This window comes from Salvelinus sp. IW2-2015, linkage group LG14 (genome assembly GCF_002910315.2).
Source record: "Salvelinus sp. IW2-2015 linkage group LG14, ASM291031v2, whole genome shotgun sequence".
NCBI lineage: Eukaryota > Metazoa > Chordata > Actinopteri > Salmoniformes > Salmonidae > Salvelinus > Salvelinus sp. IW2-2015.
Genome location: NC_036854.1, coordinates 11,164,563 through 11,390,201, shown reverse-complemented (window position 1 = coordinate 11,390,201; position 225,639 = coordinate 11,164,563). Strand labels below are relative to the sequence as shown.

The window sequence follows — 225,639 nt, the reverse complement described above, 5'->3', positions numbered from 1 at the left end:
CTCTCTCTCTCTCTCTCTCTCTCTCTCTCTTCTCTCTCTTCTCTCTCTCTCCTCTCTCTCTCTCTCTCTCTCTCTCTCTCTCTCTCTCTCTCTCTCTCCTCTCTCTCTCTCTCTCTCTCTCTCTCCTCTCTCTCTCTCTCTCCTCTCTCTTCTCTCTCTCTCTCTCTCTCTCTCTGCTCTCTCTCTCTCTCTCTCTCTCTCTCAGATTATTTGTTGCGATTGCAAACGTAATAAGATGGTGGTCCGATAGTCCAGGATTATGAAGAAAAACATTAAGATACACAATATTTATTCCACGGGACAAAACTAGGTCCAGGGTATGACTGTGGCAGTGAGTAGGTACGGAGACATGTTGGACAAAACCCACTGAGTCGATGATGGCTCTGAAAGCCTTTTGGAGTGGGTCTGTGGACTTGTGAATATTAAAGTCACCAAAAATTTGAATATTATCTGCCATGACTCCAAGGCCTGATAGGAACTCAGTGAGGAATGCTGTATACGGCCCAGGAGGCCTGTAAACAGTGGATATAAAAAGTGATTGAGTAGGCTGCATAGATCATGACTAGAAGATCAAAAGACGAAACGCAGTCATTACATTTTTTTATTTATTTGCTATCGGAAATGTTAGRAAAACCTCTGCATTTGCGGGATGCGCGAGAGATATGATCACTAGTGTAACCAGGAGGAGAGGCCTCATTTAACACAGTAAATTCATCAGGCTTAAGCCATGTTTCAGTCAGGCCAATCACATCAAGATTATGATCAGTGGTTAGTTCATTGACTAGAACTGCCTTGGAAGTGAGGGATTTAACATTAAGTAGCCCTATTTTGAGATGTGAGATACCACAATCTCTTTCAATAATGACAGGAATGGAAGAGGTTTTTATTCCAGTGAGATTGCTAAAGTGTACACCGCCATGTTTAGTTTTGCCCAACCTAGATCAAAGCACAGACACGGTCTCAATGAGGATAGCTAAGCTGACTACACTGACCGTGCTAGTGGCAGACTCCACTAAGCTGGCAGGCTGGCTAACAGCCTGCTGCCTGGCCTGCACCCTATCTCATTGTGCAGCTAGAGGAGTTAGAGCCCTGTTTATGTTGATAGATAAAGGGTAGAGCTGCCGCGTTCAAGGAGCGGGACTCTAATCCGGAAGCTTATAAGAAATCCCGCTAAGCCCTCTGACGAACKATCAAACACGCAAAGCGTCAATACAGGACTAAGATCGAATCGTACTACACCGGCATCCGACGCTCGTCAAAGGGAAGCACAGCCGAGAGCTGCCCAGTGACACYAGCCTATCAGCCTAGCTAAATAACTTCTGTGTTCYCTTTGAGGCAAGTAACACTAAAATATGCATGAGAGCATCAGCTTTTCCGGACGACTGTGTGATCACGCTCTCCGCAGCTGATGTAAGTAAGACCTTTAAACAGGTCAACATTCACAAGGCCGCAGGGCCAGACGGATTACCAGGACGTGTACTCAGAGCATGCACTGACCAACTGGCAACCTCTCTCTGTCTGAGTCTGTAATACCAACATGTTTCAAGCAGAACACCATAGTCCCTGTGCCCAAGAACACTAAGGTAACCTGCCTAAATGACTACAGACCCATAGCACTCATGTCTGTAGCCATGAAATGCTTTGAAAGGCTGGCATGGTTCACATCAACACCATTATCCCAGAAACCCTAGACCCACTCCAATTCGCATACCGCACGAGTAGTTCCACAGATGATGTAATCTCTATTGCACTGCACACTGCCCTTTCACACCTGGACAAAAGGAACACCTATGTGAGAATGCTATTCATTGACTACAGCTCAGTGTTCAACACCATACTGCCCTAAAAGCTCATCAATAAGCTAAGGACCCTGTGACTAAACACCTCCCTCTGCAACTGGATCCTGGACTTCCTGATGGGCCGCCCCAGGTGGTAAGGGTAGCTAACAACACATCCGCAACGCTGATCCTCAACACGGGGCCCCCTCAGGGGTGCGTGCTCAGTCCCCTCCTGCACTCCCTGTTCACTCATGACTGCACGGCCAAGCAACACCATCATTAAGTTTACTGATGACACAGCAGTGGTAGGCCTGATTAACAACAATGATGAGACAGCCTATAGAGAGGTCAGGGACCTGACTGTGTGGTGCAAGGACAACACCTCTCCCTCAACGTGATCAAGACAAAGGAGATGATTGTGGACTACAGGCAAAGGAGGACCGAGCACGCCCCCATTCTCGACAAAGCTGCAGTGGAGCAGGTTGAGAGCATCAAGTTCCTTGGCGTCCACATCACCAACAAACTACCATGGTCCAAGCCCACCAAGACAGTCATAAAGAGGGCACGACAAAACCTATTCCCCCTCAGGAGACTGAAAAGATTTGGCATGGGTCCTCAGATCCTCAAAAGGTTTTACAGTGCACCATTGAGAGCATCCTGACGGGTTGCATCACTGCCTGGTATGGCAACTGCTCGGCCTCCGACTGCAAGGCACTACAGAGGGTAGTGCTGACGGCCCAGTACATCACCGGGGCCAAGCTTCCTGTCATCCAGGACCTCTATACCAGCGGTGTCAGAGGAAGACCCTAAAACTTGTCAAAGACTCCAGCCACCCTAGTTATAGACTGTTCTCTCTGCTACCGCACGGCAAGCGGGACCCGGAGCATCAAGTCTAGGCCCAAGAGGCTTCTAAACAGCTTTTACCCCCAAGCCATAAGACTCCTGAACAGCTAATCAATTGGCTATCCCCCTCTACGCTGCTGCTACTCTCTGTTATTATCTATGCATAGTCACTTTAATAACTCTACCTAAACTCAGCAAAAAAAGAAACGTCCTCTCACTGTCAACTGCCTTTATTTTCAGCAAACTTAACATGTGTAAATATTTGTATGAACATAACAAGATTCAACAACTGAGACATAAACTGGTGAGGACCTGCCCTACAACAGGCCTACAAGCCTACAAGTCCAGCCTCTCTCAGCCTATTGCGGACAGTCTGAGCACTGATGGAGGGATTGTGCGTTCCTGATATAACTCGGGCAGTTGTTGTTGCCATCCTGTACCTGTCCCACAGGTGTGATGTTTGGATGTACCGACCCTGTGCAGGTGTTGTTACACATGGTCTGCCACTGCGAGGACGATCACCTGTCCGTCCTGTCTCCCTGTAGCGCTGTCTTAGGTGTGTCACAGTACGNTCCAGCCTCTCTCAGCCTATTGCGGACAGTCTGAGCACTGATGGAGGGATTGTGCGTTCCTGATATAACTCGGGCAGTTGTTGTTGCCATCCTGTACCTGTCCCACAGGTGTGATGTTTGGATGTACCGACCCTGTGCAGGTGTTGTTACACATGGTCTGCCACTGCGAGGACGATCACCTGTCCGTCCTGTCTCCCTGTAGCGCTGTCTTAGGTGTGTCACAGTACGAACATTGCATTTTATTGCACTGGCCACATCTGCAGTCCTCATGCCTCCTTGCAGCATGCCTAAGGCACGTTCATGCAGATGAGCAGGGACCCTGGGCATCTTTCTTTTGGTGTTTTTCAGAGCAAGTAGAAAGGTCTCTTTAGTGTCCTAAGTTTTCATAACTTAATTTCCTACCGTCTGTAAGCTGTTTGTGTCTAAACAACCGTTCCACAGGTGCATGTTCATTAATTGTTTATGGTTCATTGAACAAGCATGGGAAACAGTGTTTAAACCCTTTACAATGAAGATCTGTGAAGTCATTTGYATTTTTACGAATTATCTTGGAAAGACAGGGTCCTGAAAATTGGATGTTTCTTTTTTTGTACATATTACCTCAATTACCTCGAAACCGGGGCCCCCGCACACTGACTCTGTACCGGTACCCCCTGTACAGTATATAGCCCCACTATTGTTATTTACTGCTGCTCTTTAATTATTTGTTATTCTTATCTCTTACATTTTTTTTCAACTGCGCTGTTGGTTAAGGGCTTGTACGTAAGCATTTCACTGTAAGGCCTACACCTGTTGTATTCGGCGCATGTGACAAATAAAATTGTATTTTATTTGATACGATGAGTCCGTCACTCCTCAGAAGGCCATGCTTGGTCTAATTTGTGTATGAGTCCCAGAAAGAGGGCCAATTATCTATAAATTATATATTTTGGGAGGGGCAGAAAACTGTTTTCAACAAGCGATTGAGTTGTGAGACTGCTGTCAAGCTCATCACTCCCCTTAACAGAGACAATTAGCTGTTGAAGAAGCTGTTGAAGACGCAGCAGCTATTCTTCCTGGGATCCACACAAAACATAGAACATGACAAAATACAGAACACTAGTGGACAAGAACCGCAACACAAATTCAAATTAAGAACACCACGACCAAAAACAACAGGACTACTTAAAAAAATAACCACAAGAAAGAGAAAACAAAGAAAAATTAAGAACACTATTCTCAAAGATTAAAGTGCTTTGATATGTTGACACTTTAGGCTGTTGCAGTGTGTGTGTGTGTGTGTGTGTGTGTGTGTGTGTGTGTGTGTGTGTGTGTGTGTGTGTGTGTGTGTGTGTGTGTGTGTGTGTGTGTGTGTGTGTGTGTGTGTGTGTGTGTGTGTGTGTGTGTGTGTGTGTGTGTGTGTGTGTGTGTGTGTGTGTGTGTGTGTGTGTGTGTGTGTGTGTGTGTGTGTGTGTGTGTGTGTGTGTGTGTGTGTGTGTGTGTGTGTCTCTTCACAGTCAGCGTTGTTCCTTGATGTGTTGTTTCATCCGGGTTTTTAAAAATATTAATTTGTAGACTCAGCAGATCTTTTGCATTGTTCAGTAGTTGCTGTGGGAGGGCCAGAGTCTGTAGGGTGGAGGAGACGACTGATGGTGGAAAACAAGGGGCTGAGATTTCCTCGGGCGTTGTCTGTAATGGCAGATTAGAAGGTGGAGCGGGCTGCTTTTAATGCTTTGCTTTTAAAGCCTGGTGGTCTTTATACGCCTGCAGGTGGACAGTTAGGCCAGTACTTCTCCACAGATYCTCTAGCGTGCGATCATGTGTCTTCATGCTGCGCAGCTTCTTTGTGAACCATGGGGAGGACCATTGGAAGGATACTTTGCTTGTTTTTTTCAGGGTCAAGGCTGTTTAAGGTGTTCCTTAGAGCGCTTTTATACAGGTCAACCACCTCATCAGGGGTGGACTCGTGACAGTCAGCTTGTAGGGCAAACAGACTCCTTTGAGACGGTTGTGTCAAGGGACTTGATGTTTCTGAATTGAATTGCGCGCTTGGAGCGGGGCTGAAGTGCAGGCGTACTCACAGACATTGTTACGGCCCTATGGTCAGATACACCTATCTCATGTACATACAGGTCAGAGGCAGCAACTTCTCCAGTGATGATGAGGTCTAGTGTATGTCCACGATTGTGTGTGGGGACGTTGACTTGCTGTACCAGGTTGAGACAGTCAAGCAGATTCAGGAAGTCAGTGGCAGAAGAACATTTTGTTGAATCAATGTGAATGTTGAAATCACCTAGGATAACAACATTGGAGAGGGTAGGACACAGAGAGGTGATCAGCTTAGAAAACTCTGTAGTAAAAGAGACTGTGTTTGTTGTAGATAAGTATCACAGTGAGGGGACTGGGAGACTTCATTTTAAAAGCCATGCACTCAAATGATAAGCCAGCATGGACAAGCAACATTTTCAGTTCAAAACAGTCTTTGTGGAAAACAGAAAGACCGCCACCCTTGCCATTTTCCAGATATTTATAACCAGGTGGAGCTGTTTCATTGAGTAGATAGAAATCACAATTTCTGGCAATTGTTACTGATTAACTCTTGTAATAGTAGTCTTGTGTTAGAGACTGTGCATTAAACAGTCTTAAAGGGCCCTCTTCACGACTGTCTTGGTGTGCTTGGACCATGTTAGTTTGTTGGTGGTGTGGACACCAAGGAACTTGAAACTCTCAACCTGCTCCACTGCGGCCTCGTCGATGAGAATGGGGGCGTGCTCGGTCCTCTTTTTCGTGTAGTCCACAATCATCTCCTTTGTCTAGATCACGTTGAGGGAGAGGTTGTTGTCCTGGCATTCATTTGTAGACAAACTGGAATTAAAGACAAACACAATTCAATATCACTAAATATACTTACATTTTAAATCAACCAGAGCTTGAAACCCTATTCTTACTGTATTGTCTATTTTTTTTCTGGGTTGAATTGAAACAATAGCTGTTGATGACTTTGCAAATGCTATATAGGCCTAAATAGCATCATTGATGTTACTGTATATGAGTGGTCACTTTTCATTTTCTCTGTTAAACCTACCCTTTGGAATGACTCCGATAGCAAGTAAATAGATTTATTTTGTTTTTAGGTGGAGATTTGTCAACAATCATTCTCATGATAGCTATTTTCTGATAGTGTATATACTGTAATGTTGAAGATCTGACGTTGTTTTAAAGGTACAAATTCAACATATTTTATACAAGGTTTTTCTATGTTGAAATTAGGTTACCATGATGACATAATCCTGTGGTTGAAATTTCACCCTTAAAACAACAGTTTACGTCGATTACTTTTTTCAATTCCAATATATTTTCTACATAGATTCCATGTCGCAATACGTTGACAAATTACGCTGAAACAACATTGATTCAACCAGTTTGTGCTCAGTGCGGCAGTTTAATTCAATTCAATAGATCTTTATTGTTCCCGAAAGACAATTCTTGATATTTCTTCCCATTGTAAATAAAGGTTAAATAAAATAAAAAAAGCTGGCAGGTGCAGTTATATCAGGCAGGCACACTGTAGTATTATGAGGTCTGTAGGCTGAATAACATTATGATTATGACATGGCGGATCTGTTGAAGAAATACTCCTCCAACTCATACACAGTGTGGCATCCATCATTGCTACCGGGACCACAGTAATTGTTGATGTAATCTAGGCTTAATTTTTTCACAATTGAATAGACATCAGGTAATTAGGCGGGCCAGCCACTCGGGCAGGTCTGGAGGGTTTGTAAGGGAATTAAATTGAGGTTGAGAGGAGTTTTGGGGGAGCGTTCGAGATGACAAATCCTCATTTCGGTCATCACACTTGATGAATAGAGCCCAGTCTACCCACACACATCTAATCAAGACAGAGAGGCAGCGAAGGCAAGGCTGTTGGAAAGGCACTTGCACCTCTCATGGACAAAACAGAACAGTCCTGGGCAAATAGGTGGATCCGGGATCCGTGTGCTTGATTCCAACTACAACTGTAGGTTGCTTTTTTTTACATTGAAAGTGATGCTTTTCCAGATGAATATAAATCCGTGCAACAGTATATGGCTCTAAGCTTTCTGTTCATTGCAATCCCTCAGATTGGGTTTGGCATTGCCTAGGGGGGAAGCTGAAAACGTGGCCCTGTCTCCCACAGTAACCAAGTCAAGACATTCTCTGCAGATGAAGACATTTTGTTCTGCCATCCTGGTTGTTGGGGAGAAAGTAAACTCTGCTACTTGGAGGCCAGAGCAAATCGAGATCAAGTCAAGACCGAGACTGCGAGGGGGGCGTGGGGTCTAAGACCGAGACCAGAAAAATGTGAGTCCACTTCAAGACCATGATTGTAATTGTGTCAAATCGCCACCATAATGAGAGTTCAAAATGTTGTGTATTTCTGTGTTCATATTTCAGAAGAATATATGGATTGTTTAGATCAGAGATGGGCAACATTGATGGGGGCTGCACAAAACATCTGAACTCATCATGGGGGGCCACAGTGGCTCGCGGGTCTGCTTACCCACATCCTTAACAGAGCCAACCCTAGCCTGTTGGCGGCCATAAGCTCAATTTTGTTGATGTTACGATTAAAGTAGGAAGCCCAAGTAAAATATWAATTTMTATTTATTTATTTAACCTTTATTTAACTAGACAAGTCAGTTAAGAACAAATTCTTATGTACAATGATGGCCTACCCCGGCCAAACCCTAACCAGGACGACGCTGGCCAATTGTGCGCTGCCCTATGGGACTACCAATCACGGCCGGTTGTGATACAGCCTGGAATCGAACCAGGGTATGTAGTGAGGCCTCTAGAACTGAGATGCAGTGCCTTAGACTGCTGCACCACTCTCAATAGGCAATACATATTTATGTGTCATGAAAGGAGTGTAGATATTTGGCCTGGCGAAGCGTTTCTATACGCTGACTGAATAGAAGCTGACAATGAGTTGTTTTACTCTGCTGGTCTTGGGAAGAAATTATGAGTCCTCACTGTCCGAGACCGAGTCAAGACCGAGTACAAATGTATCCGACACAGAGAGAAGTCCAAGACAATATGTGGTCGAGACCGGACTCGAGTACTACAACAATGCTTTATGTAATTATTTATTAGACAAGTAACCCCATCTTTATATCAATAAAGTCTAATGATAAATTATATTTTCATGAGTTTGATTAATCATGAACAAAAAGTTATATTTTTTTGTAAACCTACAGTGTCTTGCGAAAGTATTCACCCCCCTTGGCATTTTTCCTATTTTGTTGCCTTACAACCTGGAATTAAAATAGATTTTTGGGGGGTTTGTATCATTTGATTTACACAACATGCCTACCACTTTGAAAATGCAAAATATTTTTTATTGTGAAACAAACAACAAATAAGACAAAAAAAATGAAAACTTGAGTGTGCATAACTATTCACTCTCCCCAAAGTCAATACTTTGTAGAGTATGCTTAGGGTCATTGTCCTGCTGGAAGGTGGACCGCCGTCCCAGTCTCAAATATCTTGAAGACTGAAACAGGTTTCCCTCAAGAATTTCCCTGTATTTAGCGCCATCCATCATTCCTTCAATTCTGACCAGTTTCCCAGTTCCTGCCGATGAAAAACATACCCACAGCGTGATGCTGCCACCACCATGCTTCACTGTGGGGATGGTATTCTCGGGGTGATGCGAGGTGTTGGGTTTGCACCAGACATAGTGCTTTCCTTGATGGCCCCAATTTTAGTCTCATCTAACCAGAGTACCTTCTTCCATATCTTTGGGGAGTCTCTCACATACCTTTTGGCAAACACCAAACGTGTTTGCTTATTTGTTTCTTTAAGCAATGGCTTTTTTCTGGCCACTCTTTCGTAAAGCCCAGCTCTGTGGAGTGTACGGCTTAAAGTGGTCCTATGGACAGATACTCTAATCTCCGCTGTGGAGCTTTGCAGCTCCTTCAGGGTTATCTTTGGTCTCTTTGTTGCCTTTCTGATTAATGCCCTCCTTGCCTGGGACGTGAGTTTTGGTGGGCGGCCTTCTCTTGGCAGGTTTGTTGTGGTGCCATATTCTTTCAATTTTTTAAATAATGGATTTAATGGTGCTCTGTGGGATGTTCAAAGTTTCAGATATCTTTTTATAACCCAACCCTGATCTGTACTTCTCCACAACTTTGTCTCTGACCTGTTTGGAGAGCTCCATGGTCTTCATATTGCCGCTTGCTTGGTGGTGCCCATTGCTTAGTGGTGTTGCAGACGCTGAGGCCTTTCAGAACAGGTGTATATATACTGAGATCATGTGACAGATCATGTGACACTTAGATTGCACACAGGTGTACTTCATTTAACTAATTATCTAACTTCTGAAGGTAATTGGTTGCACCAGATCTTATTTAGGGGCTTCATAGCAAAGGGGGTGAATACATATGCACGCACCACTTTTCCGTTTATTTATTTATTTTCTAAAGAAGTAATTTCTTTTGCGTTTCACTTCACCAATTTGGACTATTTTGTGTAGGTCCATTACATGAAATCCAATAAAAATCTATTTAAATTACAGGTTGTAATGCAACAAAATAGGAAAAATGCCAAGGGGGTGAATACTTTTGCAAGGCACTGTATGTGTCATCATGATGGTTTTGTGTCTCCTCACAGCTTTAAGGATAAGTGTCTGAACTGTAATTTGTGAGTCACGTGGATATCACAGCTCCTGCAGGAGTAGCACAATCCCACAGGAACAGCACTGACTCAAATTATAATGGCGGAGGTTATAGGTTGCACTGAGCTACTGAATAGATACCGCTCCCACCTTCACACCTACACACACAGTGAAACACCACACTACGCTCATCTGCAGCACACCATGCCTGGGTGATATCTGGCTGCCTGTGTTGTGTCACCCTGTTGGAGCGATGCTATGCTGTGGATTAGTTATGCTGTAGGATGATAAGAGACACATCTCTAGGCGGTTTGACAAGGCATATGAGACTAGTGTATTACTTGAGCCTGCGGTGTGTCAGAGCAACACAGTGGAGGGAGGCAKGCTTGCTAGTCGTGTGGGCCTCGAATGCTCTCCTCAACATCATTATTCGAATGAGAAATAGAACAGTCTCCCTCCTCCCTCTCTCACAACATCCCTCCTTTCATTATAATGTGGACGGCTGGACTCCCAGCTAACAATTCTAGGGAGAGAGAAAGTTTTTGTAATGTTATCCGTAATGTTCCCCAGATGTTTGAGTGTTCAGTTTTCCGTTAGTTTGGGGAACTTTCTATGTATGTTAGCAAAAACCTCCTGAGAACCTATTAAGCATGTTTTGTCATTAGAGTTAGGGGAACATTCCCTAAATGTCAAACAGAACTTACCCAGAACATGGTTGCCATGTTCTCATAATATCTAACATTAATGTTTGAGACACGCTTCATGGGAATGTTGCAAGAACATTCCTGTGCCCAGTTTTCTGAAGGTTAGGAGAATATTCCATCAATGTCCCACCAAACACACACAGAACATGGTTAACATGTTCTCAGAATATAAGATATTAATGTTCTAGACACTTTTCATGGGAACGTTGCAGGAACATTTCTGTATATCAGTTGTCAGGACGTCACCTGATGGTCCCAAAGAAACATTCCCCCCTCCCCCATAAATATTTCCCCTTACACATCACACCTTATTACTGAGCCCATCAAGGCCCTGATTGGTGAACCACTAATCCATTCACAACTCTTTGTCTTTTGGCAAGGTTAGGGACACACACACAGTACATTTAACATAGTGTTTTCAATTTACATATTTGACACACTTTGACATGATTATGTTGTGCATGTTCAATTATACAGTAATTATTTTTCATCATGTCCTCACCTGGAATTTGAACTCACAACCTCTTGGTTCATGGCATTCCGATCTTACTGCTACGCCACCATGTCTGTGTCAGTCATCAATTAATCTGACTTTTCTCTCATCATTGATTTGATTTACTGATTTCAGCAATTTTAGGGCTTTCTGTATAGTGATCTAATGTTGGTGGGGCATTTTACCCTGTTTTAATATTACTCCTGAATCACGATATAAAATAGTTTTTCTTGATTGTACTTTTAACAGAGCTGAGATTTACTTRGAAGTGCATTCACCCTATTGCTTACACCTATACAGTTGGTTCAGTTTTACACAAGTGCATAGGGGGAAGAGGTTAGGGTTTGCTTCTGGACAGGGCCTAACTATACTGGCCCTGCCCTGTGGTGGATGAGTGACTCAGGCATCCACCGTCAGAAAGAGCAGGCGGATCACCACCGCAGTGAGGCTCCCATGTTCTATACTGGTGATTGCATCTAGCTCTCCACCAGGAACCTCTGCTCCGCCTGCCCTGTAAGAAGAGTCCCCGGTTTGTGGGGCCGTTCAAGGTCCTCCGGAGGGTCAACGACAATTCCCCACTAACTACCGGATCTCACCATCCTTCATGTTTCCCTCCTCAGGCCGGTGGTTCCTGGTCCCCTGGCTGATGCAGTCCCACACGACACCCCTCCGCCTCCCTTGGGCATTGAGGGGAGCCTCGCCTATGCCGTTAGATCTCTCCTGGACTCCCGACGTTGTGGGGGTCAACTCCAGTACCTGGTGGACTGGGAGGGGTACGGTCCAGAGGAGCGGTGCTGGGTTCCGTTGGACGACACTCTAGATCCCAACATCATCCAAGAATTCCCATTTGCCGTCCGGACCGACCCGCTCCTCACCCTCGGGGCCGTCCTCCTGACATGTTTCTACGACCATTACAGATACTTTTTGGAATTTTCGTCGAACGGAACGAGGCTTTGGTTTTCTGAACATAACGTGCAACCCAAATGGCGTTTTTTGTTATAAAAGTAATATTTATCGAACAAAAATAACATTTGTTGTGTAACTGGGAGTCTCTTGAGTGCAAACATCCGAAGATTATCAAAGGTAAGCGATTAATTTTATTGCTTTTCTGACTTTCATGACCAAGCTAACCAAGCTAATATAAGGCTAACTGTTCTAGCATTGATTGATACACTCACAAAAGCTTGGATTTCTTTCGCTGTAAAGCATATTTTCAAAATCTGACATGATAGGTGGATTAACAACAAGCTAAGCTGTGTTTTGGTATATTTCACTTGTGATAGCAGGATTATAAATATTTTTAGTAATATTTGGCGCCCTGCAATTCAYCGGTTGTTTAGGAAAATGATCCCYTAAAAGGGATCCGTAGCGCAGAGAAGTTAAACTCACTAACTGCACCTGCTTCCTGACTCCCGGCGTCGACGTTACAGACGTTGATGGAATATTCTCCTAACCCTCAGAAAACTGGGCACATCAATGTTCTTGCAACGTTCCCATGAAACTTGTCTAGAACATTAATATCATATTCTGAGAACATGGCAACTATGTTCTGTATTTGTTTGGTGTGACCTGGATGGAATATTGCCCTAACCCTTAGAAAACTGGACACGGGAATGTTCTTGCAATGTTCCCATGAAACGTGTCTAGAACAGTAATATTCAATATTCTGAGAACATAGTAACCATGTTCTGGGTAAGTTCTGACATTAAGGGAATGGTCTCTAGGAAACAGTCATTGAACGTCACTGGGGCATTCCTATGAAAACTTTAGGTAAGGACCTAATAAGACTCTTCAGGAAACGTTCCCTAAAGTTGTGGGAACGTTTGTTGTTAATGGGAGACAAAGGGCTGTGAGACATGGGTTTGACTCTGGACACATGAAAGGTGGGATGTATACGAAGGGTACGGGACAACAGAAGATGAAGAGCAGAGGGGTTAATGAACTTGGAGATGYGGAACGGGACGATAAACCAGGGGGAGAGTTTGCGGAGGGGCAGACCCGGATGGGCAGATCCTGGGTGGATAACCATACCTTCTGCCCAAGACGATACCAGGGAGCTGGGGCCCGATGGCGATCCGCTTGTCGTCGATACCTGGAGATGGTCTTGAGGAGGGCCGACTGGGCTCGAGGTCCTGGTTGGCTCGCTCCGACTGGCCGTTAGACTGGGGGTGGAAACCGGAGGACAGGCTGGCCGACGACCCAATGAGGGTGAAGAATCCCTTCCAGAACCGGAACGAGAACTGAGGGTCGCGGTCGGAGACCATGTCCACGGGCAGTCCATGGATCCGGAAGACATGCTGCACCATGAGCTGGGCCGTCTCCTTGGCAGAGGGTAACTTGGGGAGAAGAATGAGGTGGGCGGCCTTGGAAAAGCGATCCACCATGGTCAGGATGGTGGTGTTGCCATCAGACGAGGGGAGGCCCGTGACAAAGTCCAGGGAGATGTGAGACCAGGGGCGATGAGGGACGGGCAGAGGTTGGAGGAGACCAAAGGGCATGACCAGATATTCGTAGTGGCCGCTGGCCGTGTTGAAGGCGGTCTTCCACTCGTCCCCCTCTCGTATCCGCACCAGGTGGTAGGCGTTACATAGATCCAGCTTGGAGAACACAGTGACCCCCTGGAGCGGCTCGAAGGCTGAGGAAATGAGTGGTAGCGGATAACGTCTCTTTACAGTGATGTCATTGAGTCCCCGGTAGTCAATGCACGGGCCAGGGGAGACGAAGAGGGACGGATAAATTCAGTAGCTAGGGAGTCCCCAATGTAGTCCTCCATAGCCTTGGTTTCAGGTCCCAACAGCGAGTACAAACGCACCCGGGGCGGCGTTGTACTTGGGAGAAGGTCATAGGGGCAGTGAGGCAGAAGGGAAGTGGCCCGGGACTTGCTGAACACCTCCTGAAGATCCTGGTACTCCACGGGAATGGCGGAGAGATCCGGAACAACCTCAGAGTACCCAGGAAGACGTCCCAGGGCAGATTGCGCCGACTTCAGACAATGGACGTGGCAGAATGGACTCCAGCCCATGGTGGCACCCGTACCAGTTGATGAGTGGGTTGTGTCGCTGGAGCCAGGGGAATCCCAAAACCACGGGGATCTGGGGGGACTTGATGAGCAAGAACTGAATGTTCTCGCTGTGATTCCCTGACACACGTAGGTTGATTGGAGGGGTGTAATGGGTGACCCGACCTATAGAGCTCCCGTCCAACGCTCTAACATCCACGGGAATGGAGAGGGGCTGAGTGGGGATGTTCAGCTCGGAAGCCAGTGTGGCGTCCAAAAAGCTCTCATCAGCCCCAGAGTCAATGAGGACCCGGAGAGATTTGGACTGGTTTCCCCACAGCAGAATGACATGAAAAGGGGTGCGAGTAAGGGAAGCAGAAAAGCAGTACTTGCTCCTACCGGTAAGCCTGGTCTTTTACTGGGCATGAGGACACAAAATGACCAAAAGACCCGCAATACAGACAGCTCCTTGTGCTGATCCGGTATTGCCGGCCCACTGGCGACAGCCCAGCCCTGCCTAGTTGCATGGGCTCGGGAAACAGTGCCTCGGCCCTCATCGGTGACTCTCGAGGAAGGTCGGGAAATCTCGGGTGCTCTTGGCCACGGGACTGTCGGYGACTTCCGGGATGACTCGGAAGCGATATGGAATCCCTGGACGTGCGAGTGAAATTGAATTTCCTCTCCATCCATCATTCCCGCAATCGCCCATCGATGCGGATGGCCAAAGCGATGAGGGAGTCAACATCTGTGGGTAATTCCCGAGCCGAAAGCTCGTCCTTAACCTCCTCCGAGATGGCGTACAGGAACATGTCGAACAGTGCTTCAGGTTTCCAAGCACTCTCCGCTGCCAACGTARGGAAATCCACTGCATAGTCGGCCACAGTGCGGGCATAGATTAGCTTCCGGGCAGCTTCTCTCCCGGAGAACGGGGTATCAAAGACCTTCCTCACCTCTCCCACGAACCCCTCCAGGCTCGCGCATATGGCCGGCTGCTGTTCCCATACGGCGTTAGCCCAGGTGAGAGCCCTTCCAGACATCAGCTGATGAGGTAGGCTATTTTGGAGTAATCCGAGGGGAAGGAGGAGGGCTGAAGSTCGAAAATGAGGGCACACTGAGCTGGATACACTTGATAGGTGTCACACCCTGACTATAGAGAGCCCTTGGTTCTCTATGGTGTTGAGGTCAGAGCGTGACTAGGGGGGTGTTCTAGTCATTATATTTCTATGTTGGTGAGTTGTATGGTTCCCAATTAGAGGCAGCTGGTAATTGTTGCCTTTAATTGGGGATTATATTTAGGAAGCACTTTCTCCCCCCTGCTTTGTGGGATATTGTTTTGTTGAGTGCTGATGTGCGCTCTGTTTGTTCACGGTCGGTGTTTGTTTATTGTTTGTTGTAGTTTCACTTTGGATTAAAAATATGTGGAACTCAAATCACGCTGCGCCTTGGTCCGCTCTGTACGACGATCGTGACAATAGGTGCTCGGCTCTCCATTAAAGCGTTCCGGAGGAGGTAACTGGGGCTCCGGGAAGGTGGAGTGGCAGGTGAGCGACGCTGCTAACCGCCAAGTTGCTGAGGAGCGGTGGGGTTACCACCATGGCAGGCTGCCCCTCAGACAACCTGCGGAATTGCTCCAGCAGCATGACCAACGCCCGGTCATGGTGCTCAGCCAATGTTTGGACCCCCTCCATCAACCCACGAAGCAATTCCTCGTGCCTACCAATGGAGGCTCCTTGGGAGGAGTTGGCGTTGCGCAGCTGGTCCGGGTCTGCTGGGTCATTCATGGCCAGTTCGTACTATCAGGTATGAAGGTAAGACCCAGATGCAGACCATGTCAAATTAACAATAGTTTAATATTCCAACAAAGACAGGCAATAGACAGGTCAAAGCAGGCAGGGGTCAGTAAACCAGAGGTGGGGCAAAGGTGCAGGTAGGCAGGCAGGCTCAGGATCAGGGACAGGCAGAGTGGTCAGGCAGGCGGGCTCGGAGTCAGGACAGGCAAAGGTCAAAACCAGGAGGGAGAGAAAAGACAGACTGGAAAAAGCAGGAGCTGAGACACAAAACGCTGGTTAACTTGAACAAACAAGACAAACTGTCAACAGACAAACAGAGAACACAGGTATAAATACACAGGGGATGATGGGGAAGATGGGCAACACCTGGAGGGGGGTGGAGAAAATCACAAAGACAGGTGAAACAGATCAGGGTGTGACACTATCATAACTCTGACACTCTGACTAGGGGTCAATGTTCCCTCAAATTTTTCACGCTGAGCAAATTTTAGGTCCACTAAGTGCAAACTTGAACATTGTGAAAATTCTGTGCAACTTCCAGCGCTCATTTACTGTGAACACTGAGGCTGTACCCGCTTTAAGTTATTTTTTTATTTTTTTTATTTAACCTTTATATAACTAGGCAAGTCAGTTAAGAACAAATTCTTATTTACAATGACGGCCTATCCCAGCCAAACCCTAACCCGGACGATGCTGGGCCAATTGTGCGCCTGTCACACCCTGATCTGTTTCACCTGTCCTTGTTATTGTCTCCAKCCCCTCCAGGTGTCGATTGTTTTCCCCAGTGTATTTATCCCTGTGTTTCCTGTCTCTCTGTGCCAGTTTGTCTTGTATGTCCAAGTCAACCAGCGTTTTTTCCCGTTCTTCTGCTTTGCTATTTCTCCTTTTTCTAGTCCTCCCAGTTTTTACACTTGCCTGTTTCTCGACTCTGTACCCGCCTGCCTGACCATTCTGCCTGCCTTGACCTCGAGCCTGCATGCCACTCTGCACCCTGATCTGGTTTTGACCTTTTGCCTGTCCACGACCATTCTCTTGCTTACTTCTTTTTGGATTATTAAACATTTAAGACTCCAACCTTGCTTCCTGTGTCTACATCTAGGTCTCGCCTTGAGTTATGATAGCACCGCTCTATGGGACTCCCAATCACTGCCGGTTGTGATACAGCCTGGAATCAAACCAGGGTCTGTAGTGACGCCTCTAGCACTGAGATGAGGTGCCTTGGACCGCTTTGCCACTCGGGAGCCCACCGACAGTGGCCATGTAGGCTACTATGGATATTTGATCATAATTTAAGCCTACCAATGGAGAAAATGCATCCCATAATATTTTAACATGGAAATAGCTGTTCTATCATTCAGACTACAGTAGCAGCCAATGTGTGGTGTTCAATGTAGGCCTACATTTCATGAGACTTTTGAAAAAAACATGCAGGGCTTGACATTAACCTGTTTATGCACTTGTCCTTCAGACAAGGAAGTGACGGAAAATGTTGTTGTGGTGTTTGATGCAAGAAACCACTTTATAAAATAAAATGCATTATTATTCCCATACCATTATTACAGAGAATCAGACAAATTATGCTATCTTCTGCATATTGGCTACTTAGCTTATTCAAGCATGTCAAAAATACAACACTGCCCATTTAAGACAAAAAAATGCTTTTTACCTGACACACTTTTCAAAGATCCCTAGAAATGTACACGTTTTGAGCTCTTGTTGGAAGCAATCACTCCCCTATTGCTAACTACAAATTATTTATAACTGGGATAATTACTCACTAACTAGCAAAGGATATGAACAAAATGTGCACATGTGGCTACATGCATCTCTAGCTTTAATCTCAAAACAAGAGAATCTACTCATGACCGCTCATGTTGTAAACACAGTCCAGTTCAAAGTAAATGGCACAGATCCATATATGGCAATTGTCTATTTGCATATAGGCCTACTGCAGCACTGATTGGTTATGACGCACTGGTCTGTGTAGAGAACGGGCTGAGTAGTGTGTGTGTCAATATAATAGAATCCTATTCTGATGCATTCTGCCTACAACAAAATCTCTTGCATAGTTTTTTTGTTTCGGTATGTTGCATTGAAAGTGGCTAATATTGCATTGATTCGATCAAAATTGCCACAGTAAACGGAAACGTTGATAGTGTTAACAGTGAAAACTCTAGAACAGTGGTCACCAACCTTTTCTGAGTCAAGATCACTTTCTGAGTCAAAATGCACGCCGCTCAGTTTTTTTTAAACATGACTTAAAAAACGTAAGCTTATGCAACATTAACCAATTAAAAACAGTACTGTAGCAATGAGATTTGTGCAGTAAGCTACAGGCCAAATAAATTATCACAGCATATTGGCTTTGCTTGAATTCCCCTGCCAATGCATTGTTGTTCGGGCCATTTTTTTGCAATTATATAAAACAATTTGAGGTAGGCTACATGATCACACTGGTAATAGATTCATTGTATTACTTGTGAGGCACAGCTGAGTGAGTATACATTTAAATAATTTGCTTTTTATTTTACTGGGCTGATGGTGCCTGCATCTGATGTCTGTCTTAGCGGAGGGAGAGAGAAGCAGTGTGAGGGTCCGCCTATCAACATCCCTCCGCTCTCCCTTTCCTCCGCTGACACTGACCAAAAAGGGACACGGTCTTCCAGCTGATGGGGAAACTTGAGTCACAATGCATTATTTTTGCCTCATGCACAAATTCATATTGTTACTCCTATGAACAGAGAAAGTGAAATATTTCTCAATATAAAAAAAATACCCAAGCCGCTAATACAGGCACGGCGCTACACTGGGGTGGGGGGGTGACCTCGTGTCCCAGAGCAAGGCTGAAGGCCTGGGCATTCAATTGCGACTGACTAGGTATCCCCTTTCCCTATCTCCTGTGTGTCTCCATCATGTCTGTTCAGACCTCTCAGTGGGAATGGGCACATGTCCTGTCCCCGCCGGAGGTAAACAGATGCATAAGGTGATGTTTGAATAAATTAATTCAGATGAGGCACTCTCTTAATCATGTTATCGGGTTGCCYTGGAAACAGGAGCCATACCAACTGCTAGCTTAGATCACAGGGATATGTCAGTCTGCTGTGGCATGGCTGCTGCCTCTATCCCTCCTCATTACTGGACTGGGTAGAGATAAGAGGGAGCGGGAGGGTTCAGTGTTGCTCTATCTTCTCAGGGTCGTCAGGCTGTGGAGGCAGTGGCTGGTGACACAAGGCTAATGGCCATGTTGGAGCAGTGGTAACATGGGAAAACAGTGGCTTTTCTTTTCTTCTCATCCACCACTATAGTCCAAGGACATACGCCACAGGTCAGAATGTATGGGTGGAGCACTGAAGTGTTCCCAGAGATGTGAGAGGTCAGGATCAAACAGGGGGTGCATATATTTCTCCTGTTTCACACTATACGTGTGTGGTGTGAAATGGAAATGGGTATTTTGCATATCTCACTCCCCCTGAGACACACTCAGAGTGGAGTCACAGCCAGGGATCAGCCATTATTGGTGGCAACCCTGGAGTAATTTGGTGCCTTGCTTAAGGGTAGATCAACAGATTTTTCACCTAGTCGGTTATTGGCCCAACACTTTCATCGCTTGGCTACTTGCCGGGGGCTTTCATTGTGTATTAGCCTAATTTTGGGGTTCCCATGATCTAGAGAGCTTTGTGAGAGAGAGGGAGAGGGTGTACTACAATGCCTGCAAGAGTAATGTAGCATATATCAGACCTCTTCAACTGTTGAAGGGGAAGAATTCGCACATACATGAAAGTAAACATAATTTTGAATAATTTCGCTACCATCAGGCATGGTATTTCAAGGCCATCATACAGAACGCTATTTCATGGATCTAGGCACTTCAACACAACATTGTTTGAGCCATTATTCAGCCTGATGTGTGCAAGCTGCAACTAACTGACAATAATCCTTCTCTCTGTGGTCAGAAAGCATCAACAAAAGGACGGACAAAAATGTGAGGAATGTGGGGAATAAAAAGAAAGGCAGAAAACTTGCTGTTCATGATTTATTTCTGAGGATTGGGTGGTGTGTGTGTGTGTGGTGTGCAGTGCATGGTGTGCTGTGTGTGTGTTTCTCGAGTCCTGAGGTTGACATGGCATTATGAGGCAGATGTATGCACAGCCTGGCGGGGATATGACTGGAACAGGGAAAAATAAACAAACACAATGCTAACAAAAGACCACAAGCTTTTATCTTTCTAATGAAAGAGAGGAAAAAGTCGAAAACATATTGATAGAAAATGTGATAATTGTACTTCATGTATTGGCAAAATCATTAGTAGCAATAGGAAATTGATGGAGGTAGAAAAATAACAGCTCTGCCCTCATTTAATACAATTCAAACAGCCTCATGCAGGGTTATTATTCAATGTCAATATTTATGTTCTGTTTTCTTGAGAGAAAATGAACTCCGCACAATCAATTTATAGATCTTTGTTGTGAAAACAGCCGTATTAAAAAAAWTTACAGCTGGGAAGTGGAAATGCCTTCATTATCTATGGGAGGATTTCCCAGTGCCACTATGGCTGCCTTATCCATGCCATGGAAAGACAAATGCTACATTACTTTATGCACACCTAATGAGGCATGATGATTCTGGGGCTATCGGTTGACCATCACAGAAAAACCAAAAGCTCTAACAACTCTAATCTCTTCCTTCATTTAGGTCCATTAGTCCAGAATAGATTTGACGTCATTCCTTGGTTTAATAATTAACAGTTTATGAATATGTTATGAATGGAATACAGACATTGGTGATCTATGAGCCAAAGTTCAATAATGCTCCAAATAGCAGAACATATTCACATTGCACTACCTCACCAACCTCCCAGTGAAAACAATAGTAAAATATCAAAGCTGCTTTCTGCTAGGAGAGTGAACCTGCATGCTGTGATTGTCTATGAATACTTGTCAGGATTTGTCATGAACAATTAAAATCATTCAAGGGATTTGTGGTGACATGGTCATGGAAACACAAGTAAATATGGGATACAAAGTACCATATATTGAAAACAGGTGATTCCAAACAGGTGTGGATCCAGAGTTAATTAAGCAATTAACATCCCATCATGCTTAGGGTCATGTATAAAAATGCCCAGTTGCACATTATTTTGGCTACCATGGCTAGAAGAAGAGATCTCAGTGACTTTGAAAGAGGGGTCTCAAAGGAGCATAGGGGGTTTAAAGGGTGAGTGTGTGTGTCTCAGTCACCAGATCTCAACCCAATTGAACACTTATGGGAGATTCTAGAGCAACGCAGCGTTTTACACCACCATCAACAAAACACCAAACGATGGAACTTCTCGTAGAAGAATCGTGTTGCATCCCTCCAATAGAGTTCCAGACACTTGTAGAATCTATGCCAAGGCGCATTGAAGCTGTTCTGGTGGTTCGTGGTGGCCTAATGCTCTATTAAGACACTTTACACTGGTGTTTCCTTTATTAGGACAGTTACCTATATATCGTTTAATTATGTTGTCACTCACATCTGCATTTGACATTACACATTAATTTCCTGCAAACCACATTGACTTTCATCAGTAGTTTCAGAGTCTGATAACTATAGAGATATGATAGAGGTGATTTTCCAAGCATGGAAATTCGTTTTTGGACACATGATTGACAGTTTACATGGCGCACAGGTGTAGCTGCACATGGTCTCTTCCACACAGGGCTAGAAAGAAGCCAGCTAGTGCATCATACAACAATCATGGAGAAGAGAGGTTGAGAGAAAAGAGCAAAGGTCTGCTATATAATTTATATGACCCCAGTATCGACTTCTCCCAGCAGACAGTGGAATTTAGTCACCAGATGATGTACGATGAAATACTCAACTCTGACATCAGTCAAACATGGATTACAAATATACTGAAAGAGATTGCTCTGGGACTGATATGACATTTAACCTTTGTGTGACTGTTATGCCTTCACTATGACAGATGGTGGCTTCAATGCAGTGGTCATATACTGAGAGCTATTGAGTAGATGGGAGTTATTATTCTGTCTATACTATAGCAGATTATGTTACAGACTGGTGTGAAGAGAAGATTAGTGGCTCTGGTAGGGAGCGTGTATCGATCGGAGCAGGCAGCTCCGTGATAAGTATAGTTTCAGCCCACGACCTCCAATCCTGCTTCGATCTCTGGGCAGCATCCACTCCCCCTTTCTCTTTGTTTTCCCCCCCTCTGCTTGGGCAGATGGTGCCAGGGCTCAGGCGAATGGGAGCTTTGAGGGCCAAGATCCAAAAATAGAAGAGAAAACATGTAAAAGTACATGAGTAAAACAACTGCTTGAGGCAGATGCTTTTAAAATACAGGAACTACCCACTGACCCATCTGTTGTGAGGAAATTCCAATGAGGGTGCATCACAAAAGGCTCTAGATATTTGCCTTGAACCATCCCCCAAGATAGACACCATAGATCATCCAAAACACCCTCAAGGCATCAGTCAACCTGACAGGAAACAGTCTGTTCGATCGATTTTCATATCTTGATTTCTTAAAATTTTATTGTTCATTGTGGCTAGACATGACACACAAAACTGTCGTTGACATCTAGCAGACCTGGTACATAGAACAACCTTTAGACTGTGGAGACCATAAGCAAGGCAGCAGACAATGCTGTAGCATCCCATGACACATCTGTGACACAAAGCATATGTTAAGGTTCTGGTGAATTTATGCAAAAGCTGAACATAGACATAAACAAAACACAAGCCTCCAAGAGCAAGGTAATAATAAATCAAGGTCTACTTCAATTCAGTCATTATTAAGGCCAGTTCGGATGTGGTAATTTAAGCATCTCCTTCACTAACCGCATGTAAAATAAAAACTGAAATTCATCAGTTGTCCTTTTTTCAGCCAACTATTTTTTTTCTACTCATTTCAAAATTACATACATCTTAAAAAGAAAAAATGTAAATAATATTATCATACAGAAAACCTTCCACTATGACAACTGAATGTACTTTCTGTTGTGTTTGTACTGTGGTGTCTCTCTCCTGTGTAGTACAGTAACCTACTCTTACAGTATGTGAAGTTCCTTGGTGCTGTCTCCGTCCTGGAGGCGGGCACTGGGAGTGTTCAGTCAGTCAGATGCAGATGGACTCTGTCCTCCAGATATCTTCCGGCGGATGCTAGCCTGGACAGCTGGCTGGGATAAAAGCTCCTTTATGTCCTGTAGTTTCTGAGACGGACACTGGTTCTGAGTGTGAAGGGGCTTCCCAACCAGGCCTGCTGCATCAACCAGCCTCTTCTACAGGGGACAAACAAAACACACACACAAACAAACTCACAGACACCCAATGTGATCCTCATCGCCGGTAGGTCAACCTTTTTGGCTGTGTATATTCATTAGATTTTAAAAAGCAGATTTTTACCACAGGTAGGACATGGGACCCACTCTTAATTTACCCTTCACGTCTTAACCACATACAGCACAGATGAGACAGGATCACGTAAACATAGTTCACAGCATATTTTCTAACTGCATAGTCCAGCTCAATTCCCTTGGTCTCAAGTTTTTGAGTTGCAGTTCATTTTGTAGTGATGTTTTGTTTTAGCTTTAGTAGAAAGACAGTGATTGTCTTTGCAGTGACCGCACCTTGTGGAGGTCCGAGGTTTAGCCCAACCTAACCTCAGGTCCCAGATCAGTCTGTAGTGTGTGTCGTGACACGTCAGTTCCACTCTGAATGTTGGGGCGACCTTTGGCAGCCAATAAATCAGAACAGCAATTTCCTTCAAAAGGGAAATTCTTTATAGGAGGAAAGAATGAAGGTCCAAACTAGTCAGACAGTTAGACAGACAGACACGACAGAGGCTTGTGTGGAGGGAGACTGCTGAGAGTAGTGGGTGACAGAGTTAAAGATACACAAAAAGCTGCATAGGGATTCCACAATCAATTCAGTGTCCTGCCCCCAAAAACCCTCCTTCCTTGTCTAGTAAAACCCCTCAACTGCCCATTGGCTCCTGGGCTGGCTGACTGCCTGAGTTCCTGCCTGGGCTGGTTAGTGTCCAGTGCTGCCTGGGGGAATTGTCTGTGGTCATTTGCTGCTGGCGCTGGTGTCGGTGGTGGTAGTGTTGACAGTGTTACTGTTGAGGTTGTCTGAGGGCCGCGCCAGGTCAGATGACGCGGCCCCGTTGTGCTGAGTCTCATCCATGTACTGCTGCACGGCCCGCAGCACGGCGTCCTCCACCAGCCTCTTACTCAGGCTCACCAGCTCCTCATCGTCAGGCTCCGGACCCCTCTTCACACCTACACAACCAACGACACCACAACAACTAGCGTCACTACTACACCCGGTCACTACTCACACCATGCAGCCTGAGCTACATGACCTTTACCCTATTCCAGCTCAGTGTCAAGTTCTGTCAACACAACAAGAGCCCCTTGGTTAAAGGCTCTTCAAGGGTCAAAGTTCAGTGATGGTAAGCTCATACAGTGTCAATTAAGCACATTCCCAGAGGAGTACAATTAAGTGATTAAGGTAAGCTATGAATTTACCGTGGCTATAGTTTTAGGAGAAATATCTTGTGCCTGCAGTACAGTTCTCTTGTTAGCTACTGTATAAGTGACAGTCTGCCAGTATTAAAGTATGCTCGAGTTGGAGGGTGCATTAGAGTGACAGGGGATTTGGCATTGACAGTGAGAACACTGAGAAGCGGAGGCTAAATACAGGACAAACATTGGTGTCATCCTTTCACGCTCTCGCTCCAGTATGGTTTAGAGTCGAACAGTCTGCTAGTTACACAAGAACATGTCAAAAGGAGGAAGTCCGGGAGAGTACAGTGCTTTAAATGAAATGGTGCTTTGGGACTCAGAGAGCCCACTGAGTGACAGAGACCCACGTACTTGTCCGAGCAGCCCGAGGCCCACTCTGAAAAAGATCTGCAAGACAAACAATAGCCGTTTAACAACAGAACAGTACTTCAACACAAATCAGACTCCATTTCCCACAATCAGGGGAGGTTGTGTGGCGATTAGCCTATTCTTTATTTTGATTGGCCATACACATTTTGATTGACTGAGAGCATATCTTGATTGCAGTACTGAATGATAGGTTTGGTGAATTTCAACACTCAGTGATTTAGGAATCTCACACATTTGATTTCTGTGGTGTTTTATGGTCTCGTACTCAGAGGACCACCGTGTTACAGAATCAAGTYATCTGATTAAGAAAGGTTCATAAGTGTTAAGTGTATTTCTCTCAGGGATGAGTCTCTCTCCAAAGACATTTAATGAATACTTACAGCAAAGGGGGAGAAATAAATAGCTTTCTTCACACGGCAAAGTAATGACCTTTATTCTACCTTACAGTATGCAGATTAGAATAAAGCGCGTGCTGCTATACGAGTGACACATGGAGAAGTTGGTTATCAAAAGTGTGACGAAAAACATATCAACTCAATCAAGGCAGGAGTGCACTTTGTACCGTGGAAGTCCACAGAACACAATGTGAGAGAGTGTGCAGTACATAGAAGGGCGTGCATACATCCACGGAACTAGATACTAGCAATTCTATTTCTATGTCTGCATTTGCCACGTGAAGAGGGGGGAAACCCTTATGGGTTGACAGACGCCAAACCTGAACATCGTAGACTAGAGAGACTCTCTCTCTCCCACTCTAACGAGAACAGTGAGCAGCGTGAAGGTAAACTCTATTCCATTAGTTAGTGCTGTGGCTCAGAGAGAACTTTATGAGAGCACTAAGCGCTACATCCACACCGATAATAATGCAGGAGAGATCAGGCTGACAGATAAAGAGCTGGCCAGCAGGGTGCACCTGAGAGACCAGGCGAAGTGGTTCACCTTTTGTATTGGACTGAGAAAAGGGAAGCCAAAACCCAGACTAGCATGGGTAGTAGTCATGGCGATGGCATTAGAATGATTTTGAGAGTATTAAACTATGCAAGTATCGAACAGCAGTCTCTCTCTCCGTGTCTACTCCACTCTTGTGGCCAGACATTTCATCAGACGTGTTATCAAACGGGGTGGCAGGTAGCTGGTTCTAATCCCCGAGGCGACTAGGGGTAAAAAAAATCTGTCGATGTGCCCTTGAGCAAGGCACTTAACCGTAATTGCTCCTGTAAGTCGCTCTGGATAAGAGTGTCTGCTAAGTGACTAAAATGTAAATGTGTGTGGTTGTCTTCCATCCCTGGAAGGGGGAGTGGTGCGGTGGAGTCTGCTTGGAGGTATTTCCTGAGGAAACGGCAGCTCCATTAGGGAGATCCTGAGAGAGCTCCTCCTAAACCACCAGGTCATCTGAGGGAAATGAGGCGAGGAAGGATCTTTTTAGTGCTGCTCGCTCTCTGCTGTACACACACACGCACACTGGGACTCAACCGCTGCACTGCACCTCATCAACCAGCACACTAGATTGAATCTCTCATGGATAAGCCACATTCCAAAATAAAAATGAGTATTCACAACACAGCAACTAGGATATCCTCCAACAAAATAAAGTGATGCATCAAATGAGCCCATACAGTGTGTGTGTGTGTGTGAAAGTCCTTGCATGCTGAGCCTAGCGCTTCTGGACCTTCTGCAGTCAGTCATACATCACAGGGCGCGTGTCTCTCCGTCACCAGAGGGACCTAGTGCTGGTGGCCTGACAAGGTTGCCATTGGGTCCCAGCTCCAATCTGTCCTTGGACGGGGTTAGAATAGGCCGTGTGTATGTGTTTTTCCATGACTGTGCACTTCGTGTGTGTGTGTGTCTGTGTGCATGCACATGTGGCTGCATAAAAGCAGACCGACAGGAGTGCAGACAGGCAGCAACAACACAGCACGCTCTGCCAGTCATGTATCTTACTCATCAGACACACAAGCAGGAATGTGCTACACACCTCAGGCTGACATGATGCCATAGCAAGAGAACAATCAAGTGTTCTCTTCCAATGTGGATACAGATCACAATGAAGCCTCTGCTTGAGTCACTAAAACTAACTAGCACTGTATGTGTCTGAGTGTGTTCTGAGGCCCTCTCCTGTCTTTTCTAACTACACTGGGAATACCAGGCAGACAGATCAGCTTTAGCTGGTTACAACTACCCGCCCTCCCCTCCCCTCCCCCCTACACTCTACCATGCTGCCTTTTAAAATTCCAAAGCTATTATTTAGCGCTGTTGGGGTTGTCAGATGCTCAGGGCTCACAGTTTGTGCCCGTGGAAGAACAGACTGTCTCCCTTTTCCGTGGAAAACACAGACACCCTTTCACAGTATTCACACAGCCAGCCAGCGGCCAAACAAGGTCACGCTCCTCGCACCCAGCTGTGCTCACGAGGCGTGGTGACAACACAATCACATCACCCAACGAGCATCTGACCTCTCATGACAAACCTCTTCACCCTTCTCTCTTTCTTCCCCTCCCTCCCTCCTCCCCATCCCTCTAGTTTCCCTTTTACTCCTACTCTCTCTCTCTCTCTCTCTCTCTCTCGGTCCCTCCACCTAGCTAGAATTAAAAGTAGGGCAAACATGCTCTCAGAAAAAGGCAGCGCTCTGATTGCAGTGTTTCAACAGAGAAAGGCCCCCATCGAGTTGGAGACAGAGAAACAATGCAGAGAGAAAATCCTGCCAAATTAAAAAAGACTAGCTTTGCCAGACTGGCAAGAGCTTTGGAGGGATTTATAATAGAGAAATGAAAAATAAATTGTTTGGCAGCATGGGAGCTTCCTGTGCTGAGTGTGCTGCATTGCCAATTGTTGGAGAGGCTGTTGGCACATAGCAGCTCCAGAAAAAGACACGGGCACTTTGACAGACAGCCCCAAGTTCAGATATCAGTACACTGGTGACAGAGACAGGAGCACGCACGTTTATGGCATGTGCATGTCGTTTATAGTGGACTATAAACTCTTCCGCAATGCCAAGATAAGACCTAAGGTGCAAATACAAGTACACACACAAAAGCACATACTTACCCACACACGATACAAACACAATAATGGACACTCGGATACAAACACACATTCTCACAGAGACATACAGTAAAATGATGAGCCCCTTTCTTTCTCCCATAGATCTGAGTCCCAGCCACAAGAAAAGCAGAATACAGAAAGACCACCCACACCCAAGGACTTACGGATCTTCTCCTCTGCTCGGGAGAAGGGAAAGCAACACAACTGCCCCATAGCCGCACCGCTCCTCTGCCCCCTGTCTCTCTCTGTCTTTATCCTCTCTCTATCACTCTCTGCTCTACCCCGCTACAAACAGATGAGTAGTAAAATCCAGCACGGCTTCCACACTGCCTGAGATGGAGTGAGTGAATGAGGGAGTCAACTGAGAGGCTGAAGGCTGCGTTCACTCGGTGACAAAGAGGGGAGGGGTGTGTGAGTGTGTGGAAAGGGAGGGGGTTACTCAAGCTCCACCCTTTCGCTGCCTTGGATAACTGCTTTGGAATGGCCGGCAGCTGACTGCCACAATTGTGTGCTCTGCTGTGTGTGTGTTTATGCGTGTGTGTGTGTGTGTGTGTATGTATATGTGCGTGGTCTCCGAAAGAGGTGCCAGTTTTGATTATAGGTACAACTGTCCCAGCTCCCCGGTTAGACAACGTAGGATGACCAGTGGGAGACAGAGATTTTCATTTTAGTACCACGCTCAAGACAGACGGCATTGAAACAGGAAGTAATGGTGGAAGTGGTTGTATCGTCAGCGATGCGCTATCACACAGTTGGGAAGTCCAGGTTGGAGGATTGTCCTTGTAGGAAGGCTCCAGTGGTGAGTTGTGTTGAAGTGTTCTTCTGACCGGTTGTCTCTCTGCATCTCCTTGTTCAACTAAAGCACCGATTGTGTTGGGGGTTTGAGATCCTCACCAAGTACAGCCTGTGATTGGGATGACCAGGTCACATGACTCTAGCCAGGGAAGAGTGTTCTGGAAGGACCCATGGCAATCCGTAGCCAGGACCAGAGGTGTCCGAAAGTTTGTGTCTAACTCCCAGGACCAGAGAGAGGGTTTTCTACAAGACCATGGTTATTCACCTTGCCAGCTACTCGACATTCCACACAAAGACGAGCAACCATTAGGAACTAAATGAGAGGCTAATAATACAAAGCTGTGCAAGCACTATGACTTTCACTCACAGCTGGCAACTTCTGTTTCCATTTAATGAGTTAACCTACAGGTCAAAAAGATACAATAAAAATCTATCAGATCTGAGATCAAAATGTCAACGTGCAACAGAATGCAGTAAGTGAAAATCCAATCATCCTTTTTTACAATTCAATATTTGAACAATGGTAATTGCTTTTAGAGAGTAGCTTTCTACTAAGAATAGAAAAATGACGCCAGGCCACGAGCCAGGGCATACAGGGCCTATAGAAAGTCTACACCCCCCTTGGATTTCTTCACATTTTATTGTATTACAAAGTGACATTAAAAAGGATTTGTCATTTTTTGTCAACGAACCACACAAAATACTATGTCATGTCAAAGTGGAAGAAAAGTTATATATTTTTTAAAAGATAAATTAAAAATAAAACACTTTAGATAAGTATTCACCTCCCTGAGTTATTATATGTTAGAAACATCTTTGGCAGCGATTACAATTATGAGTCTTTTTGGGTAAGTCTCATAAGAGCGTTGCACACCTGTATTGGGCAATATTTTGCCATTATTCTTTTCAAAATTCTCCAAGCTCTGTAAAGGTGTGGGGATCATAGCTAGACAGCAATTTTCAAGTCTTGCCATAGATTTTCAAGCAGATTTCAGTCACAACTGTAACTCGGCCACTCAGGAACATTCACTGTCTTCTTGCTAAGAAACTCCAGTGTAGATTTGGCTTCGTGTTTTAGGTTATTGTCCTGCTGAAAACGTGAATTCCTCTTCCAGAGTCCGGTGTAAAGCAGACTGAAGCAGGTTTTCCTCTAGGATTTTGCCTGTGCTTAGCTCCATCCCCTTTCTTCTCATCCTGAACAACTCCCCAGTCTTTGCCAATGTCAAGCATACCCATACCATGATGCAGCCACCACCATGCCTGAAAATAAGGAGGCAGTTATTTATTTCAGTGATGTGTTGTGTTTGGATTTGTACCAAACATAAGGCTTTGCATTTAGGCCAAAAAGTGTCTTCCTTTGCCATGTTTGTTTTCTTCAGTATTACTTTAGTGCCTTGTGGCATACATATGCATGTTATGTAATATTCTGTATATTTGTATTCTTCTTCTCACAATTTGGTCATTATTGTAGAGTCACTACAATGTTGATCCATCCTCAGTTTTCTCCAATCACAGCCATTGAACTCTGTAGCTGTTTTAAAATCACCAATGGCCTCATGGTAACATCCTTAAAACTTCTTGTCAATATGGGGGCGCTGTTTTCACACTTTGTAAAAATTCGTTCCCAAATTAAACTGCCTCGTACTCAATTCTTGCTCGTACAATATGCATATTATTATTACTATTGGATAGAAAACACTCTCTAGTTTCTAAAACCGTTTGAATTATATCTGTGAGTAAAACAGAACTCAAGTTGCAGCTAACTTCCTGTCAGGAAGTGAGAAATCTGAAATCGGGCACTCTGTTCCAGGGTCAGTTTATTAATTTGCATGTAATCTATGAGTCGACATGCACTGCATACGATTTCCTAGATGTTAAGCAGTGAGAATTGGAATGGTGTTGCTAGGTAGATCTGAGGCCGTATAAAGGCTCTGGACGTGGGGTGCACTCTTTTCAACGTTCGTCATGGCGCAAGACAGACGTCAGGATGGCCTTCTTGAAAAGCTCTCGTTATAGGCCCTTAGATATATCCGGCTCTGATTTTATTCGATATAGGTGTTAAAAACATCAATATGTAGTTATTTTAAACGAGTTATATCAGTTTATATCAGTATATTGCGATTTCGGAATTTTCTTTGTGCTGCGTTATGAAGAGTTGACACGTCTGGCACATAGCTAATGTTTGCTGCTAATTCCTAAGTTGAAGACGACAATCTACAACCGAACAACGATGATTCTGGACAAAGGACAACTTGCACAAATTCTGATGGAAGCTCATCAAAAGAGTAAAACTATTTATGATGTTAATTCGTTGTTTCGTTGAAAAATGTAAAACTACTACTCGCCATTAATTTCGGTGCGGTCTCGCTTTGCACAGCGGTTGCACGCTGTATGTCGTAGTAACGTTAATTTAAAAAATCTAACACAGCGGTTGCATTAAGAACTAATGTATCTTTCATTTGCTGTCCAACCTGTATTTTTTAGTCAAGTTTATGATGAGTTATTGATTGATTAGGTGCCTCTCCCAAGATTTCTCCCGACATTTTGTTGGCGCTTGGCTTACTATTCTCATTGTATAACCACGATTTGTGCCGCTAAATATGCCACATTTTCGAACAAACATATATGTATTGGTGTTATGATGTTATAGGACTGTCATCTGATGAAGTTTTGAGAAGGTTAGTGAAAAATTTATATCTTTTGCTGTTTTATTCGCTATCGCTAACGGCATGAAGTCAATGCTGCTGTGTGGTTGGCTATTTTAGTAAGCTAATATAATGCGTAAATTGTTGTTTTCGCTGTATAAACATTAAAGAATCTGATATTGGCTGGATTCACAAGATCTTTGTCTTTCATTGCTGTACGCTGTGTATTTTTCATAAATGTTTTATGATGAGTATTTAGGTATTCACGTTGCTCTCTGTAGTTTATTTAGTTGTTTGGTGAGAGTTGTGATGTGGCTGGCAAATGTAAAAACTATGATTTATACCTGAAATATGCACATTTTTCGAACAAAACATAATGCTATACAATAAATATGTTATCAGACTGTCATCTGATGAAGTTGTTTTCTGGTTAGTGACTATTTATAAATCTTTATTTGGTCGAATTTGTGATAGCCTACCTATGCAGGAACAAAAATGGTTTGGAAAAAAAAAGTTGTTCTTTTGCTATGGTGGTTAGTAATAGAAATACAGTAGTTGTTGGTCTTCCCTGTAAAAATTTTAAAAATGAGAAATGATGGCTGGATTCACAAAGGATGTGTATCTTTCATTTTGGTGTCCTTGGACTTGTGATTTCATGAACATTTTTATTATATGAATCCCTGTGGCTTTAGCTAGGCTATGCTAGTCAGTTTTTTTGATGGGGGACCCGGATCCGGGTTTGTGACTCGTTTAGAGGTCAGTTTCCTTCTTGTACTGGCAGCTCATGTTCAGAAGGACGACTGGCATCTGTTGATGTGTTGGGTCGGTTTATAACATCATCCACTAGCATAATATTAAACTTGACCATGCTTGAAGATAGTCAATGTCTGATTTGTTAACTGTTACCCATCGTACCAAACACATCTTTTTTACGAGGCTTTAAAAAAACACCCTGGTTTTTGTAGTTTTAATCTATTTCTTGAAAATGATCACTTGACTGAGGGACCTTACAGATGTTGTATGTATGGGGGACAGAGGAAGGGGTAGTCATTCAAAAGTATTGTCAACACCTATTATTTCACACAGAGTGAGTCAATAAAACTTGTGATTAGTTAAACCAAGTTTTACTTCTGAACTAATTTAGGCTTGCCTAAACAAATGGGGTGAATACTTACTATATTTTAGATATTAAATGTTTATTAATTTGTAAAATTTTCTTTTCACATTCTGGAATATTTTGTGTAGATCAAAAAATGTAATACATTAAATCGATTTCAATCCCATTTTGTAACGCAACAAAATGTGAAAACAGTTCAAGGGGGTGTAGACTTGCTACAGCARTGTATAGGCCTAGCTAGAGTTAATGATATGAATAAACACCATCTCATCTCCGATGACCACTTCACTATTAGGTAGTGGAAAAATGTGTAGAGTGAGTCAACGCAGTCTAAAAGTCGAACTGACAGAGAAACTCTGACTACTAGCGATGCGCGGGTTGACTTATAACCCACAGCCCCCACGGTTATATCTGCGGGGCGGGCGGGTTTAGGGCCATGAAACATTGTGTGGATGAAGGGTGGGTTGAATAAAGAGAGAACAATACCTTAAAAAAATCCATAAATGTATCATTCTTGTGCAATTTATATCTATAGGCAACATTGAGATTTTTCTTTCATTATTTTAGGCTATCTGCCAATGAGTGCGTAAAAGCCTAAGCTTTAGGGCCTAACTGTACGTGCGCCAAATAGCCGACATACCAATCGCCAAATGCTTTTGTGGACAACGTCGGAGTTTAATTCAATAAGAGAAAAGCTGCAAAAAGGAGAGTTGAAAATAAAGGGAAGCTCCAGAAAAGCCATGTTTGGGAAAGATTTGGTGAAGTGGTAGAAGAGTATGATAGCAGTGCCGGCGTAGTTATCTGCGATGATTGTGAGGCATTAGAGAAATTCAACAGTCACAAGACGGGGAGGGGACGTCAAATAGGCTGTAGCCTACTGTTCAGATGGGTTAAATGGAAACTCTGGACACTGACTGTAGGTCTATAACCTCTCAAGTAGCCTTAATATTAACTCCTGCAGAATGAATCATTTCTTGCAGTAAAATGATACACCAAATTAACATTTTGACCAGGGAACAGGGGTGGAGAAATATGATTTTAAATAAAATAATATGTTATTGGTCACATGCGCCGAATACAACTGTTGTAGACTTCACCGTGAAATGCTTACTTACGAGCCCATTCCCAACAATGCAGAGTTAAAAAGTAAGAACAATATTTGCTAAATAAAAAAGGAAATAGTAACACAATAAAATAACAATAATGAGGCTATATACAAAGGAGAACCAGTAACGAGTCAATGTGCAGGGGTACGAGGTGAGGTAATGCAGTATGTACATGTAGGTCGGGTTAGAAGTGACTAGGCAATCAGGATATACTGTATACTAAACAGTGTGAAAGAGTGTCTGTGTGGCATCAATATGCATGTGTGTGAGCGTGTATGTAGGAGTGTGTGTGTGGGAGTGCCAGTGTAGTATGTGTGAGTTTGCATAGAGTTTTTCTTTCTTTCTTTGTGAGGATCTTGAGAGAATGAGAATGTGCAATTAGGGACCGTCTGTAAAGGCGCTATGTTTATCAGCATCATAAAAGCTGATTTTATTTCAAGCACATAAAATATGCATTCAAGCCAAACTGAAATCTTAACACTTTGGGTCGTTTTTACAGCTTTCTATTTTCTTACAACTGGTCAAACTGATGTCATTTAAAACATTTTTACAGAAAATATTTCCTGTTTTTTTATTACATTTTCTTAATGGTACCTAAATGTCTTTGCGCCGCGAAAGAAACACGACAGAGAAAAATGTACCGACAGTAGATTGAAGCATTCATTCTATCGATTTATGACATTCTAGTGAGAAAGGGTTTTATTTAGTCTTCTAATGACAAAAGAGAAGCTGAATGTATCTAATTATAGACAAGTTGACTAACAAATAGCTGACCAAAATGTTGGATATTCTAGGCAGAAACCTATCTAAATTAGGGCCCTTGTAGCAGTCCACTCGTAAGGACAAAGATTCAGCAGGAGGCAGGCAGGTCGAGCTGTAAATGGTGGTTAAATTTAACTACACAGTGATGAATTTACAAATACAATATTCACATCCCTATTAACATTTAGTCAACAAGTATTCATGGATTCATTCTGTGTTCAATAGTGGTTAAAAAAWTTTTTATGATCACCCCATCTCTGTACCCCACACAGTATGTAAGGTCCCTCAATCGAGTAGTGAATATCAAGCACAGATTCAACCACAAAGACCAGGGAGGTTTTTCAATGCCTCACAAATGTTTTTAAATGATACATTTGACTAGGCAAGTCAGTTAAGAACAAATTCTTATTTACAATGATGGCCTACACCGGCCAAACCCGAACGACGCTAGGGGTAATTGTACGCCGCCCTATGGGACTCCCAATCACGGCTGGTTGTGATACAGCCTGGACTCAAACCAGGGTGTCTGTAGTGATGCCTCTAGCACTGAGATGCAGTGCCTTAGACCACTGCGCCACTCGGGAGCCCCAAAGGGCACTGATTGGTATTTAAAAAGCATACGCTGAATATCCCTTTGAGCATGGTGAAGTTATTAATTAGGCTTTGGATGGTGCCAGTCACTAAAGAGCTATTGACGTCCTTCCTAACGCAGTTGCCAGAGAGGAAGGAAACTGCTCAGGGATTTCATCATGAGGCCAAGACAGTTACAGAGTTTAACGGTTGTAACTATTGTACAATCCAGGTGTGCAAAGCTATATAATCAAGATACACAGAGTGTACCAAACATTAAGAACTCCTCTTTCCATGACATAGACAGATTAATTCAGGTGAAAGCTATGATCCCTTATTAATGTAATTTGTTAAATCCACTTCAATCAGTGTAGATGAAGGGGAGGAAACAGGTTAAAGAAGGATTTTTACCTTGAGACATGGATTGTGTGTGTGCCATTCAGAGGGGGAATGGGCAAGACAAAAAGTTTAAGTGCCTTTGAATGAAGTATGGTAGTAGGTTCCGGCGCACCGGTTTGTCAAGAACTGCAACGCCGCTGGGTTTTTCCCTCAATAGTTTCCCGTGTGCATCAAGAATGGTCCACCACCTAAAGAACATCCAGTCAACTTCACACAACTGTGGGAAGCATTGACGTCAATGTGGGCTAGCATCCCTGTGGAACGCTTTCGACACCTTGTAGAGTCATACCCCAAAGAATTGAGACTGTTCTGAGGTGCAACTCAATATTAGGAAGGTGTTCTTAATGCTTTGTACACTCTGTGTATATTTAACGGGGAATTGATCAAGATTGACAAACAAAGAGCATACAATTGACACAATTAATAGCCTGTGCAAAGAGTGTTCCGTTACAGCCATATTCTAAAATGTATTAAATAGTTTCCCCCCCTGATAATCTACACACAATACCCCATAATTCCAAAGCGAAAATAGGTTCTAAAATATTTTTGTAAATGAATATCCTGTTTCAACTGATCATCCTTGAGATGTTTCCACAACTTGATTGGAGTCCACCTGAGGTAAATTCAATTGATTGGACATGATTAGGAAAGGCACACACCTGTCTATATAAGGTCCCACAGTTGACAGTGCATGTCAGAGCAAAAACCAAGCCATGAGGTCGAAGGAATTGTCCGTAGAGCTCTGAAACAGGATTGTGTCTAGGCACAGATCTGGGGAAGGGTACCAAAAAATGTCTGCAGCATTGAAGTTCCCCAAGACACAGTGGCCTCCATCATTCTTAAATGTAAGATGTTTGGAACCACCAAGACTCTTGGTCAGGGAGGTAACCAAGAATCCAATGGTCACTCTGACAGAGCTCCTCTGTGGAGATGGGAGAACCTTCCAGAAGGCCAACCATCTCTTCAGCACTCCACCAATCAGCCCTTTATGGTAGAGTGGCCAGACGGAAGCAACTCCTCAGTAAAAGGCACATGACAGCCCTCTTGAAGTTTGCCAAAAGGCACTTAAAGGACTCTCAGACCATGAGAAACAAGATAGTATGGTCTGATGAAACAATGATTGAACTCTTTGGCCTGAATGCCAAGCGTCACGTCTGGAGGAAACATGGCACCATCCCTACGGTGAAGCATGGTGGTGGCAACATCATGCTGTGGGGATGTTTTTCAGCGACAGGGACTGGGAGACTAGTCAGGATCGAGGGAAAGATGAACGCAGCAAAGTACAGAGAGATCCTTGAGGAACACCTGCTCCAGAGCGCTCAGGACCGCAGACTAGGGCGAAGGTTCACCATCCAACAGGACAACGACCCAATGCACACAGCCAAGAAAACGCAGGAGTGGCTTTCTGGACAAGTCTCTGAATGTTCTTGAGTGGCCCAGCCAGAGCCCGGACTTGAATCTGATCAAACATCTCTGGAAGGACCTGAAAATAGCTGTGAAGCTACACTCCCCATCCAACCTGACAGAGCTTGAGAGGATCTGCAGAGAAGAATGGGAGAAACTCACCCAAATACAGGTGTGCCAAGCTTGTAACGTCATACCCACGTAGACTCGAGGCTGTAATCGCTGCCAAAGGTGCTTCCACAAAGTATTGACTAAAGGGTCTGAAGACTTATGTAAATGTGATCAGTTTATTTATTTATTTTTACTGTTTATGCTTTGTCATGAGGTGGTCTGTAGATCGATGAGGAAAAAAAAAGATTAATATATCGCTGTAACGTAAAAATGTGGAAAAAGTCAAGGGGACTTAATACTTTCCGAATGCACTGTATATATACATATTTTCACAGACCCCTGCAGTACCTCCGTGGACCACTGGTTGAAATCCCCTGGGTTAGCTACAGTAGAAGTAATAGCATGACTACATTTTGTAAACAATCTCGTCAATGATGACCACTTCATTATTAGTTTGGCTGCTACGCAAAAAATGTGACGACAACATTAAATGGTCAATAAAGAAGTGAAATATGGAGCCAAACTGCCAGAGAACTGACTACGTCTCCATGTTAAAGCAGTAGAGTGGAAAGACAGCCAGGAGCATTCAGATGATGAAGTGAGGCTAGACAGAGCATGTTTATGTTATGACCCAGTTGGCACACACTGCTCTGCTCTGACCCCACTGGCCCATCACCACCTCTCACCCACCATCCAAGGCACACCAGAGTTTGTGAAATACTATGCCAGGGTGACTACTGTCCTCTCCTCTACTTAACCCTCGAAATACGAGATTCAATTAGCAGCTAACTCTGGGCTGTTGGTATTCAAAGCTGCTGTGGCAGACTTTGGCCAGACTGGATGAATTGGTAGAGCATGAACGTACGCATGCACACATCTCGGTGTGCAGAAAGACTATGAACTAGAGGTACCAGGCAACATTCCTGTTGCTCTCCCAGCCTTGGCCGTGACAGCGTGACGCCTGCTTAGAGCTCACTGACATAAAACTGCTCTCTGGACGTCAGCACTGTTAGATGTCAGAAAGACAGACCGACATAATGTTGTCTGTCTGTCTGTCTATGGACCTTGTCTAGATGACTGTGCTGATATCAGACGCAGCTCTGTTATTGTTTTCAGGGAATAAACACTGATAGCATCAGAGCTATTTTAGAGCCCTGTCAGCGTGACCATCGGGTTCTTGGTCACCTCCCTGACCAAGGCCCATCTCCCCCGACTGCTCAGTTTGGCTGGGCGGTCAGCTCTAGGAAGAGCCTTGGTGATTCCACAAATCTTCCATTTAAGAATGATGGAGGCCACTGTGTTCTTGGGACCTTCAATGCTGTAGACATTTTTTGGTACCCTTCCCCAGATCTCTGCCTAAACACAATCCTGTCTCGAAGCTCTACAGACAATTCCTTTAACCTCATAGTTTTTGCTCTGACATGCACTGTCAACTGTGGGACCTTATATAGACAGGTGTGTGCCTTTCTGAATCATGTCCAATCAATTGCATTTACCACAGGTGGACTCCAATCAAGTTGTAMAAACATCAAGGATGATCATTGGAAACAGGATGCATCCAAGTCTCAATTCCAGGTCTCACAGCAAAGGGTCTGAATACTTAAGTGTTTTTTTATTTTTAATAAATATGATACAATTTCGAAAAACCTGTTTTCACTTTGTCATTATGGGGTATTGTGTGTTTTTTTATTTAACACATTTTAAAATAAGGCTGTAATGTAACAAAATGTGGAAAAAAGGAAGGGGTCTGTATACTTTCCGAATGCACTGTATGTATATACAGTTGAAGTCGGAAGTTTACATACACTTAGGTTGGAGTCATTAAACTCGTTTTTTCAATGACTCCACAAATTTCTTGTTAACAAACTATAGTTTTGGCAAGTCGGTTAGGACATCTACTTTGTGCATGACAAGTAATTTTTCCAACAATTGTTTACCGACAGATTATTTCACTGTATCACAATTCCAGTGGGTAAGGAAGTTTACATACACTAAGTTGACTGTGCCATTAAACAGCTTGAAAATTCCAGAAAATGATGCGTCTGATAGGCTAACTGACATCATTTGAGTCAATAGGAGGTGTACCTYTGGATGTATCTCAAGGTCTACCTTCAAACTCAGTGCCTCTGCTTGACATCATGGGAAAATCTAAAGAAATTAGCTAAGACCTCAGATTTTTTTTTTTGTAGACCTCCACAAGTCTGGTTCATCCTTGGGGGCAATTTCCAAACGCCTGAAGGTACCACGTTCATCTGTACAAACAATAGTACGCAACACCATGGGACCACACAGCCGTCATTCCGCTCAGGAAGGAGACGCGTTCTGTCTACTAGAGATGAACGTACTTTGGAGCGAAAAGCGCAAATCAATCCCAGAACAACAGCAAATCAATCCCAGAACAACAGCAAAGGACCTTGTGYAGATGCTGAAGGAAACAGGTACAAAAGTATCAATATCCACAGTAAAACGAGTCCTATGTCAACATAACCTGAAAAGCCGCTCAGCAAGGAAGAAGCCACTGCTCCAAAACCGCCATAAAAAAGCCAGACTACGGTTTGCAATTGCACATGGGGACAAAGATTGTACTTTTTGGAGAAATGTCCTCTGGTCTGATGAAACAAAAATAGAACCGTTTGGCCATAATGACCATCGTTATATTTGGAGGAAAAAGGGGGAGGCTTTCAAGCCAAAGAACACCATCCTAACCGTGAAGCACGGGGGTGGCAGCATCATGTTGTGGGGTTGCTTTGCTGCAGGAGGGACTGGCGCACTTCACAAAATAGATGGCTTCATGAGAAAGGAAAATTAGGTGGATATATTGAAGCAACATCTCAAGACATCAGTCAGGAAGTTAAAGCTTGGTCACAAATGGGTCTTCCAAATGGACAATGACCCCAAGCATACTTCCAAAGTTGTGAGAAAATGGCTTAAGGACAACAAAGTCAAGGTATTGTAGTGGCCATCACAAAACCCTGACCTCAATCCTATTTGTGGGCAGAACTGAAAAAGCGTGTGCGAGCAAGGAGGCCTACAAACCTGACTCAGTTACACCATCTCTGTCAGGAAGAATGGGCCAAAATTCACCCAATTTATCGTGGGAAGCTTGTGGAAGGCTACCCGAAACGTTTGACTAAAGTTAAACAATTTAAAAGGCAATGCTACCAAATACTAATTGAGTGTATGTGATGAAAGAAATAAAAGCTGAAATAAATCATTCTCTCTACTATTATTCTGACATTTCACATTCTTAAAATAAAGTGGTGATCCTAACTGACCTAAGACAGGGAATTCTTATTAGGATTAAATGTCAGGAATGGTGAAAAACTGAGTTTAAATTTATTTGGCTAAGGTGTATGTAAACTTCCGACTTCAACTGTATCTCTCTCTCTCTATACAGTATATTATATCTATCTATATTCCCACTACCGGTGAAAAGTTTTAAACCCTTCAATGAGTAGGTGTTCTTTCTTTATTTTTACTATTTTATAAGTATGAAACTATGAAATAACACATATGGAATTGTGTAGTTTTTTATTTGTAATAAATGTGAAAAAAAAAWAAAAKTGTTTTGCTTTGTCATTAAGTGGTATTGTGTGTAGATTGCTGAATAAGGCTGTAACGTAACAAAATGTGGAAAAAGTCAAGGGGTCTGAATACTTTCCGAAGGCACTGTATACAAAAGTATGTGGACACCCCTTCACATCCGTTGCTGACAGGTGTATGAAATCGAGCACCACCATGCAATCTCCATAGACAAACATTAACAGTAGAATACCCTTACTGGAGGGCTCAGTGACTTTCAACGTGGCACCGTCATAGGATGCCACCTTTCCAACAAGTCAGTTTGTCAAATTTCTGTCCTGCTAGAGCTGCTGTTTCCATGGCCGAGCAGCCACACACAAGCCTAAGATCACCATGCGCAATGCCAAGTGCCGGTGAAGTGGTGTAAAACTTGCTGCCATTGGACTTTGGAGCATTGGAAATGCATTCTCTGAAGTGATGAATCACGCTACCATCTGGTAGTTCGACACTCAAATCTGGGTTTGGCAAGTGCCAGGAGAACCCTAACTGCCCCAATTCATAGTGCCAACTGTAAAGTTTGGTGGATGAGTAATAATGGTCTGGGGCTGTTTTTCATGGTTCGAGCTAGGCCTCAGTTCCAGTGAAGGGAAATCTTAACGTTACAGCATACAATGACATTCTAGATGATTCTCTGCTTCCAACTTTGTGGCAACAGTTTGGGGAAGGCCCTTTCCTGTTTTAGCATGACAATGCCCCTGTGCACAAAGTGATGTGCATACAGAAATGTTTTGTCGAGATTGGTGTGGAAGAACTTGACTGGCCTGCACAGAGTCCTGACCTCAACCCCATTGAAAACCTTGGGATGATTTGGAACGCAGACTGCGAGCCAGGCCTAATTGGCCAACATCAGTGCTCGACCTCACTATTGCTCGTGGCTGAATGGAAGCAAGGCCCCGCAGCAATGTTCCAACATCTAAAGCCTTCCCAGAAGAGTAGATTATGTTTTACCAGCAAAGAGGGGACCAACTCCATATTAATGCTTATGATTTTGGAATGAGATGTTCGATGAGCAGGTGTCCACATACTTTTGGTCATGTAGCGTATCTATTGGCGTGTCTTGAAATCCAAACGCACCTGGGCGGGCATTACTTTTGATTTTAGACAGTTTGAATATGACAGATACTAAATTCATGAAGAGAGACTTGTTGTTGCGCAAGAAACAAATAAATGTATTAATTCCAACTGTGCAGACTACTGAGACTTAGATCAGAAATGTGTCTTCCTGCATTAAATAACGATGAATTATATTACATTAGCTACATATTTCATATCGATTTCGCCTAAAACAGAATGAATCCCATTACCATTAAACCCTCTCGAACCCTTCAGCCTCAATGAAGCCTTAGCCACTGAGGGGCACTCTATTGGATCGTTATCTAAACACTAACTGTGTGTTATATCCAAGACGATAGCCCATCACCATCAGATTAAAAAGCAAGAGCAAATGACTACAGCCTGGTTTACTACAGATTCCCTCCTTGTGTGTGAGAAGAGCATCAAGGCCATTAAATGTGTCTGAACAGCGGCTGGCGACATCCACAGAATTAATAATCCAACAACAAACAGCATCAAATCAATAGAACAGCATGTTTCTTATCTACAGTCTCAGAGAGCAGGCAGGGCTATTGAGTGACACTCCGTAGCAGGGGGAAGTTATGGTGACCATCGTGGATCCGACTCGCCTGCAATCCCATCTTTCATCCACTACTTACTAGGCATGCACGATATTTCGGTAAGTATATCGGAGTCGGACAATATTAGCTAAAAAGCCCAACATCGGTATCGGCCCGATATCTAGTTTAACGCCGATGTGCAAAAGCCATGTCAAAGCTGACGTGCATACCTATATAAACGTAGGTAGATGTTTAAAGACGTCACAAAAAATATATACTGCTAAACGTGCAACACAGCATTCCTAACCTAGCCCACAATGTCTGCTGTGTGGATCAAACAGTCAACAAGTCGAGCAGTCATTTGAAAGAGTAATACAATTTCAGTGAGACAACACAAAGACCAAATCCATTAACGCCAAGATAATGGGATTCATTGCCCTTGACAATCAACCGTTCTCTGTCGTGGATGATGTTGGCTTTCGCCGACTGGTCGAGCACCAGTACACACTACCAAGTAGGCGCTATTTTTCAGATGTTGCCATTAGCTTCAAGACTGACATTTGGACCAGCGATGAAAGCCCCATGAGCATTATGAGTCTGACAGCACAGTGGGTCGACGAGGATTTCCTACTGAGGGAAGCCGAATTGCATGCTCAAGAATATGCTGGTTCTCATACCGCTACTGCTATTTCAATGGCATTTGAGAAAATGTTTGAAACTTAGAACAATGAACACTCCTCGCTCAATTCAAACAACTGACTCGAGAAATAAGCTCAACTCTGCCTGCAGCAGACGTGATACCCTGTCAAGGCATTGAAATGCCTGCTCAACAAAAATGCCAACACAGACCGTCAGGTTAACTTGGAAAAGTACTCTACTACAGGCTGTAAACAAGCGATTCTCTGAGCCTCTACTGTGTCGCCACCATGCTCGATGCTAGGTACAAGGACTGCTACTTCGACGCAGACAAGAAACAGGGTAGGGTTTACGTGAAACGTTAGACACAGCTGGAAACGGACACAGTGACAGTGCACACCGAGGAAGAGAGGCCACGGACAGACAGAGCTGAAACTTCCCTGCTTGACATGTATGATGAAATCCTGGTTGAGACTGAACAAACAAACAACAAAACAGCAAGTCAGTGAAAAAGGTTTTGATTATGTTTTACTGGTAATGGGGACATAAGTAAATGCCAACAAAATAACTTTTTGGTCAGTGTGTGTGTGTGTACGCGTTTCAACTAAACTCAGCAAAAAAAGAAACGTCCTCTAACTGCCTTTATTTTCAGCAAACTTAACATGTGTAAATATTTGTATGAACATAACAAGATTCAACAACTGAGACAAACTGAACAAGTTATGCGGACATGTGACTAACAGAAATGGAATAATGTGTCCTTGAACAAGGGGGGGGGGGGGGTTCAAAATCAAAAGTAACAGTCAGTATCTGGTGTGGCCACCAGCTGCATTAAGTACTGCAGTGAATCTCCTCCTCATGGACTGCACCAGATTTGCCAGTTCTCTTCCACCAAGGCACCTGCAAGTTCCCGGACATTTCTGGGGGGGAATGGCCCTAGCTCTCACCCTCCGATTCAACAGGTCGCAGATGTTCTCAATGGGATTGAGATCCGGGCTTCTCGCTGGCCATGGCAGAACACTGACATTCCTTTCTTGCAGGAAATCACACACAGAACGAGCAGTATGGCTGGTGGCATTGTCATGCTGGAGGGTTATGTCAGGATGAGCCTGCAGGAAGGGTACTACATGAGGGAGGATGTCTTCCTTGTAACGCACAGCATTGAGATTGCCTGCAATGACAACAAGCTCAATCCGATGATGCTGTGGCACACTGCCCCAGACCATGACGGACCCTCCACCTCCAAATCGATCCCGCTCCAGAGTACAGGCCTTAGTGTAACGCTCATTTCTTCGACGATAAACGCGAGTCCGACCATCACCCCTGGTGAGACAAAACCGCGACTCGTCAGTGAATAGCACTTTTTGCCAGTCCTGTCTGGTCCAGCGACGTTTGTGCCCATAGGCGACGTTGTTGCCGGTGATGTCTGGTGAGGACCTGCCTTACAACAGGCCTACAAGCCCTCAGTCCAGCCTCTCTCAGCCTATTGCGGACAGTCTGAGCACTAATGGAGGGATTGTGCATTCCTGGTATAACTCGGGCAGTTGTTGTTGCCATTCTGTACCTGTCCCGCCGGTGTGATGTTCGGATGTACCAATCCTGTGCAGGTGTTGTTACACGTGGTCTGCCACTGCGAGGACAATCAGCTGTCCGTCCTGTCTCCCTGTAGCGCAGTCTTAGGCGTCTCATAGTACGGACATTGCAATTTATTGCCCTAGCCACATCTGCAGTCCTCATGCCTCCTTGCAGCATGCCTAAGGCAAGTTCACGCAGATGAGCAGGGACCCTGGGCATCTTTCTTTTGGTGTTCTTCAGAGTCCGTAGAAAGGCCTCTTTAGTGTCCTAAGTTTTCATAACTGTGACCTTAGTGTCTTAACGACCGTTCCACAGGTGCATGTTCATTAATTGTTTATGGTTCATTGAACAAGCATGGGGAAAAAGTGTTTAAACCCTTTACAATGAAGATCTGTGAAGTTATTTGGATTTTTACGACTTATTCTTGAAAGACAGGGTCCTGAAAAAGGACGTTTCTTTTTTTGCTGAGTTTATTTAACTGTACTAGAATGCTTAAAAAGGCAGCAAGATTTTTAAATATCGGTTATCGGTCAATTTTTTTTTATATCGGTGCATCCCTACTGCTTACCAATACGGGCCCCTACTACTACAACATCACAGCATTACTATTGACTGTCCTGCCACGTCCAGACCAGTGGTGGAAAAAGTACCCAATTGTCATACTTGAGTAAAAGTAAAGATACCTTAATAGAAATTGACTCAAGTAAAAAAGTAACCTAGTAAAATCCTACTTCAGTAAAAGTCTAAAAGTATCTGGTTTTAAATATACTTAAGTATCAAAAGTAAATTAAATTGCTAAAATATAATTGAGTATCAAAAATAAAAGTATACAGTACCAGTCAAAAGTTAACACACCTACTCATTCCAGGTTTTTCTTTATTTTTACTATTTTCTTTTGTAGAATAATAGCGAAGACATCAAAACTATGAAAAAACACATTTGGAATCATGTAACCAAAAAAGTCTTAAACAAATCAAAAGATTCTTCAAAGTAGCCACCCTTTGCCTTGATGACAGCTTTGCACACTCTTGGCATTCTCTCAACCAGCTTCATGAGGTAGTCACCTGGAATGCATTTCAATTAACAGGTGTGCCTTGTTTGAAAGAAATTCCCAAAATTTACTTTTTTCTTAATGCGTTTTAGGGATTCAGTTGTGTTGTAACAAGGTAAGGTTGGTATACAGAAGATAATCCTATTTAGTAAAAGACCAAGTCGCTATTATGGCAAGAACAGCTCAAATAAGCAAAGAGAAGCAACAGTCCATCATTACTTTAAGACATGAAGGTCAGTCAATCCGTAAATGTCCCAAAAACAATCAAGCGCTATGATGAAACCGGCTCTCATGAGGACCGCCACAAGAAAGGAAGACCCAGAGTTACCTCTGCTGCAGAGGATAAGTTCATTAGAGTTAAGAAGAAGAGACTTGCTTAGGCCAAGAAACATGAGCAATGGACATTAGACCGGTGGAAATCTGTCCTTTGGTCTGGTGAGTCCAAATTTGAGATTTTTGMCTCCAACCGCCTTGTCTTTGTGAGACGCAGAGTAGGTGAACGAATGATCTCTGCATGTGTGGTTCCCACCGTGAAGCATGGAGGAGGAAGTGTGATGGTGCTTTGCTGGTGACATTGTCTGTGATTTATTTAGAATTCAAGGCACACTTAACCAGCATGGCTATCACAGCATTCTGCAGCGATACGCCATCCCATCTGGTTTGCGCTTAGTGGGACTATAATTTGTTCTTCAACAGGACAATGACCCAACACACCTCCAGGCTGTGTAAGGGCTATTTGACCAAGGAGAGTGATGTAGTGCTGCATCAGATTACCTGGCCTCCACAATCACCCGACCTCAACCCAATTGATATGGTTGGGGATGAGTTGGACCGCAGAGTGAAGGAAAAGCAGCCAACAAGTGTGGGAACTCATTCAAGACTGTTGGAAAAGCATTCCATAATTCTACAACTTGATTGGTCCACATGTGGTAAATTCAATTGATTGGACATGATTTGGAAAGGCATACACCTGTCTATATAAGGTCCCACAGTTGACAGTGCATGTCAGAGAAAAAACCAAGCCATGTGGTTGAAGGAATTGTCCGTAGAGCTCTGAAACAGGATTGTGTCAAGGAACAGATTTGGGGAAGGGTACCAAAACATTTCTGCAGCATTGAAGGTCCCCAAGAACACAGTAGCCTCCATCATTCTTAAATGGAAGAAGTTTAGAACCACCAAGACTGTTCCTAGAGCTGACCGCCAGGCCAAACTGAGCAATTGTTGCTCTCGAGTGAAGCAGTGTTCTAAGACACTGCATCTCAGTGCAAGAGGCGTCACTGCAGTACCTGTTTCGAATCCAGGCTGCATCACATCCGGTCGTGAATGGGAGTCCCACAGGGCGGCGCACAATTGGCCCAGCGTCGTCCAGGTTTGGCCGTGGTAGGCCGTCATTGTAAATAAGAATTTGTTCTTAACTGACTAGCCTAGTTAAATAAAATAAAAAAGATATACAATCTGGGGAGAAGTGCCTTGGACAGGGAAGTGACCAAGAACCCAATGGTCACTCTGACAGAACTCCAGAATTCCTCTGTGGAGATGGGAGAACCTTCCAGAAGGACAACCATCTCTTCAGCACTCCACCAATCAGGCCTTTATGGTTGAGTGGCCAGACGGAAGCCACTCTTCAGTAAAAGGCAGATGACTGCCCGCTTGGAGTTTGCCAAATGGCACCTAAAGACTCTCAGACCATGAGAAACAAGATTCTCTGGTCTGATGAAACAAAGATTGAACTCTTTGGCCTGAATGTCAAGCGTCACATCTGGAGGAAACCTGGCACCATCCCTACGGTGAAGCATGGTGATGGCAGCATCATGCTGTGGGGATGTTTTTCAGCGGCAGGGACTGGGAGACTAGTCAATTATAGAGGGAAAGATTAACGGAGCAAAGCACAGAAAGATCCTTGATGAAAACCTGCTCCAGAGAGCTCAGGACCTCAGACTGGGGCAAAGGTTCACCTTCCAACAGGACAATGACCCTTTAGCACACAGGCAAGACAAAGCAGGAGTGGCTTCGAGACAAGTCTCTGGATGTCCTTCAGTGGCCCAGCCAGAGCCCGGACTTGAACCCGATCGAACATCTCTGGAGAGACCTAAAAAAAGCTGTTCAGCGACACTCCCCATCCAACCTGACATAACTTGAGAGGATCTGCAGAGAAGAATGGGAGAAACTCCCCAAATACAGGTGTGCCAAGCTTGTAGCGTCATACCCAAGAAGACTCGAGGCTGTAATCACTGCCAAAGGTGCTTCAACAAAAGTACTGAGTAAAGGGTCTGAATACTTATGTAAATGTGATTTCAGTATTTTTTATTTTTTTTTATACATTTTCCAAAATGTCSAAAAACCTGTTTATGCTTTGTCATTATGGGGTATTGTGTGTAGATTGATGAGGAAGAAAAACAATTTCATCCATTTTAGAATAAGGCTGTAACGTAACAAAATGTGGAAAAAGAAAGTGAATACTTTCAGAATGCAAGCATTCGCGCGCATAGATAGATTACTTGTTAGATATTACTGCATGGTCGGAACTAGAAGCACAAGCATTTCGCTACACTCACATTAACATCTGCTAACCATGTGTATGTGACAAATAAAATTTGATCGATAGATCTCGTGAATCGCCCATAAGTTAGGAAAAATAGAGATATGACTTTTAGGCCATATCGCCCAGCCCTAGTTTGAAAGGAACTTTTTCTGGAAGCTGTGCTGCGCCATTTCCCCCCCCCCACATCGCTAGCACCCTAGCAATTCACGTTGTAGACAATGAGCTTCAGCCCCTCGCCATTTGATTGACAGCTAGCAAGATTCACACACAGCAGTGTGATAGAGAGAGCAATGACGTGGTGCACATATCTGCGACGTAGTACACAATTTTTAGGGAACACTTTTGGCTCGTGAGCGCTAATTATATAACTACTGGCTAAAAACGATACAAAAGTACTGGAAAATAAAAACTTTATAAAATCATACTTGGCGTCACAGTATCGATATAAAAATAGGAAAAAATTATATTGCAATACACTACTGTATGATTTTTGCCCCATCCATATTTCTTTCTGGTTTTGAAGATGAAAGTACCAATACTATCCCTCCCCTAGCTCATTGTGAACATCCAGTCATGTGTTTTTGTACCCTGTAATTTTTGTCAATTTCCATTGATGCACAGCAATTGGCATGTTCTAGCACCACAAATTGGGATTGGGAGGATTATAGCAGCAGTCAGTTTAACAGTGTGTACATTGGGGTCTGTGTCCACAAGTGTGTGTGCCTATCTGTGCCTGCACGTGTGTGTTTTTTAGAGTAGCAGCTGTGTGAGTACCACTGCTAATGGGGGCTGGAGACTGTTGGCCCGCTTACACAGCTTAGGACAAATGTTGCTGTGTGTGGTCTTTCAATGGCTTGTTACAATGCCATCACACATCCCTAACGGCCTGACTGGGGTTTCATACAGCCTTAGAAGGATTGGCCACAACTCATCACAATTTTGAGCCAATCAGTTGTGTTGTGACAAGATAGTGGGGGTATACAGAAGATAGCCCTATTTGGTAAAAGACCAAGTCCATATTATGGCAATGAAGGTCAGTCAATATGTAAAATTTCAAGAACTCTGAATGTTTCTTCAAGTGCAGTCGCAAAAACCATCAAGCGCTATGATGAAACTGGCTCTCATGAGGACCGCCACAAGAAAGGAAGACCCAGAGTTACCTCTGCTGCAGAGGATAAGTTCATTAGAGTTACCAGCCTCAGAAATGTCAGCCCAAAATAAATGCTTCATAGAGTTCAAGTAACAGACACATCTCAACATCAACTGTTCAGAGGAGACTCTGTGAATCAGGCCTTCATGGTCAAATTGCTGCAAACAAACACTACTCAAGGACACCAATAAGATAAAGAGACTTGCTTGGGCCAAGAAACACGAGCAATGGACATTAGACCGGTGGAAATCTATCCTTTGGTCTGATGAGTCCAAATTTGAGATTTTTGGTTCCAACCGCCTTGTCTTTCTGAGACGCGGTATGGGTGAACGGATGATCTCCGTATTTGTATTTCCCACTGTAAAGAGGTGTTATGGTGTGGGGGTGCTTTGCTGGTGACACTGTTTAGAATTAAAGGCACACTTAACCAGCATGGCTACCACAGCATTCTGCAGCGATACACCATCCCATCTGGTTTGCGCTTAGTGGGACTATCATTTGTTTTTCCAACAGGACAATGACCCAACACACCTTCAGGCTGTGTAAGGGCTATTTGACCAAGAAGGAGAGTGATGGAGTGCTGCATCAGATTACCTGGCCTCCACAATCACCCGACCTCAACCCAATTGAGATGGTTTTGGATGAGTCAGACCACAGAGTGAAGGAAAAGCAGCCAACAAGTGCTCAGCATATGTGGGAACTCCTTCAAGACTGTTGGAAAAGCATTCCAGGTGAAGCTGGTTGAGAGAATGCCAAGAGTGTGCACATTTTGTTTTGCCAGAACCATGCACATCCACTAATAACGAAACAAACTTCTGGCATTATAGAAACATTAACACAGGTCTTATAAACAATCTTTCAAGCACAAGCCCACGTGTCAGTGAGTAGCTAGGTAACCTTTATATTTAAAGTCTAGCCAACTTGGATCTATTTGCTTGCTTGCTAACAAGGTAGAAAGAACCGTTGAACTGTTATGAAACATCCGTCTCCAACTGTTTGAACAACATAGCCTATTCACTTTGTTTAGATGTTGAAACCAAGTGGCCTACCTGGATAAGATGATGCTTATTTCTCAGAATGAGAACAGGTTGCCAATTCGTAACATAAATGCGTATTTTTATGCTCATTGCACATTTATAAAACACAGACTAGACAGCTAGCACATGGCGGTCTGTGGCTAAAATGCTGCTAGCGGTACGGCAATGCTGCATGCGACAAACTGATCATTATTTTTCAACAATCATGTTCATTGATACTCTCGTTTTAGTAGGGTCTGCTCTGTTCAAATTTTTGGGAGTTGAGACATAAAAATACTTATCATTAGAAAGGCTAAGTTCTAGTCTATTACAGTAAAATTATGTCTCTATGCGTTTGTGTCCATATTACAGATTATGTTGGACCAAACCTCAAATGCAAATAGCGAGTTTAAACTGCTCGTTGTCAGAGAGGAGTAAATTATCTTTCGTCCTTGTTGTTGTGAGTGGCAGGGGAGGGGCTTGGTGTCTGTGTGTGAGTGGGAAGGTGCACAGTACAGAAGGAGCAAAGGAGATGAGACCAAAAAGACATAGAATTCTCATAAGACACAAAAAAAATAAACCTCAAATCTTTTTTATTTTAACCCCCTTTTTCTCCCCAATTTCGTGGTATCCAATTGTTAGTAGTTACTATCTTGTCTCATCGCTACAAATCCCGTACGGGCTCGGGAGAGACGAAGGTCGAAAGCCATGCGTCCTCCGAAACACAACCCAACCTAGCCGCACTGCTTCTTTACACAGCGCGCATCCAACCCGGAAGCTGGCCGCACCAATGTGTCGGAGGAAACACTGTGCACCTGGCGACCTTGGTTAGCGCGCACTGCGCCCGGCCCGCCACAGGAGTCGCTGGTGCGCGATGAGACAAGGATATCCCTACCGGCCAAACCGGTAGGGACGACGCTAGGCCAATTGTGCGTCGCCCCACGGACCTCCTGGTCACGGCCGGCTACGACAGAGCCTGGGCGCGAACCCAGAGTCTCTGGCGGCACAGCTAGCGCTGCGATGCAGTGCCCTAGACCACTGCGCCACCCGGGAGGCAAACCTCAACTCTTGAGATACAATTCTTGGAACATCAAATTAGTTCGATATATTGCCCAGCACCATTTCAAACTTGGGATTTCGTGGATAATTGAGGTAAGACAGTAATTCTGCTCATAGACTATGGATGTACGAACTACACATTGACACGTCTAGCCCCATGCGGGAGGTTTAAAAAAAATACATAGTAATCGCCAAAGTTCCGGAACATGTCTTTAAGAGTGAGGCAGCTGCAAGACATGAACAGTGGCATCGCTCAAAAATAAGATAACTCTCAACATGGCTGAGCGGTCTTAAATAGGGTTTGCAAAATTCCAGGATTGGAGGATTCCAGATATCCTGCTTATTCCCGCCTGATTCCGTGAATCTTCCAACCGGGATTTCGGGAAATTGAAAGTTCAAGAAATTTTGCGACCATATTTTTTTAAATATCGGATTGCCTCCGATCGATACCGCTGCCTCCACGGTCCACACCGGCAACACACAATCTGAGTAAACTTAAAAAAGGAACAAAAAGGTCAATATTGGTTTTCAGACTCTTGATGAACACACAGACTGAGCTGAGCCTCTAGTGACTCAGACAGCGGGCCCTACCCAGTACCTTGGACTTGGGGATGACTTTATATTTGTATGAAGGTCAGCTTTGCTCACCGTGAAGCAGTAAAAGTGGTCACGAGGCAGGTCAGCACACAGATAAGCAGCTGCACACTAAAGATAACAAGGCCTTTCCCATCACCCTTCTGGATATGACTGGTGTTAATAATCGCTGCCATCACTCACTACACTAGATGTATGTTTCCAGTTGCTACCCAAGACGTAATCATCCAAAGGTAAAATATCAGCAGGCCAAGCCTAGCAGATATATCACACAAACTGTTGTTACACCCACTCAAAGTCAAGGCCATTATCATTTCAACACACTTTGGAATATATAAACCTCAATTTACAGTGTATAAAGAAATCTGTTTGAAATGCCAGGCATAGGATTTAGGTAGAACAATTCATATTACGACAATATATTTGTACAAATACAATGTAATGATGCCTCCAACTTCATGAGTAAGAGGACTGTCCAATAGGCCTAAGGTAAGTGGTGAAATCATTCTGTATCTCCTAGACATAGTTCAGCAGGACAGCTCAAATGCTTTCCCCTCTCGTTTGAGGCCTGAAGGAATTGAGCATGTGCAAACCCAACTGTTGATCCTCTTACATACTACACAAAAAAACAACACTGGGTTTCTCTACAGCACCAATGTGCTACAGAAATGTCCAGCTCACACGTTCCTTGTAAATGTGTTCTGCAGCTGCAGGCAGAGGAGACAGAACATCTTTAGAACCCACCAGTAGAACGCTCCTATCTCCGCGCTCAACCACACTTACCTACCTCCCTCCCGCCGCTGACAGAACAGAGAAGTAGGCTAGTTTACCACATGTCCATTTTCCATTAGCTCAACCCAACATGGCATGCTGAGATGAAATCTAAAGAAAAAAAACACACACTGCTGCACATTCTTATGGCAAAGGCCATCTATAATATGACCCATAGAGGAAAACAAAAAAACATTTGAGGATTATCCCAAATTCCCAACTCTTATATTTGAACAGTGATGTCAGCCAGGATAATGTGAAACAGTCTCCTCCAGGATTAAATGTCTACTTTTTTTATCCAGTCGGGGAAGCAAAATAGGTCCAGAAATAGGTGCCTTCTGAGTCTGACTGTGACCTAGTTTTAACGGTGATGTGGCGAGTTACAGGGACACTAGTCTGTCTGAGAGCATTGTCACCATTTTAAAGACGCCAAAGCTCGATTAAAAAAAAAGGACACGCAAGATTATTATTAATCTACTGCTATACTGGTGAACAAATAAAATAATCAAACATTTTTCAGAGTGACCTTTGGCTGAGGGTAGCATTGAGAAAGGGAAAATCCAGTGAGGATTACATGACGTTACTTGCTTATCCTGCTCTTCCCAGCTGCCACAGAGGAGTTGGTGAATTATGATCAGCACCACGGTGGATTACTAAACAATTCACAGATTCTACATTCCTATATGGAATGCAGAAGAATAGGAGGATTATGTAAATATATTTATTTAAAAACAATCTGATATGGAACACAGAGGAATAGGAGGCGGAATCTGTAAATATCAGTTTTTTTATATTTTTTTATAAAAAAGCAATACCGGGATGCATCATTCCAAAGCAGAAACACTGAAAATAATGTAGGCCTAGCTAGCCTATATCTAAAGGCAAATGCATTACTAATAGTGTCATGGCTGAAAATGACATTTTTCTTCTTAATCTGGCAGTGAACTCCCCTGGAGCAGCCTCTCATTCCATAGATACAACAGTAATGAAATCAGTGCATGACATCTCAGCCCCCCAGCCATCACAGACCGATGAGCAACACAGATGACATGGAACACATGGTGGCACCGCCATCTCAGGCTGGGAAAGTTCCATAATAGTGCTGAAGAGGATTTACAAACGTCATATTTCTGAACTGACATTTTGCTCAGCATAAATTTACAACGGCATTAGTCAAACATGACTCTCTACACTTCTCAGAGACTCTAGAGAGGCATAATTCCCATGGGAATTTACAAGTGCAGTACATTTCATAACTGTAAAGGAAGAATTTACCCTAGTTCTTTCCCCTCTTTATAACTACAGTCAGGTAAGCGTCCCTATTAAGTCTACGTACCCATTAAGCCCACTTCCATCTTTGGAATCAAAGTAAAAAAATTATAATAAGTAAACATTTCTGCTGTTTAATGTTTCAACCAATCCAGAACAGTTTTTATTCTAAGCCAATCAGATGTTTTATTATTATTGACAGTTGTTTAAGTTCCCACTTGTGGCCAATTTCAAAGCTGCAAACTTTTTGGGGTGTTGAGGCAACCCAGATACACATTTTTCAGATATTTTTAGTACTTTCCCAGATAAAAGATCATACTTCATTTTTCATAAAGATATTAATGCACATGACAGCATATTTCATGGCCATTCATTTATATTTCTTGCCAATTGAAAATATGAGTTTTTCATGTTAGCAGTTGTTCCTGCATGTCACAGTCACACAGCAGCAACATAACTTGGTGAACTACAACAAGATAGATGTCATTGTTATACATAAATGTCAAATTAACAATAATGTAATCTKTCTCATGTTAAAGGGTACAGTAGCATAAAAAAGAACTACCTCTATAAATAATGTATATTACAATAAAGAAATATTGTTCAATATGATCAATACTAACATTCCATAAATGTAGTCTATAGTGTATATTTATACCCCAAACCATTGGTTTCCAAATATTTTACGAGTAGACTGCTATTCTGTCTTTTTCACCATAAATCACTGTTGTTCCTATTAAGCCCATTATGCTCCTATTTAGCCCAGTATGCTCCTATTCTCCTATTGAGCCCAGTATGCTCCTTTTGAGCCCAGTATGCTCCTATTGAGCCCAGTATGCTCCTATTGAGCCCAGTATGCTCCTATTGAGCCCAGTATGCTCCTATTAAGCCCAGTATGCTCCTATTGAGCCCAGTATGCTCCTATTAAGCCCAGTATGCTCCTATTAAGCCCAGTATGCTCTATTAAGCCCAGTTGGCTCCTTATTTAAGCCCAGTAGCGTCCTAGTAAGCCATTTGCATTGAAACATATGGGGATGTGTTGATATCACTAATATTCAGTGAACATGAGCATAAATGTTATTTTGTTCAGATTTAAGTTGATTAAAAACACACAAACTACATTTATGTATATTCTGCATCTAGCCATGGTGCCTTTACGCAGATTAGAAACCATTTGGAACAATTAGAAACCTCTGTAGTCTCTCCAAGATGTTTGGAGTGYACAMGTAGTAGTCGATGCAGAGCGAAAAGAAGAAAACCAGGGTTGAGGGATATCGGAGATAGAAGACCAACAAGTGGTTGATTAAAATGCAAACAAATGAGGGACAAGAAGACGACTAATGGGCGACTGACTACTCATGAACTTTTYGGTGGGGGCATTGTCATATTGTTGTCTTTCATTCATAGGCGATTCAGGTTTTTGTTCCACCACCTGTACCTTTATAATTCAGAGTAGAGAGGGAGATTTGAAACTGTCTTCAGACAGGCTTTAGGAAGACAAGTGGAACTAATTAACAACAATAGCAGTACAGCAAATGTGATAATTCATTGAAAGTTGTGTGTTATGGTCTTTGTTTCATGGCTTCTTATCCACAGAGGGCCAGTGTGGGTGCAGGGTTGTGTTCTAACCAAGCAGTAACACACCTGATTCAACTAATCATGTCTTGATTGAAGTCTATGATTAGTTGAATCAAGTGTGTACTGGTTGACAAGAACAAATGCCTAAGTCCACATTGATCTCTGTGGATACGATTGGACAGCCCCCTGTTATGAGTGCTACTTTCATGATAAATAGCAATGATCAGTTTATTTTAATAACTTTAGGGGAGATTTATATCAGCTAATTTTACATAACAAATGTCAGTTTGTAAGTTTTGCACATTTGGAAAATAATTAAAATTGATAATTTAAGATGTGGGCTTATTTAGAGCACATTCTGTACCCATTAAGCCCAGTGTGGATTTCACATTGTTTATTCAAATATTTTTGTCTTATTAAATGTCTTTGTAATAAAAGGCATACCACTTCACATAAGAGAGTCATCTTTCATTTTATCTCTACTTTTCTTACAGAAATTAGGGCAGTACATGTTAGAAATGGCTAAACTTAGATTTGGGTGGACTTAACAGGTAAACTTAACCAATTCATAAAAGATTCAGCGACTGGTTGGTCGGACAGCTCTGACAGTCAAGCATAAAAATGCAATATATTCAACCCAGGACTCCCACTGTTAGAGGACCTCCGATAGAAACACATGCAGTAGACCTAAAGTAATGTACTGCTGGGCTAGATCAAACTTGCATGGAAAAGGAGCAGACATTACAGAAGCAACACCAGGCAGGACAAGAGGCCCCCTGAGATGATTCTGCATTGGCGATGAGGGTGACAACATGACAAGGTCACAAACACTGAGCCCAGCATAAGACAGACAGAGGCAGGGGGAAAGAGAGCAAAAGAGAGAGAGAGAAAGAGCGATAGAGGAAGGGAGGGAGACGGTAAAGGAGGAGAAAGAGAGCAAGTGAGAAATCCATACTCATCATTCATGCATTCAACTTTATTTTCTGTAAAAACATCATGACATTTAGATATCCTAAAATCTATTTCCTAATGAATACAGAACATTCTCCCCCAGACAGAAATAACTCAATTATTAAAAAGCAGAGTGATTCTATCATCTATAATATGAAAGGAACCAGCCTAAAGCATCCTTGGCAGTTGGCACAAAACAGATTCACAACCCAGTCACACTATCAAATCTAAGTCACACACACACCAGCTTTCCCAGAGTTGCCACATGGGTTAACCTCTTGCCCAACCTTAGAGGGTATGGCAACAGTGTTTTTGATATCGAGCGGTGGTGTCAGCTCCTTGTCATGGGCTTCACAGCTGGCTGCTTGTGTGAGGTGAGAGGGACCCCTCAGTGTGCTGTGTCCCGTCTGTGACACCACAGTGTGACTCAGTCAGGGGAGGAGAGCCAGTCAGGAGCCATCCCATCACAGGGCCAGCTCAGTAGCTCATGGTCCCCACAGGACAGGGCCTGACACACTCTTCCTCCTGTCCCCCTCCTACCTCATCCTCCCCTCCCCCTTCTGCTTTCCCCATCCTGCTCCTCCTCCCTCTTTATCCCCCTCCTCCTCCTCCGTTACACCTTCCTCATGGAAGACTGCTTWATTTTATCAATAAGTGTCACATTGCATGCATAAGTGTCAGACAGTGGTATGCAAGTGCTTTGAAATGTGTATGTCCCACGTACGTGAGACCTTAGAAGGCTTAGCTTACATGTCTATCATGTGTTCGTTTTTTAAAATTCATGCAACATTTGTTATGTCTAAATGTCAGACATGACAGGAATCTTCAATGAATCTTCAGTGTATATCCTGCCATATGTATTACTTACAAGTACCAGGTAGAGCAGAAGCATCTTGTTAAACTAAATTACATATGGGAGCAGAGATCAGAGGGCTGGGGAGAGACCCCCGGCCTGCCTGCTCCCAATGCCTACTACGCACATCTAGTGGATGCTCCCAATGCCAACTACGCACATCTAGTGGATGCTCCCAATGCCAACTACGCACATCTAGTGGATGCTCCCAATGCCAACTACGCACATCTAGTGGATGCTCCCAATGCCAACTACGCACATCTAGTGGATGAGTCCAGGTGAGCTTGCCCAGCTCGCCTGGCACTGCTGCCCAGCCATAGCTTCATCATGAGCCCAGTGGCAGCTGACAGAGAAGAATATAGATGGACTAGTGAACTCACACCAGTGTTTATGTGCACTACAACCCAAATTCTATCTTTATCATAATATCACTGAGAGGCACTATCATTTTCATTGTGTGTGTGTGTGTGTGTGTGTGTGTGTGTGTGTGTGTGTGTGTTTATGGATTGTTTTAAAAAGAGAAATTGGCCATGGAGCCAAGTATTGGGTGGGATCTATTTCTGTCATGTATAACCAACACATACTCCTTTCACATCCTCCTGAATCAACACCCTTCTTCCACTCTGTCGCCTGCTTGCTGACAGTTTCCTGATCCAGTTGGAGTCCTTCCAGACCAACCCTGAGCGCCTGGCTAATTAACATCACATTTCTATTGGAACCATGTTGCCCTCAACCTGATGCCTTAGACCTGTACCAAAAGCTCTGTGGACCAACTCATTTAAGAGGATGAAAAAGATCTTGGCTAAAGCCCTACCACTTTCTTCTCATGTTTCGTGGTCAACCATATATACAGTGGGGTTGGGAATTATTGGATCCCTTGATAAAGATCAGCAAAAAATACTTTCTAAAATAAGGAAGCAAAACAGCCCCATAATATCAATGATCCACCACCACCAAGTCCATTCCCAGTACCACCAATTTCACAGGCTGTTTGACAGTAATCTGAAGCAAGATGTCCGTTTGTTCAGTATGCGAGGGAAGCTTTCAGACAGACAAACACCACACACGTCGTCACGACAAACCAAGCCAGAGGAGAGCACTGTGGAGACGGTCAGTGCACATGAATTAGGCTGCCCCGTTCCCTGTTCCCACAACTCTTTATCCCCCTCTTCTCACCACTTCAGCTCTCAGTGTGTGGGCTAATCATTTCCCAGCATACGGATGAGCTCACGCGGACAACCCATCTCCCTCACTGTGGGTGCATTAGACTTTTGCCAAGCTTGTRTGTCAGACCTTCATCACTAAGCTACAGCAGACAGAGCTATCTCCGCTCTCCCAATGATTCATACAATTAAATTAGCAGACCTGCTTGCATGGAATGAGCCTTTTATGTTATGGCTGCAGTGTTCATCACGACCACAAGGTGTCTACTGGGCAGCACAGAACCAGATAATACAGGCACATGCTGGTTACAGTGCATTTTGTAAATCTATTCTGGATTACTGGCTTTAGTAGAAACATAATCAAAAATTCCAGAAATTGATGGAGGCCAAAAGTAAACATATTCATGGACTTTCAAACAATTAGGCTAATTAGAAAAAGGTCTGTTCTGCTGTTTACTCAGTTAAGAGGCTGTGAGAATAGAACAACATGAAAGTGAACGGTTGCCAAGGACACATCCTGAAGTGATTTATTCATCCAGAAAATAAAACAAGCTGGGAATCAGAACAAACAAAACAGGCACTAAAAGCCATTCAGAGAGGAAGAAAGAGATGACAGCAATTAGGAGCGTCTATTGATGGTCAGAACAAACCTCTGGGGAATATCAAGGCACATCTGAACAACAAGAATCTTAAACCTCCTAGTGTTAGTCCCTGGGTAAAGAGTGGACCAGATAACTTGGAGGAAATGCATTGCCTTCACCGACAATTACCTTATAAATAAGATTTAACTCCCTCTGCTGGTAAAATATGAACACAGCAATGCACTAATTCCATTCAGTAATATCCAAGGCGTTTGCAAATAAAATCTAAGCTAATAAACAATTATATCCCTTGCTACATTACATTAACTGGTTATGGGAGTTTGAGAGAATTAGGTTAATTAATCGCAGTAAGAAAACTCCCACTTTACAATAACTATTATATTATCTTGTTAACAGCGGTGTAAAGTACTTCAGTAAAAATACTTTAAAGTACTATTTAAGTAGTATCTGTACTTTACTATTTATATTTTTGCCAACTTTTACTTCACTACATTCCTAAATAAAACCATGTACTATTTACACCATACATTATCACTGACGCCCAAAAGTACTCGTTACATTTTGACAGGAAAATGGTCCAATTCACACACACCAAGAGAACATCCCTGGTCATCCCTACTGCCTCTGATCTGGCAGGCTCATTAAACACAAATGCTTTGTTTGTAAATTAGACACCCAAGCCAAGTGTTTTATTGTCAACCTAGCCCCAGTGAGTCCAGAACAGCAGAGAGAGAAACAGCAACAAAGTGGAAAGCAACAGACCAAATTGGAACCCTCCAGTCAATGTGGACCATCTGACAGAGGAAGAGCGAGAGAGATGTTGTATAAAGCCTTAGCATATGATGTTGACATCAGTTGTATCCCATCTCTGGACATGCACATCACCCTGAAAGACCCTACAAGCTGAGGTAAAATAGTATCTCCAGGACCTGCTAAACAAAGGTTAGGTAACCCAGTCAAGSTTACCATACTCCTCCCCAGTGGTGTGTGTGAGGAAGAAGGATGGAAGCCTGAGGTTCTGCTATGACTACAGGGAGCTCAACAACAAATCTGTTCCTGATCAACACCCAATCACCAGAATCCAAGACATGCTCYACTCACTGAGTGGCAGCTCATGGTTCTCCGTCCTCGACCAGGGAAAGGCCTACCATCAAGGGTTCCTAGATCCTGAAAGCCATCCACTGACAGTTTTCATCACCCCTTGGGGTCTTCTTCAGTGGGTCAGGATACCTTTTGKCCTCAGCTCAGCTCCTGCAGAGTTACAGAGAAGCATGGAAGAATGTCTATCCGGCCTCAGACACACCATCTGCCAGCCCTACTTGGATGACAACCTGGTCCACCTGTTAAGTTCTCCACGGAAGAGTAAAATCTTCAGGAATAACGTCAGGTTCTTGGGGAAGATGGTGAGTGGAGATGGATACACTATGGACCCCAAAGACAACTCCCCAGTAAAACACTACAAGAGAGGAAATCAGACAGTGGGASAATTGAGAAAAATACTGGACTTCCTCTGCTACTACAGGCCATACATCCCAGACTTCTCCAAAGTAGCCAAGCCACTGTATGCCCTACTAGCCACCCCAGACACTCCACAGAAACCCATTCTAGCCTCAGGAAAAGGAGAAAGAGCACAAAGAACAACATCCAAAAGCCTTCACATACTCCCATCAACTGGAACTCTGACCATCAGGAAATCCTAAACAAGCTGATAGGTGGTGCGGAGGGGCAATCTATCCTAGGTTATCCAGACATGACACAACCCTTCATACAGCTGCTTCACAAGATGGACTGGGAGCTGTCCTCTATCAGCGACAAGGGGAAAGGATGMATGTCGTACGGCTCACGGACATTGACACCACCAGATAAGTTCTTAGCTCTTTCAGGGACTACTTCTACCATGCCCCTTCCTTCGTAGTCTACACAGACAACAACCCACTTATGTTCTCACCACAGCCAAGCTGAACGCAGCTGGGTTGCAGAAAATAATTTGAGAACCAGCTGCTCACAAGGTTAAATGAACTGAGTGGAGTACGTGGATCCCACACCACCCCGTATCACCCTGAAGGGAACGGTCAGGTCGAGAGGTTCAACAAGACGCTGCTCAGAATGTTGAGAACCCTGACTGAAAAGACAAATACGGACTGGAAAACCTCACTTCACAAGGTAGTGCATGTCTACAATTGCACATGCTCAGASGTTCTATCTTCTGTTTGGAAGGTCCCCAAGGCTCTGCATCGACCTGCGATTCGACCTCGAAGTCAATGGCGGAAAAGGAGTCTACCAGGACTACATCACAAACTAGCAGGAGAGAATGAAAGAGGCATACAACATCGCTGAAAAAGAAGCCACGAAAGGGTCTGAGAAAAAAGTTATTACGACAGGAAGGTCCATGGCCTGTGACCGCCTTCCTTTGGAGAAAACCGAGGAGACCACATGCCCAGGTACAAACACATCAAAGACAAGACCCAAAACCCCCTCCCATAGACCCAAACAAACAGGCAAAGCAGAACTCTGACAGTGACTCCGATGACTATGAACTGAGATATGCCCTGCCCAGTCGCCACAGATCCAACTCTGGAGTGGAGAACACCGCTATGGATCCAGAAGCTGAAAGTCGCTGGTTCCCCTGCCCACTTGCCCCCTACACACCAAATGTCCCCTTGCACAACACATTCCCCCTACAATGCACCACATTCTCCCCGACACATGGAGAGGTCTGTGTGAAGGAATCTGGTGAGGAGTGTGGGGCCAGAGGGTAAGGACACAGTGGGTGAGCAGGTGCCGAGTCTTAGTAGCCCTGAAGACTTACCATCTTCATCCCACGAAGAGACTGACATCAGCCTAGAATACTGACATACGGTGCTTTAGGTGAACCGTCAGTGATTGACAGAGACATTAATATGGTGGACGTTCAGATTATGCCCCAGCGTTCATTCTCTAAAGCACTCCCAACACTCTGGAGACCCTGGTAATATGGTTATTGTATGTGTTTGATATGAACTTTGAACTCTGACAAGAACTGCCAGTATACTCTTAAGCTTCACTGAAGAGGAACATGAGAGTCTGACGTGTGTAGCCTATGTAAACAGAATGTGATTTTGTTGGCCGAAAATATATCGGTTTAGTAAGGGAGATGAGGTATGGTTACCTTAAACTTCTAAATTTGTATTTATTATGGATCCCCATGAGCTCTTCCTGGGGTCCAGCAAAATTAAGGCAGTATATATATATATATATATATATTTTTTTTTAAACATCACATTCACAAATCTCACAACACACGGTGTGCCCTCAGGCCCCTACTCCACCACTACAGTACAAAATCCATGTTATCGTGTGTGTGTGTCTGTATGCATATGTTAAAAAAAATCTAATTTTACTGCTTGCATCAGTTACTTGATGTGGAATAGAGTTCCATGTAGTCATGGCTCTATGTAGTACTGTGCACCTCCCATAGTCTGTTCTGGACTTGAGGAATGTGAAGAGACCTCGTGGCATGTTTTGTGGGGTATGCATGGTTGTCCGAGCTATGCGCCAGTAGTTCAAACAGACAGCTCGGTGCATTCCACATGTCAATACCTCTCATAAATACAAGTAGTGATGAAGTCAATCTCTTCTACACTTTGAGCCAGGAGAGATTGGCATTCATATTATTAATATTAGCTATCTGTGTACATCCAAGGGCCAGCCGTGCTGCCCTGTTCTGAGCCAATTGCAATTTTCCGAAGTCCCTTTTTCTGGCACCTGACCACACAACTGAATAGTAGTCCAGGTACGACAAAACTAGGGCCCGTAGAACCTGCCTTGTTAATAGTGCTGTTAAGAAGGTAGAGCAGTGCTTTATTATAGACAGACTTCTCCCAATCTTAGCTACTGTTGTATCAATATGTTTTGACCATGACAGTTTACAATCCAGGGTCACTCCAAGCAGTTTAGTCACCTCAACTTGCTCAATTTCCACATTATTTATTGCAAGATTTAGTTGAGGTTTAGGGTTTAGTGAATGATTTGAACCAAATACAATGCTTTTAGTTTTAGAAAGATTTAGAACTAACTTATTCCTTGCAACCCACTCTGAAACTAACTGCAGCTCTTTGTTAGGTGTTTCAGTAATTTCAMTAGCTGACATGTATAGTGTTGAGTCATCCACATACATAGCCACACTGGCTTTACTTAAAGTGGCATGGCATGTCATCAGTAAATACTTTTTTTTAAGTAAGGGGCATAGACAGCTGCCCTGGGGAATTCTTGATTCTCCCTGGCTTTTGTTGTTTTTCCAGCAGCAGACTATGATCAAAAGCCYCACTGAAGTCTAACAAAACATTTCTCACAAACTTGAAAAAAAGTGCTGTGCTTGTTAAATGTCCTTCRCTATAAGCATGCTGAAAAGTTTGTTGTCAATTTGTTTACTGTAAAATAGCATTGTATCTGGTCAAACACCATTTTTTCCACAAGGTTACTAAGGTTGGCTTACAGGCTGATTGGTAGGCTAATTTGAGCCAGTAAAAGGAGATTTACTATTCTTAGGTAGAGGAATTACTTTTGCTTCCTTTCAAGAGCTTGGGGCTACACACTTTCTAGTAGGCTTAATTTGAAAATATGTCAAATAGGAGTGGCAATATCATCCGCTATTATCCTCAGTAATTTTCCATCCAAGTTGTCAGACCCCGYTGGCTTGTCATTGTTGATAGACAACAATCATTTTTTCACCTCTTCCCTACTCACTTTACGAAATTCAAAATGACAATGCTTGTCTTTTATAATTTGGTTAGATATACTGGGATGTGTAATGTCAGCATTTTGTTGCTGGCATGTCATGCCTAAGTTTGCCACTGAAAAAATCCAAGTAGTTGGCAATATCAGTTGGTTTTGTGATGAATGACCCATCTGACTCAATGAATGACGGAGCCGAGTTTGCATTTTCCCCCAAAATATCATTGAAGCTTTTTACTATCATTCTTTATGTCATTTAACTTTGTTTCATAGTGTAGTTTCTTCTTTTTATTCAGTTTAGTCACATGATTTCTCAATTTGTAATACATTTTTCAATCGGTTGTGCAGCTGGACTTATTTGCCATTCATTTGACCTCATCCCTCTCAACCATACAATTGTTAAATTCCTCATCAATCCAAGGGGATTTAACCATTTTGAAGTCATTTTCTTAATGGGTGCATGCTTATTAGTAACTGGAATAAGTAATTTCATAAATTAGTCAAGTGCAGCGTCTGTTTGCTCCTCATTACACACCACAGAGCAACATATATTCTTTACATCAACAGCATAGTATGACCTCTTATACACTATATTAGTCCAAGCCTTTGGAACTTTGGTTTTCCTAGATATGGCTACTATATTGTGATCACTACATCCGATGGATCTGGATACTYCTCTCAAACACATTTTGAAAAGCAGTATCAGAATTAMTAAAGATGTGATCAATACATGTTGATGATTTCATTCCTGTGCTGTTTGTAACTACCCTGGTAGGTTGACTGATAACCTGAACCAGGTTGCAGGCACTGGTTACAATTTGAAGCTTTTTCTTGAATGGGCAGCTAAATGGAAATATGCATTAAGTCTTTTGGATAATGTGCCAAATATGTGGGTCCATTCCCTTTCAAGTGTTTAATGATATTCCAGGAGATACAGACTTACGTTTTAGTGTTGAACATCTGGAGACATTTTACATTTTTAAGTAGGGGAGGGTGAAATATGACTATTTATCCATTTTGGCATGTATTGAGCAATTATTGTGCAGTACCAGTATGGCCACTCTTGTTTTAATGTTGTGGTTGCTTCTTCTATGGTGGGCTCGCGCTGTGGCAGTTGAGWGTAGTTTGCCAAGTGAGTCAATAGCAAGACAGAGGCACCAACATAAAATACATACATTTCCTTTATTTTGAAGGTAAGCGAGTGGCAAAGCCACTATTTAAAAGAGTAATGTTTCCATAGTATGTTTGTTATATTGTTATGGAGCATTTATGTTTTAATGAACTTGTGAAAGTCTGCTAGATAATTTAGCCGTAGCAACACTAGCTTACCTAGCCAGCTAGCAATCTAGCAAAACAAATGTAACTAGAGAATGCATTTGATTTATTATATTGTCATGTTGATGACTGTATAATTATATATACTGAACAAAATTATAAACACAACGTGTAAAGTYTTGGTCCCATGTTTTATGAGCTGAAATAAATGATCCCAGAAATGTTACATATACACAAAAAGCTTTTCTCTCAAATGTTTTGCACAAATGTGTTTACCCAGTAATTGATGCATTTTTCCTTTGCCAAGATAATCCATCCATCTGACAGGAGTGGCATAACAAGAAGCTGATTAAACAGCATTATCATTACACAGGTGCACTTTGTGCTGGGGACAATATAAGGCTACTCTAAAATGTGTAGTTTTGTCACACAACAGAATGCCACAGATGTCACAAGTTGAGGGAGCGTGCAATTGGCATGCTGACTGCAGGAATATGCACGGCCCCATGTCACAAGGATCTGTACACAATTCCTGGAAGCTGAAAATGTCCCAGTTCTTCCATGGCCTGCATACTCTCTAGACATGTCACCCATTAAGCATGTTTGGGATGCTGTTGACTGACGTGTATGACAGCGTGTTCCAGTTCCCGCCAATATCCAGCGACTTCGCACAGCCATTGAAGAGGAGTGGGACAACTTTCCACAGGCCACAATCAACAGCCTGATCAACTCTATGTGAAGGAGATGTGTTGCGCTGCATGAGGCAAATGGTGTTCACACCAGATACTGACAGGTMTTTTTGATCCACGCCCCTACTTTTTTTTTTAAAGGTATCTGTGACCAACAGATGCATATCTGTATTTCCAGTCATGTGAAATACATAGATAAGGGCCTATTGAATTTATTTAAATTGTTGGATTTCCTTATATGAACTGTAACTCTGTAAAATCTTTGAAATTGTTGTATGTGGGGTTTGTATTTTTGTTCAGTGTATATTCTGAATTGATATTTGTATTGTTAATACTTCTAACTATGAAATCGCAGTTGAGAGACYTTTGCCAAGTGAGTCAACAACAAGATGGAGGAACCGACATAAATATATTTCTTATCTTTATTTTGAAGGTCTTGGCTCCCTTTCTTCAACTCCACCACACTATATGTGTAACAATGTCAATAATGCTGAGAGCAGACGAGAATTTCAGTCATAAGATTTTTTTTTAAGCCTCACGGTGTCTACTCACCGAATGTAACGGAGGCCTCTTGGTGGTAGTATCCATCTGGGGTCTTTTTCTTCAACATTGAGCAGAGGTCCAGCCTGATCACTCTCTCGTCTCCAAAATTATGCTGAGCGTAGTCAGAGTACAGCTCAGGGTCCAGCTTCTTCACACCCTGGGAGACAACACAGACATACACACAGAGACATGGGGATGTGCTCGCTGTCATGTCTGACCAGATATGGATGTTCTTGAACACACCCATCCACCCTGACCCCACKCAGGAACACACGCACAGGAGGAACACGCAGGAAATGTGTCATCCCCCACCAACAAACAGATTAAGCCGGCAGCTCCCATTTTCCCCTCCAACTCACAGGTCAAATCCTCCTCCCTCCTGCCAGACCAGACCATCTACTAATATCCATCTACTGCCATAACCATCAGTCACTTGGCCACAATGGCAACCATAACCCTCTGTCACTACTTGGCCACGATGGTAACCATCGGTCACTTACTTGGCCACGATGGTAAGCATAACCATCGGTCACTTACTTGGCCACGATGGTAAGCATAACCATCGGTCACTTACTTGGCCACGATGGTAAGCATAACCACATCGGTCACTTACTTGGCCACGATGTAAGCATAACCATCGGTCACTTACTTGGCCACGATGGTAAGCATAACCATCGGTCACTTACTTGGCCACGATGGTAAGCATAACCATCGTCACTTGGCCACGATGGTAAGCATAACCATCGGTCACTTACTTGGCCACGATGGTAAGCATAACCATCGGTCACTTCCTTGGCCACGATGGTAAGCATAACCATCGGTCACTTACTTGGCCACGATGGTAAGCATAACCATCGGTCACTTACTTGGCCACGATGGTAAGCATAACCATCGGTCACTTACTTGGCCACGATGGTAAGCATCAACATCGGTCACTTACTTGGCCACGATGGTAAGCATAACCTCGGTCACTTGGCCACGATGGTACGCTAACCATGCGTCACTTGGCCGCACGATGGTAAGCATACCATCGGTCACTTGGCCACGATGGTAAGCATAACCATCGGTCACTTTCGTTGGCCACGATGGTAAGCATAACATCGGTCACGTTACTTGGCCACGGATGGTAAGCATAACCATCGGTCACGTTACTTGGCTCACGCGATGGTAAGCATAACCATCAGTCACTTGGCCACGATGGTAAGCATAACCATCAGTCACTTGGCCACGATGGTAAGCATAACCATCAGTCACTTGGCCACGATGGTAACATGTCAAAGGTTTACATATGAATCTTAATGTTAATATATTATAACAAATGAAAATGACATATATATGGATGTTGCCCAAAAAATWATTGGTAAATGTTGAATAAATATGGAAATGACTAAAAGTAACTCCACTACATGTAACTGTTATTCGCTGTTACAAATATACATCCTCTCAAAATGAACATCATTGCTGACAATTTTTTAACGGGCCTGCTTCCTTCCACGTGACAGTGACGTAGACTAAAGATATTGTACGCCATTTATAAYCTCAACAGTATCACAGGAATAACTTTTCCTCATTTTGTATCACTGTATTATAATAGGGTATGATAATTCATACGCTCCGCAACTACTGATTTTCATTCCCAAGTCTAGAATGATCATGCAGAGACTCATTTCATGATAATACACATTATTATAATCAATGACATTAAGACTCCAGACAGCCAGATTTAAGTCAATCAAGATTATACGAGCCAGAATACAAATGTACACCCCGCTGTGAATGACTCAGCGTTACTACCCTCCACACATTTCATAGTCTTACCTACGCACCCACATAACGTATCCCTCAAAGGTAGAAAGGAGAGTGAAGCTGCCCTAGACCTCCACACAGCAGTGTTGTTTGTCTGTCTGAGTCGGTGTTATTCTCAATGCATGCCATTCCAGCCAGAGTGATGAGGAGTGATGAGGCTCACCTGACTGCGTAGCTTAGGAGCTTTGGACAGTTTCATGAAGGTAAGGTGGGGCTTGAACGCTTTGCCGTCGCCGGACGAGAGGCCTTTCTCCTCAAATGTTTTCCTCACAATCCCTGGAGCGAATGACCACAGAGACAGAGAGAGAGGTTGACGGGAAAAACAACAGCAGATCCATTTGCAATGCAGGACAGCGAGGGAGAGAGCAACTTTAGCCCAGGATGGTGTAAGATAAAGAGATAATCAATAGGAGGAGAGAAGAGGAGAGGGCGGGTGTATAGTGGTTAGTGGAAGTACAGGAATGGGCAGGACAGCTGCTGATAACATAATCCGCTAGTGTCTGTATTTAGGAAAGCTTGCTCCATCTAAAAAAAAAACACAGTTTCATTGGAAACAGTAAGTAATATCTAAAAAGAAAAAAATAATACCAATATATCCGATTTTGCTAAAGAGAGAGAAAAAGCTAAACATTAAATATTATTTTATTAAAAATGGGTAAACAAAACTGTGCTGAGGGCTGACCCTTGGAAATCCTCATACATAACAGATTTATCCTGAATTGGCATCCCAGCTCACATCTATATACGACTAACATATAGCTAGCAAGGCATGGTGAATGACGTCAAAGAATACGCACACGGGAGAGAAGCAGTGGGAGGAGGAGGATGGGGAAAAAAGGCAGAGTGGGTGGGGCAGCAGTAGTCGACTAGTAGTAGCACCCACCTGTGATCTGGGCCAGTGTGTCGAGGTGTTCTCCCTGAGCCAGCTCTACGAACGCCACCTCATTCCTGAAGTGTCCGATGCCGTGAAAGGGCAGGATGAGCTCCCGCCCCCGCAGCAGGTCCCGCAGCGCTGCCTTCATTTGGGCCACTGCACACGCCGCCCTGTAGTCAGCACAGCACAACAGCCAGATCAATCCCATGGCATTAATCCCCTCTACATCCTCTCTCCATCCTCTTGCTCTTCCCACCACACCATGCTCACACACTAGCCATTCAGGCTAATACATCATTCATCCCTGCAGTTTTTAGTGATGCAAAGATAAATTGCCTGGGATGTGTACACAGTCAGATCTATAGCCATTTGTTTATCAGAGGGAGATACTAGGCCTATATATATATTCAGTGGTTATAGAGGTTAAAAAAGAGGACATTGTTAACTGCATTGTGTTTTACTGTATGTTTTCAGATTTGTATTATTATTTTAACCTATTGACAAATTATAGATTAATCAATATTGTCGCTACAACATTTTTATTTATTACGGATCTCCATTAGCTCTTCCTGCGGTCAAAACAAATGAAGGCAAAATGGTGAAACACATTACACCACTACATATCTACAATACAACATGTATAATACCACCATACATACGTGTGTGTAGAGTGTGTGTGTGTCTCCTCACAGTTCGCATTGTTCCAAAAGGTGTCGTTTTATCAGTTTTGTTAATAAAATGCGTAGGACATAGAAAGACAGAGTTATTCTACTACAATCCCGATCAAACACGGTGGCTATCTGGTTGAAATAGTTGAGATCAGCTGCAGACACTCACAAGTTTACTTCCTCTTGACTGGCCAAGTGGGTCACCAGCAGCGTGATGTGAAGACTGCCCACAGGCACCAGAGCCCGTGTGAGTCTGGAGTCTCTCTGCATCACCAGGGCTTGCACCACCCCCACACCTTCACTGATCTGCACAAGTAGAACATGCCATTCACCCTCCTGCCATCCAGCATTTATATATAATAACCAGAGACCCCCCCCCCCCCACATACCAATCAAATGTATTTATAAGCCATTCTTACATCAGCTGATGTCACAAAGTGGCTGTACAAAAACGCCAGCCTAAAACCCCAAACAGCAAGCAATGCAGGTGTAGAAGGACAGTGGCTAGGTAAAACTCCCTAGAAAGGCCAGAACCTAGGAAGACACTAGAGAGGAACAGGCTATGAGGGGTGTTTAGTCCTCTTCTGGCTGTACCACCCTTCCCCGTGGGCTTGAAAGCAAAGAAGTACCAAAAGTCTTAATAAAATATATATAATTGGTTTGTATGTGTGGGGCTTTAGCTGAGATTGTTCTTTACTTCCAGGGCTCAATTGTTCCTTGCCTAGCACCATTCATCTCACTGTCGATAATTCTAATGTTTATAACTTCTAAATGGTTAAAAAGTGGGGTGGTTGCCATCTTAGAGGCAACATTTGTCTGCGCAGCAGTACTGTCTGCCAGCAGTAATCTTGTCTGATTGATGGAGAGATTCAAGGGCTATCATCGTTAAGTAACATAATAGATCAAAGCATTGAATATTTAAATTCATGCTCTTCGAAATGATTTTAGTTGAGGTCTGAGCACTCTGGAGCAGGTTTTCATAAGGATTCTGGTTTCTGCTCCGTTCATCTTTTCCTCGATCCTGACTAGTCTCCCAGGTCCCTACCGCTGAAAAAACATCCCACAGCATGATGCTCCCACCACCATGCTTCACTGTAGGGATGGTGCCAGGTTTCCTCCAACATGAATGCTTGGCATTCAGGCCAAAGTGTTTCAATCTTGGTTTCATCAGACCAGAGAATCTTGTTCTCCCATGGTCTGGAGATCTTTAGGCCCTTTTGTGCAAACTCAAGCGGTCAAACTCATCTGCCACTCTACCATAAAGGCCTGATTGGTGGAGTGCTGCAGAGATGGTTGTCATTCTGGAAGGTTCTCCCATCTCCACAGAGGAACTCTTGAGCTCTGTCAGAGTGACCATCGGGTTCTTGGTCACCTCCCTGACCAAGGCCCTTCTCCCCCGATTGCGCAGTTTGGCCGGGCGGCCAGCTCCAGGAAGAGTCTTGGTGGTTTCAAACTTCTACCTTTTAAGAATGATGGAGGCCACTGTGTTCTTGGGGACCTTCAATGCTGCAGACATTTTTGGTACCCGTCCCCCAGATCTGTGCCTCAAGAAAATCCTGTCTCGGAGCTCTACGGACAATTCCTTCAACCTCAGGGCTTGGTTTTTGCTCTGACATGCACTGTCAACTGTGGGACCTTATATAGACAGGTGTGTGCCTTTCCAAATCATGTCCAATCAATTGAATTTACCAATCAAGTTGTATAAAATATTTCTAAGATGATCAGTGGAAACAGGATGCACCCGAGCTCAATTTCGAGTCTCATAGCAAAGGTTCTGAATACTTATGTAAATAAGGTATTTCTGTTTTTTTATTTGTAATAAATTTGCAAACATTTCTTTGTCATTATGCTTTGTCATTATGCGATATGGTGTGTAGATTGATGAGGGGAAAAAATGATTTAGTCCAATTTAGAATAAGGCTGTAACGTAACAGAATTTGGAAAAAGTCAAAGGGTCTGAATACTCCGAATGCACCGTAAACTTTTGAAACTGCACTATGAATTTAAATCCAATAGCTAAAGCAGGAGCCATGGGACACATTGAACTAGAGAAATTCAGCCGTGGCAATATATTTATTTTGACAGAGATATTCTGCCGGTTAAAGTAACTGGGATATCATTCCATATACTGAGGTCGGAGTAAATTGATTTGAGCATTCTGTTAAAGTTTCTGGCAATGGTATTATCCAAGGAAGGAAATATATCTACTCTCAAATATTTAAAATGGGAAACAATTAGGATTCCATAAGTAGAGATAAAGTACTCCATCGGGGGCTTGAGAGGCAATAGAGCTGATTCGGTTAGATTAATTTTATAGCTTGAGATGAAGCTGAATGTATCTATGATCTTCAATGTATTTTGGAGCGACTGAGAAACAACGTCTAGATACAGTAAAATATTGTCAGCATATAACAAGATCTGTAGATTTTTAGGGAAATTGGTGTTATTTCCTTCGATTGATGAATTACTTGGCCAGAAGTTCCATGGATATAAGAATAGCAAAGGCGAAATTGGATCACCTTGTCTGCTGCTTCGAGTGATTCTGAATGGAGCAGAGCAGATATTGCCTGTTATAACTATGGCTGGGGGATTGGCATATAGTATTTCAAACATATTAATGAAATTGGAGCCAAATCCCATATGTTCCAAGACAGACCAGAGATATGACCATACTAGAGTATTAAAACTTTTTCTGCATCGAGAGATAATACAGCCCAAGGAGCTGTTGTTTCTGATGAAGCATCTAAGATATGTAATAGTCAACAGAGGTTATACGAGGATAAACGCTTTTTAACAAACGCACCAAGATGCGTAAGTCTCGAGACGGGACGACAACATTTTCAAAAACAATATAACATTATGTTTATCAAAGATAAGGCAATAGTATTATTATTTAACTAGGCAAGTCAGTTAAGAACAAATTCTTATTTACAATGACGACCTACCTCAGCCAAACCCTATTGCCTTTGATCAACACAGATGTTAAACTGTTTTCTATGTAGCAGTTGTTTTGTGATCACATGCAGTATGTATTCTAAATATAGTGAGTTTATATGGACACACTATATAGAGAAATACCCCAAAATAAAATAAAAATGCATTTTTCAACAAAAATATATCACTAAATTGTACCTTGGGATTTGTGATGGGTATTGAAACAAAGTAGTTTGGGCGTTGTGTTTCCTTCTTCTTTTTCTTTGTATCTGCATCCTCTTCACTTTCTACCCGACCACTTGCACCTCTCTTTCGTTTATTTTTCAATTTGGCCTCTGGCTTGGTAACTGGGGGAAATGTAACACAATGATATTAGTGTTGTACAAGAGACAAATGTGTGATTCCGTTATTCTGTAGTTAGATTTGACTGCCCTCCTGTAAAACCAACTGCCAGTCAAGTCAACAATGCATTATTCATCGCCAGTAGGCAGCTGGAGAAAATTTGAATGCAAGGGCAGCTGCGGTACAAGGAAGATCCTTGCATCAATTGGCAACTACAAATAACCAGTCATTATAGACTTACAGAGTCAGTGCCGCTAGTCAAATTTCTGCTCTCCTACTCGCCCAGCCAGTTAAAATGGAAAGAAACCATCAACTGGTCACACTATGGGAACTACTGAGCACATCCTCTCAATGAAGGTATGTTACAACTAACTGTGTTATTTTAGTCTGGATATGTTGATTTGAGTTAGCCTGGATTCAACTGCAAAACAAATAATATGGCATAAACGGTTTACTTACAGCCGAGGTCCTTCCATATTGCTGTACTTGCAAATGGAAGTTCGGACATAAGATTGTCAGAACATTCAGATGACTTAGACTTCTGTTTCCTTCCACGTGGCTTTTTGGGTCTCTTCTTGATCCTCTTCACTATTTCATGTTCTGAAGAACAAGGGGGAGATGATGACAGCATGTGGAAGGCTAAGATGGATCCTTCAAATACCTCAGACATACTTTTCAAGAACAAGGCTCTCCAAGTATCTGGATGAATGTAATTAATGTTTGTAGCTAGTGAATATAAACTATTCCTTGGAAGTAGTTGAGCGACTGCAAAAACTGATCGTTGTACAATTTATGGTCCGACTAGACAGATTGTGTGTGTGTGTGTGACTCCACCCCATCCACTGTTCTGCGTCGGGGCAATTCCACGGAAACAGAATTACACTGAGACACAGACCTTTCACTTAAAAAATGTAAACCAAACAAAAACTATTGATTTCAAAGTGATAAAATATATAACTTTATGCACAAGGACAATGTTTAACAAGTTCCACAGAACATTTTATAAAAACACATTTACAGGAATAACACTGCAGATACAAAGTTCTGGTTCCAGAATAAAACTGAGGGAGATTTTACCAGAATTCTGTTACCAAAAAGTTCAGTAAAACATGTTTAATTTACTGTGTAATGGTGATTGTGCATAGAGTTCTGTGGTCATTGTGCATAGAGTTCAATGGTTTGTTAAACTTCAAAATCAATGGTTTTTGTTTGGAGTCTCTGTAATTTTGTTACCATGGAATTGCCTTTTGACAACAACAAACATGTAAACAGTATGCTAGAAGGTCAGACATCTTGTGATGCACTGTGAGAGTGACGATACTATAATTCTGATATTAGGCCATGACACTGGCCACCACTAAGACAGTACATAATAACAACAACATACTGTACTTGGATGAAAACAAAGGGGGTTCTATCTGTTTGCGCAACATGTCATCCAATAAGTTACTGTGAGATGCACTGTCAAGAAGAGTACTTTCTTACAATTCTCTAATCATCATTTGTGAGTTTTCGATTTCAGTCATGATACATGTAATGAAAACAAGCACCACAGAGGGTAGGCTGAATATTTCTCACCAGGGGCAATGAGCTCCTTCACATTGCAATGCAAGTGACTCTCCTCAGCAGCAACTGGATCGGTTGATGCATCATGTGCAGGTGACAGCAGGTGGTCGTTGCCATGTTCAATGCTGTTTGTCTCAAGCTCGACAGCATAATCAGTCAAAGTGACCGGCTGCATTTCAATTAAGTTTACCTGACCTTGAGGTAACACAGAAACGTAGCAACTGTTTTGACGAGCTTTGATRAAATTCAGCGAGGCACCTTGTGCAGTTCGCACATTGATGTTTTTAGCTACAAGCACTCTTTGAAGCAGACAAATCCCTCTAAATGATTTAAATAACTGAAGTCCTAGCATGAAAATCTAAACGAGATTCACCAGTTAGCTAGCTACATATTTATAGCATTTGTGCGCAAGACAGCTTACTCACATGTGATCAGGCCATGGGATTCAGTCTTACGTGCTAGCTATCTTTAGCTAGCGCCTGCCACCTGTTGAAATAAGTCAAATTCAAGTTAGCTCGCTAACTAGCTATAACATCGATAGTATGGCTAAGACAGCAGGCAAGCTGACTTAAAGGAGCATGTGCCTGGACACACGTGTCACTCACTCATTCGAAACGAGTAATGTGTTGCTTACGGCTATCGTAGCTAGCTAACATGGTTCGCTACACATGTAAACACAGGACTACGGATACTCAAAAGGATCAAATTACATACGCTAATGACAAAAACTAAAGTTACCGTTGTCATATGACATTCTCGTGCTCAACGCTACAGTTTTGGAACATCATGGTAATGTTACCTTTTGTGTTTGTTTGTAAACGACTATTAAATCAGCTGTTTACTCTTCAGAATATAAAAAATATCATAATACAGATGTAGTGATGTTGATTAGTAACACACTTTGTATTTGACACTGTTACTGAAACAATGTTTCACTTTCTGCTAACTGATACAGTAACGTTAGCTAGTGATAATAGGGTGAGGTCATATTACAATATTGTACAGGTAACGTATTTACGAAATAATACATTTCTTTCAACAGCTAAATTCAGAGCAGTCATTTCTCTCACTAAATGCTGAGAGTTGTCCGTCACTTGTCTGTGCCTGAGAACTGCTACTTTCTAAAACCAAATAGCCAGCAACAGGTGGTGATATGATATCAGTTAATGCGCTATTGCCTCAGTTAGACTAGGCCACAGAGGACCCCAGGACATGGTTTGTAACGCACACATGCTGTGTAGGTGGCGTGGTGAACAACATACAAAATAGATCAGAGCTTTTTTAACTATCTGAGTACTGTTTATCTCGTCTCTTCATGTATATAATAACTGAGGGGAAAAGACTGATCAAATCAATACACACCTTCTTGTATTTGTGGTTGTGACAGTTATCAGCTTTGTAATTTCAGCCATGTATTGCCTCTTGTAAAATGACACAGAAGTCACATACATTGAGGTGATCCTGAAGGACATATCTCTCAACAAGCTAGTAGTTTGTCATCATATAACATTGAGTCCAATTCACCTGCTGAAGCTTATGCAGTATTGAAATGACATTAAAAACATTAATTTCTGTTAAATCTCCATACAATCCATGAGAAGAAGTACACCACACTCCTTCCTTGTTCACCATCCTCTCCTCAGGTCACACCTGTATTGTTTGCAGAACAAACAGTGCCTTGAAAGGAAAAGGTTCACATTTGTGTTTCTGTCTGCCTGTCACGCCTTTGTTTGTGTTGTAACTGTAAACCACTGGATTTGGTTTCAGGTTGTGGGGGAGATATCTGCCATCACAGAAAGGGAACAGGTGTAATAGCAGGACCTGTTTGGCGACTTGTTCTTGAACTAAACAGAAGCAGACAGGTGAACGCATGGAATGTCTCTCCCCATCTTACCCCTTGTGCCCATGTCACTTGTAGTACAGTCTCTGAGGTGAGTAAGAATCTGAAATGCCTATATTTGCTTAAAGTTCCTTCCTCCAGGATATGTGACATGAGGTGCAGTGTTACACAACAGCAACCATTCATAGAACCACAATTAAGATGTTTAACATGTAAATTGTAGCCATGTATGTGTTTTATAAAAATCAAGACGTATTTTTACACTGAAGTATACTTGAAATGTACAATTTAATCTCAAAGATGTGTAATTGATTGCGGTATGTACTGAATGTCAGTCATTAAAGGCATATGCATGCCGTCATGAAACAGATTATAATGTGGAGGATTAAAATTCATGAATTTTTTGTCATTCCATCAGCTCCACTGTCATGCACCTGTACATGGCAGTCATCCTGCATCATAGAGGGTATTACATGAAAAGGTTATGAAGAGAGCAGTTGCTGTTGTCTCAATAATCAGTCAAACAATGACAGTGGAGCTGCTGCTTTAAAAAAGTAGAGGATTTTGAACCAGGCTGCCTGTGTTCAAGGCTCAGCCCCAAGGTAGCATCAAGAGGATTTACTTGCACACAGTGTGACAGTCACTGCTCCAAGTACTTCTTCTTTCTCCTTCTTAATCCACTGTTGACTTTAACACTAGCCATCCTCATTGGTCAGRAGTAAGGAGAACTAGCGGATACTCTATTTTCATCCCATTGGAATTTGCTTCATTGAAGGCAAACCTGGACCTAGCTCTTCTACCACAGGTGATGTTAACCTAGAGCAACCTCTTTGCCAACAACAAGTGAGCAGCCAGGATATCTTTTAATGCAGTTGTTTTTTAATGCATTTAATATCTACAGTACGGGCCAGATGGTGAATTGTGAATTCTTTTAACTAATCCCTTTGGGTAAATCTGCATAGCCACCATGTTCCGGGATTTGACAAGAAACAACAACCCTGGGTGGTTAAGAGAGGGCAGTTTGATTCCCTGGTAGTATCACTGCACATATGCTAATCAACTGGAACTAGGATTTATGTCGGTAATCTGTACTTGATCATCGGTGGTTTAAACAGGAACAACACTATTGAGGTACATGATTTCTCTTTTACTTCTGGTTTTACATTCTACATGGGTGTGGTCTTACGTTTCATACCTCTGACAGCATGTACAACTATTAAATTAATACAAGATGGGCATAATTCTCCCCCTTGTCTTTGTTTTGCACCCGTATTTCTTGGGATGTATCGGTGGACCTGGCTGTCATCTGGGATCATGTTCATCTTCTGCTGGTGAGTTGGATGTTACTTTTACTTTGATGTGTGAAGAAAGACGGAATATGGATAGTTCAATCAATTCAAACTTTATTTGCCACATGCGCCAAATACAACAAGTGTAGACTTTACTGTGAAATGCTTACTTACAAGCCCTTAACCAACAGTGCACCTCAAGAAGAAAATATTTACCAAGTAGGCTAAAATAAAAAGTAATACACTGACTCGATACCGGGCACCGTTACCGAGTCAGTATGCAGGGGTACAGGCTAGTTGAGGTAATCTGTACATGTAGGTGGGGGCGAAGTGACTATGCATAGGTAACAAACAAACAGCTAGTAGCAGCAGTGTAGAAGGGGGGGGGGGTCAATGTAAATTGTGCGGTGGTGATTTTTTTGAAATGTTCAGCAGTCTAATGGCTTGGGGTTAGAAGCTGTTGAGGAGCCTGTTGGTCCTAGACTTGGTGCTCCGGTACCACTTGCCATGCGGTAGCAGAGAAAACAGTCACTGGAGTCTCTAACAATTTAGCAGTTGCCATACCAGGCGGTGATGCAACCGGTCAGGATGCTCTTGATGGTGCAGCTGTAGAACCTTTTGAAGATCTGGGGGCCCATGCCAAATCTTTTCAGTCTCCAGAGGGGGAAAAGGTTTTGTCGTGCCCTCTTCACGACTGTCATGGTATGTTTGGACCATGATAGTTTGTTGGTGATGTGGACACCAAGGAAATTGAAACTCTCGACCCGCTCCACTACAGCCCCGTCGATGTTAATGGGGGCCTGTTTGGCCCGCCTTTTCCTTTAGTCCACGATCAGCTCCTTTGTCTTGCTCACATTGAGGGAGAGGTTGTTGTCCTGGCACCACACTGCCAGTTCTCTGACCTCCTCCCATAGGCCGTCTCATCGTTGTCGGTGATCAGGCCTACCACTGTTGTGTCGTCAGCAAACTTAATTATGGTGTTGGAGTCGTGTTTGGCCACGTAGTCGTGGGTGAACAGGCAATGTATCAAGAACTGCATATTTGGCTATTTTTCTTTGCATTTGTGCTTTAATCCTATTTGAAATTGACCTTTCAAAACCTTTTGACCAAAATAATTTGCTCTTTAAAATGTGATTCTTCAGTCTATTTTATGTGTTATTTGGTTGGCTGAAAATAAGATGTTGGTTTCATCATGGTTTGATGTTTCAGATGTTGGCTTTTTGACATGACCCTATCACAGGAGTGTTGTGAGTGACCCTTTAGACCTCTGTAACACAGTCCTATTATGAGTTACAACTAGAGGTCGACCGGCATGGCCGATTTAATTAGGGATGATTTTCAAGTTCATAACAAATCGGTAAATCGGCCTTTTTGGATGCCGATTACATTGAAATCCACGAGGAGACTGCGTGGCAGGCTGACCACCTGTTACGTGAGTGCAGCATCAAAAGGACCTTGTGGATGCAAGGAGCCAAGGTAAGTTGCTAGCTAGCATTAAACTTATCTTATAAAAAACAATCAATCTTCACAATCACTAGTTAACTACACATGGTTGATGATATTACTAGGTTAACTATCTTGTTCTGCATTGCATATAATCATTGCGGTGCCTGTTAATTTATCATCGAATCACAGCCTACTTCAACTTCGCCAAGCGGGTGATTTAACAAAAGCGCAATTCGCAAAAAAAGCACAATCGTTGCACAAGTGTACCTAACCATAAACATCAATGCCTTTCTTAAAATCAATACACAAGTATATATTTTTTGAACCTGCATATGTAGTTAAAAGAAATTCATGTTAGAAGGCAATATTAACTAGGGAAATTGTCACTTCTCTTGCGTTCAGTGCAAGCAGAGTCAGGGTATATGCAGCAGTTTGGGCCGCCTGGCTCGTTCCGAACTGTGTGAAGACCATTTCTTCCTAACAAAGACCGTAATTAATTTGCAAGAATTTTACATAATTATGACAACATTGAAGGTTGTGCAATGCAACGGCAATATTTAGACTTAGGGTTGCCACCTGTTCGATAAAATACTGAACGGTTCTGTATTTCACTGAAAGAATAAACGTTTTGTTTTCGAAATGATAGTTTCCGGATTTGACCATATTAATGACCTAAGGCTTGTTTTATTATATTATAAATTAAGTATATGATTTGATATTTGATAGAGCAGTCTGACTGAGCGGTGGTAGGCAGCAGCAGGCTCGTAAGCATGCATTCAAACAGCACTTTACTGCGTTTGCCAGCAGCTCTTAGCAATGCTTGAAGCACAGCGCTGTTTATGACTTCAAGCCTATCAACTCCCGAGATTAGGCTGGCAATACTAAAGTGTCTATAAGAACATCCAATAGTCAAAGGTATATGAAATACAAATGGTATAGAGAGAAATAGTCCTATAATAACTACAACCTAAAACTTCTTCACTGGGAATATTGAAGACTCATGTTAAAAGGAATCACCAGCTTTTATATGTTCTCATGTTCTGAGCAAAGAACTTAAACGTTTAGCTTTTTTACATGGCACATTGATTGCACTTTTACTTTCTTCTCCAACACTGTTTTTGCATTATTTAAACCAAATTGAACATGTTTCATTATTTATTTGAGACTAAATTGATTTTGTATTATATTAAATAAAAATAAGTTCATTGTTCATTCAGTATTGTTGTAATTGTCATTAATACAAATATATTAAATAAAATAAAAAAATAAAAAATCGGCATCAGCATTTTTTGGTCCGCCAATAATCGGTATCGGTGTTAAAATCATAATCGGTCGACCTCATGTTACAACACAGTGGCATTCTTAACTCAATGTACCAGTAAGTTAGAGGAAAAATCCACTCAACTATCTTTTGGTATTTTTTTTCATTATGCATCATCATCATCATCATGATGTGGCCGGTGACACTGCTTCTTCGAAAGTACAATATCTTGAAAACTTGACTGCTGACATGCAAAACCTTTTGGGACTGTATCAACCGTGGGCTAATGCATTTGGCGGAGTGGTTTTCCTTTTAATGTTCCCTGTGCAGTAAATATAAGTAGTCTAGTATAATCACTAGACTATATATATATARACACACACCACATACACTCCCACACACACATTCACATACTGACACACACACACTTTCTCTCATATACTGCTGCTACTCTGTTCTTTATTTTACTCTTATTATCTATCCTGATGCCTTGTCTCTTTACCCTGCCTTCATGTAGATACTGTACAGTATCTACCTCATACCTCTCTCTGCACATTCATCTGGGACTGGTACTCCCTGTATATAGCTCCATTCTTGTGTATTTTATTTTATTCCTTGTGCTACCATTTTCCTTTTCTGCTCTGGGTCGTTGGGAAAGGCTCAAACAAGCATTTCACTGTAAAGTCTACACCGGTTGTATTCCGCGCATGTGACCAATACAATTTGATTTGCTCACGTCTACATCAAGGTTAGAAACAAAGACAAGGCCATCGGCCCATTGATTCAATACGCTACAAACATTTAAAAGGCAATCAATGCATTAATAAAGCACACTCAACCTCCTAAACATAAAATMGTATATTGATCCCCAGTGCCCACAACAGAATATCTGCTATGTAATGGATATTTGATGGCAAGTGAAATTGCTAATGGTTGTGCGTGCTGCTGCACTACCCTGCAGCAAGGTGGTTCAGTCTTTTGTTTTGCCAAGTAAAGCTGTTGATATGCCATCTGATGCTGCTGTTGTTGAACACATGACACTGTTCTTTGATACAAATTCAGTCCATAAAAAAAAAAAAAAAGTTTAGTCTGTTCAGGTCAAAATGATACYGTGGTGTCTCTGTTTCACATTAATTCCTAAAAGGAATTGAAAGGCAACATGTCAACCAAATATCATGGGATCATTACAATATTACACTGAAAGTACCAAACATTAGGAACACCGTATTGAGTTGCACTGCATTTTGCCCTCAGAACAGCCTCAATTTGTCAGGGCATGGACTCTACAAGGTGTCAAGCGTTCCACAGGGATGGCGGTCGATGTTGACTCCAATGCTTCCTGTAGTTGTCAAGTTGGCTGGATGTTCTTTGGGTGGCGGACCCTTCTTTATACACACAGGAAACTGTTGAGTGCGAAAAACACAGCAGCGTTGCAATTCTTGACACACTCATACTGGTGCGCCTGGCACTTATTACCATACCCCGTTCAAATGGACAATCTTTTGTTTTGCCCATTCACCTTCTGAATGGCACACATACACAAACCATGTCTCAAGGCTTAAAAATCCTTCTTTAACCCGTCCCCCCCTTCCATCTACACTGATTGAAGTGGATTTAACAGGTGACATCAATAAGGGATCATAGCTTTTACCTGGATTCACATGGTCAGTCTATGACTATGTAATGGAAAGAGCAGGTGTTTATAATGTTTCTTACAATCAGTAAATGTAAAAACATTGCAATTACAATACATTTTCAGTAGTGGGAGCCACTTCCACGCCAAACTCTTAATACACGTACAAATTGTAGGCCGCCAATAGAAAAACGACTACATTTACAGACTGGTAGAGGAACCAATCYCAATGCATTCTAGGATACCCTTTTTACGGGGCGGAGCTAGTGTGATCGACTGAGTTGCCTTTTCTCCCAGACAGATTTCTATTTTTGGTCTGGGAATTTCAATTTTAGGAGGTTGACCAGAGCATATTTTTATGAGGCCACGTTCTGAAAGTTTTTCTTATCTCATCTGAACTGCACCAGGTAAGTTGATTAGCCATGGTGCAACCTAATTGGTAGTCAGTGGTAAAAGTGAGGTAAACATAAGTACTTGTAAAACGTTAACATCTGTAAAAAAAGAAGAAAAAAAAGAAAAACGTTTTTCACTTAGTAGGCTAGCAAGCCAGGCAGCTAAATTCAATTTCCGTGGTCAGTATCGGAGCATCTCCATCTGTTCCTTGCCCACGTTGTTTAAGAGGTACTGGGAATGGCATGTTTGTGTTCAACACTTACCGTTACCTATGACTGGTTCTCAAGTGGGACCCAACCTTTTACTACATGACAGCTGGCTTGCCCGAAAAATCTGACTCTTTGTGAAACATGCATGCCTTATATAAGCAAGTGGTAGCTAGTTAATCCTCAATCATTTTATATAACCATGGTCTACATGGTTACCTTCTGTTGGAACCTCTTCTTATACCTCAGAGGTTGGAACTGGAAGTTCCTTTGAGTTTAGGTACTTGGCTAGAAGCTCCTGCAAGTTTGTCTCGCTAACGATTGTTTGAGTTCATTATGCATTTCAGGATGTGCCCAGCTACTSTTTACTTGTTTGCTTGGGTAAATAATACTACAGCTCGCAGACAACACTCACCATAGATACTGCACTGGTTACGTCTAGGATTTGAGATATCTAGCTACGCAATTGAMAATTGTTGCTAGTAACGTTACCTGCAATCGTAAAAAGTTTACATTGACATAGGCTTACCTTAATGAATAAACACGGTATCTATGTATCCGTTGGCTTTCTTTACTGTAACTCAAATCCTTTGATAATGCTTTCAAAAGGAATCATGCTTGCAGACATGGCACGTGCAGTTACCGCCAGTGTATGTTTTGATTTCACGCAAAAAGCTAGCTAGCTGATACATGTTAACGTTAGCTAGCGACACGTTGCTTTTAAATAATGGACTATCTGGCACAATCTTGTTAAAGTTGTGAGTGTAGGATGGATGGCCACTTAAATCAAGCACGTCATTACAATGAATGAATGAATGAATGTGATGGTTTTGTAACGTAAGATCATAAATCTGGAACATGGTCTGAGCATTTCGTATTCTTTACGTAAATCCGAGACACTCCATTTAGTAAGAATACGTATGTTACGTTTCACATGGTATGTATTCATTTGTGGATGTCCGTCATACATTTTGCATGATATATTACGAATTTGCTAAGCGTATAAGGTTATATTACGAATTACAATTTGTTGTGGCTAACGTTAGCTTGTTCCAGGACAGCGTTCCCCAAACACGGTCAGCTTTTTTTTTTTTTGTTGCCATAACACTACACATCTGATTCAAATTATCAAAGGTTGATGATTATTTGAATCAGCTGTGTAGTGCTAGGGCAAAAACCAAAACATGCACCCATTGGGGTGCCGAGGACAGAGTTTMGGAAACTATGGTTAAAGTTTTGATTTATGTTAGGGCAGGGGTGGCAAACTCATTTCCATGGAGGGCTTAGTGTCTGCTTGTTTTTCATTTCAATTAAGATCTAGACAACCAGGTGAGGGGAGTTCCTTAGTAATCAGGTACCTTAATTCATCAATCAAGTACATCAACCCCGACCAACCACCCCCCTATTTGCCTTAAGTAACCTTTCTTGTGTAACCATACCAAATGTAAGATATCATACTAATTTGAGTGTCCTCGATTTACATTTCCTATATTACATCTAGTCTGAGACCAGTCTGTAAAGCTCAGTATTTCTCTCTCTGTGTAGCATCTGTGTGACACTTCCAACCAAATCCATGTAGACTAATGACAGATGGCTTGCCTTGAGCTCAAGGACACGCCCCACTTGTAGACACCCAAATGGCAGGACAAGCTGCATTGGAAGAAAGCCAAGTGTAATTAAAACCTCACCCAAAACGTAACTACAGACCTTTTTTAACAGATTTTTAAGTAGGGGCGGAAGTGAACCCTGGAACCCCAAATAACTTCTGGTGCATTTGTAAACAACAGCTGTTCTGTCGCGGCTGTAAACCACTAGCTAACTTAGTCTAGCTAATGTGAAGTTGGCTAGCTGGTGATATTTAATTCACTGGCTATACAGTATGTTAAGTTAGCTAGCTACCTAACATTTTTACATTTACATTTTAGTCATTTTAGCAGACGCTCTTATCCAGAGCGACTAACATTACGTTAGCAGCTCATTTGAGCAGCTAAAACTTACTGTAGCACGCTACCTAGCTAATAATACTTTTTTTTTTATCTTAAAAAATATATATATTTACTGACTTGAATAGGTTCTCCCCCTGTCTCAATTTTCTGGGTCCTTAGAAAAACGAAATAATTAGCTATCTTTCTGATGGGTCCTGAGTGGTGCAGCAGTCTAAAGCACTGCATCTCAGTGCAAGAGGTGTCACTGCAGTCCCAGGTTCGAATCCAGGCTGATTGGGAGTCCCATAGAGCGGCGCACAATTGGCCCAGCATCGTAATAATATACAGTACTAGTCAAAAGTTTGGACACACGTACTCATTCCATGGTTTTTCTTTATTTTTGCTATTTTCTACATTAGAGGATAGTAATGGAGACATCAATACTATGAAATAACACATGGAATCATGTAGTAACCAAAAAAGTGTTAAACAAATCCAAATATATTCTCTCAACCAACTTCATGAGGTAGTCACCTAGAATGCATTTCAATTAACAGGTGTGCCTTGTTAAAAGTTAATTTGTGGAATTTCTTTGCTTTATGCATTTGAGCCAATCAGTTGTGTTGTGACAAGGTAGGGGTGGTATACAGAAGATAGATAGATAGATAGATTTGGTAAACGACCAAGTCCATATAATGGCAAGAACAGCTCAAATAAGCAAAGAGAAACGACAGTCCATTACTTTAAGACGTGAAGGTCAGTCCTTCCGGAACATTTCAAGAACTTTGAAAGTTTCTTCAAGTGCAGTCGCAAAATCCATCAAGCGCTATGATGAAAGGAAGGACCGCCACAGGAAAGGAAGACCCAGAGTTACCTCTGCTGCAGAGGATAAATTCATGAGAATAACTGCACATCAGATTACAGACTAAATAAATGCTTCACAGAGTTCAAGTAACAGACACATCTCAACGTAAACTGTTCAGAGGTGACCATGTGAATCAGGCCTTAAAACCTGTTACGGCTAGGCGTGCCGCTAGCGACACCTCGACAACATCCGGTGAAATTGCAGAGTGCGAAATTCTAACTACAGTATTACAAATATTTAACTTAAATGAAAATATATGTGTAATACATCAAAATAAAGCTTAATTTCTTGTTAATCCAGCCGCTGTGTCAAATTTCAAAAAGGCTTTACGGCGAAAGCTCACCATGCGATTAGGACAGCGCCCCGCATACAAATGCATGACAAACATTTTTCAACCAGGAAGTTGTGACACGAAAGTCAGAAATAGCGATATAATATATGCCTTACCTTTAACTTCTTGACGCTACGGATCCCGTTACCGGGATCATTTATCAACAACAACCGCTAAACTGCAGAGCGCCKAAWAWTTTTTTTTTTTAAAGACAAAAAATATTTATAATCATGAAATCACAAGTGAAATATACCAAAACACAGCTTAGCTTGTTGTTAATCCACCTATCGTGTCAGATTTTGAAAATATGCTTTACAGCGAAAGCAATCCAAGCTTTTGAGTTTATCAATCACTAGACAAAACACTAAGAACAGCTAGCCTTAAATTAGCTTGGTCACGAAAGTCAGAAAAGCAATAAAATGAATCGCTTACCCTTGATAATCTTCGGATGTTTGTACTCACGAGACTCCCAGTTACACAATAAATGTTATTTTTGTTCGATAAAGATTAGTTTTATAACCAAAAACCGCCATTTGGTTTGCGCGTTATGTTCAGAAAACCACAGGGTCGTTCCGGTCCTGAAGGGCAGACAGAAATTCCAAAAAGTATCTGTAATGTTCGTAGAAACATGTCAAAGGTTTTTTTATAATCAATCCTCAGGTTGTTTTTAACATACATAATTGATAATATTTCAACCGGACGGTAACCTATTCAATACTGCAGAGAAAGAAAATGTCGAGCTACATCTGTCGCGTGCAGGAACTAATCAAAGGACACCTGACGCGTTTTGAAAAATCTCGCTAATTTTTCAAAATAAAAGCTTGAAACTATGTCTAAAGCCTGGTCACAGCCTGAGGAAGCCATTGGGAAATGAATCTGGTTGATACCCCTTTAAATGGAGGAGGGGTAGGCAATGGAACAGCGATTTTATTTCCAAATAATAGGCACTTCCGGGTTGGATTTCCTCAGGTTTTCGCCTGCAAAATCAGTTATGTTATACTCACAGACAATATTTTGACAGTTTTGGAAACTTTAGAGTGTCTTCTATCCTAATCTGTCAATTATATGCATCTGGGCCTGAGTAACGGGTAGTTTACTTTGGGCACGCTTTTCATCTGGACGTGAAAATACTGGCCCATAGCCCAAAGAGGTTTTAATGGTCAAATTGCTGCAAAGAAACCACTACTAAAGGACACCAATAAGAAGAGACTTGCTTGGGCCAAGAAACACGAGCAATGGACATTAGACCGGTGGAAATCTGTCCTTTGGTCTGATGAGTACAAATTGTAGATTTTTGGTTCCAACCGCTGTGTCTTTGTGAGACGCAGAGTGGGTGAACGGATGATCTCTGCATGTGTGMTTCCCACTGTGAAGCATGGAGGTGTAATGATGTGGGGGTGCTTTGCTGGTGACACTGTCTGGGATTTATTTAGAATTCAAGGCACACTTAACCAGCATGGCTACCACAGCATTCCCATCTGGTTTGCGCTTAGTGGGACTATCATTTGTTTTTCAACAGGGCCATGACCCAACACACCTCCAGGCTGTGTAAGGGCTATTTGACCAAGAAGGAGAGTGATGGAGTGTTGCATCAGATGACCTGGCCTCCACAATCACCCGACCTCAACCCAATTGAGATGGTTTGGGATGAGTTGGACCGCAGAGTGAAGGAAAAGCAGCCAACAAGTGCTCAGCATATGTGGGAACTCCTTCAAGACTGTTGGAAAAGCATTCCTCATGAAGCTGGTTGGGAGAATGCCAAGAGTGTACAACACTGTCATCAGGCAAAGGGTTGCTACTTTGAAGAATGTCAAATATAACATATGTTGACTTGTTTAAAAAATGTTGGGATACTACTAGAGGTCGACCGATTAGTCGGAATGGCAGATTAATTAGGGCCCATTTCAAGTTTTCATAACAATCGTAAATCGGTATTTTTGGACACCGATTTGGCCGATTTTTAATTTAATTTTTATTATTATTTCTTTTTTACACCTTTATTTAATCTTTATTTAACTAGGCAAGTCAGTTAAGAACACATTCTTATTTTCAATGACGGCCTAGGAACGGTGGGTTTTTACCTTACAGTTAACTAGTCCAACGCTCTAACCACCTGATTACATTGCACTCCACGAGGAGACTGCCTGTTACGCGAATGCAGTAAGCCAAGGTAAGTTGCTASCTAGCATTAAACGTATCTTATTAAAAACAATCAATCAATCATAATCACTAGTTAACTACACATTGTTGATGATATTACTAATTTATCTAGCGTGTCCTGCGTTGCATATAATCGATGCGGTGAGTATTGTTGCTCCAATGTGTACCTAACCATAAACATCAATGCCTTTCTTAAAATCAATACACAGAAGTATATATTTTTAAACCTGCATATTTAGCTAAAATAGGTTAGCAGGCAATATTAACCAGGTGAAATTGTGTCACTTCTCTTGCGTTCATTGCACGCAGAGTCAGTGTATATGCAACAGTTTGGGCCGCCTAATTTGCCAGAACTTTACGTAATTATGACATAACATTGAAAGTTGTGCAATGTAACAGGAATATTTAGACTTATGGATGCCACCCATTAGATAATATACGGAACGGTTCCGTTTTTCACTGAAAGAATTAAACGTCTTGTTTTCGAGATGATAGTTTCCGGATTCGGCCATATTAATGACCTAAGGCTCGTATTTCTGTGTGTTATCATGTTATAACTAAGTCTATGATTTGATAGAGCAGTCTGACTGAGCGATGGTAGGCACCAGCAGGCTCGTAAGCATTCATTCAAACAGCACTTTCGTGCGTTTGCCAGCAGCTGTTTATGACTTCAAGCCTATTAACTCCCGAGATTAGGCTGGTGTAACCGATGTGAAATYGCTAGCTAGTTAGCGGGGTGCGCGCTAATAGCGTTTCAAACGTCACTCGCTCTGAGACTTGGAGTGGTTGTTCCCCTTGCTCTGCATGTGTAACGCTGCTTCGAGGGTGGCTGTTGTCGTTGTGTTCCTGGTTCGAGCCCAGGTAGGAGCGAGGAGAGGGACGGAAGCTATACTGTTACACTGGCAATACTAAAGTGCCTATAAGAACATCCAATAGTCAAAGGTATATGAAATTCAGATGGTATAGAGAGAAATAGTCCTATAATTCCTATAATGACTACAACCTAAAACTTCTTACCTGGGAATATTGAAGACTCATGTTAAAAGGAACCACCAGCTTTCATATGTTCTCATGTTCTGAGCAAGGAACTTAAACGTTAGCTTTCTTACATGGCACATATTGCACTTTTACTTTCTTCTCCAACACTTTGTTTTTGCATTATTTAAACCAAATTGAACATGTTTCATTATTTATTTGAGGCTAAATTGATTTTATTGATGTATTATATTAAGTTAAAATATGTGTTCATTCAGTATTGTTGTAATTGTCATTATTACAAATAAAGAATAAAAAAATCGGCCTATTAATCGGTATCGGCTTTTTTGGTCCTCCAATAATCGGTATCGGCGTTGAAAAATCATAATCGGTCGTCCTCTAGTTACTACATGATTCCATATGTTATTTCATAGTTTTGATGTCTTCAGTATTATTGTACATTATAGAAACTAGTAAAAATTAAGAACCATTGAATGAGTAGGTGTCCAAACTTTTGACTAATACWGTACATCTGAGGTATTTATCATCAACCATTCGTTACGAAGTCATGCTTCATTACTCATCAATAGTTCTGCCTGCAAATCACTTGCAAGTTCACTTGTTGAGAGGATGAAAGTGAATACAGTGCCTCATTTATGGCTTGTCAGATGTCCTAATGAGACATTTGGGGGGTTGATTATCTCCTAATTAGACAGTGGCTAGCATGACAGTACATGGAACAGTGAGTTATTGTGTGAAGCTGCTTGATGGTGCCCTGTCACAGAGTTAAGTAGATTTGCTCATTACTTGAGTTTTTGCAGCATGGTAAACGACTGTCCAAAATGTTTTGCATTAGCCTTTTGGTAGAAGGATAATACATTTTACTAGAAGTTCAAGAGCTATGGTACTCTTATTGATGTTAAACCTTTCGATGGGAAATTACAGTGCAACCTATCCTGGGGTTTGTTTCTGATACTTTTGTGCCATGCCTGATATAATGTAGGGGTAGGACTTCTCAAGCAGGCTATCTGGTGCTGTGCTTGTTGAGCACTGCAGTGCTATTATATACCCCCTGGTCTATTCTTATGCAGCCTTGAGATTCCTTTCTTGAACACGTCTCTGAGCACATGCAGTACTACGTTTGTGGTTCATGGAAAGTTGAACTGGAACCACGCTGTAAGGGATTTTGCCTAGACTTTGGTTTAGGGTTAATCCATGGTTCATGTTCCATTAGCTTTAGGGGTTGAGGAGACTGAAGGCGAAAGATATGGTTGAGAAACATCTCTGGTGTATGGGAGGGTGAGTGGGCAAGCTGCAGCATAGGGTACTCATTAGCCTACTTCAGGCAACAGCTCATGTTATCTCTTTAGAGTAACAATAAGATAGTATGAGGTCAGGTGACACGTTTCCCTTTTCCTTGATTCAGTACCTAAGGATGCCTAGACACTTGTTTCCTCTTGTCTTGTTTCCATGGTGGTTGGACTCAATCTAAGCTAAATGTAGCATTCAGCTTGGCCCTGTGTGCTCAAAGAACCCTGTTGAAAAGGTTTCAACTTGACTTTCTCAATATATAAAAAAAAAAAAAAAAAAGTATATATAAACTGCTGTAAATTGGCACCACTGACAGCTGTTAGAACAACTGATATGCCAATTCTTAATTGTTGCAAAAGAGGAAGAAATGCCAGAGCTCTGAAATGTCAACCTTGTTCTGTCGCTACAGGTAAGTACCTCAGATTGTGATTGGACAAAGGTGAGGTGGGGATTTATTCCTGTTTGAACATTTTTGGAACAGACCACTCTCCATGACGCTCAGTCTCCAAATTCTGGGTGTGCACTGTGAGAGTGATTGCTTAACCATTCGGAAGGGTTATGGGAACATCCCGCTTTTAGAGTCCTGTGTTCCTGACATCCTGCCATAGCCACTGTTTTTCCACAGGGATTGTCACAATGGTTTAGGCTCCTATGGAATGGCTCAACAAATAAAAGTTACAAGCCTCTGGAACAATAACTCTGTTGCTTCTCAGACAGTTTCATATCAAGCATTTTTCAAAGATGACCTTTACAATCCAACACAAGGCTTTTGATTCAGTTGACTTCAAAGCTCTACACAATTCTCCSAACCAAAATTGTTCGCAACAAGCTTCATTCATTGGTAGAGCTAAACAAAAGTCAACCGTGATCAGAAATGACTTGCTAAAGTAGTAAGCCACCATGTCTCTATATACAGTGCATTTGGAAAGTATTCAGACCCCTTTACTTTTCCCACATTTTATTAATTTAGTCTTAAAATTAATTAAATACCTTTTTCCGCTCATTAATCTACACACAATACCCCATAATAACAAAGCAAAAACAGGTTTTTAAATGTTTTGATCAAAAAAATATAATGAAATACCTTATTTACATAAGTATTCAGACCCTTTGCTATGAGACTCAAAATTGAGCTTAGGTGATTCCTGTTTCCATTGATCATCCTTGAGATGTTTCTACAACTTGATTGGAGTCCACCTGTGGTAAATTCAATTGATTTGACATGATTTGGAAACGCACATACCTGTCTATGTAAGGTCCCACAGAGCAAAAACCAAGCCATGAGGTCGAAGGAATTGTCCGTAGTGCTCCGAGACAGGATTGTGTCGAGGCACAGATCAGGGGATAGGTACTCAAGAAATGTCTTCAGCATTGAAGGCCTCCATCATTCTTATATGGAAGAAGTTTGGAACCACCAAGACACTTCCTACAGCTGGCCGCCCTGCCAAACTGGGCAGTCGGTGGAGAAGGTCCCTGGTCAGAGAGGTGACCAAGAACTTGTTGGTCACACTGACAGAGKTCCAGAGTTCCTCTGTGGAGATGGGAGAATCTTCCAGAAGGACAACCGTCTCTGCAGCACTCCACAAATCAGGCCTTTATGGTAGAATGGACAGACGGAAGCCACTCCTCAGTTAAAGGTACATGACAGCCCACGTGGAGTTTGCCAACAGGCCCCTAAAGACTCTGACCATAAGAAACACGTTTCTCTGGTCTGATGAAACCAAGATTGAACTCTTTGGCCTGAATGCCAAGCGTCACGTCTGGAGGAAACCTGGCACCATCCCTATGGTGAAGCGTGGTGGCAGCAGCATGCTGTGGGATGTTTTCAGCGGCAGGTTATCGAAGACTAGTTAGGATCGAGGGAAAGCTGATGGAGCAAAGTACAGAAAGACCCTTGATGAAAACGTGCTCCAGAGCGATCAGGACCTCAGACTGGGGCGACGGTTCCCCTTCCAAATAGGACAACGACCCTAAGTATACAGCTAAGACAACACAGGAGTGGCTTCGGGACATGTGTCTGACTGAGCGGCCTAGACTTGAACCCGATCGAACATCTCTGGAGAGACCTGAAAATAGCTGTGCAGGGACGCTCCRCATCCAACCTGACAGAGCTTGAGAGGATCTGCAGAGAAGAATGGGAGTACGAAGATGCAGCTTTTGATTGCCTACAGATTCTTGCTCAGTTTYCCTGGTGGCCGACCTGCCTAAACTGTGCCCCTCCCCCCTCTCTCTGTCCTTCGGTAGCTAGCTATGAAAGAGAGTTTGTGTTCTCGGAATTATGGCAACTAATCAGTCTCCATTACAAAAATACTGAATCTTAGGAGTCGAATCCTGGCGGAATCAAATCTTGACACTCAGAAATGGGAGTTGACACCAGGAGTAAATTATTTGAGTTGATTCTCCACCACTACATCACCGTTGTTAACACCTGGGAAAATTACAGAGAAAGGCAAGTGACCGCAGTATGGGAGTACTTTGAGAAGTTACACTGTACAAAAATATATAAATCCAACATGCAACAATTTCCAAAACTTTACTGCGTTAGTTTATATAAGGAAATCAGTCAGTTGAAATATTAATCTGGCCCTATTCTATGGATTTCACATGACTGGGAATACAGATATGCATCTGTTGGTCACAGATACCATAAAAATAAAAAAAAACGGGCATGGATCAGAAAACCGTCAGTATCTGGTGTGACCACCATTTGGCCTTATGCAGTGCGACGCATCTCCTTCACATAGAGTTGATCAGGCTGTTGATTTTGGCCTGCGGAATGTTGTCCCACTCCTCCTCGATGGCTGTGCCAAGTTGCTGGATATTGGCGGGAACTGGAACATGCTGTCTTGTACGGTGATCAAGATCATAATGTTTAATCAGATTCTTGATATGCCACACATTTCAGGTGGGTGGATTATCTTGGCAAAGGACATGCTCAGTAACAGGGATGTAAACACATTTGTTTAAAAAAATGAGCGATAAGCTTTTTGTGCGCATGGAACATTTCTGGGATCTTTTATTTAAGCTCATGAAACATGGTATCACCACTAAATGTACCGTTTAAAAAAAAAAATGTGGATGTCATTTTCATGGACAGAAACTACTCAACGTTTTCCCAAACTATACCACCCTGCCTCCACAGCAACGATCTGAACCTGAATGATGCCTGGGCAGTGGTCACAGATAATGCATCCTACTGCCTGAAGGCATATACGGTGGTTCTGAAAGGAGTGATGCCCTATGAAATTCCGTCTGTTTTCCCATTCAAATGTTTATGAATTTAGCGGAGGTAGCGGTCCTGCTGCTGGGTTGTTGCCCTCCTACGGCCTCCTCCACGTCTCCTGATGTACTGGCCTGTCTCCTGGTAGCGCCTCCATGCTCTGGACACTACGCTGACAGACACAGCAAACCTTTTTGCCACAGCTCGCATTGATGTGCCATCCTGGATGAGCTGCACTACCTGAGCCACTTGTGTGGGTTGTAGACTCCGTCTCATGCTACCACTAAAAGTGAAAGCACCGCCAGCATTCAAAAGTGACCAAAACATCAGCCAGGAAGCAATAGGAACTGAGAAGTGGTCTGTGGCCACCACCTGCAGAACCACTCCTTTATTGGGGGTGTCTTGCTCTTGCCTATAATTTCCACCTTTTGTCTATTCCATTTGCACAACAGCATGTGAAATTTATTGTCAATCAGTGTTGCTTCCTAAGTGGACAGTTTGATTTCACAGAAGTGTGATTGACTTGAGGTTACATTGTGTTGTTTAAGTGTTCCCTTTATTTTTTGAGCAGTGTATATAACGGTACATTTGTAATGATGCAACACAACATTGCACAATTTGTTTATCAAGTAAGTGCTTCAATACTGAGTTCTACTAAGTGTTAAATTAAAGTCATGCAAGAATCTAGGCAACAATGCAGCAACCTTCTCCTCTGTTTCCAGTTGGCTGAGATGTTTGTGACTGCCTGGGATGGTGACTTTCTGCCAACAAAAACTCTGTACAGATGAACATGCTCTGCATGGTACTTCACTGCCTCAAACCAGCTACTCCATCTGGAGCTCACTGCTTCAGGAGGAGCCTTGGCCTGCACAAACTCCTTCATAATGAGGAAGCTCACCCATCTCTCTTTCTAGCAGGCTTCTTGAAGAAGACAGATCTCATCCATGTCAAAAGTGATGAAACTTTAGAGAAGTCAACTCAGCAAAAAAAGAAACATCTCACTGTCAACTGCGTTTATTTTTAGCAAACTTTATATGTGTAAATATTTGAATGAGCATAACAAGATTAAACAACTGAGACATACACTGAACAAGTTCCACAGATATGTGACTAACAGAAATGGAATAATGTGTCCCTGAACAAAGAGGGGGTCAAATTTCAAGTAACAGTCTGTATCTGGTGTGGCCACCAGCTGCGTTTAGTTACTGCAGTGCATCTCCTCCTCATGCACTGCACCAGATTTGCCAGTTCTTGCTGTGAGATGTTACCCCACTCTACCACCAAGGCACCTGCAGTACCCGGACATTTCTGAGGGGAATGGCCTTAGCCCTCACCCTCCGATCCAACAGGTCCCAGACGTGCTCAATGGGATTGAGATCCGGGCTCTTCGCTGGCCATGGCAGAACACTGACATTCCTGTCTTGCAGGAAATCATGCACAGAACGAGCAGTATGGCTGGTGGCATTGTCATGCTGGAGGGTCATGTCAGGATGGCCTGCAGGAAGGGTACCACATGAGGGAGGAGGATGTCTTCCCTGTAACGCATAGCGTTACTCATTCCTTTGACGATAAACACGAATCCGACCATCACCCCTAGTGAGACACAACCGCATCAGAGAAGAGCACTTTTTTTGCCAGTCCTGTCTGGTCCAGCGACGGTGGGTTTGTGCCCATAGGCGGCGTTGTTGCCGGTGATGTCTGGTGAGGACCTGCCTTACAACAGGCCTACAAGCCCTCAGTCCAGCCTCTCTCAGCCTATTGCGGACAGTCTGAACACTGATGGAGGGATTGTGGGTTCCTGGTGTAACTCGGGCAGTTGTTGTTGCCATCCTGTACCTGTCCTGCCGGTGTGATGTTCGGATGTACCGATCCTGTGCAGGTGTTGTTACACGTGGTCTGCCACTGCAAGGACAATCAGCTGTCCGTCCTGTCTCCCTGTAGCGCTGTCTTAGGCGTCTCATTGTACTTAATTGCCTACCGTCTGTAAGCCGTTTGTCTTAACGACCGTTCCACAGGTGCATGTTCATTKATTGTTTATCGTTCATTGAACAAGCATGGGAAACAGTGTTTAAACCCTTTACAATGAAGATCTGTGAAGGTATTTGGATTTTGTCACGAACCGGCTCGAAGTTCGTAACAAAAAGCGAGACGATGTGGAGGTAATGAATAACAAAATATATTTATTAACTGAAGTAAACTAAATACAATTAACAATTGTGTGTGTAGTCAGTAATCAGTAGTGTAAGTGAGTGGTTGCGTGCATAAATGTGATAATGAAGGGTGTTGAAAGGTGCCAAAGCAAACAAATAAAACGTCCACAAAAATGTCAGTGTATCAGTGTGTCTGCATGGAGAGAGTCTCCTCAATGAATCGGGAAGAGATGTATTTATCCCGGGACACACCCGGGCCCAGGTGTGTCCCATGTCGCTGATGACCCTCCCAGCTCCGCCTACCAACATCCTATTAAGGAAAACAAGAGCAAAGTTAAAGAATACGGCAGACAGAGTGGGAGGGTCGTCACAATTTTTACAAATGATCTTTGATAGACAGGGTCCTGAAAAAGGGGCGTTTTTTTTGTTGTTGCTGAGTTTATTTGTAGTGCTGCCAGGTCTCACCCACCAGATTGATGACATTGCAGAGACGGGTTACATGGACACTGTTGGGCACTCCTTTCAGAACCTCCTTGTATGTCTTCAGGCAGTAGGATGCATTATCTGTGACCACTGCCCAGGCATCATTCAGGTTCAGATGGTTGCTGTGGAGGCAGGCTAGTATAGTTTGGGAAAATGTTGAGAAGTTGCATCTGTCCATGAAAATGACATCCACCAGAAAGTACTGGTTTTCAACACCTGCAATGAAAGATGAGGGGAAAACTTTGTTTTAACCTAAATTAATATTGTGACAAAAAGTGTTATTTAAATTTCAAGTGTAAACAAAATATAGAAACAGCGATAGTTGGCTAGATGGAGAGGCAGACAGCTGCTGACATTATGCATCACTATATTTCACCACGATAGCTCATCTTTTGGAATATCACAATTCACGTTTCAGAATGTAAATGTAGGCTATTGCAAAGGTATATTAATAGGCTGTTAACTCACCAATGACGACGTTTAGAATGCTGCAATCCTTTGCATCTGTCTCGCCAACAACCACTGGAAACTTCCTCCCACGGATCTTCTGTAGAATGACAGTCATATGTTGGTCGAACACACGGGGCAGGTGAGTTTGACGGTTGTCAGACTCGGCGCGCACACAGCCACTAAATCCTGAATACATTTTTGTCTTGAATCTTCTGATGCGCTTGCACTAGTAGTGGTTGTTTGAAGAGGCGTGCGTGCTCTGGCTAACACTGCTTTTCCGTGTTCCCCCTCTCAAAACACCCCAATCGAAAATTGAATTATTTCTCTAGGCCTACCCGACTGTAATTTTACAATTCTGAAATAATTTTGGTTATTACAATAATTAGGCCTACTTTTGTTAAATAAAAAAAAATCAATTTCAGCCAAATTATGGAAAATTCTTGCTTATTCCACGCTTTACAGTTGATTCCATTTTTATTACCAAATTCCGCTATTCCGTCCGCGTTTCCCGCATCGCGGAAATCATAGGGCCACAGGGGATCTTTCCATGTTCTGTCTAGAAGCACAAGGAGCTGTTTGATGTACTCCATAGAATGGTAAACTGGGTAAACATATTKGTTTAGTGAAATGCAGCTTAATTACACAACTAGTGAAGTCAGAGGCACGGGTGTCCTTCACCCCCTGTACTCTTTTGAAGCCCCCCTCTGTACATACGCAACAGGCAGTGTTCCCTCCATTTTTTTCGCCACTGAGCAAATTTCAGGTCTGCTGAACGCAAACTTGAACTTTGAAAATTCTGTGCAACTTCCCGCGCTCGTTTACTGTGAACATGGATGCTGTACATGTTTTTAGTTCATTTTAAGTGGTCAAGTAGGCTACTGTGGCTATTTTTGTTTATCATAATGTACCAAATAAAATGCATCATTGTTCCCATACCATTTATTACAGAGAATTAGACCAATTATGCTACCCTCTGCCTATTGGCTACTTAGCTTATTCAAGCCCGTCTCAAAATACAACACTGCCTCTAAGACAACAAAAAAATCTCTTTACCTGACTCTTTTCAAAGATGTGCACACATTTTGTGCTCTTGTAGGAAGCAGTCACACCCCCATTGCTGACTACAAATTATCTATAACTGGGTTAATAACTCACTAACTAGCAAAGGATATGAACAAATGTGCACATGTTGCTACATGTAGCTCTCGCTTTGATCTCAAAACAAATGTGTCTAATCACAACCGGTCATGCTGTAAAACAGTCCAGTTCAAAGTGAATGGCACAAATCCATATATGGCAATGGTCTATTTGCATATAGGCCTACTGCAGGCTGAGTCATGCCTGTCAATTCAATAGAATCCTACTCCGATACGTTSTGCCTACAACAAAATCTCTTGCATAGTTTATTTTGTATACAAAGTCTTGCATAGTACGTTTTTTGTTTCGGTACGTTGCATTGAAAATGGCTAATATTATATATATATATATGGCTAATATTATATATATATATTTTTTTTTAAATCCCCCCCCATTATTTTACCAGGTAAGTTGACTGATAGTGCTAACTAATGGGGAAAACGCTAGAAAGTTGAGTGAAGTCCAATCTCGTGCTTCTCTGTGCGGAAGTTCCAAGGAGCTGCATGCCCGCGTGCTACTAAGAGGGAACATTGGCTACAGGTATCTCTAGCGTTGCTTGCTTCTCTGCTGTTCTAGCCTAAATATCTGTGTCTCTTGCAGGATGGTGGAGCAGTGATAAAACCCCAAGCTGTATAAACAAGATGTTTAGGCAGTGCAGCCCCTCATTTCTGGTTACTGGGGCAGCAGGACTGGAAAATCAAGAATGTCCTGTGTCGCTTCCCACTTTTCCATCAGGAAAATGTTTGCACCACTGATTTCCGCCTCTTTAGGGTGATGCCAGTGATAACCTCAAACCCTTGGTCCTTCCAAGGGTCCTCTCTGGTTGCCTGAAAAGTGCCTGACCCCACCGTACTAATTGGAGTCGTGTTCACAGCCCCTTGTTGTTTCCTCTAACACTACAAACTGAGGGATCCTCAAGTTCTTTAATCTACTATTAGGAGATTGCTTTCGTAAACCGAGGAGGCTATACCCCCTAATCATCTCTTTTGGACAGCTCTCGTTCTCAGTCGCAGCTAAAGAGAAATAGAAGGAAGTGCTTGACTGCTCTCATTGCCCAAGGGATTGAGCTGAATAGATTTTTCTAAGGAGCTTGATTAAGCTGCTGAAGGATTTTTGTTTGTGTAGTTTGGAGATGTGAGCTTGCATATCAAAAGATAAAGCTTAGATTTTTCTTCAAGGTAAACACAGCTTTGACTTCCCTTAAATTAAGCCATTGTTAGCGCTGTTTTGAGCTGATCAAATAATCAACGTAAATCACACAGTAATGGAGGAGGTTCTTTGTCAAATTCATAGTTCTTATTTCCATACCCTTTAGTGAGACAAAAAGGCCCTTGTTCATGCTGGAGAGGGTGAGATAAAGGGATGGGATTAGCAGAGGAGACAGAGGAAATGGCCTGAATGGGAAGGATGGAGTGTGTCACCACGTCAGACTTCCTGTTACCCTGCTCTGCGGGTGCAAAGGTCACAGGGCTGTTTGTGGCCGCTTGCAGGAGGTGCAGATGGCTCCTTCTCTGGAAAATAAACATGGCCCCTAACTTTCACCATGTCAGAGCTGGCCTGACAGAACAGGCTGCTGCTGCGCTTCTGCTGTCCTCTCCGCTTACATGCAGTCACACACTTTATCTAACGAGTCTTACACGTGATTTTTTTTATTTTTACTACGCTATATTCAAAAGCTGGCTAGGCTGGTTCTGGACCTGGGTTTGTCATAAGCATAATTGCCTTGTTAAATGTATAAAATACAAATTTACAAAAATACAAATACAAACTTTGCCACAGATGGAAACCAGTATATTTGACCTCACCATCTATTGTTATTAGGGATGCACCGAGATGACATTTTTGGCCGATACTGATGTCTGATATTTTCCTTGCCAAAAAAKCCCTGATACTGATAACCGATATTTTACATTTTTGCGGTCTTTTAAGCATTCTAGTACAGTTAAATAGTGTAACACACACACACACGGATGCAGCGGTCTAAGGCACTGCATCTCAGTGCAAGAGGCGTCACTACAGTCCCTGGTTTGAATCCAGGCTGTATCACATCCGGCCGCGATTGGGAGTCCCATATGGCGGGGCACAATTGGCCCAGCGTCGTCRGGGTTTGGACAGGGTAGGCCGTCATTGTAAATAAGAATTTGTTCTTAACTGGCTTGCTTGGTTAAATAAAGGTGACACACAATCCACACCACACTGACCAAAAAGTTATTGCTGTGCTGTTTCGTTGTTCAGTCTCAACCAGGATTTCATCATACATGTCAAGTAGTGAAGTTTCATCTCTCTGTCCGTGGCCGCTCTTCCTCGGTGCATACTGTCACTGTTCGTTTCCATCTTGTCCAGCTGTGTCTAACATTTTCACGTAAACCCTGTTTCTTGTCTGTGTCGAATTAACGGTCCTTGTACCTAGCATCGAGCATGGTGGCGACACAGTAGATGCTCAGAGAGAATGCCACCGACACGCTTGTTCACAGCCTCTAGTAGAGTACTTTTCCAAGTTGACCAGACGGACCTTGACAGGATATCACGTCTGCTGTAGACGGAGTTGAGCTTATTTCTCGAGTCAGTTGTTGGAATGGAGCTAGGAGTGTTCATGGTTCAAACATTTTCTCAAATGCCATTGAAATGGCAGTAGCGGTATGAGAACCAGCACATTCTCGAGCATGCAATACGGCTTTCCTCAGTAGGAAATCCTCGTCGACCCACTGTGCTGTCAGACTCATAATGCTCATGAGGCTGACATCGCTGGTCCAAATGTCAGTTGTGAAGCTAATATCAGTGACGCCCATAGCAAGTAGCTCATGGATGTGAGTTTCAACAATACCGTGTAACTCCGGTAGGGCAACCTATGAAAAATAGCGCCTACTTGGTAGTGTGTACCGGTCCTCGACCAGTCGGCGAAAGCCAACATCATCCACGACATAGAACGGTTGATTGTCAAGGGCAATGAATCCCATTATCTTAGCGTTTTAATGGATTTTGCCTTGGAGTTGTCTTGCTGAAATGTTCTTACTCTTTCAAATGACAGCTCGACTTGAACTTGTTTAGTTGTTGGATGTGTGCGCTTAGTGTTTTTCTGCTTTTGTTCTGTGTATTTAATTAAATTTTTTCAGTACAGCCTCAATTTGTCGGGGTGTGGACTCTACAAGATTTCGTAAGCGTCCCCCAGGGATACTGGCCCATGTTGACTCCAATGCTTCCCACAGTTGTGTCAAGTTTGCTGGATGCCCTTGGGTGGTGGACCATTCTCATGCTCTCACTCTCACTACATTATGGTTTAATTTTTTTTTAAGTGGAGGTGCACCCTCTATTTTAATTTTCTCCATGGCTCAGGTGGCCAAGTATAGACGTTGTTGCCGGTGATGTCTGGTGAGGACCTGCCTTACAACAGGCCTACGAGCCCTCAGCCCCTCTCAGCCTATTGCGGACAGTCTGAGCACTGACGGAGGGATTATGCGTTCCTGGTGAAACTCGAGCAGTTGTTACCATCCTGTACCGGTCCCGCAGGTGTGACGTTCGGATGTACCGATCCTGTGCAGGTGTTACACGTGGTCTGCCACTGCGAGGACGATCAGTTGTCCGTCCTGTCTCCCTGTAGCGCTGTTTTAGGCGTCTCACAGTACAGACATTGCAATTTATTTCTCTGGCCACATCTGCAGTCCTCATTCCTCTTTGCAGCATGCCTAAGGCATGTTCATGCAGATGAGCAGGGACCCTGGGCATCTTTCTTTTSGTGTTTTTCAGAGTTATTAGAAAGGCCTCTTTAGTGACCTAAGTTTTCATAACTGTGACCATAATTCCTTACCTTCTGTAAGCTGTTAGTGTCTTAATGACCGTTCCATGGGTGCATGTTCATTAATTGTTTATGGGAATGTATGGGAAACAGTGTTTAAACCCTTTATAATGAAGATCTGTGAAGTTACTTGGATTTTTACAAATTATCTTTGAAAGACAGGGTCCTGAAAAGGGACATTTATTTTTTTGCTGAGTTTAGAAGCAATGTCATGCTGGTGTGTGGTAACATCAAGTAAATCCCAGTCCTGAAATTAACAGACAAAGTATTGGCATGTCCGATCATCGGGGAGACACAGCATTGCCACAGAAAAAATCCCCACTTTGGATTTCCCACTTCAAGCCCAAATATATTATACTTTGACTAAAACAAAACCTTAATGACTTGTGTAAAGTCATCATTAAGTTGTGGGCATTGTCTTTCAGTTGAAAAAAAGTGCATATCCACTCTTGTGGACCTGTAATATTGTCACAAAGAATGTGCCAATGAATAAACACTTCAGATACCATTCAAAATTGATGCAAGAAATATCCTTTGTTTTTAAACTAAACTTGATCCCAGATATTGTTTGTTTTTCACAGAAGTGCTCAAAATAGCAAAGTTGTGGTGTAACTCCTACAATTAGGGCTCATCTCAATCTTTTTCATACTTATGGGCGATAAACTATATATATATAATTATTGATTTATTTTTTCTCTCAAGCTTTGTTGTACAATTTTTAAAGATGAATTACTCTGRTTWWWWAAYCAGTCTGCAATAATCTAATGAATTCAGAGCTTTTGAAATTATACCAAGGCAGAATATATGCTTTCCACAACCACAAGACCTGATAATTGTATCAAAAATAGTTGTACCTGCTTTTTTTTGCAATTGTCACTGATCTGGGTTTTTTTTTGTTACAAATTTAACCAGAACCATGCATATAATGTATATTCACTAATAATGTAGCAGGCATAACAAATGAACACCAATCTCTCAAGCACAAGCCTACATGCTAGTGAGTAGCCACCTAATATTTCTATTAAGTTTAGCCAACTTTGATCTAGGTATAATTTCACAATCTCTGATTTCAGCTAACAAGGCGAAACAGTTGAATTGTGATGAACACACCCCTGTCCACTTTGTTCAGATGTTGAAATCAAGTGGCCTACCTTATTTCTCAGAATGAGAACAAGTTGCCAATTCCTTATATAATTGTTTTATGCTTATTGCACATTTATTTAAACACAGACTGAAACAGCTAGTACATAACAATCTTTATTTGACTAWAATGCTGCACGCGATACGTGGTACCGTAATGCGCATGCGACAAGCTGAGAATTTATTTTCTGGAATGAATGTTCATTGATACATCTGTTTTAGTAGTGTCTGCTCTGCTAGAAATTTGAGGAGTTGAAACACAACCTTTCGAAACATACCCTGTTTAACTTCTCCTCCTATGACAGTAAAATAATTGTCTCCATGTGTTTCTCAAATGCAAATAGAGAATTGAAACTGTTTGTCAGAGAGGAAGAAGTGATCTCTCATCTTTGTTGTTGTGGAGGGTCTTAGGAGAAAGAGGTGAAGCGAGAGGTTTCACTCTCGCCAAAATCTGTCCAATGCGTTTCTATGCACTTATTTATTTTGAACCTAAGCTTGTCGCCTACCTTCCCGTCTTTGGGACAACGACTCCCATTGTTAGGGCGAAGACTTGAGCATCTCAACATTGCATACAGGTCTCTGGTGTAAATGGGTAGGTGCGCAGAAGGAGCGAACGAGACGAGACCAAAAAGACAACATGAGAACAAGCAGATTCTGCGATACCGGCATTTGAAAAACATACATTCGAATTAATTCGACATATCGCCCAGCCCTACCTGCAATATATTTCCATGGGAACCCCCGTGCACCTGTGCTGAGATGGACCCCACATATGGAACCAAGTGACCCTTTCAGAGCACCCGTCTCCGCGCCTCACTGCACTAATGGAAGCTGAATAAGGGAATTTAGAGCGGGACAATGGGCAGTTATGACTGATTGTTGTATCAGATTTGGAACACTCAGCCATTCACAGAGAATAAAGGGGTAAGGGGCGGTCTTCTAGGGAGCAGTCCGGCTCTATTACTGTTTAAACACAGCACACTGGAGCTCTCTCCACATGAATGTCCCTCCATTATGACACCATTTTGCCCTGTCAGTGGCAGGGAAGGGATATAGACTACATCTTTGGTTCCCCCTCAGCCTTAAATGCATAGATATGGGACATGAACATGGACGCTTGTCCTATCGGCCAAATTATACAATAGGGATGTGTTTTTGTATGTTCATTTGTTTAGTAAAACCTGTATCCTACTTCAGTTATTCACTGTGCAGATCATTGCTCATACTCTGGTGGATGAGAACTACCGTCTCATCCAGGTTTTTGTTTGGCTGTCTACGACACCAACCTAGTTATAAACAATCAAGTCATCACACGGCTGGCTTGCAGTGTAACACAAATCAGGGTATAAATACTGTGTTTGTGTAATCCTGTCATCCTCGCTTTTAATGTGAAAGGGGTGAATTTGAATGTTGAGAATATTTTTTAGGGGTGTCAATACTGTCTCGCTGAGTGAGACAGATGGATGGCACTGTGGACACAAGGATTAGGCCATGATTTGTTTTTCTTAGGTGATCGTTAATACATGTTTTTACTCAAAAGATGACCCCTTGAGTACTGTGCACCAGCCAATTGTTGGGAAAATAGCCTCAGCACACAAGGTAAATGCTGTCCCCCGGGGCTATGTTCTAATGTATAGAAAAACAAAGACATTTTGTTACAACATGAGTCTGTTCTCCCTTGAGGCTGTAAGTAAGGGCTTCTCTATTAGGGTTGGGTCCGCATTCATTAGATTAGAGATTAGATCCACCCTAGTTTAGCCCGGCTACATCATCATGCTGCTCTGTCTTTGCTTCGGAGAGCTGACATTTTAGGGGTCCAGCCCAGATTTGGCTCATAACCTCGCTCCTCTAGTCCGTTGTTGGTGGGTGGGAGTTCTGGGAGGAACGCGGTCAGTGCTCTAGAACCCAGATGTGTTCCCTCAGGAGGTCCACTCCAGGGCTGGCCCCATGCCCTTTAGTGAATATCAGCTATGACATCACCAGTCCTTCAATCAGACCCCAGACTGTAATCCACAATAACATCTCCCCCAGACTCAACAGCTGTCTGGATTAAACGGGTGTTTATTTGGGGTTTGATTCATCTGTATGATAATGCCCCTATAATGTACTTCATGTAGGCTACCTCGCCCCTTACAGCCAGCTATGTTGATGTTTTTGTGTCAACTATACCAGAGGAATGTACCAAAGGAAAGCTGTTATCTCTGGAATGCTAAATCTTTTGGGTGCAAGGGTTTACAAAATGTTTGGAATTTTGACATGCTCATTATAGTTAATAAAACCATATTAAATGAAAGTTTTCGTGCAATAACTGCATATCTTCTCAGTTTCTTCATTGCATGTGCCTTCATATGACAGCAAAGTTGTGACAGTGTTCCCTTTCTTTTTAGATGAGATCCCACAAAAAAAGTAATCATTCAAGCTAAGCACATCATGAAGGGCTTAATATCCTCTATTTTGCAATCAATCTGGAACACGTGGTGTTGGGTGTGGGCTCCCAACGTGCTGAACAAATGCATCCCTTGGCTGAAGCTAAGGTTGGGGTTGAGGCTCATTTGGACTGGGGCTAAAGCTGGGGCCAATATGTACTTGGGCTGTAGCTCTGGACTGGGGATCGAGTTCTGTGGCAGATGTTCTGGTCTATGGCTGGAGTTCTGTGGCAGATGTTCTGGTCTAGGGCTGAAGTTCAGGGCTTGAGCTCTGGAATTGGGTTGGAGCTCTGGACTGGGAATGGAGTTCTGGATGGGTTGTACTTCTGGACTAGTGCCAGAGCTCTATACTGGGGCTGGAGTTCTGGGGCCTCATAACTGTTGTGCCATTTCTGAAAAGACAATGTTATGTACAAAAAAATGTAGATGGAGAAACTTGGCGCACGCATGTTTCCCGTTTTATAAATCAGACCTGTCCTGAACCTGTTTGTGTATGAAAGAGCATTAAAACTCTGCCTGAAAAATGCCCTCCATTCACCTTTTATGATGAAAAGAAAGACCTTTTTATTTTCTGAATACTTTGGAACTATTGGAATTAGGCCAAGACCGTGTTTTAAAGGAAATGGCAATTGGGAACTTMATCAAATGTCTTTAGAGGTGTTGACAGAATGTTTTCTTTTGCAATGACATTTACTGTATCTGACTGTTAAAGACAAAAACAATTGCAAATTGCTGTGGCCCTGTAAACAGATAATTTGAATTCAATAATGTTTTGCATTTACTTTTTCCCAAACCTATATGCTGCACTGCCCTCTGAATTCTGGAACATTGTCTACTCTGGGGAAAATATATATATATATATTAAAAAAAATATATATATATATACATACGCACACACACACATTAGGCCTACTTAGTGATGGCCTACGTACATCCATGCAAATTAAACTGTCTGATCACCTGGTAAATTCTACTGTATGTTATAAGCCACGCACCCTTTCAGCTGCATAGCCTAGACCAAAAACTTTAAATGGCTTATCTATTTACTACTGTAAAGTGTGTCCAATTAAATGAGAGATGGGATGAATGGTAGCCTATCCTAACTTGTTGTAGGCCTATAGGCTATCTCGCGAGTATGAAACCATACTCTACCGGTCTATGTATATTCGTTAACAACAGCTGGTGCATCGAAATCTAAGGAAGTCTTGAGGCTTTGCTCACCCGAGGTAGAGTATCTCATCATAAACTGTAGACCACACTATTTACCAAGAGTTTTCATCTATATTCTTCGGAGCTGTCTATTTACCACCACAAACCAATGCTGGCACTAAGACCGCACTCCAATCAGCTGTATACGGCCATAAGCAAACAGGAAAACGCTCAACAAGAGGTTGGCGCTCCTAGTGGCCAGGGACTTTAATGTAGGAAAACTTACTTCGAGGCACACTGAAACATGCATGAGAGCATCAGCTGTTCCTGATGACTCTGTGATCACGCTCTCCGAAGGGTCGATGTGAGTAAGACCTCTAAACAGGTCAACCTTCACAGGCCAGACGGATAACCAGGACGTGTACTCCGAGCATGCGCTGACCAACTGGCAAGTGTCTTCACTGACATATTCAAGCTCTCCCTGAGTCTGTAATACCAACGTGTTTCAAGCAGACCACCATAGTCCCTGTGCCCAAGAACACTAAGGTAACCTGCCTAAATGACTACCGACCCGTAGCACTCACATCTGTAGCCATGAAGTGTTTTGAAAGGCTTGTCATGGCTCATATCAACACCATTATCCCAGAAACCCTAGACCTACTCCAATTTGCAAACCGCCCAACAGATCCACCGATGAGAGGATCCACTAACTAGTGCCCTCAAAGCTCATCACTAAGCTAAGGACCCTGTGACTAAACACCTCCCTCTGCAACTGTATCCTGGACTTCCTGACGGGCCGCCCCCCAGGTGGAAAGGGTAGTTAACAACACATCCGCCATGCTGATCCTCAACACGGGAGCCCCTCGGGTTGAGTGCTCAGTCCCCTCCTCTACTCCCTGTTCACTCATGACTGCATGGCCAGGCACGACTCCAACACCATCAAGTTTGCTGATGACACAACAGTGGTAGTACCGATCACCAACAACGATGAGACAGCCTATAGGAAGGAGGTCAGAGACCTGGCCYTGTGATGCCAACAACAAAAGATCACATCTCCCTCAACGTGATCAAGACAGAGGYGATGATTGTGGACTACTGGAAAAGGAGGACCGAGCACGCCCCCATTCTCATCGATAGGGCTGTAATGGAGCAGCTTCAAGTTCCTTGGTGTCCACATCACCAACAAACTATCATGGTCCAAACATACCAAGAAGGTCCTGAAGAGGGCATGACATAACCTATTCCCCCTCAGGAGACTGAAAAGATTTGGCATGGGTCCTCAAAAGGTTCTACAGCTGCACCATTGAAAGCATCCTGACCTGTTGCATCGCTGCCTGGTACAGCAACTGCTCGGCCTTGAGGGGGGTAGTGCGTATGGCCCAGTACATTACTGGGGCCAAGCTTTCTGCCATGCAGGACCTTTATACCAGGCCCTAAAAATGGCCAAAGACTCCAGCCACCTTAGTCATAGACTGTTCTCTCTGGTACCGGAGCGTCAAGTCTAGGCCCAAGAGGATTCTAAACAGCTTTAACCCCCAAGCCATAAGACTCCTGAACAGCTAATCAAAGGGCTACCCAGACCCCTCTATTACGCTGCTGCCAATCTCTGTTTATTATCTATACATGGTCACTTTAACTGAACTTACATGTACATATTACCTCYACCAACCAGTGCCCCTGCACATTGACTCTGTACCGGTACCCCCTGTATATAGCCTCGCTATTGTTAAATTGTTTTATTTTAAATTTTTTACTTATTTTTCTTAACTATTTAAAAACCCTTACAGTGAAATGCTTACTTAAAGCATTTTTGGTTAAGGTCACCTGTTTTATTCGCCGCATGTGACATAACATTTGATTTGATTTGATCACCGTCAGATAAGGTGAGGAATTTATTCTGAAATTATCATGGAAATGAAATAAACAATAGAAAATGGATGCCTTTTGAATTATTTTAGAATGGAAAGATCAAGTGCATCTATTTTTGCTCTTCTCACTAACGGCAAATGATTGCATCTTGTGTCACGAACCGGCTCGAAGTCCGTAACAAAAAGGGAGACAACGTGGAGATAAGGAATAACAAAAATAMATTTATTAACTGAAGTAAACTAAATACAATTAACAATGGTGTGTGTAGTCAGTAATCAGTAGTGTAAGTGAGTGGTTAAGTGCATAAATGTGATAATGAGGGGTGTTGAAAGGTGCTAAAGCAAACAAACAAAACGGCCACAAAAAATCCCACAACCAAAGTCTGAATGGGGAAGTGGTGTATTTATCCCGGGACACACCCGGGTCCAGGTGTGTCCCATGTCGCTGACGACCCTCCCAGCTCCGCCCCCGACATCCTAATAAGGAAAACAAGAGCAAAGAGAAAGAATACGGCAGACCGAGTGGGAGCTTCGTCACACTTGTTATTACTGTATATTTAGCTGCCTGTTTTTTGTTGTTATGAATAAGGGTGTCATATATTCCCCATTTTCACTAGGCTACTTTTAGAGGTGAAAGAAACGTACACCTATTTAGGTGAGGTGCTGGCTAGCGGAGTGGATCACTTTTAAAAAATCAAGGAGAGCCACACACTCTAGGACCTGAGACGCAAAAATATTTATGTCCAACGTTTCGCCAGACAAGCTGTCATCATCAGGGTATAATGACAAACACTGCGGGATGACTCATTTATATAGTTTCAAAAGACACACAGGTGTCTGTAATCATGGCCGGGTGTGGCCTGATATCATTGGTTAATTCTCATATATTAAAATAGCATACAAAAAACAATTGGATAGCATATGATCATAGATACAATTTGGCTACATAAGCCTACAAACATTTACAATAGCAAAATCACAAGAATGGCTTCAGATCAAAGTCTACGTTGAGACCGATGGGAGCAAGGGTCTTTAAATTAATGATCCAGGCAGCCTCTCATTTTAACAATAAATTGTCGAGGTCACCCCCTCCTAGGGAGGGTGACATGTTCGATGCCAATATAACGTAGAGATGAAATCGAGTGGTTTTCTTCCAAAAAGTGGGCCCCATTTTCACTAGGCTACTTTTGCCTTGCAATGCAATAGTTCAACCAATAGAAACTGCATACGCATTGTCTAAAGTTTGCGGGAGGATATGTACTTAATCTCATCAAGTTTTKTAAATGACAACTTTTGCTTGAACTGGCACATGCATATTTTGGGAGTAGCAACATTTTATAAATGAGGCCCTTTGACTGAAGTTGGGTCTTGAGCTCTGGACTCGAGCTGGGCCTGGGCCTGGGCCTGGATTTCTGGACTTGGGTTGGAGCTCTGGGATGGAGTTCTGGACTAGGGTTGGTGCTCTGGCATGCTGAAGTCCCTGCAGTGGGAGTATCTATGTCTGAGTTTAGTCAGATACTGAGCCACAGGGACACATGCTCCACGGGGTGTAGGGGAAAACCGGAGGACAGGAAGTGTGCTAATATCAACCTGCTATCACTGTGGGGCTGCGTCTTCTACATTGTGATGTTGGGATTTAGAGTCCGTCCTTTCCTGTATCAGATGCAGCTGCAATAAGGCACCACTGGGGGTTTGTGGTATATGGCCAATATACCACGGCTAGCGGCTGTATCCAGGCACTCTGCTTTGCGTCGTGCTAAGAACAGCTCTTAGCTGTGGTATATTGGCCATATACCACACCTCCTTGGGCCTTATTGCTTAATTGTGTTAGTGGTATGTACAGGATACACGTGGTATACTGTACACGGTCCAACGAAGTGCTTACTTGCAGGTTCATTTTCGACAATGCAACAACAATAAGAAATAATTAAAGAGAAGAATACAAACATCGTAAATGGCTCCAGTAGAATATAAATAATGTTTTAGCATAAGTATAGTACAGAAAGGCACCATTTTTATAGTCCAATATTTACACATGTATCAGAGAAAGGGGGGGATTAAATTGTGCAGTATTAGCAATAAGACTCTGGTAGCAGAAATTGTGGTGTGTGTGTGTGCATGAATGAGTACAATTTTATTTAGCAGGTGTCTAAGTCTGTCTTGATCAGCCTTATCAAGTCTGAAATGTGAGTTTCTGTGCTTTACCTCCTTGGCTCGTTGTGTGATCATGTCATGGGATAAGCTCTATCCCATGTGTACTTACTACTGTCTATTTGACCTTTTCTCTCTGATGGAATGTGTAGATTGGACTAACATTAGCCTAAACCATCAGGCTGGGGGTAGACAGATTATCCCACCCTCAATAGAACTGCTTTCCCTTGCAAATCATAGAAAAACATTGCGGACACGAGACGCCACATTTGATGCACATCATTATTGCAGTTAACTGCCTCATTCTCCGGTGTCCAAAGTTAGTAAAGAAGCATGGTTGGCTGCCACTGTGTGTGGCTGGAGATGAACTGAATGCAGTTTAGATCATGCGGCTGATGGGAATGCGAGGAGTTAGTCCTATGGCCTACATCTCCCATTTAAAGACACTGGCCCTGTCTGAATACCTATACTTGCGTCCTTAACAGTAGGCAGTTTGAGTATGCAAAAAAAATAATAGTATGTGACATTTCCAAAATCAAGTATGGTTTAAATGCCAGGATGTTATACTAATTTTGGCTCTTCATCTAGTAGAATTCGATGCACTGTTTTTCACACCTCCATTGGTAGAGGTGGGCTGCAAGTGATAGGCCCTGGTTCTTTTCAAGTAGCCAAGGCTACTTACATGGGAAGATGCCCAAAGCTCCTGCAGTGGTGTTCAAATGAAGGTTAAGTAGTTTTTGTTCTCCTTAAAAAGTTCACGAGCATAGGGCAACATTTTTACCCAAAGTGGATTTTTGTTTTCTCGCTGAAGTGTTTTTTGTTCTCTTGGCCTTTTTGTCAGAGCTTTTAAACTAAATACTTAACCAAATTCTGAATGCGTCAGCCACGGGGACTCTGGATGTGGCTGCGTTATTAATGTCATGCTAATTGGGCCTTTTGATTTTGAAATTATTAAATGTGTGGATCAAGCCTTAGCAGTCATTCTGATCTCGTTCCCAATGATCAGAGCTTTACTTAATTATGTTGCAGTTCTGAATTTGCTATCCACCCGACTGTCCACTTTTTTTTCTTCTTTTTTTTGACTATTGTAGAATAATAGTGAAGACAAACTATAAAATAACACATGGAATCATGTAGTAACCAAAAAAGTGTTAAACAAATCAAAATATTTGAGATTCTTCAAAGTAGCCACCCTTGATGACAGCTTTACACACTCTTGGCATTCTCTCAACCAGCTTCACCTGGAATATTTTTCCAACAGTCTTGAAGGAGTTCCCACGTATGCTGAGCACTTGTCGGCTGCTTTTCATTCACTCTGCATTCCAATTAATCCCAAACCATCTCAATTGGGTTGAGGTTGGGTGATTGTGGAGGCCAGGTCATATGATGCAGCACTCCATCACTCTCCTTTTTGGTCAAATAGCCCTTACACGGCCTGGAGGTGTGTTTTGGGTCTTTGTCCTGTTGAAAAACAAATGATAGTCCCACTAAGCGCAAACCAGATGGGATGGCGTATCGCTGCAGAATTCTGTGGTAGCCATGCTGGTTAAGTGTGCCTTGAATTCTAAATAAATCACCATCACACCGCCTCCTCCATGCATCACGGTGGGAACCACACATGCAGAGATCATACGTTCAGCTACTCTGCGTCTCACAAAGGCACGGCGGTTGGAACAAAAAATCTACAATTTGGACTCATCAGACCAAAGGACAGATTTCCACCGGTCTAATGTACTTTGCTCATGTTTCTTGGCCCAAGCAAGTCTCTTCTTCTTATTGGTGTCCTTTAGTAGTGGTTTCTTTGCAGCAATTCAACCATGAAGGCGTGATTCTCACCGTCTCCTCTGAACAGTTGATGTTGAGATGTCTGTTACTTGAACTCTGTGACGCATTTATTTTGGGCTGCAATCTGAAGTGCAGTTATTCTAATGAACTTATCCTCTGCAGCTGAGGTAAATCTGAGTCTTCCTTTCCTGTGGCGGTCCTCATGAGAGCCAGTTTCATCATAGAGCTTGATGGTTTTTGCGACTGCACTTGAAACTTTCAAAGTTATTGAAATGTTCCATATTGGCTGACCTTCATGTCTTAAAGTAATGATGGACTTTCGTTTCTCTTTGCTTATTTGAGCTTTTCTTGCCATAATATGGACTTGGTCTTTTACCAAATAGGGCTATATTCTGTATACCTACCATGTCACAACACAACTGATTGGCTCAAAGGCATTAAGAAGGAAAGAAATTCCACAAATTAACTTTTAACAATGCACACCTGTTAATTGAAATGCATTCCAGGTGACTACCTCATGAAGCTGGTTGAGAAAATGCCAAGAGTGTGCAAAGCTGTCGTCAAGGAAAGGGTGGCTACTTTGAAGAATCTCAAATATAAAATATGTTTTGTTTAACACTTTGTTTTTGGTTACTACATAATTCCATATGTGTAATTTCATAGTATTCTACAGTGTATAAAATAGTACAAATCAAGAAAAACCCTTGAATGAGTAGGTGTGTTCAAACTTTTGACCCGTACTGTATGTTACAGCACTTTGTTTTCACAAATACATATGAAATGGAACCAAATATCTGTTTGTCTTCAGGCCCTTTTTAAATAGGAGAGATGGGCTATATGGTCTAAGGCATAGGTCAAACGTGATAGTATACCTATAACCAGCTTGAATAGGCCCATAACGCCGCCATTGTTCTTTTCAGTTTAGAGAAATGTATCTAATTGGAAATGAGCTTTTATCAGGCGGGTTAATGCGATGCATGTCTGTTGAAATAATGCAATGCATATATGTTGAATTGTACTCAGCCAATCATGAGCCAGTACTGCGTTGCGACCGTGGGATACTGCATCCTTTTTACTAAACAGTACATGCTAAATAGTATGCCGTTTAGGTATGTGGCATGCTAGTATGGTTATTCGATCACAGCTACTATCTAAACCAGTGAGTGTCATTGATTCTCAGGAGTCCTAGAATTAGCTTTTTACCATCTTTCCCTTCAAGCCACCACACATACCTTACTGCGAAGTCCTTCAGAGGTCAACTGGGCCCTGTAAATGAGAGCCACCCAGAAGGGCTGTTGTAGGGTGACAGGTAGCCTAGAGGTTAAGTGCGATGGGCCAGTAACTGAAAGGTCGCTGGTTCGAATCACTGTCTGCGCCCTTGAGCAAGGCACTTAACCCAATATGCTCCTGTAGGTCGCTCTGGATAAGAGTGTCTGCTAAATGACACAAATAAAAATGTGTGATGTGAGGGAGACCATTATGGCTGGGCTGTTGGACACAGTAGCCCAGCAGCTGACAGTGATTGATCCCTGTATTGTTGTGCTCACACCGGCTGCAGGTCATTGTAGAGGAGACAACGTTGGTCGCACAGTTGCTGCCGCAGGGATGGATGGCGACTATGGGAGGAATTCATAGACCACAAAGGAGTTTACTATGCAAACAAGGGGAATTGAGGTTGCGTTAGGGCTAGGTGGCTCAGTACCCAAATACAAGTGGGTTTTATGACATGGGGTAAAGCTACAAGGTCTTGATAAACTAAATTGATGATTCTGAGTTTTACTGGCATTGACCAACTAATTAGATCTGCCTAAATGTCCAAGTAAAATCTGTTCCCGCATCTCATAACATGATTCTCATTTAATTTCAAAAACACTTTAATTAAAGCAATTTGTTCCACACCACTGAGTCTGAGGTACTGCACACTTAACGTCTCCCCATACTGTGGAGTTTGTCTGAACTCTAGAGGAAACCGATTCAAACAGMTTTTTTTCTTGCCATTGAGACCATTACTGCTTGTGACCCCTCTTTGTTGCTGCCAAGGTAACAGTGTGAGCTGCATGCACAACTGGGAACTTCCTGTTGCTATAGCAACTCGGCTAAATCCCAGATGGGGCACAAAGTTTGGTTTAGACGTGTTCCTCAGGAAAACCAATTTAGCCCACTTGAGTGGCGCCTATAGCTCCCACACTCTTACTTAAGTAAGGCATCCCAACATTGGGACTGTGCTTTGTGTGTGTTTGTMTAAGTCAGTGCCATGTGTGCGAGACACAGACTGAAAGTCATACATTGGTCTGTTGTCTCTGGCAGGTTTGCTTTATTCAAATTTAAGTTATTGAATCACACTGCAAGGGTCTGTTTTGTTATCCTACCTGACGGTGCTAGGCCTAGGAGTTTTCAAAGAGCAGGAATATCCTGTCTCAAATGTAATCACATCCTACATCACTGACAAGCCACGGTTATTTTGACTCGTGGAGTGAATGATAATATACACAGAACAAAATATAGATGCAACATGAAACAGGGGCCCAACTCTTTACATGAGCTGAAATAAAAGATTGCAGAAGTGTTCCAGACGTACAAAAAGCGTATTTCTCTTAAATGTGCACAAATTTGTTTACATCCTAGTTAGTGAGCATTTCTCCTTTGCGGAGATAATCTATCCACCTGACAGGTGTGGCATATCAAGAAGCTGATTAAACAGCATGATCATTACACAGGTGCACTTTTTGTCATACAACACAATGCCACAGTCTTACGTTTTGAGGGAGCGTGCAATTGGCATGCAGACTGCAGGAATGTAATGTTGATGTTCATTTCTCTACCATAAGCCGCCTCCAACGTTGTTTTAGGAAATACAGGGCAAATGGCAGACAGTGTATGGCGGTTTGCTGATGTCAACGTTGGGAACAGTGCCCCATAGTGTTGGTGGGGTTATGGTATGGGCAAGCATAAGCTATGGACAACGAACACAATTGCATTTTATCAATGGCAATTTCAATGCACAGAGATACTGGGATGAGATCCTGAGGACCATTTGCCGTGCCATTCATCCGCCGACATTACCTTATGATAATGCATGGCCCAATGTCGCAYGGTCTTTTCATCCTTTGGGGCATCTGGACATTCCTCTTAGTTTAATTCCTGGAAGCTGAAAATGCCCCAGTTCTTCCATGGCCTGCACACTCACCAGACGTCACCAGTTGAGCATGTTTGGGATGCTCTGGACGTGTACAACAGCGTTCCAGTTCCCGCCAATATCCAGCAACTTCYTAAAGCCATTGAAGAGGAATGCGACAACTCTATGCGACGGAGATGTGTCTCGATGCGTGAGGCAAATGATTGTCACACCAGATACTGACTGGTTTTCTGATCCGCGCCCCTACAATCTGTGACCGACAGATGTCTGTATTCCCAGTCATGTGAAATCCATAGATTAGAATTGCTTTCAATTGACAGATTTTCTGTAACTCAGTAGTAGAATCTTTGAAATGTTGCGTTTTATATTTTTGTTCAGTATAAAAGCATGTGTGTTATGCCTTGTGGCTGTTTGATGGAAATACGACAGGCTTGGGCCCTGGGCACTGCTGTACAGAGTGGTAAAAAATGTAAGCTTCATTCCAACACTTGTGGCTTTTCGCTATCCCACGTATCCATCTAACAGCAGAACTCATTGTCATTTGACCTCAATAAAGGGCTTTAGAGGAAAGAGAAAATTGACATTTTGTGCCATGAGACCCGGGCAATTAGCTCCTTTTGTCTGTGGTCTTTTCATCCTTTGGGGCGTCTGGACATTCCTCTTAGTTTAATCCTGCTGTGACCCTCCCACTGATGAGTCTGTGCCAGCTCAACATAGACCCTGTTATCCATCCTGCCTCCTCCCCCTTAAGGACGACAAGCAGTTTTGATCTCTCTCTTGGGGCACACATCCCTTCATAGTGCACACTTTGGGGATACCAACTCTACTTCAGAGTGCGCCTCCCTAAAAATGCCCCTGCATCATTTGGGGGATGAGCATGAGTAATCGAGTACTTGAACGGCCGTCCCAAAAATATTTGACCAGAGAGCGAAATTTTGTCTTGGAAGACCACGTTAATTTGCTTTCACTCTAGTATTCCATATCTACGTGTGCATTTGCGGGGCACAACAATAAAGAAACCAAGCATCACGCTTCTCCCTAAATTCCCTTTTCCCTCCGTCTCACTCAGTCAATTGCGTCCCGACCACTAGCTCTACACACGTGCCGAGTACGCTGACAAGCTCCCGTTAGGTCTACAAAAATAAACGCCTATTAAAAACGGATCTAACTGATGGGATACACAAGCTACATTCCTTGCCAAATGACGACAGTTTTTTTATCACAAATTCTAAATTGACTGGTTGACTGAAGTAGGGACATGTGTTCCAACAACGAGCGCTGCAGTTTTGGAATAATTGTGTCCCGTCTATTTAACAATGGGGTTCAATATGTATTAACTCAAGACATTTCAGCTTTTCATTTTTAAATAATTTGTATAAGTGTCTAAAAACATAATTCCACTTTGACATTATGGGGTATTGTGTGTAGGCCAGTGACACATTTTAATTCATTTAAAATTCATGCTGTAGCACAACAAAATGTGGGAAAAGTCAAGGGGTGTGAATACTCTCTGAAGCCACTGTATATATGGTGCAATTAGGATTTGTTATCTGTAATGGTTATGATAAATTAGGCATTGTCGCACACTGTTGGCATATAGATAAATGTGCAGGCCTTGTGTTCTAAAAATTGTTTCTCAAATGCCCATCCCTAGCATCATTTTCTGCTGTATCCTACTACGGTGCACTACTGTTCGAAACATGGCTGCTAAGACCCTCTATCGTGTGTACTGTAGACCCGTCTGTTTCACTGTACATTGACATGACTTGAGCCCTCCCATCTGTCACCCAATGTGTGAAATTAGCACTAATACTGGGATAAAGATTTGGCCAAAATGTAATTTAGGTGCTCGCCTGCTAACACCATTAGAATAACTGAGTTATAACACCATGTTGATGCTTGTGAGTCACTGTAGGTGTTGAGAATAGTACGTCTTGTCTACACTCTGGAATGGTGTGTAAAACTTTCCTTTGTGGACAGGCTCCTCGGAGCTCTTTAAACTCCTGTCATTTAGGTTAGATGGGAGCCAACCCGCAATGGGTCTGCGTGTGAATGCTTGTGTGTGTGTGTGGTTAGCTAGCTGCTGCAGCACAAAGCTGGTGTCCCCCAAGGAGAGAGGAGAGGACTGGCATGCCTGTGCCAGTGAAAGGCGGCAGGGCTAGGGAAAAGGAAAAGGATGGAGTGAGCGAAGGAGTTGTTAGCCTTGGTCCCTGAACACAAGTGTCCATTAACAATCCATCTCTTGGCACATACACAGCCGGGGTGGGGTCTGCCTCCTTCGCTCACCCTCTCCCTCCTCCCTCCCCCATTCTCTCTCAGCAGAGTTTGGCTTCCTCTCTCGCCCTCATTCTTCTCTCGGTCTATGCCTGTCCCCCTGAGTTTGGTGCGGTAATGACAGCAGTGTATAGAGCAGGAGGAGGTTGATCAGCTGGAATACAGCACAGGACGGTGAAAGGAAAGGACCGAGTCTCGAGTCGGCCGTCAGCGGGGGAGAGATCACGGTAAGGTGCTGCTCAGTACTCACACCCAGCGCCACGCCACAGCGGTGCACTGGGTTACTGTACCGAGGCTACTTCTCTGAGGCTGACACGGCTGGCTAATAGTCAATGCAGTTCATCTGCCGTTCACTTTGATAGAATGTGAGGTCAGCTGTTTTGAGTTTAGCTGGACGCAAAGAGTGTTCAGAGTTCAGCCGTTCCTGGAACTCATGGGTCATACGATTGAGTAGATATGGTAATGAACAAGCATTTCGCTACACCCGCAATAACATCTGCTAAACATGTGTATGTGACCAATAAATGTGATAATATTTTAAAATACTGGCAAATTGACTTTGCCTAGTCATTGTCCAGCTGTCATTGAATTAACCAGTGATTTGATTGGAATAATCAGTGAGGGGCGTTGTCCTGGTTGTTGTTGCAGTGACATCCTTGTTTTGCCAAGCACATTGTCTGACCCGGTGTGTTATGAGACGTGACTTCATAATGCATGTGTGCGCAGCTGGTGACCGTGTGTAATGTCACAAAGCCAGAAGATACAAGGGCTTGATAAAGAGTTGCAACACTGTACTACAACAAAACAGCTAACCTGTGTCTAAAGATGAAACGGAACGGCAGCTCCGCTCTAATGTATTCTCCTGCCACTGTCTGGGGATGTTTTTATTGGAGGATGGGGGGGTTTAATGGGTGGGGTGGATTGGGGGATAGAGTCCTGGGATAAGTGGGAAATGAAAGCCTGCCTGTCGCATATCCTTTTGAAGCTGCAGCATTCCCGGTATGGTATGCCTCGGTGGGGAGCAGAACCTAAGCAAAACAATCCCCAGACCAGCGCCACAGTACAGGAGCGCTCTTAGCGACATGCTTTTTTCTCTCTGTCTCTCTGGCTTCCCATTTAAGAAGAGACGCTATCGGTACAATTACTACTCTAAAGCTCTGTTGCACCAAAAACCTGTTTTAAAGAGGTTGATCGAGAAATAAGCTGATAACTAGGCTAACAATTTTCCTCACGTATGGAGTTTCAATGGGTTTAGACTTGGTGTTTGCTACGAGGAGACTCTTCTGCATGCAGGAGGAAACCAGTTTGAGAGGTACCAGATGGTTTAGCCAAGTTACATAAGGCATGCCATAAACATTTAATTTATATAGAAAGGACATATGGGGGGAAGCGCTTACGGCAAGCTAGATGGGGGGGGGGCACATTTTCGGTCCACGCATGATCTGCATTTCCATTTTGAGTACAAGGCTAGATGGAGATTTCCCAGACCTGAGTGGGTATGTGAGAGCATGCAAGTCCTATTGTTGTTTAGCAGTGTGGGAATGAGAGCGAGGGGAGAGAGAGGGGGGGGAAAGAGGCCTTGAATCTCCTGTCTGGGGAGTTGTTGCCCTGGGCGAGATGGAAGGAGAGGCTGAAACATAACTAGAGACCTGCTTGCTGCAGGAGTAAAAAGCTAACACTGCAGCCAGTTGGGAATGAGCAGAGAAATGGTCTTTATCACAGACTGCCAGTGTTGCTTCATGTCAGTTCTTGGGACTACCTGAGAACATTGAAAAAATAGGATCATTTGCATATTGTGTGTCTCTTAGAAATGTCGTAATGGTTTTGATTCCAGACTTTGTCACTGCAGTCAGTGTACTTTAATTGTCCAAACGTGTCTAATTAGTGTAATGAAACAATAGGCGGTGTAGGGAGGTGAAGTGTTTGATCCGACTGGGGATAAGCTAAATCCCTTATCACTCAACACGCTCCACATAGCCTACACTTGGGCTGGAGGTGTACAGCAAACAAAACACACACACTTAAAATACCCCAGACTGTCACACCCACAGTTCTCCTAGCGTAACTGATTATTATATAGCCGTAGATCGAGACGCGTGTTTTTACGAGCATAAACACTTAGGCTAACCACCTAACCCACCTCCAGAACCAGTGTGTGTGTTGAGGCTGTGACTTCCAGTCTGTTCTGTCTGCTGGATTATGTATGTGACATTAGCCTCTTAAAAAAAATACCATCTGATGGCATGAGATGACGAGAGAACACGTCAGTCATATGTCTCTATGGAGAGGCCATTTTGTTTTTTGCTGACAAGGACCCGGATTGGTTTTGACAGGCTGTGTTGTTTCACTTACTCCCATGATGTGCAAGCTTTGCAGATTTGGGATTTAGCCTGCAGTCTGCTGGGGTGGCCAGATCCTGGTTTCCCCTGAATGGCTGAGCAAGTCACTCCCCTGTGGCAAATTGGTAGAAATATGCTCTGAGTTTTGAACCTGTAGGCTGTAGTATTCAACATGGTATTCTATTTCAGGTAATCTCTGTTGTGATTTCATTTACTAGCCTGACCCTGCACTACATTCAGGTTAGGATTATCAGGGAATTGATGTTATGTTAAAAATACTATTTTCTTTTGATTAGATTAGGCCTAGATGTAGACGATTTCTTTGCAATGGATTGTGTGATTTGTAGGCCTAATTTGAACCATTTGATGTGTAGCTTAGACCTACACATCTTGTCTTTTATTTGTGTTTTTGTGTGTCCTGAATGTAGCCCGCACATCAGTGAGGAAGTGGTGTCTGTTACAATGCCATTCGTGGAGTTGGGTTGATTATTTTCTTAAATTGAATAAAGTTTGACGGTAAACCATCTGTTCCTTGTTATCAGGGTCTGAATGCTCACTGTTGTCGATGCGTGTCAGCGGCACAGTTTTCTTATCGGCCTCAATGTAATTGTATTCGTTGCAATTGTATTCGTTGCAGAGGTCTTCTTGGCCTTAACCTGATTAAGCCTAATCTGAATTGAAGAAGCCCAAAATGTGTTCTCCTAGCGCGTTCATTCTGTTACATTTTGCTACTAGTGTCGCTCATCCCTGTTAGTTCTGGATAGAATCATCCTTTTCTTGGTTACATTTTCAACTCTTCCCTGAGTCTTCTCAGCTGCTGCCTCCCTTAATTCCCCTATCAACTTGTCACATGACCCCTTGTAAAATGTGTGGGACCAAAAAAAGATCATAAAATGGCTCCTCTCCTTCGTAACTCAGTGGCTAGTCATGCGTGAGGGACCATTTTTCTATTTATAAATCGCCCCTGCATGTAACCCAGAATATTGTTCCATGAATGTGTGTGTGTGTGTGTGCTCCTCTCATAGTGATTGCTACAAGAATAGTTTAACTGAAGTGAACCATGGAATGCCAGGTACATTATCAATTCTGACTTTATTCTACAGAGGTTTACAATGCAATCACATTTGTTATCAGGAGAAAGGAAATAAACCGATTTAGMCAGGGTAGATCATTTGATTTAAGTGAATTAGTCTCTACAGAGAGTCATTGCTCCACCCTGCAGCGCCTTGTCCATTTCATTTCAGAGGCTATGTCCTCCTCTCTGGAACATGACGTTTCCAACCCAATTAATGTCAAAACGCCATTACCCAGAGACTCAGGCAGCTGTAAAATCATTGTGTTATTTTATTTTGAGCCGTGCCATTTTCTGTGATACTGAGAGAGGCGTGGCGAACCTTAACCTCTTGCCCTTGAGTCCTGTTGTCATGGTGAATGAATAATTGCGTTGTGCAGAGCTGTTCCCTTGTCACTGATATTTGGGTTGAAGCCCTGCCTGGGGCCACTGCTCTTCTCTGATGGGGGATGCAGTTAGCCCCTTAGCAGCCAGCCATTGATGGCCACTGCCCTTTTGTACCATCACCCCACATGACATTTTAGTTAGCTCCAATTACATAATGTCAAAGAAATCTGTCATAATGAAACACGGCTGACAAAAATGCTGCTGATATTATGGCGTCCTCATCGTCTTTCGAATTGCAGTGTTGTGTTACACGAGAAGAAGAAAAAGAACACAACGTAGACAATGAATTTATTTACAATTTCACCAACCTAAAACAAGTAACATGACAACGCACAGGCATAAAATGTGGCTTAATTTACTTGAAACTAAAGTTCACTGAAGTGAGACTTTGTCGTTTCTTGGCTATTTACATAGTTTTGTTCACAAACTAGGTTGTTTCTCAATGTTACATTTTGTCTATTAGGGAAGACAATCCGGCTACTACTCAGACTCTCAATCTCACAGGAATAAACTTGATTTAAGTTGTGTTACACCGCTAACTTCCCTCCCTTAAAGGGGCAGGTGAAAATTTGTCTCATCTGTGATATTTTGGTTAGTGGACCAAAAGGTTCATTTTAGGCCCTGGKTCATTTATTATTAGCTAGTGATTTGGGAATACATATGATACGATGTTATCTTTTCCTGGTTTAACTCTATCCCTCTTTCTCTCTGTGTGCAGTGTGACTGGGGACCATGACGACAGAGGTGGGATCTGAGACGGAGGTGAGGAAAGAGCCGGAGAAGGCAGAGGAGCAGCCTGCAGCACCTGAATCAGAACCAGCAGCCACCAACCAGACAGACGAGGCCAAGGCCGCAGAGCAGTCCGCCAACGACCACCCCGCTCCGGCCACCGACTCAGCCGAGGCCCCCGCAGAGGCCAAGGAGAAGCAGGAGGAGGCCCAGCCCGCCGACAACGCCACACCACAGGAGGGCGAGGACACCCCAGCCTCACCACCAGCCTCAGAGAAGAAAGGCATCTCCAGGTTCCTCCCTCCATGGCTTAAGAAGCAGAAGTCTCAGAGCCAGGTGGGACCCAAAGAGAGCCAGGCTGCACCCGAGGAGGCAGGCGTTGCCTCCGTGAAGGAGGAGGACGGTGAGAAGGGGGAGCAGGCCGAGGCAGAGCAGACGTCATCGCCCACAGCAGACCAACCACAGGTGGAAGAAGAGAAAATAAACGGAGAGCCGAAACCAGAACAGATTGAGGAAGTGAAATCGGAGGAAAAAGAGGAGGAGAATCATTCCACTGGCAGTGCAGACACTCAGGTATGCTAGCCTATATTGGCCGTCTTAACACTACACACCTCTTACTGTCTCTCCATTATCTTTGCTTGTGTTTTTCAATTCAACGATTCTCAGATTTAGATTGATTTCCTCTCTGGCAGATGAGAACCCAGATTACTCTATTTACTATAGCTCTGCTTATCAAGATGGTCTTCTCTGCTGGCTGTCTGACAGTAGCGTGTCATCGTTGACCTTGCAGTCACACGACCTGATTCAACCACAGCAAGCCAAGCAGGGGCCCTGAGGAATTGGTGCCACTCAGCTCACTTCACTAGATCTCTCTGTCAAGGTTCCTCCTTCAACCCTGTTAGGAGTTATGAATTAGAAACGAGCTCTGTTGATACAGTATTAGTCAGTCAGTCACAAATAAGGTACATATCTCTTAGTATAGAGATGTTGAATGTTCTCCTCATTTGTCCTTTATGATTTTATTACGTTGGAATCGCTGTAAGCTATTATGCTGCAGAAGAAACATCTCCTCGTTGTGCTTGTATTCCAGCCAAACCCCAGCCCTTTTTCATGTTTTAAGACTTTGATCTGCCTAATGACATCATCTACAGTGATCAAGCCAATGGAAAACATAATGAGTGCTGGTTAAAAGCTGTGTGTACTGCGATAGAAGTTACACTATGGTTCTCGGTACAGATCTGTGCTGACTGAATTGATGGCACTAAGCAGGACTAGGCTACTCTTTGACGAACCACTGTTGACAAAATGGCCTTTGTGGATGTGAAGTGTTTTTCTTGTTCGCTCTGTGAATCTCCTCTTGGTGATTTGTGTCTAGCCTGCTAAGGAGGAGAAAGCAGCAGAGGAATCTCAGGAGAAGAGCGCAGCAGAAGAGGAGAACAAGGAGGCAGAGGAAGGAGGAGAGGAGAAGAAAGACGAGGAAGAGAGCCCGAAGCCTGAGGGTGGACATTCTTTTATCAAGTCACCGCTGAAACTGACCAAGAAGGTGAAGATGGTGATGTGTCACGTGACCATGCTTGATGGAAGCCAGTTCCCCTGTGAGGTGGAGGTGAGTCTCTTCAATATTTATTGTTGTTCTAAGCAAAGTAACACACACGATCAAAGTCCAGATCCCGGACAAACCCCAAGATAGAATTGTTTCTGGACACTTCAGATCATATGGTTTAATATTGGTGATAGAAGTCAGACCAGATGTTAAGCTAGTGTTTAACCCGTTGACACGTACGAACACAGGGGTGTGATCATTCTACAGTGGCCCCTGCAGCGTACTCGCAAACCGGTGTGATTAGAACACTTCATTAAACGTCAAGTTACGATTGACGCAACGGTCAGCGTTTGAGCTGGCCACACTTGTTTTTATTTTTTTTCACAAAACATTTTGCACAAACGTTATGTCCTCGACGTGTGCAGTTTATTTATGGATGCAATTTTCAGACATTCACAGAAGTAGCAACAGCGTAACACAATTCTCATCAAAATCAGAAAATGTAGGCTACATCGGTCCTAGCGCTAACTCTGTAAATAGTGAACTAACAAGCTCACTCTCAGCTGACAGAAACCATAATACGTATTAACTGAAAGCATTTACTATTTACAATTAATCACATCACGGCTGAGCTTACCAATCATCGAAATAATTTAGTAAAACACTTTCTAAAAGTCGAAAGTAATCCGACGGTGGGTAGTTTGTGTGCACCGCCATGTTTGTTTTTTCTGCGTCAACCAAAGATAAGAAGAGGTGGTGACAAGATGAGTTGGATCTGTTTTCAGTATGCATGTTGAAGGCAAAGGGTGTGTGTGTCGTCTACTGTAATTCACTTCCCATCATTGACTTCCGGAAGTTTACTCGAAAGACGAGTGAACCGTCCCTTCACCTTGTTACAACATCTTCACCTTGTTATAACATCTTGCTAAAACATCTTTGGTCTGACAGGCGTTTGCGTGACACCCAGAATGCATTGAATGATGTCAACAAACATGGCTCCACACATAATGGGTTAATATGGCTTAGCATTAGCTCATAATCAGTAAAACCTTCAAAAAAGCATTTTACACACGTGCCCATTACAATCTATGCAAGAATAAGAATACATTATTTGTTGTAAGTACTTGAAAAATTTGAATAAAACAGTAAATACATGAGTACCACACAAACCATTATGCGCCATACATACATATGGTGTACTACAGTACAAACGACATAACACGATATACAGAAACTATTAATAAGGCGCTTACTTTGATAGGAACGCACACATGTCCAAAGTTATTATTAGTAAGGAAAACGATAATGAAAGCAATGGGGCGCCAGCCAGAAAGTGCCAGTGGGAAAAACTTTTTGCAGGTTCTGTTCTGACTGGAGATGCACAAATGTCTGCATACTTGACCCGAGGAAACACTGGAGAAGTGTTTGGGCTCGCATCAAAGAGCAAGGTTTGTCCGTCTCATTGTAATGCCTCAAACTTCAATTGTCCACCACAATGAAATGGTCTACTTCTATGTGAATTATTGAGGAGGCGGAACACACTTCAATTCAAACTGTCAAATAAAACTTGTTTGAAAATAATTTGAAATTGACAAGTTGAAACACAGTATATAGATAATTAGCAGGCAGCATGCCTTGGTTTGAGGGTAGTGCGGGTTAACTGTCCTGTTGCGTAACAATCACATTTTGTGCAATCTCATATCACATTAAAAAAAACTTACACTGGGGAGAGTTGGAGATGTAAGGTTAAAGGTGATGGATAATATTTGAGTGGACAAAACATTAAGAACACCTTCCTAATATTGAGTTGCATCCCCCCCTTTTGCCCTCAACAGCCCTCAATTTTCAATTCGTCAGGAAACTGTTGAGCTTGAAAAACCGGTGCGTCTGGCACCTACTATCCTACCCCTTTCAAAGGAACTTAAATCTTTTGTCTTCTCTTAATTGTCTCAAGTCTTAAAAATGTTTTTTTAAGTGACATCAATAAGGGATCATAGCTTTCACCTATTTTTACCTGGTCAGTCTGTCATGGAAAGAGCAGGTGTTCTTAATGTTTTGTACACTCAGTGTATGTATTGTGAATAGAGCTGGCACAATTTCATTGTAAAAGATGCAACTTCGTCGTAGATTTTTTGTTATACAGAACTAACAAAACATGCCGAAAAGCTGCTATGRTGTTCAATGTAGCCAAGTCAAAAATCCCAACCTACGGTTCACAAATGCCCCCACGTAGGGAAATGGAGCCTGCAAGAAGAGCCTTGTGGCTGCAGGCTATTCGGTGTGGGAAATGTGGGGACGCGGTGTCCAAGTAGGCTGCATGTAGCTGTGTGTGTGGAAAACATTTCAGCACAGGTAAGACATTTGACTTGTTTAGTACAGTCTGTTTGTAACTCCACTCACTACTTGTAGCTGTATAGTCCTTTTGTTTGTGTTAGTCTTAGCTAGCTTAATTTAGGGCTAGCGGGACACCTGTCGACAACTTCTGGTGAAATTGGAGGGCGCGCAATTCAAATAAATAATCATAAAAATCATGGATATTAAACAGTTAGGTACATACAAGTGTTATATCGGTTAAAAGCTTAAATTATTGTTAATCTAACTGCACTGTCCAATTTACAATAGGCTTTACAGCGAAAGCATGCCATGCGTTTGTTTGCGGACGGRGCCCCACAAATTTTTCCACCAGCACAGGCTTCATAAAATCACAAATAGCGATGAAATATTGACTTACTTTTTGAAAATCTTCCTCTGATTTGCAATCCAAAGGGTCCCAGCTACAACATGTAGTTTTGTTAGATAAAATCCTTCTTTATATCCCAAAAAGTCAGTTTAGTTGACGCCATCGATTTGAGTAATCCACTCTTTCAACATGCAGAGAAAGGAATCCAAAAAGCTACCGCTAAACTTTGTTAAAACAAGTCAAAATACGTTTCTATTTAATCGTCAGGTACCCTATAATGTAATTAAACTATAATAGTTCATACGGAAAGAAGTATGTTCAATAGGAAAACGATATTAAAACCTTGAACAAAGACTGTTGACATCTAGTGGAAGCCATAGGAATTGCAATCTGGGAGCTGGATTTGGATATGCCCCTATACTTTTTCCTTTGTAAGAGCATGGGCACTCAAKAAAATTAATAATAATTCTGGTTGGTTTTTCTTTTGGATTTTCTTTTATCATATCTATTGTGTTATAGTCTCATACATTATTTTTACATTTCTACAAACTTCAAAGTGTTTTCTATCCAATGGTACCAATTATATGCACACCCTGGCTTCTGGGCCTGAGTAAAACGCAGTTTACTTTGGGCACGTGAGTCAGGTGGAAATTCTGAAAAAAGGACCTTAGCCCTAACAAGTTTTAATGTTCTGGTCTGTAGCTAGCTAGCACTCACTCAAGTGGCTGCTAACATCGCCATGAAAAGGGGCACGAGGGAAGCCCTACAATATTATGTTTTTCTAAATAGTGAGAACGATAGGGAGCAGGTAATGTTGAAAAGTCATCTTTAGACATGTTGTACTTTTCTTAAATGTACTTTTGTAATTGACTAAAACAAGCAGACGACAAGAAAATTGCGTTTGAAAGAGGTAAGGTTTTTGCTGTGAGCCAAAGGGGTAACCACAGGTTGTTTTCTTTAGGTAATTGTCTTTTTATCTTTTTCACAGGGAAAAAATTGCKTGCCTTTAACACCGTGTTTTGACAGATGCATTTTTTTCGTTGTATTGAAGATTCAGTGCAAGGATTATTGTTGTTGCAGATAAGCATTCAGAACCATTGTCATGTAGTTTAGCGTTGTCCCAGAGGAAAACAGCAGTGCAGTGTACTGGAGCTGTACACAGCACAGCAGCCTCTCCTTATTCGATGAACCTCATCACAATAATTTAGTTTTGCGCAGGAAGAGGATAGCATTACGTGTAATCCTGTTGAATAGATTGAGGTTTTCGCATCAGACATTTCATTGTTATTTCCTCCCTTGCTACCGGTGGAGTCTGAGGCTATTTATAGTAGTGCTGAGATTTGCCAGGGACCTCACTATACGATATCACAATACTTAGGTGCTGATACGACTGGCCTGGTTAAATAAAAACAATTATTGCGTTTCGATACTGTAATTTTTATTGCGATTCGATGTTCCAAACGTATTGCTCACGTATAGCTTCTGTGCTGCTGCTGCTGATGATCTCAGCAGGACATCAACCTATAAACACAAGTGGAGTAGAGGTGACTAACTAGGACACACAGCAGGGAGAGGACTGGAGAGGACCGAGAGGAGAGGTAGGGCACCTAAAGAAGGGAACATCAGGGAGACAAAATTAACCATTTAGCTGACTGCTGCTCTCAGGGGCCATGACAACACAAGTGAAGTTGATAATACTGTGTTTGGTAGGACCTACTTCTCAGCTGGAGTAAAGGATTTATTGTGGATTTTGGCCTATCTGTAGGTGCAATAAATAATTATTATTTGATTGTTGGTTTTGAGTCAGGTAATCATAGCATAGTTGCTTAGTAGATTCTGCTGTGCCCTTTTTATAGTGGGATAGAGAGACAAATGGCTCTCCCCATTACTGCATGGTTTAGCGTAGCTGTTACTTTTGGACAGATTTTTGGCCAAGGTCCACTGTAAACCCCATACCACTGCAGCCTGCATCTCAAATCAGTCAGTCGTTTTCTTCTGTTTGATGATACATTTGGTGATGAAGTGTATGTGGACACCTCTTCAAATTAGTGGATTTGGCTATTGCTGATAGGTGTATAAAATTGAGCACGTCTAGGAGCAACAACGACTCAGCCGCGAAGTGGTAGGCCACACAAGCTCACAGGATGGGACCGCCAAGTGCTGTAGCGCGTAAAAATTGTCTGTCGGTTGCAACATTCACTACCAAGTTCCAAACTTCCTCCGGAAGAAATGTCAGCACAAGAACGGTTCGTCGGGAGATTAATGAAATGGGTTTCCATGCCGCACACAAGCCTCTTAATCACAATGCGCAATGCCAAGCGTCGGCTGGAGTGGTGTAAAGCTCGCCGCCATTGGACTCTGGAGCAGTGGAAACTAGAGGTCGACCGATTATGATTTTTCAATACCGATACCGATTATTGGAGGACAAAAAAAGCTGATACCGATTGATCGGCCGATTTCTTTTTATTTATTTTTATTATTATTATTTTTATTTTTATTTTTTATATAGATATATATATCATACACACACACACACATTTTTGTAATAATGACAATTGCAACAATACTGAATGAACAATGAACACTTTTATTTTAACTTAATATAATACATAAATACACACACGCACACAGCTCTGAAGTGACAATGATACTGAAGAGTCTGCTTAGGAGACAAATACTCTCAACTGTTTGAATAAAAATAGAGTTTAAGTTACCTGTGATGAATGTTGAAAACAAACTTTAATTTCTATATGCAGGAAATCCTATTATAATAATGGGCATGCTAAGAATTGACAACCAAAGTGCTAGTCATAATTCCCATGACACCTAGCAAAATCTGAAAAGCGGTTCCTTCATTTATTCCATAGGATATTTTTAGATTCATTAAAAATAAGGTCTGTGTTTCGTGTAGGCTTACATCACCGTGCCAATTTTATAACTGTGTAGATATCCATAGGACAAGGTAACTCTGATCAATATTGGCTAAATATAAGCGAAGATTAAAAAAAATTGTAGAGTGGATTTATGAAAATATGTTGACAAACGTTACCTTATCCTAGTGAGATTTACACGGGTATCAAAACGTCGAGGCGGTTTAAGCCTGCACGAAACACAGACCTTATTTGAAGTAGATCAAGACATTCTCTATGGAAGACATGAACGGTAAAATAACGAAGGAACCCCTTTCAAATTCAGCCGCAAGTTATTACAGGAATTATAACGCGTCGACTATTTCTCTCTAAACCATATACCTTTGACTAATCTGGAAACTATCACCTCGAAAACAAAACGTTTATTCCGTTCCGTATTTTATCTAACGGGTGGCATCCATGAGTCTAAATATTCCTGTTACATTGCACAACCTTCAATGTTGTCATAATTACGTAAAGTTCTGGCAAATTAGTTCGCAAAGAGCCCAAACTGTTGCATATACCCTGACTCTGCGTGCAATGAACGCAAGAGAAATGACACAATTTCACCTGGTTAATATTGCCTGCTAACCTGGATTTCTTTTAGCTAAATATGCAGGTTTAAAAATATATACTTGTGTATTGATTTTAAGAAAGGCATTGATGTTTATGGTTAAGTACACATTGGAGCAATGACAGTCATTGATTGATTSTTTTTTATAAGATAAGTTTAATGCTAGCTAGCAACTTACCTTAGCTTACTGCATTCGCTAACAGGCAGGCTCCTCATGGAGTGCAATGTAATCAATGCAAGATTGGATCCCCCGAGCTGACAAGGTTAAAAATCTGTCGTTCTGCCTCGTTTCCTAGGCCAACATTGAAAATAAGAATGTGTTCTTAACTGACTTGCCTAGTTAAATAAAGATTAAATAAAGGTGGGGGGGGGGGCAAAACGGCAAATCGGCGCCCAAAAATACCGATTTCCGATTGTTATGAAAACTTGAAATCGGCCCCGATTAATCGGTCGACCTCTAGTGGAAACGCTTTCTCAAGTGTGAATCATGCTTCCCCATCTGGAAGTCCGACAGACGAATCTGGGTTTGGCGGATGCCGGGGGAACGCTACATGCCCAATGCGTAGTGCTAATTGTAAAGTTTGGTGGAGGAGGATTAATAGTCTGGGGTTGTTTTTCATGGTTCGGGCTAGACCCCTTGGTTCCAGTGCAGGGAAATCTTAACGCTACTGCATGCAATGACATTCTAGATGATTTTGTGCTTCCAACTTTGTGGCAACAGTTTGAGGAAGGCCCTTTCCTGTTTCAACATGACAATGCCGCCGTGCACAAAGCGAGGTCCATACAGAAATGGTTTGTCGAGATCGGTTTGGAAGAACTTGACTGGCCTGCACAGCCCTGACCTCAACCCCGTCGAACACCTTTGGGATGAATTGGAACGCAGACTGCGAGCCAGACCTAATCGCCCAACCTCAGTAATGCTCTTGTGGCTGAATGGAAGCAAGTCCCCTCAGCAATGTTCTACCATCTAGTGGAAAGCCTTCCCAGAAGAGTGGAGGCTGTTATAGCAGCAAAGAGGGGACCAACTCCATATTAACGGCCATGATTTTGGAATGCGATGTTCGACAAGCAGGTGTCCACATACTTTTGGTTATTTAGTGTAATGTATTATTGTTTCTCCAGCATAGCAGGTGAATTAGTGTTTCACTACATTGGACCATAGATCAAGTTCCCTAGTGTGTCATTTCCACGTTGTTACTCCCCCTCATTTCCTTTTGCCCTCAAGTTTATTCTAATTTGCCTACTAATGAGCCGTGGGATGATGAGAAATCGATAGCCTACATCCATATGTTTTTGAAGGCACCATTCCCTGCAGTGAATTCACACTAAATGGCCAATCTAAGAMAATTGCTGCTGGTGTCTTTTTTTCAAAGTCTGTTTGGTTTCTCACATGGGTTTGAATGATGTGGGCTATCTTCTGGTTTGGCTGTGGGTGGAATTGACTGTGTTGTCTGGAGCTGGGAGGTCATGGGACTGAACTTGGACCTGTGTTTGGTGGAAGGCTGGAGGCCCTCTCTCTCTGGCCCACAGGTGTTGGGTGGAGGGCTGCCCTCTCTCTCTCTCTCTGGCCCTCAGGTGCACGTAAAGCCCCTTTTTATATTTGGGAGTTTTGTGGTTTATACACTAAAGGGATAAGCGCTGGTGTTGAGGGGACCTTAACCGCTGACCTGGAAGTGATGGGTGGATGACCCCTGCCCAAGCCCCAGTCCCTCCCAACTTCTACCCCACCTGGCCGGGCTGGGGTAAAAGCAGGCTGCACGGCGGGTGCTCGTCTGGTGTTCTCGTCTAGTTCTCTGGAGCCCACCACGTCCACAAGCATGGCAGATTAGAGGGGGGTCCTGAGCCCCTCACAGATTAAACCTGTAGCATCTGCTGTCCCCCACAGACACGTGGCAAACCAATCCTGCCTGCAAACTCATAACCTAGTCATCATATCTTCCAGTTAGTCAGTCAGCGATCTCCAATAAGATCCACTCAGTATGATAGAGGGACCTTCTCTATTCATAATTACAAGTCAAGTGTTAAAGCTAGTTGGTCGCATTTGCTTAAGTCTATCTATTATGTTATTGATTCTGTCTCATTGGTTATTCATGTGTAGGCTAGTCATTTTCCCATCCTGGAGGCTAAGGGGTTTCACTGTGTGTGATTGAGAGTGTTTGTGGATCCCAGTGCAGCTGAACATGCGTTTTGAGATGGCTTGTGAATGGGTCCCAACACTAATTGCTGTTTGAACAGGGCCAGCTTTGTTCACAGTTTCAGAATAGCTGAGGCATCAGTAAATGCCATTGTTGGGGAGTATTCAGCCAGAAGACAGTGGCATATTTATAACGAGGTGCAATGCCTACAGTATCTGGGAGCGTTTGGAAAATGGAGAACAACAAAGTGTTCCAGAGATTAACCTAAATTTTTGGGGGAGAAGCAAAGCAAGCGCCCACACTAACCCTCAGTGGAAAACAATGACATGTTTCATGGAAGCACACTAGGGCCACTTCAGACATTCTCAACTGTCTCCCTTTGAAAGTGATTTATATTCTTCTCTCAAACATGTTGTTTAGGTCCTTATTTTATGCGACTTGAATTGAGAGCTAATGGAAATGCCAAATAGGGTAACTCTGAAAAATCTGACTGCACGACCGTAGTTCTCTCTCGATGTACTCCAAGGTGTTCTCTGAGACAGAGTGAATGGTGCTGGAGCTCTGTATCCCCTCTGTCACTCTCTCTGGGGCCGTGTAGCAGCTGTTGGGCTAGGTTCCTTGTTCCTTGTCAACCATTTGCTTATTAGTGAAATCAGCAATCGGACAATATCTTTAAGTAAATMTTTCATTAATTAATTAATGCAATTGCAGACAGAAGTTGACAACGGGAACATAGCGCGCATGTTTCCGAGTAAGTTCTGCAAAATAGGAAAGGGTCCAAGTTGCTTTAATATGCTTGCAGTCAACCCCTAGTGATGTTGCCTACGTCAACACCTTCTACTCATCAGACCAAGCCTATGCATATCCAGTTATACAAACTTGCAGGAGAGACAATAGTTCCAGTGTTTTCTAAGGGCTCAGCAGTAATTTTCCACTCCCCAAGTTGCTTTATAGTGGTATGTCTGACTWGTKTCTTATCTCTTTCACTCCCCTGCAGGGTTCTGTGTCTACGAATCTCTTTTAGCCTTGAGGTGCTTTCTCACAGACACCCTGTTTTGACTGCAATAACTCACACATCTCTCAGACCGTTTCTTATAAGAGGCAGAGACTAGAAAAGAACTGTGGAACAATATTAAACTTTATAATGCATATATATATTGCTAATCGGTAGCCCAGGACCCTATAGATGTATGAGGGAGGGGTCTTACAGCCCTCTCCTCTTCTATTAATACAACATAAGCATAATAAATTATTATAATACATAAATAGTTTGGTGCAGCCCTTATCATGACCCCAAAGTGACCCCCCCCCCCCCCCCCCCACAGCCAGGCTAGACCAGACCAGGCCCCAGCCCATTATGACCATTAGTGGGCCGTGGAGGTGTCTCTGGGAGACTGCAGCCTGTGCGGCGCGCCTCCCCCTTCTCTCACTGCCCCTTCTCCTCCTGGGGTCTGGGCTGCTGCCTGCAGGGTGAATTTACTGGTGGACTGGGCTGCTGCCTGCAGAGTGAATCCACTGGTGGACTGGGCTGCTGGTGGATCTGTCTGTGATCCAGAGTGGGATTGTCATGTGTGTTTTCAAGGCAGGGGATTTGGGCCAATGGGGGGGTTTTGTCAAAGTGCATTGGGGCACAAGTTGATAGTGTTTAGACTGTAGATATAGTTTCTGATGTAGCTAATCAATCAAACTCCTGACTCTGCCTGTATTGATCCTTTCTCTAGAATGCACCACTTTTGAGATGGATGGATCAGTGTACCGGAAAATAATATTGATACATATCTAAAGAAATCTATATCTCATTCTCTACTCAGAAGTACCAGTCGGAGAAGTAGAGTCCGAGAAACACAGTGCTCTCGTACTACCAAGCTACATAAAGCATGATTCTCATGCACTCTGACAAGGCCTTGCAGGTCCAGATATACTCTCTTCCTCAAACATTTTCCCTTGCTTTGTGAGTGCCTTGCAATAATGAGAGCGACGAAACCATAACAGTGGTGTGTGTGAACAAACAGTAATGGCGTCTGGGGCTCTGCAGCAACGTAGTCCTCTCTTCAGCCAGTGGTGTGGCTCTGTGCAGTACAAGGCTGCTTCCGCTGTGTTCTGCTTGACTACAGAGTCCTGCTGCATTTGTTCACCATCGGCTCAGCGCGGACGGACACGTATGAGTCTAATCTGCTAGAACAGCAAGGAGCTTTGGGGCTCCGGAAAGACCAGTCTCGCCATCACACGCGCTCGCGCACACACACACACAGCAGGTAGCCTAGCAGTTAGCTCGTTGAGACAGTAACCAAAAGGTCGCTAGTTTGAATCCCCGAGCCGACAAGGTGAAAATTGCTCCAGGGTTGCCATCTATAATGGCAGACCCTGGCCGTGACCCCACTCTGAGGGTGTCTCAGGGGGGAGTTGGGTTATGCTATAAAAAAAAAAATCTAATTCACGTGTATGCATATAATACACATTGTAAATGTGTGAAATGGGACAAATATTAGCACCCACCAAATTACTGTTATAAACACCAACGTCCCTGTTATACAAAGGGTGTATGTGTTGTCTACCGTCCTTTCCCCTTGCTTCTCTCTATAGATTGTCTGCATGTGAATTTGATTCTTGCTGTTTTGTAGAGGTGGAGTGTTTCAGACAGATTTCTCTATAAGCCTATGGGAGATGATAAAACTGCGTCTGGATGTCCGGATTCTTGACTTCCAGCCATGGACAGACTGAGTCGAACACTCCCTTCTGTCTCTTTCTCCCAGCCTGTCCTCTCTCTCTCTCTCCCACCCTGTCTCTAATGTCCCAGTGATGGACCCCTCCCTCCTGATGGCAAAACAATGTTCAGACATCAGGAATGCTCCCATAAAGCCAAATGAGTAGAAACTGTTAGTGTTTTCTTGTAGATTCCCAGTGTTTGGCCAAATCCGTCATTTGTTTGGTAGTAAGACGATGTGTTCAGTGGGTACCATTGTTGACTGAGATTGACATTTGCTACCAGCACCAGACCAGTTTGTTGTCTATGGTGCATGGGGGATCTGAATAGGCTTTCTTTTGAGGTGTACCCCTCTAAGTGTCCTTATAGGAATCATGCTATAGAGATTCACTCATTAGCAGACAGCCCTGGCCTTTTGATTATTCCAACCTGCCTATTTCAATTAGGCTGCTGCCCAGCTCCCTGCTCCCGCACAGCTCCCCGCTCCTGCCGAGCTCCCTGCTCCCAGCTCCACTTGGCCTGCTAATTAGTCCTCAATGGGTGGATTGTTGGTGGTGCCACCATGTTCCTCTCTGGGCTGGTTCACCTTGGTTCAGTAAGATGATTGAACATGGCACTGTATGCATCAACGGCTGCACTGCTGCATTATTCAACACACTTTCAGTGTGTTTTCAGGGCAACTCGCTAGCATTCATTTCAACTTGTTAAATATACCAAAGCATTACTTTTTCACATTCAGACCCTCACATACATATAATACCAAAAAATGTTCCCCCGCAAGAAGATTTCTGCTACTGTACTCTATGCCCCAAAGATCCAAATACCGGTTGATCAGTCCTGTCAAAGCTTGGCATGCATAAGCAGATGTGTAGAGTATGTGTACACAAACACTGTCATAAAACGTAAGTGAACTCACTTGACCTGCTTGGCGTGTGACTGCAAATGAGGCAATGCTATTGCCGTGGCCTCCGCTCTGCATTGCTGAGGCAAAAGCTGACAGGGCAAAGCCCTTGTTCCTGAAGTGCCCTCTGTTAGCATGCTAATGACTGATCTAATTGACCTGCACTGTAGAGCGGGGCCAATGGAAGAATCCTAATGAGGCTAGCTAGTAGCTCGCTAGCGTTGTAGAAGTCTAGCTCTACCTCTATGACGACTGCCCCACCCTGCACTCCTCACCCAGGTAACCACAAGTTCATTTTCATGGAGCATCAGCCCTCTGGAGGGAGCATCTCTCTCAACAGCACCGTTGGGCTTTGGGTGGTGTTTACCTTACCTCTAGTTGAGCCTAGCGTAATTAGCTGTGACTTTGAAGAGGCTGTCAGAGACCGTGTAAGCTTATATGGATGGACTGTATAAGACCTGGAAGTTTTTATGGTGCCTTTTGTCTGCGACTGCTTTTACAGCCGTCAATGAGATTACTTTGCTGTTCTCGTTCCATTGAGATGTAGCTGTCAAACATTTTTACTAGGAAGTATGTGACTTGCAGCAGGAGGCAGTAATTCCGATTTAGGACTTGTCTGCTTGTACTGCGGTCTCTCTCTGTCAGACACTGCTCAGGCTAGGGCACAGACAGTTTCATTGCATTTGCACTGAAATCCGAGCTTCAATTCGAAATGTCTGAAATCTCCCGCCTAATGGTCAAACGTATTATTTTTTTTGCAGTGCTACCTGTTTGCTACTTAATGCACTCCAAAGCAATGGCTTCCGCATGATCAACAGTAAGCATGGGGGAAATCCATTTTGCTGTTTGCCTACAATCCTTAGTGACTTGACCAGCCAGTACTGAAGTGCTTTAGTAGAAGAAAGAGATGTCCCTGAACTGAATGTTGATCCTCCCCATCGGGCCTCTGTTTTCTAAACTGAGTTCCTGTCCTGATTGGTTAATATGTAGTGCAGAAGGGCGTGCCACGGGAGGAAAACGCAAGGTCATGTGTAAAGTGATTAATTTAAAGCCAAACAAAGGCAGCACCTTGGACACACATCTCAGAATCCACCTGGTGCCAAATCATGTGTCTCAGGGCCACACCCCTCTGGCTACTAGGATGTTGCAGCCTCCAAGCTGATAGACTGTTAGCAAAATACTTTCTTCTCTCTCACTCTACAGACGATCTAATGTAACAGTGTCTATTGTCGGGGAGCAGGGAGGGGGGGGCATTCAAAAAGATTCACCAGTGTCCTTGGGAGTGACTGATAATACTAGCATACCTTAAATATCTCCGCTGTCCCAAGGAGGCGAAAATGCAGAGCTTTTTTTCTTTCCCTCTTCATCCCCCTCTGTCTAGAATGCAGTGTCGTTATCCTTTGTGGACTTTTTCTGGTTATTGTCCCTCAGACCAAGGCAATGTGTTGCCCCGAGGAGGTAGTGTGGTAGTTCGCCCCCTTTGTCCACACTGCAATTCATCCCAAATAGCTCCCTCATTCCAGCAATGTCAAAGGACCAATAATGCTCACGCAATCCGTGGGGATTTTCCTGTAATGCCTATACTGTCTGGTTCTGCTGTGCAGGCGAATACAGGGCCAGTTGGAGAGCGCTGCCAAGCTGTCCCAAACGGCTGCATATCTGTCTGCAGGGCAAATGTCAGCTCACACCCAAGAGATGCCCTGGAGGAGTGCATTCTCTAGAGTTTTCTGACACTTTCCACACACAGCCATACAATTGTGGCATTCATGAGCCAGATAAATGAACCTCCACGTGAATTGACCCTGTCATAACGAACTGTGAAAGATGGAATATTGTTCACTAAATGAAATGCGTTGGGGAATGATGACAAATATATGGTAGATATATTTTTCTCCTTGTCCCATTATCTAAATAATCTGTCTCGCTGCTATTGTAGGTCGTGATTTTTTTTTTTTTTATGTCCACTGTTCTTTATAATTGATGATTAGTGACATGGTTTTCATGCTCTTCTCTTTGTTCTTCCCTCTCTGCAGAAACGGGCGAAAGGCCAGTACCTGTTCTTTAAAGTGTATGAAGTCCTGAACCTACTGGAGAAGGACTACTTTGGGTTGAGTTACAAAGACAACTCTGACCAGACGGTAAAGTCATTGTGTTTTTAACCACATTCTTCTACAGTGAGATCTGAAGCCCTGCTTTAAAAGAAGAGACTGGCTTTTTCAGAACAGGAAAGAAATTAGAAATGCAAACCTATCTTCTACTCAGATCCACTTTTGAGGGAATGTTTTGTTTCTAAAGTAGCAGTACTTCTAGGCCTAACTACACTGAACAAAAATATAAACGCAACATGCAACAATTTCAATAAGGAAATCAGTCAATTTAAATAAATTCATTGGGCCCTAATCTATGGATTTCACATGACTGGGAATACAGATATGAATCTGTTGATTCCAGATACCTTAAAAAAAGGTAGGGGTGTGGATCAGAAAACCAGTCAGTATCTGGTATGATCACCATTTGCCTCATGCAGCACGACACATGTGCTTCGCGTGGAGTTGATTGTGGCCTGTGGAAAGTTGTCCCACTCCTCTTCAATGGCTGTGCCAAGTTGCTGGATATTGGCAGGAACTGGAACACGCTGTCGTACACGTCGATCCAGAGCATCTCAAACATGCTCAATGGGTGACATGTCTGGTGAGTATGCAGGCCATGGAAGAACTGGGACATTTTCAGCTTCCAGGAATTGTGTACAGATCCTTGCAACATGGGGCCGTGCATTATCATGCTGAAACATGAGGTGATGGCTCCGGATGAATGGCACGTCAATGGGCCTCAGGATCTCGTCACGGTATCTCTGTGCATTCAAATTGCCATCGGTAAAATACAATTGTGTTCGCTGTCCTTATCTTATGCCTGCCCATACCATAACCCCACCGCCACCATGGGGCACTCTGTGCACAACGTTGACGTCAGCAAACCACTTTCCCACACGACGCCATTAGTTGAAACTGGGGTTCATCCGTGAAGAGCGTAGTTCTCCAGTTTGCCAGTGTCCATTGAAGGTGAGCATTTGCCCACTGAAGTCGATTACGACACCATACTGCATGCAGTCAGGTCAAGAACCTGGTGAGGATGACAAGCACGCAGATGAGCTTCCCTGAGATGGTTTCTGACAGTTTGTGCAGAAATTCTTTGGTTTTGCAAACCCACAGTTTCATCAGCTGTCCGAGTGGCTGGTCTCAGACGATCCCACAGGTGAAGAATCCGGTTGTGGAGGTCCTGGGCTGGCGTGGTTACACGTAGTCTGCGGTTGTAAGGCCGGTTGGACATACTGCCAAATTCTCTAAAACAATGTTGGAGATGGCTTATGGTATAGGAATTAACATAAAATTCTCTGGCACAGCTTTGGTGGACATTCCTGCAGTCAACATGCCAATTGCACGCTCCCTCAACTTCTGTGGCATTGTGTTGTGTGACAACATTTTAGTGGCCTTTTATTGTACCCAGCACAAGGTGCACCTGTGTAATGATCATGCTGTTTAATCAGCTTCTTGATATGCCACAACTGTCAGGTGGCTAGATTATTTTAGAGAAATGCTCACGAACAGGGATGTAAACYAATTTGTGTATAGGATTTGAGAGAAATAAGCTTTTTGTGTGTGGGAAATTTCTGTGATAATTTATTTCAGCTCATGAAACATGGGACCAACACTTTACACGTTGCGTTTATATTTTTGTTCAGTGTAGTTTCTTCCTAAAATGTATCATATAATAGACCTCTCTCCCAATAGCACAGATGTTTTTGCGTTTATGTCCTCAAACTTTTTTATATCGTTCCTCAATTGTATAATTAGCTACACTTTTATTCTGCTACAAAAGTTACAATGACTAACGGTTTGACCGCATAATATCCCTCTCGTGATCAATATGAGCCGTTTAGACATTCGAAACGGTTTAGCGGGCCTGATGGACCATATAATTGATCGTTTAAAAGGACGTTTTAACAAAGGCCTGAATGAACCAACAGTGATTCATAAAAGTCAGATGGATGATAAAGTACTTCCCTGTGTGCTAAGGCCAGCCCATCCTCACAGGAATGTCTGAAGTGTGCAGTTAACCTCCAGAGAACCCAGATATGCTTCCAGGGAATAACATCAGTTATTTCCCAGATCTGTGTCAACACAGTTTATTGGGATGCGCTCTAAGACCAACGAGGTTCCGCTCACAAACTTCAGTCCAGAATGACTCTGCCTTGCTCTGTTCTCGCCCCCTGCCAACCAAGCAGGCCTGCTTCACAGACCCATATCCTTCTCTCACATTGCCTGCCTGTATTCTTATGGCTTTGGTCCCGTACTTTAAAGTCTCCCCTGCACACTCTAACTGGAGCTTAATGACACAGAGTCAACACACTCCACAGTCTGTCTGCAGGCTCAACATCAGTCATTGAGGGTGACTGTTTGGAGAGAGATCAGCATATTTGCGGTGGGGCTGCATGCAGTTTTGTTCCACGTTGACACTGGAAACTGCAGGCTAGCCAGGGGGGTGGCGGGAAGAGGCTGTATAATATAGGCTAGTGTAGTGGAATGGGTTTTCATCGTGTGTGTGTTTTTATATGGAAGTGGCACACAGAAGTTGAGGGATCAGACCAGTAACGACAACCATGGATAGTTTTGTTGTCTGGATTGGCGCTAAATGTACAGTTATTATTTTTTTGTGCTTTTTACAGCAGCTAATGCCTAATGCGTCCTTCTGTCTTGTTTTTGATGACGCTCGTCTTGACATACCTGATCTCCTACAGTACTTACATGAGAAATGGCACAGTGTTCTATGTTTTAGATGCCTAGTAGTTATTTGCAATATGGACGCTTTCACAATCAAAATCCCACCTGCATTTGTCTAACATGAGTTACCAATCACCATGGTTACTCAACAGGGAAACTATGAAGTCTGTTGTTAGTTAACTGCTAGAAGTCTGATACTGTGTGGTTTGAAGTGCTGCATGCTTGTTGAAACCAAAACGAGTAGCTCCTTTGTTTCTCTTTTATAGTGCTGGCTGGACCCTACAAAGGAGATCAAACGTCAGATCCGCAGTAAGTTGTGTTTTTTAACCTCTTGAAACCCATTTCTGTATGAGGTTTCTCATTAAATAACAGGGCCACCACGGTACTCCCTAATTGGCTTTACTGTACATACCAACCTAATGAAAGGCTTCCACACTATACCCTGTTATTTCACCCACCATTCTCTCCCCTTTCACTGTACGCTCTATTCCGATAGCCCTAATAGCTAATGTAACTGTTGATATTTACTAGATCTTTTGCAGAGACACATATATATATTTTTTCTGGAGTGAGATGCTCTTTTCGCATCTGGACATTGGATTGCAGTAGTTCTGGATGGGGCTGGGGGGAATGTGTTGGGGATTATGTGTGTTGGGTGGAGGGAGGCTGCGCTCTGCTGAACCTCTGGGCAGAGAGAAGGGAAGGGGGACGCTCGCCACCCCACCCCCAGTCTGATACTCCCAGAGCACTTAGCTTCCAGTAACACCGGCCAGACGTTTGCACATAGTTACACCCCCGAGGGAATTCAATATGTAGCGATGGGAACAGCGGCTCCGAGCGGAGGTACTTTCTGTCCAGGGATGCGTTAAATGTGTAACACGCCGTGCAGTACAGCCCCAGTGGCCTGCAACAGGCCTCTTCTGTTCCACCGACTCTTACAGTGGTCATTCTACCTGGCTGTCCAAGAGCCAAACCTATACCAATTTTCTAGCCTTATCGCTCAGTCTTGTTTGGACTGGTTCAACACCTTGTGTCATTGAGTGAGAAACAGACATATGCACTGTCTGTTAGCCACAGTTTGCTCCCTTCGAGATAAATTCAAAATATCTGGAGCGCTGGCTGATAAGGGAGGCCACCGTTAGACTGACTTGACTGATTCAGATCAGTAGGCAGGCGGAGTTCACAGTCAGGCCTGCAACTGAAATCACTAGTGGTTTATGTTACTAACTCACATGTCACTGACAGTGGGATCCAGTGAAATCATAGATATGGGCGCACTCCATTTTCTTTAGCATATGAAATGAATCGCGCTTCATTAAGATAATGGCCTGTGCTGTGCTCTCGCTGGTTGGGGTTTGAGCGCTCTCTCCGCAGAGAGATGGAATGACTTGGAGCGCAGCAGTGCAGAGGAAATTGCCCTGACATGAAGTCATCTTCTCTGGGATCGAATTTTGTGCAGCTTGACTATGGACATGATGTCACCAATGTGTGCGTGGGCGGAGGTAACGTGCGAGAGAGACAGGACGATGGAGAAGCTTTGTATTTGTTTCACTTATTGAACCTATTGTGTAGGATTTCAGACCAGAGGTGTATGGCTGGTGGATATCATTCTATGATATGATACTCCCATTTCATTTAAGGTGCCTGTTTACCCTGTAATAGTGTTCAATGGTGTGTGCAGCCTGTGACTCTGACTGGAACGTTTCAAGGATAATTGAAAAACGAGGCAGAGAGGAGGGGGAGACTGAAATCCACTGTGTCTCTGTCACACCACCACGGTTGACTTTTTGGATGGTCATCTTTGGAAAAACAGTTACTTTCTATGAGTCTGCCTATGAATGCTCACTGGGGAAATTACCCTGATTTCCAAAGCTGCTTCTGTGTGCTAGATAACACCAGCTTTTTTTTCTTTTCTCGATATTCGTCCTCTTTCACACCTGGAATACTACACTTAATGGGATCATTGAAGCTACTGTTCTGCAAAGTTTTCCTGCCCCACAGACCCACCAGAAAAACACAATGTTCCTGGACAGATCAAGTGGTATTAGGCCCTCGGATTGAGACAGTCATGTGATTAGAGCTTCCCCCTCCCAGTAGCACCAGTGAATGAACCCTCCCCTCATTGATTGTGAAGGGTGATCGTCCAGACATGTGACTTGTTCTGAGCCAGCTGCCTCGCATTCCAGTGTATCAGTCTTTAATTTGCCCCCGAGCTTCCTCAAATGGTCACTGACCTCCTCCGCTCAGTCCGGCTGAAGGACAACGGCCACAATATGACTACTGTTGGAACAGTGCCGCTGGGGTTAGAGGAATTTTTGGAATTCCTCTAACATATTTGACATATCCTGTATCCCATGGCCAGGCTAAGCATGGGTGAATTCGGCATGGTTTTCCTTCGCATGTCTTGTGGGAAAATAAAGTAAGCATTTTTTTTTTGTATGATTTTCTTTGACTTCTCAGTTATTCAGACTTTCTGAATTCCTTCCCATTTTCACCACACAGTCAATGGAATTGTTTGCTTGCCTGGCTTTTCGTCCCAACGTTCACTCTCACATGGCCTTGGGATTCTGGGAAGGATGAAAAGCAGAGCCCTTCGTTGCTGCAGTAAATGAAAAGGTCCCCCTGGGATCACTTCATAATTACTCTGTTCCAGCATACTGTCCAGGCGAGACCAGGGACACTCACTCGCCTGCATCTAAACAGAAAGGACATTACTATCTCTCTCCACTGATGAGCAGCACCTCCGCTGGGAGGTTTTCATTATTTCATTATCCCTTTTCTGCATAGAAATCCATAATTCCTAATATGTTTCAGACCGTACATTTCAGGGAAAGACCATTAAGTCTGTTATGTCAGGACACGGTTGACATTTGTTTTCAATTAAGCCGTTGTGTAACGTCCCTCGCCCAGATGAAAGAGGGAGAGAGACTGTCGTCATCATCATCCATCTCTTCTCTCCCCGGGTGTAATCAGGCTAGCGCTAGCCCATACCTCTCTCGCTCTCCGCTAGCGGTTGCTAGGTGACAGCCAGCCCTAGCCTAATGCTGACGAAGCTTTAGGCATCGCCACATCAAGCCAGTGGTCTATGACTGGACACGCGCGCACACAGAAATGAGGCGATAGTGTGTATTAGCACTGCTCATCCTGTCTCATCTCACATGGCGCTCTCGAATCGCTGATAACAGGAAGTGGTAGGTAAACATGGAGCCTTGCAAAGGGCTCTTAAGCCCATCTGACCCCAACACAAGTAGTCTCTCTAAAACGTAGGCTACTACTAGAAAGTGCGTTGCTTACGTAAAAGTTACTCTGTGTCATGATTAAGTGTCAAGGATTTGAGTTTTAATTGTTTTATTAACCCATCCACCACCCCCCTTCTTTGGAGCACACATATTTTTTTGTATAGACTTTTCTTTAATACATGTATATACATATCACACTTTACATATACATTTTCCATACATGGTACTTTTATATACAGCAGTCACAACAATAATTCATTACCGAACATGAGCTCTTTAATCCCACCTCACAGCCACTCTCAGCCCATCACAACTATCACCGTAGACCACCCTGTTTGGTATGTGCCATATGTTTTCCAATTGTGAAGTTGATTGAAACCGTTTGTGAGAGTTGTTGAACGTGTTTTTCTGAAATGTACTGTTTTCTCCGCTAGCTGGTTGAACCTAAATCTACTGATTTTTAAATCCCCTCAGTGTGTCCAATGATGAATACCCAAAACAGAGTGTGAGCGGTATGTTGAAAGGCCCTGTTTCTGTTCTGCTATTTTGGATGAGTCTCTTTGCACCACGGTACAGGACCAAATCAAAATTCCTCTCACCAGGTCTTTCCAGGCTTGACAAAACTCCACTTCAAAGAGAAGATTGTATACTCCTCGCGGCGTCTCTCCTTTTCAAAACCCATTGGAGGAGAAGACCGAGGTCCCGCCCCTCTGACCTTCTCCTCCAATGGGTTTTGAAAAGGAGACGAGGAGAGAGGAATGCCAGGAGTATGCAATTCAGATCTTCCCAAAGCCTCTCCTCACGGGTCTTAGCTGTTGTGTAATTGCTTGCAGCTGCTACATCCTTCCCAATGTGTCATCTTGTTCTCTTTCTATCTCTCTGCCCGTCTCTTTTTCCTCTCCTTCTTTCCCCCCGTTCTCTGATTCCCTCTTCTCCACCACTATATATATATATATATATATATATATATATATATATATATATATATATATATATATATATATATATATATATATATATATATATACACACACCTACCTTACGGACAGTCGATGAGCACAGCTGTTGGGGCTGTGCCACTTCTTTTAGCAGAGTGTGTGTTCTTAGCACATCTGGTTCTTAGCACATCTGGCCTGGCATGCCGCCATCGCTTGTTTTTTCCGTGTTGGTTATTTTACACTAAATGCATAATTTCCTTCCTCTACATACAAACGCTCACCCAAACGAATTAGCTGAAGTCGGTTCGTCTTTGTTTGAACACACGCGGCCTGGCCTTATGGCTTAGAAATAATGATCATGTGTTATGACGATATAGATCAAGTATTTCCTTTCACTCTTTTGATCAGATCATCCCCTGTTCTTTCTGTTCCGTTTCCACAGATGCCACCTGGCAGTTTGTGTTCAATGTCAAGTTCTACCCTCCGGATCCATCCCAGCTGACCGAGGATATTACCAGGTATTGTACTGTCCCTTTCATCAGGAAACAAAGAGGTCAACGACACACACCACATCTGTTCGTCCCCACTCCTTCAATTGTACATTTTGAATGTTTGGCTTTATTGTGTTAGTCATAAAGCAAAAAATTATCTGCCCAGTCGCGCAAACAAATCATGTTTTTATACCACACAGGTGGACCGGAGCAGTCTCAAACCTACAGTCTGTTAATACTTTGCGTTCACACTATTTGGACATCTTTCCAGACTATTTTGTACACAGGCTTTATGGGGGAAATGTAAATACATGTATTGTTATGGTATGTACAGTACATGCTATTGATTTTCAGACAGCATGCACATACAGAATGTACATGCAGAATGTAGCTAAACACACACACACACACACACACACACACACACACACACACACACACACACACACACACACACACACACACACACACACACACACACACACACACACACACACACACAAGCAAGCACTGTTATTCAATGTACAACTGGTCTATATAACCTAGTCCAGATACAGTAAAGGCAAGTCCATTGCTGTACAGTAGTTGTACACTGCAGCAGCAACTGGTTGATGAGGTCAGAAGAGCAAAACACTGAGGGGAGGGGGCGGTGGGCATCCACTGAGTGTTCAATGTCCATGTATTCCCCCCTAGCTTCCCAGTGTCTAATCATTCCCTGATCCGAGCCCTCAGCCGGTGCACTCCCATCACTGAGCCGCTGCCTAAACTAGCGTAGAAATGTCCTCTTTGATCGGCGCTTGTCAAAAGGTTGCAGTAATATCCAGTGCAGTGGAGCGGTCTTCAGCCTCAAGAGTTTCAGCCCAGGGCCAAGGTCACAGGCAGTATGCTATTTCTGCTTCTCTGAGTCTGCAGGCTGCACACCGTGAGAGGGGGGAAAAAAGGTTGGCGTGCGTGGAGATGGTTACCTGTGACGTTGGCCATGGGGCTGTTCTGACACTAAACTCTTGAGGCTGAAGATCACTGCACTGGATATTGCTGCAACCTTTTGCTATTTCTGTATGTTATTTCTGCTTCTCTGAGTCTGCAGGCTGCTGCACTACTGTGACGTACAGGAAAACACCCTCCCCCACCTAACCCACAGTTTTTACATGAGTGTTGTGTCAGAACTGAAGTAGTGGGCTAGTGTCAGGAGAAATGTACAGACCAGAATTACAACCTGTGTTTCATGCCTCAATGTGGTTATGGACTGTGACTCTCTCCCTCCACCTTTCCTCATCATCCCATCTCTCTCTTCTCTCCGTCTCCCTGTAGATATCTCCTGTGCCTTCAGCTCCGGCAGGACATAGTGTCGGGGCGTCTGCCCTGCTCCTTCGTCACCCACTCCCTGCTGGGTTCCTACGCCCTGCAGGCCGAGCTGGGAGATCATGACTCCGGCGAGCACCGCCTCGACTACATCAGCGACTTCCAGTTCGCCCCCTCACAGACCAAGGAGATGGAGGAGAAGGTGGTGGAGCTCCACAAAACTCACAGGTCAGGGCCGTGTGGGGTTAAAGGGTATAGTTCAGCGATCACATCCCTTTTAAATTAGCAAACGAGCACGTGACAATGACACTGAGTCATAGTTTTAGGGGAGATTAAATATTATAGCTAAAGGGGCCTCTTTAAAACCTAGGACTGGGGAGAGACACCTGTGTAGAAATTAGTTGGAAATGACCCGTGGACTTTACAGGTACTGTGATCATTATCATACTTTGAGTTCCCCGTTTTCAGGACCTGCCACTTCAGATCATTCACTTGAACTCTTCACCTCTGTGTTTGTTTACAATAGATTGTTTGTTTTGTCTACTTTTCTAGGGGGATGACTCCTGCTCAAGCAGATGCCCAGTTCTTAGAAAACGCTAAGAAGTTGTCGATGTACGGTGTGGATCTCCACCACGCCAAGGTGCCTAGCTGCCACACGAAGTGGTTTTGAAATGTCCAATTCAACCAGAAATGATGTTTAAGAAATAATTCCTGTATTTATTTTAGGGGAAATGTGAGGAAAAACATTTTGACGTTTATAAAATGCCCTGCGATGAGAAAATGTGAAGCTGATAACGGTAAGAAAGGTGAATGAACTGTAAGCTGTAGTGTGGCATAGCCTGCTGGTCAGTATCCAAACTTAGTCATTAGTCCCAGGAACTGTTCTACTATGCTTCATTCGTTGTGTATGGAGGTCTGGAAGAAACGCCTGTGAGAGCACACATGACTCAGGGAGGCTCCTTTGATGTGGTGTGCAGTGAGGGGAAGAGAGGGCGCCGGAAAACACAAAGCCAAAAAGAGAGCCGGCCCTACCACCGCATCAGCTGTACAAACACATGTGGTTGATTGGAGCCGGAGCTCTTTTCACTGGGCCGTCGACATGGGGACAGCCCCGTGGAATGAGCCCTTTTCTCTCCACGTGGACTCGACATGGGTTGAAAATACTCTGAGAAATATTGGGTCCAGAGAGGGAGAGTGATAGGGGGGGAGAGAGGGATCAGTGACCTCTTAGTGCATATTCCCAACAGTCAGTGAGAAAAGTACATGTCAGGCCCACATGTCCTCTCACTCACTCATGCTATCTCTTTCTCTCTCTGTCAGCAGGGAATGCAGGTCATGTGGAAAAGCATGCCAAGGCCATGCTGAGTGAGAGAGTTTGGTTAAAAGCCATGCATTGGCATCTAATAGTTGCCATGCCCATCGGCGGGGATGGATTTTCCTCATTTTACCGTTGAATACACAAATCAATAGTCACTCTGTATCTATCCATACAGACGGACTTAAAAGGCCCTTTATGGCGTCGTGCAAGCTTGATAACAACGTTACCATTGAGTTGTGATGGGATGATTGAATATCCGGCCTTATTTAGTTGTATGTTATAGCAAATAATTCCATTGTGCACCTTGGCGATATTCTAAATCTTCTGGGACGAAATCTGAGAACCTTGTCTGTTCTCTCCTTGTTGTCTGTACTGCATACTTGACTGTGTTTTCTCTTCATTGTACTTTGCTGAACGGTTGCTTTGCCTGGTGTCTGTGTCTGTAGGACTCTGAGGGAGTGGACATCATGTTGGGAGTGTGTGCCAACGGCCTGCTGATCTACAAAGACCGACTCCGGATAAACCGCTTTGCCTGGCCCAAAATCCTCAAGATTTCCTACAAACGCAGCAACTTCTATATCAAAATCAGGCCGGGAGAGGTACGGAACAGCACCGCCCTCAGAGGAAAACACTAGACATTTCCACATTTTGGAGTTGTCCTTTCGAAAGCCCACTCGAGAGAGCAGCCGTAGGAAGCAGACTCCTTCATTGAGCCAAATACTGACAGTGTTAGCAGATGGTTTGATTGTACAGAGGGAAATACTGACATTTAGATATTTCTTTCTTAACGCCCATTCAAACTAGTGTCTTGGAGGGAGGGGTGGAGGTGGGGGGGTTGGGTCCATATCTCTGTCTTTTGTAGAGCGTATGTTTTCTAACTAAGCTAGTCTCCAGTACCCAGGGGAACTCACGTCTATACTCTGCTTTCCAGACAGAGCAGTTTGAGAGCTCTGTGGGCTTCAAGCTGCCCAACCACCGCGCTGCCAAGAGGGTCTGGAAGGTCTGCGTGGAGAATCACACCTTCTTCAGGTAACAATCACACTGTCAGCATCCACGTCAACGACCCCTACATTTCTGTTGAACTTAATCCTGTTCACCTCTAACTCACTGCATCAGACTTGAAAAGATGTCTGAACTAGGAAGAGCTAGTGTGTTAGGTCCTTTGAAGTCTGTTGTTTTTGAATGATTGCACCATTCGTTAAAATGTTCTGTTCCACCTTTTTAAGTCCATCTACAGGCCCTTTCTAACCTGTTGACTCTGTGAAATGCGTGTCTAAGCTAACACAGACAGTCGGAGCCCATGTCAAACCACAGTGGAGCATGTTAAATTGCATTTCCCCCCACAGTCTGAAGTGTGTACCAACTGGAGTGTGTAATTGGCCAGTCTCTAGGGAGCACTAAGTTCCTCCCGAGTCTTCCTGTCCAGTGAAAAGACTGAAGAGATGGAGCACAGTGGAGTGGAGCAAGGCCATTGTGCACTTATTTGTTTAAGCAGCTTCTCCGCCCGAGGCGTAAAGCCATGGCCATTATCATGCGCTTAAACTGTCTTCTTAGCGTCCGCTCTGCAGGGATGTATCATTAAGGAAGGAACTGTCCCCCACTGGGGATTAAGAATGAGCAAACATGTAATATCCTTTAGGAAAGCAGAGTCCCTCAGAGCCACTGATAGAGATGTGTCTTTCAACCGTGAAACCCCAACTTCTCCCTCCCAGATCAGCCCGTCCCTTGGGGGTTCATCTGTCTTGACGTCATTTGAAACGCAACGCCCTATGGTTGGAATCACCCCAGCAACACATCACGTTAAATAAATCCCACCTGCTGTGCTTCGCAATGTTTGACAGTTTGTAAGAGGAGTGTCGGCCCATGACAAATTGGAAGCAGATTCGCCATGGAGATCCTCGGCTGTTTAATCGTGCTATGTTGTTCTTGGCACAGATGACAAGGAGGGGAGCCACAGCCTCAACAAATGCAAAGCAAAAAAAATCACTCGCTGCCTTCAACTCAACCACTAATAGCCAAAAGCCCAATAGCACCTCTCTCCTCTGTTATTCAGATTCTCTGTGTGCTAAATCAACTCCTAATAATGACTCTCCTTAAACTGCCATCTGCTTAATGGTCTTGTACACTGATATCAATACCAATGAGGGCTTTAATCGGCCCGGTCATTATCGGGTTTGGGCCAAAGAGCTTGACCGAAGAGCTTGATCAAATAGCGGCTTCTTTTGGACTGTGGCGTGAAGGCATGATGTCATGTTAGACCCAGGCCCTGGCTGTGCTGGGATGGAGAAGTCGTGCCGGGGCTGCTGAGATCATGATGGAATCCACAGAGACCCTTACACACCAGCAGCACGCCCAGGGCCAGCGTGTTTGAATGGGGTTGAAATCAGCACTGGCCTGCACGCCCCTGTGTTTAAACAACAGACCCCCGCCCCAATGTGCCTGTATAAGAGCAGAGAGCAATAGCCTCACTTTATGGACGCCACTGTGGCTAAACCTGACACCACTAGGACGACGCCAGAGACATCTGGACTGAGTGCCGGCACAGGCCTGTTTGAAGGAACTTCTGCTCTGTAGGTGTGTGTGTGAGAGAGAGAGAGAGAAATGTCTGATTTAAGGGGCTCTGCGAAGTGAATGGGGAGAGCTGGACGGGCAGGAAAGCCCTGTCGCCATAGGAGATTAAGGATAGGGGCAGGGAGGTTTGCGACCAGCCCTCCCCCACTCCCACCTCTGTCTCCCGATAATATTTAGTCCCAAACACAGCTGTGACTCAGAGCAGAGCCAGCTAAGGGGAATAAGAGACGGCTAAATGTTCGGCGCCCTTTACAGCTATGTTTACTTACGGTCACTGACCAACAATGAGACTGTTGAATGGATCCCTTATACCTGCGTCTTCATGACTCATCCTTAGCCATCTCTGTGTGTAAATACAGCGGTTATGTTTATCACTTTGGCTTCAGCGGTTGGCCCAGTTTACTGGCATGAAATTTGATTTTTCATTTGGAAGAAAATCTAGTACTCTATCTACTCTCACGGTCTTCCAGTAAACTGAAACAAGTTTTGCATACTGCCACTAAACTGGATATGAAAAAGTTTGTTTTCAGAATAGTATTGATCTTATTCTGGTCCTATTCTCGCTCTAGGTTGATGACTCCAGAAGCGCCCACTAAAGCCAAGTTTCTCACGCTGGGCTCCAAGTTCCGATACAGTGGGCGGACCCAGGCCCAGACACGACAGGCCAGCACCCTCATCGACAGGCCGGCACCCTACTTCGAGCGCACCTCCAGCAAGCGTATCTCACGAAGCCTGGATGGAGGTAGGCCGTGGCACTAGACAAACACACACACATTTGGGATGCCGTATTACTATGCCCACTACCTTAAACTATGGGCTCCGCTGAGTCAGTCCATAGCTATCTCTGCAGGAGGAGTGGAGAGTGCTACTCAGTGGAATATGGCCTCTACACCCAGCTTTCACAAGCAGTAAGTCTCTTTGTGACCATCAGGGAGCTCTCATTCAGTCCGCTCAAGGCAAACGCCGTAGGTGGCCGTCACAGAACCACCTCCTACCTCCGGCCTCGCCACCAAAGAGATATTTAGAGAAACTGCTTGGGAAACACTCCAAACCAGAGAGGGAGCGAGGAGGGAGCGTAACAAAGGACCCGCAAGATCAGAGGAAAACCATTACAGTGAGACGTACAAAAAGAAACACAACCCTGTTCAGATGTCTCTGTATGACCGCAATCCTCAACATGCCTCAGCATGCGCTCTGTTTCGTCCCGATCAACCGTTAACGTTTAGCGCACACTACACCATCCTCCTAGTTTGTTCCAACGGTCACGTCTAAAGTGTTTAGAGCGGAGCCAGCGTCCTGTACGGTGTCAGCCAGTGAGTGTGTGTAGCTAGCTGTATGCATTACTTCCTCCCCATCATGGGCATTTGGTTAGATATGGGAAATGGCTCCAACATCTGTTTCCCTTTGTTGGGAATGACTGTGGATGAATCCGGACTCATTCTTCTTGACCAGGGGATTTCAAAAGTGTTTCTATGGCTGGACCCGGGCTGTATACGTGACATTGTACATTTACCATGGGAAAGAAACTGTGCCACTAAAACAATTGCACGTATGAAGGATGTTGTCAGTCCAAGGCCCACGTGAACTATTAGGCCTTTTTTCAACCATGAAAGTATTCTAGAACTTGCTCTGAGCAAAACTTAGTGTCTAGTTGATTTGGGGAATTAGACTGAAATGCAGTAGTACTGGACTGTAGCCTGCAAGCAGGCTGCCGTGAAGATTAAATGCAGGTGATGCTGTAGCTGAAAGCGTTGTAGTAATTAAACCCGGGAATCTAAGCTTGAACATGTACGGTGGTTTCCTGTGACCGAAAGATTAGTGTGTAATATTGACCATTCGGCATTTTGCTTCCCACTACATCAGCACAAATCTAAGAGGAGAGTACTAGCTCGACAAACATGAATCGCCAAATGAATGTTGGTTATTCAATACTCTACGTTGCCGTGAGTAGCCTACAACGATTGGATGAGACGAGGGCTTTTGCCCTTCTTTCTCCCTCTGTCTAGCTTGTAGATCTGAAGGTACTAGGATAACTAAATCAAATATCCCAAATACCCTGAGTGCACCAGGGCCATTCATTACTCTACTCTACTCAGTCCAGCCGTGGGCTAACCTGGCCTGCTCTGGAATCTCCTTTCTTTGCTTCCTTCCCTCCTTTCCACTCCTGTATGTAGGTCCTCTCTGAGGAGCCTCTTGGTCGTTCATCGTCAATGCTCTATACTATTAATTCCCTCTAGCCCCTCCGTAGTGGAGGCTATCAAGAGAAGAGACGGCGGGAACCATTTGTTCTCCGTCTGGCCAGCTGTGGAGTCTTCTCTGTGCTCTGAATGAGACAAAGATCTGGCCCCTGATTAGGGCCCCCAGACCCAGTAAGCCCCCAGAGCTTTAGAGAGAGTCACAGCTGGTATGGGACCGGGACTGGGATTCTGAACGAGACGACGCTAGCTGAGGAGAATTTGGTTCTGGTTTCTGGATCAATTATTCTCTCTTCCCCCAACATATGGCACAACAATACAGGGAGTGGCGGCTGTGCTGTGGGTGGGTGGCACGTCGGTTACAGATGATAACAGGTTCCATATCACACCGCCTCCATATCAAACCCTCACAACTAAACCTCAAGAATCCATGAACGGACCACTCGGTCTGGTCTGTGTCTATGTCTGTGTCTGTGTGTGTGTCTGTGTGTCTGTGTGTGTGTGTGTGTGTGTGTGTGTGTGTGTGTGTGTGTGTGTGTGTGTGTTGGCACTGCTAAATCCACTACTGTACACTACTGCTATTCATGACATGTCAATTACTGTAGTTTCACATAGATCTAGCATTTAACCAAAGAACTGATGCTGTGTCATTTTTCTCTGAGCTCTTTTCATCTGAATAGCTATTGGAAGTAGGCCTATACTATACCAAAACAAATAGCCATGTCTAGTATGTACTATGAATCTGTGCAATCATGGTCTTCTCTCCTCCACAAAAGGCAGGGTAAAATAATCTTTCATATGAACCAGATTAAACTGTGCTCTGTGGTTAGAGTGCCCTCTGCTGGCCAGGCGTTGACTTTAGGACTGGGAATTGCCAGGGACCTCATGATATGTATTGTGATTCTCACGATTCTATATGTATTGCGATTTGATATTGTGATTTTATTGCAATTCGATGTTCCAAACATATTGCTCAGCGTATGTCGGCTGCAGAGAGGCGAGAGAGCATGAGAAAATTAGTTTTCATTAGTCTTGGATAAAAAAGGGCTGAAAACATGTTGGGTCTTTATTTTTTAATAATTTTTTTATAGATAGCTATAGGATGAAAAATACCAGAGTTTGAGCAGGTTTAGCCAACTAGTGCTAGCTAACGCTACCTAACAAAAAATTATAATGATATTGTGATATGTGACTGTCGATTTTATTTTTAGCACAAGTTGACATTAGAATTGATGTGCTGAACTGAATATCATTCGGAAGTATGCGTAAATGAATGGAGAATATAATTGTTATATAAAGCTGTGTGTGTTGTATCCTCTGTGCCCCTCTAGCTCCAGTGATTAACGTGACTGAGGCCCACGAGTCAGCCCCCACCTCTGGGGAGAACGGCAGGGAGCCTGGCCTGGAACTCTCCTCTGATTCCAAGGTGAGAGAGGAGGCAGGGCGATGTTCTCACTCAGTCTCTTCTCTTTCTAGGTAGAATGAGACATCCTGTTGTTGGCTCGGGAATGAATTGTCTGTCTGTTCCTAATCTCATTTGTCTCAAACAAATGCCCCCAAGGTTTCACTACAGGGGAACTCAATTCATTGTATGTCTACTGTCTAGCTTAGAATAACTAGCCTATTGTTCTGTTCGTTAGATTGTATGTAAACCAACCAGTATAGTGACTTAATCTTTGTATATTTGGTTTTGTCACGTTCCCCGCCTCTCCTCAAAAGATCTACTGTGTAATGTGTTTCTTTGCGTTTTGACTCATCTACTGAACAAACCCCCTCATTCAGCCTAGTAGTCATACAACAGCCGCTGTAGCAGTGTATAGTTTAATTGAATTAGCTGGAGCTATAGGATGCCATTCTGAACTGTCTGCTCCGTGCCCCTGCTAGTTCCTATTCGATGAGTTTAAGACTGGCTTGACATTTGGTAGCTGTATAAAGGATCTTATTCAGTCTTACAGTGAGTTGGCCATGAAAGCCATGTATTCAGTTCGTTATGTAACCTGTGGTACTGAGCGCAAAGAATTCAGAGGCTCATCTCTTCTGCGATAAAGCCCAGTTCATTGAGCACACTGTCTTAGTTGTACTAGGGGTAATGTATCCCGATAGGACCATGGGACCCCCCCCTCCCCCTTTGCCATTGTGATTATTAATCGAGACTCCACTAACTGGATTTTTGTCCGGCAGATGTTGTCCTGCCATGGAAGGGTAGATGTATGGTTCTCAGGGATTTATCTGGAAGTGAACATGTTGTTAAGAGGACAGAGCTCAAAAGTAATTGAGTTTTGAATTTGTTTTTCGAATGAGAACAACCAGAGTACGACGGTGCTCTAACTCGATCTCAAACACCTTCTTGTTTTTGAGTTTCTTCCCCCCCCGTTATCTCTTCTGACTTCAGTCTGCGTCTCTGTCCACTAATGATGCCAGCTCTAATCCTGTTGTACAGTTGTAGAATGTGACTGACCTCCCTCACACCCCACCCCCAGCACCCCCTGACCTTTGACCCCTGACCTTTTCCCACTGCCCCCTCTCTGTGACCTCTCGTCTGCACCCGTGTCACTCTGCTGCACCCCTGACTTGACATGTCTCACTGACTAATAGTGTGTTTCTCTCTCTCCCCCTCCTCTCTTTTCCTGTGCACTCTATCCTGTTACTGTTTTATAATTTCTCACACACATTTATTTTATTTTATGGGTTGTGATTTTGCTTGCGTTTCCCCTACTCGCCCCTCCCTGCATGGTGTCTACATGTGGACTGCTCTCTTTCTCTCTCTGCGGCGGGGAAACGATGGTCCCTCACTGTGCAGTCTATCTTCATGTTCCCCCTGTCCTTCTCCTCCTCCTCCTCAATCTCATCCCTCCCTCCCATCCTGGACACCATCTCTGAGCTGGACGTTCTGTCCGACATCTCGGAGGACGGGGACAGGGACTACCCGGGTATCTGGGACCCTGATTGTACCCAGCAGCAGCATGCAGACAGCTTGGCTGCAGCAGAGCAGTACCATCACCAGCCTCTAGAGGCCTCTCCTCCCCCCTCCCCCCTGGCATGTAGCTCAGAGCCCCAGGAAGGGTCACCTGCCCAGGCCAAGGCTGCCGCTCAATCCAGGCTGGGCTTCTCCCTGCTGGGCATGTTGACGGGCCTGCGCCTGGGCTTCCTTCCCTTCTCTCTGCTGGATGAGGATGGCTACCTCTGCTTTCCCAGTCTGCCCCAGGACTGTGCTGCCTGCTTGGTCCCCGTGGGGTTGCAGAGCTTCCTGCCCCTCTCCTCCACCTCCCTGGTGCCCTCCTTCATGTTCATCTTGGCTGTGCTGCTGTCTGCCTCCCAGTCCCTGGCTCTGGCCTTGCTCCTGGCCCTGCCCCTGGCCTTGTCGCTGTGCTATCTGGAGCCCAAGGAGCCCGCCCCCGTGGCCAGGCTCTGCTCAGACAAAAACACTGACACACACACTTCCCTGCTGCAGGAAGAGCTGTGTGACCCTGCTGCCTAAAGACCGCTACGACACTTTACGCCAACGCAGCGACGGCGCGTCGTTCTCTACGTACTTCTACACACTATTTTGTGCGTGTCAAATTTTGGAACGAATCGTATACGACGCTCTGTCACTTTGTTTGCGTAGGGTGTGTAGGGGCCTTAAGTGGGTGGCACCATGTCACTACCTCACCTCCGTGTTCTGCACTCCCTCCCTGTTATGTTTCTCTCTCCGTTTTCCTTCTCCAAACCCTTTGATTTTCTGTGTAAAATGACCAAATTGAATTGTAATCTTTCGCCAATCTCCAGAGATCTTAAATTAGAAATCATATTGTACTGGTATTGGCTGCTCTGTCATGAATCCTTTTCGTTAAATGAATAAGAGGAAAAGGATACCGTGTACAACTTTTTAGTGTTGTAAAACGATAAATTCCTGTCATCATACGTTTGGCTGGAAATGTTGATAAACCGCTAGATGTGTGAATATGTTCAGTATATGTCTGTTATCAAGCTACTTTTGGCCTATAAGGACGTTATTGCAGTGTTTCACTCCCTGCCTCTGTCCTGATCAGTGTTATTAGTCGCCATTTAATATGCCAGAGTTTCTCACAATTTTTTGAAAACAGTAAAAAATACAAGGTAGAAAATACACAAAGGTAACATCAGCTCTACACAGAAACGAGACCAGACCGCCGCCCAGTATCCCGGCCAAGGCCAGCATGTGCATCCCCCCCCCCCCCCCGTCTCATTCATGCCTTACTCTCATGTGGGCGGAGCCTGGCTGCTCCTCCCTCAGTCACATGACATCGCGCCGTTATGTGGTGCTGCTGGGAATCAGCCTTTCCCATCAGCCATTTCACCTTATCTTTCTCCCAACAAAAACCATTCCCACTACATGCAGGTAGAGGAGGAGCCTAGCGAAGGGGCGGTGGCCACACCTACTGAGGGCACTGAGGTCTGTGAGGGCGGCGGCCATCTTTGCCGTCGTACTGCACCTTTTAAGATGATCTATAATACCATTTATACAGAGAGATATGGGCAGTGCAGGTGTCAAACTAACATGTCCTTTTCTCCTTGGCACTCCTAGATGAAAGTAGATGAGCCAGACTCCTCCCAACAGGTTGATTTGATTGGTTGTTTGATGGTGTATTTGTCTGTAAATCAGCTGGGGTTTTCCACATCCTCTCTGCCTCATTTTGTAGCCTGGGTTTGACTTTTGCTGCAGGAATGTATGCTTTGTTGTGCTGGTGCCACTGATCTGGGATGTATTTGGTGTGTTTTATTTCCAGGGGGAAAAGGAGTACAACACACTGCTGTCCAACCACGCGCCACCAAAGCTGCACATAATATGGTTTAGGACATTGTTCAGGATAGGCTTGCCTTAGCTGCAGCATTCTAAGGGTTAACACCCAAATGAGCTCCACATTGCGAGGACTAAGTGTTCTCTATGTCCACGTTTTAGTATTAGAGTTGATCACTACACAGCTAAGGTGAAGTGTGGTTTGGAGAGGGTCCGTTCTGGTCTGCCCTGACCACTACTGGACGTCCAGTGTGCTTGTGGCCCTGTCCCCACAGCCTCTGTACTGGAGCTGTCCTGACTGCACAGGTTCTCACCTCTGGCTGCATTTTATTTCCTCATTTAAATTTTTTGCACAAATGCCTCATGTCTTCATTTTTTGATTCCACAGAGCGGAAAGTTGAGAGTGCAGGGGGAAAATATATATGTCAGACATAGCAATTTAATGTTGGAGGTTGGTATGACTATGATGACTATTGGCGCCTAACTAAAGGGAATCAAAGCCCAAGCCTGTGTCCTCTTGGCTCCTGTCCCAGGCTGACTACTCCAGTCTACCTCTCACTCTCAGGCTCTGTGTGTGTGATTGTGTGTGTTTGAACACCAATGCATGATTTTGCATGAGGGATGGGGATCGGGTGCATGTCTGACCCAACAGGGTTTGGTGTTTAGTGGGGTGAGGGTGGCCGCTGATTACCGGCCTATTATTATTATTTTTGAACATATTATTTAGTATTTTCCGGTGATATCCGACTAATATTGTTTCCCTAACCCATTTAGGGATTTTCCTGCTTTGGTTGGCTTGATTTGAGTTTTGAATTTGTAATGGTACAATAACAAACTAAACCTGCCCCCAAAACGTGGAACTGCCATGATGCCTTATGCCATGTAAATACTAGAATGTCTTTTTACGCTATTAAACGTAAATAAACTACACTTTTATTATGACCTTCCCTTACCGAGGTCACGATAGGAGAAATTACCTGGAATAGACTCATGAGGTGTAGATAATGAGAACAGTGTTTCAAACCTTCTGGAGTATGTTGAATGGAAATTAAAAAGAATATGTAAATGTATTTAAAGTGAAGCCACACTGTCACTTATCACCATGGCAACAGCATGTGCCTTATGCCATGTATAATTTCACACCTGTCGAAATGTGACTACGAGAGCATTTAAAGCTAAATGGTCAAAATTGGTCCCTCTGATTGGGTTCCATTGGCAGTTCCATGTTTGTGTCTTTCACGTTGTAGGCTACTACTGAACTAAAGGGTTAAACTCTTGACAAAGCCTCACCTCACTGATGCCTCTCTCTCATCACAACCTTTGATCAGTGTGGATGTTTTCTACATCGTCCAATTCTCTAAAAGGGCTCACAACGAGTTGAAATCGGACTGCTTTTAATTGGATATCGTTATCCGTTAGAGTGAGGTCACGATTGGGACGATGTATGGCSATTATTTCTTAGTCTCACTAAATACAGTGAAGAAACGGTGCGACTACCAGCCTGTACATTCTGTGGAGTGATAGCGCCTCCTGGTGGCTCATAAGGAAATGCCCTCATTACTTGGAGCTAGGTCTCCTTGGCCAAACTAGGCTCATAATTGTAATATTTGTATTCATATTTACGGATCCCATACAAGTTTGTAATTAAGCCATATGATAGTTCACATGTTCAAAAATGATGTATTTTATTTATTTATTTGAGCCGACTGTGAGGTAGGAAACAGCGACAAACGCCTATAATTCTGAATGCGGTCACAAATAGTACACCCATACACACACTAAAACTAGCCATACACGGGCAGTCAGTGAGGCTTGGCGTCCATCCTGTTACTGTCATGATTTCCAGACTAATGTAGCTGTTGTCCATTGTTGTTGTCCCCTCTCCTCACCCCCCACCATGGCTATGTGTGGCGTCCTCCTGGCACCACTAGGACCTGGATAAGACTCAGGAGGATGTTTTGAAACATCAGGCTAGCATTAGCGAGTTAAAGCGCAGTTTTATGGAGGCCACCCCTGAGCCGCGTCCCAGTCAGTGGGAAAAGCGCCTCACAGCCAGCCCGGCTACCAGCCTGCGTCTGCAGGCCCAAGGGGTACGTGTCCAGCCGTGTCCTACCGTCAGTCCTCCTGTTCCGCCAGCCTGCCTGCATCTCCTCTACTCTCCTCCCTGTCTCCACCTCTCTCTGATCTGTCTCTAGCCTGCCGGGAGGCCCTGACTCCACCCTCCTTCCCCTGGTTCTGCCTCTCTTGATGTTGTATTATGATGTGACAGTTGGGACGTAGAAGCAACACCATTCCTCCTCCCTCTCTCTCTGTGGTCCTAATTCCACTAACTCAGCAATCCCCCCCCCCCCCCCCCCCCCCACACTGCTATCCCGAACAAGATGGGTAGACCACTCTCTAAGAATAACACCTGTCAGTCCTCTACACGTCACTAGAGTACACTGCTCTCTCTCTCCCTCACCTCCCTCTGACTGTTAATGTGATTTAATGATATTACCCATAATCCCAACTGTCACACGGGGTCCTCTGTGGGCTCCTCTATCTGCCTGTAAATGCCATTCTTCTTTTGCCAGCCAATGGCTGAGCCAGCTCCTCTTCCCCTCAGCCAATGGCGGCTGAGTTTATCTCGTTACTGTTGCTGTTATGAACGGTCAGCTTCCGATCGGATTAGTTCTCTGGCTGACTGTCCACATCTTAAGCACTCTGATCTCTTGTGTTTCTGTCCTGAGCCGTAGATGCATGTTATGTCAGACTGCACCACCCAATGTTCTTCCGCTCTTTTGTTTTCTGCGCTCCTCAAGTTTTGCCCTGCCTATTATGTTTGATGGTGCACAGAGTAAGCGGTTTTATTTGACCACTGTTATTGTGACTTTCCCAGAGCTGTCCAAAGTGTGCTTTTCTTTCTTTGAGCTGCAACTTTCACTGCTGAATTTCACAACTCTGTGCGTACTGTCTTTCACGTACACTTGTGTGTCGGTGTAACCGCTCCTCCTCCTTTCAGCTGGACAAGCCTGACTTTTGAGTTCCTACTTCAAGTGGCTCCTCTTGTGATTTTCCCACCCTGTGTTTCAGACCTGTATTTGGCTGTGTTGAGTGGTGTACTGCATGCCTGCCTCTCACTCATCACTCTTGTCACTCTCTACTGCTGACAAGCAGGTGATAGTGTTCACACACAGGCCTTGGGTCTGGTCCTGGACCTGTGTGATAAACCGTGTGTGTGTGTGTGTGTGTGTGTGTGTGTGTGTGTGTGTGTGTGTGTGTGTGTGTGTGTGTGTGTGTGTGGTGGTGTGTGTTGTCCTTTGTTAACCGACGTGTGCTGCCTCATTCCTAGAACGCACACCTCCACCACCCCCGTCTCAAAACTGCACTCAATCACTCTGCTCGATCACTCAGCCACTGTATAGTTTTAAGGTCACTTCTATATCTTCTGTTTTGTTGCACTGTGTGTGTAGACTAGCTTGTGAATGTGACGACTCTTCTTCTCTTCTCTCCAGTAATGTCTGTCCTTCCTCTAACTCTTGCATCTTTGCTTTGTCATTCTCTAACCTGTGTAGAGCTTGGAAGAGGAAATGACCTCCATTTTATTCAGTAAATTTGCCTGCGAGTCTGGTCTGGTTGATCCCGGCTGCACTACCACTAGGCGAGCAGCAGAGGGCGCTGTAGTCTCTGCGTCTGGCCCTCTGGTCTCAGCTCTACTCACTACCGAGGTGCTCCTCAGTACAGATGAATCAAAAACAACAAAACATCAGGTCGCTATCCATGCGACAACTAATGTATTGTCCCATGGTGCATCTCTAACTCTGCCACACCAAGTTCATGACCAGTCCAGACTACCACACACAATCAAAGTAGTATCACCTATTATGGTGACTAGTTGTGTTGGCTTGGCAGTGCACAATATAATGCAAATAGAGTATATGCAGATGACTTACTCATTTTYCACACACGCTGTAAGAAATTATAGAGCAAACAAGGCTGGCCATAAACTTTGGCATGAATATTTTCTTGTCATTTCATACGCTTCTGTCAATTGCCATTTCTTTCTTTGAATTGTTGTGTTCTGTCTCATTTGAGTGGACAGTGTTACTAAATGTGTTTATATGCTATAGAACTGTTAAAGGTTCCCTTCCTACAGATGGGTAGTGAGGTGGTTATGTTTTGTGCATGTGAGAGAGAGACAGTCTCTCCTAACCCGGAGAACCTGTACAGTGCTATGGTAACCGTAGTGATTCCTGATGTCATGCTGATGTGTGTGAGTGACCGCTGCCTGTTGGTTGCCTTTACGTTCCACAGAGATGCCCCCCATCCAGAACACAGGAGTCTCTCCCTGACCTCACGGTGGACACGGTCGCCAAGGTGGTCCCCCCCCCCCCCGCCGCCCCCCCCCCCCCCTCCCCCCCCCCTCTCCCATCACACCGCCCCTGCCCCTCCATCTCCCCCCACACATATACTTAACTTCCAGCTCATCTCTCCTTTTTCATTTCAGCCATCTCTTCTTTCAGCCATCCATCTCTCTATTTCTCTCTCCTTTTTCTGGTTGCTGTTACGCTGCTCGTTCTCCATCTGTTGCCATTTCCATCCGTACTTATATTCGTTGCGTTGCCTTTTTTTCAGTTGGTGGTGTCGTTGTTCTTTGTTGGGTTGTGTGGTCATCTTTTACGTCTTTGTTGTTCTCTCTCCATCCCGTTTGTTGTTTTTGTTCTCTGGTGTAGAGTGCAGATGATAAACAGAAATCCGGCGAGGCGGCATGGCAGGCAGCAGAGGTTGAGATAGAAGAGACGGTAGTTGTCGAGGAGATCAGGGTGGCCCCCAAAGGCTCCGTCACCGTCACCACCCCTGAGGTGATCACCCCCGTCGCCGTGGAGACTGAGGTCAAGAAGCCCAAGGAGGAAGTTAAGGAGGAGCAGAAGAGGCCTGTGAGCGTGTCCTCGGACAGTGAGGAGGAGGAGGAGGAGGAGGCGGGGGAGTACCATCCGCAAGTCACCGTCAGCGCCTCAGTGGACCAGATCAGAGAAGAGCCCGAGGAAGAAGAAGAGGAGGAGGAGGAACAGCAAGTCAATGAAGAGCCAGTTGCAGAACCAGAACCAGTGGTCGAGGTAAAGGCCCAGCCTGTCCCTGCAGTAGTGGAAGAAACCTCCGCGACAGAACCACAACTAGCCCCTGTGGCGGAGGAGAGCCCCGAGGACATCCTGGTTACCCCTGACGAGGCCCCTAACGGGCATGCCGAGTCCCCTGAGGGCCATCCTGGCACCGTGGCCCTGGATGAGGAGGAGGAGCCCAGAGTCAATGGGGACGCGTCTCACTCCGAGACAGAGCGCCTCCCCCAGGTTATTTGTTGCTCTGAGGTAAATTAATGGCTGCCGTCTCCCAGACCTGCGTAGTGCAGAGCACGGCCCGTCGCCTAGCCTACTGCTGCATACTACGCACTTCTGACCACCACCCACCTACCTACCTACCTACTACATACCTAGCTACCTACCTACCTTCATATTGTACCTGCCTGCTGCTTCTCTACGCTGTCTGTCCGTGCTTCTGTCGCTCAGCACCTGAGCGCCACAGCAACGGAAGGCTGAAGTCCTTTCACCTGCACAGCGGTCGCTTGGGCTAATTTTCTCTAAAGGAAGTTAAATGATAAGTGATAATCGTAAGAAGTAATGTCTAACATCCCCCAAGCAGCACCTTCCGTTGTGCATCTGTGCCAAATCTCTGCCCTACTCTACTGTGGATCTGTCCCCCAGACTACTTCACTGTAATCATCGCCACCTCTCAGTCCACCACGTTTCTGTTGGTGTTTTGTTTTTACTTTACATTATACATACTGTGAGCACGTATACATACATATACACTGTACATATGTGTGTGTCGGCCCTGGTCCCTGTGTTTGTGAACGCACTGGCAGAGATGGCGCTGAGAATTGCGTAGGAGTGGAGGCATTGTTGTGCAATGCGCGTGTGTGTTACAGCATGTGAAGTGTGTCCCCTTGCCTGTATTGGGTCTTTATTTGGTTAAGTTCTTGGTTGAGATGAGTCACTGGCATTAATTGGGTTTTTGTCTCTGCCGTGACGGTCTTCAAGGACTCGTCCTCCCAACCACTTACTTAAATGTCACGCCGTTCATTTGTGGGAAAGTCAATGCATGTCTGTATCGTGCTGTGCTGTTGGTCGCCTGTGGCAAAGATCAAAGCAAAAATGCATTGTACCGTTACATCAGAGTTCCAAAAACCTCTATTATTTGCTTCGTTTGCTTCATTTTGCATTTTCAGTTGGTAACTTTGCTTGCATGCGCTTGGTTGCATGGTTACGCCAAAGGCATTGTCGTTTATAGTTCTGTGCATTTTTGTAACGTTCATTTGCAGCCCATGCGTGAGTTCTGTTCCTACTTCTTTAGAGGTTGTGCTGTGTTTGCCTTTGCCCTTGGTATATGAGAAGTGTGGGTCTCTGTCGTGACTCTCTCTCCCCCCCCCCCCCCCCCAGCCACCCGTGGTGAAGACCGAGATGGTGACCATCTCAGACACGTTTGCGGCCCAGAAGACCGAGATTGCCACTAAGGAGGTTCCCATCGTGCACACCGAGACAAAGACCATCACGTACGAGGCTGCACAGGTAGGCTACCACTAAACGGCTAGTGTTCAGACGGGTGATATATCTAACTGGCTCCGTGTGTGTTCTCCAGCTGGACGGCAGCGGAGACGGCGAACCAGGCGTTCTCATGACGGCCCAAACCATTACCTCGGAGTCACTGTGCACCACCACCACCACACACATCACCAAGGTAACTACACGTCACCACAGTGACCCCACGCGTCACCATGGTAACCTCACAGCCGCACACTTCGCTGTAGCAGCCGCACGCTTCGCCATGGCAACCACACACTTTGTCATGGTAACCTCAAAGCCACATCCATCAGCAAGGTAACAGCCCAGCTCTCCCTGGTCTATTGTGTAAACACCATGGTATGTAGACTGTGGACTCTGTGGCAGGGAGGATTGGATTCCCATCTGGCAGCATTATTCTGTGTAATCTGTGTGCAAATGTAGAGCAGCCTGCTCTGTAGTCTGTTGTGTTGATGCTTGGGGCTGTGACTGGCACCTACCCAGCCCAGGCAGAATTCCTCTGTTGTGACTTGGTGCAGACTCATAGATGCCAAACCCCAGGCCAAGTTTGTGTGCCGCACCTGGCTTCAACAGACCCCAAACATCAGTGGACAGTGTTGCTAGCAGAATGCTGAAGAATTCTGATTTTCCTCTACTCCGATGTGCCCTTATGTAAGGGTGCCTTACATAAGGGCATATCGACAAATGTTTACCTAGTCAGCTCGGGGATTCGAACCAGCAACCTTTCAGTTACTTGCCCAATGCCCTTAATCGCTAGGCTACCTTGCTGCCCATTCAAGTCTTACCTTAACATTATAATTATTTCACAATACTGACGATGGATCAGCTCTTAGAGATATATGTTGAGGCAGTTTATTCTAATGCTTAGATTATCCTCTGCACTAAATCAAATATTGGCCACATTGTGCATGTTAGGCCTACACATCATGAAATTGAGAAAAATTACAGACAGTAGCCTACAATTAGCTAAATAGAACTCAATTGATTGAACATGTAATGTTTTTCAATATTATTGAAATACAGTACCAGTCAAAAGTTTGGACACCTACTCATTCTGGGTTATTCTTTATTTTTACTTTTTTCTACATTGTAGAATATTAGTGAGGACATCAAAACTATGAAATAACACATATGGAATCATGTAATAACCAAAAAAGGGTTAAACAAATCCAAATATATTTTAGATTCTTCAAAGTAGCCACACTTTGCCTTAATATAGGCCTATACTGTATATATATTTTAATGCAGTCATCTCCGTTTTAATTTGAAGCATTTTTACCCTTTGCTTGTTTGTAACAATTGCAAAGACTTTGATAACTTTGTATTTGTAGTAAACTTCGTTCTGAAGTTATCAGCAGCCACAGAGAGAGAGAGAGAGATATATAAACATCTTGATTATATGTTTAGAAGAGATCTTCTATGTTTAAAGTGCCGTAAAAGGGCAAAAAATCATTTAACAAGGCACTTAGCTGTTCTGATTTGAGGCAGTCGGTAAATAACAAGCATTTTCAAGTGCAACTTTAGTAACGAGGGTTTTGGGAAACAGTTCTGAGATTTAACGATGCTCCTACAATGGTTCTAACGATGAACTTAGCCTTAAGATGCTTTTGGGAAACCTGGGCCTGAAGGATTTGTTGTTTTACTCGTACAGTATGTCTGTGCACTTATCCTGAACACCTGTCTGTTTGCAGACATTAAAAGGTGGTCTCTCAGAAACCAGGATCGAGAAGCGCATTGTCATCACTGGAGACTCGGACATCGACCACGATCAGGTGAGCGTCAGTCAGTCACACCAATCAGACACGTCCTCTGGTGGGAACCAATTACACAGTACACCACAACAGCTTGTATTACTGAATGGAAGATGTCGGCTTATTACACTTCTGTCAAAAGAAATTCCAACATTTTATACTTCTGGAAATATGATATGAGAATGTACCATACTACTGACTGAGGTCAAGCGCTCATATGTTCAGTTAAGTGGTGTATCTAAGAGAATATATTATTGGCCATTTTTAGCAAGAATGAGAATTCAATGTGGTGGCCCAGTATCTCTGGTGTCTGCTCCTTTAGACTAGAAATGGCAATAAGAAGAGGACTTAAGTGTTTTCAATCAATGTCTCAGCTGAAAGAGATGCATCGATCCCTGTCAAAAGACCTCGCTCTCTGATTTAAAGTGGCATGAGTCTTTTACCTCCGTATGAGAGCTCATCTCGTCATTAAGCCAAAAAGTACAGCAGACCGATACACTCCACACAAAGAGGTCCCTAAAGAACTCACCGAAATTCACGACAACATATGTTTCCACAGTAGAAGTTCTTCCCAAACCCCAAAGGCACAAGCATGGGCAGATGTCCAAGCCATGCTTTCCATTCCCCCTCCCATCCTTTGTCTTCATTTTATGTTTTGCTGTTTTTTGTTGTTGTTGTCACTGCTGCATTTCTCATCTGTATCCATAGCGCCTCCATTTTGTTTGTTTTCTTTCTGTTCCTTTGTTCCTCTTTATTTCCGTTAATGCCATCGTCTCCCTTTCCTTTTGGGTGTGTTGTTGCCGTGGCATGTTGCCACCCCGGGTAGGCCTTGGCCCAGGCTATAAAGGAAGCCAAAGAGCAGCACCCTGACATGTCAGTGACTCGGGTGGTGGTCCACAAAGAGACAGAGCTGGCAGAGGAGGGCGAGGACTGAGGRGCCAGGTAAGGAACAGAAGCCACCAGGAGGCCCAGGGGTGTGGTGATTAGGGGGGTTATAGGGTTAAGTGGTAAAGGTTAGTCCCTCTCTGCTAGGATTCTACAGTGGCCCTTCTAGCCCAAACCGACAGCACATCACAGGCATCAGCCGGAAATAAGTCCCCCACAGGGTGGAACTGACTGTCTCCTTGTCTTTTTCTTTGAGTTCTCCATCTTTTCTCTTAACTCCCCGTTTGCTCTGTCTGCACTTATGACTGAGCTATTTTTGGATGAATTGTAAAGTTCATACAAAATGTCAGCAAACCAAACATCTGCAGATGTGTCACTTTTTCTGGTCAAAATGTTTTGTTTCACCGGCTTTACTAACCTCGTGACGTTACTATCTGTATTCTAACATGCACAATACTGGCAGACTGTGGACGCACACTCTCCACCAGACAGATGACCCCTCATACACACAGGAAGAGCAGATTAATGACAATGGTAATTAATTGGTGTAATGGAGGAGAAGAGAACAAATATTCCCTGTAGGTTGCTAGCGTGAAAGCCCTTCACAATAGCTCTTTCAACAGTCACTCGACCTTGTCAACCCCTGAAGTTGGAACCATTCCAATCCATTGAAGTCTCATGAAGCTTGGATCAAGCCCAGAGAATTGTCTTGAATACACCTCAGTCATAAATCAGTATCTATGGGCCCATCAAATAGGAGCCAGAAATGGATTCACACGATAGGATCAAATGTACCCACAGCAAGGCAGAGGCTCATAGACAATTGTTAAATATAGTCGATTCAGGGGTGCTCGGTGGATAATATTCCTTGATTACTTAGGTATTACTCTGTCCAACCAACTCATTGCTCTGCCTACACCCTGCCCATTTAGCGGTATGTCCATTGGTCGTTTGCTCAGACCGGTAATGGCAGTCGCCCGATGCACAGGAACTTGTTTACAGTTAAGCTATTGCTTAAAATCCATCTCCATGCAGAGCCTGCTCTGTACTTCAGCAATACAATGTGCTAAATGTATTTCCACCACTTCAGAGGAGGACCCGATAGACCTCCGGCCTGAGCCAGCCCTTCCCACTTGTTAGTTCRGTCATCCTCTCCAGTTATGAATTGTGGGGGAAATAAGCATGACTGCAGCGGCTGCTGAGAATAGAACGACGCTTTGATTGGTGTAGCAGCGTATTTACCCTTCAGTGAGAATTTTGTGGTCGCTCTTGTCAGATCATCAAGTGCTTTTGTCTTGTCTACCTACAGAGCCTTCAGAAAGTATTCACACCCCTTGACTTTGTGTTACAAAGTGGGATGAAATAGATTTATTTTTTATTTTTTACTATTTACACAAAATACTCTGTCAAAGTGGACAAAAAAACTTGATTCAACCAAAGTATTCAACCCCTGAGTCAATACATTTTAGAATGATCTTTGGCAGCGATTACAGCTGCGTTTTTCTGAGTAAGTCTCTAAGAGCTTTGCCCACTTGAATTGTGCAACATTTGCCCATTTATTATTTTCAAAATTCTTCAAGCTCTGTCAAATCAGTTGTTGATCATTGCTAGACAACCATTTCCAGGTCTTGCCATAGATTTTCAAGCAGATTTAAGTCAAAACTGTAACTCAGCCACTCAGGAACATTCACTGTCTTCTTGGTATAAGCAACTCCAGTGTAGATTTGGCCTTATGTTTTAGGTTATTGTCCTGCTCCTAGTGTCTGGTGGAAAGCAGACTGAACCAGATTTTCCTGTAAGATTTTGCCTGTGCTTAGCTCCATTCCAAATGGGTTTTTTATCCTGAAAAACTCCTCCGTTCTTAACGATCACAAGCATACCCATAACATGATGCAGCCACCACTATGCTTGAAAATATAGAGTGGTACTCAGTAATGTGTTATTGGATTTGCCCTTAACATAACACTTTGTATTCAGGACAAAAAGTTAATTGCTTTGCCATATGTTTTGCAGTATTACTTTATTGCCTTTTTGCAAACTGGATGCATGTTTTGGAATATTTGTATTCTGTACAGGCCTCCTTCTTTTCACTCTGTCAATTAGGTTAGTATTGTGGAGTAACTACAATGTTGTTGATCCATCCTCAGTTTCTCCTATCACAGCCATTAAACTCTAACTGTTTTAAAGTCACCATTGTTCTCATGGTGAAATCAATGAGCAGTTTCCTTCCTCTCCGACAACTGAGTTAGGAAGGATGCCTGTATCTTTATAGTGACTGGATGTATTGATACACCATCCAAAGTGTAATTAATAATGTCACCATGCTCAAAGGGATATTCCACATCTGCTTTTTGTATTTTTTTCTCCTCTACCAAATGGTGCCTGTCTTTGTGAGGCATTGGAAAACCTCCCTGGTCTTTGTGGTTAAATCTGTGTTTCAAATGCACTGGTCGACTGATGGTCTTTACAGATAATTGTATGTGTGGGGTACAGAGATGAGGTAGTCATTCACAAATCATGTTAAACACTTATTGCACACAGGGTGAGTCCATCCAACTTGTGTGACATGCTAAGAAAATCTTTACTCTTGAACCTATTTAAGCTTGCCATAACAAAGGGGCTGAATACTTACTGACTCAAGACATTTCAGAAAAAAACGTAATTCCATTTTGACATTGTGTAGGCCGGTGACAAAAAAAGTTAATTGAATCCATTTTAAATTCAGGCTGTAACACAACAACATGAGGAAAAAGTCGAGGGGTGTGAATACTTTCTGAAGGAACTATACCTGGTAGGACGTGAGAGGTGCCTTGCTCATCAAAAGACTTTGAAGCAGACGCTGGAGTACTACCTGGTTTTGGGTTTGCGTTAGGGACATGGTGTCTTTTAATCCCATTCGGCTAGTATGTAATGAGAATCCAATTTCTGCTGTATTAGCTCTTTAGCTCTTTAGCTCAAGGCGATTCAGCCACTTTCGCCGAAGCAGATTAAATCTTCCTAATTCAATTAGAAGAGCAAAAAATTGCAGATATGATCAACTGTATAATGCACTGTTAATCAGTGCAAGGCAGTTGCATTACCATACCAAGTTATTTTAGGTGATTTTGATTAAATCTCTAGACACGTTGGACCTTATCTGTAAAATTACTCCAGTTGGTGGTACTCAACACTCCTTCATGTTGAATAGAATATTCAGTCCTTCAATTCTTTCTCTTTCACAGAGCTGAGTGCGTGTGAAGTTCATACTTGGATGTTTGAGAACCTCCTGTCATCTCCCAAACCGAGAGTCAACCTGGTGGGAAGACTGTCGGACAACCCCGAGGCTGAACTCCTGTGTTTCATTGCACATGTTCCTTTTTTTTATCACTCAGAAGAAAACCACTTAGCTAACATTTGTAGCGTGTTTCAATTGTTTTGTGCTTTTTGCAAAAATAAGAAAAAAATTCTGCCATTATTAGAACCAGACAGGATTTATCAAGTGGTCATTTTTATTGTTGAGTAGTATTCACATTCCTAGTATGTACAGACGGGTAATGTTATGAGAAAGTCATTTCAATATCTATCTTCCTGTATTCATGCAGTTGCAGGTGGACAGGTATTAAGACTAAGTGGGTATATTAGCTTTGGGCCTGGTCTTGTTCCATGTGGTCTTAGAGTCAAATGTTTATCTGTTTTTGGGAAAAAGGAGGAACAGCAAATTGTATTTAATTGGGTGAGTTTCCAAGGGACTAGCAAAGGACGGAGCACTGTGTCATTTTGTACATTGCACTACAGTGCCAACACATGTTCTGCTCTATGCAGTCATAACAAAAACATTCCATTAAAGGGCAGGTGCTTTTCCTGTACCTCCCTCAGAAAAACCACAACAAAATTTACATTTTAAAACATGAAACACTTAGGCAGCTTGGAAACTTTTGCTTTTCCATAACTTTCTGGCATTATTAATCAGAAATATATTTGTAGAAACATATATTTTTTGCTATCTTTTAAACTTTTTTTGTCAATCAGTGAACTGATTTAGATGTTGAGGTGTTTTTTTTTTTTTGCCCCTTAAATATTTTTAATATTTCAGAGGTTTTTTGAGAACTACAAGAAATAAACAAAATTGCCACTATTTTTATCTTTTACCTGTAGATAAAGAAGATGGCTGTCCTTAGCTCTCTCTGCAATCTGACCAACCTCACCAAACCCAATGACGGTGTCAATTTGCTATTTGGGCCCAGTGTATAGCAAATAATCTTAGATTTTTAGCAGCTTTAAAATGTTGTCTCCCCCACAGCCACCCCACCCTCTGTGTAACACTGTTGAAATAAAATGTTGTTATTCTCTGATTGGATGAGTTTGGTTCCTTTTTACCAGTGTTAGGGAGTAGTGAACTACATGTAGTCCAACTAGTAATTGAACTACATTTTTCAGTAGCTTGGTGGTAGTTGAACTAAATTCAAATCTAGTTAGTGTTTTCAGTAGTTAATGACTTTTTTTGCAATGTAGCTAACTACTGGAACTACACACTAGAAAATATGCACTGTACAAAAAGAAAAGTTGTTTAGACAGTAACTTACTGGCAGCCAGTTTCCTATAAGCTACTGTAAAATAAAAAGGAACAGTTTTACCGTACTGTATTTTATGGTATCTAATACTGTTACTGTATTTGATTTACCGTACTAATAATGCTACTGTAAACCGCCTCTTACTGTAAAGGCTTATTTGCATATTTTCCAGAGTGCCTTGCCTTTCGAATGAATTGTAGAGTTACCACCCATGACTGTATTTGTTAGTGACAGAGACATGGTTGTTGCATTCAATGTTCAGTCTTTTGTCCTTCACCAGGTAAGATCCTAAGTGAATATGTTATCATAAAAATGTAATTCTTTAATACAATACATGGGAAGTCTATGGGTATCTGCTAGCATGCTAGCAACTTCCTTAAAACTACACGCAGAGACATGAAAATGGTATCCACAAGTTAATCTGACTCTGGGGAAGTACCTCAGTACCAAAACACTGAAGTATCCCTTTAACAAAAGCTTATTGTGGACTTCTCAGTTTCTTAACCTTTTCAACCATAAGGAAATATTCTGAAAATAACTTGAACCATTCTTAGAAAGGTAACACTATAATTGCAGCAATAAAAATGCACTTTGTCTCTGCATTCCAACACCTTGTTAACCGTAATTTGGAATTCCATATTGGTTGTTGCTTCACTCCATGGCTTAGCTCGTGTTTTATTCATGATCTGGTGGTGTATAGTCCTCAGTCCTTGTATTCAGCATCTCCATCCACTGTACTCTCACTGTGACACTGTTCTGTTTGCATATTAGTTCTCAGAGGGCTGTACTGTACCCAGCAGGGCAATATCCAGCGTTGGGCCATCCACAGTTCCCCTTCTTAGGTGTACATTCTCCCCCCAGCCCGTCGTCTCTGCCTGGGTGATGTGGTTCTGTTGCGCTGCCTGGAGGCCATGTCCCTGGGGTAAGGTGCTGCAGACAACTCTGCCTCTACTGAGATAAAGAAAGAATATAGTCGTTCTGTCTCTCTGTGTGTGTGGTCAAATCTTCTCTGTCTACAGCCAGCAGGGTTTGAAAGCTGTGAGGTCTGAGCCCAGCTGAGAGGCAGAGCTCCATCAGTAATACTATCAATAATGAAGAAGTTGAGAAAATAATGACCAGTGACAAAGCCTTCAGGCCAGCTCCACACTAAGAAGCTTTCCAATGACTGTTACGGTTCTCTCAGACAGGGTGAACTGTTCTCAACATTGTGTTGTTTTAAAAATATATWTTTTTTTGTTAAGTAGTCCTTTTTCTATGCTAATGCAGCTGTAATATGCATGTCAAATCATACCAGGTTTACACGGGCTAGTTGTCCTATAGCAATATGCTACAAGTAGTATGTTACAGACAAGTAAGAAGTTATAGATATTGACAATTTTTGTCTCATCTAATTGTATATTGTCAAAAAATCACTAATTTGTTAGCTGTTATGACAGACAAAGCAGAGTGCAGTTAAATTACCTTCCTTCAGCTTCCAATTCAGGTAAACCATGATCTGTATCAACAGCAGAGTGACAGGCAGGAAGACCCCAACCCACAGCAGCCATCCGGGGACCTCCCTGAGAAACAACACCAAGCTGGACATACTGATGGTGGTAACTGGTGAGACTGAGGCCTTTGGCTCTGTGACACTGCTGTAGTAATACCACTGGTGATTTGGACTTTGTGCGGTTGTTTAAACAACCCTGTGATTACTAAGTGGATTTACTGCTGCCTAGTTAATAGTTTACCCAGCCGGTCTGGATTGGGGGCCAATCCAGACCTGTGCTAGGGGGCCAATCCAGACGTGAGCCCCTGTTACTCTGTTCTGACATCATAAACATACAGAGCCTCCGTCACTTTGCATAGTTATCATTTCTCTGACATGGTATGGGGTTTGATGGGAACATCTCGTCTGTTGAAGCAGATATTTGAGAGATTTGAATTGGCCAAACAGATTTTGAGTGAAGCTGTTGAAAGGTTATCTGTGTGAATGTCTGTTTAGTTTAGCATTGTGACATAAAATAGATTTGACTGGGCTGTTATACTGACCTCTGAATGGATGGTTGTGGAAGTCTACACTTAATCAGAATACAATCGAAATCTGAATTGATCAAATCATTGCTATCTGTCTTACAAAACGCCCTGAGGTATTTCAGTTTGTTCGATTATAGGGTTTATAAGACTTACTTATTATGAACAGGCGACGTTCCTCAACTTTCATTATTGACACGATAAGCACCTTCGAAACAGGCTTTACTCTCAACTGCGATAGTTCAGCTATCGAATACTGTCAATGTGCATTGTGTGTTTCTTGAATAAGCATGACTGAAAGTTCCCTGCTATGATTACAGAAGAGATTTACAACACTTAATGAGCAACTCTCAACCCAAAATACTCCCCCCAGGGGATTGCGTTTCATTTTCAAGGGTTCAAGATTACAACCAAATGTTCTGTTTAGAAAAAAGTCAGTTGGCTCCTTCGTCTGGCCTAGTAATGTTAATTTGTTTGCCATTCAAGGTAAGGTTATTCTAATGAGCCATTGGGATACTACGATTAAAAAGCCATTTTCTCAATTGTCTCAGTCAGGCCATTTCTAAAGCTTTCTCCTGTTTTTGTAGTTTCTTAGTGCCTTGTTCATTTGCATACTGTGGTATTTGAGAAATCCATAAAATAAATCTTTGATCTGCCACAGTTTTGTCTAATCAATCCCTCGGCCCTAGAAACTACCATCACTGTCTCAGCCATCATGGTGAGAGAGCCACAGCTCCAAAGAGAGAGCGCGCGAGAGACCGAGAGAGAGCTGTGTGTGAAATCCAACTACCTTCATAATGGAATCTGCCGCGTGTCTCTTACTTTGGCTACTCAGCCCTACTACTTCACTGGATTTAGTCACGACTGACATTTTCCACAGCTTGCTCGCGTCCCATTACATAAGCACACTAACTGGGGTTTTGAGTGGGTATCGTCGCTCTCTTGTTCGTGAGGGTTCATAGGCTTAAGTCGTGTGTTTTAGGCTGGGTTTTGAAAGAGAGTAAGGGCCAGGGTGTGCTGTTTTTATATAAATATTCTTCTAGGCCTCCACGGTGCTCTATAGTTCATAAGAATACAGTGCCACAAACTCGAATTTTGATTTGAGTCTACTAACATGTCATTACGATTAATCAGTGATTCAAAACCCAACAAAGTGTCGCAAGCGCTAAAAATAGCTCAACAGTCAGTCTATTTAAAATATAGACTATTAATGATGGAGATGAAAAGTTCAAACGCTGCCACAAAACAGAAGCAACTCATCAGAGCACGTAATTACCTAGCCCCAACCCAGAGCAGACGTATTTAATTAGGCTGTCATGTTTAGACTTCCTCAGACTTTAGTAGCTACTAAACCATGATTGATCTTCTGTTTGTAGGGAGAGGCCACAGTAAGTGGATGTCTCCCCTACAGTGATCAGGTCTGGGCCTACTCTCATTGCCTAAGCACCACACTTCTCACTCGAGGGGGGGGGGGTAGAGAGCATCAAAACGGACATCATTCTGGATTCAGTCTATTGCCTGTCAATTGTATCGACACTCACTGGATGAGACATAAGGGTGGGGGCTCTAATAGTGTGATTAATCAAGGCAAAATTGGTCATTGGCGTTTTCATTACTTGTTGATGATGACAGTCATGGGCAGCATACTTTATAGTCACTGTATTTTCTCTCCTTGATAGATGAGCATATAACATTCATCTGTTCGCTAGTCAGACTAGAAGAGCATTTCAATGCCTTTCTGCCGTTTTGTTATGTATCTATCCAGAGTTGCCAATGTGTTAAATGCCACTACGCTTAATTTGAGGACAGCTGACAATTTTTCTTTAGTCGCCATCACTCAGCATCAACCCAAGGTTATTTTAGTTTTCAAGATCAGTCTGTCATTTCTCACTCACATATATATATATACAGTGGGAGAACAAGTATTTGACTACACTGCCGATTTTGCAGGTTTTCCTACTTACAAAGCATGTAGAGGTCTGTAATTATTATCATAGGTACACTTCAACTATGAGAGGCGGAATCTAAAACAAAAATCCAGAATCACACTTGTATGATTTTAAGTAATTAATTTGCATTTATTGCATGACATAAGTATTTGATACATCAGAAAAGCAGAACTTAATATTTGGTACAGAAACCTTTGTTTGCAATTACAGAGATCATAACGTTCTCTGTAGTTCTTGACTAGGTTTGCACACACTGCAGCAGGATTTTGGCCCACTCCTCCCTACAGATCTTCTCCAGATCCTTCAGGTTTCGGGGCTGTAGCTGGGCAATACGGACTTTCAGCTCCTCCAAAGATTTTTCTATTGGGTTCAGGTCTGGAGACTGGCTAGGCCACTCCAGGACCTTGAGATGCTTCTTACGGAGCCACTCCTTAGTTGCCATGGCTGTGTGCTTCGTGTCGTTGTCATGCTGGAAGAACCAGCCAGGACCATCTTCAATGCTCTTACTGAGGAAGGAGGTTGTTGGCAAAGATCTCGCGATACATGGCCCATCCACCTCCCCTCAATACAGTGCAGTCGTCCTGTCCTTTGCAGAAAAGCATCCCCAAAGAATGATGTTTCCACCTCCATGCTTCACGTTGGGATGGTGTTCTTGGGTTGTACTCATACTTCTTCTTCCTCCAAACACGGCGAGTGGAGTTAGCACAAAAAGCTCTATTTTTTGTCTCATCAGACCACATGACTTCTCCCATTCCTCCTCTGGATCATCCAGAATGTCATTGGCAAACTTCAGACGGGCCTGGCATGCGCTGGCTTGAGCAGGGGGACCTTGCGTGCGCTGCAGGATTTTAATCCATGACGGCGTAGTTGTTACTAATGGTTTTCTTTGAGACTGTGGTCCAGCTCTCTTCAGGTCATTGACCAGGTCCTGCCGGTGTAGTTCTGGCTGATCCCTCACCTTCCTCATGATCATTGATGCCCCACGAGGTGAAATCTTGCATGGAGCCCCAGACCGAGGTGATTGACCGTCATCTTGAACTTCTTCTTCATTTCTAATAATTGCGCAACAGTTGTTTCCTTCTCACCAAGCTGCTTGCCTATTGTCCTGTAGCCCATCCCAGCCTTGTGCAGGGTCTACAATTTTATCCCTGATGTCCCTTACACAGCTCTCTGGTCTTGGCCATTGTGGAGAGGTTGGAATCTGTTTGATTGTGTGTGGACAGGTGTCTTTTAACAGGTAACGAGTTCAAACAGGTGCAGTTAATACAGGTAATGAGTGCGAGAACAGAGGCTTCTTAAAGAAAAACTAACAGGTCTGTGAGAGCCGGAATTCTTTACTGGTTGGTAGGTGATCAAATACTTATGTCATGCAATAAAATGCAAATTAATTATTTAAAAATCATACAATGTGATTTTCTGGATTTTTGTTTTAGATTCCGTCTCTCACAGTTGAAGTGTACCTATGATAAAAATTACAGACCTCTACATGCTTTGTAAGTAGGAAAACCTGCAAAATCGGCAGTGTATCAAATACTTGTTCTCCCCACTGTATATATATATATTCCAGCTATTGATTCTGCTCCTCTGAAAAAATTGATTATAATGAAAAACCGCTGAGGTGTGTGAGTTGTTTGACCACTGTATTGTCCATAGTGAATGTAGGACTGCTGTCTACAGCAAGTCAGTACTGTAGGAAGTGGACCCACTACCTTTCGTTGATGGGATGAGATGGTCTTAACCTTTCTCCTAAACCCGCTCCCTGACCAGCCCACCCACATGGATCTGCTGGAATGTAATTTACTGTATGAACAGATTGCTTTCTGTTTTCTACACATCAATCAATCTCCGTTGATCCCATTCCACACCATAAAGCTTCTTCAAGGTTAAATCTTTCATACTACTAATATATACATGATGTACTTGTTCCGTCCTGTACATTACACTAGATTTGATATTTAATGGTTTGCATCTGCCCATCAGCGGTAGGAGAAGAGAGAGCAGCACAATCATGGTTTGCTCTTCAAACACTGCTCCTCCACACCATTTTATGAGCTTGTTTGTTTTCCTGTAGTGCAATGTTAAGTCAACTGGTAATTATTTTTCCAGTATGATCATACTCTGTATAAACTAAACTATTACAATGTTCTACTATAGGCAGTACAGTGGAGGACTGCAGAGCTGACAATGTGTTCGTGTTTACTAGAGCGTCTTGGAGACATTGTGATGATGTGCGTCGGTCTGTGAGGAGCTGTTGGAGCCCAGGGTTGGCAGGGCTGGGAGTTGAGATTTGGTTCTATTTAGTAAGCTGCTCTTTTGCATTGAGCGGTGTGTTATTGCTGCAATGGTCATTATGGCGTGTTTGAAACCGTTGTGTAAATGTGTGTTTCTGAACACAAGGATGAGCTGCCAGCTGCTTCAATAGGGTTCGAATGATGCACATTTTTCCATTCTATCAGCGTGCCTATTAGCCAGGCCCTGGACGTTTTTTTTTTTTTTTTAAGCACGACAAAAGGAGAACCAATATTAAGACATAAACACGTGCTCAAATTAATTAATTCTAGATATGTTTCTGTTCTGTCCGTCAGCCCTGCTGGCTGGCTCTTTCATCTTTTTGGGCTCTCCTGATCTTTCCCAGGTGGAGCACAACCAGACACTTGACGATGACCGAATCTGACAAGGCTTTGAAAACCTAGGATAAATATTGGATTGGCGTTGTGGCGCAACAGGGGCAGGAATTGATTAGAAAAGGAATTTGCCTTAACTCTTTTTAACAGATGCATGTCATGGTTGTGGGTAGACTGCTCTCTCCCGCCGCAATTCACAAAATAAGAGGGCTGCCAAGAAAAAGAAAATACTCTGACAAACCCATACAAGACAATATGAGCCAATCGCAACTCCCTATCTGACGATCATAAATGAACATGTTTATTTTATCTATTAGTAGCAGCATACTTCTGTATTACAGTTTGATTGTTCTCTTTTACCAGAGGCTGCAGCTCTCTACTACTCATAGTAGATAAGGAGGTAGTGTTTACAGAGGTTCTTGCGAGGTTGTACATCCATTTGAAAGAGAGCGAGGGATTCGTTAGGGAGAAATATCGTTAAAGTAGGCGTTCTTCTCTGCATCAGGTTTGAGTAAAAGTGCTTTGACCTCTGCCCTCTGTATCACTCCTCACAGAGAGCCTTCTTACCTTGACGACGAGTGTGTGTGCATTTAAAAAAAAATGCTTTTCATTCTATAGAAGCTGCCAAGTGTATACAGCAGAATACATGGATGTGAAATACAGTATGTTAAAAATGAGCGTTAAAGATGTTTTTGGTGTAGGACATACGGGATGGTGGGAAAGATTATGATTTCTTCCTTCATTACTTAGGTTTTCAGTGAGACACATCTTGGGCCCTAACACTGGATGCTTGTCAAGCATAATTTACCATTTTAGTATTCTGTTAATGGATTATGCCTCTGGAGGGGGTCTATGCATTTCCCCACCTCTGTACACTGGTGTATGACTGACATACAGACACAGTAGGCTATTCCCTCCCACGTGGGTTATGATACGTCTCTTCTTCTGTGTGTTTCATTATGATTCATCTTTCTGAATGTCATTATGGAACAATAATATATTCCACACATCATGCTATGTCAGTGGGGTAAATCTGTTATTTCTAGGAGTTTCACAATATATTTGGTGAAAACACACTACTCTCATTTGTGGGAATTCAGTCAATCTCCCATTTGCCTGTAACAAGAAATGATGCACATCGTCAATATTCCTGTAGTGTATTGAGATGCGTGAGGAAACTAATCCCCGTTTGGATATATGCAAAGTGTACCCTGGTATGGGTAGTTTTGTTTCTGTTGGGTAACTATGGAAACAGTGCTGGTGTGTAAATGTGACAGCGGTCTAATCCTGTGATGTGAATGACACATCCTGTTGCGTGAATGACACATTTAGAGGAACCGTTTGTTGTGTAGGCTACAGAGGTGAACTGTCCAGGGGTGTAGTTGATAGCTTTTAGAATTCCACTGTTGTTATGTAAGGGGATGTGTTTGGAATAGTCATTCAGCTTTTAGACATCTGTGTTTTAGTGTGTACAGCCACTTGATCACCCAAACCTATCTACCATACTGAAATGGTTTCAGCCTCATGCTCATGGAAAACAGATCACTGTTGGTAGACTACAAGCACAGTACACACACTGAGTGTACAAAACCTTAAGAACGCATTGAGTTGCACCCCCTTTTGCCCTTTGAATAGCCTCAATTTGTTGGGGCATGGACTTTACAAGGTGTCAAAAGTGTTCCACAGGAATGCTGGCTCATGTTCACTCCAATGCTTCCCACAGTTGTGTCAAGTTGGCTGGATGTCCTTTTGGTGGTGGACCATTCTTGATACACACGGGAAACTGTTGAGCATGAAAAACACAGCAGCGTTGCAGTTCTTGACACAAACCGGTGCGTCTGCCGCCTACTATCATACCCTTTTCAAAGGCACTTTACATATTTTGTCTTGCCCGTTCACCCTCTGAATGGCACACATACACAATCCATGTCTCAAATGTCTTAAGGTTTAAAATCCTTCTTTAACCTGTCTCCTCAAATTACATCAAATTGTATTGGTCGCATACACAGATTTAGCAGATGTTATTGCAGGTGTAGCGAAATTCTTGCCATGCTGCCATGTCTGTCGGCGCCTCTTTATCTACACGGATTGAAGTGGATTTAACAAGTGACATCAATAAAGGATGATAGCTTTCACCTGGATTGACCTGCTCAGTCTGTCGAGGAAAGAGTGTTCCTAATGCTTTGTACACTCTGTGTATATTTTATTATACTAGAGAATGTACATACGGTTGTGTGGGTATACTGTTCAGCAACTATAATGATACTTTATGTGTACAAGCTGCTGGACAGAAATCTCCTCCGTTGAAAGAAAAACCCATTAGTTGGTAAGTGGAGTAGCGCATATCGTTTTTCTAACCCCAGGGAGAGCCTGTTTTTTGGCTCATAGAGGAAACTCGTATTTACTGTGTGTTTTTTGCCCTTGTGAAAGGATGACATGCACAATCTTGGCACTGAGAAATGCCAAGTCGTGGGCATGGAGAGAAATCCGGTCCGCCCATTTTTTTGTTGAGCATGTGTCAACTTAAAAACAACTTTAAAACAACGTGACTTGAGAATTACAATCTCATCATCTGACTTAAAAGGATTTGATTGAGACTCATGGCAGTCAGTTTAATTTCATGTCCTAAGACACTGGAGATGTTTGACTGAAAATACATATTCAGATTTTGAAGGGAAATGAATCGAGGGCAGGGGTGTTATCGCAACAGAAGGGATCCAAAAGGAGCTAGTAACATACATGACATTGTCAGTCTGACTAACAGCACAAGTTATGCATAAGCATGGTATATGCTGTGGATTTGGTGACATACAGCTTGACCTCAGTGTAATTGCTCTTCCTGACTCCCCATCTCTGCTTTTCTTTTCCAACAAAGCTTATGTCATACAGCTCTCTGTCTGTCTTCATATCTGGGACAGTGCTTTTGAGATGGACTATGTTTTATTTAGCAGCCTTTCTAAGTGCACTCTAACATGAATTGAGAGAGCCATGCACCAGACTGTATTTTTAACATAGCTACAGTAGAGAACGTGGCTGTCACTGTGTGATTATTAAGAAAAATGGCGCCATTATTGATACACCATTACAGAGATATATTGTTTTGTGTAAAATCGTCCACATGCTTCCCAGCCGAAACAGTTCGGAATAGTTGGTGCATATATTATGACATTTTGTTCGTTTTAGACTTCGGTAAGGGTTTTTTCGTCTGTTCGGCACATTTTCTTTCTTGAGGCAAGCCGAAGTCATTGAGAAATACTGCACCAAACATCTTAGTTAGATGTAAAATTGTACTACTAAGATCTCCTCTGACAAAATGTCAAAATTAATGACAGATTTCATGAGTTGTCTTTTCTTTTTTTTCTGACTATTTTGAGGAAGTGGCTGGCTACGGTGTCTCAAAATGGACAAAGAGTACTATCTTGTTTTTCAAGCGAAGGTCTTTTAAGGGAGTATGTGAGCACACTCGTTCTGTTCGCCAGCCGAACTGAAGCCTTACGGCGCCGCGCTCCGGATTTACTGTACTAGAGCTTTTAATGATGCCAGTTCTGTGATTTTCAGAAGGTGATAAAGTACTATACCACTGAATGTTAGGAGATGGAACTGACTGCTTGTTTACAAATTTAGCGCATGTCGTAATGTAAATAATGTACAGTGAGCTCCAAGTTTTGGGACAGTGACACATTGTTTTGTTTTTTTGGTTCTGTACTCCAGCACTTTGTATTTGAAAATGATACAATGACAATGAGGTTAAAGTGCAGACTGRCAGATTTAATTTGAGGGTATTTTCAATCATATCAAGGTGAACCGTTTTGAAATTACAGCACTTTTTGTTCACAGTCCCCCTGTGGAATATGGGACCAAAAATATTTGGACAAATTCACTTGTGTATTAAAGTAGTCAAATGCTTAGTTTTTGGTCCCATATTCCTAGAACACAATGATTACATCGAGCATGTGACTCTACAAACTTATTGGATGCATTTGCTGTTTGTTTTGGTTGTGTTTCAGATTATTTTGTAAGAATAGAATGTTTCTAAACACTTCTACATTAATGTGGATGCTACCATGATTACAGGAATCGTGAATAATGATGACTGAGAAAGTTTGAGGCATGTTATTGTAATGGTGAGAGGTTGGCATGTCTTGGGGGTATGATATTTGTGTGTCTGTAACTAAAACAAATGGTGAAGGCATCCAACAAGTTTGTAGAGTCACAACCTAGATGTAATCTTTGCGTGCTACAAATATGGGACCAAATACTAAACTTTTGACTACTTTAATACAGGTACAGTGGCAAGAAAATGTATTTGAACCCTTTGGAAATACCTGGATTTCTGCATAAATTGGTCATAAGATTTGGTCTGATCTTCATCTTGGTCACAACAATAGACACAGTCTGCTTAAACTAATAACACACAAACAATTATACGTTTTCATGTCTTCATTGAACACACTGTGTAAACATTCACTGTGCAGGGTGGGAAAAGTATGTGAACCCTTTTAAGAACTGGTTGACCCTCCTTTGGCAGCAATAAACTCAACCAAACGTTTTCTGTAGTTGGGGATCAGACCTGCACAACGTTCAGGAGGAATTATTGGACCATTCCTCTTTACAAAACTGTTTCAGTTCAGCTATATTCTTAGGATGTCTGGTGTGAACTGCTCTCTCGAGGTCATGCCACAGCATTTAAAATCGGGTTGAGGTGAGTACTCTGCCTGGCCCACTCCAGAAGGCGTATTTTCTTCTGTTGTCGATTTACTTCTGTGTTTTGGGTCTTTGTCCTGTTGCATCACCCAACTTCTGTTGATCTTCAATTGCCAAACAGATAGCCTAACATTCTCCTGCAAAATGTCTTGATAAACTTGGGAATTCATTTTTCCGTCAATAGCAAGTTGTGCAGGCCCTGAGGCAGCAAAGCAGCCCCAAACCATGATGCTCCCTCCACCATACTTTACAGTTGGGATGAGGTTTTGATGTTGGTGTGCTGTGCTGTGCCTTTTTTTTTCTCCACACATAGGGTTGTGTGTTCCTTTCAAACAACTCAACTGTAGTTTCATCTGTCCTCAGAATATTTTTCCAGTAGCGCTGTGGAACATCCAGGTGCACTTTTGCAAACTTCAGACATGCAGCAGTGGCTTCTTCCGTGGTGTCCTCCCATGAACACCATTCTTGTTTAGTGTTTTACGTATCGTAGACTCGTCAACAGAGATGTTAGCATGTTCCAGAGATTTCTGTAAGTCTTTAGCTGACACTCTAGGATTCTTCTTAACCTCATTGAGAATTCTGCGCTGTGCTCTTGCAGTCATCTTTGCAGGATGGTGACTCCTAGGGAGAGTAGCAGCAGTGTTGAACTTTCTCCATTTATAGACAATTTGTCTTACTGTGAACTGATGAGATATATTTTGTTCAAGGCATGGTTCACATCAGGCAATGCTTCTTGTGAATAGCAAACTCAAATTTTGTGAGCATTTTTTACCGGGCAAGGCAGCTCTAACCAACATCTCCAATCTCATCTCATTGATTGGACTCCAAGTTAGCTGACTCCTGACTCTAATTAGCTTTTGGAGAAGTCATTAGCCTAGGGGTTCACATACTTTTTCCAACCTACGCTGTGAATGTTTAAATTATGTATTCAATATAGACAAGAAAAATGCAATAATTTGTGTGTTATTTGTTTAAGCTCACTGTTTGTCTATTGTTGACCAATTTATGCAGAAATCCAGGTAATTCCAAAGGGTTCACATACTTTTTCTTGCCACTGTATAAGTGTAMTTGTCCCAATACTTTTGGTCCCCTAAAATGGGGGGACTATGTAGAAAAAGGGCTGTAATTTCTAAACGGTTCACCCGATATGGATGAAAATACCCTCAAATTAAATCTGTCAGTCTGCACTTTAACCTCACAGTCATTGGATCATTTAAAATCCAAAGTGCTGGAGTACAGAGCCAAAACAACAACAAAAATGTTTGTTTTTATTCGAGCTGTCTAGCAAAACTGTTATTTTTTATTGAATGCTGATTTAGACTATTCTCTCACTGTGACTACCCCTCTACCTGACATCTAATAGCCTAACCCAGACACAACCTGGTCGTCAAGCTCTGTCTCAGTATTCGACTTGAAATCAATATTAATCTTTTTGAAATTGTCACGACTTCTACCGAAGTCGTTGCCTCTCCTTGTCCGGGCGGTGTTCGGCGGTCGACGTCACCGGTCTTCTAGCCATCATCGATCCATTTTTCATTTTCCATTGGTTTTGTCTTGTCTTCCCACACACCTGTTGTCAATCCCATTCATTACCTGTTGTGTATTTAACCCTCTGTTTCCCCTCATGTGTTTGTCAGAGATTGTTTTATGTCAAGTGTTGATTCTTGGTGTATAGGTGCGCGACGGGTCCTCGTACCCATGTTTATTTTATGTATGTATATTTTAGTGTTTGGAGCATGTTATGTGGACATTGATTAAAAGTCTCCATTTACACTTTGTTTAACTCTCCTGCGCCTGACTTCCCTGCCACCTATACACACGACGTTGACAGAAATGTCTAAATATCCATTTGGGATTGTCAATTTAATTCACTGTGAATGTGGCATCACACTTTCTTGTGTAGTTTTAAGGTCTTCATAATTGGCAGCATGTTGTATTGCTGCTTGATTAGCGTCAGGGATTAGGAGATTCCACCCTCTGTAGAAATGTGTTTTCCAAAGGTTGGTATAGCAACCTGATAAATTCATCAGAATCTGTAAATGCATGTGAAGTTGATTTCGGATTACATTTTGTCCTGTGCTGAAATGACTGTATATTCTCCTCAAATGAACCACATCCCCAAAACTCATTCTGCTGTACTACAGTATCCAGTGCCATGCATCCCATCCCATACTGGTCTATTGACAGGCTCCATCGTCAAAACATTACCATTGCTGTGTTGAGGGGCATGTAATACTGTAAGTTGTACTCTATGCTTGTGCTTAATTAAAAATAATTGAAGAGTATCTGTCCTGTATGTGCCCAAACAGGTTGATGAGCTGGCCTCATATGGGGCTCCAGACTCCAAACACTACCCTCAACTAGCTTAAACCAAGTCTAAGAGAACACACCAGTCAGTTACACCTTGGTATCATTGTCTTGTTTGGGTTGCAGTCTCGTTGGTCTCTCATCTGAATCCTACAGGCAGAGCAGTGTAGTGGCACTTCACTTGATGGGAATGACCTTTTCACCAAAACAGATGGTAATGAAGTCCCTACATCTATTTCCCCTGTCAGAACGTTTTGAATTGTACTTTTCTATTGGATGTTGGTCTTGTACTGCTACTTGAAATGATCGGTGTGAAGTGGATGTATGTCAGTATGTCAGTACTTTTCAAACATTTACCTGAATTGTGAACTACGTTTGGATGCAGAGCTACAGTAGATTGGTGTTGCTATGCCACAGTACTGTATGTACTGTCAAGTTTTTGCTGCACTTTTTTGGGGGGACGGGTTGGTGGGGCATAGACAAAATTATTGTTTTTCTGACATTGTGGTTCTAGATTGATATCAACATGAATTCATTACTGTGATGTTTATGGAAACACCACTTTCCTGATGTCAGGGATTCACCGCTTGCTTGACATTTTGCCGTTTGTGAGGGTAAAATAACGTCATCTGTTGCCTCCCCTGTCTATTGTTCTAATGATGGTATTTTCCCAGAGTGGCATCATCTCCAGGCTAGAAGCTTCCTTCCCTCTAGCGCCCACCACTCATTTAAACTTCCTTTCTGAGCGCTTATCTATAACGTATCAAGGCGAAAGAGATCCTGTCACCTCCCGCTGCTCCCTCCCTCTTCTCATTGCTGTAGCTCAGACATCAGTCTTAATGACTCCCAGGGCAGTGGCAACCCGTCATTCAGGGCAGGTTTGCGCCCCACATTTTTAGCAAAAAAACCCCAATTTTATTATTTTTGGGGGCTTGCCTGTTTTGCATGTTATTTTGGCATTAATACGTGTCACATATCAGCGAAAATTGCCAAAATCCATTGCCAGGCCAGATTACTACCCGTCACCACCGAAGGATTTAATTAGTGTATTTCCTGGTGAGACAAGGGGACAGCCCCACCCCCCACCCCCCGGAGGTGAGGATTGCTTTAGGGTCGGGGGTCTTCCCACTAGCCTCAATCAATTCTCCGCTTCATTCTCACTCGGTGTAAAGATCCATCTTGTCAGATATCATCTATCCAAAATCCATGGTCTTTGGTTTGTTGTTTTGAAGGGTGGCATTTTCATCCACAATTTAAAATGGATTTTCACATTGTTTGCAGACAATGATTATCCTCTTAGATTGGATTCAACCTGTTGATACAGTACTTTATTCTCAACATTGTACATCTAATTAAAATGATAGGGGAAAGGTGCTCTGTAATGTAATTAACTCACAAATCAAGGGAATCTAAGGCCACAAGGACATTGGATCATGAGATCAACAAMGTTCTTATTAGATGAATCAGGCCAGATGGTTGAAAGACTAGGCATTAGGAGTGAGGGCTGGGGAAAATTGTAATTACTAAGATACTACCTCTGAGCTTTTAGTTTAGGCGTCCTGAGAGACAGCTTCTCACAGCTGAGAGAGAGGAAGGTTTTATTTGTGTTATCTATGTGTCAGTGCAGCCATGGTATTTCCTGTGTGTATCAGAGCTCAATTCAATGGCTGTCTACGGTGGAGGACACTGATCTATATCGCCAAGAGAATCCCTTTTGTTCTGGCCTGTCACATTAATAAGAATGCTATATATCAGGGTTTCCCGAACTCGAAACCCTGCTATATATAACCAATGCTATTCAATCTGACTCAAGTCATTATTGTAAAGCAAAGCAATGTTTTCTGTCTATATACAGTGAGCTCCAAAAGTGTTGGCACAGTGACACGTTTTGTTGTTTTGACTCTGTACTCCAGCACTTTTGATTTGAAATGATACAATTCTTATTGGGTTAAAGTGCAGACTGTCAGCTTTAATTTGAGGGTATTTTCATCCATATCGGTTGAACCGTTCGGAAATTATAGCAAAGCCTTGAACTTGAGACAGAATAAGATGTCACTCTGGTGCCACAGCTCAGTGAAGTACAGCAATCAGAGACACCTGGCTTCAATCATTTCTTTATTTGGTGATTTTATGATGAACAGGTTTAGGACATTCAACTGGTGTGGAGCAGGAGGGGGGAAATCAGTTTAGCTCATTTCCACTGCTTTCCTGCCTGCGGTCTGTAATATGCTTACGTTCATAAAAATGCATGAAGCAAAATCTGTCACTCTCTTATTTTATGAAATGGGGAGATAAAAATATAAAAAATATGCCAGGTTAATTGCCAATTAATCTACCGTTTGTGTGTGTGATGGAGGGGCTGATACTGTTTCTATGGAGACTGAGGATGAATCGGGCAGCAGAGGGGCTTGGGCTTTGGCTCTGACGTAAGGTGTCCAGTGAGGATCAATCCTCCATAGGTACATCAGGTTTAGGAACTACAAAGGGTAACCCCCACAGTGGGCAGCCATTCAGTTTCTGAGGGAATCCAATGTTACCCACTCAGCGATCCCTTGGGTGTTTGTGACGTTAATGTTTGATTGTGTAGTGGTGTTTCCTATTATCACACTGTTGCAGGGGCTGTATGTTGAAACCATTCTATTCTCTATTATGAATTTGACATCTTGGAATATCACATCAAACCGGTGATATTCAGCTACAGCATGTAATGTACAGATCAATGTTGTGATTCAACATTAGGCAGATATGCACATCTCCAAATGTGTTAGTCAAGTTGATTTGCTTAAGCATTAAATCATACGGTGACTGCAGAACTTTACAATATCACCTGTTATCAGATTTAGTAATAAATCAATATCCATTATTTGTGGCCAAACCTAAGATGAGTTCAGATACCCTGAATGGTTGATAATGAATCACATTGGTATTGTAACTGTGCCTGTTTTTCTCCTTTAATTAAATTCTTATTCCCATAAAAAAATGCATTGTGATTAAATCTGCTCTGCCTCTTGCTCAAGTGGCGTGGGCTACAGTACATGGTGAAAGCAGAATGAAGATGGATACTAAAAACACCATCTGGGCAAAGAATCCTCCATTTCCGTTATCCTGGCATTGTGATGGGAACGTCATTTTTTTTGTCAACATTTCCAACAGAGAAACTTGTAATGAACAGAAATTAATTTACTAGAAGGGTTAGCTGAAAAATATCGCATTAATACACAACTGAGCCGTGAAGCTTTTAATGTGACAGTCGTTGAAATGTGTTGAAACTGAAAGCAGATATCACATCTGTCTTCCACTGGAGGAGCTGAGGATTGCAACTGGAATAATCACTGGGGAATTCTCATGTGGTGAATCTCATTAGAGAAAGATGGCTGGTTGGGAAACAGCTTCACCATATTCAACAAAATAATAATTCCATTCCATACTATCACCGTAGAGAAGCCCTATATAGATGTAGGATCTTAATTTGATCACCCTTTTGCAGGAGAACTTTGAGATTTAAAAAAAGCTTCTGAAGTTTTTAATTTCCGCTTTGAAATTTCGGCTTGATTTTCCCTCACGAAAAATGTATCAACCCCTACAAAAATGTCCATAAAAAATCCACATAATAATTCACATATCCTGATTCTGCAGGTACATTTTTTTCCTGCTGTAGTAGCAAACTGGCTCAGATTACAATCCTACATCTGTATGTAACCTTGTGATGCTTTGTAGCGTCCATTATCTAAGTGTTGCCCCTCACTTTAGTTTTACATTGTTTACGTATATGAAAGGTCGGGCTGTCAGGATGTCTGTTAGAGCTGTTCTGTTCGCTGCTCCACTGCTCACACCTGCCTGTTCCTGCATCACAGCACACTCAGTACTCTCCATTACCCAACACTGTATAGACCATGAATAAGGTACCACCGTTTTTACTAACTGTAACTGAATATCATGTAACCATCTTTGAGGAGATAGAAAATGTCTCAGAACGACAGTAATAACAACCACCTTAGAAATCATATCAAACATGGTTGAGAATTGTGCTTCCAGAGACTACAAGGAAAATGTTGAGGAGCAGGTTGCCATGGGGATATAGCCTCTCCAGCTCTCACAAGGAAATCAGTGAATTTTTTTTCACAACAGTCCTTCCCCTTTTCAGACACATGGCCTGCATGGCCTGGCTTTACTGTGGTGAAGATCCACAGCTCTGTCTGTAGGTCTAGCGCTTCTGTGGAATCAGTTGCTGCTGTTTTATTACTTGACTATTACTAGTTTCTTACATGTTCTAATGAGTGCGAGGACGAGTGTCTCTCTGCATTCCGGGAAGCCTTGGTTTATTATTCACAATGTAAAATGTAGTCCGTCATCTGAATGTAACGGCAACAACAACATCAGCGCTAGGTTACACTCCCTAGTCCATATTTCCTGTTTAATAGTCTACCAGCCTCCCCATGTTTAGCTTGTCGTCTGTGATTTGGCATATGGGAGAGAAGGGCACAAAGTAACAACTAAATCATTCAAATTAGAAACCACTTAGAAAGCTGTTATTCAATCGGCTAATGCTTGGTAAGTGTATCTACATGCCTAGGAAGTTTTTCTTGAATCGATATATACTTGTTTTTTTATTGACAGGTTTTTTTTCAGGCCAAATTCTCTTTTGTGATTATTGACCTGTGGAACAGTCCCTCTGTATCTAATCATAATATAGTATGTCCTTTTTATCAGTAAGAAGAGGTCTTTTGATTGGTATGGTTGACGATGATAATAATTATTGTTGTATTTTCTCAAGACCTAAAATTCAATGGTATTTTATATGGTATTTAGACACATTTACATAATGGTATAAAATGTCCCTTCTTTACATCAAGTTTGCCAGTACAACTATATAATACCTTAGTTTAATTTTCCTATCTTTAATTGTGGCTATTTTGGCAATAAAAAWATATATATTTAGTGTATTTTCTTCCAAATATCAGTTTCAAATATATATTTTTTGTGTGTTTTTTACCATTTGAAAACCGTGTAACATTTAACCCCGCAGCCTGTTAAAATTAACCCCACCCAATTAATTGTAATGTTTTGACTTATTTGTATTTTATTTAACCTTTATTTAACTAGGCAAGTCAGTTAAGAAAAAAATCTTATTTACAATGATGGCCTACTCCGGCCAAACCCGGTCGACGCTGTGCCAATTGTGCGCCGCTCTAAGGGACTCCCAATCACGGCCGGATGTGATACAGGCTGGATTCGAACCAGGGATTGTAGTGACACCGCTTGCACTGAGATGCAGTGCCTTAGACCGCTGCTCCACTCTGGAGCCCAAGACTCATGACTTATGCCTTGAATTGTAAACTACTGGTATGTCCTAGAAACGTAGTTGATGTGTAATGGTAGCTGAGATATGTATATTATTCATCTAACTCAAATCATCTTTTCATAAATGAGCAAAAGACTCAAAGTGTTACTTTGTGCCCCAGTCTCTCCTATGAGCAGCCTATATGTGGCCTGACAGACATTTTTATCACGCGCTCGGTCTCTATAACCAGTGTTCAATCCAGCCAGCAAGGGAGAGGTCGGCTGGGGCTGAGCGGTGTGGCCTAAAAAGGACATCTTTCGCTATTCGTTCAAGTAGTGTTACAAAATAAATATTTATCCAGGCCACGCCGTTCCTCATATAAAACAAACTAAATGAAACTTCTATTCATGTTGTTTAACTTTGGATGTGTGCGCTCATATGTACTATATTTAATGGAAGGGAGAGTCCTGTTCTGTTTCTTCTCAAATATGTTTAGGAATGTGTTCATTACTGTGAGGAACAGCAGAGGGATACTTAATATTATCATTACGTTCAAGTACAAGAAAGTATTGCACAGTTCAGCGCTATTGTGCTTTAAGGAGGTACCGTTCTTTACAGTTCTCATCCTGGGCTTGCCCTATGTTGCCTGTTTTGTGGATGTGGACTGTATTTTATTCAGTGGTAGTGCTGTAGGTGTGATACTGTACCAAATGTAGTTTCATAGCTGTTTTTTTTTTTGTCTAAAATGTAGTGTGACGTTTTATAGATTTTCTCATCTCACATCAGCACCTTTTGAGTTGAATAACAGACTCATGACAGAAAGGGTGTGTGTGTTTGGGTGTGCTTTCACATGCGTGTCTCTCTTAGTGTGTGTTTTGTGTTGAGACCGCATGTTATCAAAACCCAACACGTTTCTGGTGTACGTTTTACTAATGGGGCTTCAACCTTCAAGAGGGACAAACGAAGAGGATTAGTTGCCGTTCTATCATCCACTTTACGATGAATGCTCGATGGCAGGATTAAGAGTGCATTCAATTAAAGGTCACTGTGTTTTTTAATCCTCTCAATGTAGATATTTTTGAATTTAGTTAAATTAGCGACAGCTTTTTTGGAGAACACCGTCAAAGTCCAGTCTTTTTACTGTGATCGAAATAATTTCCACCGGACATGTCATGATGAATGATTCCAACCTTTAGATATTGATCTCAGAGGCTTGATAAATACTCCCAATTCCTAATAGGTGGGTTGACTTTAAAGGGACAGCAATTGTATCACAGTGGGCTGCATTCACGTCTCATCAGAAATAAGCCACGCAAGGGGAAATACATGGGGGAAGTTACTGGTATGTATGGTTTTAATGGTGGTTTTTGATGTGATTTAATGTTGTGAGTAAGTCTTAAGTGCTGGCCAGCTGGGCCTGATGGTTAAAATAGGACAGAGAGACAGATGGGAGTGGATGGACACAGTTATGATTGGGCTAAACACGGTGACTAGGAAGGACGCAGCAGCCACATGCTGTGCATGTATTGGTACACTAGTGCTGTGTCGAAATACCTAATACTGTTTGCTAAGGTCTCAGGTTAAAAATAATGGTCTCAGGATCAGATTGTCTTTACCAGCTGTGAAGGAAGGTCATTGGTGTATAGTGAGTTACTGAACCTGACGCATGTACAAATATTTAGGGGATAGTTTGATATGATTAGCTGATATAATTTTATGTAGATGTTTGAGTACGTGGAACAATGATAATTTCAACAGGCAATACATTAGGGAGATCATTTGGCAAATTTAAGAAACGCCCCCAGTGGTACTGCTTCCTTCTCTTTTCTCAGTTCTCACCGTCACACTTGACCGCATTAGAATTAGAATTATACAAATTATCCATTCAATTAAATGACTGGCACCTTGCCACAGCTTTATGCAAATGTGTAATTGCATTTGAGGACAAGAACCCTGAGAAGAAAACACTTTTGTTTTAATCTAGTGTGGTCATTTCAATGTAGGGTGTCTGGAGAACAGTGGGGGCACACGAGGATAGGCTTTTTAGTGGCGAGCAACACATGTACTATTGTACTAACTGACAACATTGTTTTATTAGTGCTCAATAACTGTGGACTTAACCTTGATGCACCCAGACATTTTAAAGCAACTTGTAAGAGTTTTACTTTCACCCCAAGAAAGCAAATGTACATTAATACAGTATTATACTTACTCAAGGTAAACAAACAGAAAACACAGTGTAGCTATCCAAGGTCAAAAGAGAATTTGTCTGGTAAAATTGGAATTGTTCACCTTTACCCTGTCTCTTTCTGAGTAAATCTTTGTATTCCCTGGCTAGTGCACATAAATCATTAATTTGACCTGGAAACATCCATTGAAATATGAATGACATTATTACACAGCCGAATGAATAAAGGAGGACTGTTGTAAAGCTGCCAAGGCCACCAGTGGGAGGTTACAGCTAAACTGTGCTCTTTAACAACAATACAAACTGTTTAATGATGTGTTGTGGATGTAAATGGGTGGTAGAGGCAAATTCACTCTATGGTTTAAAAGCTCCCTTTATTTTCTCAAGCACTCCTCTAATAGTCAGTGAGCGACAGTGTTAACTCATGATTATGTAGCCGACTGTATGTAAATAGTTGAAATGAGGACATTTGCATTGAGGGGTAAATGAGGGGTTTATTATGCAGTATTAGGTACTAAATGTTTGTTTATTATTAGAATGAATGTGTGTGTGTAGTGTCTCTTGGGTGCCAAGGGTCTAGTGTGTGAGATATTCAGGGTCATATCTTAGAGTGCTTGCAAGTCAGTGGAGGCTCCTCCTCCTCCTCAGTGGAGGCTCCTCCTCAATCCTTATCCCAGTCTGCTGTTCCCACATGCTTCAAGAGGGCCACCATTGTTCTTGTTCCCAAGAAAGCTAAGGTAACTGAGCTAAACGACTACCGCCCCGTAGCACTCACTTCCGTCATCATGAAGTGCTTTGAGAGACTAGTCAAGGACCATATCACCTCCACCCTACCTGACAACCTAGACCCACTCCAATTTGCTTACCGACCCAATAGGTCCACAGACGACGCAATCGCAACCACACTGCACCCTGCCCTAACCCATCTGGACAGAGGATACCTATGTGAGAATGCTGTTCATCGACTACAGCTCAGCATTTAACACCATAGTACCCTCCAAACTCGTCATCAAGCTCGAGACCCTGGGTCTCGACCCGCCCTGTGCAACTGGGTACTGGACTTCCTGACGGGCCGCCCCAGGTGGTGAGGGTAGGTAACAACATCTCCCCCCGCTGATCCTCAACACTGGGGCCCCACAAGGGTGCGTTCTGAGCCCTCTCCTGTACTCCCTGTTCACCCACGACTGCGTGGCCATGCACGCCTCCAACTCAATCATCAAGTTTGCGGACGACACTACAGTGGTAGGCTTGATTACCAACAACGACGAGACGGCCTACAGGGAGGAGGTGAGGGCCCTCGGATTGTGGTGTCAGGAAAATAACCTCACACTCAACGTCAACAAAACAAAGGAGATGATTGTGGACTTCAGGAAAAGCAGAGGGAGCACCCCCCTATCCACATCGACGGGACAGTAGTGGAGAGGGTAGTAAGTTTTAAGTTCCTCGGCGTACGCATCACGGACAAACTGAATTGGTCCCCACCCACACAGACAGCGTTGTGAAGAAGGCGCAGCAGCGCCTCTTCAACCTCAGGAGGCTGAAGAAATTCGGCTTGTCACCAAAAGCCCTCACAAACTTCTACAGATGCACAATCGAGAGCATCCTGTCGGGCTGTATCACCGCCTGGTCGGCAACTGCTCCGCCCACAACCGTAAGGCTCTCCAGAGGGTAGTGAGGTCTGCACAACGCATCACCGGGGGCAAACTACCTGCCCTCCAGGACACCTACACCACCCGATGTCACAGGAAGGCCATAAAGATCATCAAGGACAACAATAGAGGTCGACTGATTATGATTTTTCAATGCCGATACCGATTATTGGAGGACAAAAAAAGCCGATACCGATTAATCGGCCGATTTATTTAAAAAAAATATATATAATAATAATGTTATTTATTTATTTATATATATATATATATATATCATACACACACACACATTTTTGTAATAATGACAATTGCAACAATACTGAATGAACAATGAACAATTATTTTAACTTAATATAATACATAAATACACACACACACACACAGCTCTGAAGTGACAATGATACTGAAGAGTCTGCTTAGGAGACAAATACTCTCAACTGTTTGAATAAAAATAGAGTTTAAGTTACCTGTGATGAATGTTGAAAACAAAAACTTTAATTTCTATTTGCAGGAAATCCTATTTTAATAATGGGCATGGTAAGAATTGACAACCAAAGTGCGAGTCATAATTCCCATGACACAAAATCTGAAAAGCGGTTCCTTCATTTATTCCATAGGATATTTTTAGATTTACTTAAAATAAGGTCTGTGTTTAGTGTAGGCTTACATCACCGTGCCAATTTTATAACTGTGTAGATATCCATAGGACAAGGTAACTCTGATCAATATTGGCTAAATATAAGCGAAGACAAAAATTTGTAGAGTGGATTTATGAAAATATGTTGACAAACGTTACCTTATCCTGGTGAGATTTACACGAGTATCAAAACGTCGAGGCGGTTTAAGCCTGCACGAAACACAGACCTTATTTGAAGTAGATCAAGACATTCTCTATGGAAGACYTGAACGGTAAAATAACGAAGGAACCCCTTTCAAATTCAGCCGCAAGTTATTACAGGAATTATAACGCGTCGACTATTTCTCTCTAAACCATATACCTTTGACTAATCTGGAAACTATCACCTCGAAAACAAAACGTTTATTCCGTTCCATATTTTATCTAACGGGTGGCATCCATGAGTCTAAATATTCCTGTTACATTGCACAACCTTCAATGTTGTCATAATTACGTAAAGTTCTGGCAAATTAGTTCGCAAAGTGCCAGGCGGCCCAAACTGTTGRATATACCCTGACTCTGCGTGCAATGAACGCAAGAGAAATGACACAATTTCACCTGGATAATATTGCCTGCTAACCTGGATTTCTTTTAGCTAAATATGCAGGTTTAAAAATATATACTTGTGTATTGATTTGAAGAAAGGCATTGATGTTTATGGTTAAGTACACATTGGAGCAATGACAGTCATTGATTGATTGTTTTTTATAAGATAAGTTTAATGCTAGCTAGCAACTTAGCTTACTGCATTCGCTAACAGGCAGGCTCCTCGTGGAGTGCAATGTAATCAATGCAAGATTCTTTATCCCTTTACACTTGTGTGTGTATAAGGTAGTAGTTGTGGAATTGTTAGGTTAGATTACTCGTTGGTTATTACTGCATTGTCGGAACTATAAGCACAAGCATTTCGATATACTTGCATTAACATCTGCTAACCATGCGTATGTGACAAATAAAATTTGATTTGATTTGGTTTGGAGGAAGGGGACGACCATCCTCATCAGTGAATTTKATAAAAATATTGAAACCTTAAAGTTGTCCTTTTTAGATAAAACTATACACAATATATGTACATGTGACCAAATAATTGATTAATGAAGGTCTACACTAGCCTCAACAACACTCTGTAGGGTAGCACCATGGTGTAGCTGGCGGACAACTAGTTTTCGTCCTCCTCTGTGTACATTGACTCTAATGCAAACCTAGGAGGCTCGTGGTTCTCACCCTCTTCCATAGACTTACACAGTAATTATGACAACTTCCAGAGTACATCCTCCAACCTATCAGAGGTCTTGCAGCATGAACTGACATGTTGTCCACCCAATCAAAAGATCAGAAAATTAATCTAGTACTGAAAGCATAAGCTACAGCTAGCTAGCACTGCAGTGCATAAAATGTGATGAGTAGTTGACCCAAAGACAATAGTTGAACAGTTTTGAAAAAATTATTTTCTTCAAAAATGAAGGAGAAGCAAGAGATATTTTGGAGAAAGAAATAGCTTTCACTTACTTAGCTAGTGAATGTGGCTAGCTAGTTTAGCCTACTCAAAAACACATCTCAAACAGAGAGGGATGCTATGTTAGCTAGCTGGCTATGGCTATCCCACACTGGAACTCTTCTAAGTTAAGTTGTATTCATTTATTGCCACCGGGGCACGCCGATGGACCTGCTAAACTGCTTGCTGCTGACTGTACACTGTACTGCATGATTGTAGCAGGTCTACTAACTTGTGTGATCAGGGGTGTATTCATCCTGCCGATTCTGTTGAAAAACATTTCTTAAAATGAAGCAAACAGAACAAAATGGGAATAAACATACCTGAATTTGTCCAATAGAAACTCGTTTGCAACTGCTGGACTAATGATTACATCCTTGATCAGCTAGATACAGGCAAGATTGCAAGGTGGTATTGAATGTGCCAATGTCACTTTGATTACTCAAATTTCAACATTGTAATATTTCATTCATAGGCTAGGATGTAGCAACATGATGGGAATAGGGAACATTTTAGTACCATGTAGTAGCCTAAACCAATGTTACATTGAGCTGGGTGAATGTGAATGACAGTCATCCAATATGCTGTAATAGAAATAAGGCCATGCTCATAAAAAATAAAAAAAATGGCCTCCCATATCTTAAACAGCACCGACCGCCACTGTTGCAAGTGATTGTGTGTTGCTCTGTACTCAAGTAATGAGAGGGATCTGAGTCTTGCTGTGAGTAATTCAGAGATTTTACTGTGAAAGAAAGTGTACAACAAGGACCACTTAGGCTGATTGGCGTCTGGTTTATCCTTGAGGGCAGTAGAGGATTTAGGTCTAGGTGACATTGGCAGCCGCCAGGGGCGGCATGGGGCGCCCGCACAACAACATTTGGAATGGTGACATTTGCGTGATCGGTTTTCTATCGCTCATTTGCACATCATGTCAATGATATCATGTCACCATGTGGGACTGTGGGGCAATTAACCTTGTCGGAGTGGGCTAGGCAGGCAACTGCCTGGGAAGGTCTCCCACTCAGAAGTACGAGATGGGGAGGGGGGCGGGGGTAGGTTGACCTCAGGTCTCCCCACTGGAAGCCCGAGGCAGGGGGAGCGGGGGAATCTATCAAATAGCACACCTCTAACTTTGTACAGTACTAATGCAATTAGTAAAATCAGTCACATTACGAAATGCTACCAAATACACCACAATTTATTCATAATACTGTGAATATATAGTTTTCACAGACATATTGTTGCATTTTTTTCTGGTTTCTGCGAAATCGTTAAGAATAATATAAAACCAGTCTGCACACTACCAAGGTGAACTGGTTTAGTCTTGACTCTTGGTTGACAGTGTTGGGGGATGGGTAATGTATTGATGCTCGAGTGCCAAATCAACACGTGTTTCTATTTGTCTTTGTTAATTCTTTTTGATATTTATGATTATTTTTGTATATATTTTTTATATTTATATAMTTTTAAATGTTATGATTATTTATTTGTGTTCCAAATGTCTGACAAAAAAATGACAGTTAGTGCAGAATGGTGCTTTTTGGGGGGGCCTGAAGAGGGGGTTCGCCCAGGGAGCCATACAAGCTACAACTGCCACTGCTTGAGGGATAACTGCTTTCGAAGTGGACATCATGATCAGACACTTTCAAATGTGTTTACCTTTCTCAGCCACTTAAATGTGACTGAAAATAGTAGTGTAATTTCTACTATACGATACAACTATTTCTAAATGGAACTCAAATCGTCCCACTTCAATCAGGATCCAACATTACAAGAGAAGAGAAGAAAATGTCTTGCCTCATTCATCTTGTTTTGGTTCCCAAGACAGGTTTTTATGAGGGAATGAGGTTAACCAATCAAGCACTCTGTGTTGATGTGTACAGTAAAGCCTTTTTCTTTAATAAGGAAAATGAACAGAATGACCGGGAGTGATGAGAGCAAGGGATGGAGGAGGAAGGTGTAGCTGGAACGAGATGCTCTGGGTGACCTTCAGTATCCTATTTACTTGGCTGATTTTTAGAGGGATTGGTGGGGGGTGAGTCAGAGCATGGTTTCCATTTTTGGTTAGATGTGTGGGCAGATGATGCCAGCGCAGTACTGGTAGGATTTTTGAAGAAGGGAGTGGGCCTCCACTTAAACTCTCGCAGTACATGACTCTGGTACTCGATGGGCAAGCAACGCAGCAGGCCTCAGCGGATGTCGTTACCTTCATATAATGGGCTGGTGTTTGTATCGGACCACCTTTTCACAGGCCCAATTAAATGTCTGAGTTGTTCAACGTCTAAAAACCCACGCTGAAACGACAATGTATCACTTTGAAGAAATGGCTAGATACAGAATGCAGGCGCAAATGTTTCTGCCAATAGACACGCTCTTTGAAGCTACTCTTGAATACTGCAGGACACACTTCATATTTGCTCAGCCATCCATTTCTCCACATATTCTCTCTCGGCTGTGTCTGCATGTCATTTATTAATAAGCATGTGGAGTGTGAGTAGTTGGGCAATGAGGTCTTTCCTCTTGAATGAACAACAACCACCGTCTCCCTCGCTGTATGAATCCCAGCAGTATACTGTACTAAAAGTCAATTTTATCTTCCCAGCAAAAACCAACGCCTAAATACCTTAGATACAATGATATATCATTGAAACAAGTGAGCATCACACTCATTTCACAGATAGTGTAGTAGACAACGTTACCATCACACGCTGTGCAAACGGAGGTCTGAGCTTACAATGGTATGTGATGGGGGCTGATTGAGTGAGAGCTGCTCAGAGCTTGAACAGCTTCCCTGTTCCAGACGCTACCCACACAGCCCCTCTTTCCTAGTTATCGCAGCGCTTTCATTTCCCAGAAGGCTTGGAGGGAGCTGCGGTCTGCCCTAATAAGCTGCTTGGAGGATATTCAGGATAAAGATGCATCCTCTCATTCTCATAGTGACATTAGCAACTGCATTAATTTACCTCTTACAGACACACTAGAGCTAATTTGTACCTGGTTAGAATCCTATTTCTGCATTCCATATTCCATGCAGTAGGGAGTGGAGCAGTATTGGCATGGGCCCTGACCTTCTAAACAAATGTCAAACCTTTCAAACGTTCACTGGATAACTGCCATATGTGGTAAATGTTACACAAAACAAATATTTCAAACTTTTTTACCACTAATATAAAATGAAAAGTCAGACAAGAATATTTTTGTTACATTCCTAACTAGACTTATTTACATATCTATCCTTCCATCCTTGTTAATCGCATTCATTACTTGACGCAGATAAAGAAAATGCCAGAAGACATTTTTATACTGTTTGAATGTACCACAACTACTTTAACTCCATCTCCATTTCATCCTAATTCAAAAGACGACATGAAAGCCGACAGGTACAGAAATATACATTGTTTTACACCAACATGATTGACTTGATGTCTTAAGTGTCGAAAGTTTAGAAGCTAACAGCGAGCAGCTATTTCCAGTACATATGTACCCATTACGTCAAAAAAGCTGACGGGGAGTGAAGATGGGGAATGTAAACAGATATGTCTACATACTGTACCCTTTGTTGCTGTGAACAATACAGACTGGAAGATCTCTGAATCATTCATGTTACCCACTCACTGTGCAACACCTATCAGCAGGGGTTGTTGAAACAAGTTTCATAAAGTTCATGACGGCACACACTTTACACCCTCAGATAGAAGTGACATCACACCGTTTACACCCTGCCTTGTCACTTCTATCTGAGGGTGTAAAGGTAGAGTATAAAGTCTGTGATTACACCCTCAGATAAAAGTGACATCATACAGTTTACACCCGCCTTTACACCCTCAAATAGAAGTGACATCGCACACTTTGCTGTAAACTTGAGTCAGGACTTGGCCCTTTCTGGGTATAGCTCGTGGCATCCCCCTTTCTCTCTCTCTCTTTCTCTCCTACACCCAGGTTCTGTTATCTCAGGTCGTAAATTCCTGGAGGAGACTCTCTCCCTCTGGCCATGCAGAAAGAGAGACACACAGAGAGAACAAAGGATTTCACATGCGAACTCCTAAATCCCTAAAATGGGAATTTGATACAAAAGATCCACTTGTTAGAAGGTGGGAATGGTCCATTGATGCAAGTGTGTTTCATTTGATGACCTCAGAGAGGACAGGAAACACACATAAATATATCTCTGTATATGTACATTTCTCAATTATGGAGTTTGCATCTAATTCTTGTATAAAATGAATGAGTAAAGCTGAAACTATTTGTGAAATGATGTAAGGTGATGTTAATGAAAGATAATTGTATTCCCTTTAAAGTTTAAGTCATTGGTCCGTCCCCCGTGAGCACAGACATGATCTGGTGTCATAGACCCGGCTTTTCTATTGTTACGAATAAAACCCCCTCCTGATGAAATCCTCTTCAGACCACGCGAACCTCGATGGACACCGAGGGGGCACAGTTTGAGTTAGCTTATACTGAGGTTTTTGTGGTCTAAGGTTGAAATGGTTGTTGAATTCCTAACCATACCACATGGAGCATTGGCTACACGTCTGGAAATGGTTAAACTCTGACTATTGATCCCTACAGAATAAGAGCAAAAGACGAAGACCAACAACCGCCGAAACAGCTATTCTATGAGAAAATTTCTGAATGGTACTCTGAAGTATCCATTCTAACCACGAAAGACTTTGATCTTCAGGGATGCAGAGAGAGAAAGAGAGACTTGGTTGAACTCTCCAACAGAAGGACTGACGATTCCAACAGAGATCACGACGACACACTGGGCGTAAATATATATTGATTACAATTATTCCCGAATGAGTGAGCGTTCATGTGCAAAGGATTATCATTTAAATTAATATAATTCTAAACGGTGTAGTGACTCCTTTTGTCTTTCCTGTCCTTTTCAGTCCACACCCACTTCCCTTTGTCCACCAAGCCYTCATATCGGCTTAGCCCACTAGGGAACCTCCCCTATCATTTCCTTGTAACCATATCTACTGTGTTGTTTGTTTGTGCATTTATGTGATTATTTAGTTAGTTAGTAAATAAATGATTAAGACAATTGATGTATGGATGATTCATGGTAAAGGCTGGGTTTGTGCAGATAACCAACTATTTACGACATTTGGAATGAGACTAACGTGAGGTAAAGAATAATTCCTTAATTAGAAGACTAATTGATCAGATATTAAAATATTATAACTTTGTAATTTGAAGATTTTCCTTGGTCCCCCGACTTCCTAGTTAATTACATTTACATGATTAGTTCAATCACATAATAATTACAGAGAATTGATTTGATAAAATAAAATCACTAAAATCACTTTAAMGATGCCAAAAACACGACACTTGACAAGACGCATGTTATTTCTTGTCATTGATTGCTATGCACGGACCCGGTAACAATGACAATCTCAGCCCATTCACAGCACAGCAGTAGCCACTGACAAAGAAGTCCCTCCCTTAATAAAGGCCATTATGTAGTCAAACTGTGTAACCAGCTCTTACAGACGTTTTCTCAATCAATACAGTGTTTAAAAGCAGTATGAAACATTTACTCTGCCTACAATGATTCATAGGCTACTCTTGGCACAATCAAGCACTCGTTATGGCATTTCACTGAAACACGACATGACCCCCCTGAACATAGAGGAGCCTTCAGAGATAGAGGCAGGAGGGTGGGTCACTGATTTCACTGCAATGGTTTAGAATGTGAAGTAGGTGGACCTCATGAGACGGTCGAGTCCCCCGAAACCCCCAGCATTGATTCACCCGACACCCTCAGCTTAGTGTGGACAGGATAGGTCACACTCTCTGGTTTACCAACACGCCTCCTGGAAAACGAGGATGGGGAATGATAGGCCATGTGACTCAGTCAAGACATTATTAATAGGAGTGTAATGCCCCTGAGTGACCTTGGCTGCAGCCTAATGGTGGAGTTTCCTAAAACATGAAYGACAATAACAAGGTGCTGAAGTTCACAGAAGGTAAGCCAATTAGTAGATAGAGGCAAGAAACAGTCTTAGCTTGCTCAATAGTTTGGCTAAGTAGCAGTTTTATCAAACGTTGAATAACTGAATAAAGAAGACATCCACATTTCAAGACACTGTCTTACTGGATCAATGACAGTAAAATTTATATGACATTTTAAGCAATCTTTATCATATTCATGTTTTTCTCTTGTTTTGACACATGAGCCTTTGCAGCTCTCCTTTGTCGCATGCCTGAAGCAGCTGCCTCGCTGCATTTGGGTTTAAATACTGAGGGTGCCTTTGTTGCCATGGCAGTCAGAGGGGGTCCCAAACCCCTGCCGGAAATGTGTTGCAGATTGACGTCCTAATGAGCTAGAATAGCATCCCGAAGGCCAGGGTCTCACCCAACGCTCCCATTCCCCTGGTGAGTGAGTGAGGTCCAAACCCCAAGGCTTCTCAGCTCCTACCAATTAACCCTGGCCTGCCCTGCTCCGCAAAGGTAATTTGTCGTCAGTGACAGGGGAGTCCCCAAGGAGCACCGGTGGGAGGATCTAGCAATGAGGCAGAACTAACAAAGTACTTTTTTTTATTTTGATATCATATTTATGCTGAAATAGATATTGGCTTTTTTGGTTTGTTGATTGTTGTTTGAAGCCGCAATGTTATTTGCTTTGATGCTAACTCTACAGATGGCCTCAGTCAAACTTTATCTTCCTTCTCAAATCCAAAACTATCTCCAACTTTATCTGTAACCTTTTTCTGTTTAGGATGAGTATCCGAGCGGGAGTTGTGTGGACAGTAGCCTATATATGCCACGATATTCTCTAAAAATGTACAAAATCAAAGCAAAAGATACTCTTTATTACTTTGCATGAAGTAACATTCACTACTTAAGAACATCAGAGGATTAGTCAATGCTTCATCATATCCCACTGGGCACAGATGTCAATTCAATGTCTATTCCACGTTGGTTCAACATAGTTTCATTGAAATTACGTGGAAACAATGTTGATTTGAACAGTGTGTGCTCAGTGGGATGATATTACCTTATTATTTTAGAAGTGGCTTATGGGAAGATGATATATTGTGAATAGTCTACCCATGCTAAGAGAGCATAGCAATAACAGACCAAATCGGCAAGGCAGAGGCTGTATTTTTGAAGAATATGAGAGGCGGATTGGAATTCACGCCACTCCACCTGTCCAAAATAGACTTGCACCCAGACATCCAATGTTTCATTGATTGCTGTTTTACAAAATACCACCTCTTACAGATAATAAATAGGGGACACAAAAATATTAAATCCAATATCTTTCTAATTACAGTCAGATAGACATTTCAGCTTAAGAAAACATGGAAAATATATCAGATCCTGAACATGCACATGGCACAGTTTCTCCTGTTCGTATTGACAATATGCAATCCTTGTTTAAATATCAGGCTTCCTGGAAGTCGCACACATCTTGGTTCACTCCCCCTCCAGATGGAACCATCTTATGAGACTCCTCTCTATTCTGGCAGCTCCCAATTCGATACTCCCAGATCTCCTATTATTCAACATGGGAATGCTATTTACTTCCTTGCCAAAGATAAAATATTTTCCCTTCTCAACAGATTCAAAGTTTGTGGGGCGAGAAAGCAAATGTTAGGAGAATTTCTCAGTTCATTCACTTTCAGAATTCAAGAGACGAAAGGAACATCAGAAAAACAGATGCGAGCAGAAATACTCTGTACTGTTTATAGTATTGATTCTATCTTTGTGTTTAAAATACATCCACTAAGGCAAGGTTACATACTTTTCTGTGAATACATAGCACATTTCCAAGGCGGTGGAGAGCAAAATAGTATATGCTATCATTAAAGACAAATGTTACTCATTGAAAAGCTTAATTTTATTCGGAGAAATTTGTAAATGGTACATTTTACGCCTTTTTCTTWAAAAAAAATAGCAATGTGTGTTGAGAACAATACATTATTAAAAGCTCCATAGCAAAATATCTAAACAACTCTTGTACGTACACTGACCAGTTTGAACAAAAAGTACAGCGTGTTGCAACAACACACAGACTATAGAAACGTGACAAGAAAAACCACAAGTTAATGGTGTAGGTTTCTGTACTTCTAAGTTCACTTTGAACCTAATTTGAAAAAATGTATGAATTGATTTGTGCTGCAAACAGCTCACACACGMAACACAGCCACTCTTTCTTTAGACTGCAAACAGACGGACTACCTGAGAGCTCCATCCCAAAACGACATGTGATCACACTTACAATTTACTAAGCAACACTGACAGTGAACAGCTAGAATTGTATTGCAGAATGATCTTGTCACACAAACAAACACATTGTTAGATTTAGGTCCAAGTAGTGGGCTTCATATAGCCTGGAACCAGATGTGTTTGTGCTTTCTTGCCAACTCATATGGTCCTCATCAGGTGGAAATGACRATAGGAGTTGGCAAGACAGCACAAACACGTCTGAGACCAGGTTTTGTAAGAGTTCCATTTAAAACCTGGTCTCAGAGCTCCCTCGTTTCATAGTGTTGCTCATGAACTGCTTATCGTGTTCAAAGCTGAGGTTATTGTGAGACCTGGAGATCATGAGCAGTTTCTCTTTCTTGGTGTAATCCTGTTTGACTGCTACCTGGGGCAGCTGCAGTCTGTCCATAGGATCCTCCTTGTTCTCCAGCTTCATGTAGCCTTTACTGTTGCTGCGGTCCAGCCGGGGCCAGCTGGGATGTTTCCTCTGCTCTGGCTTCACTGTTAGGGTGGTGGGCCTTCGATCCAGGTCCAGAGACTTGGAGTGAGAAGACAGCATGTGGAGGGAGTTGTTGGAGCCGAAGTCCTTGCGGGCAGTCCCGGGGGACAGGTACCTCCCACTGGCAGAGCCTGGGGACAGAGAGCTATGAGAGGACGAGAAGGAGTGGGACTCTGTGGCTGAGTTACTCCTGAGGAGCATGACGTCGGGAGGTTTGTAGGCTTTGGCAATGTCTGCCGGGACAGGCACAGCCAGGGACTCCACAGAGGGGGGTCGGGACCTAACACTAATGTGCTCCAGGTCCTCTGTGATGTTGTCCATGTCAGGCTCGTCGATCACACAGTTGTTGAGCTTGATAACGGGCAAGGTGAAAGCGCTGATCGAGGACGAGACGATTGACCTGGTCTGGCATCTCTTGGGGAAGCTGCTCTTCTCGTCCCTGTGGCGGCTGCCCTCATGCTGCAGACCAAAGATGGAGCCAGAGCGCTCTCTGTAGAATGAAGGCAGGAGACCATGCCCCCCTTTGGCCTCGTTGAGAAGACCCTCCTCGTCCTCCGTAGAGCTGGCCCTGCGAGACACCCTCACATTGTTCCCCATGCCGGGGAACCCTAGCAGGGTGTTAGCAGCAAGCTTGGAGGCACACTGGTTCTCATAGGTCCGGACCTCATGCTCCCTACAAGAGCCTGAGTAGGCCCCGTTCATGTACTTGTGCTCTTTGATCCTCAGGCTGTGGATGTCGATGACGGTGGAGTACATGTCTCTCATGTGGATCACCTTGGTCTCCCGGTCCCTGTTTTCGTGCAGGATGGCGTTGGCACAGATGAAGATGAAGATACCGATACCCATGGTGAAGGGGCCAAGCATCTTCATCTTCTCAGAGTGCAGGTGCTGCTCAAAGAACTGGGCCAGTGTACCGCTTTCCTCCCGGGTCACCCTAGTGTCGTTGGTGGATAGTTTGGCGTTGGCCGCTGCGAGGTCCTCTCTGTGTGGCCAGTAGCCCAGCACGGCCATGGCGATGCCCATCAGCAGGATCAATACACCCAGGATGAGGAAGAACCCAGAGGCAGAGTAGAGGCGGATCTTTCCCCTGACCACCACTACGTCGGCCCTGGGTTTGCGCTTGGCCCTCCTCTTCTCCTGGGCCTCTCCTGGGGCTGGGGACTGYATGGGCAGGTGGTGTTGGGAGCGGGCCGAGTCCTGCCTCTTCAGTGCAGCAAGGTGACCCGTAATCACTCCACCAGCTGAAATCATCACTACCGCTGTCCACGGCCCTGTAAAGACAAACAGAGAAGGGAAGTGAGACGCATCTGGTATGTTTACTGATGTCTCTTCTCTAGTTGCTGGGTTGCTGGCACTGTCCTCCTGGTATTCCCATGGTGGGAGGCAGAGCAACCTTAACCTTTTGGGGGGCGTCATCAAGCTGGGAACAGCATCTGCAGAAAGCATTAGCTTGCTTTGGTAATTAAGAATGATGACAATTATGTTCTAATATTAATTCTAGTCACAGCCCGTAGGCAACAATTCATCTGGCATCTAGTGTTTGCCCTCTTTGTTTTTCCTCGCTAAAAGAAAGGAGGACTTTTTTGGAAGCCAAAATGATGATTGAAATGGCAAATTGCATTATGTTTGTGAGCGAATGAATCCAGATTTAGCTGCGATATAGCACTTTACATTTACACATGTCCCCTGCCTTTTCCGCTCCAGCTGTTTGTATCTCTCTCTTATATACTGTGGGGAGAACAAGTATTTGATACACTGCCGATTTTGCAGGTTTTCCTACTTACAAAGCATGTAGAGGTCTGTCATTTTTATCATAGGTACACTTCAACTGTGAGAGACGGAATCTAAAACAAAAATCCAGAAAATCACATTGTAGGATTTTTAAGTAATTAAATCTGTCACTGTCTCGCTTTCTCTCTTACAGACACCACAGACAAGCACGCACAGATTCTCTTTTCCAAATTACTCCATCTATTTGTCATCTCAGGAGGAACATCTCATTTCCTAGTAGAAGGGTTTAAAGAAATATAAGAGGCCGTTACTTAGTCCCTATGATGTTAAACGGATCTTAAATTAAAAAGTATAGAATTAGTTATGGCAGTCTATCAATGGAGATGACTCACAAGGGACCTTGAAATATTTTACAGTAAAATAGAGCCTCAGCTAACACAAGCAGCACTGGTCAGTACTACTCAGTACTCAACCGTACTGACTACCATACACCATCATATTTCAACATTTGCCAATGGACCGTGACAATCAACTTATGGGAGAAATATGTTATCTTTTTAGGAACGGTCATCTCATTCAGTGTATCCAATAAAACCCCTTCAAAAGTACCAACAACCAGGTTGAAGGCAGGAGAGGTGCAGTAACATGGTGTTTCACCAAGAGGTGGGTGGAGGGAATCATCAACATCCTCTCTCTGTCAGCACTAACAACAGGAGGTACTGTAGTGTGGACAGGTTGTCATGTTTACACACCAGAGTGTGTCCGAGGAGCACACTCTCGCTCTATAGGGAATATTTACACTACCGGTCATAAGTTTTAGGTTCTTTATTTTTACTATTTTCTACATTGTAGAATATTAGTGAAGACATCAAAACTATGAAATAACACATATGGAATAATGTAGTAACCAAAAAAGTGTTAGACAAATCAAAATATATTTTATATTTGATTTTCGATATTCTTCAAATATCCACTCTTTGCCTTGCTGACAGCTTTGCACACTCTTGGCATTCTCTCAACCAGCTTCACCTGGAATGCTTTTCCAGCAGTCTTGAAGGTGTTCCCACATATGCTGAGCACTTGTTGGCTGCTTTTCCTTCACTCTGCGGTCCGACTCATCCCAAACCATCTCAATTTGGTTGAGGTCGGGGGACTGTGGAGGCCAGGTCATCTGATGCAGCACTCCATCACTCTCCTTGGTCAAATAGCTCTTACACAGCCTGGAGGTGTGTTGGGTCATTGTCCTGTTGAAAAACAAATGATCGTCTGTCCCACTAAGCCCAAACCAGATGGGATGGTGTATCGCTGCAGAATGCTGTGGTAGCCATGRTGGGTAAGTGTGCCTTGAATTCTAAATAAATCACAGACGGTGTTACCAGCAAAGCACCTTCACACCATAACACCTCCTCCCTCAGTCCTTTACTGTGGGAAATACACATGCGGAGATCATCCGTTCACCCACACCGTGTCTCACAAAGACACGGCGGTTGGAAACAAAAATCTCCAATTTGGACACATTTCCACCGGCCTAATGTCCATTGCTCGTGTTTCTTGGCCCAATCAAGTCTCTTCTTATTATTGGTGTCCTTTTAGTTGTGGTTTCTTTGCAGCAATTCGACCATGAAGGCCTGATTCACACAGTCTCCTCTGAACAGTTGATGTTGAGATGTGTCTGTTACTTTAACTCTGTGAAGATTTATTTGGGCTATAATTTCTGAGACTGGTAACTGTAATGAACTTATCCTCTGCAGCAGAGGTAACTCTGGGTCTTCCAATCCTGTGGCGGTCCTCATGAGAGCCAGTTTCATCATAGTGCGTGAATGTTTTTGCGACTGCACTTGAAGAAACTTTCAAAGTTCTTGAAATGTTCCATATTGACTGACCTTCATGTCTTAAAGTAATGATGGACTGTCATTTATCTTTGCTTATTTGAGCTGTTCTTGACATAATATGGACTTAGCCCTATTTGGTAAAAAAAAACATCTTCTGTATACCACCCCTACCTTGTCACAACACAACCGATTGGCTCAAACGCATTAAGAAGGAAAGAAATTGCAAATAAACTTTTAAGAAGGCACACCTGTTAATTTTGTAATGTAATCCGTTACATGTAAGGGATTGCAAAAAACGGTAACTGTAATCCGTCCATTACCACCATAAATATTGTTATCAGATTACAGATACTTTTGAAAAACTAGATGATTACTTTGAGGATTACTTTTAAATTCAGAAAGGATGCTCAATGATATTCAAATCAGCATTGACAATTTTTAGCCATGTTTTTACCACCTGAGCGAGTCTGACCACAAGTCAGAGACCACTATGATGACACACCAAATGTTTTTTAAATTACTTTATTTAACCTTTATTTAACTAGGGAAGTCAGTTAAGAACAAATTCTTATTTACAATGAAGGCCTACCCCGGCCAAACCCTAACCACTTTGGGCCAATTGTGCGCCGCCCTATGGGACTCCCAATCACGGCCTGGTTGTGATACAGCCTGGAATCAAACCAGGGTCTGTAGTGATGCCTCGAGCACTCAGATGCAGTGCCTTATACCGCTGCGCCACTCGGGAGCCCTGATAGATCGCGGGAAAATAGCAGGAACAGGCTTTTGTATGCTACAGTCCGAGCTATGTCTTCCAATGGTCTTCCAATCTGTAGTTGCTACATCCATTTTTGTATTTATACAGTTGAAGTCGGAAGTTTACATACACGTTAGCAAAATACATTTAAACTCAGTTTTTCACAATTCCTGACATTTAATCCTTGTAAAAATTCCCTGTCTTAGGTCAGTTAGGATCACCACTTTATTTTAAGAATGTGAAATGTCAGAATAATAATAATTTTGGCCCATTCCTCCTGACAGAGCTGGTGTAACTGAGTCAGTTTTGTAGGCCTCCTTGCTCGCACACGCTTTTTCAAGCTTCCCCCTTTTTCCTCCAAACATAACGATGGTCATTATGGCCAAACAGTTATATTTTTGTTTCATCAGACAAGAGGACATTTCTCCCAAAACTACGATCTTTGTCCCCATGTGCAGTTGCAAACCGTGCGAGCAAGGAGGCCTATAAACCTGACTCAGTTACACCAGCTCTGTCKGGAGGAATGGGACAAATTCATTTAACTTATTGTGGGAAGGTTGTGGAAGGCTACCTGAAACGTTTGACCCAAGTTAAACAATTTAAAGGCAATGCTACCAAATACTAATTGAGTGTATGTAAACTTCTGACCCACTCGACATGTGATGAAAGAAATAAAAGCTGAAATAAATCATTCTCTCTACTATTATTCTGACATTTCACATTCTTAAAATAAAGTGGTGATCCTAATTGACAGGGCAGGGYTTTTTCACTAGGATTAAATGTCAGGAATTTTGAAAAACTGAGTTTAAATTTATTTGCTAAGGTGTATGTAAACTTCCGACTACTGTTCAAAAGTTTGGGGTCACTTAGAAATGGCCTTGTTTTTTAAAGAAAAGGACATCTGTTGTCCATTAAAATAACATCAAATTGATCAGAAATACAGTGTAGACATTGTTAATGTTGTAAATGACTATTGTAGCTGGAAACGGCTGATTTTTAATATCTACATAGGCGTACAGATGCCCATTATCAACAACCATCACTCCTGTGATCCAATGGCACGTTGTGTTAGCTAATCCAAGTTTATCATTTTAAAAGACTAATTGATCATTAGAAAACCCTTTTGCGATTATGTTAGCACAGCTGAAAACTGTTGTTCTGATTAAAGAAGCAATAAAACTGGCCTTCTTTAGACTAGTTGAGTATCTGGAGCATCAGCATTTGTGGGTTAAATTACAAGCTCATTGTAAACATTGTAAATGTAAACAAACACTATATAGCCTCATAACATGGTTAAAACAAAACATTTTATATCACGGATGGTCAGTCCTTGCATCCATAGCTTTTTCTATTAATCTGAGAGTGGTTACATTTCTCCAGGCCCATCCCTCAGCTTTTTACCAAAACAGAGGCGGGGCACCGTTTTGTTATTGTTTCATCTGTGGATTTGCCCTTTAAACAGCTGCATACTATCAAGATATCAAAGTGTCACCAACAAAAAGGTTAACAATAGGCCTATAGCAAATGCAGCATATGACATTCATTTTTCACATGTACTGTAAATAGCACTTCTCAGTATTGCTCAAAGCATGCCATTCCATGAGGGCAGCATTTATTGTTCAACCGGAATCAATGAGTCCAATCAGTCCTCCATGACAACAAAATCACAAACAACAGAGTAGGGCTAGCTAATATGTCCTTAGTTTTGGGGTCACGCTCAGGTAAAACAATTTAGCTAATCTATACCTCCATATTTCCAAGTCCTATTCTTAAAGATCAAGGTGTGTAACATTTATTGGAATGACTGGAATTCTGATAGACTTTTGTTTTTAATGTAAAGTTATAATTTAATCATATTATTATATGTAATAGAAAGCGATGGGTTGGAAGAAGCCTGCATAACTTTAACATCCATAAATGTAACATCCAAATATGGCCAGTTATGTAAACTTTAACATTGATTTATCCTGCAATAGATGTTGTTCAATTGGTAACATACATGTTAGTCTTCTCTAATGCCTCTTAAGGGGAAAGTAATCTCAAAGAAACGGAAGGTAATCAGATTACTTTACCGAGTTTGGGTAATCCAAAAGTTACTTTATTTGATAACAATTTTGGACAGGTAACTAGTAACTAACAGATTACATTTAGAAAATAACCTACCCAACCCTGCATCTGAGTAGATCCCTCAAGGCACTTCCTTAGTAGTTTATGGTTACTGCACATGATTGCATGGTGAAAATACTAGATGTCATATGTTCGAATCTACAAAAATGTGTTATTCCCATTGCAGACAGAGAGGAGACTCTTGGGCGGATGCATGACAGTTGTATGACCCACTTCTCTGACTGTATCCATCCCCCACCCACCCAGTCCCCCCCCCCCCCCCCACCCAACATTAGGTCTGAAAGCAGGTGTGGGTGGTGTAGCCTTTTGATGTCGACTTATCTAAAGTTCACCATTAAATACCAGGATGAGGCGAGAGAGGAGCAGTGGGCGGCAGGGGGTGGATTATATCAATAAATCGGAGAGTGCAGTTCCTGTTGACTTTCTTTTCTTCTTTTTAACGATGTGTTTGGAACATAGAACATTGCTTGAATGCCACATATTTTTTTGCAAAAGGACACACAGGAAATCTAATAAGAGTAGGACAGCCCATGAGAATCATAAACATCCGTGGACGTGAAAAGACTATTCTGTCAGAGATAAAAACAGAATAGATGAAAAACAGACAATGATATGTCAGGGTGTCAGTGAAGATATATATGTGTGTTGAGTGTTGAAAACCAAATCTGGTCTTCTCAGATTGTAATGTGTCAAACTTGACATGAGTTTAAATGATCAGATAATGCAAAATGTTGAAGGAAAATGGCATATAATCAAAAATTCCCTTGCTGCTTTGGCAAATGATTTATTGACTGCAGCCATAGCAGATGAGATGAGGAGGAGGATTGTGGTCAGAGCATTATTGGTGTGATCAAGGGGGCAGCCTGGTCTCATAGACTAGACGTAACATAGTAAATGTACATCTGTGACGCTAAACTAGTATGATATGTTTGGTATGGTTACATAAGACAGATGGTGAAGTAAGTCAACCATTCCCATAACCCTAACCCTAACCCTTTAACCTAACTCCTAACTTTAACCCTAACCCTAACCCCTAACATCTAGCCTAGCTAACGTTAGCATTATCCACCTAGCTAACATTAGCCACAACATATTGTTATTTGTAACATATCATATAAAATGGATGATACCATATGAAACATAACATATCACTCTAATTGGAGTGTCTCGGATTTACATTTACTAGGTTACATCTACCCATGAGTCCAGGTTGAAGTGGGAGGTGTTGTTCCAGACGCTGCATAATGTCTGGATTAGAGAGTGAGTGCGAGAGAGAGAGAGAGAGAGAGAGCCGTGTCAGTAACTTCTAGACGGGCGCGTGTATGCAGTGTGTGGGTGGGCGGTGTAATGGTACCGCTGGTTCCAAGAAAATGAATCATTTGCACAGTAATGCAATAAACAATAATACAATCAATCACTGCATGTGCACGTGTAGAGATACAGTATGTAAAACCTACAAACACCAGATCAATAGAATATTTGCAGCTATGTTCCCATTTTCATTTAAAAAATGCCTGCCGGGTAAATTGTTTAAAACAGCTATTTACATTTACATTTAAGTCATTTAGCAGACGCTCTTATCCAGAGCGACTTAATAATAGCCTGTGATGAAACGATGGGGAGGAATTTTGAATTCACCAGAATAAAAGAAAAATTGAGAGATCAAAGTGGTGAGAAGGATAGAAATGATATTTGCTACGAGCGCAGCTCCATGAGACTACCCAGTCAATGGATTCGATAGATGAAAACATCTGTTTAAAGAAAGGTTCAAATAGAACCATGTAAATAATCGTTATTTTATTACAGAAAAGGCCATCGAGGACAATACGTTTTTCTTGAAGAATAATGTAATTGTTTCTTACCTGTAAAATATGGTGCTTCTTTCTAGCTGGTGTTATTTGCCCATTACGCATGGAAAATGATAACGCAAGCCATGTTTCTCAACACTCATGGTTGGCTTGCTATGTCCGTTTGTATTCCCATTACATCTATAATCGAGTGCCGATACGAAAAAGAATAAACTTCCAAAGAGAAAAGGTTTCAATGTTTCGCTCCATTTCCAAAACGCGCACCTGGACTGTTGGCCACACGGCTGTACTAACTGCTCCAAGCTGCGCAAGGCGCAGAGAATGTCTACTATTGTTTTACTGTCAACCTTCTCAACTTTTTGTCACTAAAGCCCGGTGATCCACACACAGTCGACTATAACAAATCAAATCCGTGTTCTGTTGAGCCCACTAACATTAACGTATTCACATCTGGGGACAAAGCGCTGTGAATCCTTTAGGAGTAGAACCAAGACGCCTTATGTCCACTTTCATTTCCTCCATGGAATGGTAGCCTGTAGATAGGCTCTCTCCACCAGCTGGCTTCAGCTCGGATTAATGCATTTATTTGGGATGTAGACTAGGAAAAGCATTGTACTCCCACAGTGAGTAGAAAAATACAAGAGAAAACTTATTTGAATAATATATGCGTGGAGAGGTCAAGCATCTGAATACAATATTACCATAATAGTTTACAATGTCGCCAATGCAAAGACAGTAATTGATGCAAATATTGATAACAAGTAGTAATCTAAGCTCCCTGCATGTTGCTTTCAATCTGGAGATGCAAATGATTGAGTTAACCAAGTCCTTTGATGATGACCATTTAAGAATGCAATCATTTATAATGTCTCCATAACACAGATATAATAGCCTATATAGCCACTGAATCCAGATTAAACTCATTCCCTGTTCCTACTGCCTACATGCTGTGATGAGCAAGCACACTCGGAGTAAACAACCAACTGTAGCTTATTGTAGCAGGAGCAATTAAAGGGTTAAAAGCCCAGAGATCTATATCGAAATGTTGCAGATGTTTGAGTCTGTCATTTCCTGTGTTTATGCAATGCAAGTCTGGCTCAACTGGATACAAAAAAAAAACATATTCACTGGGGGCTTCGAGAGAGCTAGGGCTTAAAGTGTACGTTGCTGGGTTTTTATAATAATTTCTCCACTGTGATACTGCCTAAATGTTCTCATTTGAAATGGGACTAACCCAACTTCTAGTATTGTTAGGTTCCACTTCAGCCTTTGGGGTTGAGGGGCTAAGAAAGGGTTTTAAAGAGGGGCTACGCCTATTCTGTCTCCCAACCCCTCTGGTCCTTGTTTGGAATTCTCAGGGTTTGTTAAGCATTGTTAAGATGGTGCCGAAGAGAATGTCTGACGTGTTACATGCCCGTAACAAATTGTGCTATTTTGTTTGTTTTTTTGCATTGTTTGTAACTTATTTTTGTACTTATTTTGTACATAATGTTGCTGCTACCGTCTCTTATGACTGAAATAACTTCTGGACAGCACAAACTGGAAGAATCTTTTTCCTTTAACGAGTCCGACGAGAAACTGCTCTCCCGGGAACAGGCCCAGATCCCCGTCATTTGCATGGAGAAAAGACAGAGGAAAGGAGGACGAAGATCAGACTGTCTTTTGAGAATCCATAGGTGAGAGAGTAAACTCCCACTGCCATCAATTCTACTTGCTAACAAGCGATCATTGGAAAATAAAACTGATGATCTACAATTATGATTATCTTACCAACGGGATATTAAAAACTGTAATATCTTATGTTTCACCGAGTCGTGGCTGAACAACGACACGGATAATATAGAGCTGGAGAGATTTTCAATGCACTGGCAGAACAGAGAAGCTACGTCTGGTAAGACGAGGGGTGGGGGGTGTGTGTCTTTTTGTCAATAACAGCTGGTACGCAATGTCTAATATTAAAGAAGTCTCGAGGTATTGCTCGCCTGAGGTAGAGTACCTTATGATAAAATGTAGACCACACTATCTACCAAGAGAGTTCTCATCTATATTATTCGTAGCCGTCTATTTACCACCACAGACCGATGCTGGAATGAAGACCGCACTCAACCAACTCTATAAGGCCATAAGCAAACAAGACAACGCTTAGCCAGAAGCGGCATTTCTAGTGGCCGGTGACTTTAATGCAGGCAAACTTAAATCAGTTTTACCAAATTCTTACCAGCACGTCACATGTGCAACCAGAGGGGACAAAACTCCAGACCACCTTTACTCCACACACAGAGATGCATACAAAGCTCTTCCCCGCGCTCCATTTGGCCAATCTGACCATAATTCTATCCTCCTGATTCCTGCTGTTCTGGATGACTGTGTGATAACGCTCTCGGTAGCCCGATTTACAAAGCCGCGGGCATAGATGGATTACCAGGACGTGTACTCAAAGCATGCGCGGACCAACTGGCAAGTATCTTCACTGACATTTTCAACCTCTCCCTGACTGAGTCTGTAATACCTACATGTTTCAAGCAGACCAGCATAGTCCCTGTGCCCAAGGAAGCGAAAGTAACCTGCCTAAATGATTACCGCCCCGTAGCACTCACATCGATAGAGTGAGTGCTAGACCCACTCCAATTCGAATACCGCCCCAACTGATCCACAGATGACGCAATCTCAATCGCACTCCACAGTGCCCTTTCCCACCTGGACAAAAGGAACACCTATGTGAGAATGCTGTTCATTGACTACAGCTCAGTGTTCAACACCATAGTGCCCACAAAGCTCATCACTAAGCTAAGGACCCTAGGACTAAACACCTCCCTCTGCAACTGGATCCTGGACTTCCTGATGGGCCTCCCCAAGGTGGTAAGGGTAGGCAACAACACATCTGCCACGCTGATCCTCAACACTGGGGCCCCCCAGGGGTGTGTACTTAGTCCCCTCCTGTACTCCCTGTTCACCCACAACTGCATGGCCAAACACGACTCCAACACCATCATTAAGTTTGCTGACGACACAACAGTGGTCGGCCTGATCACCGACAACGATGAGACGGCCTATAGGGAGGAAGTCAGAGAACTGGCAGTGTGGTGCCAGGACAACAACCTCTCCCTCAATGTGAGCAAGACAAAGGAGCTGATTGTGGACTACAGGAAAAGGCGGGCCGTACAGGCCCCCATTAACAACGACGGGGCTGTAGTGGAGCGGGTCGAGAGTTTCAAGTTCTTTGGTGTCCACATCCCCAACGATCTATCATGGTCCAAACACACTAAGACAGCCGTGAAGAGAACACGCCAAACCTTTTCCCCCTCAGGAGACTGAAAAGATTTGGCATGGGTCCCCAGATCCTCAAAAAGTTCTACAGCTGCACCATCGAGAGCATCCTGACCAGGTGGATCACCGCCTGGTATGCCAATTTCTTGGCATCTGACCGTAAGGGGATACAGAGGGTAGTGCGTACGGCTCAGTACATCACTGGGGCCAAGCTTCCTGCAATCCAGGACCTATTTAATAGGCGTGTCAGAGGAAAGCCCATACTATTACATTGACCCCCCCACCTACATGTACAAATGACCTCCAACCTGTACCCCCACACACTGATTCGGTACCCCCTGTATATAGCCTCGTTATTGTTATGTTATTGTCTTACTTTTTATTATCTTATTCATATTTTCTTAACTCTTCTTGAACTGCACTGTTGGTTAAGGGCCTGTAAGTAAGCATTTCACGGTAAGGTCTACATTTGTTGTATTCGGCGCATGTGACAAATAAAGTTTTATTGATTTGATATGGGGACCTTGGTGGTTTATTTGTGTGTTATTTATGGCTTTTCCAATTGCTCTAAGAGGGAGGAGTCGGTGTACTACGGCAAGTTGGGATTAGTCTGGGTAACATTTGAGATGCAGCCTTGGTGTGATGATAAATACACTGGAGTAGCACTCTGCTGTCAATCTGAAGCCAATTTTCTGAGTGTGAGCATCTCAGCTGCATAACTGTCTAATAACATGAGTGAATGGAGCCAGACTAGTGAATCTCAGTGAGGGGACAGGTTTCATCCATGCATGTCCTGAGATCGTTATCCACACCAGCTGTAATACATTTGAATGTACTGCATGACACATGCGTGACGAATGTGCACACACAGCACTATACTTGTGGTCTCTTTTTTGTGTGTACATTCACTATCTTAAACCATATTAAATTAAGCCATATTAAATTATTTTCGTTTTATGCAGAAAAGCTGCTGAATTGTGTCAGGGCACGGTCTATTTTTCTAGGATGTCATACAACTCAATTTGATGGATACATTATCTTCTGTTGATGTCTGAGATGAATCATGTTCATTGTGTTCATTTTTTTTAGCTCTTTCAGTGAATCCCTCAAAGCCTTTTCCAGATCAGTGACGATGTAAAGGATGCCACAGTTTCCTTGTGACTGTTGTGGTGTGTGAATACATTTGTCATTAATTTCATCTGAGTATTGGTCATACATTACAATTACCATGTTAAAGTGAATCCTCCTTGTACATGCTTCACATGCACAGTACATCAGGGCGTACATACCGGCATCTTGAATGTGATCAATTTAAGACATTGGATGCTGAACAAAACTCATTTAGGATACATTTATGAAATGTGAAAAAAATAATAATAATACCAATATTCTGGATTCTAGCATCTCAATTCAACACAGTCCCAAATACAATCAAATGCTCAGTTCTAAAACTTAAGCTTGTGATAAAATCCACCCACATGAGCCCTAGTGGAACGGAAGTGTAGTTCTAGTGACCTTTCCAAACAGTATTCGTGTTTTTTTTTTTAATTTCCTTAACTAGTACGTGTACATACAGGTCACGTGATCTTATCAATCACATGGAGTCAAAAAACTGGAGGGGGACCTATTGGTCAGGTCGAGTGTCACAGGTCATCGTGTGTTTCCCAGAGGTTAAGTTCGGGAGAGAGGAAAGCGCATCACCCTGCGGAGCAGAGAATGAACATCTGAGGAATTTTGAAGAAGAATCAAAAGGGGCTTGTTTCTTTCTGATCTTCTCAGCAAACTTTGTATTTAGCAGCTCCCAGCCTTCCTTGGAATGTATTTCTATAGAAGAGAGCTGAGTAGGTGCTGTGCTGCGGGAGAAACACACAGTGAAGTAAAGCTTATTTCAGCGGTAGGGCCAAATGCTGTCTCCACAGATTAATCTCCTGACGTTCTGCAGGCTGTGTAGGTGTGATCATAAACCACCCCCGGTTCTAAAGATAGATTACCTCTTGCAATTAGGATTTCACATGAAGAAAACACGTCATCCTGACATTGAAACTAACAAAGACTGGGTAAATCTTGTGACGACAACGGTCTGGTCTGGATTCAGTCAATATTTAATTGACACAGAAGTTTGCCGTCATTCCTATCTTTTGTGTAAAATGGGGCAGGGGTTCATAGCGTGATTCTGGGTCTTATTTTACCCTGGCAATTTCTTTGAATACACTGTTGTCACTGAGTAACTGTTGAGTGATTTGTTAAAAAATAGAAGCCCAGTGGGCAAAACCGTATTGAAAAGACGTTAGTATAATTATGGTCACAAACTGGTTGAAAAAATGACTTTTTAAAAAGTATTTTTACTGACCAGAATATGACGTATTTTTCTGACCACCATACAACCAGCGGGCCATAATTCTGACCACTATACTATGTGTTATATTATGTAATGGTCCTGGATGTAATGGACCTCATCATAACCTGGCAATGACCACCTGAATACAGCTTACACCAATTAAAGTTTCAATCTGCAACATATTTTTACATTTCAAATAGATCAAGCAATGGCAAAAATAAATCTACATTAAAAAAAGACACATCTAGGTACATTAATTGTTTCATAATTCAGACATTACATGCGTAGAAAGACTGGGACAGAGTATATAAAGGCCCATTGTTTTTTTAAATGAATGATTCATAAGAGTGGTGTGATGGGGTAAATCCCCATCAAGGACCTCTGAACAGAGAAGGTGAACTGGATCGTAGTGGCCCTCTTGAAGAGTGGTGTGATGGGTCAGATTTGAAGAGTAGTGGCCCTCTTGAAGATTGGTGTGATGGGTCAGATCTGCAGMGAAGACAATCAGCGCAATACAACTTTATCAATTTGAGATTTTAAAAGCAAACTAGAAAAGAACATTACTGAAGAACCTTTGTGGACTCAGCTGGTTAAAAGTATTTCCATGGTACTAATTGAAGACGTTTGTGGCAGTTATAGCGTAGAGATGTCTTAAAAAAGAGCAACTTGCTCATATACATACTTTGCGTCCTCCTCCACCACGGTCGTCAGGGACATATTTTAGGACTTTCCCGAGGGCCTATAAAACATCAACCTCCTGTTTTCTGGCTTTTCATGACACTTACTTTAAGCATAAAAAGAGAATAATATACATTAACGAATGGCATAATGTGGGCATACAAGACACGACAGAACAGTAACGCACAACTAAAATATCTTTAACAGTCAGAATCTACTAAAAATTTCACATTGTCTATGTCAAATGTCTCAACCGCTCACATTTACTTACCAATTATAATGGAACACACATGAGTGGTATGAAAGGGATATTTGCTCCTCTGTCCCTTCATATGGATGTGGGACATTAACTTATTGGTGATCAATCTGAAACAATTTTAAGAAAGAGGATATCAAAATTAGACAGTAGTTGGATAATGTTTTTTTTTTTTTTTTTTTTACTCATCTCTAAATGGTCAAGTTTTGCTTAATCCTAATACTTTTTATAAACATACCACTCCATAATCCTGAGGCCATTGTCCCAGACAGAGGTTCCCCCAATTGAGGACAGCTTTGCAGTCTTAGAATAAAAAAGGTAAATGCAAAAATGTATGTATAAGAGACAAAATATTATCTTTTTTAAAAGTTGTGTGTCTGTCATATCATTCCTGCATCAAACATTGTTAGACCTTAGTGTAATTGGCAAATCTCTTCCTCTTCTCTGCAACTGCACACGTGTGTGAGTTTGAGTGAGTGACCAGGAAAATGAGCAGGAGCGAAATGGGAGAAACTTTACATGACTCACCAATTGAGGTCTGTTGAACGGTTTTGCACCTTGAAATAGGATTTGATTTGCTTTACAGACTTATATTAGAGTCGGTGCTACTTCAATTGGATCCACTTACACTAAGATCAGGCACTTATGGGCAGCTGAATAGCATGTCTCTTGGGGAATCCAGTCTCAGTGAGACCTGATGCAGAGAAAAAACGTTACTGATCATCAGCATAGGTCGTACAAACCTAACTCTTACCAAGCTGGTTAGTAGGATTCAATACACATTGAAGATCAACATTTTGCACACCAAACTTACTGTTAATGACTACGGATTTAAGGACGGGTGGTTCTATTTGCCCCTTTACCTGGAATGTGGCAGAATACTTCACTGMTAACTGAGTGGGTGGCCAAGGACTGCTGACCTGCATCAGGTAATTTACAAGTTTCATGAACTGTAAAGACAGAAGCGAATCATGATTAACCGTTAAGTTCATTAACCTAGCTACTACAGAAGACCTGAGGCTTTCACTAAGTTAGACTTAGCCTAGCAAGTATATTGACTATGTTGCCCCTCAGAAATCTGGCAGTCAGGCAGACAGACGGAGAGAAAGCGAGATAGACAGAACAACATATGCCTGTAAATAACTAAAACCGATTCCAATCCTAGTTTTAGTTGGAACTGATATGCCTACCTCCTTATTTACGCTACTGAAATGTAAATAAAACTAGTGCACACATTATGTTAATTGCTTAAAAGCTTTAAGGGAAAATATAGTCATATTTTCAGGTGCAATAATTTTTTACTAATTATTGACGGAAATAAATGGGGTTGTGTAAATCCTGGTAGATTGTAGTAAGATATTGAAATAAAATGCGTAGGCCTATGTGTTATTTGTTAAATTCTGAATACAAATTTAGTTAGTCAATAGAACATCAACATTGCATTCAGTGGAACAGAAGAAAATGTGCTGCACAATAAACAGTGCAYTTAGCTAACACAGAKAAAAGATTACTGTTAGAAACACACACAGCAAGCTACCAGATATCATTCATTTAAAAAAACATGATTTAATTGTACTGCATTTTAACGGCAGTCAATTTTTGTAAGGGTTTCCTGTATATTGTGCATGTTTATTATACATGCTGATAGCCTAGAACAAATGTTATATATAGAATGTTCACTTTTCAATTGGATGGACTGCAACTAGGAAAAACATTGCCATAGCCTGTAGTAAAATCAAGAGCTTTTATAGCGTCAGAGATTCTCTAAATTAGGGACCATCTCTGATAGATATAGGACCATAGAGACTGTCAACATTTCTTGCTTGATAATGACCTAACAAATTGGATGACTTGGAGGTGAAATATATCATGTTTCTTGTTTTTTTTWAATTGGTTTCATCACCTGCCGGATAAAAACCTCAAATGGCCCTAGTCTTGAAAAAGTGAATTGAGCTGGATAAGCTGAAGTAGACTCGGCCCGAGTACCATTAGCCGGAGCCCAGAGTAATATGATTCTGCTGGATTCGAGAAGAGCTTGGCCCACATGAAGGCCCCCCAAGTCCGAGTCCATGCCGAGTCCCCCAAGTCTCAAACGGAATAGACCTGAGCCCAGCGTGTTGACTGGGTAGAGTGTGCCATGAGACCTTAACCCACTTTGGTGCTCTCTGCAAGCTGTTGTTTGCCAGCTGAATCATGCGAACCCTGCTGAAAAAGAACATTACTCCAATTGTAATAATTGTAATGGTTCTAGTGTCTTATATCCAATGGATGCATGGCCCCAAACACTGTGTACATGTTTATATAGATTGGTTTCGATTCACTGAGTAGCATTTAGATAACTGGACAGCAGTTAAATCAGATTTGAACCATAAACCATAAATCAACCAAAATAAGACATATTTTTCATGACGTCAAAAAGACATGAAACAGACGTGTTAATCTGACTAACCAGACTAAAAAATATATGTCTTTAGCACGTCGCATGCCTACTGAGAAGGATATTATATACTCTTCATGGCCTTGGAGGTTATTAACTGTATAGATACCACATAATATTATAACCAATTATAAGCATGAAGTATGTTATCCTATTCTTTTATTCACAGTCTTTTAATTGCAAAAAACTAAATCAGGACATTTTTCTAATTAAGCGTATGATCTTTCTGACCAACCTGTTTACTACTCTGAGTTCTGATCAGTATGAGGATCATGCCTTGAGGAAGCAAACATCAATGACCAACCGAGCCTTTGTATTGTATTTTCCTCCAGCTACAGTTGCCTCATATCCCCCTAGAGTGCATCTCCTCCCCTCTCTTCTCCTCTCTTCTCTCCAACTCGCTCCTCTTCTTACAGTGGGTCAAGCTCAAGGCCAATTTCTTCAATAATGCCTGGTATAAAGGAGATTCCTGAAGGACGGTGCTATTGAATTAGAAAGGTGGACAGACAGTCTGAATACACTTAGCAAAGGACAAAAAGAGATTTAAACCCTTGGCACCATCATTTCTGTTATAGTTGGTGGATGTGAAATCTATATAATCATCTGTTGTGCAAACCTCAGTTGCAATGGTTCCATTTATATCAGGTTGTACAATGTAGAAGCATTCTGTTGGCAGTGAAGAATAAATGTATTCACGAAAAGAAGTATCACCCAGAGCATCTGTTACGTATGAGTTTTTACTGAACCTTCTCATCGTACTACAGCTGGTAACACGTACTTTCAGTGTAGCCCACATGTTTTTGACCTGGGTAATATAGTAAGATGGGAAGCCGCCTATAGCTAATTGGAGAAGCTGTGGTCCATCACAGACAGACTCTCTACAGCATGCTGTCATCTCCAGTTACAGCAGATGCACTAGCCTGTCTCCCAGGGAAGTGTTACAGCTACAGCAGATGCACTAGCCTGTCTCCCAGGGAAGTTATACAGTTACGACAGATGCACTAGCCTGTCTCCAGGGAAGTGTTACAGTTACAGCAGATGCACTAGCCTGTCTCCCAGGGAAAGTGTTACAGTTACAGCAGATGCACTAGCCTGTCTCCCAGGGAAGTGTTACAGTTACAGCAGATGCACTAGCCTGTCTCCCAGGGGAAGTGTTTACAGTTACAGCAGATGCACTAGCCTGTCTTCCCAGGGAAGTGTTACAGTTACAGCAGATGCACTAGCCTGTCTCCCAGGGAAGTGTTACAGTTACAGCAGATGCACTAGCCTGTCTCCCAGGGAAGTGTTACAGTTACAGCAGATGCACTAGCCTGTCTCCCAGGGAAGTGTTGGCCCTACTGATGCTGCCACACTCTTTCCCCGGACACGGAGAGCTCCAACTCCAACTGAAAATCAGCCACGCAAACTTGGCTATTGTTAATCGCAAACTTCAAAAGTCCTACTTTCCATACTGTTCTCAAAGTGTTTACTGGCATGTCCGTTCTTTACTCGACTGAAGGTAGTCGTAATAACACTTACTTGGCACTGAGGCTGAGCAGATTTGAGATGTAGCTTGGAGCTAAATGGACAAAAAAAACTCGGCTGAATCATGAACAAGGTAATAGTCATGAAATACTGAACCCCTCAAACATGGGGGCTATAAAAAAAACAAAATCTACAGTTTCCAGCCCTTCCAGTGCTCATCAGCTGTCTTTTAGTCTGGAGCACATTTGAAGAATAGACTGCCATACAGCTGCAGTGGCAGGGACTGATAGACTGTGCCAGCTTCTAATGTCACTTTCTCTGAAATGAGACATGGCATTCACGTTCTTCTTTGCATAGCTCCATTGTGTCACCACCACAAATGAACATTGTGAAGTGTTTAACATAAAGAGAGCGTTTATTTATTCAGCAATGGTCTATATCTTTGAACTGGTTCTTTCAGCAGATCTCTGTGACGTCATTCTGAAATAGAATATATGATTGGGAGGAAAGCATGCAGAGACATGTACGCACACCCTCCTTTACAGACAAACACACACACACATACATGGCAATGACGCCCATCTAAAATACAGAGAACAAGAGATGGTGTCTCCATGGTAACGAGGATGCTGGTTGCTGTGGCAGCATGGCAGGAAAACCTTAGTTAGTTGAAGACCTATTACACAAAGAAAAGCAGTGATTCACACACACTTATGGTCTGATGCTGAAAAGCATAGTCTTCCCCTGTAATTACTTTAGTCATTTAGTAGATTGAATAATATGATGTCTTAATAAGACAATAAAGATGCACTCTAGGATATAAAGCACAACAAATTCGTAACATATTGCACAAATTGTATTTGTAACATATCACACGAATTGCAAAATTTGTATGACATACGAATTGCAAAAATTCGTAGCATATCACGCAAAATGGATGACATAGTACACAAAAAATGGGGACCAGTTTTGGCTCGCGACCACTACTTTCAACACTACTGGCTGAAATTATGCGAAGTTCAAGAGTGCATCTTTAATTCACATCTCCTTTTGTTAAAATGAKATCCGTACCGTGTATCTTCATTCAGCCTGTGCTGATGTGAAGACATTGTGAGTGTTCAAAGTTATCCTGTGCCATAGAGTAATATTATGTGGGTGATGAGGTCTTGTTGATGTTCAGTTGGTTGCAAAAATGTTTTCTAAACGTATCCCAACTGTATCAAATATTTTGGCAGATATGAGTATATCCAAATACCTTGTGCTGAAATAACATTTTATTGGTCTGTGCCTGAATTGTGTTTAAAAAGTGCCTACCCTAACCTCCTTATCTACACAGCAGTGGAGGCTCCTCATAGGAGGAAGGGGAGGACTATCCTCCTCAGTGAATTTCATAAAAATAAAAATAGTGAAACATTAAAATTATCCTTTTTAGATATAACTACACAAAATATATTCACTTCACCAAATAATAGATTAAAACACACTGCAATGAAGGTCTACAGTAGCCTCAACTGCACTCTGTAGTGTGTAGCCAGAGGACAGCTAGTTTCCGTCCTACTCTGGGTACATTAACTTCAATACAAAACCTAGGAAGCTCATGGTTCTCACCCTCTTCCATAGACTTACAGAGTAATTGTAATTGTGACAACTTCTGGAGGATGTCTTACAGCCTTAACTGACATGTTGTCCACCCAATCAAAGGATCAGAAAATGAATCTGGTACTGAAAGTCCTCACAGCTAGCTTGCAGCTAGCGCAGCTAGCGCCACTGCCACGAAGCTAGCACCAGTTAGCAAACACAATTCTACAATCACAACCTCTCTTTCGCCATCGCAATCCGGCTTGGATTCTCTGATTCTCTGTCGACACGACCACGTCTGGTCTGCAGACGAATACCCCATCCGCTGTGCCCTCAACCGGCCTCCGTCTGAGCAGACCCCCTCCGTCTGAGCAGACCACCCCCTGGGCTACTAACTTTAAWCGRRGCGTGCTAGCTTAGTGGCGGCRTCCCTGCTCCATCTACGGCTGCCCCCTGGACACTATGATCACTTGGCTACATAGKTGATGCCTGCCGGACTGTCCATTAATTCACGGTACTCCATTCTGTTTATTTGTGTTTTATCTGTCGGCTCTGTGTTTTAACTCAGGCTCTGTGTGTAGTRAATCCGACCCTCTCTGCCTAGTCGTCGCCATTTTTACCTGCTGTTGCTGTGTTAGCTGACTAGCTGCTGTTATCTCAGCTGTTGTTTTAGCTAGCACTCACAATCAAGACCTGCAATCACTTTATGCCTTACTGTATGTCTCTCTCAAATATCAATATGCCTTGTATACTGTTGTTCAGGCTAGTTATCATTGTTTTGGTTTGCAATGGACCCCGTAGTTCCACTCTCCGTACCTCTGATACCTCCTTTGTCCCACCTCCCACACATGCGGTGACCTCACCCATTGAGACCAGCATGTCCAGAGATACAACCTCTCTTATCATCACCCAGTGCCTGGGCTTGCCTCCGCTGTACCCGTGCCCCACCATACCCCTGTCTGCACATTATGCCCAGAATCTATTCTACCACGGCCATAAATCTGCTCCTTTTATTCCTTGTCCCCAACGCTCTAGGCGACCAGTTTTGATAGCCTTTAGCCGCACCCTCATCCTACTACTCCTCTGTTCCTCGGGTGATGTGGAGGTAAACCCAGGCCCTGCATGTCCCCAGGCACCCTCATTTGTTGACTTTTGTGATCGAAAAAGCCTTGGCCTCATGCATGTCAACATCAGAAGCCTCCTCCCTAAGTTTGTCTTACTCACCGCTTTAGCACACTCTGCCAACCCTGATGTCCTTGCCGTGTCTGAATCCTGGCTTAGGAAGGCCACCAAAAAGTCTGAGATTTCCATACCCAACTATAACACTTTCCGTCAAGATAGAACTGCCAAAGGGGGAGGAGTTGCAATCTACTGCAGAGATAGCCTGCAAAGTTCTGTCATACTTTCCAGGTCTATGCACAAACAGTTGGAACTTCTAATTTTAAAAATTAATCTCTCCAGAAATAAGTCTCTCACTGTTGCCGCCTGCTACCGACCCCCCTCAGCTCCCAGCTGTGCCCTGGACACCATC

At 42.9% G+C, this 225,639-nt stretch overlaps 3 protein-coding genes and 1 long non-coding RNA gene across 30 annotated transcripts; 1 reads left to right on the top strand and 3 right to left on the bottom strand.

Annotated features, from left to right (window-relative positions):
• Positions 1–22,310: 22,310 nt before the first annotated feature.
• LOC111973093 (A-kinase anchor protein 7) lies at positions 22,311–74,775 on the bottom strand. 6 transcript variants are annotated; one of them, XM_024000309.2, is made up of 11 exons: positions 74,681–74,763; positions 74,501–74,561; positions 74,088–74,270; positions 72,969–73,109; positions 72,366–72,514; positions 69,403–69,539; positions 68,575–68,735; positions 67,855–67,967; positions 65,895–66,042; positions 24,692–24,727; positions 22,311–24,094 (listed from the first exon to the last, which is right to left on the bottom strand). In XM_024000309.2, the coding sequence occupies exons 3-11, from the start codon at positions 74,248–74,250 to the stop codon at positions 23,883–23,885; spliced, it is 1,260 nt and encodes a 419-aa protein (XP_023856077.1). In that variant the 5' UTR covers positions 74,251–74,270; positions 74,501–74,561; positions 74,681–74,763; the 3' UTR covers positions 22,311–23,882. The 6 variants fall into 6 exon arrangements, with proteins under 6 accessions (XP_023856077.1, XP_023856076.1, XP_023856074.1 ...); XM_024000308.2 differs by having other exon boundaries at positions 74,501–74,772; XM_024000306.2 differs by having other exon boundaries at positions 74,088–74,561; positions 74,681–74,762.
• Positions 74,776–75,844: 1,069 nt separating this feature from the next.
• Positions 75,845–170,017, top strand: epb41l2 (erythrocyte membrane protein band 4.1 like 2). 22 transcript variants are annotated; one of them, XM_070446504.1, is made up of 23 exons: positions 75,845–76,006; positions 121,415–121,972; positions 122,775–123,005; positions 136,879–136,983; positions 139,890–139,932; positions 144,243–144,318; positions 145,603–145,821; positions 146,146–146,233; positions 147,358–147,510; positions 147,843–147,940; positions 150,052–150,224; positions 153,009–153,103; positions 156,038–156,091; positions 156,224–156,256; positions 158,368–158,526; positions 159,991–160,143; positions 160,730–160,792; positions 161,149–161,781; positions 162,910–163,038; positions 163,109–163,207; positions 164,742–164,822; positions 165,628–165,743; positions 168,908–170,017. In XM_070446504.1, exons 3-22 carry the CDS (start codon positions 122,949–122,951, stop codon positions 165,733–165,735), a joined length of 2,619 nt encoding a protein of 872 aa, XP_070302605.1. In that variant the 5' UTR covers positions 75,845–76,006; positions 121,415–121,972; positions 122,775–122,948; the 3' UTR covers positions 165,736–165,743; positions 168,908–170,017. The 22 variants fall into 22 exon arrangements, with proteins under 22 accessions (XP_070302605.1, XP_070302603.1, XP_023856052.1 ...); XM_070446502.1 differs by lacking the exon at positions 75,845–76,006 and adding an exon at positions 76,013–77,246 and having other exon boundaries at positions 121,389–121,972; XM_024000284.2 differs by lacking the exon at positions 75,845–76,006 and adding an exon at positions 81,827–81,951 and having other exon boundaries at positions 121,389–121,972.
• LOC111973094 (uncharacterized) lies at positions 169,715–171,892 on the bottom strand. The gene is made up of 2 exons (XR_002878518.2): positions 171,698–171,892; positions 169,715–171,187 (listed from the first exon to the last, which is right to left on the bottom strand). It is a non-coding gene; the product is annotated as an uncharacterized lncRNA (long non-coding RNA).
• Positions 171,893–201,921: 30,029 nt separating this feature from the next.
• Positions 201,922–213,088, bottom strand: tmem200a (transmembrane protein 200A). The gene is made up of 2 exons (XM_024000190.2): positions 212,145–213,088; positions 201,922–205,109 (listed from the first exon to the last, which is right to left on the bottom strand). The coding sequence occupies exon 2, from the start codon at positions 205,087–205,089 to the stop codon at positions 203,587–203,589; it is 1,503 nt and encodes a 500-aa protein (XP_023855958.1). The 5' UTR covers positions 205,090–205,109; positions 212,145–213,088; the 3' UTR covers positions 201,922–203,586.
• Between the last annotated feature and the right edge of the window lie 12,551 nt (positions 213,089–225,639).

Coding starts and splice junctions, on each gene's coding strand:
- epb41l2 (XM_070446502.1), top strand. CDS start 121,403: ATGACGACAGAGGTGGGATCTGAGACGGAGGTGAGGAAAGAGCCGGAG. Junction 139,933..144,242: donor GATCAAACGTCAGATCCGCA/GTAAGTTGTGTT, acceptor CCGTTTCCACAG/ATGCCACCTGGCAGTTTGTG. Junction 156,092..156,223: donor CACCTACTGAGGGCACTGAG/GTCTGTGAGGGC, acceptor TGGCACTCCTAG/ATGAAAGTAGATGAGCCAGA.